The sequence below is a fragment of the Monodelphis domestica genome, chromosome 1 (assembly GCF_027887165.1).
Source record: "Monodelphis domestica isolate mMonDom1 chromosome 1, mMonDom1.pri, whole genome shotgun sequence".
NCBI lineage: Eukaryota > Metazoa > Chordata > Mammalia > Didelphimorphia > Didelphidae > Monodelphis > Monodelphis domestica.
The window spans coordinates 391,192,602-391,475,259 of NC_077227.1; the positions used below are offsets into that span (position 1 = coordinate 391,192,602).

The 282,658-nt window shown below is 40.6% G+C and overlaps 1 protein-coding gene and 1 pseudogene across 5 annotated transcripts; one reads left to right on the forward strand and one right to left on the reverse strand.

Annotated features, from left to right (window-relative positions):
- The first annotated feature begins 3,491 nt into the window (after positions 1-3,491).
- LOC130456406 (pre-mRNA-splicing factor CWC25 homolog) lies at positions 3,492-8,373 on the forward strand (annotated as a pseudogene).
- A 17,015-nt stretch (positions 8,374-25,388) lies between these two features.
- On the reverse strand, positions 25,389-240,506 carry RASGEF1C (RasGEF domain family member 1C). Of its 5 annotated transcripts, none has more exons than XM_056811713.1 (15): positions 239,956-240,506; positions 168,770-168,915; positions 113,380-113,556; positions 110,301-110,423; positions 107,327-107,464; positions 64,181-64,396; positions 59,589-59,663; positions 55,390-55,485; positions 54,651-54,753; positions 54,470-54,549; positions 54,236-54,331; positions 43,117-43,212; positions 40,916-41,039; positions 34,304-34,376; positions 25,389-33,465 (listed from the first exon to the last, which is right to left on the reverse strand). In XM_056811713.1, the coding sequence occupies exons 3-15, from the start codon at positions 113,548-113,550 to the stop codon at positions 33,441-33,443; spliced, it is 1,416 nt and encodes a 471-aa protein (XP_056667691.1). In that variant the 5' UTR covers positions 113,551-113,556; positions 168,770-168,915; positions 239,956-240,506; the 3' UTR covers positions 25,389-33,440. The 5 variants fall into 5 exon arrangements, with proteins under 5 accessions (XP_056667691.1, XP_016283771.1, XP_007474232.1 ...); XM_016428285.2 differs by having other exon boundaries at positions 25,389-32,985; positions 239,956-240,259; XM_007474170.3 differs by lacking the exon at positions 168,770-168,915 and having other exon boundaries at positions 25,389-32,985; positions 239,956-240,254.
- Between the last annotated feature and the right edge of the window lie 42,152 nt (positions 240,507-282,658).

Below are 282,658 nucleotides of genomic sequence, written 5' to 3' on the forward strand. Positions count from 1 at the left end.
CATTTTAACTCCCCATAGTTCAATTCACATCCCAAAGTACACTCTGGATCTTCTGGTGCAGCATGTGGTCTCTGCAAGCATCTATCTTCATGGCACATTCTGGATTCTGGGAGGTAGCAAGTTTCTTATCCTAAAATTGCTCAAATTTAAATCAAAGTTCACAACAATAACTTAGCCCCTCTGTGGTGAATTATAATAACAAACACAGGGATCACTCAGGGATGCATGGCTGAGTTATGAGGTATATGAATCAATTTGCAAAAGAAAATCAAAAACATGAAAAAATCCAAATAAAAGAGAAAAATAACTTGTGGATGAAATACAAAATGTTAAAGTCTGATGTCTAAAAAAATCTAAGTAAAGGAAAAATAAATCTATAACAGGTCTTTGAATCAGAGACCAATTAAAATGATTTAAGAAATTATGCACCATCCAATCAGTAGCTAGGACTACAGAAAGTTTGCCACACCATGAAAGACAGAAAAGGGACTAGATTTCAGCAGCAAATGGGAGCCAGGATGGCAGCGAAAGGGAGGTGCTTGATAGAATGTGGCTCAGAGGAAGTCCAGCCTCTGACATATGTTAAAACAGCTGCAACCTCGAACCCCAAACAAGTTCAAGTCCTCTGGTCTTGGCTCAAAATTACATCAATCCCACTGGGATTGGTCTCTTTGACTTTGTGCTCCATTGGCACAATGCAGGTGCTTTGTGCTTCTTTAGCACTGTACAGTGGCTCTTTTGTATATTCCCTTCTTCTGGAATCAGACAGAGTCATGAAGAAAAGTCTCATAATTTTTAAATAATCAGTGGTATAATTTTTATAGTCTAAAGCTTTTGGGTATGAATTAATATTAGAACAAATGTATTTTAAACTTATATTACTGCAAAATCAAAAAAGTTAAAGAAAAATCTTCTCAATACTGTTGACATGCTTCAAATACAAAAAGGAGAGAAAAAATAAAACTCAGATGCACATGTAAGGGAAATCAATGATAAAAAAAAGTTTTAAAAATCAAAAATATAGGGGGCAGCAAGGTAGTTCAGTGCATTGACAGCCAGGCCTAGAGGCAGGAGGTCCTAGGTTCAAATCTGGCCTCAGATACTTTCCAGTTGTGTAGCCCTGGGCAAGTCACTTAACCCCCATTGCCTAGCCCTTACTACTCTTCTCTGTCTTGGAACCAATACACGATATTAATTCCAAGATGGAAGGTATGGGTTTAAAATATATATGTATGTATATATACATATATAATTATATATCTTATAATCAGTGATACACTGTGTCAGCCATGTATGAGCACAAATGATTTTCAGAATAAAACAGTAACACAGTAAATAAGTAAATAAGTACCAAAGTCCCCAAAAGTGCAGTTAATTACAATAGCAAACAAACCCACTATCATATTTCACATAAGTTGCTGTATGACATAAAAGCCCTATGAACTAATTGATCTTTGTCACAATTTTTACGGATGTAGCAAATCTTTCAACCTTAGCAAATATATTTTTAAACAAATAAAACTTATTTGGGTCTAGAACATTCCTAAGGAATCTAGATTGTTCTGGTGGAAGTAAATTAAACTGAAAAGTTAAATCATTATGCATGTACAGAAGCTCTTTTTGACTTCTTGCTTTATAAGAACTTTTTACCTTTAATACAACATTCTTTATAATATATATAGGTATAAAAAGTCCATTCAGAAACCACTAGTTATCTAAAATTATTTCTGAAGACCCCTTAAAATTACAATTTAAATTATTAGCTCATTAAATTCTCCAAGTGTTGTATATAGCTTTTGATGAAGTCCGTCCCTCATCATCTATGTGACAAATCACAAAGGCAACATGTGATCTTCGATGGATCTAATGATAAGGGTTTGGGCAAGATGTTCATAGGCTTATACAATATTTTGTTCTTCAGCAAAGGTGAAGGTACAAATTAAAGATCAATACAGGCAAAACATAGTAGCTTAAAATGATTCAGTATTACAGAAAGGTATCTACTAGATTAATATAGATAAACTTAAAAAAAATTAAACCTTAAAGCAATCAGTAAATACAATAATATAAGCAAAATAAGGAGGTGCAGGCAGGCAGTGCAGTCAAAATCCTTTTTTACCAATCCCAATAGATGTGTTCTATATTATAGAAGGAGAATAAACTCAAAATAGTTAACAATAAACTTCCAGATCTCTTTTAAAGTTTCCTTCTCCTCCCCCAGTATTTATCACCCATTTGTATCTCTTTTGTCAGCGCTCTGAAGTTTCTAATAGAAGCACTGGGCAGAATCTCCACTCTGCATATTAAGAGTATTTAAGACTTTTAGAACTTTGTCAAAATATTTCAGTTTAGTTTGTAGTTTAAGTAGTATAGTTCGATGCATTTTCTTGAGGGGAAGTAAGCAGAATGAGAAATAGCCAATGAAAATACAAGCTGCTAGTAAGAGATTCAAGCAGAGCTAATATGTGTTTGCTAGCTCAAGCAATTCAAACTGTTCTTTGAGAGTTTGAAGAATGGTTTTGAATAGCAAGGAGGCTTGGAAAAGTAGTGCTCTTTTACCTCCTCCCTAGGGGCAAATCTTTGAGAGAAAACAATAGTGTATTTGCATATGATAGGAAAAAGTACTGCTCCTTGGTGTTTTGGGTCAGGAAAAAGAAGGAAAAAAACCAAGCTTATTTCCCTAAACTGACTAACACCCTTCTAAACTAGGATTCCAGGATCAGTTTTTAAAAAATCTGCTTGAAAATTAAAAGGTGTAGGGTTCTTTTCTCCATGCTGAAAAATGGCTATGGCAGGCTAGAAACACACATATGGAGTATGGAAAGGGTTTGGGGCAGAAAGATTTTTATACGTTACCCTCTATGGGAAAAAAATGGCTGGGATTGGCAGGCTCTTGTGGCAGGTCTGGTCTCCTCAAGAGGAGGCTTGAAGCTGGGTGGAGAGCAGTGAGGAATGCTGGCTCGAGCAGATGGAGGGGAGAAACAGCAGACAGCTGCAGGTGGCAGGGTGGGGCAACAGCACAGGCACACCCTGCCATTGGACCCTCGTGGTGGGCAGTGACCAGGCAAACTTACTATCTTTACTGTAAGGCTATCTGCTAAAATTTTTTTGAGAATTCATAATTGCTTTGTGGTAAGCCAAAATGTAAAGATTAAAATTAATATACAATAACTCAATATTATATTTTATAAAGTTTTATTAATAATAACTAAAGCAAAAGAACTGCCTGACTTCATCCTGGTCTCAAGTCAAAAAAAGCATGGGAAGAGCATAATCCGCTTAAATACCAATAACAGATCTCACCAATGTGGAGACACAGGAGAGATTATAGGGAATTTTGGGAAATACTAAGGACTTCTGGGGAATGAAGTCAAAGGTTCAAAATCTCCATTTATACACTTGGATTTGTTTTGGGAAAGAGGATGTTCATAGAGCCTCTTGCTGAGAAGACAATAAAATTTCTATGACTGATCCCCACTGAGTTGGCTGCTTCAGAGATGACAGGTGACTAAGGGTGAGGTGTGAGATAATTTTTGAAGGAATCTTTCTCATTGTAAGAATGAGCTGTAAAAATGGCTCTACCCCTTGGAGACTCTTTTGGAGCTTTTTCTTCTGTGGATTTCTAGACGTTAATGCCACAAGACAAGCAGGGGTTTTCTGTCCTGTCACTTCCAAAGAAAATGGTATCTTACTGAAGAAGAATATGGAAATGTTGAGTAGCCTCTGATTACTTAAGCAAGGCTGAGGTTGGAGTAAGCGTCTTAGACTTTGAGTTCCTGGGTATCTTTCTCTGATTTTCTAGGTGATATAGTGAATAAAGCAGTGGACTTGGAGGCAGGGAGACCAAAATTACATTGTCTTAGACCAGCATTGGGGAACCCTTTAGAGATCATGTGTCCACTTCAAGCTGCCTGTGAGCCCCCGAAGTACAGGGAAGGGAGAAAGTGCTCCCACTGGGCTGCTGGGGGTGAGGGTGGGGGAGCAGGCATGTGAACATTGTCCCCAGGCAGGGTGGAGAGAGGGAACAGAGCACCTCCCTCTGGCACACAGGGGCATGTGTGCCACATATTTGCCAACATGGTCTTAGACCCTTACTTGTGACCCTGGAAAAGTCACTTAACTTCTAAGATTCAGTTTCCTCATCTGTAAAATGGGAACAATAATCCTCCAAGACTTATTGTGAGTATCAAATGAAAGTGCTTTTGAAACTTTAAAGCTCTATATATTTGTTAACTGTTATTCTATCACTTTTTCTAAGTCAACGACTAGCAATTGAAAATGGATGTTTTTAGTACTGGGTTCTAGCTAGTAATATTTCCTATCTCATTAGACTGTGAGCTCCTTGATAGTATAAACACTATCTTTTGCCTTTCTTTTTGCCCCTAGTATACTTAATATACACAATGTCTGACACATAGAAGGTACTTAATAAATGCTTCCCAATTGACTGATGATTATATCTTAGGAAATCCCATCATTGAGAGTCCCTGAGTTCAAGAATTTGGAACTAGTTGTTGTTTCAGTTGTTTTGGTGATGTAACCCCATTCGGATTTTTCATGGCAAAGATACTGGAGTGGTTTGCCATTTCCTTCTCTAGCTCATTTTACAAATGAGGAAACAGACAAACAGGGTTAAAGGACTTACAATTCACATAGCTAGTAAGTGTCTGAGGAGAGATTTGAACTCAGGAAGGTGAGCCTTCCTAGCTCCAGATCTAGCATTCTATTCATTGCGCCACCTAGCTATATTCCTGTAACTAGCTACCAAGAGATAGATTTTCATTTCAGTGTGCTTCTAAGAGAAGACCACTAAGGGTATCACTCAATACATGTAAACCTGAGGCCATGAGATGATTAACCAAGAGATTTCAATCTTCTCAATCCTCCAAGAAAATTTCGCACCTGAGCCCAGAAAGTATAGGCCTGAGGTGAATGGGAAATATTTGTTTCAGTATTCCTGCAAAGGATCTTTACCTTCTATGACAATATAATGGTAATATATGGACTAACTGAGTGTTTTGTTTCCTATTTGCGTTCATGCACGCCTGAGTCCTTTGCACTTCATGTTGGTTCTGGGTTAGGGAAAAGAAAAAGTGGATTCATAAACATACCCATATTGCATACCAAATACTTTTTCAGGGAAAGGGATTTATTCCCTATTTATGGAGAAACTATAGTAGGTACAAGTTACCTCTAAGCTTCATTTTGGAGTTTTCCTCTAGGAATGAGGCATCAATGAGCTAGAGAGATTCCCTCTCACCCCTTTTAGGGACAGGTCCCCATGATCAAATTGGATTTGGGTAAACCCAGAATCTTTGGTGGTGGTAGCATGAGGGCGGGGAAACCTAGGTCAGGGGTTGTACTATATCAGTAGAATGTAAGTTCCTTGAACATGTTCAGCTTCCATCACAGCCTGATGACACACTAGAGCCATGGTGGTGAACCTATGGTATACATGCCACAGAGGGCACATAGAGCCCCTCTCTGTGGGCACCACACTGTAGCCCACCAGAGTTCATTATTAGAAAGCCAGAGGAACTCAGGGCTGAGCTACTCCCCTCCTCTTCTCCACCTGCCTGAGGACCCCTGTCTCTCTGCCTAGCAGCCTAATGGGAGTGCTTCCTCCCTCCCCTGTCTGGGGTAAGGTGAGCAGCTTACATACCTATGAGGGTTTGGTGCCAGTGGAAGCCTGTTGAGTCTATGGTGAAGGTGATTCCCATGGTGAGGTTGGAGAGGAGCTAGGTTTGAGGGAAGCATAGCTCACAGTGTGGCATATAGCCAGAGGGGAGCAGAGTGCTCGGGCCATTCCCCTTCCATTCTCCATACTCCTGAGTCACCTGACCCTCTGCCCAGCAGCCCATTGGGAGTGCTTGCTCACTCTGCTGTCTGGGGAAAGGGAGGGGGGCACTTGGTATTTGGGGAAGTAGGGAATGGCACTCAATCTCTAAAAGGTTGCCATCACTGCACTAGAGGAAGTGAGGATCTCCTGAAAGTGATATTCTAGATCCTATAATAATCACAGCACCACCATTCTCAGAGGGCCTAGCAGAGTAGGTACTTAGGGCTGTGTCTGTTTATCCACAGGATCCTCCTGAACCTTTCCCAATAGAAGAGGGTCATGGGAGGTGAAGATATGAATCTGAGGAAGAGCTGGCACCCACAAACCTCCCAAAATGTGGAGAAAAAGTATGGAAGGCTGAGCTGATGTGGAATGGAAAAAGATTGAGGAGCTGCAGTGGGAGCTTCAGGAAGAGAGGGCAAGGGAGGAGATGCAATGCTATGCACAGGATGTGAGAGCTGTCAAAAAAAAAAAAAGAAAAAAGAAAATGAAAACTGGAATGGATGTACCGGGGGCTAGTACCATGATGAGTACCTGATGGGACATCCCATTGACACATATGTTTTTGAAAACATAGAGGACAAAGAATCCTGTTCATTAGAGATAGGACTTTCCCCAGGCTCCATCTTTGCCCCTTTGGGTGCCAATTCTCTGCTTGACATGGCCAGAACAATCTGGGAGGACCCTCTTTTCATCATTCCAAAGAAGGAGGAAAAAAGATATATCTTTAATTATCCTGTGAAAATGAAGAAAACCAAAGAATTGCTGCAAATTCACCTAGAAAAGGAGAAGGAAAAGAAAAAGAAGCACGAGAAGCACCAGAATCAAAGCACCAATGACCATTCCACGAGTGAGGAAGAGAGGAGCCACTAAAGGCCCCAAAAGAGGGTGGTAAATCCTTCTGCTTTGCCCAAATTCCAGCTTATGGCTTACAGATTAAGAAAATTCTACTACAATCTTTGGCTATTAATGTTGGGCAAGTAGATAGGGTCAAGAATCATTCTAGGTAATGGGGTACCCCCCATTACCCCCCCCAAACATCCTAGCAGGAAGAGCTCATGTGATGCTAACCTGAGCAAGGTTTCCTAAACATAATAGCACAATTCTGTAGTAAACAGAAAAGAAAGATGCTGAATTAAGAGCCCTTCCCCCCTTCAAAAGGAAGGGTATCAAAGGTGACATGCTCCAATTTATACCAGAAAAGTCTTAGCAGAGAAACTAGAGCAGAAATGGAAAGAAATGATGGAGAATGCCAAGTAGCAGGAGGAAGAGAGGCTGAACACCCCCCCCCAAGAGGTGTGAAAAGGAAGATGAAAGAGAACAGAAAGTAACAGCAATATTTTATGATGATCATCTGTGAAAACCTGGCTATTCTCAGCAATGTAGTGATCTGGGACAAACCTTAAAGACTTATGGCAGGGAATGGTATCCCCCTTCAGAGAAAGAACTGTTGGAAAGAACAGATGGATGTGGATCAAAGCACACTATCTTTCACATCAATGTATTTATTATTTTAGGTTGGAGTTTAGGTTATATATGACTATGGTATTACAATGATGACTAATATGGAAGTGTTTTACATGATAATGAAAAGAAAAGAAAGGAAAGGGAACTGTACTCTCAGGATGGGAAATCCATTCACCAGTTGAAGTTAGAAAGTATGTCTGTCCCCTTCTTAGAAAATAGGGTCAAGGAGGCAGCTGAGTAGCTCAGTGAATTGAGAACCGGGTCTAGAAATGGGAGATCCTAGGTTCAAATCTGGCTTCAGACACTTCCTAGCTGTACAACCTTGGGAAGTCATTTTACCTCCATTGCCTAACTGTTACCACTTTTCTACCTTGGAACCAATACATAGTATTGATTCTAAGGCAGAAGGTAAGGGTTTAAAAAAGAAGATGATAGGGTCAAGCACAACAGAACTTCAGCTGCTCTGGAAAAGAATTTAAAAAAGCTCACATGTTTCTTATGCTGATTATTCTGAGTTTTCTAGGGAAGTTGCTGACTCCTTAAAGAAACTTCCAAGGATGTCAGATGGCCATTGCTCAAAGTGATTTTTATTCTTGCCATAACTGAGAAGAGCTAACACTCTTCACAGAGCAGGGGAAGAGGCCCTCTTGTGTACAGTATCAGTCAATTCCTTGATGACCTCCTCTGGAGTGTAGTACAGTATCGGGGTTTTGCATTTTTCTTAAGAGGTGTCCATATTTGTTTCAGTGCTTTTAGAGATTCCTACTACCTTGTATAGCTCTTTATGGTCCTGACACCCTGAGCCCTTTCCACCAGATTCGTTCCCTTTCCATACAGACTAAAATTTTAAAAACTCTTTAAAAATCACTCATAGAGTAACAAATCAAAAGATGGAATCAGTGTTCCTAGCTTCTGTTACAAAATGTCTTGAAAGTTAATTTGAGACAGACCAGTGCCAACTTGGAAAGAACCATGAAAAGTAAAAGGGAATTGAGAGAGGGAGTCCAGAGATTTGGAAAAAAAAATCACACTAAAAAGTGCCAAAATGATCCATTAAATGAAACTATAGAAGCATAGTGAATCTATGTACAAATGTATATAATTTAAAATATTTCTTAAAGTTATTTTTGTCTAAATAGCCTATGATATATTTGATATATTATTACCCTACTGAACTATAAATACCAAATAATTTTGTCACATAAGACAGCTTGTTGGGGGTGGGGCAAGGGAGCAGCCCCCTTCAGCACCCATGCCATAGGTTCACCAACCTGGACTTAACCCCTTCCTACTATGCCTCTGGATGTGAAGTTAATGACTCCAGAGATACAGCCAAATTCCTAAGATGCCTCCTGAATATTAAAATAAATAAAATAGAAACTTTTTTAAAAAAATGAATGTAAGTTCAACAAGTTGAGGTCAGAGACTTTTTGTTTTTGTGTCTCCAGAGTCTAGCATAGTGCCTTGTACATAATAAAAATTTGTTAAGGAATGAATAATATAGAGCTGGCAGAAACCACAAAAATCATTTAGTTCAACCCTCTCATTTTCAGCCAAGAAAACTAAGTCACAAGGAGTTTAAATGCCTTCTAGGTCACATTGAGAGTAGGTAGAAGAGCTGGTATTTGAACCTAGTTCTGCCCTGAGGAAGGAGCATAGGTCAGCTGCTTCTCCTTGGTTTTAGGATAAATTCTAATGATTCCCAGGAGATTTGTTCTCCCCTGGGGTGCCAATGAAAACTCTACCATTCCAACCAGAAACTCAATAAAAATATCCTTAGGAAACTTGGTCCCTAAGGGGCTCATATGCAAATAAAATTACAGGAATTGCTCCATACCTGAATATGCAAATTAATTCAACTAATGGCCTTGGGTTAAATGTATATGCATATATCAATATTTATATGGAATTAATTATATTGAATTTTGCTGTACAGAAATTTGCTATTGCTAAATGCATGACTCAGGAATCTGTTTTACTTTCAGTTACCTTAAGAATACTAAGATTTTCTTTCCCCTCAACCTTGTGTTTCTAACAGCTACATCCCTTCTTTCCTTCTTTTACTGGGATGTATTCCAATCAAAGTACTTTTTTGCTTATTTTGGAACCTTTGTAGTCCTTAACTTCTTTCTTCAGGATAGGTCAACCTCTTAATTGACAAAATCCAGAAGCTTCCAAAAAATTTGGGCAGTTCTAGCTTCAGATCCCAGAAGATTCCTCCACATTTAGCAGTTATCAGCTCTGGGCCTATTTTCCCAACCCCATTTCAATGGTGATTAGGTCCCAAGATCAAGGCTCCTTCTTCCCTGCACCCAAAAGAGTCTTTATCTAATACTATTGCTAACACTGCTCCAAAATCTTTTAACCACCTAGCATCTTGACAATATCAGTTGACCCTATTGCTATTTCATCAATATTATCTACCTGGAGATTAGCTCCTCAATTGGAGGCAGTGCACTAGATAGAGATCACCAGGTCTTCAATTAGAAAGATCTGAGTTCAAATTTGACCCTTAGACACTCACTAGTTTTATGACTGGGCAAGTCACTCAAATTCAGTTTGCCTCTTTTCCTCAATTATAATATGGAGATTTCAATAGTACCTTATTTTGCAGGGTTATTGTGAGGAGCAAATGAGGTGATAGTTGTAAAAAATGTTTTTTAGTACAGTGCCCAACACATAGCAAGTACTATATAAATGCTTGTTCCCTTTCCATTTAATACCAATGATCTTTAACAAAGGGATATTAAGGGGAGGAGTCAATATGGCTGCCTAGAAGGAGCAGAAGTTCAGATCTCTGAATACCCTTCCTGACTGATCACAAACTGAATGCTCCTAGGGGATTGAAAAACAAACTTAACAACAAGACAGAGCCAAGGAACCCTCCTGCTGGACTTAATTCAAAAGGTACCCCCCCTCCGAAAAGCCGGAATCCGAGAACACTTGGGTTTAAGGGGAAGACAGAAGGAAGGTCCTAGGACCCATCCCCCCTCCCACCCAGAGCACTGAGACTCCAGCGGCAGCAGGAACTTCTGGGTGGGCAAAGGTGCTGGTCTGGAGGGCGTACCTTGCCAGCAGGGCTGTGCCAAGCTCAGAGCATCCAACACAGATGGGGGGAAGGAGCTAGAGAGGAAGCATAGACCTGGCAGCCTAGCAAGAGCTGTGGAGATCCTCCATATTTGCTCCAGCCTTCTAGGAAGCTTTGGATTCAGAGCACACCCAGCCCAACTAAGCTGAACTTAATCCCATCACAAGTCTCCAGAACTCAGGGAAGCCCAGGCTCCACACCCATCCTCATTGACTGCTGGACGTTAATCCAATCAAAAGCCTCCAGAGGACAGGGAAGCTCAAACCCCAACAAACCTCCACCAGAGACTACACTGAGAGATCTCCTGTTAAAACTCCAAGAAGGGAGACTGACAGAAGCCGCCAAAGCCAAAAAAATGAGAGGAGCAAGGGCACAGACAAATACGGGGAGTAAAGAAGGGGTGAATTTGAGCAAACAACAGAAAAAGAAGAAAGAAACTACAATAGACAGCTTCTACTCTGCAAACGGAACAGAGGGGGAGATCAGCAAACAATAAATCAGAAATCCCAGCAAATTGGATACAGGCTGTGGAAGAACTCAAAACACAATTAAGAGAGGCTGAAGACAATTGGGGAAAGAACTTAAAAATTAAGATAAGTCATCTGGAAACAGAGGCACTTGAACTAAAATGAGAAAATAGTGTCTTGAAAGCCAAAATCAACCAGCTGGAAAATGAGGCAAAGAAGATGAAAGATGAGGCAAAGGGGATGAAAGAAGAGGTAAAGAGGATGAAAGACAACCTTCAAAGAAAATCAGACCAGAAGGAAAAGGATGACCAAAAAGCCAGGGATGAAATCCAGTCTTTAAGAACCAGAATACAACAACTGGAATTAAGTGACCTCAAAAGGCAGCAGGACACTATAAAACAAAGCAAAAAGGATGAAAAAATCAAGGAAAATATGAAGCATCTCATTCATAAAACAGATGATTTAGAAAATCGTTCGAGAAGAGACAATTTAAAAATCTTTGGTCTACCAGAAGACCATGAGAAAAGAAAAAGCCTGGACATAATACTACAGGAAATTATTCAGGAAAACTCCCCGATATCCTAGAACAAGAGGGGAAAGTGGAGATTGAAAGAATCCACAGGTCACTTCCTGCATTTAATCCCCAACTGACAACACCCAGAAATGTTATAGCCAAATTAAAAAAACTATCAGACCAAAGAAAAGATATTACAAGCTGCCAAGAAGAAGCCATTCAGATACCATGGAAACACAGTGAGGATAATGCAGGATCTGGCTGCATCCACACTTAAGGACCAAAGGCATGGAATATGATATTCCCGAAAGCAAGGGAACTAGGTCTACAACCAAGAATCAAATACCCATCAAAACTGACTATATTCTTACAGGGGAAAGTATGGTCATTCAACATAATAGAAGAATTCCAAGAATTCTGAACAGAAAATTTGATGTCCAAGCACAGAACTCAAGAGAATCATCAAAAGGTAATTAAAAAAGAGGGAAAAAAAGAAAAACAAAACAACAACAACAACAAAAATTTTTAAAGAGACTCAATAAGTTAAAATGATATGTATCCCTATAAGAAAAGAGGTCATTGGTAACACTTAAAAACTGTTGCTATCACCTGGACAGCTAGAAGAATTACACTTAGAGGGAACAGTGACAAACTGTATAGGATGAAAGGACAAGACACAAATAGGTATATAGACATATGCATGCATAAATACATATACGTGTGTGTATATAAAAAAGAGGTTAATACTAAAAGAAATGGGAAAAGAAACAATTGGGGGTAAATTTTATATGTCACAAAGAAGCTCATGGCAGGAGGGGGGAGAACATCAATACACTGGAAGGGTAAGAGGTTGGAGATAGGAAATACTCAACTCTTACGTGCTTTGAAACTGACCCAAAGAGGGAAGAATAATCCAATCCATTGGGGCAGAGAATAGATTTGCGCCCTATAGGGGAATAGAAGGGTAAAAAAACGGACTGGTTGGGAGGGAAGCAGTACAAGGGAGGGAGAGGGCGGGGGGAATTTTAAAAAGACTACAGGGGAAAATAAGGGGGGAATAAGAAGGAAGGGGGGTAGAAAGGGAAGTAAAATAAGGGTGGGAACTAGGGAGACTGATTATAAAAAAACATTGGTGTAGCAGGAAATAGTGAAAGAAGAAAAGGCAGGACCAGGAATAGAAATCAAAATGCTGGGAAATACACAGCTAGTAATCATAACTCTGAATGTGAATAGAATGAACTCACCCATAAAATGCAAGAGAATAGCAAAGTGGATTAGAATCCAAAACCCTACCATATGCTGTCTGCAAGAAACACACATGAGGAAGGTAGATACGCATAGGGTGAAAGTAAGAGGATGGAGCCAAATCTATTGGGCATCAACTGATAAAAAAGAAGACAGGAGTCACAATCATGATATCTGACAAAGCCAAAACAAAAATAAATCTAGTTAAAAGAGATAGGGAAGGTCATTGCATCCTGATAAAAGGCAGTATAGACACTGAGGAAATATTTGTACTCAATATATATGCACCAAATGGCATAGCATCTAAATTTCTAAAGGAGAAACTAGAGGAGCTCAAGGATGAAATAGGTAGAAAAAATTAGAGTTAGTAGACATGTGGAGAAAAATAAATAGGGACAAAAAGGAATATACCTTCTTTTGAGCAGCACATGGTACATTCACAAAAGTTGACCACATATTAGGGCACAAAAACATTGCAAACAAGTGCAAAAGGGCAGAAATAATAAATGCAACCTTCTTAGATCACAATGCAATGAAAAGAATAATTAGTAAGGGTACATGGAGAGATAAATCAAAAATTAATTGGAAATTAAACAATATGATTCTCCAAAACCGGCTAGTTAAAAAACAAATCATAGAAACAATAACTTTGTTGAAGAAAATGACAATGGTGAGACATCCTTTCAAAACCTATGGGATGCAGCCAAAGCAGTACTCGGGGGGAAATTTATATCCTTGAGTTCATATATAAACAAATTAAGAAGTGCAGAGGTCAATGAATTGGGCATGCAAATTAAAAAACTAGAAAGTGAACAAATTAAAAATCCTCAGATGAAGACTAAATTAGAGATTCTAAAAATCAAAGGAGAAATCAATAAAATTGAAAGTCAAAGAACTATTGATTTAATAAATAAGATTAGAAGCTGGTACTTTGAAAAAACAAATAAAATAGACAAAGTACTAATCAGTCTAATTAAAAAAAAGGAAAGGAAAAAAACCAAATTGACAGTATCCAAGATGAAAAGGGAGACCTCACCTCTAATGAAGAGGAAATTAAGGCAATCATTAAAAACTACTATGCCCAACTATATGGCAACAAATATGGCAATCTAGGTGATATGGATGAATACTTACAAAAATATAAATTGCCTAGACTAAAAGAGGAAGAAATAAATTACCTAAACAACCCCATATAAGAAAAAGAAATTGAACAAGCCATCAAAGAACTCCCTAAGAAAAAATCCCCAGGTCCAGACGGATTCACAAATGAATTCTATCAAACATTCAAAGAACAACTAATCCCAATATTATACAAACTATTTGACAGAATAAGCCAAATTCTTTTTACGACACAAACATGGTACTGATCCCAAAGCCAGGCAGGTTAAAAACAGAGAAAGAAAACTATAGGCCAATCTCCCTAATGAATATAGATGCAAAAATCTTAAATAGGATACTAGCAAAAAGACTCTAGCAAGTCATCACAAGGATTATCCACTATGATCAGGTAGGATTCATACCAGGAATGCAAGGATGGTTCAATATTAGGAAAACCATCCACATAATTGACCATATTAACAAGCAAACCAACAAAAGTCACATGATTATCTCAATAAATGCAGAAAAAGCCTTTGATAAAATACAACATCCATTCCTATTGAAAACACTACAAAGCATAGGAATAGAAGGGCCTTTCCTAAAAATAATAAACAGTATCTATCTAAAACCATCAGCAAACATCATCTGCAATGGGGATAAACTTGAAGCCTTCCCAATAAGATCAGGAGTAAAACAAGGATGCCCATTATCACCTCTATTATTTAACATTGTACTAGAAACACTAGCAGTAGCAATTAGAGAAGAAAAAGAAATTGAAGGTATTAAAATTGGCAATGAGGAGACCAAGCTATCACTCTTTGCAGACGATATGATGATTTACTTAAGGAATCCTAGAGAATCAACCAAAAAGTTACTTGAAATAATCAATAATTTTAGCAAAGTTGCAGGATACAAAATAAACCCGCATAAGTCATCAGCATTTCTATATATCTCTAACCCATTCCAGCAGCAAGAATTAGAAAGCAAAATACCATTTAAAATCACCCTAGACAATATAAAATACTTAGGAATCTATCTGCCGAGACAAACACAGGAACTATATGAACACAACTACAAAACACTTTCCACACAGCTAAAACTAGATCTAAACAATTGGAAAAACATTGATTGCTCATGGGTGGGACAAGCTAACATAATAAAAATGACAATCCTACCCAAATTAATTTACTTATTTAGTGCCATACCCATTGAACTACCAAAAAACTTCTTTACTGAATGAGAAAAAAACATAACAAAGTTCATTTGGAAGAACAAAAGATCAAGGATATCCAGGGAAATAATGAAAAAAAATACAAAGGAAGGTGGCCTTGCAGTCCCAGATCTCAAACTATATTACAAAGCAGTGGCCATCAAAACAATTTGGTATTGGCTAAGAGACAGAAAGGTGGATCAGTGGAACAGACTTGGGGTAAATGACCTCAGCAAGACAGTCTATGACAAGCCCAAACATCCCAGCTTTGGGGACAAAAATCCACTATTTGATAAAAACTGCTGGGAAAATTGGAGGACAGTGTGGGAGAGATTAGGTTTAGATCAACACCTCATACCCTATACCAAGATAAACTCAGAATGGGTGAATGACTTGAATATAAAGAAGGAAACTATAAATAAGTTATGTGAACACAGAATAGTATACATGCCAGACCTTTGGGAAGGGAAAGATTTTAAAACCAAGCAAGACTTAGAGTCACAAAATGTAAAATAAATAATTTTGACTACATCAAATTAAAAAGTTTTTGTGCAGACAAAACCAATGTAACTAAAATCAGAAGGGAAGCAACAAATTGGGAAACAATCTTCATAACAAAAACCTCTGACAAAGGTTTAATTACTCAAATTTATAAAGAGCTAAACCAGTTGTACAAAAAATCTAGCCATTCTTCTATTGAAAAATGGGCAAGGGACATGAATAGGCAGTTTTCAGCTAAAGAAATCAAAACTATTAATAAGCACATGAAAAAGTGTTCTAGATCTCTTATAATCAGAGAGATGCAAATCAAAGCAACTCTGAGGTATCACCTCACACCTATCAGATTGGCTAACATGACAGCAAAGGAAAGTAATGAATACTGGAGGGGATGTGGCAAAGTCAGGACATTAATTCATTGCTGGTGGAGTTGTGAATTAATCCAACCATTCTGGAGGACAATTTGAAACAATGCCCAAAGGGCACTGTCTGCCCTTTGATCCAGCCATAGCACTGCTGGGTTTGTACCCCAAAGAGATAATAAAGAAAAAAGACTTGTACAAGAATATTCATAGCTGAGCTCTTTGTGGTGGCAAAAAATTGGAAAATGAGAGGATGCCCCTCATTTGGGGAATGGCTGAACAAATTGTGGCATATGTTGGTGATGGAATACTATTGTGCTCAAAGGAATAATGAAGTGGAGGAATTCCATGGAGACTGGAACAACCTCCAGGAAGTGATGCAGAGTGAAAGCAGCAGAACCAGGAAAACATTGTACACAGAGACTGATACACTGTGGTACATTCGAATGTAATGGACTTCTCCATTAGTGTCAATGCAATGTCCCTGAACAATCTGCAGGGATCTATGAGAAAAAACACTATCTTTAAGCAGAGGCAACGGCTTGACTACAGGGGTGGAGGGGATATGATTGAGGAGAAATGCTAAATGTGCACCCTAATGAAAATACCAACAACAAAGAAATGGGTTCCGAGCAAGGACACATGTGATACCCAGTGGAATCGCGCAGGCGGGAGGGGTGGGGGGAGGAAAAGAAAATGATCTCTGTTTCCAATGAATAATATATGAAAATGACCAAATAAAATAATGTTTAAAATCTAATAAAAAAAAAGAGGGAATATTAACTGAGAAAATAAAGCAAGATCCGAAGTATAAAAACCTCTAAAACAAGGAACTTTCATCTATCACCACTTGAATCCTTGGGGAGAATGGGCTCAAACTTAACGTGATAGCTATCAATATGCCTCTTTCCACCTTCACTTCTGGATGTAGTCCAGCTTTTGTTGCTTTCCCCCCCTTTACACGATAGAGTATCTGCGTGCTTGCTGGTTTAGATCTCTGCTGGGCTGGGTCACACAGACTGGTTCTCGAGGGTTTTTTTTGCCTGGGCTCAGCTACTGCCTTTGCCAGCAAACCACTATGAGCTTCATAGCTATAGCTTTGGTGGCTCTTCTGACTTTTTAAAGCTCATTAGTCCATTTCTTCTCTGATACTCATTTGCCTAACATCAGGAAAGAATAAACACAACACAGAAAAGCAACTATGCCATGTGTTCATAGTCATGCAGCACCCAGGTATGAGAGAGATCTGAGGCTCTTCCCTATTTGGAGACCTAGAATTCAGCCTTTTCACTTGAAAGTTGCCAGGGAAGAGAGGACTATCTGGCCTGTTTCTTCCTTTTATATATGTGCTTGGTTCTGGCTCAGCAGCCAATTAAATGAATTTTTATTACAATGCAAAAGCCAATAGAAAACAGTCATATAATACTTAGCTAGGTCCTGAATCACAGCCAGGGACTCTTCATTGTACACCATTATGCATTTCCCAAAGCTTACCAAATCTCTGCTCAAATGGCCAGCAGGAAGAACATACTAAAGATGCATAAAGGCCTGGATCCCTACTAGGGAACAGTATTAGCATAAGAGAAGAAAATTGAATTATCCTATTGTAGAACACTGGATAACTGTGATTAGACTCAACTTTTATTTTCAGCATGTCCTATTGTTATAATGCTGCTTTTCCTTTAAATTTCAGATCAGTAAAAGCTATTGTAACACTTAAATAACAATAGTGATGTTCTATACCAATTTCTTTACTTTAGATGTTATTTTAGTAGAAAATTATCATTTTTCTTAGAATTTTTTCTTTTAAAAATGTGATTTTTAGGTTTGTTGTCATCTCACTGCATTCTTTCTTCACTAAAATATTCCTTTAATGGCTCATTTGGGGACACTATTATGACTTCACAAGATTACGATAACAGAGATCAAGATAAGATAGGTCCTGCCAAATTGGAAAGGCTTTAAGTATTGCCTCAGCAACGGACTCTATGCATGGCATTTGGGGACCAGTTTAGCTAAATTAGAAGAGCATTAGCCTGTGTAGGTGCGCTCTCAGATGTACACTATTTTAACTATAGTTACTCACAGAAATTATCTACCAAAGTGCAAAGAGGTTTTGATGTAAATCACTCCCCAGTGAAATCATGGATTCTTAATATATTAAATTTCTGTCTCTGGGTTATTTCATTACCTCTTCTATCTCACATTTCTTTCTTCAAGGAATACATTGCCAATCTTGTGATGAAGGTAAATTTAAAAACTAGCACAATTAAAAAACTGCTCAATGCATAACTTCTAAGGAATACATTTATTTAGTAGGTTTATCTGTGATGGTTTTCTTTCTGTTTAGGAAGTGAATATACTGGGTTATATTTAGTTATGGATAAAAAGATTAAAGATGGTTGAGAGCCTTTATATGTACCTTTTGTTTATAGATTTTTTTTTTTGCATTTGATAACATAACATTTTGCCTGGAATCAAGAAGACTCATCTTCCTGAGTGCAAATCCAGGCTCAGACACTTAATAGTTGTGTGACTGTGGGAAAATCATTTAACCCTCTTTGTCCTACTTTTCTCATCTGTAAAATTAGCTGGAGAAGGAAATGGAAAACCATTCCAGTATCTTTGCCAAGAAAACCTCATAAGGGGTCACAAAGAATTGGACATGACTGAAAAATTATTAAACAACAATTCTTTGTTTTATATATAATGATGCTTTCCCCCTCTTTAAATAATTAGGGTATTTAGGGGGATGGAATTTTGGAGAACTAAAAGATAGCCTTTATTTTACCATTGCCCCCAAAGCAGACATACAAACAATTCACAATTTTTAAATATGCATAAACAAATGAGGCATTCAAATAACCTATTCCCTCCTCTTAGAAAGAAATTGAATTTGGGGTATCCATTGGGACAACCTGTAGTCTTTCTGACGAATTCCCATCTATCCCACACATAGTCCCTTTTAGTTAAGTCCATTCTTGGGTTTCTCTCCTTATAGGTTTTGTGCAAACACATATAACTCACACATTTCTTTGCTCCAAGGCCATAATTTCAGACTTTGAGGGGCTTTCCTTCCCAAAGACTAGACTGGCTCTTAAGTATAATTTTGTCTTCTGAAGACAAAAAGAGAGTCCAAGAGAAAGCTAAAAAATCTTTATTAACTTAACATTCTGGCCTAGAGCTATAACTAGGGTAGGGTGACCAAGTCTTTGTCCATGTTATCAACATCTGGGGTTGGGATAGGGGCATACTTCTTCACCATAGTGACTATATATTTTCTCAGAATCTTCTGCTGTTCTTCATGGCTTCTCTTCTCACCCCAGGCTTCCCTTTTGACATAATATTCCCTCCTTGAGGCTCGCCTTAACCCAAACTGTTCTCTGCAACATCTTTGCTGTGCTCAGGTTACAAATCTGTTCTCAACAAATATATGTAAATGAACATAGTACAGTATTGAATCACTAGTAAAACAATGAAATTTGAACTTCATTATATTTTGATTTTATCAAAATAACCACTAATTTGTTGTGTGTACCTTTCTAACTTCTTTTCAGTCTTTGCTAAATTGTCTTCATTAGTTGTTTCCCATTTGGTTGTATCAATAGATTTTTTTACTGCTTACTTCAATTTGCCTCACTTAATAGAAGTTTTTCTGGTTTTGTTTGTGTTTTTCGTATTTGTCATTTTTTAATAGCACTATGGTATGGGATTCCATTTCACTGATCTAGCACCAATTTCTTAGATGTGTCTTGTTTGGCTTTTATTTTCACAATTGTTGGACATATAAATCATTTCTAGATTTTAGTTACCATTAAGGAAGCTATGATATTTTTGAATGAGTAGGTTCTTTTTTTTCCTTTTCAAATAGTCTATAATCCTGGCAAGAGGATTCATGGGATCAAAGGTTTTAAAGAAATCCACAACTTGCTGTATATTGCCAGATTGTTCTCCAAAATTTTTGTCTCAATTTAGAGTCCCAACAACAAGGCATAAAGGCTGACTGCTATATTATAGCCCTGCCAACTTTGGGATTTTGTTGTTTTTATAATCATATATATTTATAAAATACATGTTTTACACAATTTACATAATTAATATTTGCCAATTTGATGGGATGTCAAAATGGTCATCTGGTGCAGTAGATAGAATGCTCAACTTGGAGTCAGGAAGGCAGCCACCTCAGTAACTATTTGATCACAGGCAACACCTTACTGAACCTCAGTGAAAATTAAGCCTCTGTAAAATTGGAAAAGTAATGGATAGTTTGGTGATATGGAACTTATGGTCTAGAGAGTTTAGGGTTAGATATATAGATTCAGGAGTCAATTGCCTAGAGATGATAATTGAACCCACAGGAGCTGATGAGGTCACTAAAAATAGAGAGGGAATCAGACATAGGATAGAGACTTGGGGTATACACAGGGGTGTCGTGGAGCCAATTCTTACTATTTTAGAGAATTGACTATTAAAAATTTCAGTATGAGCATCCACACCTCAAAAATTGACAAAAACTATAAAAAGGATTTGATATTTCTTTTGTGGATTGTCAAGATTTAAAAATTTGATGAAGAGAATGTTAATAATACAGATTAAGTTATATATACTTATAAGTATATTGTGCCTACATTTTCCCTCATTGGAGAGCTGGTTGTTAAACATTTACCAGCTCACCCATGCATACACTTACGGTGGGGATGCCACCTCAATGAACCAATAAAGGAGACTGAGAAGGACTAGATAGGTAAGAGGAGAACCAAGAAAGACCAGTCACAAAAATTCAGGTAGGAGAGAATATCCAGGAGGTGTTCAGCATTGTCAAATGTCCCAGAGAAGTTAAAGTGCATATGACTTGATAGATTTGGTAATTAAGAAATCATTGGGAACTTTGGAGAAAGCAATTTCAGTAGAGTGATTAATTTGAAAACTAAATTTTAAAGGGTTAAGAAGAGGGTGAGAGGTGAGGAAGTAGTTGTAGTTGTTCAATCATTTTCGATTGTGGCCAACTCTTCTTTGTGACCCTATTTGAGATTCTCTTGGCAAAGACACTGGGGTGACTTGCCATTTCCTCTTCAGGCTCATTTTACAGATGAAGAAATTGAGGAAAATAGGGTTAACACAGCTAGTAAGTTTCTGAGGCCAGTTTTGAACTCAGAAAGATGAGTTAGGCCTATCACTCTATTCACCATGCCACTAAGTGAAGGTGCCACTAAACATTTGCTGAATTAATTAACTTTAGAGCTCAAAATCCTGGAAGAGCAAGCAGTTTCAAATGGAAGTCAGGTGAGTTGAAAACACTGAGAATCTGAGGTCAATGTGTCCAGAGGGTAAATTGAAGTTTCTGAGTATGAGGGGAGGGAGTAGGGTGGAAAGGAACACAATGAGCTATAAGCTAAAGGCATCAAGGAAGATGGGAAAGTAACAGGATTTGGGTTCAATCCCAAGCATCATAAAGATGGAGATGTTAATGATTATAATATATTAATGCATATTAATATATTAATCTAATATAGCTAATATACTCTTTTAGAATCCAATCTAGGGGTCCTAGGATCATATGTTAAGTTGGATGCAGTTTGATTGCATAACATTCTCCCTTATTGGTAGAAAATTAATGTATACAGAGAAACATGAAGGAAATAGGTCAGACATTAGCCTCACTGGGAGCAAAGCAAATTTTATATTGAAATGCATGCAAACAGTCCTGGACCTATTTGTTAAAAGTGAATTTAGTGCAGGGAAAAACAGCTTTCAAAGTTAAACACACAATTCCTTTTCTCATTTGACTGTGTGACATGAACGAGAAGGTAATTAACCTCTCAGAGTCTCAATTTCCTCATCTGTAAAAGAAGAATAACATTTGTACTTCTACCTTACATAGTTGTTATGGAGAAAGCACTCTGCCAATCTTACAAAAAAGTAAATTGTTATTTTCCTCATTTTGTCTTCAGATGATTAATAAAACAAAGCAGAAGACTTTTCTTTTGCTCCTAACAGTTTTGTTCCCCTGAATACATCCACCATTCTCATCAGGACACCTATCAAATGTTACTTTGGCAGGACCTTGAATTGAAGCTTGAATAAATGGAGAGAAATTCATCCCTTGCAGGAATCTCATTACTAGGATTGTAACCTTTTGTCAAAAGGACAAAAAGACCCATCTGTACAAAAATATTCATAACTGGATTCTTAGTAACAGTGAAAAACTAGAAATAAGCAATATGTCCAATAATTGTGGAAAATTAAAAGAGAACTATCCAAGCACCAAATTCCTGATCTGATCTGTTAATAAGATTTGACAATTGGAAAAAAAATATCTAAGAATGAACAACAAAGTTCAGTTTGACAAGACTTTGGCCATATTCTTACTTTTACCTAGAGATTCTGAAAAAAGAATAGTTTTTGCATAGGCAATTTTTTATCTTATTTTTATCTTTGTCTCATTAATGATATAAAAATCTTTGGTCATTAGAACTTGAAGGAAGCTTAGGTATCAATTAGGGTCAATGAACAATTAGGGTCAATGATCAATTAGGATCAATCTAAGGTCAATGAACCCCAACAGGCTCAAGGGTAGATTTCAGGGGGTCCATGCACTTGAACAGGAAAAATTTTATCTTTATTTCACTAACTTCTAACCTAATTTGAGAGCATTTCCTTCATTATTAATGTAGGCAACAAACTATAATAGTATTAGCTGTCTTTGACTTTGTTGCCAATAGAAACCCTAGATATACATACACATGTATATTTCTAGCCAATGATTGCTAAAAATTGCCTACATATCCAATGTCACATTCATGTTGGCTTGTCAAAGGTCATTTCACTGTTTAATGCTCTTAATTAAGCTAAATAACCTCCCTATAGACATCTTTTTAATAATTTAAAAACTGTATCTTGTATCTATTCGACTATATTTTCTTATTTCACATGTAAATAAGGGAGCACATATATTATAGTATAATGGATTTTAAAATTTGATAACAGTATTTCAATATAATTAGTTTATTTCTTATCCTGGATATTAGATTTTTTTGCATTAAAAACATGATTCCGAGAAGGGGTGGATAAGCTATACCAGATTGCTAACAGGTCCATGATTCCAAAAGGTTAAACAAATATCGGATTAATATAGGGGTCATTCAGGCAACATATGGTGTGCACAAAGCAGTAGAATTGGAAACAAGGACACCTGAGTTAAAATCCTACTCTATGACTTTGTACAAGTCATTTAACTTCACAAGGTCTCAGTTTTCTCATCTGTGTTTATATACATTACCCATAAGCTCATTTCTAGCTCTAAATGAATGATCCTAGTCCAATTACCTTGTTTTACAGATAAGAAACTAAAGCCAAGGGAGGTAAAGGATTGTGTCCAGGTTCTCATAGGTCCTAAGTAGAACTAGACCTGCATTGCAAAATAATATCTAAGTAAAATCCAGCTCAAAAAATCACGTTCATTCCCCTTCATTTGCTGAGGATTTGGGGCTATAATCTTAATTATATTTTGGTGCTGCTATTTTTTCCTCATTGGTTTTATTGCTGGTCCACACACAAACCACAAACATTATTAGATTAGAATCTGCTATGGAAGATGGATAGAAACATTTCCCTTGCATTTCCCTAGCCACTGAAAATGAATGTCTTCATGTTTTCCCAAAATAGTTAGTAGGTCAAACTCTACTACAAGCTACCTGGGTACCCGCATTAATTTTGCAGAAGTGAGTAAAAATAGAAAAGTGGTTTGGGGGCAGACTGTGAAGTTGAATGACTTGTGAAGTCAGATTGACTGTCCACAGTTATGTTCAGCAGAGTAGAAAAAGCAGATATAAGAGTTTGCAGGGGCTTACGGGGAAGACAGAATATACCCAATTTTCCCTAAGGAGCAGAGATGGGCATATCAGATGCTTTCTTTCAAATAAAACATTAATCTTATGGCCAGACCATCAGTGAATGGGACTTGATTTGATAAGAAAAAAAAAGGATAATTTAAAAAAAAAGTAAGTTAATCCATTTCAACAAGAATTGCCAGTGCATTTCCATTATGTCTCATTCCATGTAATGGGATGATGGAACCTTTCTCCTCTCTGTGTGTGGACTACTCATTAGGTGGCTCTTCCTTGTTCTGTTGCTAATCATCCTTGACACTTTCCCCTCTCACCCTGAAAACACACCCAGATCAGTAAAGGATTGACATGTCATCCCAAAACACAAACCCTTTGATGCTGAGCCAGAGGATGTGTCCAGCCCCAAGGAACCAGTGTATCCTCAGCTCCATAAAAAGGTACCCCAGCCCAACAAAATAGGAAGGAAGCCTCCCCTGATCCACCTCCATTATATATACTTTTGGAAAGCTGCTTTTGAATACTATGGGGTTACTATTGGATACTATTACCTTTGTAATCACAGAAGTTCCAGACACTTCAAGTATATTAATCAACAGATCTACAATCACAACATGAATTTTTTCCTCCAACCCAACCAAAATTGGTAAGCAGTTTTTAATTTGACTCCTTTTGGAAATAATGGATAGAGATCTCCAGTCAGACGCTGGATGATGATCACTCAACAGAGATGGGCTAAAAAGAAAAAGAATTTGTATATTGGGTAGGGTTGGATTAGGAGGCTCCTAAAGTTCCTTCCAACTCAGGATTTTGTGATGTCCTGTTAGTGAGGGATATCTTTTTTTTTTTACCTTTATCTTCTGTCTTAGAATCAATAGATTCTAAGGCAAAAGAATGGTAAGAGCTAGGCAATTGGGGTTAAGTGACTTGCTCAGGGTCACATAGTAAGGAAATGTTTTAGGTCAGATTTGAACCTAGGTCCTCCTGACTCCAGGTCTAGTGGCCTATCCACTGTACTACCTAGCTACTCTTTTCAATCCTATTTTTAAGAACAACATTTTTGTAATATTAGCTGCATACAGCTTGGACAAGAGATGAATATTCTTATATATGTTCTGGATTAAGACAAAGGACTAGACACCATCATACTTCACAAATGGTACTAATGAAAGAAAAAGCTTAATAGTGCTTATTGATTAATAAAAGTAGATTCAGCAGCAGTGCCATTATGGGAAAAGCACTGAATTCAAAGTCAGAAGACCTGGCTTTAAATCACAGCCATTTGAACATACTCATTAGCTATGGTGTCCTTGGGCGAATTATTTAATGTCTCAGTTAACTCATCTGCAAAATGCGGATATCTTTATTACTTAACTCCTAGAATTGTTCATGAGGATTGTGATAAAGGATGGAAAGGTTTGCAATTGCAACCCTTTCCATCCTTTATCACAAGATCAAGTTGAAATGTATTTAAACCATAAAAAGCATACAAATGTTAGGTTATTATCACTTTGGAAAGATGTCCAATATATTGATGCCATTGGTTGTTTTTTTTTTCTTCAAGAGAGCATCAGCTATATTTAGTCTCATTTGTAATTCCTTGCATGTGTATTTTCTTCATATAGAAGCTTTGCTGATGAGTATCAGAGAAAGGAGTCTGGCCCCTGTCTTTTCTTCTTTACCAAAGTTATTAATAAATTCCACTCAGCAATAAGATAACATTTACCTAACAAGAAAGAAAGCATCATCCACACAGTTTTAGTGCTATTTTTTATTTGACGAACACATTACAAAATTTAGAAACCAGAGACACTTCAGGCAAACTGTTAAAACACAGTATAAATTAGGTTTTTAATATATAAACTATGTATACATAGATAAATTAGCTTGACATGACTGCAGAAAAAATTCTATGATCATCTTACCAAGGTTGTAGGAAAGGCATCAGAATGGGGCAGACACTCCAATGATGGTTGCAAGTTAGACACTTTATACAACAAACTAAAAACATACCAATGACTACACTATTATTGCTGGGTTAACAAAGAATACAGGAGGCTTATCACTATTGGAGCTTGTTAAGAGCTATATACAGTCATAAAATGAGCCATTTTCAAAGTAATTTTACTGCTACCTGGCCACACGACAAATCAAGTATCAGTTATCATGTGAGACAATGAACACTATTATGCAATGACTAAGTAGAACTGAAAATGGGTAATAATATGGAACTAAAGAAACATTTTGTTTTTCTAAAGACCAGGCATCTCTCTCTTGCCCAGGCAAGAAATGCCAGGGGGACCGTTCAGGGTCCCAGTCCCACTACTGATCAGCAGGGGACCTCTTCCATTTCTGACCTGGATTCTTTTAAGTGACCTGGTAACCTCCTGTTCCCAGTGGCTTGCCAAAGTAATGTTAAACTTAAGATGGACCCTGGAGTGGCATAGCCCACTATAGCTCAGAACTCTTTAGCTCAAGAGATCTGCCAGGCTCAGCCTCCCAGAAAGATGGGATGACAGACATGTACCACCATCCCTTGCTAAAGAAAAGTTTTGCTTGAGACAAAGTTTTGGGAAAAACTCTTCTTTTTTTAGGAAACATTTAAAACCTTTACTTCTATTATTCAGGCTTGACTATTTTGTTCATGGTGTCATCCTCATGAGCACTCTTATTTATCAAATGCAGATCATAACTTTCTTCTTCAGCAAGTAATCAGCCTAATGAGTTACCATGGCCTAAACCCAGCAAAACCATCATTACCTTATGAGTTTTGTTTTGTTTTTTTAATTTTGCCATCCTGGTCCCCAAATGGTGACTATAGCATGTCTTCCCACACTCAAAATCTGCTTGTTTTAAAAACAGTCTACAACATTTAGATTTTGCTAATGAAACCATAGACAAACTATAGAAAAGTTGTTAAAATGAACATTTAGAGACTTGGCAAATGTAAATATAGTCTTTCAGAATGTTACCGAAGTTCTAGTATGAGACATAGGATAGATACTATGCCATCAAACCCTATGAGTTGATGAAATATTACTTAAAATAAATTTCTTTACTAGATAAACAGAGTTCTCACAGCAGCTGAATAATTATTTCGCTAGAATGTTCTAATGTACCTGACTTCATAAGAATCAAAGGCTAATCCTCAGAATTCTGTGAAAGGAAAGCCAATTTTTTTTTCTTCTCCCAACTTTAAAAGATGTCAACACACATTCAGATAACACTTCACGACCAAGTAGGCTAAAATTGAGAAATAGTAGAGGCAGGTATCAGATGACTGCTTTTGGTCTATGCCTTGACTGAATCTTAGGGTTATGAATTTACAGTAATGGAAAATCTGCAAGAATTTCTCTAAATGAAAAAAGGCCCACACAGAGGAACAGCTTTGAAACCTTGTTCAAATTCCCTCTTTGGCATCTCATTTATCCTCCTTAAAATCAAAGGAAGCTCTAAGAGTCCAGTTGGTCCAAGGGCCCTAAAGAAGTTCCTACGTAGATTGAATATACATTTTCATATATAAAGAGCTGGGCTTTTATACTGCATTTAACCTTGATTGTCTTTATAGTAAATGGCTGTTTACATGTGTTCTCAGGAGCACTATGGTGGGCCCTGTTAATTAAGAACAAAGCTTAGGTTCCTGGAATCATTGTCCTAGAGTTGGAAGGAACCTCAGAGGTCAAGGCAATCCAACCCCCCTCATTTAACAGATGAGGAAACTGAGGCCAAGGGAACTATCAAGAAAGATGTTCTCTTCCTGAACTTCTCATATGTTAACAAAACACTAACAAAGTACTGTACAGATTAGTCCCTTTGAGAAAGGCTATAACTCAAAGGTGATGACTTATTTCATCCACATACAGGGGGTCTCTTCCACACTGGTTGTTATAGGAACAAAACAACCTTATAAAAAGAACAGTTGACATTTTTATGGTATATTACAGTTACAGAGCACTTTCACATTCATTATCTCCTTTGATCCTCACAACAACCCTGTGAGGTAGGTAGTAAAAGTATTATGATATCAGTTTTACAGATGAGGAAACTGAGGCTCAGACCCTATGGTCAAAATGCTAGGAAGTGGCAGAGCTAGGACTCAAATTCAGTTCTGATTCCAAATCCTGCCCTCTTTGCAATGCAACATAATGTCTTCCAGCTGCAGGATTTAAGAGGGCACACTTTTTGCTTTAGAAACACAGTCACTCAGTGCAATCACTGAAAATACTGTAGCCCAGATAAAGATTTGATAGTCAACATGAAGGAGATAATTTTGTGACTTCTGTGTGTCTTGCGATATCTAAGAGCCTATCTGCCAAGATACAGCTATAAAACATCTATATGGGAATTTAGTTCAATTCAACAAATATTTACTAAATACAGCTATGTGTAAAGCACCAAAAAAGGAATGGATGACCAAAATAAACAAAAATACATAGAAGAAAAATTAAAAAGGGACAAACAGGATACTTGAAAAATTCATTTTCTTAATGTTTATATTTTTTTTTATCCAAACCTGTGGTTTCATCTAAGAAGGAAACTTTCAGTTTAGAAACATCTTCTACCCTTACAAATTGGCAGCTCTACAGCTTAGTCTCAGATGGCTGGTTATCTGAGCTACAAAGAAAAAAAAAAAGTGATTTGTTTGGGTTCCTATAACCAGCATGTATCAGAAGCAAGACTTGAACTCAGATCTTCCAGATTCCAGAGTTGGCCCTCTATCCTCTATGCTATTCATACTACTTCTCAGAGGCTGCTTTATGGAGCCTAAATACCAAAGCACTATAGATTCTCTGGTGTCCTACTAGCAGCAGGATAGGCAGAATGTTCCCATCAGGCTTTTAGTTAAGATTCTTCTGTGAAGGGGAATGATGGCTTTATCCACATCTAAGCAACCTTCAAAGTCTTAGTGCTTTGCTCCGATCTTATAGCTGACAGGCCAAAGGATCTCAGGAAGGATCACAGGATCATGGCTGTCCAGCTAGAAGGGACTCTAAAGGCCATCTAGTTCAATCTGCTTAATAAAGGCACCAATTTGCCTCTAGGTTATCTCTCATCATAGGAAGATATCCAATTGGAGACTGATTCTGAAACTTTCATTTAATTTATTCCATCTCAATTATATGCACCTAGAAATTGGGGAAGTCTAGAATGTGAATGTGGAATTTTACTGAACATTCTTGTACCCAGGTTGTTTTCTTCATTTGGGCTAGTGAAGTGTCTGTCTCAAGGGAGAACGTCACTGGAAAAAAGATGCTTTTATCTGGGATATAGTGCATTGTCGTAGAAACAATTGTGGATTAATAATAAGTGGCACATATGTAGAGTGTCAGGTCTGAAGTCAGGAAGACTCATCTTCCTGAGTTCAAATCCAGCCTCAGACACTTACTAGCTGTGGCAAGTCACTTAAACTTGTTTGTCTTGATTTCCTCATCTATAAAATGAGCTGGAGAAGGAAATGAAAAACCACTCCAATATGCCAAGAAAACCCTCTATGGAGTCATGAAGAGTTGGAGTTAACTGAAAGGACTGAACAACAATAAGAATAGGTCACCTGGCATTTTAGTCTTTACTCCTCCACCAATAAGCAACTATTGATCTAGGGCTGATCACTCACTTTCCAGTGCCTTACTTTTCTCTTCTGTCAAATAAAAGGATTTGCCTAGATTATATCTAGGGCTCTTTCAGTTAAAAAATTCTGTGATTCTATCACTGCAGAAAATGAGTAGGGTAAAGCAAAAGCTGGAAAAGGATTTTTTAAAATCAAAAATGATTTTCACTCTAGACTTGAAATCTAGAGGAATTCAAAGTGGAAATATCTTCCCTTTCCTCTTAAAAGTATCTGTGCTAACAGATTGATTGTGACTGCTAATGAATCCAGCCTACCATCTCTCCTGCTTTTATAGGTAACAAGGCAAATTTTGAAAGTGGAAGTGTTCATGTACCTCAAATAATGCCTACATCCTGCCATTTTCTTTTTGTTACTAAATGGTAAAAGGCAAAGAAATGGCCTTGGAAGCAAGGAGACCTGGGCTTATGTCTTGCCTCTACTAACCTTGGCAAGTCACAACCTCTCAGTGTTCCTTCCATCTCTTTAAGAGTATTTTGCAAAGAAGGTGCCAACCTACATTGGAAGAAAGAGTTTCCTTACTTATGGGTTTCCTATACTTATGAGATCACAGGTCTAGTCCCTATTCTTATCCTACTAGGTGATGCTAGTGATTACATTTTTTTTTAAAGCTGTCTAATATGAACTGTTTTCCTTTTAAGGAAGAAAAAAAATCCCACCAGTGCCTTGGTGCTGCCCAGTTAAGACATTCAGAAATATGAGACATATCATCAACTGGCTTGACAATCATGAACAAACTAGCATTGATGGTTTTTTTTCCTAAAAAAAAAAATTAAAACAATGTATTTACAACAGAATCCTGTTAAAGGTAGATGAGTGTCAAAGATCTGAATCCTTTTAAAAAGTGAAACAAGCTCATTATCAAACCCCTTCCTCTGACATCTCACAGAGAGGGAGAGAAGGAACCCTGTATCCCATCTTTACATTCAGTGTATGGAACAGGCAGAATGAATGTGGAACTGGCTTTCTGTGTTTGGAGCCAAGCCAAACCTCTGACCACCTGGAACCATTATTCAGTGCTCAGTAGCCACCTGCGGAATCTGTGTTCTTTGTAGAAAGGTCCTTGCTTTTGCTGGAAGTCAACGTATGGGTGCTGAGGGGCTGCTGGTGTGCCCCTGGAGAGGGGCAGGGCTCCTGGCATTCTTCCCAGAGAGAAGCCTCAAAGGCTCATTTGATCATATTCACTCTGCAGCCCAGGCTGGGAAGCACACGTGAATAATTCATGCTATGATTTCAGGAAAGCTCTTGCTTTCCCTAGAGCTCCAGGATGCACACCACTGAGTTGCACATGCCTAGATTCTCTTTGTTCTGGAAGATAGGTTCAGTGTTAGGTGTTTTTCCACAGACAAAACCCTTCAATAATGCTGTTAGATAAGCATCCACTGGTTCTAATGACCTCTGATTGAGTGTGAATGTGGGTTTTGCATAACAGGAGGGGAAATACAAATAAATAATCATTTACTTTGCACATGAATGGTGTTTAGCTATCCACAGCTATGATTCTGTATCCATACCAGAATAATGTCCTTTACCAAACTTAGATTCATGCAATAGAAGATGAAGTGTAAACAAAGCAGGAGAATTAATGACTTTGCTTAATGTCAAAAGCTGTTTCTGCACGGACCTACATGGGGTATACTTGGGGATCTGGGTGTAAATGGAGGAAGTTCACCATTCTCAGTGGCTACAGTTTCTTGTTTACATAGCCAATGTAGTATATTGTGATATATCATTTTCCACATTGCCAGGAGGGGAGAGGAGATAGGCTTATCATTCTCCATAAGACAGGATTCCACTAAACTCCTCCAGCTATGAGACCTTTTGACAGCTTTGCCTATCTTATCGAGGTCTCTCCACAGAGTATTTCTAGAGAGCCTAGCCCTATTGGTGGGACAGGTTGACCTAGTAACATTGTGTACAGCTGGTTAAGGGATTGTATAATGAACAGACTGTCATAAATGGGATAATCATTCATGATCTTGGGATGTTTCCCCTTTAGGAACCATGATTAAGCTTTGCCTAGCTAAAGGAAATCATCCCCATGCTGAACTTAAAGCTAAACTCTCAAATGAATGGAAACATATGGTGGGGTGACAATATGATATCCAGACAATGTATCCCATTCTAGAAAAACTATAGGGCCCAGCCAGAATCAGGTGGTGACCAAGTATTAACATCAACTGGCACTTCCCCAATGGAGATCCGATTATCCCAAAAGGCTTGGGTTGGCAGGTAATCCTAGGGTTGAGTCTTCTGGAGATATTCTAGGAGTTGGTTACAGGGCCAGATCAACTCCTGAGGAACCACAAATAGGTTACTTCTAGAGTCTCTGACACCTCAGTTTTACATTGGAAAAAAATCTAAAACTTATTGAACACTGGCTTTTGTGAGATGCCTACGTGGACAGGGATCCCCAGGGCTGTGGCCCTAGAACTATCTGCCTGCCTAGGGATTCTTTAAATAGATCATTATTCCAGATCAGATTGGCCAGGATGCTGACAAACTGACAATGAATAGCATTTGTAGGACAGAAGGGCTTTATGATTAATGAGTTTTTCATTAATGGGGTGGCAAGAAAGGCCAGATACTTGAGGATGCACAGAATATTTGATTGCTACGAAACATCCATAAAAGCACAGGACTTCTGCTCTGTGCTCTTTGTTCAGAACAACTATCCACCAAAGGCATGGGCTAACATGTGGCTCCCTGGACATATCTAAACTTTCAACTGACTCATTACAGCATCATTATCAAAATAATCCCACTTCACTGGCCCTTTTAGCCAAATTTCCCAAGAAATATGGGCCTTGTGTTTGTCTGGGTCCAAACACAGCCTCTGAACATGGCTGTTCCTAATAATTGGACATCATCATGGCCAATTCTGCTCAATGAGGCAATCCTTATTGATCATTAAAGTGGCCAAAGTGATCGGTTTAGTCATTCTGTGGACTGTTCATTTCCCCAGGTATAGAAATATGCTCTATAGTCAATGGAACAAAAATAACATGGACATGGGTTATTAGTGTAGCATCTGAGTGACTATGGCAGATATGTTAATTACATCACAGGATGGTTCACCATTTATTTCTTGTAAGTGCATGATTGTTTTCGCGTTTTATAATCTATACATGAATCCTTATGCAGAGGAAATGGCAAGCACATTCTATCCCATCTCCAATAACAATGACTGTCTGGGAGCCCTGAGATACTAGACTCTTCATTCTAACTTGATGATGTGATGGGTATTTTATAATGAGTTCCTCTTGGGTCCAAGGGATAAATATATATATATTTTAAACGAGATGTCACGGCAGAACTAAATGCCACTAATTTTAACCTATGAGTTATTTACTAAGTGAAATCAATTTTGGCCCACTGACCTGTTTCACACACTTATATTTCATCATATGTCACTGGAGAGATTTCTTAGCATCAGCAGAACCAGGGAATGACCCACATGCCTTAATTAGAGGTAAACCCATCTCTCAGAGCATTGTGCTTCATCAGCAGAAGCCGAAGGTACAATTGATGCAGTCAGTATTGTTTCACGCTCAGCCAACCCTCTGCTTTGAGTTCCAGAAAGAGAAGCAATGATTAAGGAAGGAAGCCATGAATGGACAGTTCCTGTCATGTTGAATTTGTGATGTCAAGGCTCCCCTGGCCCTTTGTCTTGGTAGTTGGTTTGTTCGACTGCAATGCACTCGTTACCCAAGTAGGCTGGTGATCCCTGTTGGAGGACAAAGTTTTCATTCAAGACTGAACAGAGTTAGACACAAAGAAATTTCATGGTCTTGGGAACACACTCAGAGGCTGCTTCTTGAAGCACCTACTAAAGGCTTTTTTGTTTCCATTTGATCATGTGAGCTTGGCAAAGCTTTGGGGTAGCACCGTGGCATGACACGCTGTCTTCGGAAACAAGGGAACCATCAACCCAGGCAGTCTTGGTGCCCCTGGGTATGAGTGACAGCCACTGTCATTTCCAGGATATAAGCGTTTAGAAAAGGATAATTGTGCAGAATGCTGTCAATTTCAGCAGAGAATGCAGTTCATCATGTTTTGTGGTTCATCAAAAAAAGAGAAAGAAATTGACACCTAAATCCCCAATAGGCATCTTTGGAATCAGTAGTGCAAAGAATTTTGGCTGTTTTTTTTTCTTTTCCTACTTTGTCAAATCCTTGTTCTTCAAGTCTTTCCTAAAATAGTAGATCTGCAATTTGAAACATTTATAGACAAAGATGAAACGAAACCCTTTATAGTTACTCTACTGGTTTTTTAAAAATTTCTTTGGCATTTAGTTTTTTTTTTTTATTATGTTGACTCTACTTCTATGTAGTAATTAAAGCCATGTTATTTATTATCTGCCCAGACATAGAAGGGACTCTTGTTGAGAAATCTTTTGAATAATTTGCATTCCCCAATGTGAATAATTTCTGACATATATTGTCTAGAGCACTGATGGAGAATCTTTTAGAGATGGAGTGCCAGGCTCCACCCCCACACCACCTCCTAGCCCAAGTGCCATGTCAGCTGCCCCACTCCCGATATGGAGCACCATGCCCCAACCCTCCTTTACCCTAGGCAGGGGAGGGAGGAAGCACTCCCATTAGGCTACTAATTAGAGGGGCAGGTGATGAGAGGCACATGTGGAGACAGAGAGGGGAGTGCACCCAGTACTCCACTCCCCTCCAGCTCTGCTAGTTGAGAGCCACCCACCTTACCTTCTGTGTACTCCCATTGGACTGCTGGGCAGAAGGGTGGGTGATATGAAAAAATGTCATCAGGCATGGTGGAGAGGGGGAGGGGAACAGTTCCTCCTGAGTCTCTCTGCCTTTCTAGTAGCAAACTCTGATAGGGTGGTGGGGGGTTGGGGTGGGGGTGGTACACATACCCACAGAGAGCACTCTGTGTGCCATCTTTGGCACCCATGCTATAAGTTTGCCATCACTGCTCTAGAGTCACAGTATTGAAGATAAGTTAAACTCATTTGGTTACTAGATTTTTGTAGACATGAGCATTAATGAAAGGGGTTAGAAAAGGAATATTACCTTAAAGACTTCCACCTCTCTTTTTCTACTTGGTTCTCTGGGCTTTCACTTTCATAAGAAGCCAGATAAAGACCTAGACAGAAAGGGATTTATAATTAGATTCCTGAAATCTTCATGTTTTGTTCCACATGGGAATGTACTATATGTATCCCATTTCCATGTTCATTTGATTTGTTATGAGGCATGTAGTCAGCAGGGCCTCATTTGGTTTGGTACTAAAAAAAGTGTTTACAATATCAAAATGCTAATTATAAAGAAAGAAAGGGCAAAGGGAGACAATGAACAGAACTATATGTTTCATTAGATATTACTGAATTTTAAGGATACATAGAGACTGTCTAATCCAGTCCCTTCAATTTACAAAGCAGGGACCTCCTGAGGCTCAGAGACTTAAATAAGGTGGCAGAGTCAATACTAGACACCATCTTGACTCTTGACATCTAAGACCAGTTCAGAATACTACAATGTTTCCAACATATATTTAGGAAAGAGTTTCATTTTTCTTACACAAGTAGACAGGCTTATAGGAAACCAATGTATCAAGCAGTTGGCATCTGAACAATGATTTGCATTTTTAAAAGGACTTGTCTTCTAGCATATAAAATTACGATCCTCTCGCCCAAAAGATGAAATTAAAAGAAATAATTTCTGTGAATGTCACCATCAGCATTATCGGGATACTAGTGTTCAGGGGCTTTTGGTCATTAGGAAAGAATAGGGCAAATAAGATGCTGGGATAAGGAAGAAGCTTTTGCTTCATTCTGGACTCCACTGGACCTCCAACTGCCCAAGGACAGAAGCCATGCCACTAGATATGAGCCCTTTAAAGCATGGAAGGTCTGTCTCACAGAGGAGCTGATTAAAGAAGCCCAAATCTATCCCAGTCACAGGTTATTCTTACAATCCCTGCTGGGGATCATTTCTAATGCCAACTAAGACACAAATATCAGCTTCTGTTTTGTTCTGGCTCTGATAACCATCTTGTTGATCATGCTTGTTTATTCTATTCATCCCAGAAACTCTGTTCCCTTCCTCCCTGTGACCCTTCTTATGTCTATTGAGCTCTAGTCTCCCCTGAAAATTCCTGGCTTTGACATTTGACTGTTACACCAAGTTCATGGGCAATAATTCCTCAGCCTAGATTCCAGCCACCTCAGTCATCTCCTTCCTATTAGCTGCTGCCAATGCCCCATCTTGAATCCTTCTGAAACTGAAACTAAGAAGGACAAATGAAAAAGAAATGTGGTGGGGCAGTTGGGTAGCTCAGTGTATTGAGAGCCAGGCCTAGAGACAGGAGGTCCTAGATTAAAATCTGGTCTCAGACACTGTCCAGCTGTGTGATCCTGGGCAAGTCACTTAACCCCCATTGCCTAGCCCTTACTGCACTTCTGCCTTGGAACCAAAACACAGTATAGATTCCTAGATGGAAGGTAAGGATTTAAAAAAAAACATACTGAAAAAGAAAAAGAAATGTGGTACTTTGGGTGATTTCTTTTGTTTTTGGTATGGGCCAATATGTGTTAATCATCTAGGATGTAAAAAAAATATACATATAATAATAAGAGTAACAGTGGCACAAGAGTTCAGTCCCATTCTGTATAAATGGAGATTTTGAACCTTTGACTTAATTCCCCAGAAGACCTTAGTATTTCCCAAAATTCCCTGTAGTCTCTTCTGTGTCTCCACATTGGCAATATCACATTATTGGTATTTAACTGGTGGTAACACCTTCCAGACTCTCTTTTGGGCATGATACAGCAATCAGCAGTGATGGTGGTGAGTGGGGATGGCTGAAAATGGCTAACCAGTCATGCGCACCATTCCTTGATTTCTAGTGATCATGTAATAAATCTCCTAAACTATAATATTTTTATTATTGAGATATAATTTTAATTTTTACAATCCCTCTGCTGAGGTCTCAAAGGGTCCTCTAACACCCTAGGACTCTTCACTCATCCTTCCATTCACTATCCCCTGTAAAGACCTAGAAAGTTGGAGAATTATAGAAAATGGGGCCCAGAAGGGGCTCTCCATTGCAGATGAAGCCCAGTTCCTGGTACTTTTGGTGAACTTGACAGTGAACCATTTGACCCAGGACAACCATGAAAGCTAACATTGTGCTCTATCTCACCACCCACATCTGCACACAGTTGGCTTCTTCAATTACATGAATAATTGACATAGCCTTTAACAATCCTAATTACCAAGGTTAAATATAGCTTTCCTCCTACACATGCTTGTATCCTTGCTATCTGCCAAATAGTGGCACTCCCAGTTTAATGACATTCGAGTGATGTACACCCAGTACACAGCAGCAGATGAGCCCTAGTGTTGTAGGGGAGAACTCCAGTCAGACTGAGACATGTTTGTTTCGGGCACCTGTTTCCCTGTCTCCATGGACCAGGCAGTCTATGCCAAACTGTGTCTGTGTGATGAGGGGTAGGGGAGGATTTAAGGGGATCTAAGGGTGTGGTGCTCAGAAAAGAGAACTCCACTGGAGATTTAGGAGACTTGGGGTCAAGTCCTACTCATGCTACTACCTGGCTATGTAGTCTTTCACAAGTCCCTCAGTGGACTTCAGATTACTTGCATAGAGAATCAAGAGGTTTGTCTGGGGAGCTCCTAAGGACTCTTCCCACTCTGAGCATATGTTTAGGTCTTTGATGCTAGCTGCTACAACTAGCTGCTGTGGATTCATCTTGGAGATGAGAGAGGGAGAGGAGGAAAGAATAAGGCTTTTTTCCAGGTATTTCTATGCCCCCCCCCTTTCCCATTTGGTTTTTGGTATTTGGTTTGTTGCTGCCAAAGTGATGCATTTCCAAATAGCCTACAATGCCCTGTCAACAGATACTGACTTTCTTTTCAGACACGATAGCAAGCCATTCCTATACATATGTGGCTTCCTGGCAAGCTGGCTCTCCTTATTTTGAGCTCCTCAGAAACTACTGCATTAAAGTGTAAAAACAATGTTAAAACGGCCTGACCAAAAAAACCCTCAATCCAGTATAATCATTTTCTTATGAATGAGTGTTTTATTGATTCTCTTTCTTTCCCATTAAGGTCATTTTCTAATGACCACCCCACTTCCCCATCCCACAATAGAACATAATGAAGTATAACTAATGAAAATGAATCAGCAGTGCTCACTGGCCACATCTGACAAAATATGCCTTGTTCCACTCCCAGAATCCTCCACCCTTCTGCTAAGAAAAGGAAGAGATGTGGGTTTCACCAACTAGTCATTCTCAAATCATGATTAGTCACTACATTGATTACTGTTTTGAAATATTTAATATTGTTTTCCTTTGCTGTGGCCATTGCCTCATTTCCTTTTGGAGTCAGGTTGGATATTGGAATACGGATTCTAAGAGTCTGATCTAGGAGAAGTCTGAGTAATGGGGGTCCAGAGGTGCCAGATAGTAGCAATTCAGGGCAGGTGGAAGAGGAAACCCGGCCCCACCAGTCTCCACTCAGTGACTCCCCACCATTTATACCGAGCTTCCTTGTGCCTTTTCCACTACTGAGTTCTTTCAGGTCTCTTCATCTCTGTCCCTGCCCTCTAGTGGCTATGGCTAGATGTCTGTGGGACAGCAAATGGTCACCTTTTGTTCCTCTCTTGCCATAAACATCATAATAATTCCCTTCACAAACATGATGGTTAATGGTAAGTTCCTAGGCTAGTTCCCAACAGTATATAACCCCTGAGGCAGCTAGGTGGTTTTAATGGATAGAGCACTAGACCTACAGTTGAACCTGAGTTCAAATTCTAAAAAGGACAGGGTGGGAAGCAATTAGATATTCTCATAGACAGAACACCATTCATGGCTTCTGGAAGATTTGACTTAAAATTTTCCTTCTGACACATACTGACCATGTGACCCTTGTCTACCTCAATTTCCTTATCTGAAATTAGAGATAATAATATCTCCTGCCTCCCAAGGTTGTTGTAAGGATAAAATAGGATAGATTTTATAAGTATTTTGCAAATGTTAAAGCACTATGTAAAGTAATTGTAATTATGTGGCAGAAAGCTAATCATGTACAACTATTGTTTACTATTATTTTTCATCACAAATAGATTTTTTCCAGTCACACCAAGAGTTTTCACTTATACAGAAGAGGGATTTTAGTTTACCTTAAAGAGATGATTTGGGTCATAGGGGGAGAAGGGCCTAGGAACCAAACCCTAAATAATGGTTTAAAAACATTAATTAATTGGAAAATCTGTCAATCTGTCAATCAATTTATAAGTGAGCTTTTGGAATACAACTCAGTAGTAAATTAGATTTTTTCGGTGTAGTATGTTTCCAATTTAAGAAAATCTGTGGGGCAGCTGGGTGACTCAGTAGATTGAGGATCAAGCCTAGAGGCAGGAGGTCCTGGGTTCAAATATGGATTCAGACACTTCCTGTGTGACCCTGGGCAAGTCACTTAACCCCCATCGCCTAGCCCTTACCACTCTTCTGCTTTAGAACCAATACACAGTATTGATTCTAAGTTGGAAGGTAAAGGTTTAAAAAAAAAGAAAAAAGAAAATCTCCTACATAAATTTGAGTTTACAAAACAGACACATCTAAGGATGATTTAGATTATGCAATGGTGAAGAAAAGTGTGAGGAAAAACAACATGCATATTGGTCACAACTGGGCAATTACATATATATGAATGAATAATCTAGAAGACTGAAAGGGAACATATAGGGAAAAACCACAAGTGGTTCCAGTTGAGTACATATTACAGTTTTCTAAAATTATAAGACATTTTGAATCCTATTATAGGGCAAAATTGAAATCCATAATATCAGAAATTCTGAGCTAGAAGGGAATTCAGAGGTCACTGACTCCAATACCTTTGTTTTACGGAAAAGGAGGTTCAGGGGCAGCTGGGTAGCCCAGTGGATAGAGAGTCAGGCCTAGAGATGGGAGGTCCTAGGTTCAAATCTGACCTCAGATACTTCCCAGCTTTGTGACCCTGGGCAAGTCACTTAACCCTCATTGCCTAGCCCTTACTACTCTTCTGCCTTGGAACCAATATATGGTATTGATTTCAAGACAGAAGATAAGGGTTTTTATTTTTTAAAAAAGAAGAAATAAAGAAAAGGAGGCTCAGAAAGGAAATTTGACCTGTGTGAAGTACCACAGACAGTAAGTGGCAGAGACACAGAGGCCTTTGACTCCAAATCCTGCAAATTTCCAAATCCAACATATTTGTTTAATAAAGAAAAATAATAAAATTTTGTCAAAAATAAAACAAAGCCTGGTTTGCCTAGTGAGTATCATTTTTGCCCTCCCAACATTAGAGCTACCCTCGACATGCCGAAAGCAAAGTACACCTGTATGTTTCTCATTCTGGTGGCCAAGCTGTGAAACAGCTGTGCACTCTGTGGTTCCTCCTGGCCTATAAATACATCTTTTCTCCCACATCCATTGCTATACCATCCTTTTTATTATGGAATACTTTCTGTCATTTTTTTTCTTGTGGGCTTATAGGGGGATCAGCTTTGGCTTTCCCTCCCCTTCATCTTCTCTCTGCCTTTCAGCCTCATTGTGGGGAGGGAAGGGGGATACAGGTCAAGTGTCCTACTAACTTAGAATGTGGCCCTCTCCTTGAAGCTAATTTGAACCGGCCTTGTAATGGGAGAATTGGGAGTGGAAGTAATGAAGGGCAGGGAGGTTAGTTCCTATCCCTGCTTAGTAACCTTTGAAGGGCAGTGGAGAGTTAGCCACGCCTTCCATCTACCTACCCTCCGGACACCAAGCCTGGCTACAGTTAGCCTGGTCTGTCCTGTTCCCTTTAATCATGTTAATGACTGCTTTTAGGCAATCTACTGAGCCTAATTTTCCTTGCTATGTTGTGACTTTCATGCATTCTGGGAAGGCACAGATGCCTGCCCTGATTAACTTGGATGGGTCCAGAAAACCTTCTAAAGGAAAGAGAATCATCAATGCTGCTCTGGTGGGAGAAACTATACTAAAATGAAACCATCAGGATTTTGACAGCTGGAGTCAGAAGACCTGGGTTGGAGTCGTGGCCCCACTACAACCAGCTGTGAGACCTGGAGGAAGTCCCTTCAACTTAAGTCCTCGATTTCTTCCTTTGTCAATAAAATAAGGAGCTGGTACTGTAAAATCTTATAGTTATGACTGTACTTTATGTGCTACTTTAGGGCCCCTTCCACTGATCACATTCCGTGTTTTAAAGCCCCTTCCAGCTCTGCCTTTCTAAGTTCTAAGGGCCCTTTCAGCTCTAATAATCTAGCTCCTAGGTCTGAGAAAAGGCTGGTTTGGTTCATTCCATTATTCCAAACTCAAGTCCTAATGCATGTCTTTTAAAACTCATCTGTAAAGAGGAAAACTCATTTCAAGGGGTGAGAGGTGGCGGCATCACTTAGGATTTATATCACATAGAACAACTGACTTTCCCATAGGAAAGTGACTGCTGAGACTAGAGATGTCAGGCTGTGGCTAGAGAAGGGATATTTCCTGCCCTGTCTCGGACAAAGCTGCCTGTTTTATTTAACTGTTGAGAGAAATAGGCCAAGGATAGTGGCATAATAATTATAATAATAGATAAAGGCAGAATCATATATCATTGGGGGGGGGTTCTACTTACCATCCTCAGTGAAGATGGGAGCAGTGTGTAAGTAGTGGGTAATGTTGGGATCTTGTTCAAATGGGCATTCCACTTGTTTCCATGTTATAAACTCCCCAACTTGTTTAGCCAGCTCCAGAAATTTCTAGGAATAATAAAAAGAAGTTGATTGTATGCAAATATAAACTCACTGGTTTGATATTTAAAATCTTTCATTGGAATTGGGTTCCAATTTACTGTTCCTGGCTTATTATTATTATTATTACTCATTTGTGGGTTCTGTAGTCTGGCCAACCTGGTCTTCTTGCTGATATTCTAGTTCTCTTCTTAGGCTGTTCCTCTATTCCTAGCATGCCTTGCCTCTGCCTCTTTCTAAAGCTTGGCTTAGCAACTATTTCCTACCCAAAGCCTTTCTTAATGACCCCATCTAGTAGTGTTTCTTTTCCTGCACTCCATTATTTTGTATTTACCTTATAGATGTATTTATGTGTACATATTCTTTTCTCTAGTAGACAGTGAGATGATGGACTCAAGGCACAGGAAGAGACACATGTTTTTAGATATGGCCACTATGTGAAATCATTTTGCTTGAGTTTGCTTATTTGTTATGAAGTGTGCTCTCTCTCTCTCTCTCTCTCTCTCTCTCTCTCTCTCTCTCTCTCTCTCTCTCTCTCTCTGCCTCTCTCTCTCTCCCTCTCTCTCTCTCAATGTTTGTTGGGAGAGGAAAGTTAGCAATTCTAATAACAAAGGAGAGGAGCCACAAAACTTTTTTTTTAATATATAGAAGAAAACAAAAGGAAAGTCAGAAGAAAGCCCAAATAGGACAGCTTTAAAGGTGATTTGTGGTGAGGTAGCTGAGTGGTTCAGTGGATAGAGAGCCAGACCTAGAGTTGGAAGGACTTGAGTTCAAATTTGGTCTCAGACACTTCTTAGCTTTGTGATCCTAGGTCAGTCACTTAACCTCAATTACCTAGCCCTTACCTTACTGGCTCTTCTGTCTTAGAACTGATACTTGTCTCAATCATATAGATGTATAATATGTTGTGTGTGTGTGTGTGTGTGTGTGTGTGTGTGTGTGTGTGTGTGTTGCTTGGTATCCAGAAATGCTCTATTTTGGGAGGGTATTTAAGTTCAAAATAAAAATACCAAACTATTGGACTATATGAGATCTTTGGACACAAAATATAGTCTGGCTTCTCTCTTACCTACCTATTCTCCCTAGTTCTGTCATCTTGTAAAAAATAATTATATTTCTCTAAGTCTGTTTTCTCACCAAATATTTGAACTCTCCTGCACTTATTTGTACTCAATCACCTTCTTGTGTATTCAGCATATACTAATACAGTGATCCCTCACTTATCACAGGAGTTACATTCCAGAGACCCCTGTGATAGGTGAAAATCCACAAAGTAACAGCATTATATTTATTTTATTATTTATATATATTTAAGGCTGTATAAATCCTTCCCACTCTCCTATAAACCTTTTCCATATTCTTATTAACTTTTCCCACACTTTTATAAACACTGAGCCAATTAGCTCCCAGGATACAGAACATCATTCTGTGGTTGGTCACCTTTCAGCCAATAGTGTGCCATGCACAATCTCACACTGGCAAATTTGCACAAGCAGTAGTGGTGTACTGCATTTCCATTGTGCACAGTATGATATTCATCGGCAAAATCCTGCAATATGGCAAAAACTCTGCAATACAGAATTAGACATATTTTTTAAAAACTTGTGATAAGTGAAAGGACAATAAGTGAACTGCGATATAGCAAGGGACAACTGTATATGTAGCTAAGTGGCACAGTGGCTATAGTTACAGACCTGGAGTAAGGAAAACTCAACTTTTTGAGTTCAAATCTGACCTCAGACAATTACTGTGTGATCCTGGCAAGTCATTTAATCCTGTTTGCCTTGGTTTCCTCATTTGTAAAATGAGCTGAAGAAGGAAATGACAAACCACTTCAGTATCTTTGCCAAGAAAACCCCAAATGGGATCACAAAGAGTTGGACACTACTCAAGTGAATGAACAACAAAGCTATTGAGGGCACAGAACCATTTCATTATTTGTATTTGTAGCCCAAGGTGTCCGGTATACAGCAGGCACTTAACAATGCTTATAGTTTAATTGCTTTGTTAGAATAATGGAAGCTGAAATATTAAGCTTTGAGGAGAGTGCCAGAGACAGAGGTACAGGAGAGATTTTTAATCTTACTTCAAAGTTGACATGTCCATTTGGAAGGCGGTTGGCACATCCTTCATTCAAAAAGTATATGTCTTTGATCAGCAGGCTAAAGAAAGGAATGACTATCTGTAAAGCAACAGAAAGAGGAGTTAGTTTACTCAGGATTTTCCATGAGCAGGAGAAAGTCATCATTTCAAAAAACCTGGAAAGGCTTATGTGAACTGATACAAAGTAAACAGAACCAAGAGAGCAGTGTATACAGTAACAAATATTATATAATGATCAACAGTGACGGACTAAACTATTATCAGCAAAACAAAGTTCCAAGATGATCCCAAGAGACTCATGATAATAAAATAAAATAAAATTCTATCCATGGAAAAAGAAGGAACTATGTTAGAATCTGATTATAGATCAAAACATGCCATCTTCACTTTTTTCTCCTTCATGATTTTTTTTTAATTGTATATGTGATACATCTTCAGTCACCATATGGGGAATATGAAGATATGCATTGTATAACAGCACTAGTATAACCTATCTCAGACTATTTACTATCTCTGCAAGGGGGTGGGAGGGGGGATAGGAGAGAATATGAATTGCAAAATGTCAGAAAGCAATTGCCAAAAAATTGTTTCCACATGTAATTAAACAAAATTAAATTTAATTAAAAAAAGGAGCCAGCTGAGAGAAAACAAGTTACTGAAACTTTTCTTCATCTTGCAACAGAGTAAAACAAACAGCTGTCAAAATTCATTTGCTCATAAATTATAGCCAAATGCTGCAACAAATGCTGCCTGGTGTACAGCACTTCAGAGTTTATAAATCTCCTTCCATCCATCATCTCATTGGTTTCTCATAGTAACCATAGCATCAGAATGGCTACTAACTTTTTTGAGCCTGGGTAAACATCAGAAAAGTCGACTAGGAGAAGCAGCATGAAAAGCACTTTCAAATCTATTTTAAACTCTCTCTTCCCTAGCCACTCACCCACCAATTGAGAAGGCAAAAAATGTAATACATATTATAAATATGAAGCCATGTAAAACATATTTCCACATTAGCCATGTTGTTGGAGGGACAAGAAAAATAAAGAGGAAAAAATATGCTTCAATTTGCATTCAGTTCTTTCTCTGGAAGTGGATGACATTTTACATCACGGGTCCTTTAGAATCATCATGGATGACTGAACTGATCAGAGTAGCTAAGTTTTTCACAGTTGAATATTGTTACAATATTGCTTTTACTGTGTTCAATGTTCTCTGGGTTCTGCTTATTTCACTTTCTATCAGTTAACTTAAATCTTTCCAGGTTTTTCTGAAGCCATCCTGCTTGCCATTTCCTATAGCCCAATAATTTTCCATCATAATTATGTACTATAACATGTCTAGCCACTCTCCAATTGATGGACATCCTCTCCATTTCCAGTTCTTTGACACCACAAAAAGAGGTTCTCTAAATATTCAAATCTACTTTTTATGAAAATTCATTTGGAGTGAGGGCAAAAGCAACCCAAAGATCTAGTAGGATCACTCTACTATAGAAGAGGACTCACCTGTAGCATAGTAGCAGGTGACCAGGTTTTGTATTCCATCTGGGAGTTTTGTAACTAAATATCGTTATGTAACTAAATATTCCTGTTAAGTATATGCTAAATTTAAGTTTCTATGCTGCTGAATGAACATATGTAGTATTAGTGCCCTCTAAATTTTGCCACCCTCAAGCAGAGGTTCAGCTACCTCACTCAGTTACAGTTTTACTAAGGAAGTATCATTTTTATTGGACAGTTAAGGAAACTGAATTTTAGAAAGGGGAAAGTAATATGCTCAATTTCATACAGGGTTAGTCAATGGCAGAGCTAGAATCTGGACACAGGTTTTCTAAGTCTTAACAGGTAAAATTGATTCCCTGTAATGACAAGGCTCCTGGGAGCTTTCTCTGCTTTATTACTGGCTCTAAGGAACCTACTTAAGAAATGTATCATAGGGGGCAGCATTTATGAGTTCATTTATCTTCAGTTCCATGCTCTGAATAGAGAGATGTCCTAGGCATTTAGGGGTTCTAAGATTTAATGTGGAAAGGGACTATAGAGATCATCCATTCAACTTTTTCATTTTACCCATGAGGACACCTATGGCCTGGAGAAGTAGAATGAATGAATGAATGAATGAATGAATGAATGAATGAATGAATGAATGAATGAATGAATGAATGAACAGCATAATACTTGGCACAAAGTAAGGCTCAATAGATGCTTTCAATTACTGAGCCCTTATTTGTGCAAAATTCCTTATTGTGCCCTGGAGATACACAAAGAAAACCGATAGACAATGCTTTCAAGGAGCCCACATTCTAAGGAGCGAGACAACACATATGGAAAAGTTCAGCTGCAAGTCACATGGAAAAGTCCTATGGTCCTTAGGGTACAGTAGCAAAGCTGATGCCAGTGCCTCATCTTTGATCTCATTAGTTAATGCTACTATTTTCAAGGCTCTTGGGGACTTGTTAAGTAACTTGGCTAAGATGGATCACACAAGGGTAGCTCAGTAGATAAAGCACCAAGCCTGGTGTTAGGAGGGCTTGGGTTCAAATTTGGCCTCAGAAATTTTCTAGCTTTGTGATCCTAGGCAAGTTATTTAACCCTGACTGCCTAGTCCCATGTTGGTGAACCTATGGCATGCATACCAGAGTGGGTTGCTCTCCTCCCCCTCTCTACAGCCCTTGAAGACAGTTCTCTCATCACCTGCCCCTCTGCCCAGCAGCCCAATGGAAGTGCTTCCTCCTTCCCCTGTCTGGGGTAAGGCAGGAACTCATATGGTTGTGAGTTGTAAGGGTTGAAGTATGGACACTTGGTCTCTAAAAGGTTCACAATCACTGGTCTAGCCCTTGCCATTCTGTCTTAGAAAGTCAGATTCTATCAGTCAAAAGATGTGAGAGAAAGAGAAAGGCTGGTCTGCATTGCTATCCACAAGGAGTAGTGCTTTGAACATCTGTTTTCTAGCTTACTGTAAATGGGCAGATAGGTAGGTGGTCCAGTAGATAGGGTCCTGAGCCTGGAGTAAGGAAGACCTGAATTTAAATCAGGCTTTATGTACTTACTAACTGTGACCCTGGGCAAGTCATTTAACCCTGTTTACTTCAGTTTCTTCATCTGTCAAATGAGTTGGAGAAGGAAATGGCAAACCTTTCCAGTATATTTGCTAAAGAGAACCTCAAATGGGGGCACAGTCAGACATGACTGAAAACAACAACAGCTTGCTATAATAACAGCTCAATGTGTGTATAAGCTGGGACAACAAAATGTACCTATGTAAACTCAGGTAATTCTTGGGGCTAGAGTAAAAGAATGGGAGGGGACAATCTCAAGTTGGCAATCAAGATTTGAGGAACCCAGAGTGGGTGTACATTATCTCTGAAGGCAGATGGCATAGGTTCAAATATTGCCTCTGATGCTTCACACCTCTGGGACCTTAGGCAATTCACTTCATTGCCCTGAGCAGCCCACTCTGGTATGCATGCCATAGATTCACCAACATGGGACTAGGCAGTCAGGGTTAAATAACTTGCCTAGGATCACAAAGCTTTCTCATCTGTAAATTGGTGATGATAATGCTAATAATAATAAAACATTATAGTCTTTTATGGTTTGCAAAGTGCTTCACATATATTATCTCAAGGCTGTGACATAGGCTATTATTATCCCTTTTTTACAGATGAGGAAACTAAGGCTGAGAGAAATTAATTTCCTCACTTTATAGATGGTGACTAAGGCCCAGAATGGAGAAAGGGCCTACCCAAAGTCATACAGGTAGTTATAAGCAAAATCGCCATTCAAATCCAGACTCACTCCAAATCTTGCATTCTTTTCATTTCATCACACTGGATTAACTGATACCCCATAATGTTCATCTTGAAGACAATGAATGAAAAGTATTTATTGAATGCCTGATATGTGCCGACCACTGCTAAGTGTTCAGGGAAATAAGTATAAAGTCAAGACAATTCCCTGTCCTCAAGGAGTTTGAATTCGAATAGGGAAAGATAACACCTGTGGGGAATTAGAATTGGAAAGAAGAGATGGCCAGGAAGTGATTCAGTGGCCGGATTCCAAGGTTAGGTAGCCCAGGACCCAGACGTGGCTTATAGACAGCTTGCTTTGGAGGTGGCAAGGAAGTATGGTGGTCAGATAAGAATGACTTGACAGAAAATTGTAAATTGGAAAATATGCTGAAATGGGATAGCTAGGTGGCATAGTAGTTAGAACATTAGGCTTGGAATCAAGAAGACTCTTCAGGGACAGCTATATGGCTCAGTGGATTGAGAGCCAGGCCTAGAGATGGGAGGTGCCAGATTCAAATATGGCCTCAGACACTTCCTAGCTATGTGACCCTGGGCAAGTCACTTAACTCCTGTTGCCTGACCTTTACTGCCTTTCTGCCTTGGAATCAATTCATAGTATTGATTCTTAGATGGAAGGTAGGGGTTAAAAAAAAACAAAACACCTCATCTTCATGAGTTCAAATCTGACTTTAGACACTTATTAGTTGTGTAACCCTAGAAAAATCACTTAATGCTGTTTCCCTCACTTTCCTCAAAATAAGCCAGAGAAGGAAATGACAAACCACTCCAGTATCTTTGTCAAGAAAACCTCAAATGGAGTCATGAAGAGTCAGACATTACTGAAACTACCCAACAAAAAAAAGCTAAAATGGTGTAGGGTGAGAGAATTGTATTTAGGGTCAGAAGACAGGGTTTTGAATCTCTGCCACCCTGTGTGACCTCAGGAAAGATACTTAACCACTCTAAATCTCAGTTTTCTCATCTGTGAAATGAGAAGGTGAGGCTAAAAGACCTTAAAGTCCCCTCTCATTCCTATATCTATTATCTCTCTCCAATTTTCAGTTTTCCCATCTATAAAAAAGAGGAATTTGGACTTGGTGGTCTCTTTGGGCCCCTGTGTCTCTAATGATCCTACAATGTGATTGCCCAGGTTTAATGAACAGTCTTTTTTTTTTTTAAACCCTTGCCTTCTGAGTAGCAAGGGCTAGGCAATGGGGGTTAACTAACTTGCCCAAGGTCACAAAACCAGGAAGTATCTGAAGTCAAATTTGAACCCAGAACCTTCCATCTCCAGATCTGGCTCTTAGTCCACTGGGCCACCTTACTGCCCCTATGAATAATCTTTTTAGAAAAATCCAAAGCCACTTGCTACTTTTACTTGGCAAGAGGGTCATGTGACACTTAGATAGTTTGAATCAAACCCCCATACTAGGAAATAGTGTCTGGGCCCTGCTCTTGAATTTTGAAAGTGTTGTAGTGTCTGTAGCAACCTCTACCCAAGTCTTATTCTTCCCCTGCCTGCCTCCTTCTAAGCCACAAGTTTTAAAATGCAATGCAGGCCAAGGGTCCTTGTTAGTCTACTCATGTGCTCCTTTAAAAGCATCTGCATGTCAAATTAACCAATCAATTAGAACCTTAAGTTATTCATCTCACAGGTTCTGCACTGAAAAGCTAGCCAGGGCTTTATCTCAATCTTTTGTGCCAACAGTCCTCTAAAAAAAAAACAAAAAAAAACCCCATTCAAATCTCAAATTCAACAGGCTGAGTAATTTAAAACTGCAGTTGTTCAGGGCCCTCATTAGCTATAAAAATTATCATTCTGAGATGTATAGATTTCTTTGGTGGAGCAGAGCTGGTTAGAATCAGCACTTTCTTGAAATTCTAATTCAAAGGTCCAGTGTGATTGCTGATGTGAATGACAAATGATGGGCAATTCTCCCCTCCTTCCAAACCAAGCAAACCAGACCAAATTTCTTTGGGGTCAAGCATATTCTTTGTAATTTTATGACATTCAGTTTTCATTATTTTGTGATGGTTGTTCTTTGTTGGAGTATATTGTTTACATTGGTGTGGTCACCTTGTATATTATTTTCTTGTTTGTGCTTACTCCACTTTGCATCAGTTCATGTAAGTTTTTCCACACTTCTCTGCAGTCATGGGGTTTCCTATGGCACAGGAATGGGTAGCTCAGTAGCTAGAGTGCTGGGTTTGGAGTCAGAAATACTCATCTTCTGAGTTCAAATCTGGCCTCAAATACTTACTAGTTGTATGACTCTGGGTAATTTACCTAACCCCCATCTATCAAATGAGTTAGAGAAGGAAATGGCAAACCCCTCTAGTATCTCTCCCAAGAAAACTCCAAATGGGGTGATGAAGTGTGTTGGCCACAACTGAAATGATTGAACAACAATAGCATAGTAATATTCCATTCCATTGCTATACTATAATGTTTTTAACCATTTCCCAACAACTACTTTGTTTCCAATTCTTTTCAAGCACTATAAATATTTTGAGGCATTTTTTTGAATATTTGAGGTCTTTCTTCTTATCCATGAATTCCTTGGGATATGCACTTAGTAGAATCTAGATCAAATGCTTTTAGCCATTTTATATTCCAAATTGCTTTCCACAATGGTTGTAGTGATTCACAGCTCCATGAACAATGTACCAACATGCTTATCTTCCCATAACCCCTCCCACTGATTTTTCTCATCTTCATATATACTTATATACATTGGGACAAAAATATATCAATATCTACCTAGCTACCTAATAATGTATATATCTGTCTATCTATTTAATAATCGAATCTATCCATCTACCCATTCACTTATCCATCTGCCTGCCTGTCTGTCTGTCTATCTATCTATCTATCTATCTATCTATCTATCTATCTATCTATCTATCTATCTGTGCCTATTTATCTATGTGCCTACGTACCTATGTATCTCTCTACTTCTCTATCTTTTTGTCTTTATCTGTCTGCCTATCTGTCTACCTCAACATAATCAATTTAGCTCCATACCCCATCTATCTTGGATGGACGTTCTCTATATTACTAGGCCTTAACTATTCTCCTTTGGCCAACTCAGACAGCAAGACCTTAGGCAAAATCAAAGAATTATAAGGAAGCCCTCCAGTTCAACTCATACCTGACTAAGGGCCTCGTCTGCAACAACACTATTCCCTTACATCAAACTGAAATCTTCTCTTCAATGTCCATGCCCTGTTCTCAGTTCTACTCTCTAGATCCAAGAAGAGTCTGCTTAATTTCTCTTTCACCAGATAACTCTTTAAATATTTAAGCACAATCAATGACTATGTTCCTGCCACATCTTCTCTTCTCTAGAATGAACATCACCAGTTCCTTCAACTCATACAATATGGTTACCAGTTCTCTTGCCATCTTGACTGACTTCTGGACCCATTGTACTAGCCTGTTGGGATCTTTTGGGGTCCTGTCATTGAACAAGAGCTAGTGTTCTAGATTTGGGTCATCTAAAATTGACAAGCAATGTGGTATGGTAGAAAGAAGGCTGAGCTTGAGCCTTAGGTTCAAATCCTAGTTCTTCTACTTACAAGCTAGTAGAATCTTCAGTCTTCTCATCTGTAACATGAGAATAACAATAATTATACTAAGAGACAGAGGGGAATACCCTATAATATCTCAGGCCCTTTGACTACTACATCTTCTCTTCACCAGGATGCAGAGAGTATTTACCCTATTCTCATCCTGAATACCAGCATGGAATACTAGATACTGTTATAATTAAAATAGTTGAGGTTATAAACTGTAGGAGTTAAAATAGTGGAAGACTTAAATTGTTGTAGATAAAAAAGTGGATGAGTAAATTGTGACCGCAGAAAATGTTTTCACTACAGTGTCTTGTTTCAAATCAAATATAAGGTGGTCGCCAGGGAAATATTCCCAATTATGAATATACCCGAGTCAACTGGGTTTTATAGAGAATTTAATCAATAATACAATGAGGAATTAAAGAAAGAGAGAAAGAGTAAGAAAGGAATAAGTATGAAGGGCCTTAAGCCAACATGGCCTAGATCTGAGTCTTAAGAGAGAGAGATCAGTCAGTCCTTAATCACTCACCACAAGATCTGTCCAAGCAAGAATATAGACACCAGTTCAGCCAGCCATCCTTCTCCAGAGAGGGATTCTTCTGACTGTCTCAAGAGACTGCCTTCAAGAGACTGTTTCCAGAGCTCTCTCCCAACAGCCTCCTTAGAGACTGTTTTCAAGAGACTGTCCTTTTTAGGAGACTGTCATCTCCTTATATAGGGAATTTTCTCCTATGTCACCTCCCCTAAGTTCTCCCATCTACCAATCACAGTAGACATTTTTCAAAGGACAGACCATTCTTAGTTCACACCTAAGAAGCTGTAAATTTTTGAGTAATTCACACCAGGAAAGCTCTGAGTAAGTTTCTCACCTCTTTGTCTCTTGTAAATTCACAAGTTGCTTGACCTTTATAGGTACTTAGCACCCTTTTGTATTAGTCCTAAAATAGGCATGGCCTAAGAACTTTTTGTCCCACTATAAGTATGGGTTTAAGTACTTTTCATTGTTCAGAAAGGAGTTTATAACTTTATCTTCCCCTAAGGCATGCTTAAGTATGGTGAAGTAGAGTTCTCACATTCCTGATCCAAGTTACTTTCACTGCCCAAATGGGGAATGGTCCCAATGGGGAATTTTTAAGGTTCACAATCCAACCTTATGAAGTAGGGTCTGAGAATTTTTAAGGTTCACAATACCTAAACCTGGAGTCAGGAAGATTTGGGTTCAAATCCCACCTCAGACACTAGCCGAGGGACTCTAAACAAGTCACTTAACCCCTCTCAAACTCAGTTTACACACACTCTCTCTCCCTTAATATCTATATATCTATATCTATATCTATATCTATATCTATATCTATATCTATATCTCCACTATAAAACAGAGGGGAAGATAATAATAGAACCTGCCTCACAGGGTTATTGGGAAACCACAATGAGATTATATGCAGATTATATATATGTACCCATATATACATATACCTATGAAAAGTTCTTTGCAGTGCTCTATAATTGCCATCTATTATCAGTTAAAAACAAGTTAGAAGGGGAAGGAAAAATGACCACACACTACAGGCACCTCAGGTGGGAATACCTTCTTCAGAGGATCCTGTCAGACAGAGAATCTTTTGCCTAGTGGTACTGAGATTGGGGAAGGGAACAAGTGAATACTATGTGCCAGGCACTATGCTAAGTATTATAGGTATTATCAAGCTATTGGGCCTCAGTTTCCCCATATGTAAAATGAGAAGGATAAATAAAATTCTTTCCAAGGTCTCTTTTGTCCCTAACTCTATAGTCCTATAAAGGGAAACTCATTATGTTCTGTGGTATCCTATTCTATTTTGAGACAGCTCTAATTGTCAGAAAGTTTTTCTCAACAGTGAGCCAAATCTTATAACCTTCTCCATTTATTCCTCATGTGGCCCTCTAGAGCCAAAGAGATAAAATCTAGTTCTTCCTTCACTGGAGAGCCTTTTGAATAGCTGAATAAAGCTATGACATCTCTCCTTCCCCCACATCTTCTCTTCTCCAGGCTAAGCTGCCCCAGTGTTTCCAATAAATCCCTCACTGACATGGCTTCAAGTAATTCTGACGATAGCAGAGGGATGGAGAAGAAGGCCTTTTAGAACTTTGAGCCCTAACATTCTCTGCTCTCAGACTCTTATGATCAGCCATGGCTGTTCCGGGTGTCTAGAGAGAGGAGGGGACACATGTTTTCAGAATAAAGTAGGTCACAGGATAGACAAGTGAAGCCCATTGTGTAGAGATGGGCCATTCGTGAATCACTCAAGAGGAAAAATTGAAATTCTGGCTTCAGATCACTTCTGACAGTTAAAGACCAGCTGGCTCCAAACGAGACTGCAAACAAATTTGCTGAGCGAGGAGACTCCTAACTCACTGGGTATGAGGTCGCCTGGAGTGGAGGTTCCAAATTTCCACAGGGACTTTGTCCTATTATCTTTTCAGGGGGGAGAAGTGAGACCACACAGTTCACTGCAGATTTTCTTCTACTATGAGAGATATCAAATGGGAAAGCGATAAACATCCCTGAAAGCATTGTGGTACTCAAAGGAAAAGGGCTTTCCTACATGTAGATCAGTGGGACAGATTAAAAATGGGGGAGATGGAATCATACTGAGTCCCAGTTTCTTTCCACTCCTTCCTGCCTCAGTGAGATCATTGAGGGAAGTGGAGAGGACAAGTTGAATAAATCACCCACAGGTAGTGTCAGTCAAAGGCTTAGCCTTGATCCCAGGCCCACAGCTCCTCAAGAGGTACTAAGCTAAAATTGTAGAACATGGTGGCTCTATCTGGGTTCATCACAGCTCATATGGAAGGATCATAGATTTAAAGCTGAACCTTGGAGGTACTACCCCATCATTTTACAGATGAGGAAAATGAGGCTCAGAGAGGTTAAGTGACTTTCTCAGAGTTACAGAGTTTATAAGTATCTAAGGTAGAATTCAACCCTATGTTTTCTTGACTCAAGTCCAGGACTATCCATTGAACCATGTTGCTGTTAAGGTGTGCAAAGCACTTTCTTCACAACAATTCTCTGAGGTGGTTGGTCCTGCAGATCTGAGTAATTTTTCAGATTGGGAAACTGAGTCTGAGAAAGGTGAAGTGAGGAAGAAGTAGATCTGACCTTGGAAAGAACTAGGTTTGACTCAAGGCTCTGTCATGTACTACCTATCCAACTGTAGGCAAATTCCTCTTCTTTCTCTGGGCCTCAGTTTTCTCACTTGTAAGTTGAGAAGGTTGGACTAGATCCATGCTGGTGAACCTATGGCACCTGTACTGGAGAGAGATGCTCCTTTCTCTTTCTCTACAATGCCTGAGGATATTTTCACTTCTGCCCAACAGCACAATGGGAGCACTTCTTCCCTCCTCTGTTTGGGGTAAGCGGGCAGCTTACATGTGTGAGAGTACCGTTTGGACTCTCAGTCTCTAAAAGGTTTGCTGTCACTTACTAGATGGTCTCTATAGTCCCTTCCAAATGTAAATTCTATGATTTCATGGACTTCCCCAGTCACACAGCTAGTAAATGTCAGAGTTCAGAATCAAACTCAAGTCCCCTGATTCCAAACCCAGGATTGTTCCAACTCCCCTTGACTATTCTGTGGAAATCCAATCTCCCCTGATCCCCCCCACCCACCCCACTTACCACCAATCTTTATTTGCTTCAGGGCTCATGGAGAGGATGTCTTGGATCAGTTCAACCCTCCCTCACACTTACCTTTTCCCTGTTGCTGTGGGCAGTGAGAGATCGGTGGGCTGCCCCTCTCAGTGCTGTCCGGTAGTTATAGAAATTGCCTGTGGGATCCATCTGGTGCTGGAAACCAGACCAGAAAACATCTTGTTTATTCCAGCTGCATGCCTGGGTGGCTGGGTGTGCTCATAACTTAAAAAGATATTCTTTAAAGCACATTCAGAGACAGTAGTTAGGGAGTGGGATTTACTTTCTCCTTACCTCGAGGATGAAAAACTTGGCTGTTTTCACTTTGGACCATGTCTTCTTTAGCCTGGAGACGGGGCTCATGTTCATGCCCGCTGGAAGAGAGATATGAGAGACAGGAAAAGGAGGTTGCTTATTTGCCTTCCTCCTCTTCCTCACCCCAGGATAAATGCCACATTTAGCGATAGCTACTTACAGATGATTGCCATCAGTGAATTGAAATTCCCAATGTTGAAGCACTCCCGAGCCACATCTATGAAGAACTCAATTACCTGTGCTCTTTGCTTCTTTTTGGCTGGCTAAGGAGAAACAAAGACAGGAATATACATTGTCAAGGATGTAAGATTAGTTCCCTGAGGCCATCCAGAAAGTGGCATCTTCTGCTTACTACCTGTGTGACTTTGGGCAAGTTACTCAGACTCTCTGGGCCTCATTTCTTATTAATAAAGTAAGGTGGGGCAGCTAGGTAGCAGAGTGGTTAGAGCTCCAGGCCTGGAGTCAGGAAGATAGCAGTTTGAATCTGCCCTCAGATACTTCCTAACTGGGCAAATCACTTAATCCCAGTTACTTAGTCCTTGCTCTTCTATCTTAGAATTATTACTAAGACAGAAAGTGAGTTCAAAAAATTATTTTTAAGTTAAAAAAAATAAAGGCGATGGAACTCCAAAGTTCTTTTTGATCCCAAACCTATGTTGCAATGAACATGGGGCCACCTTGGGCCTTGGCAGAGATAATGGCTCATTGAATGTCATCAGGTGGAGCTGGAGGAATCTAGACATCTTCTGCTGTGATCAGATTGGGCATCAGGGGGCTATTTGCTTGTTGATGCAGAGACCCGTTCCTGGGTTTGCTTATTCTTGGACTCTGAGGGGCCAAACAGGACAGGCCTGGGCTGGGGCGGGTTTTCTGGAGTATATCTGGGGGTATTTGCTCACCATGCAGATTTCAGTTGCCACAAGGTAACACAGACGGTTGAACCATTTCACATAAGCCTCGAGGTTATTTGTCTTGTTCTGTTCACTGAAACAAGGCTAGAAAAAAGATGTACATATAATTTTGAGACTCTGGCATTGCCTAAAACACCCAGACAGGAGGTAATGATGGTGATGGGGGCTACACATTGAGGGATGATCAGGGAGAAGCATTTCAGGGAGGAGTGTAGAGGAGATTAAATGGAGGAAGGGGAAGGGGATGCAGGAATAGAGAAGCAGATTGATCTACAGCATGCAGCCATTCATTCAATAAGCATTAAACACTATACAAAGACAAAAAGACAAATCAGCCCCTGCCTTCAGGAAGCTTAAGTTTAATTACAGCACACTAGAAGTCTCTGACTTTGTGTTCAATCCTATTAAACTTAAACTAACTTTAATGTTTATTTATTTATTTTAAATTAAACCTTTTCCTTCCGTCTTAGAATCAATACAGCTGAGAAGTGTCTGAGGTCGGATTTGAACCTAGGACCTCCCATCTCTAGGCCTGGCTCTCAATTCCCTGAGCTATCCAGTTGCCCCCAACTTTACTGTTTAGATCACATGAATCTCAGCTCAATCTTAACTCAACCCTCTCCCACTTCAACCTCCCTCCCCGCCAGTTCCTTCTTTAAAATGTAAGAATGGGACTTCATTCCACCACTGGGACTTTCACCATTATGCTATACCTAGCTGAGCCTTTAAAGGAGAACTGTTCTGCTTAGCCCCTAGAGGACCAAATAAGGGATAGAAAATGCAGAGGGACCAATTGAATTTGAAAGTCAGGGAAAAAAACAAAACAAAACAAAAATTTTTTTCCTAACTTTACATTCTACCCCAATATCGAATGGGCTGTTTTGGTAGAGGATGGGATCCCCCCTTAAAGGTCTTTAGATATAGTCTGGATGACCACCTGTTGGGGACAGTGTAGATGGGAGAGCTTGTTTGGGAATAGGTTGGATTAGATTACCACCAAAGTTCCTTCTAACTCTTATTCTTTTATCTTACCTCATTCTTCCAAGTCTTCAATTCAGAAACTTGGCTTCCCTTAGAGACTGACACATCTTTTCTCTGTAGATCCTTCTCCCATACACACTGACTCCTTGGGAGGAGATCTTGTCATTTTTACCTTTCCAACATCTCTCACATCCAATACTTTCTCTTCACCAAATAGCTGCCACCAAATTTGACCCCTTCAGTTCATCTCCTCTAGATTATCAAAACACCCTCCTAAATAGGCTTTTCTCCCTCAGGTCACTCCAAATTCCAGGTCATACTACACACTGCTGCCAAATTTAATTTTCCATAAACACAGATTTGGCCATGTGGCCCCCCTGCTCAATCAACTCTGGTGGCTCCCTGTTACCTCTAGGGTGAAATAGAAACTTCTTTGTTTAGTTTGGGTTTTTTTTAAGCCCATATCTGGGTAAGGGTTAAAAAAAATCATTGAGAACTTCAAAGTGCTTTTGTTTATGTCAGGTTAATGTTGATTGTTATTTACCATACTGAAAAATTTGAAATTTAATTAATTCATTAAAATGACTAAATTCACTGTTTGCCTAATGTTTTTTTTTATGAAAAATAACCATTTTCCAGAAGAAAAAAACTATTGATATGAGTGACATTGTTTTTACCCATTTTATCAGATCTCTCTTTTTTTTTTAGCTTAAAACCAAAAGGAGATTTATTAATTTAGAAAGTAATGTTGAGAGTGGCCAGGAGGATAGCAAGGTGTAACAGCAAGATGGGGAGCAATTCCCTGGGAGGACAGCATGAAAGGAAAGGCTGTTCCCCCATGGGGATCAGATCTCTTTAATGTCAGTTTAGGTTTAACAGGAATGAGCATAAAATCAGACATACTTCTATACTAGAAGATAACTGGATTCTTTATTTTCTTCTGCAATCAACTTGTTGTAGTATATAAATTGAAGTAGATGAAGAAAATCCAGTCTCAAATAGATATGTTTTCAGGAAGAAGAGGAGTGTTTTAATAATTGAATATCATTTTAGTATTATTCTGAAGATTGTTTTGATTTTAAGAACTATGTAAAAGGGTCTCTCGAACCCTACTTTGAGAACTACTGTACTATAAAAAGAGAGGGAAGTGAAGACAATTTCTGACTGAAGGAATCAAGGAAAGCTTCATGATGGAGAAGACATCTGAATTAGTCCTTGGAGAATGGCTAAGATTTCAGCAAGTGAAGAGTGGGGATGGTAATTCGAGAATAGAGAAGTAGTAGGAAGAAGAATTCTAGAAGGAGGGAAGAGAATGCAGTTGGCATTCAGGGCTGTCAGACCATTCAGTTTGGCTGAAGTAGTTCAGTGAATAAACAAGAGTAGGTGGAAATAATACTAGAAAGGTAGATTCAGGTCTAATTGTAGAAAGCCCCCAGGGTAAGGAGTTTCTATAATAGATGATAATATATACACACACACATATATATATGGCTATAATCTATACTAGATGATAACAAGACATTGAAGGTTCTGATACTCTGCAACACAGCCAATCTGTATTCAGTGTGTGGCACCTAAGTGGTATAGTGGTTAGAGCACTGAGCTTGGAATCAGAAGTTCAGTGAGGAACTTTCTGAGTTCAAATCTGATTTCAGACACTATTTGGGTGACCCTGAGCAAGTTGGTTAACCCAGTTTGTCTCAGTTTCCTCAACTGTCAGATGAACTGGAGAAGGAAATGATGAACCACTCTAATATCTCTGACAAGAAACTCCAAATGGGGTCATGAAGAGTAGGACATGACTGAAAAGGCTGAACCTCCCCCCCCCCCCATTCAATTTGGGTCCATATTTTCCCCTATCAACTCAGTGATAGTGGTGGAGACTTGAGTTCAAATCTGATCTCATACTTGATAGCAGTGTGATTCTGGGCAAGTTACTTAACCCCTGCTGCCTTAATTTCAACTCAAAAAATGAGGATCATCATCGTGCCACCTCTCTCCCAGAGTTATTGTGAAGGTAAAATGAGATAGGCTTTGTAAAGTGCCTTGGAAATCTTAAAGCGCTATGTAAACGTTAGCTATTACTCGTATAGTTGCTGTTGTCTCCAGGTGGTGAGCTCCCTAAGGGCAGAAAGCATGCAATCAGGAGAGATCACAAGATCCCAGCTGCCAGTGGGTCGTAATCAACTTTATATCTCCCCCAGTGACCAACACAGGGTCCTGGATGTAACAGGGACTCCGAAAACATTTCTTAAAGGAACCAACAAATAACGTTCCTTTTAATCTCCAGTGCTTTGGAAGGTCTTTTCCTTTTTCATATTTGTATTTGTATGTATCTCAAAGTGACCACTAGAGGGCAATCGTCTACACAAACTAGTCCATTTGAAGTAAAATTGATTTTCTTTCTCTAGAGCCAGTGTTTTTAGGGGCATTACAAGATCACTGAGAGAGAAGTTCAAGGGGCCTTAAAGGTCATCTAGTCTGACTCCAATATTTTAGAGATGAGGAAACTGAGGCCCAGTTTCAGCATTCTTGCCATCATACCAAGAAAAGCACAAAACACGGAACTTGGATGGACCATTAGAGGAATCTAGTCCTATCTTCCCAGTGACAAATAGAGGTCCAGAGAAGGGACAGAATTTGTCCAAGATCTTGCAGCCAGACAGAGATAAAGAACTGGACCCGGAATCAGGAAGATCAGAGTTTGAATCCCACTTAATTTGATTTTCACAATGACCTGGGAAGTAGGTGCTATTCTTATCCCCATTTTATTTCATTTTTGCTTTATTTTATTTAAAAACATTTAAAATTTTTTTCCCATGATTCCATGATTCATTTTCTTTCCCTCCCTTCTTCTCCCCCTCCCCCCTGGAACTGACAAGCAATTCCACTGAGTTATATATGTGTTATCACTTGTCTGATCCCCATTTTAAAAGATGATTAAACTGAGGCAGATGGATATTAAGTGACATAACTAGTGAGTGTGTAAGGCTGGATTTGAACTCAGATCTTCCTGACTCCAGTCCCAGAGATCCCTCCACTGAGTCACCCAGATAGTCTTTAAAATATTAAAAAGATAAGTTCAATGTAATAACCTCTTTCCTAGAGAAATCTATAGTTCTTATGTCAGGGCCTCATATATAATAGAGATACAATTGTCTTTTTTTGGCAGAGGAGAGACAGGAAGGAACAAATCCCCTCCTTACCTTCGTGCTGTCCAGAGAATCTTTATGCACAAAAGCCTGGACAAATTCTTCTGGTCCGATGTGACTCAGCCTTTCCTGGAAAGAGAGAGAAAAGAAAAGGAGCCCTAAAACCCAGGACTGATACAGCCAAGGAAGATGATGCCGATGCCATTGTCTGACTCAGAAACCTATGGGGAAGCCATGTGCCCCCACAGCCGTGCTCTGAGCTTCCTGTGTCCAGCCTGATCAGGCCTTTCATTTGCCCTCATGATCTTCCTGGATTAGTCTGAGTCTGACTTACCACATGCGGGGGGTGAGAGTCCGGGAGGAAGGAGCAGCTCCCAGGCCAGCTGCCTGCCCAGACAGACACAGACAGGTTTCTGGGCAGACCAAAGCAGTGACAGCTTTGTTACTTCATCATCATCACTATCAACGACCACAGACATGTATATAATGCTTTTCAGATTTATAGAGCATTTCCCTTACATAGTGGAGGTTGCGCTAACTAGGGGAGTAATTTAGCAGAAGTTGAGTTGGTCTCTAGCAGAGATGTCAAGCAGGCTGCTGCAACACTCCTGAGTGCAGCCAAACTAGATTAAGGCATCATTGAGGAGGGCAGCTAGGTGGCTCAGTGGATAGGGAGCCAGACCTAGAGAAGGGAGGTTCTAAGTTCAAATCTGGCTGCAGATACTTGCTTCTGTGTGACCCTGGGCAAGTCACTTAACCCTGTTGCCTCTTCTATCTTGGAAGTGACACACAATATTGATTCCAAAATGGGAGGTAAGGGTTTAAAAAATGTAATTGACAAATATTTAACAAAATCAATTAAAATTACCACAAAATGTAGGTAACATTTTAAAAGTAAGTCAATATGTCAGCAGGGATCCTTAGGTACAAATTTGTGGTTTTTCTTCTATATGGATGGCCCAACTAGACCAATTCAATCTCCATGATACATATATTATCTCATTTCAGCCTCATAACTATCTTGTGTGCTAGATACCCTATGTGGGAACTATAAATATCATTATCCCCATTTCATAGATTTAAAATTTTAGGGTCATTCCATCCAACCAATAAACATTTCTTAAGCATCTATATATGCTGGGCACTGTGCTAAATGCTGGAGATACAAAAATAATAATCCCTGCCTTCAAAGAGTTTATAATCTAATGAGGAAAACAACCTGCAAATAAAAAAAAATATAAAAGTATCCCTTCCATATCTCAACTTTCTCCATCATCTTGGTTTGGATATATTGTGGATTGGCATAAGAAATTAAATGGGAATTTTGGGGGAATCTGAAGAAGCCACAGAAAAAATGTGAAGGCCAGAAAATGGCACAGAAAAAGATTAAAAACTCAGAAATGCATAAATCAATGGATAGTATTATAAGTATATGTATAGTATTGTACATCACCATATTTTATGTCTTAATACCATAATTATACACAATTTCTTTTAATACTCCAATTTAAAAAAGAGAAAAAATTCAGACTTCTCGGATATGAAGGGAGGATCAAGAAATGTGACATGGCACCATGTCCCTAGCCCTTACAATGTCTATGCAAAGTAAGCCAGGTCCAGTATAAATTGGGAATTATTAAAATAGGAAAAGAGCTAGAATTAAGAAGGGTTAGGGAAGGCATCCCGTAAAAGGTGGGAGTTTAGTTGGGACTTGGAGGAAGCCATGGTTATCGGTAGTCAGAGTGGAGGAGGGAGAGAATTCTGGATATGGGGGACAGCCAGAGAATGCTTGGAGTCAAGAGATGGAACAGTCAGGAGGCCAGTGTCCCTGGATCAAAGAGGATATTTCCGGGAGCAAGGTACAAGAAAAGCTAGAAATGTAAAGGGCTTTGAATGCCAAACTAGAGTCTTTTGTATTTGCTCCTGGAGATAATAGGGAGCCTACTGAAGAAGACTGAGTAAGGCTAAGGGACTTGCCCCGAGGTCACACAACTCCTAAGCATCAGAGGATGAATACAAACTCAGGCCTTCCTCTTCCACCGTCTGACTTCTCTTCATTCCACATATGCTGCCCCTTTCTTGCACATGCCTTATCACACACACATATATAATTTGTTTTACAGGCCTTTTGGAGTAGAAGCAGTGTTTGATTTCGTCGGTGTAATTAAGGGCCTTTGAGATAATAATAACTTACCCTCACACTTTACTGTGCTGTCAAATAGGATAATGATCACCAAGTGCCCTGTAACTGCCAAGCCCTCGAGAAATGGGAACCAGTGTCCCTGTGGCCCCCTGAGAAAGGCAGTCTGGGCACTGAACGTGGGAAGGGCTCTGCTCTGGCGGGGACACCTCTCAATGTACTAGCCAGAGCTGAGTAAAAATGGCATTTAACAAGCTCTCTTGCCTAAATTGCATTGCTTTATCACTAGAGGGTTGTAGGTGAATGTGTGAGAGAGGGAGAGGCAGACAGACAGACAGAGACAGACAGAGAGACAGAGAGAGGTAGAGAGAGACAGAGGGGCAGAGGGAGAGGGAGAGAGAAAGAGAGAAAAAAAGAGAGAAGAAAGAGAGACAGAAAGAGACAGAGAGAGGGAGAGAGAGAGAGAGGGAGAGAGAGACAGAGGGGCAGAGGGAGAGGGAGAGAGAGAGAGTCAGAGAGAGAGAGGGAGAATCCTTTGCACAGATAACTGGGCAGGCACATGAAATAGTGACCAGAAGGTCAAATTTGGAGTTAAGAAAAAATGCCTTCAAACCTTCCCTCTGACACCAGTGTGATTTTTCTGAGCCTCAGTGTCCTGGTCTATAAAATGGCATAATAGCACCCATAGTACCCACCTCACAGGGTTGTTCTGAAGTTCAAATGACACTGTGTGTAAAGCACATTGCAAAGTTTAAATTCCTTTCTACAAAACAGTGCTTCCTCTCATAATTCATATATTTCTGATCTTTGGGGGAGGAGAGTAAAAAATTATCAGCTGGAGTAACTGAATGGTTTTTCTAGGTTTTTTGCAGATTCCCAGAAAGCCCCAGGAAAAGAAATATCCCAGCTAGTATGATTCTAGACTTCCAGAAATCTCTGGTCTGGTCTGTTGTACACATTTGCAAAGCTCCAAATCCCACAAAGGGGTAGCTAGGTGGCACAGTGGGCAGAATGCCAGTCCTGGAGTCAGGAAGACATCTTCTTGAGTACAAATCTGGTCTCAAACCCTTACTAATCATGAGACCCTGGACAAGTCACTTGATCTTGTTTGCCTCAGTTTCCCCATCTGTAAAATGAGCTGGAGAAGAAAGTGACAAACAACTACAGTGTCTTTGTCAAAAAACAAACAAACAAACAAACAAACAACCCAGATGGGGTCATGAAGAGCCAGATACAACTGAAACTACTGAATTACAACAGTAAATCCCACCAAGGCTGAGCACTGGAAAAGTGACTGCCTATGGGGAAGGGGTCTCAAGAAGAAGTAATCTCTCCTCTGTAAGGAGCATAGTACTAGGGGGCTCAATAAATGTCTGGATGTAAAACTTAAGGCTGACCTTGATGAGCATAAGCCTGGTCAGCCCTCTGCTGAATTCGTGCTATTGGTTCCCAAATAATTAGAAGGGTCTGTTAGGAAGGATATCTCTCTTGGAAGAACCTGCTGTCCACTCCATTCCCTTCTTCCAGGCTAAGGGAGGTTAGAGTTGGAAGGAATCTTAAGGGTTCAAATGAGATACCATGTGTACTTCTCTATCAGAACCTTAAAAATAGATCATAGCTATTTTTATCTAATTTAACTCCCTCATTTTATCGATGAGGAAATGGAGGTCTATAGAAGGGAAGGGGAGGGCAGCTAGGTGGTTCAGTGGATAAAAAGCCTGGTCTCACAGATGGAAGGTCCTGGGTTCAAATGTGATCTCAGACACTTCCTACGGTGTGATCCTGGGGGCAAGTCACTTAATCCCCATTGTCTAGCCCTTACCTCTCTTCTGCCTTGGAACCAATACTTAGTATTGAGTCTAAGACAGAAGATGAGGGTGTTTTTTTTTTAAGGGAAGAGGTTTATTTAAATTCACACACCTAGGACATGGCAAAACTGGGACTCAAAGTCTGATTCCTTAGAGGTTCAATGAGCCCTTTTGTATCTTTGGTTCAAAGTGGATCAAAGGCTTAATTTCTAGAATTGCTGCATGAAGAAATGAGGGGGGAACTGCAGTATCTTTTCCATTTCTCTGAAACAAAAATTACTCTGAAAATAATTCCATTACTTGTTTGTAGGTTTAAGGTTTATCATTATCTGTTAATCCTTAGTATTTATATGGCACTTTAAAGTTTTCTATGGATGATCTCATTCAATCCTCCTAACCTGAGATAGGTGCCATCATTATCCTGATTTTGTAGAGGAAGTCATTGAGGCTTAGAGTGGTTTGAGTGACTTGCCTGGGGTCAAATCCAAACTCCTCTCCTCCTCATTCTGTCTAGTGTCCCATCAGCTAGGCCTCCTAACTGCCCCCAAATTCTGTCATATTTCGCAGAAACTGAAGAGAGCAATGCTCAATACCCAAATGACTGGAACGTTGGATATCTCCCCACCTAAACAGAGAAAAGAATTCCTGGGGCTCAGTGCAAATCTTGTGCAAAACCCCCAATGGGCCAGGTCACTTACCAGTTCTACATGGGTCAGCTGCTGGGCCAGGGTGTAAGGGTCACTGCAGACGCTCAGAATCTCTCGTTGAATTGAGGGGGAAGGCTTTGTCTTGAAGGAGACGAGCTTGTCTGAGACAGTGGCATTGATTTTGACTAGACCTTCCTGTCCATGGCTAAGCGTGGCAAGCTTCTGATTCAGTGCCTGCAGAAGCTGATTCATCCTTTTCCAGTAAGCCTGAAGGAAGAGAAGAGAAAGAGAGGGGGGAAAGAACAGGGAAGGTAGGAGGAGAGGAGGGAGGGGACAAAAGAGAAGAGGGGGTAGAGAGAATGAGAAAGAGGGGACAAAGAGAAGGAAGGAGCAGAGAGGGAAAAAGAGATGAAGAAACACTGACAATCACAGGATTACAAAATTTTAAAGCTGGAAAGGACCTAAGGAACAATCACCTTTATTGGATACTTGAGATAATTTTCTAGCTCTAGAACATTCCTAACCTAGCTCTGAGTCTATCTTCAGCAAAACTATGGCACAGTAGAAAGAGTATAATATTTAAGAAGTCCAAGACCTGTGAACAAAGCCAGATCTGCTGCTTATTGTATTATCAGAGGAAACAGAAAGACATTTCTTGGAAAGGGGTGGAGAGAAAGGGTGGATTCAGAGCATCCTTAAACAAAAATGTTTGAAAGAATAAAGGGGACAGTTTTCATCGTAGTGAATTGAAAAAACCTGAATACTAAGAAGTCCAAAGACCAATGAGCTAACCCTAGAAACAATAAAACTGGAATTTGTTTTTTAATGTCTGAGGCAGGGGTGTCAGATTCATGGCCAGAGGTAACATGAAGATCCCAGTGTTCCTGAGTGAGAGGCCCCCAACCAGATTAAAATATAACTGGGAAACATTTAACAAAATAAATAAAAATACAAAAAAAAACATAAAAACTCCAACAACTTCTTACCTTCTATGTTAGAACTGATACTAAATATTGGTTGGTTCCAAAGCAGAAGAGCAATGGGGGCCAAGTGATTTGTCCAGGGTCAGACGGCCAGGAAGTGTCTGAGACCAGATTTGAGGCCAGGACTTCCTTTCTCCAACCCCTCTATCTACTGAGCTCCCTCACTGCCCCCTAATACTACCTTTGAAAATTAAGTTAATATGCAGTTGTGACCCTTCCTTTGTATTTGAGTTTCAAAACACTAGTCTGAGGTATTTGTTTTTCTTATCTCTGATTTTTCAATTTGCTGGCTTTTTTTTTTTAAAGAGACACCATTGATAGCTGGGAGCTTTTAGGCAACAAACTGTCTTTAGCAGGCATTCAAGAATCCGCAGCTCATGCAGCCTCCATTAGCCCCATAATGCCATTTGGTCAACCAGCCATCTGAGATGGACATTTGCCTCCCCCTCAGCAGCAATGTGAAGTTTCCATGGAGACTTTCAATTCCCCCAAAAAGAGTGAAGAAAAAGAGGTCTTCTGTCAAGCTTCAATCCAGAAGACTGATCTACAAGCCCTTTCACTGTCATCAGTGTCACAAGGAGAAGCACAAGGCTGGGAATGGTTTAACCCCATCAGGCAGCTGCTTGCCCCTGAGCCCCTAACGTACTCCAGACCAAGTTCAGGACTCATTCACTCATTCACTCATTCATTCACTCATTCATTCATTCATTCATTCATTCATTCATTCATTTCATAGATACTTCCTTGATACCTGCTCCGTGCAGGTATCTGTGCTGGACTGTTCCATAGAGAAAACAGAAAAGGCAGCACATGGAGCTTACAGACTAATCAGAAAATTAAAATCATTCATTTGACATTCAGCAAACACAAAGGAGCCAGTGCAAGGTGTTGGGCTTGCAAAGATATATGACATGGCCTTTGGCTTCAAGGAGCTGAAACAGGAATATCTTATGTGAAAAAATAATGTCAGGCAAACTGGAATATGATGAGTACATGAGGAGAGGCAATGTCCTAGAGTGGACACAAGGTCAGCCCATGACTGGAGAATGGCTAAACAAAGTGTGTTACATGAAGATAATGGATTCTGATGGCCACAAGAAATGACAAATATGATGAATACCAAGAAGCATAGAAAGGACTATATTAATTGATACAGAATGAAATAGTCAAAGCCAAGAAAATATTACATACAATGACTACACTAATGTAAATGAAAAAAACAACCATACACAAAAAAATCAAAAGTGAATGATATTGGGGGACAACCAGGTGGCTTAGTGGATTGAGTCAGGCATAGCAGTGGAAAGTCCTGGGTTCAAATCTGACCACAGACAGGTATGACCTTCCTACCTGGTGTGACCCTGGGCAAGTCTCTTAACCCCTGTTGCCTAGTCCTTACTACTCTTCAGTGGAACTGATACACAGAATTGATTCTAAGAAGGGAGATAAGAGTTTGTGTTATTTTTTAAGTGAATGAATTGAGAATTACAAAGAATAGGCATGGGTTGTAAGAAGAGATATAAGAAGACCTTCCTTCCTGACTGCGCCTCTGCACAGATGGGAGGTCCATGAATGTAGACTTTTTTTATGTATTGATCACATATGCTGGGTTTTTTTTAACCATTTCTTTTTCTTTTCATTAAAAATATTATTTGTTATATAGGATGGCTCTCTGAGGCAGAAAGGGGGAGGCACAATTATTAAAATTATTTATAATAGCCATAGGGCAGAAACAGAGAGGTACAAGCAAAATGCCATGGGAGCTCAGAGGAGATACATATCTTCAAGATGAGAGGGTCAGGAAGAAATTCACAGAAGTCAATAGCCAAGACTGAGAACTTTGGTAAGAGCTACATATAGCCCAGGCCTTCACCAGTAATGATTCATAACTAGTACAAGGTAACTGGGGCTTTGCCTAAGATTGCTAAAATGGATGTGGGGTAGTGCCTTGCTTTTCCTCATAATCACCTCCTATGTAGTGCCACTGTCCCCCAGGTACTGTCCTTCTCCTGGCACCCACCTTCCCTACCAGTCCCTACAAGGGTATGGACCAGCATCTCTGGGGAACTGGCCTCCTCCTCTCTGTCCTTTCCATCCCTTGGTTCATCACCGCCACTTCCCTTCCCAACTAAGTCTGCCCCAGGAACAATACCTGGTTGTGGCTTCCCCGAATTTAAGGCTTCAAAGATGTGGTTGTCTGTTGGTTAATTTGACTGAACTATGTTTATCCCTTTTTTTATTCATTGTTATTATGATTGGCTCCCTGGGAGGCTACATTGGGAAATGTAGGTGATGTCAAAACAAAAGGTATCAATAATGGTTTTTAAACAGAAGTCTGGGAGAGGCTGATGACTGCTCCTCACCCCTAGACTCGTGATTCTGCCAAAGAGGGCACGAGGGCTGGTCTGAGCCCTGACTTCATTCTGTTCTATGAGCTTTGTTCCCTCCACCACTTCCTACAGATGAGGTTTCTCACAGATGAACAGACTGTGGAGAGGGAATTGATTAAATTGGCACTGTTTTAATTACAGTAAACGCAAATGATTGTAAATCTTAAAAACACACACACACACACACATGCATGCACATTCCGCCACAGCATCTTAACAACACCCACTATATCGCTTTAATTATCCTTCACAGCACCAGCTTTCTAAAGAAGGGAAAAGAGCTCTGCCTGTAATTACCCGGAATTCCGTAAGAGACAGCTGTGGCTTGTGGAGAATTCCAAAGAAGCAGCCTTTGGAACTGGGGGGTGGGTGGGATGAGGTGGGGAGGCTGGAAGGGATTGGGTGGTTCATCTGGGACTGTCACATTTCTTGTGCTCTTCTTTCCCTCCTACCTCAAGGTCTGAGAGAAATAGCGTGTGTGAGTGTTCAGTCAGTAGTTCGGGATATCCTGCTGATTCTGCCTTCTGTCAAGGGTTTCCAGTTCCCAGCTAAGCCACGGTGGTCTCGGGGACGTCGTTCATCTTGAAGCTTGAGCCACAGAGGCCACGGGTGGTTAGGCCAGCAGGGTTTCAGAAACTCTGAAGACTGGCAGCCACTCCGAAAATAGCATCTCACAGCAAATGTGCTTATGGCCTCATGAGACTATCTAGGACAGGCTCAAACTGCACCTGAGCTCACTACAGTACCAAACTAAGACTTAGATAGAGAATCTTGGAGCTGGAACCTCAGAGAGGTGTTTAACTCTCTTTTAACATAGGAAGAAACTAAGGCCCAGTCATTGAGCATTTATTTTAGCACCTATGGCAGTGGACAGAGTACCAGGCCTGGAGTCAGGAAGATCTGAACTCAAATAGGGCCTCAGACACTTACTATCTGTATGACCCTAGGCAAGTCACTTAACTCCTATTTGCCTCAGTTTATCATCTATCTGTAAAATGGAAACACATTAGAGAAGGAAATGTCAAACTACTTCAGTATCTTTGCCAAGAAAACCTCACAGACAAATCTATAAGGTCATGAAGAATTGGATAAGACTGAATGACTGAACAACAGATGTGCCAGGAAAATTTCCACAGAGAGGAACTCATACAGAGCATTTGTGGCAGAGTCTAGGCTAGACCCTGGGTCTTTTGACTCCTAGTCTAGGTCTCTATCAGTTACATTAAATTGCCTGCAAGTACAGAGCTTGGCATCATGGAGAGTAGATATAGAAGCTAAGTGAAGACAGCCAGTCTCCTCTCCAATTCACTCTCCAATGCTAGAATGATTTCCCTAAAACATGCATCTGCTTATGTCACTTCTCTGTTTAGTAAACCCCAATAGCTGCTTATTCCTTCTGTTATAGAACAGGATAAAAATTCTTCTGATGTGGCTTTTGAAGCCTTTCACAACATCTTGTAGTCTACTTAAACATTTGTCTGGAGAAGGACCCATCAAGAGACTTAAGGCTCTCTTTCCACAGAGAGCATGGGACCATATTTCTCCAAGTTGACTACTGAAGGTAGGAAATAGATATGGAAGGAATCAATGATGCATATGAGGACTGGAGGCCCTCTTTAGAAGGAGTGTGGTACTCTCTCATTGACACCTTCCATTAGAACACAAACTTTAATTGTCCATTTCAGCAACCAATGCCAGACCCGTGATTCCCCCAACCTCTTCTGCCCTCCTCTTTGTAGATTTAACTTCACCATCACTTGAAATCCAGGACACCACAAGCTATGGGCTGATATATTGCTTATAAGCACAAAGTTTGATTTTTTGAGATGTTAATCCCCTTGAGAGGCCCTTCTATAGACAGATTTTGCCACAACTTAGCCTCAGCTAGATCCAAAGCAGATGGCCAGGTCCAGCAGGGACATAAGATGTCTTTTAAATCCAGTTGTTGCAATGTTTTAAAGACAACTGATTTTGAAAGACTTAGGAACTCAAGTGAACACAATAAACAACTAGAGTTCCAGAAGACTCATGATGAAACATGCTACCCACCTCCTGACACAGAGTATGGCCTTAGGGTACAGACTGCAGCATTGATTTTTGGGCATGGCTAATGTGAGAATTTATTTTGCCTGACTTTACAAGATTTGTAATAAGTTTTCTTTTTCCTTCCTCTTTCTTTTTCTTTCTTTCTTTCTTTCTTTCTTTCTTTCTTTCTTTCTTTCTTTCTTTCTTTCTTTCTTTCTTTCTTTCTTTCTTTCTTTCTTTCTTTCTTTCTTTCTTTCTTTCTTTCTTTCTTTCTTTCTTTCTTTCTTTCTTTCTTTCTTTCTTTCTTTCTTTCTTTCTTTCTTTCTTTCTTTCTTTCTTTCTTTCTTTCTTTCTTTCTTTCTTTCTTTCTCCTCTCTCACATTACTCTAATCGAAGTTCCCAGTTACTCTCTTATTTCTTAATTGAGTGATTCTTGGCCCCTTAGGTTCAGAATCACCTTTCCATAGTGTTGCTCCCAATCTGATGAACCAGGCCTTTGAACACCACTGTTTCAGGTACTATATTTTATCAAGATGGCAGGTTGCCTGATAGCCTCTGATAGCATTCTGCTGCAATGATGTGGCTCTCTTGTCCACTTAGAATATGTTCTTTCACATGAATTTTGGGTCACTTTCTTAGTTTTTCCTTGTATTCTCCCAAATCCATCACTGTCCCCACAGTCAATGATTACCTGGGAGGAAATCAGAGATCACTTGGGCTGACTAGCAATGCATCCTTTGAAGAGCCAAAGCAATGTATGCCTAAGACTGTCATCTCATCTCTGGAATGGTTTTCAACACAGGAGGCTAGGTTTGGCTATCTTTCCATACAGATCCCATAGACTGGTTGACTTTCCCTGAAACTGGCAGAGGGAATGATAAATCCCTTCTCTATCACTTGGGTGGTAAATTTTCATGACACATCTACCAGTTATGATTATCTTCTGTCATGCGTTCTACCAGACAATGATATCAAGATTTACTTGGGGCAACTAGGTAACACAGTGGATAGAGCATCAGGCCTGAAGTCAGGAAGACCTGAGTTTAAATCTGGCCTCTGACACTTGTATAATAACCCTGGGTAAGTCATTTAACCCTAGTTGCTTCGGTTTCCTCATCTATAAAATAAACTGGAGAAGGAAATGGCAAACAACTCCAGTATCTTTGCCAAGAAAACCCCAAATGGGGTCATGAAGAGTCTGACAACAACAAAAACCAAGACTTACTTGGACCCCAACCTACATCCATCAAATCTTTAGTCATAGTCATTTTGCATAAAAGTAATATATAATCCAGGAAATCCTAGTCTCACTCAGGAGATGAGGCTGTCTTTAGTCCCTGGTAGACAAATAGGGTTAGAGCATCTAGGCAGCAAAGAGGATAGAAGCTGGATCTAGAGTCTGAAAGAACCTGAGTTCAAATCCAGTCTCAGTTACTAGCAGTATGACCCTTGGCAAGTCACCCTCTCTGTGCCTCAGTTTCTTCATTTATGAAATATGGATTATGATAGCATCTACTTCCCAGTGTTACTGTGAGGACAAAATGAGATAATATTTGTAAAGTTTCTTATAAACTTTAAAGTTTATATAAATGCTATTACTGTTGTTGTTACCATTGTTATTATTATTATAATTACTAATCTCTCATGTTCTTTTGACTGACTTTAATCTTAATTATATGTTAACCTTGTCACCTCCAGGATTGAGAATCTAGCATCCCTAATCTTCTCCTAACCTATTAAACCCCTCCAATTCTTCCAGGCATCTTCTAATAAAATGACTTCTTGATCCCTAATTGTCAGTCACCATCCTCTAAATGACTTCACTTTGTCAGTGTTTCCCAAAATATAGTGTCTAGGATTGTCTTTTCTTTTTAGATTTTTATTGATCTCTTGTGTTTTTCCATCACTCTCATTTCCAAACATATCTCTCCTCCCTCTACTATCCAGAGTGGCATTCCTCATAACAAAGAATAAAAATGAGAAGGGGGGAAAGTTTAGCAAAACTAATCAACACATCGGCCAAGTCTGAGAATGTATGCAATGTTCCGCACTCAAGTCACCCTCTGCAAAAAGAATCAGGAGATCTATATTCTCCTCTTTTCTTTAGGGCCAAGTGGGGTCATTATAGCAGACTGGCTCATTTCAAGTGACTCTTTTCCCCTTTCCTCATCTTATATCACTCATATTCTTTCTGCCTTTATCTCTTCCTGTACTTCTGTTTTGCATGATGGAGTGGCCTCACTCACACCAAGGCCAGCTCCTCTATTTGTTCAAGTGATCACAATCCATCCTGTTTCCACCAACTGACTGCCCCACTCTATCACTTATCTTCAATCTCTCCCTGTCTTCTATCTCCCTACTACCTACAAAGATGCCTATGTCTTCCCCTTGCTAAAAACAAAAACAAAAACGACAAATCCTCAGTTGATCTTCACTTCTTCTCTGTTAATTATTGTTCTCTAACTTTCTTGCCCTTTGTAGTTAAATTCCTTGAAAAAAACTATTTACATTAGAAGCCTCCATTTTCTCTCATCTCACTCTTTTCTTAACTCCTTACAATCTGTCTTCCAATCTTGAAACAAGGTTGCTTTTTTTTTTTAAACATTATTTTATTTGGTCATTTCCAAACATTATTCACTGGAAACAAAGATCATTTTCTTTTCCTTCCACCCCCCCCCTTCTCTCTCCCATAGCCTACGCATGATTCCACTGGTTATCACATGTGTTCTTGAATCGAACCCATTTCCCTGTTGTTGGTATTTACATTAGAGTGTTCAATTAGAGTCTCTCCTCAGTCATATCCCCTCAACCCCTGTAGTCAAGCTGTTGCTTTTCATCGGTGTTTCTACTCCCACAGTTTATCCTCTGCTTGTGGATAGTATTTTTTAGATCCCTGCAGATTGTTCAGGGACATTGCATTGACACTAATGGAGAAGTCCATTACCTTCGATTGTACCACAATGTATCAGTCTCTGTGTACAATGTTTTCCTGGTTTTGCTCCTCTCGCTCTGCATCACTTCCTGGAGGTTGTTCCAGTCTCCATGGAATTCCTCCACTTCATTATTCCTTTTAGCACAATAGTATTCCATCACCAACATATACCACAATTTGTTCAGCCATTCCCCAATTGATGGGCATCCCCTCGTTTTCCAATTTTTGGCCACCACAAAGAGTGCAGTTATGAATATTCTTGTACAAGTCTTTTTCCTTATTATCTCTTTGGGATACAAACTGAGCAGTGCTTATAGCTGGATCAAAGGGCAGACAGTATTTTATCACCCTTTGGTCATAGTTCCAAATTGCCCTCGAGAATGGTTGGATCAATTCACAACTCTACCAGCAATGAATTAATGTCCCTACTTTGCCACACCCCCTCCAGCATTCATTACTTTCCTTTGCTGTCATGTTAGTCAATCTGCTAGGTGTGAGGTGATACCTCAGGATTGTTTTGATTTGCATGTCTCTGATTATAAGAGATGTAGAGCACTTTTTCATGTGCTTATTAATAGTTTTTATTTCTTTGGCTGAGAACTTCCTGTTCATGTCCCTTGCCCATTTATCAATTGGAGAATGGCTTGATTTTTTGTACAATTGATTTAGTTCTTTGTAAATTTGAGTAAGTAAACCTTTGTCAGAGGTTTTTATGAAGATTGTTTCCCAATTTGTTGCTACCCTTCTGATTTTGATTACATTGGTTTTGTTTGTACAAAAACTTTTTAATTTGATGTATTCCAGATTATTTATTTTGCATTTTGTAACTCTTTCTAAGTCTTGCTTAGTTTTGAAGTCTTCCCCTTCCCAAAGGTCTGACATGTATGCTATTCTGTGTTCACCTAATTTTCTTATAGTTTCCTTCTTTATGTTCAAGTCATTCACCCATTTTGAATTTATCTTGGTGTAGGGTGTGAGGTGTTGATCTAAACCTAATCTTTCCCACACTGTCCTCCAATTTTCCCAGCAGTTTTTATGAAATAGTGGATTTTTGTCCCAAAAGCTGGGATCTTTGGGTTTGTCATATACTGTCTTGCTGAAGTCTCTTGCCCCCAGTCTATTCCACTGATCCTCCTTTCTGTCTCTTAGCCAGTACCAGATTGTTTTGGTGACCGCTGCTTTATAATATAGTCTGAGATCTGGGACTGCAAGGCCCCCTTCCTTTGTATTTTTTTTTCATTATTTCCCTGGATATCCTTGATCTTTTGTTCTTCCAAATGAACTTTGTTATTGTTTTTTCTAATTCAGTAAAAATTTCTTTTGGAAGTTCCATGAGTATGGCACTAAATAGATAGATGAGTTTGGGTAGGATGGTCATTTTTATTATATTGGCTCATCCTACCCATGAGCAGTTAATGTTCTTCCAATTGTTCAAGTCTAGTTTTAGTTGTGTGGAGAGTGTTTTGTAGTTGTGTTCATATAGTTCCTGTGTTTGTCTCAGGAGATAGATTCCTAAGTATTTCATTTTGTCTAAGGTAATTTTGAATGGGATTTCTCTTTCTAGTTCTTGCTGCTGAGCTGTGTTGGAATTATATAGAAATGCTGATGACTTATGTGGGTTTATTTTGTATCCGGCAACTCTGCTAAAGTTGTTGATTATTTCGACTAGCTTTTTGGTTGAATCTCTAGGATTCTTTAAGTAGACCATCATGTCATCTGCAAAGAGTGATAATTTGGTCTCCTCCTTACCTATTTTAATGCCTTCAATTTCTTTTTCTTCTCTAATTGCTACTACTAGTGTTTCTAATACAAAGTCAAATAATAGAGGTGATAATGGGCATCCTTGTTTCACTCCTGATCTTAATGGGAATGGATTTAATTTATCTCCATTGCAGATGATATTAGTTGATGGTTTTAGATATATACTGTTTATTATTTTTAGGAATGACCCTTCTATTCCTATGCTTTCTAGTGTTTTTAGTAGGAATGGGTGTTGTATTTTATCAAAGGCTTTTTCTGCATCTATTGAGATAATCATGTGGTTCTTGCTGGTTTGCTTGTTGATGTGGTCAATTATGTGGATAGTTTTCCTAATATTGAACCAGCCCTGCATCCCTGGTATAAATCCTACTTGATCATGGTGGATGACCCTTCTGATCACTTGCTGGAGTCTTTTTACTAGTATCCTATTTAAGATTTTTGCATCTATATTCATTAGGGAGATTGGTCTATAATTTTCTTTCTCTGTTTTTGGCCAGCCTGGCTTTGGAATTAGTATCATGTTTGTGTCATAAAAGGAGTTTGGTAGAACTCCCTCTTTGCTTATGTCAAATAGTTTGTATAGTATTGGAGTTAGCTGTTCTTTGAATGTTTGATAGAATTCACTGGTGAATCCGTCAGGCCCTGAGGATTTTTTCTTAGGAAGTTCTTTGATGGCCTGTTGGATTTCATTTTCTGATATGGGATTATTTTAGAAATCTATTTCTTCTTCTGTTAGTCTAGGCAATTTATATTTTTGTAAATATTCGTCCATATCACCTAGGTTGGTATATTTATTGCCATATAGTTGGGCAAAGTAATTTTTAATGATTGCCTTAATTTCCTCTTCATTGGAGGTGAGATCCCCCTTTTCATCCTTGATGCTGTTAATTTGCCTTTCTTCTTTCCTTTTTTTAATTAGATTGACCAGTACTTTGTCCATTTTGTCTGTTTTTTCAAAGTACCAGCTTCTAGTCTTGTTTATTAGTTCAATAGTTCTGTCACTTTCGATTTTATTAATTTCTCCCTTAATTTTTAGGATCTCTAGTTTGGTTTTCTTCTGGGGGGGTTTTAATTTGTTCTTTCTCAAGTTTTTTGATTTGCATTTCCAATTCCTTGATCTCTGTCCTCCATAATTTGTTAATATATGCACTCAGGAATATGAATTTTCCTCTAAGTACTGCCTTGGCTGCATCCCATAAGGTTTGAAAGGATGTCTTGCCATTGTCATTTTCTTCAACGAAATTATTAATTGTTTCTATGATTTCTTCTCTAACTAACCGATTTTGGAGTATCATGTTATTTAATTTCCAATTAATTTTTGATTTGGCTCTCCATGTACCCTTACCGATCAATATTTTTATTGACTTGTGATCTGAAAAGGCTGCATTTATTATTTTTGCTTTTCTGCATTTGAGTGCCATGTTTCTGTGACCTAGTGTATGATCTATTTTTGTGAATGTGCCATGTGGTACTGAAAAGAAGGTGTATTCCTTTTTGTCCCTATTTATTTTTCTCCATATGTCTATTAACTCTAATTTTTCTAAGATTTCATTCACCTCTTTTACCTCTTTCTTGTTTATTTTTTGGTTTGATTTATCTAAATTTGATAGTGGTTGGTTCAAGTCTCCCACTAATATGGTTTTACTGTCTATTTCCTCCTTCAATTCTCCTAGTTTCTCTATTAAAAATTTGGATGCTATACCATTTGGTGCATACATGTTGATTAGTGATATTTCCTCATTGTCTATACTCCCTTTTAACAGAATATATTTACCTTCCCTATCCCTTTTGATCAGGTCTATTTTTACTTTGGCTTTGTCAGATATCATGATGGCAACTCCTGCCTTCTTTCTATCAGTTGAGGCCCAAAAGGTCTTACTCCAACCTTTAATTCTAACCTTGTGAGTGTCAACCCGCCTCATATGTGTTTCTTGAAGACAACATATGGTAGGGTTTTGGGTTCTAATCCAATCTGCTATTTGTCTACATTTTATGGGTGAGTTTATCCAATTCACTTTCAAAGTTATGATTGTCATTTGTGGATTCGCTGGCATTTTGATATCTTCCCCTAGTTCTGACCTTTCTTCTTTAGCTATCTCCTTTTGAACCAGTGATTTACTTTAGGTCAGTCCCCCTAGTCCCCTCCCTTGAGATGCTTCCCTTTCTAGCCCCTCCATTTTTATGCTCCCTTCCCCTCCCCCCTCTACTTCCCTTCCTTTTTATACTCCTTCCCCCCTCCCCCTCCTTAATTTTCCTTTCTTTCTTGCCCTATTGGATAAGATAGAATTCAGGATCCCACTGGTTCTAGATGTTCTTCCCTCTCAGATTTGATTTCACTGAGAGTAAGGTTTAAGTAATTCCACTTCACGCTCTCTTCCTCTCCTTCTCATATGAGAGATCTTCCCCTCCCCTTCCCATGTGTATATTTATATGGGAAAGATTATTCTATTAAGTCCCCCCCTATTTCTTGAAGTAAATCTTAGTGTTATTGATGGTTCCCCCCCTCCCTTTTCCTTTCTCTGCCCCCACTTTCCCGAAATCTTCGTAATGCCCAAATCTTTCCCTATGCATGTTTCTTCTAACTACTCTTATGATGCATACAATTTTTGAGAGTTGCACAAAACATTTCCCCCACATATTAATATATATAATTTGATGTAAACATAGTCCTTATAGAAGAGAGTTTGACTTAAAGAAAAAGATAAGATTTATCTCCTTTTCCCTTTCTTTCATATTTACCTTTTCATGTTTCTCTTGCTTTCTGTGCTTGGATATCGAACTTTCCACAGAGCTCTGGTCTTTTCTTAGCAAATGCTTAGAAATCTTCTATTTTGTTGAATGCCCATACTTTCCCCTGGAAGTATATAATCAGTTTTGCTGGGTAGTTGATTCTTGGTTGGAGACCCATCTCTCTCGCCTTTCTAAATATCGTGTTCCATGCTTTGCGGTCTCTTAGTGTGTTAGCTGCTAAGTCGTGTGTGATCCTTATGGGAGCCCCCCTATATCTGAAGCTCCTCTTCTTGGCTTCTTGTAGAATTTTCTCCTTTTCTTGAAAGCTCTTGAATTTGGCAATTACATTCCTGGGGGTTGTCTTTTGGGGATTTAGTATAGAGGGTGTTCTATGAACCCTTTCTATTTCTATTTTGCCCCCTTGCTCCAGAACGTGTGGGCAATTTTCTTTTATAATCTCCCTGTAGAATAACATCGAGTTTATTGTTCATCTCTGGTTTTACTGGGAGACTGATAATTCGGAGGCTGTCTCTTCTTCCTCTGTTTTCCAAGTCTGTGACCTTTTCAGTGAGATATTTTATGTTTTCTTCTAATTCATTAATTTTTTGGCTTTGCTTTATTGATTCTTGCTGTTTTATGATCTCACTTTCTTAGAGTTGCTTAATTCTGGTCATTAGGGACTGTTTTTGCTTTTCCGCTTTGTCTGCCCTTCTATTGGATGCTTCCAGCTCTTTTTCCAATTGAGCAGTCTTATCTGTCAGACTGCTGATCTCTTTCTCCCATTTTTCTTTCCAGAAGGTTTCCATCTTTTGGGTAAGTTCCAGTTTGAGGTCTTCCAGAGCTTGTTGATAGTTTCCATTTTGGGAGGCATGTTCTGATTTTTTTTTTTTTTGGATTTCATCCTCATTCTCTTCTTTTCCTTGGGTACTTCCACCATAAAAGTTTTCAATAGTCACCTTTTTCCCTTTCTTCCTGGAGGCTTGATTTTGGGCCATGTGAGCCATCCCTTTGGTGGTTTTATTCCCCTTTCCTTTTTGGTCTGGGGTCTGGGTGATATGGGTGGGTTTTCTGTGAATTTAGGTTGCCTCTGACTAGATCTTCCTAGCCTCCGAGGTTTCTTAGAGCGCTGGGCCCCTGATCACAGCCAAACTGCCCAGGTATTCAGCTCCGCCCAGATGCTCAGCACAACCTCCCCGAGTATGGCTTCCTGGGCCCCCTGTGCTCAGTGCAGGATTCTCCCGTGAAACCACCTTGAGATATTTTTTCCTGACAGTCCCCAGATCCCAAGGACCCTGGAGTGCCCCCCCCCCCAGACAGAGACGTTCCCCACTCACTTGCTGTCCCAGTGAGCACTCCAGTAGCTCACTCTGGTTTGGTGGGGGAGGTGGGGGGGGGAAGGGAGGCTCAGTTCATGTTTCTGTGCAAGCTTTTCCTCCTTCTTATTATAGTGTGGAAATGTTCAAACCCCATGTACCTTCGCCTCTGTGGGGTACTGGGGAGTACTGGGGAGTCCTTCTGTTCCTCCAAAGGTGATTTTTATGCTCCTTTGATGTAGTCTATTTCATTCGGTGCCGGGGAGAGGAAGCGTGTGGCATCTAGATTGCAGCCATGATTACCTGGAAGTCCAGGTTGGTTTGTTTTGATGGTACTGCTCTTTCCATTTTACAGATGAGGAAACTGAGCCAAACAGGGTAAATGACTTGCCCAGTGTCTCACAGCTAGTGTCTAAGGCTGGATTTGAAATTAGAAAGAGGAATCTTTCAGATTCCAAACCCAATGCTCTATCCATTGCACCACCTATATAAGGGAATACTTCCCCCCCTCCCCCTGAAACCCTTACCTTCCATCTTGGAATCAATACTGTGTTCCAAGGCAGAAGAGTGGTAAGGACTAGGCAATGGGGGTTAAGTGACTTGCCCAGGGTCACACAGCTAGGAAGTGTCTGAGATCAGATTTGAACCCAGGACCTCCTATCTCCAGGTCTGGCTCTCAGTTCACTGAGGTACCCAGCTGCCCCCTAAGGGAACACTTCTTAACAATTAGAAGTACTCAAATGCTGGCTACACCAATTCTCCATCATGGAGGTGTTCAGGCAGAAGTTGGATGACTCCTTCTCAAGGATTTTGTAGAGAAGACTCCTGTTCAGGAAGGTGTTGGACTACAGCTCTGTGAGCTTATGAATTCAACTCAGAGATACTCTGATCAAGAGATAGCAATGTCTACACAGGCACCTCTCAATGGGCTCTGATTTAATAAGGACTTGGGCAAGAAATGAAAGAAGGGATACCTAATCAAGGTTGAATATGAGTGATCTGGCAGGGTCAAAGCCCAAGATGAGCTAGGGCAGAAAGGCAACAAAAAGCATCTTCAGGTGTGTTCCAGCAAGGACTTCTACTGGGAAGGATGAACTTCCTGCTGCTGGGATGGTGTCCCAGAGAAATTCAAGTCTCCACTCATCTTTTCTCTGTCTTTTCCAGGCAGAAACATTGTTTTGGAAAATCAGAAAATATAAATGGAAAGACTGAATAGTAGGGGCAGCTAGGTGGCCTAGTGGATAGAAAGCCAGGCCTGGAGAGGTGCTAGGTTCAAATCTGGTCTCAGATACTTCCTAGCTGTGTGACCCTGGGCAAGTCACTTAACCCCAACTACCTCCCTCTAACCACCTTTCTGCCTTGGAACTAATGCTTAGCATTCATACTAAAACAGAAAGTAACATGTTAAAATAAAAAGAGTGAATAGTGCACTGGAGTTGGAGTCAGGAAAACCTGGGAAATCCTGCCTCGGATTCTAATTGTGTGATTCTGGACAAGTCCCTTAACCTGAATCTCCATGTGTCCTCTAAGTATATGATCCTATGATCCCTTCTTAGTCACTGAAGAGGAATATATAATCTAGGAAATTCTGGAAGCTATTAGAGCTCGAGAAAAGGAGAAGAGATGGCAGAGAATCCTGAATGTGGAAACTTAGATTTGCTTGTCAAACAAAGTGTTTGCATAGTGGATGGTAGTAAGACTCCATCCAAGTCAATATGCCTTCAGTTCTTCCATGCAATCCTTATTCTAGCACAGGATCGTGGACCTATAGAATGGAGGCATAGAGAGACCCAGGGCACCCACCACTACATCTAGTATTTTAGCCATGTCCTGACTGGGGCAATTATCAGCTGGCCTATCAACGCCCCACCCTTGTTCAAATACCACACATTTATAAATGCAGCCTAAGATTTTTTATTGCTGTGTCAAAAGGTAGTTCAGATCAAATTTGTCCACTAAAACTCCTAGGTCTTTTTCACACACGCTGTTATTTTTATATTTCCATCTTGAACCCTGTTTTAGACAACCTTTTAAAAAAATTCTTACCTTCCATCTTAGAATCAATACTGAATATTGGTTCCAAGGCAGAGTAGGGGTAAGAGGTAGGCAATGGGGGTCAAGTGACTTGCCCAGGGTCACACAGCTAGGAAGTGTTTAAGGCCCTATTTGAACCCAGGACCTCCTGGTCTCTGGGCTTGGCTCTCTATTCACTGGGCCACCCAGCTGCCCCCAGTTAACCTTTTTTTTTTTTAATCAATGATTTGGATGAAGCTAGATTTGGCACACTTAGCAAATTTGCAGATGACACAAATTTTGAAGGGGCAGCAAAGACACAGAACAATAGACAATGGATCCATAAAGCTCCTGACAAGCTGTAATGATGGACTGAATCTAATAACATGAAATTTAATAAGGATACACACAAAATCCTCCACTTGGGGACAATAATTCCTTGCGTATCCCTCCAAGAAATGTTTTCCAGGATCCTACTGGCAGTATCATTTATCTGTACATGATTCTCTAGAAATGGGCAGTGTTTATCAAGTTTGATGAATCCTTCAGAGTCTTTCTTTAATTTCTTGAATATTCAGCCTGGGAAGAAAAAACCTTTGCTCTCTTTATATGAACAAGATACTCCATCTCAGTTCCAGGCATTTGTTTGGCTGTCCCCCGTTTGGAATGCTATCCCTCCTTATTATTGCTTACTCCCTTTTCCTTGGCTTCCTTCAAGGCCCAGCAAAAATCTTGTCTTCTACAGGTAGCCTTTCTCAATCTCTTACTTCTAGTGCCCTATCTCTCTCATCTACTGCCTGTGTATTCTGTATACTGCCCGTTTGTCCATTTTTATTCGTGTGTTGTATTTCTCATTAGATTGTGAGTGCTCTAAGGGCAGGGATGATCTTTTGTCTTTCTTTGTATCTTCAGTGCTTAGTACAGTGCCCGGCATGCATCAGGTGCTTCATAAATATTTATTCATTGACTGACACCAAGCAGATAAATAAATGATGGCCCCAGGAACCCTTGAAGCAGAGAATCATCAGCTGCCACTCCTTGTGCCTGTTTCCTCTGACCAGAACAAAGAATCATTGCCAGTGGCACCTGCAAATCTGTATATATCACTTGTATTGGGAGGAGAATCACTGGGCAGAAGGTGAGAGGTATGTAAGAAGACCACTGGAAGGGCATTTCTGGAAGAAAGGAATGCCTCTTTTTCACCAGATTATTGAGTAGGAAAAAAAGTTGTTTGGAGGAGTGGAAGGCATACATGGTCATTTCTTGAAATGCTGTTTTCCCCTTCTTGCAATCTATTTTCCCGTCTCTGTGGAAAAGAGCATTATTGTTCCTATGAGAGAACTCCAAACCCCCCAGAGTCCCTTCTCTTCCCTTCCTTTCTTTCTCCTACACTCCAAAATTCTGACAGATGAAGTTTTGTGCTTCCTCTTCTTTCTTTTCAGATTCCTTTCCCCTTTAAAACACCCTTTCCCCCCACCATTCCTCTGAGGATTACTTCGTTTTCTTCAATAACCTGGTGAGAAAGAGGCATTCCTTTCTTTTAGAAATGACAGGCCTCAAACCTTTGGGTGTTTTGGTGGGGTGTCTATCCCAAGCATGTGAAGACCTCCCCCAGATAAAGGGGCAAATGAGAACAATTCGTTACAATGGCCATGAAGGCCCTGTGGAGTGCTTAGAGCTTGGTGGGACCTCAAGGAAGCCAAGGTCATCCACTGCATCCTGGGCTGTCATCAGTCATCTTGATTTCTGTCTTGTCACTGAACTTTGATGGCTTTGGAAGATGGAGTGAGGCTGATGATTTTGTGCAACTCTGTTTCACTTAAATCTAATTAATTGAGTCACAACACATCATCAATGGTGACTTTGGTCTTCTGTGAATATGTAGGACAACAACAACCAACACATACTTTAAAAAAATTGTTTGCTATCTTCATCTCTCTCCAGGTTGCACAACTGACTCGTTTCTCCAGGTATCCTATGCCACAGAAATTTCTTCACCGTTGGAAATTCATTCCACACTTTGGCTTCTTCTCACATCTGCTCCTGCAAACACACTTTCTGACTGTTTGGCTTTTCCCATAATTTCCATTTTAAGGAGGAGGCCTGGATAAAGATGTCTTCCTTCATCTCCAGCCACATTACCAGCTCATCTCCATAGGACTTTTTCTACTCTCACCACCCTACATCTTCTCTCCTTTCCTTTTTGGCTTCCTTTTAAAAAAAATATAAACCCCTACCTTCTGCCTACAAATCGATAATAAGTATTGGTTCCAAGGCAGAAAAGCAGTAAGGGTTAGGCAGTGGGAATTAAGTGACTTGCCCAGGGTTACACAGTAAGGCTTGTCTGAGATCAGATTTGAACCTCCCATCTCTAGTTCTGATTCTCAATCTACTCAGCCACCTAGATGCCCCTCAGCTTCCTTTTATTTTTTATTTATATTCTTTAAACCCATACCTTCTGTTTTAGAATCAATACTGAGTATTGGCTCCAAGGCAGAAGAGCAGTAAAGGCTAGGCAATGGGGATTAAGTGACTTGCTCAGGGTCACACAGCTGGGAAGTGTCTGAGATCAGATTTTGAACCTAGGACCTCCTATCTCTAGGGCTGGCTCTCAATCCACTGAGCCACCCAGCTGTGCCCCCCCTCGACCCCAACTTCCTTTTATTGTGTTATCTTCCTTCAGTAGAAAATAAGTTTCTTGAGGACTGAGGTTGTCTTACTTTGTCCTTTTTGTATTCTCAGTGAGTAGCACAGTACTTGACACAAAGTAAACTCTTAAATGCTAGTGACTTTCCAATGACATTCCCCCCAAACATATGAACCCAAGAGAACACTCCCTTGTAAAAAGTAAATATAGTTAAGGTTAAAAAATCCATACTTTGGATTTGTTTTGGAAGGGCTGCTTAGACATAGAACAATAGACAATGGATCTGTAACGATCTTGACAAGCTGTAATGATGGACTGAATCTAATAACATGAAATTTAATAAGGTTACACACAAAGTCCTCCACTTGGGGACAATAATTCCTTGCATATCCTTTCAAGAAATACTTTCTAGGATCCTACTGATAGTATCATTTATCTGTACATGATTCACTTGAAACTGGTGGTTTCCAAAGTGGGTCCCATTTGGCATCTAGAGGTGGGATGTGGTTAATAATCCAAAGTCACAATCGGTCCCTGCACCAATCAGGGTTCTGATGATCAGAGCTCAATATGTTTTTCCTTTATAACACTGTTGTCTTCTGCTTGCTTCACTGTAAACAATTCATACAAGACTCTCAACACTGGAGTGAGACATTTCTCTAGTTCTTTCACCTTCTCCTCCAGAGAAAAGACACCAGATGACCCTTTCTGCATCCACCACTGTTATTTAGTACCAATAGAAAGAGAGATTGGGATGCACTCTGAGTAATTCACTATAGAATTCTCCTTGTTCTCCCTACTTGTGCCATCCCCATGGCACAGTACCAGGCATATAGTAGGTGCTTAAATAAATGCCTCTTGGCCGACTCCTGTAAGTTTCCTTTCCTGTTCTTTTGCTGTGCATTTCTTGCCTGCTTAGTCCCAATCTAGCAGATTCCTGCCAAAGTCCTAATAATAACAGTAATAATAGCTAGCATTTACATAGCACTTTAAGGTTTATTAAATTGCTTTCAGATATCACTTCATTTCATCCTTACAATAACCCTGGGAATCAGGAACATTCCCATTTTTGGTTGAGGAAACTGAGGCAAGGAAAGGTTAAGTGACTTGCCCATGGTTACAAAACTAGTAAGTGTCCAAAGCTGTATTTGAACTGAGGTCATGGTAACTCCAAGGCCATTGCTCTATCCACTGTGCCACCTAGCTGCCAATGCAGACAGTAGCACTTGGCATATCAGTTCAAGTAAACAAATAGGCATAGAAGGAAGGAAAGAGCTCTCTGCAGATAGCCCCAGATGGGGGCTGGGAATGAACTCTGCCCCAGACCCATAGTAGCTGCATGACCATGGGCAGACTCTTTAGCTCTCTCTGGAATATAGACAACATTATCTGTTGTCTGGATCTTCCTTCAGTTAGAAAGACCTGAGTTCAATTCAGACCTCTGACACATAGTAACTGTGTGATGAAGGGCAAGTCCCTCAACTTGTTTCAACCTCAGTTTCCTCAACTATAAAATGGGAGTCCTACTTCTCAGAATCTTTGTGAGGATCAAATGAGATATTTGTAAAGCCCTTAACACAGTGCCTGATACATAGTAGGTCTCATTAAATGCTCATTCCCTCCCTCTCTCCCTCCCTTCCTTCTTTTCTTCCTTTTTCCCCTCCCTCTCTCCCTCCCTTTGTCCCTCCCTCTCTCCCTTCCTTCCTTCCTTCCTTCCTTTTCTTCCTTCCTGGCAATATACCAGGAAAGGATGAAAGGAGATGGTATGTGAGAGAAAACACCCCCATACATATACCTTAGTACATATGTAGAGAGCAAATATAAAAGAATTGTGGGGTAGAGAGAGAATTAATTCTCTTAGCTAGGAGAATCAGAAAAGATTTCTTGGTCTCTGAACCGTGTTTTGAAACAAGCTAGGGATACTATGATAAAGTAAAAGGGAAAAGGAAAAACATTCATGTATGAACTGAGAACAGCAAGTAGTCAAGTAGTCCTGTTTGGCTGCAATGTAGAGTATGTCAGAAGTGGTCATGCATGCTTAGTTGAGAAAGACTGGCTAGAGCTAGACTATCCAAGACTTTGTATGCCAAATAGAAGTCTGTATTTTATCCTGGTGTCAGTAGGAAGTTTCTTGTGCAAGCAGGGATATGGTCAAACCTGGACTTTAGGAATTTCCACTTGACATGTGTGGAGGATAGGGAGGAAAAAGGAGAGGCCGAGGACAGGAAGACCCATTAGGAAGCTACTGCAGCAGTTCAAAAAAGAGAGGTAATGGCACATAGGAGATGTTCAGTAAATGCTTTGGATTGAATGGACTTGGAGGCGATTTGTGTAAGAAAAGACGTAGAGAGGTGAACTGGATGATAATACAGTCAGAGGGATGGAGTGCTGTTGGAATGACCAGGTGCAAAGAGGTGTCATGAATGTATAGTTCCAGGGACAGCTGGGCAGCACAATGGATAGAGCGCCAGAGTTGGAGTCAGGAGGACCAGGGTACAAAGGTGGCCTCAGTCACTTCCTAGCTGTGTGACCCTGGGCAAGTCACTTAATCCTGATTGTCAATATCCAGGATGACAATCTGTACTGAAAAAGATCCTGATGAATGTAGGTTTGAATTTAATGAGGTGAAATTTAATAAGGATAAGCATCAAGCCTTATGTCTTACATCAATCTCACAAGTACAACATGAATTAAGCATTGCTGAAAACCAGTTTGTTTGAAAAGAGCTCTAGGGGTTTTGTAGATTGCAGATTCATTCTGAATGACTCACATGGGAACCCCAAAGAGAAGGTGTTGTCTTGGGCTATTCTCAGAAAGGAGGCACTAGAACTAGTGGATTCTGTCTTGGTCAGAACATTTCTAGAGTTTAGGACTCAGTTCAGTTCTGGGACATAGGGTTTTTTAAAAAAGTAAAAAGGAAATGTTTGTTGATAACACTTGAAGTGGCTCAGGGAATAGGATTCTGGGCCAGGTATCAGAAAACATGAGTTCAAATCCAATCTCAGACACTTATAAACTGTGTGTGACTCTGGGCAAATCATTTAACCTCTGACTGCCCTCAGGTTCCTCATATGTAAAATGGGGGCAATAAATAATAGCATCTACTTCCCAGGGTTGGGAACAGCTGGGTGGTACATTAGATAGAACACCAGGGGTCAGTAAGACCTGAGTTCAAATCTGGCCTTAGACACTAATTGTATGATCCTGAGCAAATCTCAACCCCATTTGCCTCAGTTTTCTTATGTGTAAAATGAGCTGGAGAAGAAAATGGGAAAACACTCCAGTATCTTTGCCAAGAAAACCCCAAATGGGGTCATGAAGAGTTGGTCATGATTGAACAACAACAAAAATAAACAACAACACTAAGGTGGAGTGTTTCCCTGGAACTTGGCCTTCCTTCTTTCCTTATCACAGAATCATACGATGTTCTGAATGAAAAAGGCAATAGAAGCAGTTTTTAGTCAGCCAGTAAGCATTTAGTTCTGCCTCTCCTACCCTCATTTTACAGGGGAAAAAAAAACTGAGACGCCCAAGAGATAAAGTGACTTGTTCAAGATAGCAAAGCTATATCTGTGGTACAAAGAAAAATTGAGCCCAAGTCCTTGGTTCGATGTCCTTTCCACTATGCCCCAAAACTTCCTGGGAGGAATATTCCCAAGCCCATTCTGACCCCCCACCCAATTTACTTTTATCTTCTTTCTGTTGGGAAGCAACAGAATAACACTGACTTGTATAATCATGCCACCGCTGGTCTGCTTCTCTTAGAGGTCAATCTAACCTCTGATTAGAGAATGGAATCAGAATTGTGAAAAGGGCCAGGGGAGTCCAGGGAGGCTCAACTTACTTCTAGTCATCATATAAAACTCCTGACTCTCATAACAGATGTGCTCTGCAAAACCCCTGTCCCTGACAGATGTGTTTCACAGAACCTGCCACTCAAACAGATGTGTGCTGCAGAACTTTGGTCCTGAAGCAAAAGTGTTCTGAGGCATGTGCTTTGGGACCAACCATTGTCTTGCTGACCACAGGAAATTAGGGGAAGAAGTCTTTGTCCTAGAATGTTTCCTTCTGAAAATCATGAAAACAGCGTTGTCACCACTGCTATCTTGACAATCCACTCAGCCTGTCCTATATTTCATTTCTGCCATCTTCTCAGAAGAGAAAGGTTGGCCAGCACATACCTGGAATGACAAAGAGGAGATCCCAGAAGCCTCTGAAGCTGGGGAAATGGTGAGTGTCTCTAAGGCTGGGAATGGAGCTGGGTGGCAGCTCATAATGAATCTCAGCTCTAGTCCTTATTGCCGGTAAGGAAGGCAATGAGGTCTGTCTCTTTGGCTGGTATGGAAGGAGAGGAGCAAGGGATCATGAGATCACAGTTCAAGTCTTGTAGCAAAGTGCTAATGTTTGATCTGTTCGACATTGGTCACAGAATTAAAAGGAGATATTACACAGACCAACTTCCACGTGGTGACGTGCCATAACAGCTCCCTTATTCTCAAGTCTGTCGTTGCGTGGATTTGAGCCCCAACTCTTCTCACATAGGTGGGTGGGCAACCTTGGGGGAGTCACAGAATTGAGAGCTGAAAGGGGCCTACGACTCACATCCCTAGAATCCAACTGTCTCATTTTGTACGTGAGCAAACTGAGGCCCACAGGGTTTATGCCCAGGCTTCTGACTCCAAATCTAGCACTCTTTCTAGCTTGCCATGATACAAGCTAGGAGCACGGTCTTCTTACTTACAAAATGCATAGAGTTTTACCTGCTGTCCCTATACTCCAGGGTATTTGGGGGTCAAAAGAAATAACACATATGAAAAGGTTTTGAAAATTATAAAGCACTCTTAGCTTCTGTGTAAGCCACAATTAATTGCCATGATCAAGTTTAAGAAGAGATAAAGGTCAACTAGCTTGAAAATGTTTTTTGCCATTTATATCTGTCTTGTGACTTAAAAAGATTCTGCAAAGGAATATTAGAGAAGAAGCCCTAAAGGGAATGAACTTTATCACCGATAATGTTTGCCATATGACCCTAAGCAAGTCATTTTCCCTTTCTAGGCCTGCTTCCCCTTCTGTAAAATGAAAGAGTTCACTAAATGAGCTCTAAGGTCCCTTACCATCTAAGGATATAATTCTCTTTAAGTCTGTGAATTGCTTTTGACTCTGGAAACTTAAAAGCTCCCTCCCTGTTTAAACTTTGTGATCTCAACCTGCAGAGGTAGGCACAAAGTGTATTGTTTGTTCAGGCTTCTTGGTACAGTATCAAGTGGAGCCTCTCTGCTCAGCTGACTGTCTTCTGCCTCTGTGGATGACAGGATGTGCTACTCACACTCAGGTTTCCATAGTAACTGCTAGGCATCAGAACAGAGGGAAAAAAACCATCAGATGATGACTTGAGTAAAAGGGGCCCAATGTGAGCTTAGTGGTAGTGGGAGGGTGTGGTGGGATGGATGACCAATGTGGAACTAGCATCATCCCTCCCTTAGGCAGAAGCAGCATCCCTTGGCCATGCCCCAAGGCAGCTGATGTAGCTAGTTGCTATTCCATGGCAACCACCCCTTTTGGAGTCTCTCCTGGGTGGCCAACCCAGAGCCCAGGTGTCCTAATGACTTCACCAGTGCATGGGCTGGGCCATCTTTCCCCACAACTGCTTCTCCTTCCCCATTTCATGTGGCTGGCCAGCTGGCTGGGTGGGGCCATTTTTACTTCTTTTATCCCATTCCACTAAGATCAAACATCCTTTCTGACTGTATTGCTTCTTTTGGTGGCCACAAGACCAGACTCTGCCTTCTACACCTGACCAGTGGAAAGAGATCCATTTGCACTATACTCCAAATCAGAGTAATTTCACAGTAACCCAAGTTGCCAGTCCACTGCCCCATAACTCACCCCTTGAAGGCTTTCCACCATCTTGCAATGCTTCTTGTTATTGCAGAAAGTCAATTTGCAATGATAAGTGACTAAAATGGTCCTCATCTTTGTCCCAGAGATCCTACTTCAAGGCATGTCATGTATCCCCAAATATTCATAGCAGCAGTTTTTGTAGTAGAGAAGCAGGAACAAAGTAGATGCCCATGGATTGGGGCATCCGTTCTCCAATCTGGGCTCTATGTTGTTTGAAACCAAACTGTGATACAGGAGTATAAGATGATATCATGGCACTATATGCAATGAAGACTATGAAGACTACAGAAAAGCATGGGAAAACTTATATGACCTGACACAAAGCAATGCAAGCAGACCCAGAAAGCGATGTACATATAATGACAGAAATGTAAATGGAAAGAACAGAAACAAAGCAAAATTTAATTCTGGGTCATTATAATGACCAAATTTATTTCCAAATAAGAAATGAAAAAAAAGTACTTTCCTCCCTTCTTTGAAGAGGTTGGGGACTATGCGTATCAAGTATTGCAGCTTATGTGTTGGCTAGAGTTACAAACTGAAATGTGAGTGATATAAAAGTCAATCTCAATAGATAAAATAAATACCAAGATACCAAAAAAAGTTAGAAAAAGTATTTTTTCTCATTCAAGCAATTGGAGAAGGGGCATTATATACTAATAGAAAGAATGCTCAGCTGGGAGTAAGGCTACCTGGGTTCTAGGTCCAGCTCTACCAGTGACTTTTAAAAAAACCCTTACCTTCCATCTTAGAATCAATATTGTGTATTGGTTCTAAGGCAGAGGAGTGGCAAGGGCTAAGCAACTAGGGTTAAGTGACTTGCCCAGGGTCACACAGCTAGCAAGTATCTGAGGTCAGATTTGAACCTAGGACATCTCATCTCCAGACCTGGCTCTTTTATCTACTGAGCCACCCAGCTGCCCCTTAACCTTCACTTTCTTAAAATTTTGAATTCTGAATTTCTCTCCCTCCTTCCCCTGTTCCACATATTGAGAAGGCAAGCAACAGAGCATAAAATTTGTTAAGGAATGAACAAATAATAAAAAGAAACATCCAAGCTCCAGTGTGAGACCCTGGGGACCTGGATCTAGGAAGCGCTATTATTTGATGGGGAGATGGAAAGAAGACACTAACACTTTGGGAGGTGAATTCTGTCCCACTACTTCGGGTCAGGTACATACTGATCCCTTTCTTCCTGCCTCCTTCCCTTTTCCCTAAACCCTGGGAAAGAATCCCATAACTTACCTGCAGGTGGCAAGGCCAAAATTAAGCTAAGTTGATCATTTTGGATCCATTTGGTGAAGTCCATCTATGTTTTCTCATTCCTTTTTTGCCCTACATGTGGCTAGCCTACAGGCCATTCTAGATCTGCCTAGCCTTATCTCTATGAAATTACTTGAGGGGCCAGAGAAAAAAAAGAAATGGAAAATCACAAAAGGAGAGGATAAATGACATGGAAAGAAAGCTAGGTATTAGGGGTCAATGTCCTCTGCTTTGTCTCTTCTTCCATCTTCTTAATGTATTCACAGCCAAAATGCCAAGCCTGAAGGCCAGAGGTCTTGGGTTCAAATCTGACCTCAGACACTTCCTAGCTGTGTGATCCTGGGCAAGTCACTTGCTTAGCCTTTACCTAAGATTCTAAGACAGAAGGCAAGGACTTTGAAAATACTAAATTATTTTTAAAAAGAATGTATTAGATCAAACTAAGAAAAAAAGAGGTAATAAGGAAAAATACATGTACAAGAATATTCATAGCTGCTCTCTTTGCGGTGGCAAAAAATTGGAAAATGAGGAGATGCCCTTCAATTGGGGAATGGCTGAACAAATTGTGGTATATGTTGGTGATGGAATACTATTGTACTCAAAGGAATAATAAAGTGGAGGAATTCCATGGGAACTGGAACAACCTCCAGGAAGTGATACAGAGTGAGAGGAGCAGAACCAGGAGAACACTGTACACAGAGACTGATACACTGTGGTACAATCGAAGGTGATGGACTTCTCCATTAGTGGCAATGCAGTGATCCTGAACAACTAGGAGTGATCTATGAGAAAAAACAATGTCCACATTCAGAGGAAGAACTGTGGAAGTAGAAACACCGAAGAAAAACAACTGCTTGATTACATGGGTCGAAGGGATATGGATGGGGATGTAGACTCTAAATGAACATCCTAGTGGAAATATTGACAACATGGAAATAAGTTCTGATCAAGGACACATGTAAAACCCAGTGGAATTGTGTGTTGGCTATGGGAAGGGTGAGGGGAGGGGAGGGAGGAATAGAAAATGATTTTTGTAACCAAGGAATAATGCCTGAAATTGAGCAAATTTAAAAAAAAAGTCAAATTTTAAAAAAAGAAAAAAAAAGACGAGGCATGTTATGCTAGGTCCAAAACAGAATAAAAACAGTGAAAACAGGGTTCCTGCTTGGATTGAGCCCAACCTTGGATCGGAGGAAATGAAATGTCAGCAAATGGTCAGCAAACCTAACCATGTAGGGTTTTGTCACCATCTCACTGTGGGATCTTGGGAAGATTCCCTTCCCTTCTCTGACCTTCCAATTTCTCTTCTCTAACATGATATGGTTGGACTCAGAGGATGATCTCTAAGGTTTCTGGCTCTGACATCTCATGGTTCCATGGCGATGTCCTAAGTGCTCATTGACAGGAGCCAACAGTAAGTCATGGATAAGTTTAGAGGAGGGAGAAAATTCTGTGAACTGTTGTTAAGACAAGGGTAGGAGAGGGAGGCCTTCAGGATGTGGCGAAATCTTGAGGTATGAATGAAGAGAAAGAAGGACATAGCATGAGAGATTGATAGTAAAAGCCAAATTTTAGCATGGGGAATGAATGCATTATGTTTTCTCTCCTCCCACAAGTTCTGGCTCTCTCCCCTTGAAGAGCAGGGCAGGAGCCTCTCTATGGTCTAGGAGTTGTTCCTTCACACACACACATCAACAGTAAGAATGTAGTCCAGGGCTTGACACTTAGTACGAATCAAAGAGATGCTTTTTTTATTCATTCATTCTTTCATTCATTCATTCATTCATTCATTCATTCATTCATTCATTCATTGGAATTGAATACATATTGGACCAAATGAAGCAAGATATTTGAGGGGACACAGGGAGGAGTCAGGGTGGAGCTAGATCAGGGAGGCCACAAATGCTGGAAAGAAGTTTTTGTACTTTATTTTGTGGGCAGTGAAGAGCCACTGCAGATTTTCAAAGACTAGTTGGTTAGATTCGTAATAGTCAGCCTGGCTGTATAATATATAATATATAATAGAGTATAGAGAAGTAGCTCTGGAGTCATAAAGACCTGGGTTCTGGTCTCCCCTTTGAAATAAACTGGTCATATGGCCCTAAGCAAATCATTTAATTTCTCAAGGTCTTGGACAGTACTACTCTAAGCTTATAAATTGCATAACAGTTGCCAATCTCAATTCAATCAAACCATAAGACCTACTCCATGCCAGGTATTATTTTTTTTTTTTTTTAAGTTTTAATATTATTTTATTTGGTCGTTTTCATACATTATTCACTGGAAACAAAGATCGTTTTCTTTTCCTCCCCTCCCCCCCCCCCCCCCCCCCGCCTTTCCCTCTCCCATAGCCGACGCATGATTCCACTGGTTATCACATGTGTTCTTGACTCGAACCCTTTTCCCTGTTGTTGGAGTTTGCATTATAGTGTTCATTTAGAGTCTCTCCTCAGTCTTATCTCCTCCAACCCTGTGGTCGAGCAGTTGCTTTTCAGCGGTGTTTTTATTCCCACAGTTTATCCTCTGCTTGTGGGTAGTATTTTTTTTTTTTTAGATCCCTGCAGATTGTTCAGGGAAATTGCATTGATACTTATGGAGAAGTCCATCACCTTCGATTGTACCACAATGTATCAGTCTCTGTGTATAATGTTTTCCTGGTTCTGCTCCTTTCGCTCTGCATCACTTCCTGGAGGTTGTTCCAGTTCACATGGAATTCCTCCACTTTATTATTCCTTTTAGCACAATAATATTCCATCACCAACATATACCACAATTTGTTTAGCCATTCCCCAATTGAGGGGCATCCCCTCATTTTCCAATTTTTGGCCACCACAAAGAGCGCAGCTATGAATATTTTTGTACAAGTCTTTTTGTCCATTATCTCTTTGGGGTACAAGCCCAGCAGTGCTATGGCTGGATCAAAGGGCAGACAGTCTTTTATCGCCCTTTGGGCATAGTTCCAAATTGCCCTCCAGAATGGTTGGATCAATTCACAACTCCACCAGCAATGAATTAATGTCCCCACTTTGCCACATCCCCTCCAGCATTCATTACTTTGCATAGCTGTCATGTTAGCCAATCTGCTAGGTGTGAGATGATACCTCAGAGTTGTTTTGATTTGCATCTCTCTGATTATAAGAGATGTAGAGCACTTTTTCATGTGCTTATTAATAGTTTTGATTTCTTTGGCTGAGAATTGCCTGTTCATGTCCCTTGCCCATTTGTCAATTGGAGAATGGCTTGATTTTTTGTACAATTGATTTAGTTCTTTATAAATTTTAGTAATTAAACCCTTGTCAGAGGTTTTTATGAAGATTGTTTCCCAATTTGTTGCTACCCTTCTGATTTTGGTTACATTGGTTTTGTTTGTACAAAAACTTTTTAATTTGATGTAATCCAGATTATTTATTTTGCATTTTGTAATTCTTTCTAATTCTTGCTTGGTTTTGAAGTATTTCCCTTCCCAAAGGTCTGACATGTATACTATTCTGTGTTCGCCTAATTTTCTTATAGTTTCTTTCTTTATGTTCAAGTCATTCATCCATTTTGAATTTATCTTGGTGTAGGGTGTGAGGTGTTGATCTAAGCCTAATCTTTCCCACACTGTCCTCCAATTTTCCCAACAGTTTTTATGAAATAGTGGGTTTTTGTCCCAAAAGCTGGGATCTTTGGGTTTGTCATATACTGTCTTGCTGAGGTTGCTTGCCCCCAGTCTATTCCACTGATCCTCCTTTCTGTCTCTTAGCCAGTACCAAATTGTTTTGATGACCGCTGCTTTATAATATAGTCTGAGATCTGGGACTGCAAGACCCCCTTCCTTTGTATTTTTTTTCATTAATTCCCTGGGTATCCTTGATCTTTTGTTTTTCCAAATGAACTTTGTTATGTTTTTTTCTAAATCAGTAAAAAAAATTTTTGGGAGTTCCATGGGTATGGCACTAAATAGATAGATGAGTTTGGGTAGGATGGTCATTTTTATTATATTGGCTCGTCCTACCCATGAGCAGTTAATGTTCTTCCAATTGTTCAAGTCTAGTTTTAGTTGTGTGGAAAGTGTTTTGTAGTTGTGTTCATATAGATCCTGTGTTTGTCTCGGGAGATAGATTCCTAAGTATTTTATTTTGTCTTGGGTAATTTTGAATGGGATTTCTCTTTCTAGTTCTTGCTGCTGAGCTGTGTTGGAATTATATAGAAATGCTGATGACTTATGTGGGTTTATTTTGTATCCTGCAACTTTGCTAAAGTTGTTGATTATTTCAATTAGCTTTTTGGTTGAATCTCTAGGATTCTTTAAGTAGACCATCATGTCATCTGCAAAGAGTGATAATTTGGTCTCCTCCTTGCCTATTTTGATGCCTTCAATTTCTTTTTCTTCTCTAATTGCTACTGCTAGTGTTTCTAATACAATGTCAAATAATAGAGGTGATAATGGGCATCCTTGTTTCACTCCTGATCTTAATGGGAATGGATTTAGTTTATCCCCATTGCAGATGATATTAGCTGATGGTTTTAGATATATACTGTTTATTATTTTTAGGAATGACCCTTCTATTCCTATGCTTTCTAGTGTTTTTAGTAGGAATGGGTGTTGTATTTTATCAAAGGCTTTTTCTGCATCTATTGAGATAATCATGTGATTCTTGTTGGTTTGCTTGTTGATGTGGTCAATTATGTGGATAGTTTTCCTAATGTTGAACCAGCCCTGCATCCCTGGTATGAATCCTACTTGATCATGGTGGATGACCCTTCTAATCACTTGCTGGAGTCTTTTTGCTAGTATCCTATTTAAGATTTTTGCATCTATATTCATTAGGGAGATTGGCCTATAGTTTTCTTTCTCTGTTTTTGGCCTGCCTGGCTTTGGAATTGGTACCATGCTTGTGTCATAAAAGGAGTTTGGTAGGACTCCCTCTTTGCTTATTATGTCGAATAGTTTGTGTAATATTGGGGTTAACTGTTCTCTGAATGTTTGATAGAATTCACTGGTGAATCCATCAGGCCCTGGGGATTTTTTCTTAGGCAGTTCTTTGATGGCTTGATGGATTTCAATTTCTGATATGGGATTATTTAAGAAAACTATTTCTTCTTCTGTTAGTCTAGGCAATTTATATTTTTGTAAATATTCATCCATATCACCTAGATTGGTAAATTTATTGCCATATAGTTGGGCAAAGTAGTTTTTAATGATTGCCTTAATTTCCTCTTCATTTGAGGTGAGATCCCCCTTTTCATCCTTGATGCTATTAATTTGCCTTTCTTCTTTCCTTTTTTTAATTAAATTAACCAGTACTTTGTCTATTTTGTCTGTTTTTTCAAAGTACCAGCTTCTAGTCTTGTTTATTAGCTCAATAGTTCTGTCACTTTCTATTTTATTAATTTCTCCCTTAATTTTTAGGATCTCTAGTATGGTTTTCTTCTGGGGGTTTTTAATTTGTTCATTCTCAAGTTTTTTGATTTGCATTTCCAATTCCTTGGTCTCTGTCCTCCCTAATTTGTTAATATATGCACTCAGGGATATGAATTTTCCTCTAAGTACTGCCTTGGCTGCATCCCATAAGGTTTGAAAGGATGTTTCGCCGTTGTCATTTTCTTCAACGAAATTGTTAATTGTTTCTATGATTTCTTCTCTAACTAAATGATTTTGGAGTATCATGTTATTTAATTTCCAATTAATTTTTGATTTGGGTCTCCATGTACCCTTGCCGATCAATATTTTAATTGCCTTGTGATCTGAAAAGGCTGCAGTTAATATTTCTGCTTTTCTGCATTTAAGTGCCATGTTTCTATGACCTAGTGTATGATCTATTTTTGTGAATGTGCCATGTGGTGCTGAAAAGAAGGTGTATTCTTTTTTGTCCCTATTTATTTTTCTCCATATGTCTATTAATTCTAATTTTTCTAAGATTTCATTCACCTCTTTTACCTCTTTCTTATTTATTTTTTGATTTGATTTATCTAAATTTGATAGTGGTTGGTTCAAGTCTCCCACTAATATGGTTTTACTGTCTAATTCCTCCTTCAATTCTCCTAGTTTCTCTATTAAAAATTTGGATGCTATACCATTTGGTGCATACATGTTGATTAGTGATATTTCCTCATTGTCTATACTTCCTTTTAGCAGAATATATTTACCTTCCCTGTCCCTTTTGATCAGGTCTATTTGTACTTTGGCTTTGTCAGATATCATGATTGCAACTCCTGCCTTCTTTCTATCGGTTGAGGCCCAAAAGGTCTTACTCCAACCTTTAATTCTAACCTTGTGAGTGTCAACCCGTCTCATATGTGTTTCTTGAAGGCAACATATGGTAGGGTTTTGTGTTCTAATCCAGTCTGCTATTTGTCTGCGTTTTATGGGTGAGTTCATCCCATTCACGTTCAAAGTTATGATTGTTATTTGTGGATTCGCTGGCATTTTGATGTCTTCCCCTAGTTCTGACCTTTCTTCTTTAGCTTTCTCCTTTTGAACCAGTGATTTACTTTAGGTCAGTCCCCCTAGTCCCCTCCCTTGAGATGCTTCCCTTTCTAGCCCGTCCCTTTTTATGCTCCCTTCCCCTCCCCCCTCTCCTTCCCTCCCTTTTTGTGCTCCCTCCCCCCTCCCCCTCCTTAATTTTCCTTTCTTTCTTGCCCTAATGGATAAGATAGAAATCAGGATCCCACTGGATCTAGATGTTCTTCCCTCTCAGATTTGATTTCACTGAGAGTAAGGTTTAAGTACTTCCACTTCACGCTCTCTTCCTCTCCTTCTCATATGAGAGTTCTTCCCCTCCCCTTCCCATGTGTATCTTTATATGGGAAAGTTTATTCTATTGATTCCCCCCCTATTTCTTGAAGTTAATCTTAGTATTATCACGGTTCCCCCCTCCCTTTTCCTTTTTTTGCCCCAACTTTCCCCAAATCTTCTTGATTCCCCAATCTTTCCCTATGCATGTTTCTTCTAACTACTCTTATGATGATACAATTTATGAGAGTTACACAAAACATTTTCCCCACATATTAATATATATAATTAGATGTAAATGTAGTCCTTATAGAAGAGAGTTTGACTTAAAGAGAAAGATAAGATTTATCTCCTTTTCCCTTTCTTTCATATTTACCTTTTCATGTTTCTCTTGCTTTCTGTGCTTGGATATCGAACTTTCCACAGAGCTCTGGTCTTTTCTTAGCAAATGCTTGGAAATCTTCTATTTTGTTGAATGCCCATACTTTCCCCTGGAAGTATATAGTCAGTTTTGCTGGGTAGTTGATTCTTGGTTGGAGACCCAGCTCTCTTGCCTTTCTAAATATCGTGTTCCATGCTTTGCGGTCTCTTAGTGTGTTAGCCGCTAAGTCATGTGTGATCCTTATGGGAGCCCCCTTATATCTGAAGCTCTTCTTCTTGGCTTCTTGTAGGATTTTCTCCTTTACTTGGAAACTCTTGAATTTGGCAATTACATTCCTAGGCGTTGTCTTTTGGGGATTTAGTATAGAAGGTGTTCTATGAATCCTCTCTATTTCTATTTTGCCCCCTTGCTCCAGAACGTGGGGGCAATTTTCTTTTATAATCTCCTCTAGAATAAAATCCAATTTGTTGTTTACCTCTGGTTTTTCTGGGAGACCGATGATACGGAGATTTTCTCGTCTTCCTCTGTTCTCCAGGTCCGTGACCTTCTCAGTGAGATATTTTCTGTTTTCTTCCAATTCATTAATTGTTTGGGTTTGCTTTATTGATTCTTGCTGTTTTCTCATCTCACTTTCTTCGAGGTCCTTAATTCTGGTCATTAGGGACTGGATTTGCTTTTCAGCCTTGTCTGCCCTTGTATTGGCTGCTTCGAGTTCTTTTTCCAATTGAGCAGTCTTATCTGTCAGACAGCTGATCTCTTTCTCCCATTTTTCTTTCCAGAAGGTTTCCATCTTTTGGATAAGTTCCAGTTTGAGATCTTCCAGAGCTTGTTGATAGTTTCCATTTTGGGAGGCGTGTTCTGAATTTTTTTGGATTTCCTCTTCATTCTCCTCTTTCCCTTGGGTACTTCCACCATAAAAGTTTTCAATAGTCACTTTTTTCCCTTTCTTCCTGGAGGCTTGATTTTGGGCCATGTGAGCCATCCCTTTGGTGGTTTTATTTCCCTTTCCTTTTTGGTCTGGGGTCTGGGTTATAAGAGTGGTTTTTCTGTGAATTTAGGTTGCTTCAGACTAGTTCTTCCCAGCCTCCGAGCCCAGGTATTCAGCTCCGCCCAGATAATCCGTGCGCCTTGTTCAGCGCAGCCCGCCCGAAGTCCGCTGGCTTCTCCAGTGAAAGCGCCCTGAGACGTTTTTTCCTGGCAGTCCCCAGATCCCAAGGACCCTGGAGTGCCCCCCCAGACAGAGACGCTCCCCACTCACTCGCTGTCCTGGTGAGCGCTCAGGTAGCTCACTCTGGTTTAGTGGGGGAGGTGGGGTGGGGGAAGGGCGGCTCAGTTCACTTTTCTGTGCAAGCTTTTCCTTCTTATTTTAGTGTGGAAATGTTCAAGCCCCACGTACCTTTGCCTCTGTGGGGTACTGGGGAGTCCTTCTGTTCCTCCAAAGGTGATTTTATGCTCCTTTGATGTAGTCTATTTCGTTCGGTGCCGGGGAGAGGAAACGTGCGGCGTCTAGATTGCAGCCATGATTACCCGGAAGTCCGCCAGGTATTATGCTAGACATTAAAGACACTGATACAAAAAATTGGAAAATTCTTGACCTTGAGAAGCTTAGATTCTTTTAGGCAGATGAAGGAAATTTCCTCACTGGAAATTCCTTATCCCAGTAAAATCACCAGTCCAATAAAAACAAAACAAAGGGGCAGCTAGGTGGCTCAGTGGATTGAGAGCCAGACCTAGAGATGGGAGGTCCTGAGTTCAAATCTGGCCTCAGACACTTCCTTTCCTGTGTGACCCTGGACAAGTCACTTAACCCCCATTACCTAGTCCTTACTACTCTTCTCCCTTAGAACCAATACATAATATTGATTCTAAGACAGAGGGTAACGGTTTAAGAGAGAGAGAGAGACAGAGAGAGATCCATAGCATGTCAGAGTCAAAGGAACTTCAGAGGATCTAGTCCAACCCCCTCATCTGAGACATAAAGAAACTGAGGCAGTGATGTTGCCCAGCAATAAATGTTGATAAAATCCGGATTTGAATCCAGACTTTCATCTTAATTTTGTGTTCTCAGCCCTACACCACACTAACCGTTTTTTTTTTTTAAAGCCTTCGTTCCTCATGGGATCTTGCTGGACAAATTTCCTACCTTAGGATTTCCATTCATTACCACACTGTAAGATTTTCATCATGGCCATGCATGAAAGCATTCCAGCCACTGGGCTACTATTCTCGGTTATTTTAAATGAGTTATTTCAAACACCATAGGATGTGGGTCAGTAATTTCCTGCCATAGATCAATATGGGGAACTCTAGTACCGATGAGGAGTTTTGCCAAAATGTCATCAAACAGGATGTGGATCACAGATTAAAAGCACTTGGAGATCTATCAGAATATAAGCCACAATATGAATGTAAATATCAATTATTAATAACCCAGCACTTGAATGTATATTTTATCCCTTGAAATCATAAGCAATGGGAAAGAAGGCTCATTAATAAAAGATGCCAATTTCCGGTTGGTTCTGATTTTTCTCTTATTATCTGTTGGATTTTGAAGATGAATCCATTTACTTGGTTACTCAACAAGTCCCTTCTTGGGCCTTTGTCTGAGGAGAAGTATATAAAGTGCTAGGGGAGGATTGGGGTTTGTGGTAGGGATTGAAGATGAGGTACTTTTACTTGAGAATATTTCCAAATAAGAGACATAGAGTGTAGAGCCAGAAAGAAATTTCAGGGGCTATTTATCTCAGCCCCTTCACTTAATAGGATAAGGAAACTGAGGCTCAGAAAAGAGAAGCAATTTGCCTGAGCCACACAGCAAGCCAGTGGCAGGGTCAGGACTAAAATAGAAATTCAGGGTTGCCTGAATTCTAGCCCAAGATTCTTTGAACTAGTTCACACTATGTTTCAGCAGTTTGAATTCCCATTTCTCTTTAAAAAAATGTTTTATTGGGGGTAGCTCAGTGGATTGAGAACCAGGCCTACAGACGGAAGGTCATAGGTTCAAAACCGGCCTCAGCCACTTCCTAGCTGTGTGACCCTGGGCAAGTCACTTGACCCCCATTGCCTAGCCCTTACCACTCTTCTGCCTTGGAGCCAATACACAGTATTGACTCCAAGACGGAAGGTAAGGGTTTAAAAAAAAATGTTTTATTGCTATCTTTTGTTTTTATATACCTTGTATTTCCCATTGTATTCCTCTCTTTCCCTGAAAGCCCCATCTTAAAATAAATAAATAATAATAGCTAACATTTACATAACATTTACTATTTCTAGGCATTGTGCTAAATACTTTACAATTATTATCTCATTTAATGGGAAGTAGGTACTATTGTGATCTCCATTTTACAGATGGGGAAATGGAGGCAAATAAAGAATAAAGAATAAGTAGAAAAGTAACCAACAAAACCAAAAAAAGTGTGATATTACATAATATTTCACACTTATGGTCCACCTTCTTTTCAAAGAAGTCACGTTAGGGCATATGTCTTCTCATATCTCTTCTTCTGGACTAAGCTTGGTGGCTACCATTTTGCAACATTCGTTTTTGATTGTTTTGTTATTGTTCTTTATGTTTACCTTGTTGTAGATGCTGTTTTGTTCATTCCCCTTTCTCTATTTTGCATTGTTCATCAAAGTATAGAGAGGGCAGAGCCAAGATGGTGGAGCTACCCAGCTGAACTCTCCCAACATTCCCCTCCAAACAACTTTAAAATAATGCTTCAAATGAAACTTTGGAGCAGCAGAGCCAACAAAAGATTGGGCTGAGACATTTTTTAGCCTCAGGAAACATAAAAGATAGGCAAGAGAGGAGGGTGGAGGCCTAGGAGCAGCAGTAGTAGCTTCAAGAGCTCTCAGTCTAGGGATGGTGTGGCATCAGACAACTCAGAAAGAGATTACAGGGTACTCTTTGCTGCTACTGGGTACATATGGCGCTGGTTGGAAATTTTATTGCCCATATACAGTTCTGGATTGTAGTTCAAGGGCAGAGAGGAGAGCAGGCTGTCATAAGGGAGCAAAGGTCTTGGTCACGGTTCCAAAGCAAAGCTAGTGCTTGTGGCTGCAGGAGACCATGAACCCTTCCTGGGTAAAGATTAGAGCATAGACCAGAAGAGCAATGACCCCACCTCTCCCAAGATCATGTCATCGTAGCAGCACCCAAAACTTGCAGACTCTCTAGAACTAGCTCTGAAAATTGAAGCATGGAAAAGCCTGAAGCTTGGGATGATGCTTCCCCCACCCCTAGCAATACCACTTCTAGATCTGTAAAGAGACCAAAGAAAAAGGAAAAGAACCTAGATGTACAAAAATATTCATAGCAGCTCTTTTTTTGGTGGCAAAGAATTGGAAAGAGTGGAGATACTCCTCAATTGGGGAATGGCTGAACAAGTTGTGACATATGGTTGTGATGGAATACTTTTGGGCTACAAGAAAGGAGGAGGGGGGTGATTCAGAAAAACAAGGCCAAGTGAACTTATAGAAAACAAAGTGAGAGGAATCAGGAGCTCATTGTGCACAGTAATGGCAAAGTTGTAATGATGACCAACTGTGAAAAACTTGGCTATTCTGAGCAATAAAGTTATCCAGAACAATTCCAAAGGATTCAGGATGTAAAAATGCTATCTTACCTCCAGAGAGAGAACTGATGAACTCAAAGTGCAAAGTGAAGTATAATTTTCTCACTTTTTAAAAAATGTGGCTATAAAAATATGGAAATAAATTTTGCATGGTTTCATTATATAACTGATAAGATATTACATACTTCACAATGAGTGGGGTAAAGGGTGGGAAAGACAGAATTTGGAACTCAAAATTTAAACTCACAAATTAAAACACTAAAAACATGTCTTTTCATGCTTGTATGTATTTGTGATGTTCCTTATTTTTTACACTGTAGTAATATCCCATTACGTTCATGGGCCATGATTGGCTTACCCATTCTCCATTCAATAGGTAGTTACTTCAAATATCCATTATGAGTGTTTGGCTGTGATGTAGATCTCTAAGGGTGTCAGCTCCTGCTTCTGAATCGGGGACATATACACAGAAATCTCTTTTCTGTAGTATATAGTTTTCCCACAGCAAGCTAAAATTTGTGATTTGGAAGCCTCCTCTTAGTTGGAATGGTAGTTGGGGAGAGGGCGATAAAAGGAAAACCCTTTAAAAGCTGCCAGTCCCCAACAGTTTCATGTTCACCCTTGATGTTTATGATCCAAATTTAATAGGACACAAAATGAGCTCATGTTCCAGCTCATTGATCCTGTGGCCTTCGATAAGAATCACTCTGGCATCATCAGTCAAACCACGATGGAAACGTATCACGTTCTGTATCTGGTCCATTCCTGGACCCCAGCGACATGCTATTAATCAAGGCAGCGATAAAATATGTGGCAGCCTCCGGAGCATAGGGAGACCCTGCAACACTGTGCATACGGGATCTAAGTAGAACTGTCCGTGGGAAAGTTTGATGTGGAAGAGAAAGAATAGAAGGTGACAGCGAGAGGATAAAGGCAGAAAGTCTGAGAGAACAGAGCAAGCAGAGAGAGAGATGGCCACCAATACAGATTTCTAAGCCTCTGTCTACACCCATCAACATCCGTCTTCAAAGAGAGAGGGAGCAACACAGTATGAAGTGGTTAAAGCATAAACGCAAACCTTGATCCCTAGAAAACTCATGGAGGGGGATAAGCTCTCTTGTGTCACAAAGATTCATCACTGTGCAATCTGCCCCAGTGAAAGGGATTGATCTCGGCAGTCATAGAAGGTCAGACGTGCAGCCAGCGTTCAGGCTGACTCTCTGTGGATACGGTTGTCATTATCGCTTAAGTCTTCTCTTCCATGTGCTCTGGGCTCTGGCTCCTAGGACCTAGGACCACCCGAAATATATAGGAAAAGGTAGACCCTATCCAAGTGTGTGACTGCCTATAGCAGCGAGGGCGACTCGCGTACCAGAACTGAAGAAGACGCAGGGTGGGGGAGAGCCCTTTCACTTCCCCAATCTTGTGCCTCCTGGGGAAGGGACAAGTATTTTTTAAATGCCTCCTATGCTCTAGGACTAGGTACTGGGGTAAGTGCTCTACTGATAGATCTCACTATTGAACACGGCACTGCGATTGTTGTAAAGGATGGCCGCGTGTGACCGGAACACTAAAAGCAAGGAAAAGATGACTGAAGGAAGTCCAGGTCTGGTGGTCCGGCCAGACTTCTCTCACCGCACAACTATGTCTAACATGCTGAGTGTGGAGTCCTATGGAACCAGCCCAATCCATCCCACTGGGATCAGAAGCTTTGATAGCATTTTCCTCCATACCAGACAAATAGTCTCTTCCACCATCCACGGTGGGGAGAAGCAATAGGAACTGCGGGATGTTTTGCATTTAACTTTCATAGTTCACCCATTCTCATACACCAACCTTAAATCCCATCTGCATCCCCCTAGAACCCCTTGAACGGTCCTGTCACGTATGGAGCTCCCTTGTCTCTGGCCCAGCAAGCTGGGGAGTACGACAACAGTGGCCTTCATCTAAACTTTGTGGAAAGCATCAAGGCCAAGTTTTAGGCAATCTTTTCATAAGTGTAGACCAGTCTTTTTGGTCAAAGTAGTGAGGAAATCATGACATCCTTAACCCTCTTTTTCTAATATTACATGGAAATTTTCTTTTTTTAAAAAATGTAGCTTTATTTTTTCCTTTCTTTAAAAAAAATACTATTTTTCAGTTCCAAATTTCATCCCTCCTTTTAGCCCCTCTCCCAAACATTGAGAGAACAAGCAATCCCCTTTCCTTCCCAGGTGTCTCTGAGGCAGAAATGTGTGGCTTTTAGAGCTGAGGGCTCTGACCAGACCTAACCCTCAGAGGTCACCACCACCAGCTGCTCTTCCTTGTTTTCTTGACCTGGCCACATGTCTGGGGAGGGACTAGAAATGACAAACTCCCACTGTGGAGCCAGGCCTCGGACCAGCATTCCACACTCTGAAGGGGCCTTCAGTATCATTTTTCCTCTCCTCCAAAGCTCAGCCGAATATAAAAAATTACAGATATACTTTTTCTTTTGGATACTTATCCTTTCTTTATTCTCAAGATGTGCTGTGGTGACTCAGGTAAATTCAACTCAAAAAACATTTAGTAAGTATCTACTGAAAGCTAGGTGGCTCAGTGGAGAGTGCTGGACAGGCGTTGGGAAGACTCATTTTCCTGAGTTAAAATCTGGCCTCAAGACACTTACTGTGTGACCCTGGGCAAGTCACTTAACCCTGTTTGCCTCAGTTTCCTCATCTGTAAGATGAGCTGGAGAAGGAAATGGCAAACCACTCTAGTATCTTTGCCAAGAAAAACCTCTAAGAGAGTCACAAAGAGTTGGACTTAAACTACAACAACAACATGCAAGGTACTGTAGATATAAAGAAAAAACCAGCTCCAACCCTCAAGTAGTTTACTTTCTACTAAAGGAAATCAACATATATGTTGGTAAGTAAATATAAAAGATATACAGAGTGTTTTGGGGAGTGAGGATCCCTAATAAGTAGGGGAAACCAGAAAGGCATCTTGTAAGAGGCAGCCTTTGCCTTCAACCTTGGAGGGAGTTGTAAGTTCCAAGAGGTGATGGTGTAAAGGGAAAAAATGGGTAGATTGTGTCATAGCATGGAAGTAAGAGAAATAATATTGCGCATCAAAGTAAGTAGGCAACATGAGATACAGTAATCTGTTATCATCCTGGAAAGAGAAGTTGGAGCCAGTTTGTGAAGGGCTAGTCAGACAGAGGAGTTTGCATTTCATCCTAGAGGCAATAGGGAGTGACTGGAGCTTCTTGAGCAGGGGAGTAACACATTCAGGACCGTGCATTAGGAATATCAGTATGGCAACTAAGTGGAAGATGGATTACAGAGTGGAGATATTGAATGATAAGAAGACCAACTAGTAGGTTATTATAATAGTCCAGGCAAGAGGTGGCACAGGTCCTGTTCTAGAATGGCAGTTGGGTAAATAGAGATAAGGGAAGGGATATGGCAGAAACTGTGGAAGTAGAATGAGCAAAACTTGGCAACTCCTCAACTATGGGCATGTAAGAGAGAGTGAAGAGTCATGGGTGACTCCAAGGCTCACCTGAGTGATTAGAAGAATGGAGAGGGGAGAATATTCAGCAGGAACATTGAAATTAAAAGAATAGGCTTAAGGGGAAAGAGAATGAGTTCCCTTTTGGACATGTTGAATTTGAGATGCTCACTGGATATCCAAGTGGTGCCATTCAGCAGACAGCTGGTGATTGGAGCTCAGGAAAGTGATGAATCTGACCCCAAAGGGAAGACAAAGAGGATAAAGGAAAGGTAGAAAATAGCAGTGAGAGGACCCCCAGGTGTGGGGGACACAGGACTCTGTTAAATAGATTAGATGCCAACTCAAATGCCATCTTTCCCATGAAGTCTCATCTGGCTCCCGTCCTCCCAAATGGAAGCAGCTTCTTCGGCCTTGAGCTTCACCGCATAGATTGCTCTACATCCCTTACATTTTCATTTCATTTTATTTTTATTTTATTAAACCTTTACTTTATGGCCTGGAGACAACTCTAAAAAGGAATGGCAATAGTTAGGTAAACAGAGGTAAGCAGTTTGCATAGGCTCACACAGCTGGGAAGTGTCTGAGGTCAAATTTGAACCCAGGACCTCCAACTCCAGGCCTGATGCTCTAATCTACTGTGCCACCCAGATGCCCCTCACTAACGACATTTAATCTTATTCCATTACTATACTGTGAGCTCCATGAGGACAATGACTCAGTTTTACCTAAAGCTCATCTCCTCATGAACCCTTAACCCCATGTTCCATGTTCAAAGGAAGTACGGTGGCAATAATGGCAACGTCAGAAAGAAAACTGGATTTGAGTATTGTAATGCCTACTATCCTAGAGACCCTGGGGAAATCCTTCATTGAGCTTCACTTTCTTCATCTGTAAAATGGGGATAGAGAGAAGCTTTCCATAGTGGACAGAGACATGGCCTTGGAATAAGATGTGAGTTCTAGTTTTGCTTCTGACATATTTTGGCTGTGAGACTCTGGATTAGTAACAGGCAACTGTCTAAGAGGGTAAATTATGGAATGTTGACCATGTATGTTGGTAGAGGTTATTTCCTCAGGAGGAGTTCCTTATACCAATAAAATTGCAAGTCAAATCCTTTTGCAATGTAATGAAGCTAATATTTTCAAAATGAAAAAAAAACCCTTACCTTCCATCTTAAAATCAATACTGTGTATTGGTTCCAAGGCAGAAGAGCAGTCAGGGCTAGGCAATGGGGGTTAAGTGACTTGTGTGAATTTTGGATTTTTTCTACCCTGATTAGTCTTTAAAATCCTAGCAACCAGGAATGTATACACTCCTATTTAAGGATTAAGTGTTGAGGAGAATGGCCCATGACAGACATGTGCTAGCAAGTGACAAATAAGAAACAACTGACAGACCCCTGGGCTGTCCTAAGTCAAGCTTAGGCTACCATTGGTACATATAAAATGCAGGAAGTGATGTAAAGAACGTCATATATTTCACATCACTTCCTCTTTCTGGCCTCTCTTGCGGAGACATGGCTCTCTCTCTCTCTGACTGGTGTGCCTCATGGTAGCATGGTTTGTGGCTTGCTGATGAGGTGACTGGGAGAAGTTCTTAGCATGCTTGGTGAGTGGTTTAGGCTGATTCCTTTTTCCTTTACCTAGATCTCTGAACTCCTTCCACACTCAGCCCAGGCTGGAACAGTTTAAATTCTTTCTTTTCTCTCTCTTCTTAATTTCTTCCCTCTATTGTAATTAAACCACCACAGAAATCCCAAACTGACTTGAGTATTTTATTGGGATTGAATTAATCCCTGGTGACAACTAGTATAATATATTCAGTCAATAACCCCTAATTTTACCCCTTACACTTGTCCAGGGTCTCACAGCTAGGAAGTGTCAGAGGCCAAATTTGAACCCAGGACCTCTCATCTCTAGGCCTGGCTCTCAATCCACTGAGTCACCTGGCTGTCCTCATTTTTTTTATTTTTGTTTTTGTTTTTTTAAAGGATAGAAGATAAGAATGAAGTAAAGCCCAGCTGGACTGGGGGTGCAATAGTCAGCAGGAAAGCACATGAAACCAGCCCATCCCTGCCCACTCTTTTACCTCATCACAGGGTGCAATCCGGCGAATCATGTCCTTCAGGTGGCCAACCATTTTCTCTTCCTGAAAGTCATAGGGGAATGTTTCTGTCCACTCAGCCAACAGCTGCAGGAGCTTGGGACCAAATTTTCGTACCCGGGCCTAAAACATAAACATGAGGGGGTATATAAGACTTGAGATCTCCCTACTCTGCAAAGAAACAGGTCACATTATCGATTTCACACCCTTCTTCCCCTTCTGTCCCAAACTGTGCCCCCACCCAAGGTAACGACTTCGAAAGACAGCACTGCTGTGAGCACGTAGGACCAGACAGCTCCAGATGGGCTCCCAGCAGAGGCCAGATGCACCCGGGAGCCAGTGGACCTCTTGCTCTTTGCCTCTTTCCTTGCCACAAGGAGAGTTCCCACTCTGTGATACTGGAAGGTGGAAGGATTCAAGACCTTGTATATGTGAAAGCAGGTCCTTGGATCCCTGCTCACCGGACAAAGGCAGTCTGGGAATGGGGATGGCATGCACAGGGAGCTCTGAGCCTGGCTGGGTGCCCCCCCCCCAGCTCAGGAAATGGAGGCTGGGCCAGGGCCAGGAAGAAAGAAAGCAGAAGCGGAGGTGGAAGGCCCTGGATATTTACCGAGGAGTTTGCTTCAAGCCGGGGAGGCCCTGATTTCATTAGATTAAATTCAAATGTCCGGGCACTGAAGACGCCCTGTGGCATCTGAAGAGCATCTGATGAGACAACATATGGGCTTTCTTGTGTCCCTCCTGCCAATCCCCAAACCAGAGCACCCCAGGGGTGGGATTGACATTTCCAAAGGACTAGATTCATTTCCACAGCTTCATTTCCACATTCTGATTTCTCCATGGGATTGGAAATCAGAAAGAGCTGAGTTCAAATCTCAACTCAAAGGCCTGGTTGCTTTGTGACTATGGGCAAGTAATTAACCTTTCCTAGCCTCTGTTTTGTCATCTGTATTATACCTATGGCCCTTATCTCACAGGTCCTCAATAAAGAAAAATGGGTGTGAAAAGCCTTTTGTAAGCCTTAGAGTACAGCAGAAACATCACTTTTGTTTTGTTTCATTTTGTTTTGTTTTTCCTAGTCTAGGCCAGTAATTTCATTGGTGTGAGAACTCCCAATATAGAAATTCCTTCCACCAATGCAGAATTGTAACTGTTCTGCAGAGAGTTATCAGGGCCACTAATAAATTAAGTGATTTGACCAGCATCCAGGCAGGACTTAAACTCAGATATTCCTGATTCCAAGGTTGTTGCTTTCTCCTATACTATAGGCTGTCTCTCTCATATCGTCATCATCATCATCATCATGGTTATTATCCTTGTTATCTTTAGCATTATTATCTCCATTTTATGGGTGAGGAACCTGAGGCACTACAAGGTCTAAACGACTTATTCAAGGTCACACCACTAGTGTTAGAGTCAGGATTCAAACTCAGGTCTTCTGACTTCAAATACAGTGCTCTTAGCATCTCCACACTTGTTAATGTGTCCTCTCCAGGCTCTGTGATTAGGTAGGAGCGAGTAGAAGGCAGCACAAGCCCAACTCGTGCTGCTGAGGCTGATGGTGGTGGGCTCTGGTCTCACCCCCTTTAATTAGTTCCTTGGAGAAACCAAGGGACCTTTTCAAAGACAGGCCAGGGCGTCCGAGGAGATGCAATGGCAGACAATGAGGAACATGTCTAGATTGCACTTAAGATCTTGGAAATGAGATTCATGTATAGTTTGGTTATGAATTCTGCAGCTTCCACCCATATCAAGAAAGATGACATTAAGGCACAAGGGAAGAAAAATGTTGGGCAAATATTCCCATGGTCAAATGCTTAGGACCAACGACAAAATCACAAAATCTCAGGATTAAAAGGGACCTCAGAGGTCATCAAGTACAACCCATCTCTGAGCAGAAATTGAAAAATTCTTAACTTTACCAGGATGAGGGAGACATGGCTGGGCAGCAGTTAGTCTGAAAAAGATCTGAGGTTTTTAGTGGACTGCAAGCTCAAGATGACCCCAAAGAACAGCCCTAGGAATAATGGGTAGAAGGGCCAGAGAAGCAGATATCATTTCAATAAAAGCAAGAATTTCCTAACAATTAGAGCTATCCAAAAGCAGAATAGGCTATGTTAGGAGAGAATGACTACTTTTAAGCTGGATGACCACTTGTTGTGGATGCTGGAATTTTTGAGCTTGAAGGGATCTCCTTAGCCCAGCATTCTATCCACTGCACCACCTAGCCTCCCAGAGTAAAGTGATATGCTTGGGGAAAACAGTAAAGGCCTCACAGTGAGATCTCCCAGCAGTCCCTTAATCTCTCTTCTTCTCATCTGAGATGTGAGGGGTTAAGTGATATAATTCTCTCAAGTCCATTTCAGATCTAAAGTCAATTGATACCTACCCCACAGCAGGCTCCCTGTTTGAAGATATATGAGGCCTGAACCCACAGTAGGGAAGGTTAACAATAAGAGGTAGCATGACAGTGGATAGAGTAAAGGACTTGGAATCAGGAAGTCCTGGATTCAAATTCTACCTAGGACACTTAATTGTTTCTTGACCTTGGGTGAATCCCTTTTCTTTGGGGAGGATCCTCCAACAGTCCAGTTCTGTGAATTTTTTAGCCTCCCCCCTTTTTTTTAGCCCTTACTTTCTAACCACAATATTGTGTATTGGTTTCAAGGCAGAAGAGCACTAAGGGGCTAGGCAATTGGGGTTAAGTGATATGCCCAGGGTCACACAACTATGACATGTTTGAGGTCAGATTTGAACCCAGGACCTCCAATCTCAAAGCCTGGCTTTCTATTCACTAAGCCACCTAACTGTCCCCATCTTTATGGATTCGTGATCCATATTCCTCACAAGAGAGATAATAGAGTAGAGGCATCCTGCTGCTATAACACCCGAGTAGTAGAGGCTTCCATCCTAGCCTCAAGTGCCTCCAATGCTTGTTTGAAACCCCAGGCCAGCTTACCTTGTCCAGCACAGGATCATCCAGTCTCTGCTGTTCAATGCATTGGTGACACACTCTGGCCAAGAGCTCATGGGGCTCGATGAAGAGTCTGGAACTCAGCAGAAAGGTAAAGATGTAGGCTTTCTGGGGAGGGACAGAAAGGTAGTCACAGGCAGGACACTCACTCGGGAAGGGGAAGATTTAATAGTCACATTTACATCTTCTTCTTTCATCAATTCTGCTCTCTGCCACCCGCACCCCCATCGTGGTCAAGCTGGCCAAAGGGCTTCAGTTCCTTGCCCCTTCTTCCTACAGAGCTAAGCATCGCATCCCCACAGGATTCCCACAATGCAGTGCAGGGAAGAGAACACCAGGCTGGCAGCCAGAGGACCTGGGTTCTCCTCCCAGCTCTGCTACTTTTTTACTGTGTGGCCCAAGGAAACTCACTTATGTGTAATTAGAATCTGCTACCCTAAAAACTACAATCCCCAGCAAAACTACGATTCCCAGAACCCCACTCACTTCCTGTCATTACGTGCTGACAGGATATAAATTGGGTGGAGGTCCGGCTCTCTCCTTCTTTTTTTCCTGTCAGGGCTTTGGTGGAGCGGGGATTTTTGAGCAGGTAGAAAAACTTAGTCACATGATTCTATTTTGTCAGATAATAAACTTTATAAAAATACTACTTGAAGTATTGGATATTAATTTAAATCCTACATTTAAGAGAGGCAGTGTGGTACTGTGGAATGAGCGCTGGATTTGGTGTCAGAGGACCTGGGTTCAAATCTTGACTCTGCTACTTACTATCTGCATAACCATAAGCAGGTCATTTAACTTCTCTGGGTGTTAGTTTTCTCGTCTTTAAAATGAAAGAGGGTGAACTAGATAACCTGAAGTCTCTTCCAGCTCCTCGCTTCTGCCTTGGTTTCTACAGATCCCTTCAAGTCTTACCTCAAATTCCATGTCAAATAGAGTGCATTCCCTGGTTCTCCCATCCACTAGTGCCTTCCCCTGTCAGATTAGCTCTCATCTACTTACTCTGTATATATCAAGCATTTACATATCATTCCCTCTCCCACGAGGGCTTCGAGGACAGACTATTTTGGTCTTGGCACATAGTAAGTGCTAAGTAAATGCTTTTTAGTTGACAGATTTCCCCCTTTTAGCCCCTCAGTGTCCTCATCTGCAAAATGGAGATAACAACATCTGCTCGAGCCACCTCACAGAATGATTGCTCTTTTCTAAAGAGGTTAGGGATGCAAAAGGCTTTTCATTCATGAGGTCTTATGGTCCCCATCCCACAGAACATTGCCCAGATGTCCCTATCTGGCCCAAGCGAGCGAGAGTTCCCAAGGATTACACAAAGTGGCTTTAGAGCCTGGACTATAGAGTTGGGTGGATTTTCCTAACTCTACTTGCTTTCTTTACTAAGAAAAGTGGTCTCATTTTTTTAAACCAAGATTTTCTGCCCTAAGACTCCAAACATTCCCTTTCCCTCCTGCTTGGAGGAGATGATCCTGTAGTTGCTGGTTTGGGGAATACCCCCAAACTGGAATGAGTTTGCATACACTTATTTTCCATTGATAAAACTGCTGGCGAAGGCTGGTGTAGAACTCCAGAAACACCCCAAATGATGCAGCCCACATAATTTGCCCTAGTCCCTTGCAGGTGTACATTGATTAAAATCGTGGTATTATGGGATGAGAGTTGGAAGAGACCTTTGAGACCATCCCACATGACCCCCTCATTTTACAGGCAAGGAAACTGAAGCGAGAAGATAAGGGATTCACCCAAAGTCACAAAGTTAGTAAGTGACCCAGGTAGAATTTAAATCCAAGACTTTCTAAATCCTTTACTTTATCCACTTCCATGGTCACTCTTCCTGTTGTAGGTTCAGTCCCCATGTTCATTCAAACAGGGAGCCTGATATGAGATAGGTATCAATTAACTTCAGATCTGGAATGGACTTGAGGAAACCATCTAATGCAATGCCTTCACTGCTCAGATGAGACAAAGAGAGATTAAGAGATTTCTATGAGGTCTTAATATTTTTTCAAACACAGCACTTCACTGGTACAGTGGACTGAGTACTGGACCTGAAGAACTGAAGAGCCCTCTTCCTGAGGTCAAATCTGGCCTCAGACACTTCTAAGCTATATGATCCTGTTCAAGTCACTTAACTCTGTTTGCCTCAGTTTCCTCATAAGTAAAATGATCTGGAGAAGTAAATGGCAAACTACTCTAGAATCTTTGCCAAGTAACCTCAAAAAGGGGTCACAGAAAGTTGGGCATCACTAAAAATGACTGAATAACATCATTTTACTTGGTGTAGTGGATTGAGTGTTAAACTTGGAGTCAGGAAATCCAGGTTCAGTTCCTGTCAATGATACTTTCTGTGTGATGCTGGGCAAATCATCTAACCTTTTTGAGCCTCAGTTTACTAATCTGCAAGATGGAGACAATATCTAGTGTCTACCTCATAAGGCTGTTGTGAGGCTAAAATAAGATAATTTATACTAAGTACTTCACAACTGTAAAATGCCATTTAAATATCAGTTGTTGTTATTATTATTCCCAGGCAAAAGGATGAGTGATTAATGGTGATGAATAAGCTAGTTCACTGGTATTAAATCTCTCCCCCAAAACACATACATGTGTGTACACACCTACACATACAGCCCTTCTGGATAAGCATAAAATAGTTATAAGAATGAAGTTAACTTGGGGTTACTTCAGACTCTGATCTCCTGTGTGATCAGAAGCAAATCACTTAAGTTCCTTGGAGCTCAGAACCCTCATCTATAAAAAGAGGGAGTCAGACTAGGTGTCCTTTAAGACCCATCCCATCATCCAGATGTCCAATGTACAATACCCAGGGGCTCATTGCCCCAGGAAGTAAATGCTCCCTTCTCAGTCCACAAAAAGGCTAAGCAGTCACCACAATGTTCCAGATTGGAGAGGCTGATGTGGTGATCCCTACTCTCTTTCTGCTAACTCTGTTACAGTCAATACAAAAATATTTCCCCCACTTCCTCAGAACTTGCTGGGATTTCTTTGTGTGCAGATGTCCATCATACTCCCTATCCAATTAATCACTTACTTCTGGGTAGTAATCAGTAGTAGGGATGAGATGCTGGATTAAAGCATCAAGTGATGCTGAGCTCAGGTTTCCATCCTGGAAGATCAGTCCTCCTTGCTCCCCAGATGGATGAAGGTGGGGGCTGAAGCCACAGGGAGTCACCATGCTTGTGGCACTCAGCGTCTGGGGCATACCTTCCTGAAACACCAAGGGCTATGAGTTAGAAGGAGGTTGACTCTGAGACAATGACAGCATCAACAGTGATGACAATAAATCATATCGATATAGGGCTGTGTTGGTGAACCCATGGCACAGGTGGGCACATGTGCCTTAGGGGGCTGCTCTCCTCTCTACCTGAGGACACCTGAGGACATTTTTCACATGCCCCCTGCCCTCTTTCCAGCAGCCCAGTACAAGAACTTCCTCCCTCCCTTGTCTGGGGTAATGAGGGGGGGCTCAACAGGCGGCTTGAGGATATAGTTTGGACACACTGTCTCCAAAAGATTTGCCATCACTGATATAGGATTTTAAAGTTTGCAAAGCATATCACACATATGATTTCATTTCAGCTTCAAACACCTCTGTTAGGTAGATGCTATTTTCATCCCATTTTACAGATGAAGAAAATGAAGTTGAATGCAATTTAAATGACTCATTAAAGGACACAGAGCTAGTAAGTATCTGAGCAAAGATTCAAAGTCTGAATCTTCTCAACTCCAAGTCTCACATTATAACATGCAATTTCCCACAGGGAAGTATTACACCAAGGCATATATGGAGGAAAAAAGACAGGCAGGTGGTTTGGGAAGCTTATCGCTTAAGTAGAGGATTGATAGGTTATTATTGTCTCACAGAATGTATGCTTTCAGCTTTGAATCGATTCCTGTCAACATCATTTCTATGGCTAACAACAGGTCCATTTTCCTGAAGGAAATAAGCCAGAATGAGTGTGCTTAAAGAAACTCATCTGATAATTTCATACATTATCCCAAGAAAGAAACTGCTGGGAATGCTTCCCTGCCATGCCACAACCCAGTTATGTCGAGAACTTCATACCTGTCTTCTCCAATTGGTCTAACCCACGTTGATCTTGACCTTTGTTGAACTCTACCTTCTCTGCTCTGTTCTCGCTTGCTTCCTCCATTGTTCAAAATCCTTTTGCCCCTACCCACCCTGCCCACCACACACATAGAATAACAATCCAAATTCTTCTGCTTGGCATTAAAGGTCATCCATGTCCTACCTATAACTTATCTTGGCATTCTTCTGTCTCTGTACCCCTTGCACCAGCCAGTGAAAAACTAGCCACCACTCACATAGAATGGTCTGTGATTCAGCTCTCCATTCAATTTACCAGGTGCTTTCCTTGACACATGAAAAAGAAGTGGCCTTCAGCATCAAGTTCTGTGCCTGAAGATATCTTCCTTCCTTTCTTTCCACTGCCTAGGCAGACACCAACATAAATAAATGTCTGCTCTCCAGTGGATTACATTCCCCAAGGCAGGTCGATCATCACTGATCAGCCTACTGGAAGCAATACCTCAATGATATCTCTAACCTGGCCACATCTGCTGTGGTCTCTCCCTAGAGCTTACAAAGTCATTCATTCCCTTCTCTCCCTTGTGTCAAGAATTAGCACTTCCAGGAACTTGAGGGCAGGGAGTGTGTTCATTTTTTGTGTCTATATCCCTTAATGGCCAGCACAATGTCTAACAAAAAGTAAGAGCTTCACTGGATTCTCTGCTACTGGGAGGAATTTCCAACCTTCCCTTACCCACTTCTCTATCAGCTACAGCACTCTGCACCTCTCTCATCACATCTTGACTTGTATTTGTGTTCATGTCTCCATGCCTCCAATAGACTCTGACTCTCTCTCTCTCTCTCTCTCTCTCTCTCTCTCTCTCTCTCTCTCTTTCTCTCTCTCTCTCTCTCTCTCTCCCTCTCCATTTAGATTATGAGCTCCTAGAAGACAAAGCCAATGTCTCAGGCATCTATCTCTCCCAGCACACCCAAAAATAAGGCTCTGCACAGGTGGGGTGCTCCATGTCTATTGAACAAATGGATGAATGAATGAGCAGAAGAAAAGGCTGGGGATGGCTCCCACAAATGATGACTGGGAATCCTTCTTCACATCCTTGGAGTCTCACATTTGGTCATTTTTGCACCAGGGCACATTCAGATTCCTTCCTCATTCACTGCCTGGTTGTCATCTTTGGGAGGATTATCTCCATGGTAACAAGATGCAGAGCTGAGGGCTAGAAGGAACAAGCAGGAAGGGGTGGTGGTCCTTTATTTCCCAGGCAGCATCCAAGCCGCCCTTGAATACAGCAATTACTCGCTACAGGGACCCCATTGGTGAATGCATCTGCACAATTTGGACTAGATGCCAGCAGTGGTTCTTGTTAAGAGTTACACTGTTGGTGTAACTCTTAATTAGACACCATTATCAGAAATCCTGCCTGCATCCCCCAGCAGTATATTTTTATCCCATAATTAAGGAGAGAATTTTTTTTGGTAAATAAATGTCTCTAATAATCCAACAGAGAGCCATCCCTGAGCTGAGCTGAGCCAGTTTTAACACAGACCAGGCGCGTTGCCTGTTGCCATTTCCTTGACTGGAGAGGGCATGGATGTCACACATCTCCCTTGTAGATAGCCAACCCAAGGCACCTTTAAGATTCTCCCAAGGAAGACAGAGCCTTCCCTTCTCTGAGATCTGCCCTGAAGGATGCTCTGCACTGAAAGCCAAGGACTTCAGCAGCATGTAAATTGTGCCTGGGTAACATGAAAGTGTGCCAGGAGGGAGGGGATGGTTAGTTGGCTTCTGCTCTCCTTCAGACCCACTCCTAGAACAAACAGCAAAGGCAACAAGAATCCCACTCCAAGGGCTGGGCTTCACCCTCTAACATGCTTGGGGCGGTTCCAAGAGAACATCAGGCTGAAGAAGAGGAAAAAATACCAAAATGGAGAAAATATAGAAAGAGCACAGTTGCTGGCTATAAGGCAGGGCTAAGGAAATTTTGTTTTCCTTTCAAAGGCCAATGGAAGGGGCCACTAGGTGGCTCAGTGGATTGAGAGACAGGCCTAAAGACAGGAAGTCCTGGGTTCAAATCCAACCTCAGACACTTCCTAGCAGTATGATCCTGGAAAAGTTATTTAATTAAACCTCATCACCTAGCCTTTACTGCTCTTCTGCCTTGGAACCAATGTACAACATTGATTCTTAGACAGAAAGTAATGGTTAAAAAAAAATGAGGTACAGATACAATCAGTTGCTGCCCTCATGCTGATAAATACTACTTAGTTCAGGGTAGGTAAAGGCTTCATTGATCACCCTATGTGCCTCTGAGATCTTCAGGCCCAGTCATTTTGCTGAGCTCTGGTCCCATATTTAACTCCCCGCTGGACAGCTCTCTCTGGATGCCCTAATCAACACACAAGCAATTATTAAGCACTTACTATGTGCCAAGCAACTAAGTACTAGGGATACAAAGAAAAAGCAAACACAGACTCTGTCCTTAAGAAGCTTTCGTTCTAATGGGAGGCTTCTTCCTCTCAGGGGTGACAACAGCAGGCCCCCAAGTGGCTGCATTTCATTAAGCTTTGTGAGGAATGGACTTTGGATGAGACCAAACAGACCTAGTCTTGAAGTGAGAGAAAGAACACACAGATTGGGTGGTGTATGGGAGCTTAGCATGACCCCATGCAAACTATTTCTTTTTTTACGAATATTTTTTAAACCCTTACTTTCTGTCTTAAATTGATTCTAAGGCAAAAGAGCGGCCAGGGCTAGGCAATGAGGGTTAAGTAACTTGCCCAGAGTCACATAGCTAGGAAGTATCTGAGGTCATATTTGAATCCAGGACTTCCAGTCTCTAGGCCTGGCTCTCCATCCACTGAGCCACCCAGCTGTCCCCTTCGATATAATTTCTAATCATTGTTTTCTGACATTTTGTGATTCAGGTTTTTCTCCCTCTTTCCCTCCCCTCTGCCTGCCCAAGATGGCAGTAATATGATATAGGTTATACATGTGCTATCATTCAATGTCTAGTTCTGTGTTTGTCATATTGTGAAAGAAGATACATATCACTTATATAAGAAAAACATTCATGAAGGAAATAAAGTGAAGATTCATATGTTTCCATCTGCATTCAGGCTCCATCAGTTCCTTCTCTGGCAGCAGTTAGCCTTTTTCTTCATGAGTCCCTTGGAGTGATCCTGGATCATTACATTGCTGAGAATAGTTAAGTCATTCCTACTTATTCATCATACAATATTGCTGTTACTGTGTACAATGTTCTCCTGGATTCATTCACTTCACTTTAAATCACTTAATTTAAAATTTTCCAGGTTTTTTTCCATTATTTTTTGTGTGTGTGATCATCCTGTTTGTCATTTCTTATAGCACAAGAGGATTGCATAACAATAATACGCTACAACTTGTTCAGCCATTCCTCAATTGATGGGCATCCTCTCAGTTTCTAATTCTTTGCAATGAAAAAAAGAGATGCTATAAATATTTTTGTACAAGTAAGTCCTTTCCCATTGTCTTTGATCTCATTGGGCTACGACCTAGTAGTGGTGTTGCTGTGTTATAGCCATTTGCACCTGGTTCCAAGTTGCTCTCCAGAATGGTTGTATCAATTTGCAGTTCCACCAAAAGTGTATTAGTGCCCTAATTTTTCCACATCCCCTCTAACACTTATCATTTTCCTTTTTTTGCCATTTAGTCAGTCTGATAGCATAAGGGGGTACCTCAGTTGCTTTAATTGGCATTTCTCTAATTTAATAGTGATTTGGAGCATTTTTTCATTTTACTAAAAATAGTTTTGATTTCTTCATTTGAGAATTACCTATTCATATCCTTTGACCTATATATATATTCAGAAGTTCAAAGCCTTGTATATTAGCAAAAATAAACTTTCACTTCTTCCCAAGGCAAACACATACACACACACATACACGGGAAATGACACATACATAAAAAGGTCTACACAAAATATAGAGAGAAGATGTAATAAAACTTTAAATAGAAGGGTACCTTTAAAAGGAATTTTTTAATCTTTTGGTTTGATATCACAGTATTTTTCAGATGTATATCTTTACCACCTTCTCTTCAAACACATCCCCTCCTGCCCCACTACAAAGAAAAGCCATTAAACAAAACTAACCAAGTGAATATTTCTGACGGGATAGGCTCCATTCTGCATCGGTGGGTCCCTACCTCTCTCCCAAAAGAAGGAAGTCCCCACTGATGCCGCAAACACAACAAAAATCCGGATGGGAGAGGATAAGGATCTGAATGGAATGAGCAGCCATTTTTTGGAAGAGTGGAGGAGACAGATGTGATATTGTGGAAGTGAAATTTATCCAGTTAAAGCAAAAAACTGACCCAAGTTGAAATATTGCCACACCTCTGAGATCCACCTTGAACGCTCTACTGGGCCAATTGTTCTAGGCTTACCATGGGAAGTTTAGGTTTATTTTTCCTTTTTGTAGGTGAAGGTGGGGCTGGGGAGGGAGAGGGTGGTGAGATAGGCCTATTGTGAATCTCAAACTGATGGTTTAGGAATCAGGCAGCCCCCTGGGGCTCAAAGAAGGAACAGCAGCACTTCTAGCCAAAGCAGGTCAGCTTGCCAAAAACTGCTCAGCTCACAATGAGCCTTTTTTTAAACAAAATAACACAGCCTGTTTGAAAGCCTGCAATGTGTGCCAGGGTTTTAAACCCGTTCATATGCCATCCTTGGCATGGTGATCCATCACAAGCACTGGATGTGAGCAAGTCTCCATGCACCTGGCAGGGAAGAGATCCAGAGAGAAAGGGCACATCTGGCTCCAAGCGCCAAGGGATCTGGAGCCCAAGACCCCCAGGGGAGCAGGAGGAGCTGTGGGTGTCTGTCCTTCACCATTCCTCACTCAATAGGGTGCCAAATGGAACCAGGGGCCACGTGGCAAGAGCCCTCCCCAGCCCTGGAGGATGCCTTTCCCCACACCATGAACTACAGACAGGTGGTGCTGCTGCTGCTGCTCCTAGTGATGAGTGAGAAACTGCTTAGTGGCGGTGGCAGCAGCTGACAGGAAGGCGTCTGCAAAACTGGAGGGGCTGCTTACAGAAAAGTGGCTTTTAAAAATAGTCCATTTTCAGGGAGGCTAGTAGAGGCTGGGGAGCAAACTGAGTGTTAGCAGACTCAGCTGCCAGGCATAGGAGCATAGGAGCATTGATTCAGAGCTGGAAGTGACCTCAGAGGTCATGAAGTCCTAGCCTCCTTTTACAGATATAGAAACTGAAGCCCAGAGAGGTTACCGGATTTGCTCAGGGTCGCAAACCTAGGAAGTATGTGAGGCAGAATTTGAACCTTTTTTTAAAATTTGGAAATTTTTATTTAATTAATTAATTTAGAATATTTTTCCATGGTTACATGATTCATGTTCTTTCCCTCCCCTCCTCTTGTAGCCAATGAGCAATTCCACTGGGTTTACATGTGTCATTGATCAAGGCCTATTTCAATATTATTGATGTTTGCATTAGGGTTATCATTTAGAGCAGGGGTCCCCAAACTGTGGCCCCCTGAGGCCATTTATCCCACCTCCACCACACCTCCAGAAGGGGCACCTCTTTCATTGGTGGTCAGTGAGAGGAGCACTGTATGTGGCGGCACTGCAAAACACAGCATCACTCACGCACAGTACTACTTCCGGTGACATAATCCTTTGTGCGGCATGCTGTTCTGAGAGTAACTGAATGAGAACGAGGCGCCATGCAAAGGATTATGTGGCTGCACAATGGAAGACATCGGCATGATGAACAGTGATCTGGGAGAGGGGATTCCGCACTGTGTATACTGCTGCCCGCTATAGTGGTGGCAGTGACGAGCCTGTGCAAGGTGTGACAGGCCCATCACAGCCAGAGCTGCAGTCTCCACTATCCCAGACAGCGTATACCAATTTGTTCATAGTTTTTTTTTTTATAGTCTGACCCTCCAACCATCTGAAGGACAGTGAACTGGCCCTGTGTATAAAAAGTTTGGGGACCGCTGATTTAGAGTCTATATCCCCAATCATATCCCCATTGATTCATGTGATCAATCATATTTTTCTTCTGTTTTACTCCCACAGTTCTTCCTCGGGATGTGGATAGTGTTCTTTCTCATAGATCCCTCAGAATTGTCCTGGATCATTGCATTGCTGCTAGTAGAGAAGTCCATTATATTAGATTGTACCACAGTGTATCAGTCTCTGTGTACAATGTTCTCCTATGAACCTACTTCTTCTTGATTCCAAGTCCAAGGCTCTATCTCTCTGCCAACAAATTGCTCCATGATTTGGGTCCCTGCTCTGCCTCCTTTACAGAAAATGCATGGTGTGAGACTCAAATGAGAACCCAGACAGAGAGATGCTTTGGAAACAGAAATGCCACTGGGAATAATGGCAATAATTAGAACTGTTCATATCTGAAGGGCACTTTAAGATCCTTATATTTATCATTTCCTTTGTTTCTCTCAACTACTCTAACTCACTAAAATACATATAGGGAAACTGAGCCTTAGAAACATTAATCCACTTGCTTGGGGCCACATAGCCCAAGTATATCTCTAGCCATTACTCATCATTACCTCTCTCAGAGAGCAACTAGGTGGCTCAATGGATAGAGTCCCTGGCTTGAATCCTCTAGGAGGATCCAGGTTCAAAGCCAGCCTCAGATACTTACTAGCTGTGTGACCCTGGAAAACTCATTTGACCCTCTTTGTCTCAATTTCCTCCTCTGTCAAATGAGCTGGAAAAGGAAATGGCAAACCACTCCAGGATCGTTGCCAAGAAAACCCCAAATAGGCTCACAAAAAGTTGGGAACGATTGAACAACGACCTCTCTATCAGAAATAGAAACAAGCTTTCTTACCAACCACCCTCTAGGGATTGTAAAGGCAGTGTAAAGTTAATTGTGGTCCCTTTGGAAGGCCGGTTCATCATCTGACATCCTGGCCAATGATAGCCCCCTGTTGGATGGCAGTCAGAAATACCAGTTTTGAAGTACGGATCACAGTATATGAGAAACACAATGCAGCACCCCCTTTCAGCAGAAACATACTCCATTTATGAGTCTCCACTTGCTTCCTCAAGCCCTTCTGGAAGATAGGCCTAGCCTTGGCCTTTGCTTGTTGCATGATTTCCAGTGTGGCAGTAGACCTGGAGCCTCCTCCTCTGGGAAGCCTGTTATCCACATTGATTTCTACTTTGTTCTGGCAAGAAGAAATTGTAGTACCAGGAAAATGTTGCTGGAGCTGGAGGCAGGACACCTAGTTTCCTGGTCCAGCTAGTCTTGCCAGACACTTGCTGAATGACCCTGGGAAAGTCACTTGACACCCCATAATAATATAACACGTGAATATTTACAAAGAACTTTCCTTACAATCACCTCAGTGCAAGGTTCATCATTTACACCATATAGGTAAGTAAACACAGTGGGTGTGACTTGCCCATGGTCACATGGTTAACATGTCAGAGCAAGGGTTTGAACTAAGGTCTACTGACCTTAAGTCCAACACTCTTCCTATTACGCCATTCTTCTTTCCACCTGGAAAGGAATCCAGAGAAGATCCTTTTCCTGGGCCTCAATTTCCCCATCTATGTGGGGTTGAACTATGACCTATAAGAAAGGTGTCCTCACTGAAGCCTGCACATTAGATTTCTTTAAAAAGCGAGATCTGCTGAAGCTTCTAGCTTCAAGGAATTCTTTGCTTAAGGCTATTGAAAAGCATCATGGTATAAAAGATGGACCATGGACTTAAGTCAGGAAGATCTGATTTTCACTCATGGTGTAAACTTTATGGGCTTCAGGTTCTTCATCTTCAAAATGAGGGGGAGGGGGTTGGATTTAGATAGTCTCCAAGATCAACACAAAATCTAGGATTCTTAAAGAAATCTAGGCTCTAAAAGGAATGAGTGGCCCTGGAGTTAGAATAATGGCTGAACTGGCAGAGAGGTAAATATGGGAGGGCTGAACTGAAGGATAACATTGAGGCAAAGGTCTTCTGAAGGGGAAAGGAAGAGAACAGAGGAGGAGGAAGAAGAGAATGGAGAAGGATGGAGGAGGAAGAGGAAGATGGAAAAGAAGGGTGGAGGAGAGGAGAAAAGGAAGATGAAGGAAAAGGATGGAGAATAAAGAAAGAATAGGAGGGCAAGGGGGAGGAAGATAATGGAGAAGGATGGAAGAGATGGATGAAAGAGAATGATGAAGAATGAAGGAGAAAGAAGAGGAAAAGGAAGGAAAAGAAGAAGAAAGAAAAGGAGGGGGAAACAGCTAGGTGACTCAGTGGAGCCAGGGTAGAGGTCCTGGGTTCAAATGTGGCCTCAGACACTTTCTAGCTGTATGACCCTGGGCAAGTCACTTAACCCCCATTGCCTAGCCCTTACTGTTCTGCCTTGGAACAGTGTTGATGCTAAGAGGGAAGGAAAAGGATGTTTTGTTTTTTTAATTTGAAGAATTTTATTTGATGACTTAATTTAGAATATTTTTCTGTGGTTACAAGATTCATGTTTTTTCCCTCTCCTTTCCCCTTCCCCCTCCTGTAGCCGATTCACAATTCCACTGGGTTTTATGTGTGTCATTGATCAAGACCCAAGGAAAAGGCTTTTAAAAAAAATAAAAGGAAAAGAAAAGAAGAAGGAAGGAAGAGGAAGATGAGAAGGAGGTGGCTGGTTGGCCCAGGAATGGGAAGCAGCTGTTCCTGACCAATGACGTGATAATAGCAAAATGGTGCTTTTTCAGCAGTTGGAGCTCCAGGACAGCTCCCTCACATTCCGGTGCCCCAGCTCTTAACTGTTGTCTTTGTGAACCCAGCTTTTTCCTTCTGAGGCATGTATATATAATACCACAGATATATTTCAACTTCTTCTGTTTTTCTGGGTAGCTAGAGCTGTATATTAGGGATAAATAGGGGGAAAAGTGAGGAAGGACATAGAAAGACACCCCCAACACCCCCCTGAACCTCCTCACCTCCTCACCTCCCAATACCCCAATACCTCCAGCTCTCCTCTTTCACAGCAAGATTTTGAATTTTCCGAAGTTGTTTTTTTTTTACGCCCTTACCTTCCACCTTAGAGTCAATACTGTGTATTGGTTCTAAGGCAAAAGAATGGTAAGGGCTAGGCAATGGGGGTTAAGTGACTTGCCCAGGGTCACACAGCTAGGAAGCATCTGAGGACAAATTTGAACCCAGGACCTCCCTTCTCCAGGCTTGGCTCTCAACCACGTAGCTGCCACCCTGTCCAAGTAGTTTTTACAGAGCTCAATTTGTACATGATCATTGCTTAAACTTGCTGGGTACCCCACTGTGGCACAATGGAGATGGAAAATCTCTCAGAATTGATGCTTATTCTTTTCTTTCTTCCCCATTCTATTTATTCTGAGTGTGGTTATTGTTGTCTTTTTAATTTTAGGGTGTAAAATAAAATAGGAAGAGGATTGAAAAAAGTGAATGTCTTCAGGGCTGACATAAGTGTTACCACATCAAGATTCTGCGTCTTCACAAACCAAATGTTAGCACCCTAGACACATTAAAGCTCCACCCCAGAGCAGGCAGTGGTCACGATCCATCTGAAAGCCTGGGGGCCGAGAGGAAGCAAGGAACCCTCCCCCAGCACAGAACCAGAGACTGAGATCAGGACTCTCAGTCTCTTCCTGCTTCAAAGAAATCTGAGCTTTCAGAGGGGGAATGATTTGCATCAGTGAATTACTTGGAAAACAGTGGCAGAGCAGAAGCTCCTAGAACCCAGGGCTCTAGCACTTCACCACACAATGTCATTTGAAGGGGTGCTAGAAGATATATGCTTATCCCAGCTGGACTGGGCAATGACCCAGGAAGGCCATTCCAGGTCTGCCTGGACACTAGCCCAGTGTCAAAAATTATCTCCAGGGGGCAGCTGGGTGGCTCAGTGGATTGAGAGCCAGGCCTAGAGATGGGAAGTCCTGGGTTCAAAAAAAAGTCTGGACTCAGATACTTCCTAGCTGTATGACCCTGGGAAAGTCACTTGACCTCCATTGCCTAGTTCTTACCACTCTTCTGCCTTGGAACCTTGGACAGTATTGATTCTAAGAAGGAAGGTAAAGGTTTAAAATATATATATATATATATATATATAGCTCTATTATAGTAATTATGCAAATAGTAAGAGCATTTATATAGTGCGTTAAGGTTACCAAAATAGTTTACAAATATCTCATTTCATCCTCATAACAACCTTGGGAAGTGGACGCTTTTATTATCCCCATTTCACAGAACCTTGAGGTTCAGTGACTTGGCTAGGGTCACACAACTAGTTAAGTATCTAAGGCAAGATTTGAACTCAGGTCAGCTTTTTTATTGCAGCCCTGAATGGATTTGAATATTCTCTGGAATCACAGAAGAGATTTATAGCTGGAAGGGATCTTAAGAGCCATAGAATCCAACCTCCTCATTTTACCCCAGGGTCAAGTAAATTGCTTAGCTTTTTCCCTGTCTAAGGTGGGATTTGAACCTATGACTTCCTGACCACATGATGACTTTGAACAGATGGACCACACTGAACAGAATCTTTGAGGCTCGGCAGCATTCTTCTCTACTACCTATATCCCAACACGAACCCTCAGCTCTAGCCACACCAGGCTTCTCCTCCCCGAACAAAGTCACTCCAATTCTCCTTTGACACATCTCTGGTCACATCATTTCCCAAACAAGAACATCCATCCCCTTCCTCTCTACTGCTATGATTCCTTCTCCTCCCTCTGGGCCTCATTGAATCTTCCCCCACAAACCCTTCTTTGACCACAGTGGTCCCCAGTTCCATCCCCCTTCTGGACGCTACTTTTTTCACTTACCAGGAACTTGGCTTATCCTCCTTTAAACTGTTTATTTTTTTTTTAACATTTGATTTTAATCCTATTTTTCTCAAACACATATAAATAAAAAACTTTAACATTTGTTTTTTTTTTAAATTTTGAGGTCTAAATTCTCTTCCTCCCTCCCCTTCCCTGCCTTGCTAAGGTAAGCAATTAGATATAGATTATATATGTGCAGCCATGCAAAACACCTCTATGTTAGCCATGTTGCATGTTTGAATGTTTGCAGAAGAAAACAGGCCAAAAAAAACAACCCAACAATAAGAATATAAAAAGTATGCTTCAATCTACATTCAAACTCCAATAGTTTTTCCTTTGGATAACAGTTTTCATTATAAATCCTTTTGGATTTAAACTGTTTAATTTTTTTTAATGTTTTATTAATACTTTAAAAAGCTATCATTGTAACTTCCCAGTGTTGTTACTTAATCATTTCAGTCATGTCAGACTCTTCATGACCCCATTTGGGGTTTTCTGGAATGAGAGACTGGAGTGGTTTGCCATTTCCTTCTCGAGCTCAGGAAACTGAAGCAAACAGGGTCAAGTGACTTGCCCAAGGTCACACAGCTAGTAAACAACTGAGGCTGGATTTGAACTCAGGCTTTCCTGATTCCAGGCTGACCACTCTATCCACTTCAACACCTAGCTTCCAATGACTTTCTCTTATTCCCCTATAGAGTCCTCTCGCCACAAAGTACCTTTAAAAAATGTACCAACACATCTAACACAATGTATGCCTCATTCTGTATCTAGCTACATTTACCCCTTTCTTTGCCATCAAGGAAGGAGGTACACTTGGGGTTCAGTCTTCAGAAGTAAAGAGTGGTCAGTATATTGATCACTGTTCCTTATCTTTTTTTAATGCCCTTACCTTCTGTCTTAGAATGGATACTAAGGATGAGTTCCAAGGCAGAAAAACAGGAAGGGCCAGGCAATGGGGTTAAGTGACTTGCCCAAGGTTATACAGCTAGGAAGTGTCTGAGGCCAGATCTGAATCCAGGACTTCCAGGTTCAAGACCTGACTCTATCCACCGAGCCACTCAGCTGCCCCAGAAAATTACTTTGGATCCATTTGATATTTATTTGTGTGCGCATTGTTTCCCCCTCATCGAATATAAACTTCTATAAGGCAGGGGCTGTTTTGTTTTGTCTTTGTCTCCCCAGAATTTTAAGTGTCCAGCCCTCAATAGGCACATAATAAATAAATGGAGCTGATTAAGTTAAAGTTATACCTTAGTGCCCAGAACAGCACCATAGACAGAGAAGGTTACTTAAGAGGATTGATTGCTTGACTGATTGGCTTATATAGGGTGTTCCCAAAGTCTTAGAGCTGTGCGCCTCAGCCTTTGGACTCCAAAGCCACATGAGGGTACATCAGTAGATGATGATGCACAAAGACAATCGTCATTCTCAGTCACCGAGACACTACCACTACTAGAGCACGTTTAAGCTTTAAGAGCTATTTAGTAACTTAAACTGCACTTAGACTTTGGGAACACCCTGTACTTATGCTCTAATGCGCTAAACTTCTGAGGGATAAAGTTCACCCAAATTGGGCTGAAAAGAAGCTAATTAATAAGGATTAAAGCCACAATTTCTTTTTCTGTTTTCATTTATTGCTGGTAAGAGGAACAGAGGGGAAGGCTGGTGGGAAAGTGAGAAATGAAAGTAGCCCCTGAATGAAAGATGTTCAGAGCTGAAGGGGAAGCCGGAAAGAGGGTGGGGGGAAGCAGGCAGTGGGGGCCTGGAGGAACTTCCTAATGGGCTCCAGGGCTGGAGACAGCTTGCTAGCACCTCTCAGCCTTCAGAGCTTTAAAACGTCCCCATTACTTATGAGAAAGAACTGTGGGAGTAGAAACACAGAAGGAAAACATAAGATTGATCACATAGTTTGAGGACTATATGATTGGATATTTTGACTTTAAATGACCACCCTAACGCAAATATTAATGATATGGAAATAGGATTTGATCAATGACACACGTAAAACCCAGTGGAATGGCTCCTTGGCTATGGGAGAGGGGTGGAGAGGAAGGAAAGAACATGAATCTTGTAACCATGGAAAAATATTCAAAATAAATTAAATAAATAAATTTAAAAAAACCCATTCCCACTATAGGCATCAGACTTGGAAAGTGACAAAGAACCCAACGTGCCCATCCTGAGAATGATATCTAACAACCCAAAGGAATGATGAATTCCCTTAAATGGAGAATACAGTGACTAGGGACAGGTAAAAGGCACTGAGTCACAGATGGTTTAGAGTTCTAAGGCATAACCTAAGAAATCTTTTATCAGAGTTTCTTAGTCTGGAGTCTGGTAATTTTTTTTAAATATTGATTTGTGGCTTTCTTTTCTTTTTCTTTTAATTTTCAGTTTGGGGACAATTAGGTGGCTCAATGGATAAAGAATCAGGTCTAGAGCCTGGAGGTCCTGATTTCAACTCTGACCTCAGACACTTCCTAGCTGCATGACCCTGGGCAAATCACTTAATCTCAAATACCTAGCCCTAACTGCTTTTCTAACTTGGAACTGTGAAGATTAAATGAACTCTCCCCTGATTGTGAAAGTGAAATTAATTCTCCCCTGCTTATGAAGATTAAATTAACTCTCCCCTGCCCATTTTTAGATTTAATCACCAAAAGTGTATACACCCCACTCACAATTGAGTGGGGGAGGTCTGTGACCTACATGTGCGATAGTGGATGATGAATCAGAATCGACTGGCTGCCCCCTGGGCAGTCCTAAGCAAAGCTTTAGCTGTAATTGGTAGATATAAAAGTGGATGAAAGCACAGGAAGTGATGCAAAGAAGAGTCTTTTTTTGTTTTTTTTTTAAACCCTTACCTTCTGTCTTGGAGTCAATACTGTGCATGGCTCCAAGGCAGAAGAGTGGTAAGGGCTAGGCAATGGGGGTCAAGTGACTTGCCCAGGGTCACACAGCTAGGAAGTGGCTGAGGCCAGATTTGAACCTAGGACCTCCCATCTCTAGGCCTGGCTCTCAAGCCACTGAGCTACCCAGCTGCCCCCAGAAGTGTCTTTTAAAAGAAGTTACAACTTCTTGTGGAGAGTTCTGGAGTTCTGAGTTTGAGTTAGAGGCTGGTGAAGAATCTGCTTACTGGACCTGAAACCTTGGACTTGGTGTGACTTCTTAAATCTTTCCCTCTGGACTGACATGTGGTGAGTGAAAAAGGCTGACTCCTTTCCTTGGATTTTCTGAAGCGACTAGCCTCAGGAGAGATCTACCTTCTTTTTTTCCCCCCAGTCATTTAGTGACCATTTATTAGAGACCTACACTCTTGAGAGAGGCTCCCTGCATCCCCAAGTCCTTGGCTCAAGGCTGAGGCCTCTTCAGCAAAGGGCTAATTAGCGCTGCCTGGGTTGAGCCAGAGGTCAGAGCAAAACACTTAGCTTGTAGGCTGGGTATCTTACCCTATCCTCTCTCTGATTTTCTTACTTTCACTCTTTCTATATTTTAGAAATAAATTGTTAAATAAATTTCTTTGGAATTAATTAAATTCCTGGTGACCCTATTCCTAAATAATCCAGTCCAACTATTTTTAAAAACCCCTCATATTTTCTACCCCTTTATAGAACCAATACATAGAATTGATTCTAAGATGGAAGGTAAGGGTTGTTGTTGTTTTTTTAATTTCAGTTCCAAATTCTCTTCCTCACTCTAGTGTGATGGATAATTAATAATAACTGGGGAAACAATCTGAGCTATATGATTTATTAACAAAACAGGCAAGCCAAAGTCAGTCCAAAGACTCAATAGAGAATGAGGCAGTTTTTTATGTATTGAAAACAATCAAATGAGATTGATTAATTAAAAGAAACAATTAACTAGGATTTAAAATTAGGTCACCTTTTCCTAAGGAGGAAAGATCAGGGACTTTCCAAGTTGGGAGGGGAAAAGCAAACAGGTTCAGTTCAATGAAATCTGAAAAGGTGTCCCACTCCCCCACACTGCCTATCCTCAATCAAATGAACAAGAAAACAACTGATTGACCAGTATAGAGTCCAGTTTTCAAATAAGAGAAATGGGTTGCTTGAGATATAGAACTGTGAGAAAACTCCATGCATCACTCTTCAGATCAGAATAGGTTGGTTTCTGATCATCATAACCTAGTTAAGGATTCCTAAGCAGAGGTAGAGGTCCAGTTTCCCAGCCATGCAGGACTATGATCAAATAATGCAATGGCGTTTTCTCACAATTCTCATAACTGAATCAAGTTTTCTCACAAGCCAGAAATTGGACTAGACCCATAATTGAATACAAAGGGAACTGAGTTAGATCCAGAATTGAGTCATAAGATAGAATCAGCGTGGTTCACTCAATTCCCACACAGCCCCTTCATCATCCATTGAGGACCATGCAAAACATTTTTCCACATTAGCCAAGTTGTTAAAAAAAAAAACAAGCAAGAAAAACAAAGTTTGAATCTGCAATCAGAATCCATCAGTTCTCTGGAAGTGGATAGCAGTTTTCATCATGGAATTGTTGTGAAACATTGTATTGATCAGAGTTGCTAAGTAATTCATAGTTGGCCATTGTACAATATTTCTGTTGCTGAGTACAATGTCCTCCTGGATCTGACAATTTAACTTTGCATCTGTTCATATAAATCTTACCAAGTTTTCCTGAAATTGTCCCCTTCATCATTTCATATAGCACAACAGTATTCCATCCCTCTCATATACCACAACTTGCTTAGCCATTCCCTAATTGATGGGTATCCCCTCAGTTTCAAATTATTTCCTACCACAAAAAGAGCAGTTATAAATATTTTTGTACATATAGGTCCTTTCCTTTTTTCTTTGATCTCTTTGGGGCCTAGACCTAGTAGTGGTATGCAAGGCTAAAGTTTTATTACCCTTTGGGCAGATTTCTTAATGGTCTTCCAAAATGTTTGGATCAGTTTTGGTCTGGGAATTTTAAAAAATTTGATAATTGTATTTCAATATAATTCATTCCTTTGCAATCCTATGTATTTTATTTCATGCATTAAGAAAATCTGAGAAGAGGTCGTAAGGGTTAAAATAGGAATTTTGATGAAATAAAAGAGCAGATTTTAATAATTTGTTTTAATGAAAATATAGTAGAGTCGTAAATTAATATTATCCCTTTAAGCCAAAGAAAAGAAAACTTCTAGCAGCTTTTAACAATTAACAATTTAGTTTAATTAAAATAGAGATAGTAAAAGAATATAGTAAAGGAGGAAAATATAGGACAGAGGGAAATATAGGAAATATAGAGAAAGAAAATTTCCTAACTACTCTATAATTACTACCTAAAACTGCCTCTATTTACCTATAACTAACTAGGTAGGACCTATAACTGCTGCTAATAACAACAACCCCACAAAGTTCCAACCCAATCAGTGTTTAATCCAATCCCAATTAGGTCTGTCAACAAAGACTAGACACCTTCCAAAAAGTTCTAGAAAGGGAAAAAAATCTAACAGCCCAAACCAAAAGCCCAAAACCCAAAAGGCAAAAAGCCCTCTCAGTAAGCTCAGGACCACTTTTATTTTCCAGCAACTAAACACCAACCACCAACTTGTGCCCAGAAGCCAACTGCCCAGCAACTGACAGCCCTAACTGTCAGCAACTGACCCCCTAACTGTAAACAACTAACCCCTTTTATAACCTTTTCTTACCTCACTTCCTGTCTCTAGGATTCCTCCTTCCTGTCTCTATGGTTTCTCTTTCCTGTCACTGTGGGCTGGTTAATCCCTACACATCTCTATGGGAAGAGGACCACCAGGTCCCCCTAAAATTAAAAAAGGAATAAAGAATTTCTTTTTACAAGGTCCATAGTCTTTATCATACTACAAAAGCAGTCCATGATTCCTCTAAAAAGACATGAATGTCTGCTCTAATATAATTTCCTCACTTTAATTAGATAACTTTAAGTTCAGGGGGAGGGAAGTTGACTTGTTCAAGGTCACAGAATTGATATTCATAAGATCATGGACTCCGAGTGAGAGAAGACCTAAGCAAGCTGTTAGGGACCAGATCAGCTTTTTGTGTCAGAGATCCCTTTCAATAGTCTTGTCAAATCTCTAAATTCCCTTTTCAAATATGAGCATAATTAAGACACATAGAATTAAAAAAGAAAAGAAATTTTACTGAAATACAATTAAAAACATATTTTTAAAATTCACAGGCCTCAGATTAGGAAATCTTGATCTAGATTAAATTTCTTATTTTAAAGATGAGGAAATAGACAAGAGATTAAATGACTCACAGAGAAATAGTGAGTCACACTGGCAGGATTTGAAACCAAGTGTCTCTGACTCCAAATCTAGCAACTTCTTCTCTGTTCCATTCTAGTCTTTGGACTCCAAATCCAGTGCTCTCTTTATTATAGTGCAATACAGTAAAAAGCAAGTTGGTATACCACGAGACAGAGAGGTCTCATATAAACAAAAATATTAATTGAAGCACTTTTTGTAGTAGGAAAAATCTGGAAACAAATCATTTGGGGGAATAGCTAAGCAAACTGTAGTACAGTAATAGAATAAAATATGATTACATCATAAGAAATGATATGTGAACATATTATCATGCATATATGTTATATATTTTTAAACAAATTGTAAATGATGTGGAGTTTGTCGTTTTAAACACAATTTTTTATGCATTAGTTTAGCTAAATGTTTTTTAGTGGCAGTGATTAAGTATATAATAAAAACAGAAATGAGAAAACTGAGGAATTCAAAAAAGCATGGGATGACTTATGAATTGATACAAAGTGAAGTAGGTAGAACCAGGAAAATTATATATACAATGACCCCAAAATATCAATGAAAAGAATAAAAACTGAGTGTTATATAATATATATATATAATTATACAAATGTATATAGTTTATGTTATATATTATATCATATATATTATATAATTTATATAAAATAATGTATGAGGAGAAATGAAAAAGTACTTCTCATTTTCTCCTTGGAAAGATGGGGACCTATGGATGTGAGATGTTACATGCACATATGTTATCAGATGTGCTCAATATGCTTATAAGTTTTACTCAATTGTTTTGTTTTTCTTTCTTTCTTTCTTTCTTTCTTTCTTTCTTTCTTTCTTTCTTTCTTTCTTTCTTTCTTTCTTTCTTTCTTTCTTTCTTTCTTTCTTTCTTTCTCTGCCTCTCTTCTTTACTCCATTTAATCCTTCTGTTCTCTCTCATACCCTCACTCTTCTTTGTTTCTTCTTTATCACAAGGGAAGATTCACTATATAGGAAAGGGTAGGTGAAGCAGGTCAGAAAAGAACTTGATGTAAACAATAAGATATCAATAAAACAAAATAAATGTTAAATGTTTTTAAATGCATGGAATTGGCATGGAAAGGAGAAAGAAAGGAAGTAATGATGGAGGAAAAAGAAAGGGGGAAGGATGAATGAACAAAGAAAGAAAGGAAGGAAGGGAGAGAGAGACACACACAGAGAGACACAGAGAGACACAGAGAGAGAGAGTCAAATATTTCTGGCCTCAGAGAATCTGTACTGCTGGAAAGGTTCCCCCCTTCTTCCCCCATCTTACATCAGGCTGAGAGTTTCTCGTTCAGAGGCTCTTTCCACTACAAGCCCAGTTCAATTTTCTAAAACATGATTCAACAGCACTGATAGAAATGACTTCTATAACCTCAGTAGGTGATTAAAGAGACTCCTGTTTACCTGAAACACTAGAGGAAACAGACTCCAGAGAGATTTGCTGGGAACCCTGGGCCAGGTCCTTCTGCCAAATCACACTATCAGCAGTATAGGCTGGAAGGGATCTTGAAGATTTTCTAACCAATGCAGCACTCCCACCAAACCAGATTAAAATGTAACGGGAAATACATATTTAACATAATAAGTGAAAATACAATAGAAAACAGGCTATGTTAATATATACTGTACCATTAGCTATTTCTCAAGCCTGATATTCCATCTCTGCTTTCCATTATATACAATGCAACAAACATTTGCTATGTCCTGGGGATACAAAAATGAAAAAGCAGGCAGTTCCTGCCTTCAAGGAGCTTACCATCTAATGGGGAAGATCAAGACATACATAAATAAATATTTTACCAGGTAGAGTGCAGTGTAGCCAAAGAAGAGCCATCAAGACAAAATGTTCTAACATACATTTTAAAAGGGAGAAAGGACCTTCATCTGGGAGAATCAAGGAAAACACTTCAGAAAGGAAATTCCATCTAAGTTAGTCCAGAAAGGAAGAAAAAGAGTTCAATAAATGGAGATGGAAAAGGAGATTAGGAAGATAAAAGGTTAAAAAAAAAAGATCAGGGAACTGTTGGTAGTCCAATTTAGTACAGATGAAATGTAGCACGGATGAAGTAACCTTTGCTATAGTCTGTATTCCAAAGCAAGAAAAAGCCTCCTACTGGAAAATGTGATGGAGTTTCTTTCTTTTATTTTTTAACCCTTACCTTTCATCTTAGAATCAATACTATCTATTGGTTCTAAGGCAGAAGAGTGGTCAGGGTAGGCAATGAGGGTTAAGTGACTTGCCCAGGATCACACAGCTAGGAAGTGTCTGAGGTCAAATTTGAACCCAGGACCTCCTGTCTCTAGGCCTGGCTCTCAATCCACTAACTTCCCCCTGTGATGGGGTTTCTTGAGGAGCTCAAAGAAATTTATGACACCTTCACTTAAAAAAAGTCTTGATGATGTCTCATCTTAAAGTTAATCTTCCCCTACCTTGAATCTTCCTTAGTGACAAAAAATACAACAGTTGAACAAAAGCATCTCAAACAGAGGCTATATCTATCTCATACTCACTCCTAGAAGTTCCCCCACTCTGCAATAAGGAAGAAATATTTCATTTTCTTTTATCAGAGACTATTGCTAGTTTCCCCACTACTTCCAGTCCAGTTTTAGTGACCTATTTATTTCCACTCTTGTTGTTATTTTGTGTATGATTCACATGCTTCTGTTAATCTCACAAGCCTTTTCTGAATTTTCCCTGAATTTCTCATATTTGGATTTTCCTGTTGCCTAATGATGCTCCTATACTTTCAGATACCAGCCTTTTGTTTTGCTTTTCTCATTCTCCAATAGAGGCCTCTACTTTGCTTCTAGTACTTTGCGGTCAGAATGTTACTATTGATAGTTTGGCATAGATTGGCCCTTTGTTTCTGTCTTGGATTTCCTTGGCGGATTTGACCAGTAGGAGGATTATCGGGTCAAAGAGTATGGCCGGTTCAGTCTCTTTTCTTACATGATGCCAAAATCAAATCCAGAACAGTTGGACCATTTCTGTTTCACCGACAATGGTCTCTCAGTATCTTCTCTGTCAGCCTTCTTTGATCCAGAATTTCCTGCCACCCTATTTACCAGCTGAGGGAATGGTACGTCATAATTTTGGGAAGGTAGGCTGTAGGCAGACTGTGTAGAACCTTTAATATCAAGATGAGGAATTCATATTTTGCCCTGTGGCCAATAGGAATTCACTAAGGATTTTTGAGCATTGGAGATATCATTTTGGTAGTTTCCTGAAGGCAGTCAGAACATCAGTGTCACAAGGAAAAGGAAAGCCTTGGGAAATGATACCTGGTTTGGGGGGGGGGTGTCTGTGAAGTGAGGTGGCATAAATAAAACCTAGTGTTTGAAGGACAAAAAATATCGGCCAGTATTGGTAAAATATTGCCATGCGTGCTGGTACCAGCAGGGGGAGGCTGCTCTGTTCCCCCTCTTTCCAGTGCTCAAAAATATTTTTTGCATGCCCTGTCCCTCTGTCCAAACACCCAAAGTGAGCACTTCCTCCCTCTGTTCTATCTGGTAATGGGGGGGAGGGGGAGACAGGTAGAGGGGCACTGCACAAAAAGACAGGTTGAAGTTGCCCTTTGAGCATACTAACTCAAAAATCTTTGCCAATGCTGATATAGGCATTGCTGTGGTTTGTCATCATATTTTTCACTGCCCAGGTACTCCAGGACCATGGAAAAAGAAACAAAAACAGCGTGCATGTGTATTTGTGTGTGTGTGTGTGTGTCTGTGTGTGTCTATCTGTCTGTCTGTCTGTCTTTCTGTGTGTGTGTGTGTGTGTCTGTGTGTCTCTGTATCTGTGTGTCCTTCTCTGTGTTTGTGTCTGTGTCTCTGTGTGTGTATGTGTGTGTCTGTCTGTGTGCGTTTGTGTCTGTGTCTATATCTGTCTGTGTCTGTGTCTGTCTCTGTGTCTCTCTGTGCATGTGTCTGTGTGTCTGTCTCTGTGTCTGTGTGTGTGTGTTTGTCTCTGTGTCTGTGGGTGTGTCTGTCTGTCTGTGTGTGTGTTGTTTTTTTTATTTTCAATTTATAAAGCACTTCCATATCCCATGGGAACCTCTCAATGCCCTTGTAGGGCAGCAAGTGCAGAGACCATTAACCCCATTTCACAGATAGGGAAGCTTCCTGAAGGAGAGAGATGGAGATGGTGCCTTACTGTTTCTTGAGTCTTATCTTTTCTAATGGATCTCGAGTTCCTTGAAGTCAGAGACTGGATTTTATTGAACTCTCTGCCCCCAGGTGGCTAAACCAGGGCTCCCTAACCTAACAGATATCAATACAGATATGATTGATTTAAATGTCACTTATTAAGAATGACAAGGAAGCTTGTTTCTTGAACCGGGAAGATTGTGGGTTTGGGATATGGGGAGCCCTAAGAAGACTGAGGGGAAAGATTTCTCCCTGTCACATCAGGTCCCTGGGGAGAAATCCTCTTCTCCTGACAAGGTCCGTGGACAATAATATTGGCTCAGACAGTCCTCATCACTAACGCCTCAAGAACATTCCACAGACAGAACACTGAGGCTGGGGGAGGGCGACCTGCCTCATTTGCCGGGGATCTAATAGGCTGCCCATAAGTACCCTATTGATAAAGGTCTGATTTACCGGCACTTCCAAGTGGAGTCAATTTCCACCGGCTCCTTACAGCAGCAAGGTCACCTTGCTGGAGGAGCATCCCTGTTTACATGCATGTTTGTGAATTTCATCTGACAGGAAAACACGAGACCTGGATTAGCAGGGATTTGGTGGCCAGTGAGGAATAGCCCATCAGCGGGAGACTGCAAATCACTACTGCTAAGATTTATGAGCAATTATACTGAACTCCAATCCAAACCCCATCTCAGCCACAGGCCCCCAGGGGCTTCCATAGGCCCCCAGGGCCTTAGCGCCACATTTTTAATAACTTCCATTTTCCCCGACGTCGGCAATAATAGAAGCACTTCAGTAACAACCAGTGGGGAAAATATGTGATTTATCTTCATAGGTCATCAAGGGCAGGGACTCGTGAGAGAGCCGGAGCTGAGCAAGGAGAGCCGGCAGGACTGCAGAGGAGTTGGCAGGTGGACACACAGGGGGCATTCTTGGGACTTGGGAATGGGCAGTCAGAACATCAATGTCACAACTGAAAAGAGAGTCTTGGGAAATACCACTTGGTTTGGGGGGGTGTCTGTGAAGTGAGGTGGCATAAATAGAACCTAGTGTTTAAAGGACAAAGGATATAGGTGTTGCTGGGGTTTGTCATCATATTTTTCACTGCCCAAATACACCAGCATGAGGGGAAAAAAAACAAAAACCCCTGTGTGTGTATGTGTGTGTTGATTTGCAATTTATAAAGCACTTCCGTATCTTATAGAAACCTTTCAATGTCCTTGTAGGGAAGCCGAAGCCAATGCACAGATTATTGATCCCATTTCACAGATGGGGAAGCCGAGCCTCAGATAAATTAAACAATTTGCCTCTAGACACAGCTGCAGAGAGAAAACTAGAACCCAGGGCTTCTAGACTACAGCCTAGTGTTCTTTTTTCCCCATATCACCCTGCTTCTCAATTCAAATAAACAACTCAATTAATTTCCATTCAGCAAACATTGATCAGATGCCTTCTACTATTTGAGATAGCTAGGTGGCCGCACTGTGTCTGGCAACAAGATGACTTGAATTGATTTTTTTAAATTTTAAATTCTTTTCAGTTCCAAATTCTCTTCCTCCCTCCACTTCCTCTCTTACCCACTGAGAAGGCAAGAAATAATGATGCTCATTATACATATGCAGTTCTGCTAAACATATTTCTGCAGCAAGTCCTTAGTTGAAATCTAGCCTCAGACACTTCCTAGATATGTGACCCTGAGCCACTCACTCCATCTCTGCCTACTTCAGTTTCTTCATCTATAAAATGATATCACCCAGGGCAGGTAAGGCAGTAAAGTGGATAGAGCACCAGGCCTGGAGATAGGAGGTCCTGGGTTCAAAGCTGGTCCCAGATACTTCTTAGCGGTGTGACCCGGGAAAAGTCACTTAACCCTAATTGCCTAGCCTTTGCTGCTCTGCTGTCTTAGAAATGATGCTAAGACAGAAGGTAAGGGTTTAAAAAAAAATAACAGCATTCACCTAGGGTTGTTGTGAAGGCCAAATGAAATAATAATATGTATAAATTATACATAAATCACTTATAAATATGAATGTTAAATTATAAATAAAATGTATAAAATAGCAGTGTCTAACACATAGTAGGTGCTTAAAATTGTTTATTTCTTTCTGTTCTTTTCCTATTATGTCAAAGCAAGAGCCAGCAGACAAGAAACGAATAGAAGGCTTTCTTTAGAATTAGAAATACTGGGGGGCAGCTGGGTAACTCAGTGGATTGAGAACCAGGCCTAGAGAAGAGGTCCTAGGTTCAAATCTGGCCTCAGACACTCCCCAGCTGTGTGACCCTGGGCAAGTCAGTTGACCCCCATTGCCTGGCCCTCACCACTCTTCTGCCTTGGAGCCAATACACATTATTGACTCCAAGACAGAAGGTAAGGGTTTAAAAAAAAAGAATTAGAAATACTGTAGTTTAAGTCCTGCCTCGGACACTTAATGGCTATATGACCCTAGACAAGTCACTTATTATCTCAGTGCCCTAGACGTCTCATTAACCCCATACATTGCAGGCCTCTAGCTATATTCATAGAGGGAGGGAGTTTTCATTATGCAGAGCTCCCCCGAGTTCCCTGTGAAATAGGGTCATGGATCATGAGTAAGGCACTGTGCTAGGTGGGTGAGGAACGACAAGAAATAAGGCCAGGGAACTGAGCCTGAAAGCTTGGAGTCTAAAACAGAAATCTATTCAGAAGTCTCGGTGCTATGAGAAGGGAAGCATTAGAGTGACGACCAGAGAGGAAGTAGAGACGAGCACAGATTGCCCTTCCTAGTGCAGGAGAGAACAGAGACGGGAGAATAATGAAACCAACAATAGTGCTTATAAGTGGTGCTTTAAGGATCACAAAGCATTTTACACAGTTCTCTCAGTTGATCCTTGCAACAAAGCCTATGGGACAGGCATGAAAGATATTATGAGAAGCAGCATCCTACAGTGGAAAGGGTGAGAGATTTAGAAGTCAGAGGACTTGAGTCCAAAACTCTGAGGCTTCCTACTGGTATGATCATGAGTAAGAAATGCCACTGCCCTTTCTTCATCTGTAAAATGAGAGGATTTGGAGGCAGCTGGGTGGCTCAGTGGATGGAGAGCCAGGCCTAGAGAAGAGGTCCTGGGTTCAAATCTGGACTCAGATGCCTCCTAGCTGTGTGACCCTGGATAAGTCACTTAATCCCCATTGCCTAGCCCTTACCACTCTTCTGTCTTGGAACTAATACACAGTATTGATTCTAAGACGGAAGGGTTTTTTAATTAAAAATAAAAAAATTAAATGAGAGGATTCAACTAGATAGCTTCTGAGGTCTCACCTAGCTCAAAATCTATAATTCTCTGATCATCCACATTTTGCTGATGAGTGAACTGAGACACACAGGAAAAAAAAGTGTCATTTCTGCATTGGCATAATTATTGAGGGTTAGGAGAATGATCTGAACTCCAGGACTCTCTTGACTCTAGGCAGCTAGGTGGCTCCGCCGATAGAGTGCTAGACCTGGAGTCAGGAAGACTTGAGTTTAAATCTGACCTCTTATTAGCAGTATGACCCCTTTTATTGAGTATTTATTGCTTCTTTTTGCGTCCCCAACACTTTTGTTACTTTCTAAAATTTTAAATTTTTATTCATTCATTCATTCATTCATTTATCCATTTATTTATTTAAGACTATTTTTCATGGTTACATGATTCATGTTCTTTCCCTCCCTCCTCCCATAGTCACTTAATCTCTGTTTGCCTTAATCTACTGGAGAAGGAAATGGCAAACTACTCTAGTATCTCTGCCAAGAAAACCCCATGAACAGCACTGGCATTCAATGGCCCATAGGGTCTCGAAGAGTCTTTACTCTAAGCCCAGCATCCTTTCTACTACCCTAGTCTGTTTCTCAAATATAAAGAGATATCATGGTTAAGGAAAGATGTTGGGATTTTTTTGATTGCTGTTGCCATTGTGGTTGTTTTGTTTTTGTCCTTTAAAAAAAAATCCTGGCATTCCATCTTAGAATCAATACTTGGTATTGGTTCCAAGGCAGAAGAGTGTTAAGGGCTAGGCAATGGGGGTTAAGTGACTCACCCAGGGTCACACAGCTGGGAAGTATCTGAGGCCAGATTTGAACCAAGAACTTCCCATCTTTAGCCTGGCTCTCTATTCACTGAGCAACCCAGCTTCCTTCTTGTTTTTGTTCTTAAGGATAGCAGAGCTCTGACCAAATTTGTAGGAGGGAAGGGAGAAAGGATCAGGTGGATATGGAATTAATGATGAGAAAGATGGAATAATCAATGGAGAAAGGTCCCAGAGAGGTCAGACAAGAATGGGATCAAGAGTATAAATAAAGCAGTTAGCCTTAGCAAAGATAGAAATCCTCATCCTATGAGACTGGAGAGAGAAACAGGGGGCAATGATGACAATTCAGAGCCTTTGCTTGGTGGAGGAGGGGAAATAAGGGAGCTCCTGAGGGATGCCTTCCATCTTCTCAGGAGGAGGCAAGGTCATCTGCTGGGAGAGAAGGTGACAGCTTTTAGAGAAGGTTTAGAACAGCCAGCACAGGGAATGTGATGAAGAGTCGATGAGAAATAAATACATGATTTTCACCCATTAGACTGTGCCCAGTTGAGGTGAGACAGCATGACTTTTAGTGGATCCCATAAGCATGATTTGTGACTTCCCTGGGCAGTATCTGACAGGTGGGGAGTTTGAGAAGAGAGAGGAGGAAGCTGGGGGTGGTCGAGGGACTGAGGAAGAGCAGACAGAAACAGCATAAGGAGAGGGAGGGCAACAGATTCAAGGTTGGAAGACAGCATTAGGAGCATCTCATGACTTGCTTGGCAGGTGTTTTCTGCAGAGACTTCTCTGGAAATGCCCAGAACATGATCTCTAGGCTGCTGCACGGAATAAGGTGTTATATGCCCATCTTTTGGGACACCCACCTGTGCCCACTGATAGAGCTCTCTGATAAAATGAATCATCTGCTACCCATTGTTCTGTCTGGACTTTCAAATATCATCTGCCTCTGACACCGGCTTAGCTGTACCACCTAGTGGGGTCAGTCTCACTTCTGATTCCTGCTATCTTTTTTTATACCCTTACCTTCCATCTTGGAATCAGTACTATGCTCCAAGGCAGAAGAGTGGTAAGGGCTAGGCATTGGGGGTTAAGTGACTTGCCCAGGGTCACACAGCTAGGAAGTGTCTGAGGTCAAATTTGAACCCAGGACCTCCTGTCTCTAGGCCTGGCTCTCAATCTACTGAGCTACCCAGCTGCCCCATGATTCCTGCTATTTCTAACAAATAAGCAGCTAGATGGTGTAGTGGATAGAACATTGGATCTACTGTTAGGAAGGTCTGAGTTTAAATAGGATCTCAGATACTTACTAGCTGTGTGAATTTGGGCAAGTCATTTGACCTCTCAGTTTACTTATCCATAAAATGGGCATAATAATAGTATTTGCTTCCTAGGATTGTTGTGAGGATAAAATGAGATAATCTTGAAAATGATTTGTAAACTTTAAATTGTCATATAATACTAGCTTTTATTATTATTTATAATTATCATCTCTGGGTTGATCCACACTGCCTTCAACTGAGTCCCAGTTCTAATAGGTGTTAACATCACCAGGGCCTTCTAACCTTTATGTTTTTGCCAAACCCATTCGGTCATTTCAGTTTCCCTAGATAGTAGGTGTGATAGAGGTGGAAGAAAGAAATCTTGGAATCAGGTAAGTAAATTATTTTTACTTTGTTTTAAGACCTCAGGGAAGTCTTAAATGGAGCAGTTCCAAATCAAAAGGAGGCCTGTGACTATCTTTGTGGATCATTAAAATGGAGTGGGCATGGGGGATGTGGTGGCTTACTGAACATGGAGGTAATGAACTTCTTGTCACAGAAACAGTTGAGTGCTGGGGAGGATGATTCCTGCTCCAAGTGGGAGGAAGACTACTGGATGCACTGATTGAGACAGGTCCACCAATTGTGGGAGGCTACATTCAGAGCCTCTGTCTTCACTGAAGTCATCAAAGTATCCTATAACTCGAATGCTGACTTTAAAAAGCAACAGCTTTCCTGGCTAGAAACCACAGGACCCTGACATGGTGAAAGGAGGGATGATGGCAATATTTCAGTCTCAAAATTCAGAGGGTGGCTTTATTTACCCTGCCTTTGTGCTCTCTAAATAGCACTCTGCAGGTCTCTGTGCTTATTTGGAGGATGTAACTATTGTCTGGAATACCAAGCTTGTGCCAAGGTATTTAAAACAGAGACACAAGACCATGGAAGTGTTTGCTGTTTCTTAAATCCTTGCTTTTGACCTCTTTTCACCAGGAAGTTCAAGGATGTTGCTACCATTTCTAACTAGATTCTTCAACAAGCTCCCAGAAAACTCCAAATGAATTCTTTCTTCCTTCCTTCCTTCCTTCCTTCCTTCCTTCCTTCCTTCCTTCCTTCCTTCCTTCCTTTCTTTCCTTCCTTCCTTCCTTCCTTCCTTCCTTCCTTCCTTCCTTCCTTCCTTCCTTCCTTCCTTCCTTCCTTCCTTCCTTCCTTCCTTCCTTCCTTCCTTCCTTCCTTCCTTCCTTCCTTCCTTCCTTCCTTTCTTTTTCTTTTCTTTCTGTCTTAGATTCAATACTGGTTCCAAGGTAGAAGAGTGATAAGGGCTAGGCAATAGGGGTTAAGTGCTCAAGATCACACAGCTAGAAACTGTCTCAGGTGAGACTGAATCCAGGAGTTTCTATCTTTAGGCTTGGCTCTCAATCTACTGAGCCACCTAGCTCCTCCCACCAAACACACTTCAAAAATTTCCAAAGCACTATTTATTGATTCCTTTAAGGTATATTTTTCTATAATTCTTAATTCTGTATTTTACTATTTATGTTAGGCTTCTGATGGTCTCTACTTCCTTGTACATACTACAGAGCATAGGGAGGAGGGAGGTAAAATCCAATAATAAGTCCTTACCTATCATCCAACTCCCCACCCCAAAATCTGCCTGTTAAAAATCTACTGGTTTCAGGGACAGCTAGATAACACAGTGGATACAGCTCCAGACTGTTGTCAGTAGGACTTGGGTTCATATCTGACCTTAGGTACTTCCTAGCTACATGACATGGGCAAGTCACTTAACCCCAGTTGCCTAGCCCTTGCCACTCTTTTGTATTAGAAGTGATACTAAGAGAGACGGTAAGGATTTTTAAAAAATTCTACATATCCTTCAGGGTCAAGCACAAGTATCCCCTCTTCTATGATATCTCTAGCTAGAAGTAAATTCTCCTTTATAGGATGTCTTCTGGCCTATCTCTTGTGGACTTATCTCTCATATCATAATGCTTTTTTTAATCCTTTTTTTTTAATTGATGCCTTTTCTTTCTGTTTCACCATAGTGATACAGTTATTCTTCTCTTTCCTTATCCCAGAGGTCATTCCATATCACAAATAATATTTTTTAGAGAGGAAAAAATGAGTAAAACCAATCAATAAATTGAAACGGTCTAAAAATATGTGCAATGTGTAAAACCTATGTAAAACCTCCTATCCCCAAGGAGTGAATTTGGGGGTGTCCTCTCACATCTCTCCATTTGAGGCCTGTCGGATATCTATATTTTTGTTTCACTTACTTTTGATTTTTTGTGTGTGTAATTATTTTTCCATTATTGTTACTGGGTATATTTTCTTGGCTCTGTTCACTTTCTCCAGGGCCTATAGATCTTTTAATGCTTCTCTGAATTCACACACATCATTTCTTAAAGCACAGTAATATTTTATTATGTTTATGAATCACAATTTGTATAGCCAATTTGTATAGGCATATATTTTATTTCCAATTCTTTACTATCACAAAATGTGCTGCTATAAATATGTTAGTGTCTATGGAGATGTTCTTATTGATGACTTCTCTGGGGTGTAAGTCCAGTAATGGAGTCTCTGGTTCAAAGGGCATAGACATTTCTGTCACTACATAACATTTTAAATTGTTTTCCAAAATGATCTCCTACCTCTGCCAACAATGTATCAATGTGTCTATAATTCCACAAACCATTCAACATTCAATGTTGCCATTTTTGCCAATTTGTGGGGTGTGAGATGAAACTGGAGTGTGGTTTTGATTTGTTCTTCTCTTATTATTAGTGATTTGGAGCATTCTTTTATTGTTGTGAATACTTTGCAATTCTTTTGAGAACCATTCATTCATATCCATTGACAACTTATCTACTGGGCAATCTATTAGTCTAATATATATTAATTGTTTATATATCTTGGATAACAAAGTTATTATCAAAGGAATATGATACAAAGCTTTTTTCTCCATTCGACCACTTCATTTGTATCCTAGCTGCATTATTATGTTGTCTGTGCAGAAGCTTTTCAATTTCATGTAATCAAAGTTATCTATTTTATGTTTTGTAATAGCCTCTCTCTCTGGCTTAGTTAAGAATGCATTTCCTACTCATTGCTGTGAGATGTATATGACCTGTTTCTCTTCTAATATTTTTTATAGTATGATCTTTATTCATATGCTTGCATCTTCATTTAGTTTTACCAGCATTTGAAAAAATCAAATAGTCTTTTCCCTAGGTAATTTAAGTTTTCCATTTTATCAAATACTGGGTTATTGAGTTCTATATCTTCTAAATCTCTCTTGTCTAGTCTGTTCCATTCATCTATCTCTCTATTCTTTAATTGATGTCAGATGGTTTTGATGACTGATGATCTATAATATAGTTTGAGATCTGGAAGTAGTGGACATACTTTGTTCTTCCTTCTTTTCATTATTTACCTTGTATTCTGTTTTTCCAGATAAATTTTGTTATTATTTTATCAAGATATATAAAGTATTCCCTTGGTAATTTGGTTGGTTTAGCATGAAAAATATAAATTAATGTTGCTAGTATCATCATTTTAATTTTCTTGGCACAGCCTAGTCATGAGCACTAAATATTCCTCCATTTATTTATTTTGCTCTCTATTTCTTTAAGGAGCACTTTGTAATTGAGTCTATATAAGGATTTCTCTAACTCTCTTCATGATTCATTCTCTCTATCTAGTCTAGATCTTTATTCTCATGCTCCTATATTATCTAATCTCTCTCTATTCTCTGGATTCCTCATGCAATCAAAACTCCCAGAGTATCCATTCTAGGTTCTCTCCTCTAGGTAGTTTAGGCTATTGCCTTGTAGAACTTGCTCTATGGATCCTCCTTTTTCATTGTACACCAGAATAATACAGAATCTGACAGGTGTCAGAGAGGGCACTGCCCCATGGTAGTCCCTTCCAATACATTCTTGATTTTGCAGCCCACCACTGATATCAATCCTCCTCCATTATCACCCCCACCTTAGTCTTTAAATCTTCATCTTGGGTCCATGCCCTCCCACACTTCCCCTGGTACTAGTTACCCCTAGGAGTTCCAACTCCCCTTCCCTGAAGGCAGGATAAGTGGACTGTTAAGCAAGAAATTTCCCAGATCGTGCTGCATCTCCCTTCACAGAATATCTGTCCTCACTTATTGGAGCATTTATCAGTGGAACCCCTTCCCACCAGCAAAGTAAAGCCTCTATCCTTCCTCCTTCTTTTCAATCCTTTCCTTCTCTTCCTTACCCATTGCCCTTTATGCTCTTCTCTTCCTCTTATTTCTAGACCAAATCACAAATTCATCTCTATCCCACTATGTCCCACCCCTGCTCTCTTCACATACCCTCCCTTCCATGTTGTGTTTTTCACCAATCCCAATCTCTGCCCCAAGTAATCTTTAGGAGGTCAGAACAGGGCCCAGCTAGAATCTGAATACTTTTCTTTAGATTTAGAGGAGTGCTGAACCAACACGACTCACTCTCCCACCACCACCACACATACATTAACCTGTCCTGCTCCCTCTGTTCCTTGGTTCTTTGGGCCAGCATTCACAGTTGAAAGGATGGCTGAATGGTTGCTATGGCATTGTTGGATATGGTACCAGCACTTAAGTGCTGGTGCTATGGGATTAACTGCTATCCCATTCTACACACATTTTTGCTCCTAAAGGGTCCCCATAGCCCTGGCTGTCATGGAAACTTTCTGTAGCTTAGAGGCAAGGTCTCCAGAACTAAACTTTTCTTAACCTCAGTTTCTTCATCTAAGAGGCTAAGAGAAGTTCAGTGACTTGCTCAGGGTCACATAGCTCATAAGTGCTTGAGGCAGGATTCTAACTTAGATTTTCCTGACACTGAGTCCAGGCATCTCTCCACTATGTTGTCCTACAAAATGAGGCCCAAAGGAGTTAGGGGACCTATTTGAGGTTACACAGAGAGTGACAGAGGAGGAATTTAAACCCAGATCCTTTGATTCTAGAACCAGTGTTCCTGCTACTGTACCTTCTAAGTCTTTGTTAGATCTTCATTAAGGTCATGCCCACTGTACGTGCTGCCCAAGGCTCTGTCCTAATCCTCTCTATATACTATCTCCTTTGTTGATCACAATAAGCATCAGTGGGCTCAATTATCATGTATATGCTGACAGTTCCCAGAAATAATGTAGCCATAGACCCAAATTCTCTCTGGAGCTCTAGACACACATCCCTAATTACATCTGAGATTGGTTGTTCAACAAGCATCTCAAACTCAATATGTTTAAAGTAGAACTCATCTTACCTCCTAATCCTCCTCTCTTCTAATCTCCCTTATTGCTGTTAAGGGTCCCACCATCTTCTCAGTTACCCAGGTTTGAAACCTTGGCATTATCCTTACCTCCTCACTTGCACTCACCCCACATATCCAATCTGTTGCCAAGTCTTGTCATTTCTACCTTCACAACCTCTCTCATGCCTCTCTCTTTCTGTCCCCTCATATAGCCACCACTCTAGGGCAGGCATTCATCATCTCCTGCCTGGACAACTGCAGTAACATCTGGCTGGTCATACTGCTTCAAGTGTCTCCCTGCTCCATGTTCTTTCTGTCCCCTCCCTCCAACCCCCTCCTATAGCTGACTCGCAATTTCCACTGGGTTTTACATGTGCCATTGATCAAGAGCTATTTCCATATTATTAATATTTGCACTAGGGTGATCATTTAGAGTCTACATCCCTGATCATATACCCATCAACCCATGTGATCAAGCAGTTGTTTTTCTTCTGTGTTTCTACTCCCACAGTTCTTTTTCTGGATGTGGATAGTGTTCTTTCTCATAAGTCCCTCAGAATTGTCCTGGATCACTGCATTGCTGCTAGTAGAGAAGTCCATTACATTCGATTGTACCACAGTGTATCAGTCTCTGTGTACAATGTTCTCCTGGTTCTGCTCCTTTCACTCTGAATCAGCTCCTGGAGGTCTTTCCAGTTCGCATGGAATTCCTCCAGTTCATCATTCCTTTCAGCACAATAGTATTCCATCACCTAGTCTTTTTATACTTTAATCCCCTCAAGGTAGTCTATGACCCATCAACATAGACTTCCCTAGTTTCCTTAAAGACTCAGCTCAAGGGGGCAGCTGGGAAGCTTGGTAGATGGAGTGTCAGGCCCAGAGATGGGAGGTCCTGGGTTCAAATTTGGCCTTAGATACTTCCTAGCCATGTGACCCTGGGCAAGTCACTTAACACACATTGCCTAGCTCTTACTGGTCATCTACCTTGGAACCAATATACAAAGTATTGATGATAAGAAAGAACGTAGGCATAAAAAAAAAAGATAGCTCAAGTCTCAATGCCATGGGGAAGCCTTTCCCCCTAAAACTGAAACCTCAAACAGGTGTTTGTTGAGTGACTGAATAGCTGTAACTATCATCATTTTTCTGATGGTAATTTTTCTATCAGTGTCTGGTGAGAGGGGCAAAGGAGAAGATGGAGCCTTGCTCTTAGTGTTGTCTCCCTAGTCTGCTCCCTTTCCAAGCCCATCCCAGTGAAGGAATTCTTTCCCTGAAACAGCTAATGATGAAACGGGCTCCACAAAGCTCCAACAAATCAAAAGTTGTCAAAATTAAGGTCCTAGGAGGACCTGGTTAGGTTCCAACCCTGGTTGGTTGTACTTGGGTTGGGCTGACAACAGGAACCTTTGTGTGTAAGGCTCTTTCCTCTCTCTCCCCTCCCTCACCCCACCCCCCAGAACTCACCAGGGGCCAGGGCCAGACTGGCCCACTTACTGCCCATCTGTGGTTACCCATGCCAATAACTTTCTGCTCCTCGACAGCTGGGAGGACAAAGGCTACATATGTAATGAAAGGCTGCCTTCCCTTCATGTGGCTGCTACTGTCCAGGCTTGGGCTCATCTCCTTGTTTCCAGACAGCCAGTCAGGTCATGGCTCAAATCTGAAAAGGGAACTCAGCTTTAAGGGAACCATTCATTCCCTGAGGCATAGATCCATCTGGGTCTGGCAAGACACATCAGGTCTTGATCCCTGATCTGAATGGGAAGGGTCTATTCATCTTCTTCCCTTTGAAAAGAGGGAGCCTATTTGAATGATATCCCCCCCCACACACACCTCCCACAAAGGATTTGCTGACTGCTCTTGACTCCAATAGAGAAGAATTCTAGGCCATTCTGATTGAAACTTAGTTCAGGGGTCATTCAATGGACCCCTGTCATTTATTAAGTGAGGAAACTGAGGCCCAGTGAGGTAAGTGATTATTAGCACAGTGCCTGGCACATATGGTATGGTGTCCAATTGTATCTGACTCTTCATGTGTCCATTTCAGATTTTTCTTCACAAAGATATTGAAGAGGTTTGCCATTTCCTTCTTCAGTTCATTTTATAGAAGTGGAAATTGAGGCAAATGGGATAAAGTGACTTGCCCAGGGTCACACAGCTTGTAAATGTCTGAGGCCAGATTTGAACTCAGAAAGAAGAATCTTCCTGTTTCCAGACCTTGTGTTCTACCACTGCACCACCTAACTTCCCACCTGGTACATCATAGATGCTTAATAAATGCCTCCTCACTGACTGAACCAAACTTATGACATGGCATGGTTGAGACTAGGAGTCCCTTGAGTTCCCAGGTAATGCTCTTTCCCCTACCCAAGTGGTCCTGGGCAAGTATCATAAACCCCCATCCTGGGCCTCAGTTTCCTCATATGTTAAATAAAGGGGTTTGACTAGAAGACCTGTGAGGTCCATTTGAACTCTCAGTCTATGATCCTATGACCTTAGTCATTGATCTTTTATTTTTTTAAACCCTCACCTTCCATCTTAGATTCAATATTGTGTATTAGTTCCAGGGCAGAAGAGCAGGAAAGGCTAGGCAATGAGAGTTAAGTGACTTGCCCAGGGTCACACAGATAGAAAATATCTGAGGCCAGATTTGAACCTAAGACCTCCCATCTCTTGGACTGGCTCTCAATCCATTGAGCCACCCAGTTGCCCCCTGTTGGCCTTTTTTTTTTTTTCAGAGGCATGGAAGATCTATCATCATGTCAGGTAGACACTTCTCTTGTATATAAATGTGGGCCCAGGAAACTCTACATTCAAGGTCTTAATGAATGGGAAGCCACCACATCCCCCCCAAGTAAGCTCATTCTATCTAGGCACAGACATTATTGCTAATGAATTTATCCCTTCTATCAAGGTGAAATTTGTCTCTTAGCAAGGCCTAACTGTTCCTTTCATCTCTGCTGTCCTGGGTCAAAAAGAACAGATTTTATCCTTCTTCTCCATGATAGTAATTCAAATGCTGGGAGACAGAGACAATGTCATCTCTGAGTGCTTTTCCTCAGCCTAAATGACCCTGATCCATTCATAAGATCACAGGAAAAATACTTCCCATTTTGTTTGGCATGGAACCCATGTTCCCCTTATGCTCCTGGCCCTCTTCCTCCCAGAAGCAAGGAACAGAAGGGACTGGGTCTGACTAGGGTGAGAAGAGCGAGGAGCTCACTTCCTTCTCCTGGATGCCATGTGCCTCCACACAGCTTAAGACCATGTTACCTTTTTTTCATCCCTGTATCACGTTGCTGGCTCCTCTCTTACTTGCAATCCCCTGAGATCCCTAGGCCTTTTTTACATGGATTGTCTTCTCTGTCCCATCCGGGGTCTGTGATTTTTTATTTGTTTTTTGTTCATTTAAAAAACCCTCACTTTCTGTCTTAGAATCAATACTGAGTATCAGTGCCAAGGCAGAAGAGTGGTAAGAGCTAAGCAATGGGAATTAAGCAACTTCCATAGGGTCACACAGCTAGGAAGCATCTGAGGTCACAGGTCACCTCATGATCCTGATTTATGATGAAAAACAAACAAACAAACAACATGCTTAGAGGATTTCTTTTTTTGTGGTCTAGACCTGTGACTTCATTGGTTCCGATGGTAAAGAAACAGTACTGTCTACCAGAACAAATCAGCACTTGTTCTGCAAATTAATATCACAGAGGGCTGCATGGTTGGTCAGTGAGTCAGTCAACAAGCATTTATTAAATGTTTACTCTTTAAAAGAGTTTTACTGTTCTTTAAAAATAGAGAGGTTAATTTAATAGCATTCCTCGCCACCTCTCAGTACCAGGCAATGTCCTAAGTAAGCTCTGGGGATACAGAGAAAGGTAAAAATACAGTTTTTGTACCAAGGAGCTCACATTCTAATGGGAGAGACAATCTGTAAATAATGATGAGTGGACAGGATTTATGTAGTGAAAATGCAAGGTGATCTCAGGAGGAAGGAACTAGAGAAGGGGTTAGGGTTGGGTGGAGGGAGGAGAAGGAGGAGCCAGAAAAAAAAAATCCCTTTAGAAGGTGAGAACTGAGTGGAGCTTTGAAGGTAGAGGTGAGGATGAAAGTACTGAAGACCTGGGAGAACATCAGTAAGAGACAAAGAAATGGAGTGTCGTGTTTGAAAAACAGCAGGCAGACCAGTGTGGTTGGATTGCAGGGAATAGGGAGGCAAACAGCATGTAAGAAGACTGGGAAGGTGGGAAGGAGCCAGGTTGGGAAGGGCTTCAAATGCCAAAGGAAAAATTTTCTGCTCCTGGAGATAATAGGGAGCCACAGGAGTATATTGAGTGGAGAGAGATAGTGACATGACTGGATCTTCCTTTAGGAAAATCACTTTTGCAGCTAAATGGAGGTGAGAGTAGAGTGGAGAGAGGCTTCAGGCAGGAGCGAGCTCTTGCAGTAGACCAGGAAGAAGGCGATGACATCCTCCATCCAGCTGCAGGTTTTGTGAGTGGTGAGAAGGAGCCATATATAGGAGGTGTTGTGGGGGTAGAAACAAGATTAGCAGCCTAGATGTGTGGGGCAAGAACAATCCTTGATAATGACATTAAACTGGGGAACAGGAGAGTTTGGGGGGAAAGAGGATGAGTTCTATTTTGGATGTGTTGAGTTTGAGTCGACTTCATATCACCTGCTCCCAAGTCATTATCTTATTCCACCTCCCCATCACCTTTGGGGGGATTTTTTGCTATTTAGCTTTAAAAAGCTAGTTTTGTTGCCCTCGGCACTAATTATCAGCCTTAAGCCCTCCTGACACTATTTTCCCAGGACCATGATATTCCTACTGCATTCATCCCTAGGCCCTTACCCTTGTTTCCATCTTCTATACGTGTCTTTGGAGAATGTAGGTTGGATGTATCTATCTTGTCTATCTTTAGACTGTTTCCCTGACTACCCTGGTTTGTTGGGGAAATTCCCTCTTTTCCTCTTACCATTATCATTTGTATTTATGTCATTCTCAAAATCCATAAAACCTTCTTTCCTTATAGAATTTTAAAATACAGAATCCCACTTGCCTTTTTGCTGCCTTTCTTTAGTCCTACAGTCTCAAGATCTTGGGTGTATGTAAGATAATGCCACCTTTCCTCTCACCTCTCATGAATTCTAAAAGGAAGTGGTCCCTTCCTCCCAGGGTTCCTATCCTTTCTACTTTGACAACTTGACATCTTTATGTGCCAGGCTCAGGGCCAGAATAACACTTCCCCCTCATGGTTTTCTTCATCTTTTGAAGAATGAGATGATCATGAAGGCAAGTCAAGAGTTTTTGAGAAACATGATTTTTTAAAAAACCCTTATCTTAGAACCAATACTCTGTGTAGGTTCCAAGGTAGAAGAGTGATAAGGGCTAGGTAATGGAGGTTAAGTGACTTGACTAAGGTCACACAGCTATGTAGTTTCTGAGGTCCTGGGACCTCCCATCTCTAGACCTGGTTCTCTATCCATTGAGTCAACTAGCTACTCCCAATATCCTACTTTTTCTTCCTCATCCTAGAGACCATTCCTCCCTTTCCTATACTCTTTGTTCCAACCCAGTTGAACATTTCACTGTCTCCTGCATCTATAAACAACCCATACTCTTGTCCCCTCCTATTTGCTCATCATTTGCTATCCGTCATGTTCCCTTTAGACCAGGGAGCAAGTAGTGTATGTTTCTTGAGTCTTCTGCCTTGTGAAATGCTACTGAGCTAAAGCCAGTATGGTATAGTGAAAAGCATGCTAGAATTGGAGTCAGAAATCCTGTGCTTGAACCAAGGTACTTCATGCCTAAAATAAAGATAGAAGAAAAGTCTAGAGAGTGGGCCCAGCAAGAGCAGCAGCCCTGCCCCCCAAGTCACTCTACCCCTGGGCACTCTTCTTCCCTTAGAAGCAGCCAGAAATAAACAAACAAGAACAGGAAAAAACAAAACAAAATTAAAAGCAACAACATTATCCCAAGCCTACTCAAGCCATGACTGAGCAAAGAAAAAATAAGTTTCCTCCATCAACATTTTTTTAGGTTTTCCTTAGTTAGGAGTTCTCATCCAGGCCCATAAACCCTGCCCACCAGTCTATATTAAAGAGAGTCTCCCTGGAACTCTGTGTGGTACTTTACCAGTTAGACTCGATGAGCTGACTTCTTTGAAAACAATTCTCCAGGTCCTCCAGAAAAATTCTCCCTTCCCCTTTACCTCCTCAGTGCCTCCAGTGAGCAAACCTGTTTACCCCTTCTGCTTTCACTCACATTATTCTAACTTCCCAAATGAACTATATCAACCAATAAACATTTATCAAGGGGACAGCTGGGTGGCTCAGTGGATTGAGAGCCAGACCTAGAGACAGGAGGTCCTGGGTTCAAATATGGCCTCAGACACTTCCTAGGTGTGTGGGCCTGGGCAAGTCACTTAACCCCCATCGCCTAGCCCTCACCACTCTTCTGCCTTAGAACCAATACACAGTATTGATTCCAAGACAGAAGGTGAAGTTAAATTTTTTTTTAATCAAATACCTATGATATAAGTGGCAACTAGGTAGCTCAGTGGGTAGCACACCAGGCCTAGAGTCAGGAGGATCTGGGTCCACATTTAACCTCAGACACTTCCTATCTGTGTGACCCTAAGCAAGTTACTTAACCCCTATCACCTAGCTAGCCATTGCCCCTCTTCTCCTTGGAACTGATACTTGTATCAAAAACTCCAACAACCAGATGCTGTTAAGTGTTGGGAATATTGAATTTCTCATTGGCTATGGGAGGAGGGAGGGAAAAGGGGAGGGAAAGAACATGAATCATGTAACCATGGGAAAATATTCTTAAATAAATAAATGAATAAATAAATACAAATTTAAAATTAAAAAAGTAACAAAAGTGTTGGGGATGCAAAAAGAAGCAATAAATACTCAATAAAAAGTTGTAATTACTTTTTAAAAGAGCTGTATGCTAAATACTAAAGGTGTCTCACTTCTCCATCTCCATTTCCTTATCTGTAAATGGGTAGGATTGCATTAGACTAAGATTCCATTCAGTTTTTTACTTCTGATCCTATCATCCACATCTTCTTCAAAAGATAGACGAAATGGAGCCCTCAGCCCTGCAGCCCACTGAAATTCTCCCCCTTCTTCAAAGTGCAACTCAAATACCACCACCTCCTTCAGGAGCCCTTTCCTTATTCCCTGAGCATTAATAAGCTCTTGTCACCTTGGACCTCACAGAGCATTTTGTCTATCCTGCTCTCATAATTTATCTATTACTTTGGTTTGACAGCTATTTGGTCAAGTATCATACCCCTTTGCTAGACTATAAGACCCATGAGACTATGAGATACGGGGCGATGCTTTAACCAGACTTTGTTTACACCATCTTATTAAATGTGAGTGGAATCAAATTGAATCTAGTCCAGTCCAAGCCTGAAACGAGAATCGACTTTACAAAATTCTTGGCAAAGGCTTCCCCAGACCCAACTAAGCAATCAGCCATCATGAGATGTCACTGAAACTGATCCAGGCTACTCTGTGTCTTCTGGGGATATGCTCTCCTTCCACGGTGGTGGGGCCAGTGGCATTCAGTCCAGGCTGGTGCCAGAAGAAATTACTGTACCAGGAAACCTTACTCCCCCCGCCCACCCCTGCCTTGTGGATAAGTAAATTGAAATTCTCTGCATCACTGGCTTGGCTTTCTGCATAAATTATTGTCGTCTTTTTTTCCCTCTCTATCTCTTCCTCTCTCCCCCTCAGTAACATCTAGTGATAAGATATGAGTTTTATTCAAGTTTTTGATTAATTAACTTCAAAGGTTTATATTATCTGAGCTAAATGTGACTCCCTTCTGCTTTTCCGTCAAGACTCCCTTTGAGGCAAAAAGATGGGGAGAAGAGGGTGAAAATCAGAGCTGTTTTTAAAGGCTCAATTTGGTTTTCCACTAAAGCTTTCAAGTTTAAAACTGGGGAAATTTCACTGTGGTATAGTGGGAAAAGTGTTAAATTTGGAATCAGAACCTAGGTTTGATTCCTTTCTTTGCAACTCACTATTTGTGTGACTTTGACCAAGTCATTTAAACTCTTTAGACCTCAATCCTTCACCTGCAAAATAAAGGAGTTGAAATAGACACATTCGGAGGTCCCTTGTTAGTTCCAAATCCTATGTTCTATCAAAAGATCCCAACACTGGCATCTTTTCAAGATTCTAAAAGTTTAAGGGTCATCGACTATCTGACTTGAAAGAGACCTTTAGGGATGATCAAGTCCCCATATCTTACTTTAGAAATGAGCAAACAGAGACCCAGAGACAAGAAGCCCTGTGCCCACGACCTCACATTTAATGTATGATATGGGTCTCGAATCCAGGTCTTCTGACATTTGATCCATGCCTTTTTCTGCCACATGGTCCTGCCTCTCCAGAAGTATAATTTCTGGGGAATCTCTAAGTCTAGAATTGAAAATAACCAAAGGAAAATAGTATTAAAAATAAAATTCACCTGACAATGGGAATTTAATCTTCCCTTGGCATCCCTCTGAGGGGGGCACTACCATGATGCCAATGAAAACACTTCAGAGGGCCAGCATCTATCAAATGTGAGCACTGTATGAGTTACATGAGCTTTTTATATTAGTGAGGAAATGGAGAAACAGGGCCATTTCTTTCTTGTCCTTCCCCAAAGGTCTCTCTGACTGCCACCTCTGCACACAGCTAGGATTCTTCCCAAGAATATTATAAAGGTCAACGTTAAACACAGTTCAGTCCCAATTATCCTGGGATGCAGAGGAGAGATATGAATTTTAATCAAGCATTCACTTCATCTGGCTGGTTTTTAAGGGCTAAAGGAGCTGTTGTCAGGTTTGTTTCGGCTTAGATATTGTCATCAGCAGGTTGCAACAACAACAACAACAACAAACCCAAGCCTATTTCCTGTGACTTTGCAGAAAATTACTGATGTGAATTCTTATCTTATAATACCTGCCTAGAAGAAAGAAAATCTCTCTGCAGCAAACTGTACATAGGCAAATGGCTACAGAAAGGTGGTTGGTCGTCCTTTAACTCTAGCACTCCTCAGAAGAGGCCACGTGTTCAGACAAGCCCTTCCTCCATCTAACCCCAAACCTATGTCAACACATACTTCTAGGGACGTGCAGAATGTTCAGCGTACAGAAGGCAGTGTGGCACAGTGGAAATAATACTACGTTTGGAATCAGAGGACCTCTGAATAAATTCCGGTTCTGCTATTTCTTTTTTTTTTAAACCCTTACCTTCCATCTTGGAATCAATACTGTGTATTGGCTCCAAGGCAGAAGAGTGGTGAGGGCTAGGCAATGGGGATCAAGTGACTTGCCCAGGGTCACACAGCTGGGAAGTGTCTGAGGCCAGATTTAAACCTAAGACTTCCCATCTCTAGGTCTGGCTCTCCATTCACTGAGCTACCCAGCTCCCCCCCTCCCCCAGGTTCTGCTATTTCATCCATGTGACTTTGGGCAAATAACTTTCCTTCATCAGGCCTTAGGGCTCTCACCTTTTAAATGAGAGGCTTTCTTGTGCTCCTTCCAGTTCTAAACCTATCTTGGGCTCTGATCTAATGTTCTATGATGATGGAGAAGCTCACAGGATGAGAGATTTAGAGACGGGAAAGCCATGAGAAGTGATCTAGCCTAGCCCCTCTCATTTTACAGATTACAATGTCAAGCAGTTATAACCAAGGACACCACCTATGAGAACCCAGGCATGGCCTTCAACTGCAATGACAAAGATATTCCAAGGCCACTTGACAACAACGTCAGCATGCTCAGCAGTGTGGGGTTTGTGGGTCGACATAAATATTTGGACTTCCCCTTGGATAGCCGTCATTTCATGTGGCTGATTGAATAGAACCCCCTGAGGGCCATAAACAATGGCTCACTGCCACAGTACGTTTGGATAAAGAACCACGGGCACTCTGAGCAAACATGCATTCCATATTTCATTTTTAACCCAATTTCCATATTATCTCCAGAGGATACTTCTTACAGGCACATATTAGTTTTGTCTCTGAAGAAAATAACATCTATTCTTTCAGATAAGCAACCTCGATGATCTGACACTCTTGTTATGTAAAGGTTTAAGGATACGTTTTTAAAGCCTTTAAAGTTAACACACATGAAATTAATATTCTAGGCAGCGGCATGAGCTGAAATAGGGGAGAGAAATATCAATGGTGGCCACAAGGATTTCACACCATCAAAAATATACATGCCTTAAAAGCCTGCTCATAAAACAATATGGCTCCACTACTGGGCATTAATAAAACATCCTTGCAGACAGCTTAACCCATTTTCATTTGTTATGATATATTTATTTGCATGAGTATTGACAATATGATATAATCTTTGGGGACTTAGGGGTGAATGAGAAAGGTACTAGAAGTCAGGAGATGGGCAAATCTTTCGGTAGGCAAAACTAGATTCTCCCAACTTACAGTTGATTCTTGCTAAATTTCTAGAATTTATTATAATAATAACATAATATGTTTTAGTTATTATAATGCTAAAATATTCTTAATATATTATTAACCAGATGGCCTGTGAGTATTTAGGAGAGAAAATGATAATCACCAGGAGTCCCGCATTAGATCACTAAGGATGAATTACACTTTATCAAATGATAACATTTGTATAACCCAGTGGAATTGCTTATTGGCTCTGGGAGGGGGAAGGGAAAAAATGAATCATAGAAACATGGAAAAATATATTTTTTCAATAAATAAATTTTCAAAAACTGAATTACACTACTCTCTCTGCTTCTGTCTCTCTCTTGGCAGGCTCACTCATTTGGTAAAGCAGAGAAACAACAAGGGTTCTTGCCTCCTTCAAGAATCACAGACTAAGAGCAAGAAGGGTCCATAAAGCAGCTATGTGGTCCAGCCCATACCCCAAAGGGATCCATGACAAAATGTCCCCATTAAGTGGCCTCTGCTTAAAGATGTCTAGTGTGAAAGAACCCATTCATTCCACTTTTGGTCAGCTCTTCCTTGTTAGAAGTTTTCCCTGGCATTCAGGTTCAATATGCCTCTTTAACCCATTGACCCTAGTTCCTCTTCCGGGATCCAAACAGAACAAGTCTAGTCCCTCTTTATCACCTTCAATATCTTCTTCAATGGCTTCTTCCCACTGCCTTCAAACATGATCAAGTGTCCCCAGTCACGAAACAATAAAACCACTTTTCCTTGTTTTTCTTATCCTTCCTAACTACCACCTTCGGTTTCCTTTCCTTAACAGTCCAATGTTTGAAAGCTCTCAACAACCTGTATAATTCTGAGACTAGAACAAGATTTCTTCTCAATCCCTTGCAAATCCAGTTTTCGTTCCCACAACTTAGTACTGACATTGCTCCCTCAAAGGTTCAAAACCATTCCTCAATGGCCAGATCTCTTTTCATTCTCTTTGAACACATGGTAGAATGTTTGTATCATAATAGGAAGACCACTGTACTTAGAGGAAGAAGACTTGGATTCAAGTTCCAAGTTCTGATACTTACAAGTTAGGTCTAAATGAACAAGTCACTTCTCTTTATAAAAAAAATAGTAATAAGGGGGTAGCTAGGTGGTTCAGTGGATCAAGAGCCAAGCCTAGAGATAGGAGGTCCTAGATTCATATGTGGCCTCCAACACTTCCTAGCTGTGTGACCCTGGGCAAGTCACTTGACCCCCATTGCCTAGCCCTTACCACTCTTCTGCCTTGGAACCAATATACAGTTTTGATTCTAAGACAGAAAGGAAAGATTTTTTTTTTTAATAGTGATACTGGCAACTAGGTGGACTCATTTTTCTGAGTTCAAGTTGAGTCTCAGACACTATCTATGTGACCATGGGCAAGTACTTAACCCTATTTGCCTCAGTTTCCTTATCTATAAAATGAGCTGGAGGAGAAAATGGCAATCATTCCAGTATCTTTGTCAAGAAAACCCCAAATAGCATCACAGAGTCAGACACTTCTGGAACAACATAAAAATAATACTACTTAAACTACTTACTTTGCAGATTTGCTGTGAGGAAAGTGCTTTGCAGACTTTAAAGTATTTTAGTTTTGACTATCCTCTCCTTCTGGTTACTCTTTCCTTTCTTGACTTCAGAGACACCAAATTACTTGTCTAACTTTTCTTTTCTTTTTTTTTCTTTTGGCTCTTTATCCCTTTTTCTGCTTTCTTAAGTCCTGTCCTTGACCTTCATTGCTTTACTTTTTGCACTTTCTTCTTTGTCAGTTTCATTCCCTCTCACAGCTTCAAGTATCTTTTAGAGACACTTTCGGATCGGTAGTTCTGGTCTTAATCACGTTTCTGAGCTACAGATTCACATTTTTGTCTCCAGGACATCTCTACTGGAACATTCAATTTGCACCTTAAAATGAACACATCAAAGATAAGGCTTTTTAGCTCTCCCCCTAAACCTGCTTCTCTCTCCAGCTTGACTTTTCCTGCCTTTGGTGCCACCATTCAACATGGCTCCCATGTTCAAAAGTATGTGGCTAGCTTTCATTTTTTCCTTTCCTTCACTTCTCATCTTCAGTTAGCAAGATCCGCCGATTCCTCTCTTTCAACACTTCTGAAACCTATTCCTTCAGTCATCATTCAACGAGTGTTTATGGAGTTCTTACTACCATGCACTATGCTAGGTATGGTGGGAAGTGGAAGATTTCCTCATTAGTTTTCTAGTACCAAGATCATACACCCAAAATCTAATGTATGTCTGTGCTCCCTCTCTACCGCCCAAGGACTTTGTGATGTGAGGGTTATTCTCTCACTCTGGAAAGGCAAATGGCAGCGTGGGATAGTAGAGAAGTTGTTGGCCAGCCTCAGGGTCAAGAAGACCTGAGTTTAAGTCCCACCTGGGATTCGTATTAGATGCGTGACTCTGGCCAAGTCATTCGACTTTTTAGCATCCTGGACAATTCTCTTAAGATTCTAAAGTGGCAGAAAAATTGCTAATATGTCTGGTGAAACCTATGAATGTCTTCCTGGAATAATGTTTTTAAATGCATAAAATGAAGTATAGAGAATATACAAACTATTAGAGTAGGACCACATTTTACTTGACCAATATGTTCCAAGGCTCTTCATGTAAGTTTAGAATCACACACACTAGTGAAATCCATTATGTAATAAGTATTTCTTATACAAATATATGCAGATACATTTTTAGAGTTTTTTTAGTCTTTACCTTCCATCTGAGAATCAGTACTGGGTATTGGTTCCAAGGCAGAGGAGCAGTAAGGACTAGGCAATGGTGGTGAAGTGACTTGCCCAGGGTCACGCAGCTAGGAAGAATCTGAGACCAGATCTGAACTCAGAACCTCCCATCTCTAGGCCTGATTCTCAATCCACTGAGCCACTCCGCTGCCCCTATACCTTGGCATGTTATGGATTATCAGAGCTTTGGCATCACTACTCTTGTACTTTGAGTCAATATTAATAACCAAATATCATTAATGACACAGAGAGGCACCACTCTGAAGCAGACACAACTTGATGCAAGTGGCCAATTCCAGATGTAGGCTATGTAGGCTGATGTAGGAGCTAATGTTCAGAGTAAAACAAAGTAACGTCTCACACTCACACTTCTCGGAGTGAGAATGAGCATGAACGGGCAAACTCCTGCAAGACTTTACAGCACTTGGGAAAATGTCAAGAATTCAATCACGTAATTAAACATTTTTTATTTTCTATATTTTTCTGCCTTTATTTTTTTCAATCACTAATCGGGTAGATTGGAATTTGCATGTGTTGAGTTTGCATAAAATGGTGGTATATTGCATAAAACTACATGCAACATAGTTTGATGTAACAATATAAAACGACCATATGAAACCAAATAAAGTATTGAATTGGAATTATCACCTGTTTTTAAGTTCAGAGCCCCCAGTTAAGACTAAATTTTCATGAAAAGAGTTCCAGCTTGGGCTCTTTTAGAAAGTCCAGGATCGCCTTATTCTAATCCCGGAGATTAATGCTGGCTAAATCAAACTCCATATGATGTCACCTTAAAAAAGGACTTCTGGTAGGACACGTGCATCGCTTGTGCCTCATTTGTACCCCTGCCTGATAAAGTCCCTTTCTGGGGGATGATCATGGATTGGCCTATTTATTCCACACAGATCACCTATCACTGCAGCTAGCTGCCTTGCTCCATGGCCTGACCCCTGGTGACACTTCGCAGGGCTCCTCTGGGTCAGTGACAGACGTGAGCATCTTGATACTTTAATTGAGTAGATCCTGAGGGGACACACGGGTGATGCTTGAAAAGCTCCAGCTCCAGATTTTCCGGGGGCCGAGGCATTAACTGCGACAGACAGAGCACTAATGGATGTAATGTGCCCCTACCGCGTCACGGGCTGAGGATATGTCAGGGTAGCAAAGGAGTCAATTAAGAAATATGATCTGTTGCTTCTTCATAATGTGCATGGAGAGCTCCCATTAATGTTAATAAGAGTAATGCAGGAAAGAACGTGCTAACAAAAATCCCCTGCATAAAAATCATTTATAGCATGGTCTCACTATCTTTTCTGACTTGGACACAGCTACTTGTGGGAAGCCCAGGCAAGGAAGGGACAAGGTAAAAGGGGCAATAAAATTGAATCCTCCTCCAAACCATGAGAATGCCAGGAAAGTGCTTGGCTCTCACCCAATCGCCTATCTATCCTGGTTAATTTGAACAACCTCACCAGTTGGCCCCAGAGGGACCTTGGGAGTGGAAGTGGTGGGAAGAGGAGGCATGCCAAGCTTCTACTCTTATGGAAGACAATGATATGAGCAAAAGGCACTCTGTCTGGGCGCTGAGGAAAAGAGGGTTAAGTGACTTGCCTGGGGTCCCATAGCTACGAAGTATCTGAGGCTGGATTTGAACTCATGAAGATAAGTCTTCCTGATTTTAAGCTCTGTGCTCTAACTACTGAGCCACCTAGCTGCCCAGGGCTCCTAAGAAATACCCAAGTCTTATGTACCAAAGGAGAACTTCTGATGCAAGCTCACACAAGTGTGTGGCTATATCTATGTAGCGTTACCCCTTGGCAGCACACACATTATGGACAGGCATGGAGATTACTTTCCTGCCTTTATTCAGAAAACTAAAATCTCCTTCTCTTCTCAGTGTACTGGAAAATTTACTTCCCTTCTCTAGGCCTCTTCCTCTCAAATATGAAAGAGTTAGGCAGGTAATGATCTCTGAGGTCCTTCCCATCTCTGTTAATTCTGGGGCTCCAGGGCTCCATTTCTTGAATACTTGGGTCTTTGAGAGCATGTTCAGAGTAAGCCTGTGTGATCCCGTGAAGCCTGGGGTTCCAGTTTGCAAAGCCTTGTCCTAGATGCAGGCTGCTTGGATCATCCCAATGCTATTCATTCCCTAAATTGTACTTCTTCTAAATTTTCTGTGCTTTAGATATAAAAATGGGAAATTACCCACTGGTTTGTTTGGGACTTTTATTGTTGGATGCAGATGGGGAGGAGGGCCCATCTTCGAGGTCACTGTTTTTTAGGAGATGACTTCTTTGCCTATATTTAAGCTTCCTCCTCTCCCTCTTCCCAGTAAAGCCTCAGTCAGATCTCCCCCTTTCCAAGCTAATTCCAAGCCCATATCAGATCTCTGAAGAGACAGAACCTACAATGAAACCTACTGTCAGTTGCATGTTGGAATTTGGGGATCATGGGATTTAGAACTGGCAGGGCCCTTAGAGATGACAGAGCCCAGTGAGGCACTGGCAACATGAAAAGACTTATCTAGATGAAAATGGCCACTGCAGCATGATTTATTAAGTGAAAAGCTGGAAATAAATTATGCTCCCAATGCATGGAGCAAATATTGGCTGAACAAGCTGTGGTATATGCAAGCCCTTTATAATGCTACAAAGAAGGATGATGATGAAGAATTCAAAGAGTTTCAGGAAGACATATAGGAAGAATTGAGGCAGTGTAACACAGTGGTCAGAGGACCTGGGTACATGAGATCAAAGGTTCAGGAGCTAGAGGAGAATTTAGAGGCCATCAGATCCAACCCCTTCAAGTCGCAGATGGGGAAATGGAAGCCCAAAGTGATTGAATGATTTATCTAAGTTCACACAACGAGTAAGTATCTGAGGCAGGATTTGAATTCAGGTCTTCTTATAGAAGCAATTAGGTGGCACAGAGGTAGAACACTAGAATAGGCACTAGGAAGACCTGAGTTCAAACTCAGCCTGAGACACTTATGAGATATGTTGACTCTGGATAAGTAATTAAAAAATAATAATAACATAATTCAAGGTTTGAAAAGTTTTACAAATATTATGTTGTTTGATCTTCACAGCAATCCTAGGAGGTAGGTGCTATTAGCATTCCCATTTTGTCATTGAAGAAACTGAGGCACACAGAGCTCAAGTGGAAGCAAGTCCCTTAAACTATCTCAGTTCCATCAACTGTAAAATAGAAATAATAACCCCAGGGTTGCTACAATGATCAAATGTGATAGCATTTCTAAATTGTTTTGCAAACTTTTAAAACTATAAATGCTAGCTGTTAGTCTCGATTATAAGCCCAGGATTCCATCTGACAGTCACAGGTTCTTGATTGTGGCACTCATCATGCAAACATGGGCAAATCACATTTCTCTGAACTTCAATTTCCTCATCAAAAAGCCCAAGGGAGACAGGGAAGGGGATGATGACCTTGATGCGATCCTACAGCGCTCTAATCTATGAAACCATGACCTTAAGTGTTGCAGAGTAAAGGAAGGAGAGCCAAAAGAATAAAATACATGGTTACTCTAAGTTGATGCCCGAAGACCACTTTAAACAGCACTAAAAACTCTGAACAAACACACTGAACAATGTTTATACTGATTTCTAAAGCATTATTTGGCCTTTCTTTTATTTAGCAAACAGAAAAACTACTGAAGCATGAAGTTGCACCAAGCATTTATTGGGCCCTACAATGTACCAGGCCTTGGCAATATAAAGATAAAATCCCCCCAAAACCCAGTCTTTGACCTCAGGGCAGATGTAAATGTTTAATAGTTGTTCAGTCATTTCACTGTGTTCAAATCTTTGTGATCCCATTTAAGGTTTTCTTGGCAAAGATACTGAAGTGGTTTACTATTTCCTCCTCCAGCTCATGTTACAGATAAGGAAACTGAGGCAAATAGAGTTAGATGACTTGCCTAGGGTCCCACAGCTAGTAAGAGTCTTAGGCCAGATTTGAACTAAGGTCTTCCTGACTTTACGGTTGACACTGTATCCCCTGAGCCACCCAACTGCCCAGGAAATATGTAACAGATAAATAAATACTTGATTATTTAAAGAGAGAGAATGCTAGCAATTAGAAAGAAATCAGGAAGGGCTCCCATGGGAGGTGAGCTCTTTCCTGGACTGTGGAGAAGACCAAGGATGCTCAGAGGCAGAGGAATGCTATTGATCCTCTCTCTCTTTTACTCCATTGTTTTTAGAAGTTGTAACCACACAGGTGATTCAGCTTGAGGTTCTGGAGGATGTTTTGAAGCACAATTTATTTGTAAAAAAGAGGAAACAAATAATCAGGATGGGGTTGGCCTCTCCATTGTCAGAAACTGAGATTGCCAGGGCTAGATGCACTCTAAACAGTCTTCTGGCTTTGGCAATCTCAGCCCATGATAACGGTGGTTCCTGGATGGGGAGGGGGAATAGGCGACCTTCCCAAGGATCCTTTTCGACACTAACACCCTAGATCTGTAACTGGTTGCCTAGACTTTGTTTTTTCCTAATTTTTTTTTCATACATTTAGAACATATAATCCTTACTGGGTCAACTTATTCCTTTAAAGACTGAAGCAAGCAGAAGGCATGAAGGATGGATGTCTCTGGATAACCTGAAAGATTTAACTTCAAATTTTCTTCTGTTTATCTCTTAGAAGCTCATTTCACAGGCAGATTAAGGAAGCTTTCCATTAGTCTTCTGAGAAATGGGCAGTGATTACCTGCATGAAGTAGTGAAATCCAGGCTTCTGTTTAAGCCTGGCCAACTGAGGGAATTTGTGTAGTCTGGGGCATAGGGAAGGAGGATGGAGGGAAAAGACAGGGAAGGAAAAAGCTCAGAAAACTCTAAAAAAGAAGAAGAAGAAGCGCCTGTCACAGCTTCAGAAGTGGGGAATGGGCTGAAGGTGGAGACTTCCCTGACTGCTAGAGAGGAATCTGAAAGGAACTGATTCCTGCCTCAGGATTTAGGAAGGCCAGTCAGGCTGCTTCAAAAGTAAACTTGTCCCTGAAGCACTCAGGCCTTGGTCTGCAGAGGCAGAAGCCCTTGGGAGAAGAGGGAATTGCAAAAAAAAAAAAAGGATTTTCAACAATGATAAATGCAAGATGGAGAAAGGTGAGGACTGAGAAGTAGGAAGTGGCAATCACAGAATGGGAATTCAACAATGTCATTCCTATAAACTTAGAAAGGACAGTTTCAGTGCAGTATATGGGGAAGGAACCCAGAGTACAGGGTGACCAGAATGTGTTTGAGTGAGTGTGGATGAGTGTGTGATGAGGAAGCAGAGATAGCAAGAAAAGGTGACTGTCTAGAAATTCACTGATGAAAAGAAAATGAGAAAGAAGATGACAGCTAAAGGGGATGAGAAAAGATAAGTGAAACCTAGAGTAGCTGGAGGAGGAAGAGCCAACAGGAAGGGGGGAGGGTGGGGAGAGAGAGAGAAAGAGAGAGAGAGAGAGAGAGAGAGAGAGAGAGAGAGAGAGAGAGAGAGAGAGAGAGAGAGAGAGAGAGAGAGAGAGAGAGAGAGAGAGAAACAGAAATAGACAGAGACAGAGACAGAGACAGAGATAGGTAGAGAGAGAGAAGATGAGTACAGAATGCACATGAATTCTCTGTTTCTGATTTTATAATTCTCTAATTGGGGCAGCTAGGTGGCCCAGGGGATAGTACACCAGACCTGGAGTCAGGAAGACTCATTTTCCTGAGTTCAAATCTAACCTCAGACATTTACAAGCTGTGTGACCCTGGGCAAATCACTTAGTCCTGTTGCCTCAGTTTCCTCATCTGTAAAATGAGCTGGAGAAGGAAATGGCAAACTGCACCAGCCTTTGCCTCCCACCCCCAACCCCAAATGAGGTCATAAAGAGTTGGACATGACTGAACAACAATAATTGTCTTTAGCCTTCCTTACCAATCTTAGGACATTCTGAACTTTGCAACCTTGATACAATTGTTATGGGACTATGCAATCCTTTAGTAGTCATCCTCCATTACATGCCTTTGCTTTTTATGCCTTCCAAATTAAATTCAATTCTTTCCTTTTTGCTTTCCAAAAATTTTAGCTAGCTGGTGAGCTTCTAGAGAATCCCCACTGGGTCTCTCTGCATAATTCTCTCACTTCCTCCTCCTTGGAATTGTTTTTCTTTGTCTTAAGAATTTTCAAAGCTTCTCCCTTTGCCCTGAATCCCAGAGGAAGGAGGTGGGAATGAAATGGGGCAGACTACAGTATTCATCATTAGACAAGCTTTCTTTATTCGATATTTTCCTGAATTGTTTTTATTTTTCACCAGGGAGGATTCAATCTGAAGGGGAGCTTCAGAATGACTGCAACAGAAAGACAAAAGGCCATCAAGAAAATGTTGGTTGTTTATTTGATATAAAGCAAGTGGTAAGGAGCAGAGAGAGCAGACAGCTGGGGCAACCCAGGGATTAGCAAGGAGAGAACAGCTGATGGTGAAGGAGAAAAGGGTTCCTAGGGTGATAGTGATCAGTCACTCATTTGAATGGCTGACCACAGAAAAAAATATGCCAAGATACCTTTGGCACAGATATTCTCCCATCCATCAAACCCTGGGAAAGGAAGAGTGCAGATGTGATGCTGTGGGTCCTCAAAGACTAATGTCAAAGACTTATGTCTGACTAAGAGTCAGACATAAGTGTGGGAGAGAAGAAAGTCAGAATAAAACCATAAACTGAACTGGTTCTTGGAAGTTCTTTTGGACTACACAAGCAATGACAACCATTTACTTTCTTTTTAAACACAAAGCAGAAAGATTAGTGATCAGATTTCAGGCTTGGTTTTTCTTCTACTTCACATGTGACTTTAGGCAGGATGTTTCACTTTTTCAAGTCCCAGGTTTCTCATCTGGTAAATGAATCAGATGAGATGGTCTTAAAGATCCTAGGTAGTAGAGTAGATAGAGTGTTGGGCCTGGAGTCAGGAAGACTTGAGTACAAATCTGGTCTCTGACATTTACTAGCTGTGGGACCCTAGATAAGTCATTTAACCCTGTTTGCCTCAGTTTCTTCACCTGTAAAATGAACAGGAAAAGGAACCACTCCAGTATCTTTGCCAAGAAAACCCCAAATAGGGTTGTGGAGAATCAGACACAACTGAAACGACTGAATGACAATATCAAAGGATCGCAGAGCCCACATGTGTCAAAAGATAAACTTGAACCCAGATCTTCCTGCTCCTCTATTAATCCACTAAACTCTGCCACCACTCCCCACCTTTATATTTCATAGGAAGACATAACTCAATATCAGGAGACTCCATTAAGACCTCTGAAGGTCTCCGTAGCAGCTCCCTAGCCTAAAGTTTCACATAACAGCTCAGAAATCATGTGGGAAGGGGTCACAAAGCTGCTGCAGGGAGTGAGCCTGGAGTGCCCATGTTAGTTTTTCCTTTGGAGGACTGGTTTTGGAGAGCCACAAATCTGACCTGGAAACTCAGGGGCCAAGAAGGCTCCACTTGTGCAACTGGGACACGTTGTACTTCTGAATGGCTCCTTCTGTTTGAAGAGTCCAGGAGTGTGTTTAGCATGCAGTGCTGCATGCTAGGGGATGGGGACAGGGTGCTAAGGGACACCCCCAGGAGGCAGCATCAGACACCATGACAGAAAGAAGGGAAGTGACCTGGAAATGCCAAACAAGGAGAGGAGACGGCCGAATAGAGCAGAGCGGCTCGCTGCCATCGATAATGCATCAGGCTCAGGCTGAAACCTCTTCTGGGCTGGCATTCGGTGCACTGCAGGCCTATCCTGGTGTGGGCTGCAGCTGCTGAGATTGACAGGGTAGAGATTAATCTCCTCTGCCTCTGGGATTGGAGACCAGAGCAAAGAAATGAGCTGTTTAAGTTTTCCGTCACGTCCAGCGTTACCTCAAACAGCCGAAACGTCAGGGCCCTGACCCAACACTGCCTTTTCAGCAGAATGCACTGATAATCCCAGGCAGTCTCAATTGTAATCCTTCATGCGTGATTTCTACCCTGAACAAAGCAACGGGGGGGGGGGGGGGGGGGGGGGGGGGATGCAAAACTTCTATTCTCTGGCCTGCCTCCTGCTCCCTTTGCCCAAGGGCTCACTCTTTAGACCAATCACAGAAAGACAGAATGGCCAAACTGGAAGGGACCGTGAAGAGAAAGGAGGCCAAATCGCGTATTTTGCAAAGGAGAAAATAGCCTTCCCTCGCTTGTACTGTATGACCCTGGGCTGCTGGGAGGGATAGCAAGTATCAGTCAATCTACAAGCATTTATTTGCATCAATTTTGTGCCAGGCATTGTGCTAGGCACTAGAGATTCAGAATGCAACAAGTAAAACAGTTGGGGAAACAATGTGTACATATATACATAGAGAATTCATATAAAGATACATGTAGCATTGGTATATGTATAAATATGTATACACACAGAAGATTATATACAAAATAATAGGAGGTAATTATAGAGGAAAGGCACAAGCAGCTATGAGGATGAGGAAGCTGAGTCTCAATGGAAACTAGGGTACCTAAGAGGCAAAGGTTGCACAGTGGGAAAAGCAATGGATTTGAAGTCAGAGGATTTGGGTTCAAATCCTGCTTCTATCATGTTCTACCTGGATAATCCTGAGCAAAGTACTTAATCTTTTGGGGCCTCAGTTTCCAAATCTATACAATGGAAGGGTTAAATCAGATGACTTCTTTGGTTTATTCTAGCTTTAAATCTGTAACCATGTCACACACACACACACACACGCACACACACACACACACACAGAACTGTGAGGTGAGGAGGGAGTTGTAATTCTAGGCAAGGGTGTGAACAGCCAAAGCAAAGACAGAGAGGCTGAACACAACCCTTCCAGGACTGAATATGCAAGCACTATGTGTCTCTATGGGCTTAAGTCACTTGCCCAAGCTGATAAGTTTCAGAAGCAAACTTTGAACCCAGGGCTTCCTGACCCTAAGCCTGATACTCTTTCCAATACACCATAATGTCTCGATTCTGTGAAAAGAATGCTTTGTAAAAGATAGAGTAGAGAAATGTGAACTGCTATTAATTAGCACATGACATGCTAATTTATGAAAATTTCATCAAAGCTCTTCTAAGCTAGAGACTTCCAGGCGCCATATGCTGGCCTTGCTAGAACACAAAGTCTCCTCTGTCCAAGCCCCAAATATTCCAGCAAGATGCACTCTAATTCTGGCTGCTGAAAACCTCACACTTTAAAAAAAATCCATCACACCAGCATTGACGATACGGCAGAAGTGTGCAAAAATAGCCCCAAAGTACAGAAGGAGAAAAAGCATCCTACTTACCACAGTCTGTGCATGTGCTCACACCTTATGACAGGCGCTTCTCAAGGGTGGGGAGCCCCCAATGGAAACTAACTTCTTCTTTCTTCCTTCAACTTGCAAAGGGGTTGTGTCTGCAACTCCTAAGATGTACGGAGTTTGAGCCATCCCTGTAACCAGGAAGTAAGCATGAGGTCTGATGGACCAGGGCCCAGCTTGTAACTTCTCTATGAGTCCTTTCTGACCCCAAGTCTGGTGCTCATACTACCAAGATGAACCTACCAAATTGTAGTATCCCCTAGACCACATCTTACCACAAGGAGAAGAGAGAGATCCCACTGAATGCTTTGCTGAAATCTACATGGCATCTCCTTGATCTACCAACATAGTATTCTTGTTAAAAACAAACAAACAAAGAGATATGGATGCAGCTAGATGGCTCAGTGGATAGAGAGCCAGGACTAGAGACAGGAGGTCCTGGGTTCATATTTGGCCTTGGATGCTTCCTAGCTGACCCTGGGCAAGTCACTTAACCCCCACTGCCTAGCCCTTACTGCTCATCTGCCTTGGAACCAAGAGACAGTATTGATTCTAAGATGGAAGGTAAGGGTTTATTTTTTTTTAATTTTTAATATTTTATTTTATCAATTACCTGTACTAACAATATACCAACATATATTTTCTGAAATTACAAGATCCAAATTGTCTCCTTCCCTCTGTTCCAGAGATATTGATCTGGGCTTTACATGTATTATCATTCAAAACATACTTCCATATTGGTCATTGTTGTAAGAGAATACTCATATAAAACCTAAAGCCCCAAATAAAAACACAAATAAATTAAAGTGAAAAATAGCATCCTTTGATCTCTATTCTGACTCTAAGAGTCCTTTCTCTGGAGGTGGAGAACTTGGCAAGGATTTAAAAAAAATAAACAAATGAATGAATAAATGAATGAATTAAAAAAGAAATGTAAGAAGATAACTCTGACATGATAAACCAATGCGTTTACAGCAATCATGAGCTATGGTGATCCAACTTTTTCCCCCCAAGTTTTCACAAATTCTCCTTTTAATAATATGTTGACAAGAATCCATTTTCCACAGTTTCTCTGAATTTACTCTTTCTGATTTGAAAATCAGGACAGCATTGGTCCAGCTCCAGAATATCTCCCAGTCGTTAGAACTATGTAGACAACTGCCCATTCTTTCAGAATCCCGGAATGTCCATTCAGCTGTCTTGCTTGAACCTAATGAGGACATCTAGGTGCTCTTTTAATCATGTTATCTTGGACTGTTGCTACCTGTTAACCAGTTCTGTTTTAGCCTCCTGTTATTTTGCTGAGACACAAATTTAGCAAGAGATCTCTGCTGCCTGAACACTCCCCAGCATCTATGATTCTTAACTTCCCAACTGCAGCTAAATATGGTCCCCTAGCAAAGATTTTTTTAAAAAATATTTTTAAAATTTTTACTATTTCCCCCTCAATTACATGTAAAAACAGTTCCCAACATTTTTTTTAAACCCTTACCTTCCGTCTTGGAGTCAATACTGTGTATTGGCAATGGGGATTAAGTGGCTTGCCCAGGGTCACACAGCTGGGAAGTGTCTGAGGCCAGATTTGAACCTAGGACCTCCCATCTCTAGGCCTGGCTCTCAATCCACTGAGCTACCCAGCTGCCCCCTCCCAACATTTTAAAAAGAATTTTGAGTTTTGAATTGCCTCCCTCTCTTCCCTCCCCTCCGCTGAGATGGTAAGCAATCTGAAATAGATTTCACATGTGAAATCATGTAACACACTTTTTCCATATTAATCCTTATGTGGAATAAAGCTCAAACAAAAAAAGATAAGAAAGTGAAAAAAGTTTGCCTTGTCTGGATTCAGACTCCATCAGTTTTTTCTCTGGAAGCAGGTGGCATTTTTTATCATAAGTTCTTTGGGATTTATGTATCAATACATTGCTGAGAATAGCTAAGTTATTTATATTTGTTCACAGTACAGTATAGCTGTCACTGTATATAATGGTCTCTGGGTTCTGTTTACTTCACTGCTCCAATTCATGTAAGCCTTTCCAGATTTTTCTGAGCTGTTTCTGTTCATCATTTCTTAAAGCACAATAAATAGTATTCCATTACAACCATATACTATAACTTACTTACAATCATACACTATAACTTACTTACCCATTACCCAGTTGATAGTATATCTCCTCACTTCCCAATTCTTTGGAAAGAACTGCTTTAAATGTTTTTGTACATATATCTCCTTCCCCTTTTTGTTAAAAAAAAATCTTCAGGGGTGACAACCCTACCTTCCATGAGGCACCAATTCAAGAATTTGAATTGTTGATGTGATTTGTTGATGTGAACTGGAATGACCTCCAAGAACTGATGCAGAGTGAAGGAGAACCAGGAGAACATTGTGCACAGAGACTGATACACTGTGGTACAATTGAATGTAATGGACTTCTCTACTAGCAATAATGCAATGATCCAGGACAATTCAGAGGGACTTAGGAGAAAGAACACTATCCACATCCAGAGGAAGAACTGTAGGAGCAGAAACACAGGAGGAAAACAACTGCTTGATCACATGAGGCGATGGGGATATGATTGGGGATGCAGACTCAGTACAATTATCAATAATATAGAAATAGGTCTTGATCAATGACATAAGTAAAACCCAGTGGAATTACTCATTGGCTACCGGAGGGGGTTGGGAGGAGGGGAGAGAAAGAACATGAATCATGTAACCATGGAAAAATATTCTAAATTAATTCATTAAATAAAAATTTTCAAATTAAAAAAGAAATATTTGTTGAATGCTGAGGCACTACCTCATACCTATCAGATTGGTCAATATATCAGTAAGGGAAAATGGTAAATGTTGGAGGGGGTGTGGCAAAATTGGGACACTAATGCATGGAGTTGTGGACTGATCCAACCATTCTGGAAGACAATTTGGAACTATGCCCAAAGGGCTATAAAACTATGCATATCCTTTGATCCAATTATAGCACTACTGGGTCTGTATCCCAAAGAGACAATAAAAAAAGGGGGAAAGGATCTACTTGCACAAAAATATTTATAGTTGTTCTTTTTGTAGTGGCAAAGAATTGGAAATTGAGGGCATGTCCATCACTTGAGGAATGACTGAACAAATTGTGGTACATGTTGGTGATGGAATACTATTGTACTATAAGAAACAATCAGCAAGATGATTTCAAAAAAGCTGGAAAGATCTGCAGGAATCGGTGTAGAGTGAAATAAGCAGAACTGGGAAAATATTGTATACAGTAACAGCAATATTGTACTATGATTATCTGTGAAAATTTGGCCACTCTCAGCAGTGCAATGATCTGGGACAGTCCTAAAGGGCTTATGACAGGGAATGTTATCCACTGCCAAGGAAAGAACTGTTTGAGTCATCTTTCACATCAGAGTATTTATGGTTTTATTTTGGGGGTTTGGTTATGTTTGACTTTGCTCTTACAACAATGACCAATATAATTGCTACAAAAACAGAAACAAAAATCCCCCTAAAACAAAGCTATACACTCTCAAATGATGAGGACCTGACTTTTCCAGGGAAGAGATGAGGGACCAATGTGTTCTTCCTCCCTTAGAAGAGGGTGGAGGAATATGAGTATAGAATGTTGCATACATTGCCAAGTGTATCCAAAGGTAAATTCCCAGGTTTAGAGCTGGAAGAAATCTGAGAGGCTATCTAGTCCAAACAGATGTGGGAAATAAAATCAAACCTAAGGATTTTAAGTGAATTTTCCATAATCACAAAGGTAGCAAAAGTCAGAGACAAGAATGGAACCCAAATCTTTTTTCCCCAATACCAGCGTTCTTTATTTCATGTTACTTAACAAAAGGTTAATGTTGGATTGGTAGCCTAGAAATGACTATACTATAAAAACAAAAAGCATCACTAAAATGCTAATTTTTAAAAGAGGCTTCATGGAATAATAACACTTCAGTAGCAGTTTCAATCTTAGCCACTGAAGATGCAGAGAAGAAAGTTCTTGATACCAAAATCCTTGGCACTAGCAAATGGTTCAATATAAAAATCATATCATTTTTTCAGTGAACATGACATTAAAAAGAGGCATTACCATGTTCTTTGCCATTGCTCCAATGGATCGTGGAACCTTTCGGTCTAATTTGCAGTTAAAACTTCCATATGGTGGGTATATGATTTGGGGTTTTGGTTTTACAAGATTACTCTATTACAAAAATGAATAATGGGGAAATAAGTTTTGAGTGATAATACATATATTACCCAATGAAATTGCTTGTCAACTCTGGGAGTGGGGAGGGAAGAAGGGAAGGAGACGACAAGAATCATGGAACCATGGGAAAAAATTAGAAAATTAAAAAAAAAACTCCCATATGGGTTGTCTTCCCTGTTACATGAGCTCCTTGTATTCTAAGGGACTCTGACAAAGAATACCATTCACCTCCAGAGTGAAAACTGTTGTAATCAGAATGCAAATGAAACCATATGATTTTTCACTTTAGTTTATCTGGGTTTTTATTTGAGGGCTTCAGTTTTATTTGATTATTCTCTTACAAAAATGAATAATATAGAAATATGTTTTGTGTGATAATACATGTGTAACCCAGATTAAATTGTTTGCCAGCTCTGGGAGGTGAGAGGGAAGGGAGAGAGGGAGACAATTTGAAAAATATAACTTCAGAAAAATTATGTGGAAATGTGTGATTATATGTAATTGGTAAAATAAAATATTTTTATAATGGTGGGGAGGGGGGGAAGAATGTGAACTCCTTGAGATGTGGGACCATATTACTTTTCTATCTGTATCTCCAGCATTTGGTACAGGACTTTTCACGTAATAAACATATAATAAATGCTTTATTCATTTGTTAATTCAGTAAAAAGGTAAATTTCCTGCGTTTTCCTTCTTCCTCTCCTTCTCTCTTCCCTGACCATACTGTAGATGTCTGCTAAAACACCTCTGCCCATATCTATGCTTTCCAGAGCTTTGAGGAATCCTAAGGAAAAAACCCATCCTCCACAAATCAGATCATTCTGGAATTTCCAGGACCTTGGCCCTTATCATTAGCTTTAGTTTCTTCTACTAAAAGAGAAAAAATAGAAAATAGCTCTTCCCAAAAGCCAAGGTCAACCTTTCTAGGCATAGCATAGCTCACTCAAATCTTACCCCTCTGCTAAGCCTCCTACACATTCCCCCCTTCCACCTGGAACCTTATCTTTGGAAAACCCAGGCCTGGCTCAGGTTCCCACCCCCACCCCCACCCGGAATGGGTCATAATCAACAGAGTGGCAAAAAAGAGTCCTGGGCTTTCCCTTTCCACCATCCCTCCCACCCCCCAAAAGAACATAATCTCCTCTTCGTCTTCTCACAACATTTTGCCAGAGCCTTTCATTTGTATTTCTCCTTCTCTCTTGTCTCAGAATGATTTGTACTTTTGTCCTTTTCTCATTAAGCACATTACTATGGGCCAGAAACTCTCCTAATTACCAGCGATTCAAAGAAAAGCAAAAATTAGTTAAGGAACTCACAATCTAATAGGAGAGACAACCAGCAAACAATTATGTACAAAGCAGATATATATGGGATCTTTTGGAAATAATTAATAGAGGGAAGACACCAGAATTAAGTACTAAACACTGTGTTAATGATAAGATATTAAACATTAGTATTTAATATATGTTATAGCAAATATTATACATTAAAATATTGTGTAACCATTAAATATTGCTATGTAGAAATCCTCAAGAGGAAGATTAGCCCTACAGAAGAGAAAACTGGGGGTCACTACAGATGTCTCCAAGTACATAGAGAAGAGATTAGATTTACTCTCTTCAATGCCAACAACAAGCATATATTAAGTGCTCACAATTTGCTAGCCACTGGGTATATAAAGAAAAGCAAAAATAGCTGATGTCAGAAAAATTTCCTAATGTTTTGAGTTGTCCAAGAGTGGAAAGGGCTACTTTTAGACCAGTTGTACACCCCACCAAAGAGAGCTCTTCAAAGAGAGGTTGGGTGAGTGGAAATCTAACATGTTATGTTGGGATTCCTTTGGACTAGACAACATTTTTGACCCTCAATGACTGTGGTACAAGATACAAACATAACAAACATTTATTAAATGTTTTTATTAATGGATACTTGGATAGATGAGTGGATAGATAGATGATGGGTGGATGGGTATATGGAATGAATGAGAAGATGGGTGGATGGATGGATGGGTGGGGAGGGAGGAAATCAATTTCAAGGCCTATCTAAGCTACAAACTCATTGTGCAACCTTTGTCAAGTATCAGTTTTCCCACCTGTAAAATGGATAAGTTTGTGAAGGCGGGACACATAGGACTAGAACCTTCATCTCTTCTACTTCTGACTTTCTATGGATCTTGGACCATTATTGTTTATGGTACATGATCTGCTAAGGAATGGCAATCTTTGCATAATTAGGGCAGGTTTCAGGTCAGCACACTTCTCTGTGAAACAGGACTGAGGAAAAGAGCCAGCCCTTGCCACAAGTCCCTTCTGACTCAAAACTCTTCAGTAATAATTATTATTGTGGCCAGCAATTATAAAGTACTGCCAGATTTGTAACCTGCTTCATGAATTATTTTATTTTACCTAACAGCAAGCCTGTGAGGGAAGTACTATTATTATCCTCATTTTACAGTTGAAGAAACTGAGGCTGAGGAAAGTCAAGTGGCTCATTTAGGGTCACATCTGGAAATTTCTGAGGCAAGATTAGAACTCAGGTGTTCCTGACTCCAACTTGACCATTCCATCCACTTCACCACCTAGCTGTCTAAGGGCAAAGAAATGGAGTGGCATGGAGGAAGGTGGAATGAATCCATTGTCCCCAGAGGACAACACAGCTGACTCTCTCTGCTGAACTGCTCAGGGAAAAGAAGAAAGTGGGGCTAACTTGCTGGCAACCCCCAAGAGAGGATGGCTGACTCTCGGCTAAGCATCTTCCAAGAGGACAAAAAGGACCCCAAACAATTACCAGGAGCTAGGACTGGGCTGTGTCTATTTTCACCTCCCAAAATGTCAGCTTCATTCCCATGCCAGTAAATCCCAAGTCCAGCAGGAGCATCGTTTCCTGCATAAATCAGAATAAATCTGGCCTCCACGTCCCACCTGATCTTGAATTTTCAAAATCGTTTCATACACGAATTTACTACATCAATAATCTCCATACGAGGATGTTGTCAAGTTAGAAATACGGGGTTTGCTGACGGAAGCAGAGCTGCTCAGGATGATAAAAGGCCTGGCTTTCAGGGGAGACATAAAAACACTCAAACCACAACAGAAGATGTTGAAGAAATAATTACACTGAGTGATCCCAACTGGTGAGTGACTGGAAGGGCCCATATCTGGAATGTGATTCACACAGCCAGCAATTAATATTTTAGCCACACTAAGCCTTTCCCTTCGAGAGAGCTCAGAGCCCAGTTCTATTGGGTCAAGCAGAACTGCTGGCTTCCTAGGATGCACCATCAGCCTGGCCCAGTCTGAATAGTACCATTTTCCTAAAAGGAAGATCCCTAGGGTAGTTAACAATTCTCCAATATGGCCTAGTCCTGAGAAGCATTAATCATAAAGCTTGGGAGACTTTTATGGTGGGAGGAAGGGGAGAGAGAAAGGGCCTTACGGAATTGCAGAGCTGGGAGGCACCTTAGAGTTAATCTAGTCCAACCTTCTCTTGGGGAAAATGAGGCTCAGAGGTATCAAGAGACTTGCCCAAGGTCACAGAGCTACTAAGTATTTCCTTCAGACTCTCAACAGCCAGGGAACATAAGCTTAAAGCAAGCAGCCAGATTGAAATTGCTTTGAGGAGATAAAAACCTAAATTCAGGTTGACAGGTCATTATGGAAGACCGTTATTTTACAATGAAATTTACAAAATGCAGTAATGGAAGATTCTGGCCACTTGCATGTTGAGCACAGGCAGCTTAATTGGGACTCCTTTCTGGGAAGGACTACTCACATGCAGTGTGCCAGGAACCTGCCCTGCAGCACCATGGCTACTCTGCTCAGATCTTGGGCAGGACCAGGCAAGGTACAACATCTTTATCATCCTTTACTGGGGTACAGAGCAGGAAGGAGGGTAGGAACTCTGTGGCTAAGTGTGATCACCTGAAATCTTTGTTCCATAGTCATTTTCTTAAAGAGTACGGTCCAAGAAATAAAATGATCCCAGGAGCAAAAGCCTGGAGAGTTCATGGCGAAGGTAAGGGTCAATAGATTCAGATCTGTTCTATCAGCAGGGACACCTGCAATCAGGAACCATCTCTGCTCCATATAAACTGAATCCTCATCTTAGTGGGACAAGAAATACTCAGGCATTAGTTCTTTAGAATGAGAATCTCAAAAATGTTGGTGCTAGAAGGGATGATTGAGTTTGATCAATAAATAAATATTTTGTAAGCACTTTAGTACTGTTGCACAAGTGCAATGAATGAACAATTCCTATCCATAATGAGCTTGCTCACCTTTTCTTGGGGGGTAGAGGGGGAAAGAATATAAGTGCATAAGTTCAGTGGCCTGAGAAGCCAGGCCTCGAGATGGAATGTCCTGGGTTCAAATATGACCTCCCAGCCATGTGACCTTGGGCAAGTCACTTAATCCCAATTGCCTAGCCCTTACCACTTTTCTACTTTGAAATCAATACACAGCTTTGAGCCTTAGGGAAAATGGAATAATGGCAATACTATGCTACATGAAAAAGTTCATTCCAAAGTCTTTTTTTTTTACAGACCTTTACAGAGGTAAAGAAACTTGTCCATGGTCACACAGCTACTAAGCAGAATAGCTGGAACTCAAGATTCTCATCTTCTGACTCTAAGAACTCAGTGTTTTTTTTCCTATTACATCATCTCATTCCTCCCACAGACAGGTATTCATAACACTGATCCTTCAACAGTAATCTGTTTTTCTGAGGTGACTCCAAACAATGCACTCTGGCCAACTTCTTGACTTGCCATTGGCTTCTCTAGTTCCCCTACCTTCTCACCCTGTACCTTTGGCTCCCCACCTCTTGTTCTTCAAATAATAATAAAATCAACAATCCTTCCTGGAAAGGCTGCACGGATGGCCACCATCCCTCTGACTTCCCCTAGCAAAACACCAATTTCTGATTGCCACTCTCTTATATGTGCCCTCTTGCACAGATCACAACGTAAGCTCCGAGATGGCAGGGACTGCCTTTTATTTTTTCCTCTTTGTATCCCTACCACTTAGCACAGTGCCTGGCACATTGCAAGTGCTTAAAAAATGCTGTTTCATGGTTAACTGGAAAAATGTTTTCCATGACTTCACATGTATAATTAATATCAGATTATTTGCCTTCTCAATAGGTGGGGGAGGGACTGGAGGGAAGGAGAAAATTTGGAGCTGAAATTAAAGAATATATAATATTGTAAACAAATAAATTTTGAAAAATGAAATGCCATTTCATTCAGCCTGAAAAGGTCAAGCTGGTCATTAGTGTTTCTGGATAATGGAGCCACTCTGAAGGACAGAATGACAGAGCAATGAGATGCAGAGGCACTTCCTGAGGGTTTACTGTATGCCTCACACCAGTCAAATCAGCACCATGGAGAGAGACACTCCTAGTTTGCTATGCTAGGAAGGTAAAAGTGTAGGTAATGGGGATTCATATTTGGGAGTGCTCAGAGCATCCCTTCTTTGGGGAAGTCTCTCAAAGCTCTTTCATTCATTTGAGAAATACTTGCTTGGCCAGGTAGTATGCTAACTGACCCAGGTCTCTACCTCAAAATTTTCAACACAAAACTAGTAATGAGGCAGGTGCGTTCTGATTCTACTCCTCACTCACTGTATGACCTTGAACAAGTGGCATTCTTTCTAAACCTTGGCTTCCTTCTTTGTAAACTGAAGAGATGGACTAGGTTGTCCATATGATTCCATCTCTAAGGGGCCATGATCCTATATTTCAGCAAATATTTTTTTGATGGTAACTATGAGTAGTCAGTCCCCTGTGGGCACCATGAGGGAGGTGGACTCAGATACCATTAAGACATGGTTCTTGTCTTCATTTTCTAAGTTCTAATAATGGCAAGGCTCATTCAGCATCCCCTTGAAGCTGCCAAATTGTATTCCTAAAGTAGAGGTCTAAGCATGCCGTTCCACTGCTTAAGAAGCTTCAATAGCTGCTAGCAGAATCTCTAAAGAACATCACGAAAATATTCACAGCTTCTGACATAAACAAATTGGATACCCAGAGAAGCCCTTTCCTGAGCTTCCCAGGTGTTAATGCTGTTCCAACTTCTCAAAATTACCCTATATTTATTCCACACATATTTTATTTTTTGCTTCTGGGTACATGTTATCTGCTCTTGGTAGAACATAAGCTTCTTGAAGGCAGGAATTGTTTTGTGTCTGAGTATCCCCAGTATTCAGCATACTGCTTTGTGAATGGCAAATTCTAAGTAAATGCTTGTTACTTTAATTCAGAAAGGCTCCCACTTTGGGTAGAACCTCATGGATGACACAGACAAGAGTAAAACTGGATTGGGAGGCCTGGATGCATTACATCCTGTGCAACTATAGAAAATGCACATCTTTATGAACTTATATTACTGTTGAAATATCAAAGAATCCCCACAATCCAACATGGGGTTCAAGCACAGCCTAAATGCTTAATAAAAGTTTGAGGTATCCCTTCCATCTACATTGTATTTATCTTGCATGTAACAACTTATGTAGACTTTGTGTCTTCTATTTGAATTTAAGCTCCCTAAGCATAGGGATTATTTGGGCTTTTCTTGGTGGTTAAAGGCCTAGCACTTGGTGCTTGATACACATATAGCAATTGCTTAATAAATGTTTGTTGATACCTGGGTTGATTAAAGTATCTTGAAGATTGGGGGTGAGGAGAGAAGCACAAAGTAATATGGAAAGCAGTAGAAACCCAGGTTTCTAGCATATCTGATCTCCCACACCTTAAAATGAATGTTAAGGCATAGCTAGGTGGCTCAGTGGATTGAGATCTAGGCCTAGAAATGGGAGGTCCTGAGTTCAAATTTAGCTGCAGGCACTTCCTAGCTAGCCATGGGGCTCTGAGCAAGTCACGACCTTACTTGCCTAGCTCTCACCATTTTTCTACCTTAAAACCAATACATAGTATTTGGTTCTAAGATAGAAGAAAAAGGTTTAAAAACTAAGGGGCATCTAGATTGACTCAATGGATAGAATTCAGGCCTAGAGATGGGAGGTCCTGGGTTCAAATGTGGCCTAACTTTGTATACCTGGGAAAGTCACTAAACCCCAAATGTCTAGCCCTTACCACTTCTCTGCCTTGGAATTGATGCTTATTATCAATTCTAAGAGAGAGGGTAAGGGTTTTTTTTTTTTAAATGATGTATATCATCAACTAATACAAAATCCTCAGTTGGAAGGAACTTTAGTAGGAATCACCAAGTCCAACCCCACCAGAGGCATGAATCCTTTCTAGTCCATCTCTGGGCAAGTGATCATCCAGAGTCCAATTGGATATCTCTATCCATTATTTCCAAAAAGGGGCAATCTCCCTGGCCAACCCCAATGCTCTTGTCAGTGAATATTACATCTGGAGATACACACAAACAACTCTGAAACTGTTTCATGGAAACTAACCTTTGTGGCTCTATGTCTTGTCTACTCAGGTCATCAAGGTAGGGGATAGAAATAAATGTTGAATGCATGACAGGTTAGGGTCCCCATATCAGATAGTCTCCACAAGGAAAACTGGTCTCCAAAACCTCTCCATTCCTCTCCTTTGCTTCTTTTGTTGCAGTACACCTGGCTCATTGCCAGCTAAAATGGAATTCACAGACCATAGCCATCATTTCAGAAATGAGTCTAATGGTGTATTCAGAAGCATGTCTAAGTGGCATTCCTGTTTCCACTGAGGCTAGGCCCCACCTGCACAATATATGTGATCCAGACGGATCTTTCTACTGCTCACCAAGTCCCATCTCTAGCCCAATATTGATAGGGAAAAGAACAGGTACTGAAAGCGCCTTCTCAGGTACCCAAGTGAGTAACAAGCACCATTCTGTATCTACTCCCCATGTAATGGCATGGAGCAGGGGATATGCTGCCCAGATTAGTTTACAAAATATTCACTTCCTATAATCCTCTTTGCCACCAGCCCAGAGAGACCATTAATGAAGAAATTCTTGACCCCCACCATCTTGGGAAGTGGGTCTGAGGGCAGCTGATGAGAAGATATTTCCATCCAAGCTACTGTCCCATCATGGCCCAAGCCTTTTTCAGGAAGCTTTCAGATGTTGTGGCTGCTGCTCCTCCAGGATGGAGCTTGTATAAAGCCCTCTGACTACACTAGTTGATTCTGTGGCTCTGTATCTCATTTATTTTCTGCATTAAGAGTCTGCAAGACTTTTTTCAAACATTAATCAGGCTGAATTCATTGAGCTTTTTAAGCTTTGAAATGCACATATACACACACTCTCACACATACATACATACTCCAACTTCTTAAAGTCAATTGGAGTTTTAGTGATTTAATTTTAAAACATTACTTCATATGTGGGAAGAGATGCAGCTATTATTGTGTCTCTTAAAAATTTTCACTTAAAAACTTCAAGTTGAATATCAATGTAAACAACTACATGTACTTACAGATTCCTTATTTTAATTATGATAGAATCAGAGGTGGAGCCAAGATGGAGGAGTAGAAGGGAAAGCTCAAAAGCACCATAATAATCCTCTTCAACAAATCTTAAAATAACACCATAAAGTTAATACTGGAGTAAAAGAATCAACAAGGAGTTCTCATGAAGTGAAGCAACTTTCATGCAGAAAACAACTTGAAAGGTAGGCAGAGAGCATCTAGATCCCTGAGGTTAGAGGGAAGCACAGCTAGCAGGAGGCTACAACAAGGAGTAAGAAGCAAGTCAGCAGCAAGCCCCCTCTCCCCTACCCTACATCTACTGTTCGAAGCCAACATCTAGATCCTCAGATCCTACCTAAGCCAATAGTGGTACAACCCAACACACACCTTGAATTTCCAAGCAAACCTGCAATAAGGATCAGAATTCCAGCCCAAGGCAGAGCACCTGGTTTGTGTAAACCCAGAATAAGGCCAGGTGTCCCAGCTTAAGCTTGTCGTAAGGGCCTGAATCCCAGTTTGAGGCAGTCTACATGGCACTACTGGTCAGTGTAAACCCAGATCCAGGCCTCCAGATCTCCAGTAAAGACAGTCCCCAGTGTACTGACTTGTGGAAATTTAGACCTAGTTAGCCATTACCAAAGCTCAAGGCAGAGCCCCAGGGCAAGGTAGTCCACAGTGTGCCCAAACTGATCAAGCCCAGATTCAGACCAAAAGCCCCTACCTAAGCCAAAAGCTAGAATTTGAGCCATCAACAGACTCAGAGGGTGATTGAATCAGAAGTGTGAGGTGGCTCAGAGAGCTCCGGTTTACAGGCCATCATACCACCTTAAACTCAGAAATAAGGCTAAGTATAGCATCAAGGGAGAACTGAAGTTTAAGAGTATATCCTATCCTCCTTGAGAACAGAACCTACCTTTAAAATTAAAGTGAAAGTCAAGAAAAAAGGCTAGAAAAAATGAGCAAACATTAAAAAAAAGAAGCAAAACATCTAATCATAGAAAAAAATTATGGCAACAAAGAGCAAGGCACAGAAACAGAAGGGGACAATGAAAGCAAAGCAAACACATGCAAAGTCCAGAAGAAAAATATAAATTGGACTCAGATTCTGGATGATCTCAAAAAGGATTTCAGAAATCAATTAAGAGAGACAGAGGAGAAAATGGAAAGAGAAATTAAAGCAATGCAAGAAGAAATGAGCCAAATGAAAAAGGAAGCTTAAAAGCTCATGGAAGAAAATAATTTCTTAAAAATTGAAATTGGGCAAATAGAAGCTAATGACTTCATGAAATATCAAGAAACAATAAAATGGGCAGCTGGGTGGCTCAGTGGATTGAGAGCCAGACCTAGAGACGGGAGGTCCTGGGTTCAAATCTGGCCTCAGATACTTCCCAGCTGTGTAACCCTGGGCAAGTCACAACCCCCATTGCCTAGCCCTTACCACTCTTCTGCTTTGGAGCTAATACACAGCGTTCGCTCCAAGATGGAAGTTAAGGGTTTAAAAAAATGAAAAGAAACAATAAAACAAAATCAAAAGAACAAAAAAGAAAATATGAAATATCTTATTGAACAAAAAAATAACTGACATGGAAAATAGATCCGAGAGAAAAAATTTAAGAATCATTAGATGGTCTGAAAGCCATGATCAAAAAAAAAAAAAGCCTGAACATCCTAATACAAGAAATTATCAAAGAAAATTGCCCTGATATTATTGAACAAGCAAGTAAAATAGAAATTGAACAAATCCACAGTTCATCTCTAGAAAGAAGTTCCTAATGATAATTCTCAGGAATATAATAACTGAATTCAAGAGCCCCATACAGCCAGAAAGAAATAATTCAAATACTATGGAGTTATGGTCAGGATTACACAGGATTTAACAACTGCCACATTAAGAGATTGGAAGGCATGGAATATGATATTCTGAAAGGTGAAAGATCTAGGTTTACAACTCAGAATCAACCATTCAGCAAAACTGAGTATATTCTTTCGGGGGGGGGGGGGAGAATGGTTATTCAATAAAATAGAAGATTGCTAAGAATTCCTGATGAAAAGACCTGGCCTAAACAGAAAATTTGATGTCCAAACAAAAGACCCTAAAAAGATAAATAAGAAAAAGAAAATTTAAGGGACACAAACTGTATGTACAGTGATCCCTCACTTAACCCAGGAGTTACATTCCAGAGACCCTCTGTAATAGGGGAAAATCTGCAAAGTAGTGGTATTATTTTATTATTTATATATGTTTTAAGTCTTTATACACCCTTCCCAATCTCCTATTAACCATTCCTACACTTTTATAAATACTTCATATGCTCTTAAACACTTTCTATACTCTTAAATCTATGTAATACAGAATTAGATATATTTTTTAAACACCTGCAATACAGTGAAGTCACAATAAGTGAACTGCAACATAGCAAGGGATGACTGTATTTCTAATGGAAAGAGGATATTTGTAATTCTTAAAATTCTGATCAGTAGTAGAACAGTTAGAAGGAATATACATAGATTGAGGGCATGGAAGTAAGCTAATTAAGATGATATAATATGTGAAAAATGAGGATTAAATTGAGGGATAAGGGAAGGAAGATATGGAATGGGGTGAATCATCTCACCTAAAGAGGTGTGGAAAACCATTACTGTGGAGGGGAGGATGAGGGTAGAGATGGGCAATGCTTAAACTTTACTCTCATTGTAACTAGCTCAGAAAGGGTATAACAACTATACTCATTGGGATATAGAATCCTATCTCACCCTATAGATAAGTAAGAGGGGAATAAGACAAGGGAGGAGGAAGTAGAGGAGAATAATAAAAAGTACCACACTGGTGAGGAGAGACAGAGTGAAAGGGAAAAGAACAGGATCAAAGGGGGGAAAAGAAACACACAGTTGGTAATCATAACTGGGGATGGGAAGAACTCACCCATTAAAAAATGGAGGTAGATAACAGAGTGGATTAAAAATCAGAATTCTACATGTTGTTTGCAAGAAACACATTTGAAGCAGAGTGACATATACAGAGTAAAGGTAAGGAGTTGGAACAGAATTTATTGTGTGTCATCTGAAGTAAAAACTACAGGAGTAGCAATCATGATCTCAGACAAAGCTAAAGCAAAAATAGATCTGATTAAAAGAGATAAGGAAGGGGGCACCTGGGTAGCTCAGTGGATTGAGAGCCAGGCTTGGAGATGGGAGGTCCTAGGTTCAAATCTGGCCTCAGACACTTCCCACCAATGTGACCCTGGGCAAGTCACTTAACCCCCATTGCCTAGCCCTTACCACTCTTCTGCCTTGGAACCAATACACATTATTGATTCCAAGACAGAAGGTAAGGGTTTTAAAAAAAAGAGATACGGAAGGAAATTACATATTGATAAAAGGTACTATGAACAATGAAGAAATATCAATACAAGCATATATGCACCAAATGGGCCTCTAAATTTTTAAAGAAAAAACTAAATAAAGTTTAGGAGAAAATAAAGATGAAACTATACTACTGGGGGATCCCCAGCTTCAGATCTTTCAGATCCAGATTATTCAAACAAAAATATAAATAAGAAAGAAGTAAAGGAAGTGAATGAAATCTTAGAAAAGTTAGAAATAATAGATCTCTGGAGAGAACTGAATGAGAATAGAAAGGACTATACCATCCTTCTAGCAGTACATGACTTCTGCACAAAAACTGACCATGTATTAAGGCATAAAAACCTCACAATCAAATGTAGAAAAGCAGAAATAATGAATGCATCCTTTTCAGATCATAATGCAACAAAAATAGTAATCCATAAAGCTCCATGGAAAGACAAATAAAAAATTAATTAGAAACTAAATAATCTAATGCTATAAACAGAGTGGGTAAAAAATAATTGATAGAAACAATAATTGTATTAATGAGAATGACCATGAAGAAACAACATATCAAAATTCATGGGATATAGCCAAAGCCATACTTAGGAGAAAATTTATATCTCTAAATGGTTACATTAAAAAAAAATTGTGAAAAGGCAGATCAATGAATTGGGCATGCACCTAGAAATAAAACATGTTTAAAATCCTCACTTAAAAACTAAATAGGAAATCCTAAAAATTAAAGGAGAATGGGGCAGCTGGGTAGCTCAGTAGATTAAGAGCCAGGCCTAGAGACGGGAGGTCCGAGGTTCAAATCTGACCTCAGACATTTCCCAGCTGTGTGACCCTAGGAAAGTCACTTGACCCCATTGCCTAGCCCTTACCACTCTTCTGCCTTGGAGCCAATACACAGTATTGACTCCAAGATGGAAGGTAAGGGTTTAAAAAAAATTAAAGGAGAAATTTGAAAAATTGAAAGTAAGAAAAACATTGATCTAATAAATAAGGCTGAGTTGATTTTATGAGAAAAACAATAAAATATTGTTGATTAATTTAATTTTTAAAAGGAAAGAAGAAAATTAAATAATCAGTATAAAAAATGAAAAGGATGAATTAACTCATCATCAATGAAGAATAAACTAAAGCAATCATTAGGAACTATTTTGCCCAGTTATATGCCAAAAAATCTGACAATCTAAGTGAAATATAAATTATTCAGATTAACAAAGGAAGAAATAGAATCCTTAAATAATTCCATCTTTGAAAAAAGAAATAGAACAAGCCATCAATGAACGCCCTAAGAAAAATCGCCAGGGCAAGATGGATTTCCAAGCAAACATTTAAAGAACAATTAATCCCAATACTACATAAGCTATTTGGGAAAATAGGCCCAGAAGAATCCTACCAAATTCTTCCTATGAAACAAATATGATACTGTTACCTAAACCAGGAAAAGCAAAAATAGAGAAATAAAATTCTAGGCTAATTTCATTAATGAATATAGGTGCAAAAATTTTAAATAACTTACTAACAAAGAGACTACAGCAGTATACCACAAGGATCATTCACAATGACCAGGTAGGATTTACACCAGGAATGCAAGCCTGGTTTAATATTAGGAAAACTATCAGCCTAATTGACCATATCAATAACTAAACTAACACAAATCACATGATTATCTCAGTAGATGCGGAAAAAGCCTTCAACAAAATACAATGCCCAAGAATAAATGGGTCCTTCCTTAAAATAAGTAGTAACTACCTAAAACCTTCAGCAAGTATCATCTGCAATGGGGATAACTTAGAAGTCTTCCCAAAAGGATCCGAAGTAAAGCAAGGATTCCCATTATCACCACTATTACTTAATATTGTATTAGAAATGTTAGCTTTAGCAATAAGGAAAGAAAAAGAAATTGAAGGACTTCATGTAGACAAGGAGTTAAAAAATATGGGCTACATGTTGCCATAATCCTCGGATGGAATTGAGAGGAGGCTCCACATGTGCCCTCAAACTTTTATTGGAGAGTTTAGGAATGTGGAGTGGGAGGTAATTAATGAACACGTGACATGGCATAGGCTTTAACATTGGCTCAATTGACAATCACGTAATCAAAAGAGGAGGTTAATCAAACATGTGACTTGGAAAGGAACATAGTCTAAAAAGTTGTGAGCTAGGACCCTGTGGCAAATAATGTCCTGCTCAGGAATTCTTTTTTTCACCTTTGGTCTGAAGATTTGGCAATACAATAATCAATAAGTAACATGACCATGAGTCTGGTAAATGAATACATAGGATACAATATCAATATACCAATAATACTTTCAAGATGCTAATATGCCTGGTATGCTACATTGTACTATGATTATCTGTGAAAATTTGGCTACTCTCAGCAATGCAATGATTTGAGACAATCCTGAAAGACTTATGATGGGGAATGCTCTCCACTTCAAGAGAAAGAGCTGTTGGAGTCTTCTTTCAAATCAGACTATCATTTAATTTGGGGGTTTGGGTTATATATGACTTTGCTCTTACAACAATGACCAATATGGTAGTATGTTTTGCATGACAATAAAAATAAATGTTTTTAAAACTATGGCATCCAAGGAAAACTTAAACATCATATCTTTGGTACATACAAAAAAATTATGATAGAATCATAGATCTAGTGTTAGAAGGGAATTCAGAGGTCAAATGAGTCCAAATCCCTCATTTCACAAATTAGGAAACTGAGGTCCAAGGGTATTCAGTGACTTTCTCAAGGTCACAAAGGCAGTAAACCTCAGAGGCAGCATTTGAACCCAGATCCCCTGCCTCAAAATCCAGTAAGTACTCTTTCCATCATACCATGCAATCAATTGAAGTTATGTCCTATTTCAATCCCTCAAGTTCCCTATCTGGATTCTTTGCCTATCCATGCTCATTCAATTTTCCTCATATTATCATTGCCAGTGGGTGTGCCTTTATTCTAAATTCTGCATCTTAAAAATGTTTTATCATTTCATAAAGATCTTCCTGGATTTCTTTGTATTTCTCATACTTGTTGGACTTAAATACCTTGTAGTATTCCATCTCATTAACATGTCTTATTCCCTTTCCATACTGCAAACTCCATGAGGGCAAAGGCCAAAGCTTATCTAAATATTCTGTCTCCTCCATGAATGCAATTGTCTCCCAAGAATTGAAAACAAGTAGATCAAGAGAGGTGCATGGTGGGTGGGTGTGATCATACTGCAATATATAATCAAGCAATAGCTCCTAAGAATAATAGAGTAAAGATGTCATCAAGAACATATAGGACAGGAAGAGAAGATGGTCTGGTCACACAGTGAGGTGAGGCTCTGCTAGCACCCTTGAAAAATCAGTAAAAATTGAAGGTCTCCAGCAAGCTTACAAAGTTGCTAGGACTATAGAGGATACAAAAATAATTAAATCTACATTCATTAAGCACCTGCTATACACAGGGTACACTGTTCTAGGCTGTGAAGGATATTCAAAGATGAAGACCCAAGTCCAGAGGGGGAAGGAATAGGAGAAGGTGAAGTAGGAAGACAAGAATGTATGGTAGCAATTTCTCCAAGCCCAGCAGTAACAGCAATCTGCTATCCCAGATGTGGTGGTTTTGTGCTTACACAATGGTTCTTGGTGTCTCTTGAACATCAAATAGGTAGATTCTATGCATGTAGTTTCAGGCTTTGCTTTCTACTGATCCCAGCACTAAGAGAACTAAAATAACAATTTCCAACAGTGTTTGTACATTTAAGGAAAAGGCCATTTTACAAGTGTTAAGATTTTCTTTCCATCCATTACCTCATTTGACCTTCATGACAGCCCAGTGAGGGAAATGAAACAGGTATTATTAGCCCCATTTTAATTTTGATTTGGGGGGTTGGTTTGTTTTAAACACCTCTTTTTATTGAACACTGTCTTTTTTCTTTTTGAAAATGTTATATAATTGATTAATTTAGAATATTTTCCCATGGTTACAAGATTCATGCCCTTTCCCTCCCCTCCGGTAGCCAATGAGCAATTCCACTGGGTTTTACATGTGTCATGGATCAAGACCTATTTCCATGTTGTTGATGTGATCATTTACAGTCTATATAGCCCCATTTTTAAAAAGAGACTTGCTCAAGGTCTTAGGCAAACAAATGTCAGAGTCAGAGCCAGGGCCAAAACCCAGGTCTCTTTAAGCATTCTCTCCTTCTCTCAGTAGCTTTTGCCTTTGGGAATCTTCCCTAGAAACCAACAGACCAAGCAAGCCATCTGCTTTGGAATGGAGTTGGGGTTGACTGGTTACCATGCCCTCAGGACCCAGAATTTCAATGTGTAAATTTGTCTGTACCACAATAAATATCAGTGATTTATCAAACTGTTGCCCAATATGTTCTATGACTTCACAAAGCCTGGGAACCAGGTCACCAGGGTGCCCAGAAGTTTCACCCTCAGACCTGGGGTTTTCAATGCAATCTTCCTCCAAAACTTAGCTTCCTTCTTTTGGTTCATGATTTATTTTGCTATCACAATAAGACAACTAGAAGGTGTCAAAAGGGACAGCTGGGTGGCTCAGTAGATAAAGAGCCAGCTCTAGAGATGGGAGGTCCTGGGTTCAAATCTGGCCTCAGACACTTCCCAGCTGTGTGATCCTGGCCAAGTCACTTAACCCCCATTGCCTAGCCCATACCAATCTTCTGCCTTAGAACCAGTACCAAGTATTGATTCCAAGATAGAAGGCAAGGGTTTGTTTGTTTTTTTTTAAAGGTGTCAAAATAGAGATTATAACAATCCACAATCAGGTTCCATCCTATACTCATTCCCCAAAAGGGTGGAACAAGATGAGCAGGGGCCTCTGCAGTTCCTTTTCTACTTAGTATGTGGCTCAGGAGACACAGTGGCCATATGGGCTCACACAGCTCCCTCCCTCCTTAAGCCTTTCCTGGGGAAAAGAACAGACACTCATTCCAGTGCTGAGTTGAGTTTGGAAATCAGTGCCCTATAGAAACAATCCTTTTGTTTTTCTTTCCCAAAAAGCTGAAAAATCTCATCTAGCTGCTAAACTTTAGATCTGGTTCTTTGATCCAAGGCACATCTGTCCAGCCCTGCCATTTGGTTTTGGAAACTACAATGGATTTAGAGCTGGTTTCAAAAAACTACCATTAAGCTGCTGGAACACAGATCACCACACCCTCCCCTGCAGTTGGCAAGGGCAGCAGAGCCCTAGGGGGTTGGGTGGCTCAGGTAAAGCCAGCCTGATTTGTACAGGCAGGCTAGGGCCTAGCAAGTCTGGCCTCCCAGGAGGTAATAGATGTTAGGTCCTGAGTTAAAAAGTCCTTTGCATTTTCTATGCAGCCAGCTGGATAACAGAGGACAGTCACAGGGCCTCTAAGGAATGAAGGGAGCCTTCCCACAGTTGGGAGGCATTGAGGGTGCACTTCAGGTAAATACTCTGTTCTTGGTATCAAGAAGACCTGAATTCAAATTCCTCATCACATACTTACTAGCTTTGTGACTTTGAGCAAGCAACTTAACATTTCTCAGTCATGATTTCATCATCTTTAAAATGTAGATATTAATAGCATCTACCTCACAAAGTTGCAGTGAGGATTAAATGAGATTATCTGGGCAAATTATAAAGTGATACATAAATGCTAGTTATCATCATCATTATTATTAATTCAATAAGCATTGCATTTCTTCTAGGTGCTAAGACTTGTCCTTGATGCTGGTCTCAAGAAACTTACCCTGGGGGCAGCTAGGTAGCTCTGTAAATTAAAAGCCAGGTCTAGAGATAGGAGGTCCTGGGTTCAAATCTAGACTCAGATACTTCCTAGCCATGTGTAACTCTGGGCAAGTCACTTAACCCCCACTGCCTAGCCCTTACTACTCTTCTGTCTTAGAACCAATACATAATATTGGAAGGAAGGAAGGAAGGAAGGAAGGAAGGAAGGAAGGAAGGAAGGAAGGAAGGAAGGAAGGAAGGAAGGAAGGAAGAGATAGACAGACAGACAGAGAGCGAGAGAGAGAAATTTTTCCTCCAAGAGGGGAAATGGGACAAGTGTGCAGATGAGTACAATAGAGAGTAGAATAGGACAGGGGTAAAGGGAAGGTCCAGTCAAATAGCTCTAGGAAAATTTAAAATGAGGGTGCTTACTTTCAGATCATGGAAATCAGCCAAGATCTCATAGAAAAGATGGAACCTGGCTAGGACTTAAAGGGAAAAAAAGGATTTCTCTAGGTAAAATGATGAAGGTGTGCTCCAGGAATAGAGGAATGGCTTGCCTGATTCACAAATAAAGTTATTGATAAAAGTAGCAGAGGAGTAGCATTGGATATTAATAAGATGTACTTGTATTGAAATCCTGAAACTTCAAAGAAAAGTTTGGTACTAAGTGTCTAGACAAGAATGCCCAATGGGAGAAAAAAATAGTAGAGTCATCTGAGCACCCTCAAGGCCACATTGACAGAAGGAAGACAGAAAAGAAAGCCTGGAAGCATGTAAACAACAGCAACAAGAGAAGTTATTTAGAGCTTTAAGATTAACAAAGTACTTAACATATATATTCTCATTTAATCTTCACAACAACCCAATGAGGTCAGTGCTATTCTTATCCCCATTATACAGATGATGAAATGCCCTGGTTTATATGACTAAATAAGTGCCTGAGGCAGAATTTAGACTCAGATCTTTCTGACTCAAAATCTAGGCTCTCTCTAGTTGTCTCTTAATCATAAATCAGGTTTAGAAGTGTGATAGAATAGTGATAGAGGTCTTCCATTATTTCAACATCAATTAGATCTGTCTTTCTGGCCAAAAAGCAGAGAAGGAACAAATTTTTGACTTGATTTTATGTTACTAACACCATTCTTCAAAAGGACAAGCATTGAGGGGAGCTGGTATTCTAGACTTTATTCTGGACCATAAGGAGGAGGAAGTGATTACTGAATTAAAAATGATGGGAACCCTAGGAGGAATTGACCACTTTAGCTTAGAATTCATGTTAGATAAGGAGAGAAAGGCTGGGGTTGTAGTGGGCGAGCAGATCTAAAAGAGTTCAGAAGAGAAATAGATGAGAGATCATAGTCTACCATTCTAGGAAGGAGTTTAGTCTAAGGAAGAATAAGAAACTTTGAAGATGCAAAGAAAAATTATTCTTATGAGGATTAAAATGGAAAGTTGTCCAAAGAGGCTATTGTGGAAGTTGGCTCAGTGGATTGAGAGCAATGCCTAGAGATGGGAGATCCTGGATTAAAATCTGGCCTCAGACACTTCCTAGTTGTGTGACTCTGGGCAAGTCACTTAACCACCACTGTTTAGCCCTTATTGTTCTGCCTTAAGTGTTATAAGAAAGAAGATGTGTATTAGGGATGGAAGCATAGATGGATAAGGAGGATAAAAGTGTGGCAGTCTCATAAGAATAGTGTTAGGATCACTAAAACTCAGAATAAACAGATTAACAATAAATGCTATGACCAATAAAATGAGAGGGGCACGTAATTGGCTATATTGCGGAAAAAGAGGAGTATTACCAGTGGGGTAGGACTTCTAATTGCAGAGAATAATACAATAATACAATAAACTACTGAATTTGTTCAGTTGCTTTAGTCTTGACTGATACTTCCTGACCCCCTTTTGGGGCTTTCTTGGCAAAGATACTGGAGTAGTTTGCCATTTCCTTCTCCAGTTCATATTATAAATGAGAAAACTAAAATATAGTTAAGTGGCTTGCCCAGGATCATACAGCTAGTAAGCATCTGGGGCCAGATGTGAACTCATGAAAATGAGTTATTTTTGATTCCAAGCCTAGTGCACTGTGCCACCTAGCTGTCCTGAGGACAGAACTACTCAACTCCTATTTTCTTCAATTTTCTCTGCCAAGAAAAGTTATCTTTGGGTTAGAAAGGATAGAACAAAAATGACTGAATGGGAGGTAAAACCCAAGGTGGATAAGGAGAGGGCAAAGAAAATACCTGCCTTTGGATGATTTCAAGTGATTAGGCCTGGACAAAGTACATCCTAGCATTCTTTAGACAGACATAACCTTTTCTATGTCATGGACCCCTTTGGCAATCTGGTAATGCCTATAGATTCTTTTTCAGAATAATTTTTAAATAATGAAAGAAAATATTAAGTATTGACATTTAATTAAAATTTAATTAAAAATATTAAATATCCAATTAAATTTGCTAAGTAGCAAATAGCACAATAAAGATGTAATTATTTTGAACCATCCAAGTTCACAGACACTCTCCCCATCACATCCATCCACCGATCCTTGGGGGACCATAGACCCTAGGTTAAAAATGCTTCTTGAATCATATACAAACTCCACTCAGTGGCACTTAAATCCCTTCACAATGTGATTTCTGACTTCCTTTCTAGCCTCAGCATCCACTCCCCTTTATATACCCTACATTCCAGCCAAAGAACCTTGTTGCTTCTGCTCACAAATGACACTCCATCTCCCATTAATGTCTATGCACTGCTCGGTCCCCATACCTGGAAGGCAATTCCTCCTTCAAAACAAAACTCAATATGGAAATGTTTTGCATGACTGCACATGTATAACCTATGTCAAATTGTTTGCCTTCTCGATGAGGAGCAAGGAGAAGAAGGGAGGGAGAGAAACTGGAACTCAAAATTTAAAAAAACAAATGTTAAAAATTGTTTTTACACGTAAATGGGAAAAAATAAAATATTCAAAACAAAGCTCCAACACCTCTTTCCACATAAAACTTTTCCTGATCCCCTCAGAGCCAATGTCTTCTCTCCCAAACTACCTTGCCTTTAACTTTCTATGTGTTTGTATTTATTCTCTTTATATGTATTCTGTACATACTTACACAGGGTGCCCAAAAAGTATCAGTATAGTTTAAAGCTTTTATGGCTTATTGAAAAACAAATGATAGCAAGAATTAACAACAGGCACAATAATCGCAAAAATGCACATGGAAAGAACAAATACTACAAAACAACTGAAACAGAATATTGTGAAAATTTAAAAGAAGCTTGGCCCCAAGATATGAAAAGATACCTCCTCTTCTTTCTTCCCCAATCTACTTTATAGAGGCTGGGGCCCATGGATGCATATACATGCGTAATATCACATTTATTTCAATGTTTTAATATGTTTTGCTGAATTTTTTCTTTAAAAACATTTTTGGTTATAAGTGGTGGCTTCCTGTGAGGGAAAAAGAAGTGATACAAAGGGAAATATTTTTTTTTTCTAGAGGGAAATAATTGGTCACATAAAAGCCAAGGATATCAATAGGACAATATTTTATTTTATTTTATTTTTTCCAATTACACATAAAAATAATTTTTAACATTTATTTTCTAAAATTTTGAGTTCCAAATTCTCTCCCTCCATCCCTGCCCTCCTCCATTTCTGAAATGGCAAGCAATTCGACATAGGTTATACTCCTCTTCTGCCTTGGAACCAATACACAGTATTGATTATAGCCAGAAGGTAAGGGTTTTTAAAAACTGTTTTGCCAGACAAACAAACAAACAAAACTTGACTGATTATTGGCAAGAGTCTCAGGAATATTATTAAAGAGACAGTTAATATCTAGAAAAAGAATCGGTATAACTCCATCAAGAACAAGTCATGCCAGACTAACCCTGTTTATTTTTTTAGACAGTGTAATTTTCAGCAGAAATCAGTTATGCCTCAGATAATTTGCCTTGATTTTAAAGAAGCATTTGACAAAATATCACATGCTATTCTTGTGGAAACAATGGAGAAATGTGGGCTGAGCAGTTTTATAATTAGGTGGATTTGGAACTGGTTGAATGGCCTGACCAATCATTAATGGTTCAATGCCAACTTAGAAGGAAGTCTCTAAGTCCAGATTGCCTCCAGGGATTTATTTTGGGTTTTATCAGCAACTGGGATAAAGGCATGGATGGCATGATCTAACAAATTTATAGATTACCTAAAGCTAAGAGGAATAAGTAACATAAAATAAATCAGTTAGGAATCAAGTACCTCAACAGGTTATACTATTGGCCTGAATAGGAGTTAAAATTTAATAGGGATAAATGTAAAGATTTATGCAAAAAAAGTTGTGATGGTAGGCATCTTTGAGAGGAACAATGTCAAAGACTAGGGAGGTGAACGTTCCTCGTACTCCCTTCTAACTGGACCCCATCTAGGGCACTGTACTGAATCTTGAGAGCCACATTTTGAGAAGGCCTTTGAAAAATTGAAAGCATGAGTGCAGGGCAAAAACAATGTGGAAGAGCTTTGAGATCATACCATATAAGGACTGGCTGAAGCAAATGGAGATATTTAGCCTGAAATGCAAAAATCTTAAAAGAATGTGATAGCTGGCTTAAAATATAAGCAAAAAATTGTTAAGTGGAAAATGATTAGAAATGTTTTGTTTTGGTTTTTTTCATCAGGAGAAGGTAATAAATAAGGTTGATTAGATCTGTTTAAGAGGGGGATTTTAGATGCCTGAGGGAGTGCTTAGTTCCCCATCAGAGAACTCCTCAAGCAAAGCCTGGATGACTATTTGATATGAACGTTTTCAGGGTGGCCTAGATGACTTTTGAGGGTTCTTCTAACCCAAAGATTCTGAGATGACAAGGTTTTCATTTTATCCCATAAGCACTAGGGAGCCAGAGATGGTTTTTGAACAGGGAAGCAATATGATCAATTGAGTGCATTAGGAAGATTGTTGTCTTTATAATTGTATAATGGGTATTAGCTATAGAAATATGCCCATCAAGATATTAGGGTCTTTTATTGGATCAGAGTGGATAGGTCCTGGGCTCTTTCTTTCCTTGGAAATGCCATTCCCCTTGTTTTCTCTGCAGTAACTAATTAGCAAATTGCTCCTTAAGGCATTCTTTTTTGCTGCCAGTGACTGACAGCCTGGGGTGTGACAGTGCCCAAATCAACTGCAAATTGATTTCAGTTTTTAAAAGCAAAAAATGAAAACAAATTTTTATTCTAAATAAAAGCAACAAATAACTGCTGTTTGTCAAATGGGATAGATGGCACTTCCACGTTTACACCAATCACCACCTACTAACTCAGCAAGATCTGGAAGGCAATGTTCTTACTTGAAAATGGACACACCTTTCTTCTCAACCTTCTTGGCACAATGAATTCTCTGAGTCAGCATACCAGGTGCCCACAGAACCACTCTGGTCTCAGAGAAATTAACTTGACCTTTGGAGTATATGGGATTTTTGTTGTCTATGTGTGTGTAGGCGGGGGTGTAATTTGTTGTTTTAATTTTTTTTAAACCCTACTAGGAACATCCCAAGAAAGTCAAACACAGAAATACACAAATATTCAAAGGCATATTTTCTTTGGTAGCAAAAAAAGAAACTGGAAACAAAATCAGAGTTCATTAATTGGGAAATGGCTGAATAACAGTGGCTCTTGGATGTTATGGAATATTATCACACATAAAAAAACAGATATGAGAGAATCAGAGAATCACAGGAAGATTCTATGAACTGATAACAGTGAAATAAGCAGAACAAGAACAAAATTCACCAAGACTACAATATTGTAGGGGTTTTTTTTAACTAATGAAAAAAGATGGGAATAGTCAATGTTGGAAGGGATATGAAAATACAGGCACTCTAACTGTTGGTGGAGCTAAAAACAATTCTGACTTCTAAAAAAGTGACTAAGATGAATATATCTGCTGACCTAGCATTTTCACTCACTTTCTCTCTTTATATGTGTGTGTGTAGGTAAATACATGTGTATCTATCTATATATCTCAGAAGTCAATGGCAGAAAGGTCCCAAATATGCCACAACATGCATAGTAGCACCTTTTGTAGTAGCCAAAGAATTAGAAACAAAGTAGACACTCATAAGTTGAGAAATGAAGAAATTGTGGTTCATGAATGAATGGAATATTATTATCCTGTAAGAGATGAGGAAAATGAATGTCACTGTGTGGGGAATAGAAGATTAAAGAGCAAATACAGTCCTTATGAGCATGTGTAATACTCTCTGATGATGCAAGCCTTCTTTTTTTTTTTAACCCTTACCTTCCATCTTGGAGTCAATACTGTGTATTGGCTCCAAGGCAGAGGAGTGGTCAAGGCTAGGCAATGGGGGTCAAGTGACTTGCCCAGGGTCACACAGCTAGGAAGTGGCTGAGGTCAGATTTGAACCTAGGACCTCCCATCTCTAGGTCTGACTCTCAATCCACTGGGCTACCCAGCTGCCCCCTGCAAACCTTCTTTAGACTTCTGAGAATACCCAAGTATTGTTTCCTGTCTGTTTACCATAAGAAGAAGATGAACCTTTTACTGAACTCCTTTCAAGAAGCACTAACCAGATGATTTGACTCCCTCCAGCCTGGCTGGTTTTAATGAGGGGAGTAAGCAGGAAGACTAGGGGTAGGAGACATCTCCTGTCCTCTCCACCCTGGCTAACACATAGCCTTTGAATACAGACATCTATCTGTTCCTTGCCTCTGAGGAGTTGCTCTTTCTTACTCTTTGGTGAGCTACAAGGATGAAACAGCAACTTTGTAAGCTTCAAAAGGTCCAGAGGCTGAGCCCTGAGAGGTCCAGAAGCTGGAGTTCAAGCCAGTTTAAATGGACTGCTGAGCCCACTGAAGAGCAAAGTCCCTGGTGACCTGCCTAACACAGCAAGCAAGGATTGAAAGCAGCCAAGAGAAAGACAGTGACTGATCCAACAGCTATGCCACATCCAGATGCAAATGTAGTAGAGGCAAATGCTAAAATGATGTTGTGCCCACTCTCCCAAGAGACTGAGGCAGCATAACCCTAAGTGTTGGGAGAATGATTTGTAACTTCTGTTCTCACTATATGTCCTCAGTAAATAGCCTTTTCCAAAAACCAGTTGATATTAATTTGTTAAATGATACTGGGACTAATTACTGGAGGATACTATCAACATAAGGGACATATTAACTACAGCTAGAGATTGATATTGGGGATAAATTACTGCAATGGGGACCTGGCAAACAGATGGCACTAGAGAAAGATACCGTCAAATTCTCAGAGGCACCTGTTGAACCTTGGAACAGATATGTAAGTCACCTGGCTCTGGGAACCCAACATCAATGTGAGCTTTGGGATATAAAGGCTAAATGACAATTTAGTGAAACGTGGGAAGACAAATGAACTGATGAACAGTGAAGTGTGTAGAATCAATAAAACCATATGATAATAATAGTAGCAATTTAAATAGTCCTTTAATAGACAGCTAGGACAGAGTACCAGCCAGGCCAAGAAGAGTCAGGAAGACATCTTTGTAAGTTCAAATCCAGTCTCAGACATTGACAAGCCATGTGAATCTAGACAAATCACTTAACCCCCTTTGCCTCAGTTTCCTCATCTGTATAATGAACTGGAGAATGAAATGGCAAACCACTCCCATATCTGTTCCAAGAAACCTCAAATGGGATCAAGGAGGGTCAGACATGAATGAAAGATGACTGAAACGACATAGCCTACTACAGGTATCCCCATCACATCTCAAGGGTTAGGGGTGTGACACTTCTACAATCTGGAAAATCCACCTAAAATTCTTTGGCCCTCCCTTTATACCAGAGAAGAAGTCTGAATTTTTAAATTTTCTTTTATGGGATCATTATAGCACCTTATATGCACTTATGAGTTCCTAAACTTTTAAAGATATCTACATTTCTAGCCTTTGTGTGTCATCTTCTGGCTTTCATGTTCTTTTCACAAACTTTTTACTTATTTTAACTTTAAAAAAAGAAACTGTATTTTTATGGTACTAAAAGATAAAATATGTTGATATTATACAATACTATAAATATATTTTGTGCACTTCTGAGTTCCTAAACTTTTTCTTTGTCATCTGTTGGCCTTCACATGCCATCTGTAGCTTCCTCAAAATTCCCCCCAAATTCCCATTTAATTTCTTTTCTTTCTTTCTTTTAAGAAAAAAAAAACAAAACAACAACCTTATTTTCTTCTTAGAATTAATACTGTGTATTTTTTCCAAGGCACAAGAGCAATAAGGGGTAGGCAATCAAGGTTAAATGACTTGCCCAGGGTGACATATTTAGGAAGAATCTAAGGTCAAATTTGAACCCAGGACCTCACATCTCTAGACCTGGCTCTCAATACACTAAGCCACATAGTTGCCCTCTCCCATTTAATTTTTTGTACTGCTTCATGATATAGTGAATCCTTGATGGGGAAAGTCGAGATGTGGAAGAGATCCGCGTATATGTGCATACACACACACACACACACTGACCACAACAATGTAAATGGAAGGAAAAGACCAAATGACATACATAGTCCTTTAGCAGGCAGCCAGGGTGGTTCTGACTGAGCTTGGTGAAAAGAGATGAGGAGATGAGAAAATCCATACTGAATGGAACACTGCCTATACTCTCAGACGCGGGTGATGTATTTCTTGGTTAGTTTTACCAAACTCTTCCCATCTACCATTCACTCCAGCTCTACTTTCTTGTTTCTTTTTTCAATTTTTTGTTACAAAGGATGAAGGGCAGTGAATTAGTGGATCAATACAGTCTAATCTCAGTGGGGAGGGGAGGGGAGAGAGAAGGAGGAGGGGAAGAAATCCTTCAGGTTGGGTCCATAGAACTGTAGGTGGTAGATCCATATGGTCCATACTTGTCACAGAGCACAGTGCCTGACACAAAGTAAACACTTAAATGCTTGTTGGTTGATTGATTCTAGGCAATTAGGTTGAGCATAGGACTTGGAGGCAAAAAGAACTGAGTTCAGATCCTGCCTTGGACATTTAGCAGCTGCATGATGCTGAACAAGTCATTTAACCTCTCTGACACCTAATCTCAGTTTCCTCATTTGTAAGGTAAGAATAAGATTACTATATATTTCATAGGGTTTGTGTGCACATCAAATGAGATGACATACATATAACACTTGGAAAATCTTAAAGCATTTCATAAAAGGTAACTTCTATTGTTAATAATTATTACTGATATCAATAATTGATATATCAATATTATTATTGCCATATTGATAGTGACATGGCCCATGACTCCTATCAGTGTACTCAGTAGGACCACAGAAGACAGACAAGCCGCCATACAGTATACAATCTGGTGACTGGTCTATATGGATCAGGCAAACTTAGGGGAGGGGGCAGGAGGGACAGATGGCGGGAGGACTATGCAATTATCCAGGTAAATCAGGCAAAATAAAATACTGAGTGAGGGTGTGTGTGGAAAAACCACAGGCAATGAAGGCAAGAGCAAAATGATTGGATAATTGCTTAGCTCATTTTGGTGATCTGTGGTCAGAAGTGGATGTATAATTTGGAGTCAGCATACAATCAAAAATAATCAGACCCTCCAAAGCACACATGCATTACTGCCCGTTGCCCCACGCAGCCAATTCAGACTGCAAACCGCTTAGTGACTTCCTGCTGAGGTGGACACAGTCATTAGTGTGCTAACCAGTTTAGACTCCTTTCTGGCAGAGAAAAGTCAGGGTAAATTAAATGGCCACTCAGCTGTGCATGGGCTTGGAGAGTAGTGTTGGTGTTAGAGTGCTCAGGCCAGCCTGAAGAGGTGATGTCCATTGTCTTCTATTATCAGTCCCTAACTTAGAGGGGATCATCCTTCAGAGCCCAGGGACTCCTAGGGATAACTGTCCTCTATGGAAGTGATGGCAAACCTTTTAGAGAAGACGTGCCAGGCCCCACCCCCCACCTTACCCCCTCAGACTGAGTGCTGTGCCTGTCCCCTCAGAGACCAAGAGCTATGCCTCACCCCAGAGATCAAGTCATGCCCCCCACCCCCTTTCCTTGCCCCTCCACCTCACCCTTACCCCAGACAGGCGAGGGAGGAAGCACTCCCATTGGGCTGTGAGACAAGGAGGGGAAGGCTATGAGAGGCATCTGTGGAGAGGGGGAGAAGAGTAGCCCAAGCACTCTGCTCCAGCTATGTGCCATGCTGTGAGCTATGCTCCCCTTCAACCTAGCTCTCCTCCACAGGAATCATCTTTCCCAGAGACTTAACAGGCTGCTGTCTAGGACTCTGCACCTTTATGCAGCATGTGAGCCCCACCCCACTCAGTGCCTTACCCCAGACTGGAGAGGGAGGAAGTCCTCCCTTAGGGCTGTTGAACCGAGGGGCAGGTGAGGTGAGGAATGTCCTCATATGCAATGAGAGGGGGAGGGGAACAGTTCTACCCCTAGTACCTCTGACTTTCTAGTAATTAACTCTGGTGGGCAGTTGCAGGCATGCCCACAGAGAGAGCTCCGTGTGCCCTTTTTGGCACATGTGCTATAGATTCACCACCCCAGCTCTATGGTGTCAGAAAATAAAATTTAGAGTTGGAAGGGATTTTAGTGATCACCTAATCTAACTTACCTTAGGGGGGGGGGGAATCCCCACTATACCATATCCAAAATTCAATCATCCAGTAACTGTCTGACACTTCTGGTGAGAGGGAGCCACCACCACCCCCAAGCATCCCATTCTACTTTTGGAGACCTAGCATTTCCATAGCACCTTAAAATTTTCAAAGTACTCTACATTCATTTTATCATTTTTTCCTCTCAACAACCCTGTGTAGTAGGTGCTAATATTATCAACATCTTACAGATGAAAAAATTGAGGTTGAGACAGATTAAATTATTTGCTAAAGGTCACACAGCTAAAGTGTCTGAAGGAGGACTTGAACTCAGTTCTTCCAGACTCTAAGTCTAAAATGCTACCCATTTTACCACCTAGCTGAAACCCTTTTCCTATAAGATTATCTTTTGTGTCTCTCTGTGTGTAAATATATGTATGTGTTTGTTTATATATAGGTATATACACATACATACACACAAACTTGGATATACATAGTTATTTGAATGTTGTCTCTCCCATTAGAGTGTGAGTTCCCTGAAGGTAGGGACTGTATTTTGCTTTTCTTTGTATTCCCAGCACACAGAACAGTGTCAGTGACAGGCACATAGTAAGTACTTACTGTCTTTAGGTTGACTGACTGACATCGCAAATCCTTCAAGATTTTTCCTAAAATCCAGCCAAAATTGGCCACTTTATACTACCTACCACTCCTTATTCTGCCCTTTGGATCCAAACGGAACAAGCTTAATCCTTCCTCCACATGACAGCTTTTCAAACATTTGGTCACAGCTCTCCTTCCAAGTACTATACCTGGCACTCTGTGTTGGGTTTTAGTACATTGAATCTTTGGCAAGATTGATAACATATAGCTAGTGAAACATTTCTCCCATGAACACAGAAGATTCTTCATATTATGAGATTATGTAATCCTCAAATGTTAAGAGTCTGAAAACAAACCCCCTTATTATATAGAAAATCTAAGGCTCGGGGGCAGCTGGGTAGCTCAGTGTGTTGAGAGCTAGGCCTAGAGATGGGAGGTCCTAGGTTCAAATCTGACCTCAGCACTTCCTGGTTGTGTGACCCTGGGCAAGTCACTTGACCCCCATTGCCTAGCCCTTACCACTCTTCTGCCTTGGAGCCAATACACAGTATTGACTCCAAGATGGAAGGTAAGGGTTTAAAAAAAAAAAAAAGAAAATCTAAGGCTCACAATATGACAGTAAAAGAAAGTGATAAATGTTGGAGGGGATGTGGCAAAATTGGAACACTAATACATTGTTGGTGGAGTTGTGAATGAATCCAACCACTCTGGAGGGCACTTTGGAACTATGCCCAAAGGGCTATAAAACTATGCATACTCTTTGATTTGGTAATACCACTACTGGGTCTGTATCCTTAAGAGATAATTAAAAGGGAGAAAGGACCTATTTGTTCAAAAATAAATTGTAGCACTCTTTTTGTGGTGGCAAAGAATGGGAAATTGAGGGGATGTCCATCAATTGGAGAATGGCTGAACAAAATGTGGTAAATGATGGTGATGAAATATTATTGTAGTATAAGAAATGATAAGCAAGATGATTTCAGAAAAAGTTGGAAAGACCTGCATGAACCTGGAGAACATTGTACACAGTAACAGCAATATTTTACTATGACCAACTGTGAAAATTTGGCTACTCTCAGCAATGCAATGATCTGGGGACAATTCTGAAAGACGTGACGGAATGCTATCTACTTTCAGAGAAAGAACCATTGAATCAAATGCAGATCAAAGCAGACTATCTCTTATATCAGTGTATTTATAGTTTTAGTTTGGGGTTTTGGTTTTGTATGAATGTGTTCTTACAATAATGACCAATATGAAAGTGTGTTTTGCATGATAATACATGAAATTGCTTACCATCTCTGAGTAGGGGGAGGGAAGAAGGGGAATGGTTTGGATCTTATAATTTTGGAAAATGTATATTAAAAATTATAGTGATATTAGAAAAATAAAATATCTTGGAATTTTAAAAAAATGAAAAAGAAAAAAAAGAATCTAAGGCCCAAGGCATGGAAATGACTAGCCTAAAGTCTTGCAGTAAGTGCAGATCACTTCCAGGGGGCTGAGAAGGAAGTCCTTTGGGGCTTTTTTTTTTGCATTGTTATCTCTCTTCTTTTGGAACCCCAGCATCTGGTCTAGGCACACCCTTTAAATGAAATTGACAAATACCCTCTCCCATTCAGCCAAGTCTGCCAAAGAAACACAATATAAGGGAGGTCAGCTGACTTCTGTCTCTTTTTATACTCTCACCACTTACAAAGCAAATGGTTATTTTCCCCTGGAAATATTTCAGAAGCACAACATGAAGATGCTTATAGGGCTTTTATCATCTGAAGTGCTACATTTAGGCGGAAACATCTGTCACCAGAGCCTAACTCTTTGTATCTCACAATCCATATCCCATCAGCAGCTGAGTCGTCACACTGGCCTGAAATCTACAACCATTTAAGCCCCTGGCACATCCCTGAGTGCGCCCATTCATAGAGCCCACTTAGACAGCAATATGTTATTCTTACGGAACCTTGTCCAGTCGTAAGTCATAGCCTTGGGGACACAGCCTCTCCCCCCACCCCACCCCCAGCTATCCAGCAGGCAGGAAATGAAATGCACTATAAAAGTAAATTTCCCAGAGAAGTGAAGTGCTGAAACATTATTTTAATTGGTTTTGATGGGAATCACTCTATAATATATTACATACTTTCCTGCCTTCCTAAACAGAGGATATTGACTGCAGTGTGTCCTTTTCTTGGATCCCCAGCTTTATTTCTATGGATGTCCATTTTCCCAAGAGGTTGCAATAAAGGGTTGGGGGGACAGGGTTGTGCTCCTGTGTCACAGAGGACAAAAGTGCTATTTGGCCCTTTCCTGAATGGCCTCATGCTACTGGATGGCTGCCCTTTTGTAGTTGATGTTTCTGTCATGTCCTCTCTTGCTATTATACAGTCCCTTCTCACTGCCATTAGTGAGTCTGCTTCAAATAGAAGCCACTTCACCCTCCAGAAAACTCCCATCTCTTTCCCTCCAATCCATCCATCCACCTACTCATCCACTTATCCATCCACTCATCCATCTATTCATCCACTTAAGATATCCATCCATCTATCCAACCATTCATTCATTCATTTTGAAACTCCTCCCCCCATCATACCCTAATTAATTTTCCCCCCACTGTAACCCCTATAAAGAAGTTCCTAGAATCATAGCTCCAGAGCTGAAAGTAATCCTAGAAGATAAAGAATTCAATGTCTTCATTTTACAGATGAGGAAACTAAAGTGAAGTGGTTTGCCCAGGGCCAAACAGGAAGTAAATACCATAAGTGGGGTTTGAACTCAATCCCTCTGATTTTAGAGCCAGTGTTCTTTCCAAAAGTTGGTTGGGGGAAAAAAAAAACATAAAATAAATTAATCCATAGACTTACAGGATCATAGAATTTAGTTAGAAGGGGTTTCAGAAACCAACTACTTCAACCCCTTTATTTTAAGATTAAGGAAACTAGGGCCCAGAGAAGAGAAATTACTTGTTCAACATCTCAAAAATATAAGAAGAAAGGAAGGACTTGAACCCAGGTCTCAAATCCGCCATTGCTTAAAAAAAAAAAAACCCAACAACCTTACCTTCTATCTTAGAATTGATACTGAGTATGAGTTCGAAGGCAGAAGAATGTAAGGACTAGACAATGGGGGTTAAGTGACTTGCCCAGGATCACACAGCTAAGAAGTGTCTGAGACCAAATTTGAACTCAGGACTTTTCATCTTCGGGATTGGTTCTCTATCCACTGAGTCACTTAGCTGCCCCTCTCGTGCTCTTTGTAATAGTCCAAAAGCTTCATATATGTACCATTACCTATTTGTTCATTCATTGAGCAAAACTTCCCTATTTCTGTCAATGTTCCTACTATTCTTCTAGTAACCCATGTCCCCAGCAACAGGTGCTCAGAGACTTGACTGTAGGCATGGCAATGTCTTCAGCTGCTGTTGCAGCCAGATGTTCATTTCCTGAAAGACTGTGAATGCCTCTCGGAGCACAGTCGCTTCCATGGGGATCTCCTCCAGCTGTTGCTATAACTCCATGGTCTCCACAGTTCCCTGCTCAGTGGGAAGACAGGGTGGGTTTCAGTTCATTGTAGCAAATGACACTGCCATTACCTGAGCCACCAAGTCTGGGAGAAGGCATTTGAAGAGAGTCATATACAATAGTGTCTCGGTGAAACTGAGACAAGCCCCTTTTAACAGAGAAAGAAGTAAGGTCCACGGGGAAAGATAAACCAATGGCTTGGCCGGCTCAGGAGCAAGATTTTTTCATAACGCCAAACTCCTAGAGGATGAGGTAGAAATGGAAAGATCAGGGGCTGAATCAGAGAACTTTAAGCTGGAGAGATCTGCATGGACCAGAAGTGGTGTCAGTAAAGCAATCACTTTGATATAATCTGGCAAAAACTATAGGCTGGATCAGGTCAAGAGCAGGCATTTGTCAGGGCACCAAAATCCAAGGGGCTAAAAGGGAAGTAAAAAAACTAGAAGCCAAGGTAGAGATTTCAAGTCTTACACTGTCTTCCCAAAGATTAAGCCTCTTCTAATGGTTTTAAGGGTTCCTACCAACCTCCCTCCCACCCCATCCATGTCAATATAATCAGGTTTGGGTCATGTGTGGATCTACTATGCCACTTCTGAAATATATTCATCCTTCCTCCTCTCCTCAGTGAGATGTCCCTTGAAACAAATGTTTAAAAAGAAAGGGGTGGGGGGGAAGCAACTCAGCAAAATCTGCAACATATCAGATTGGATCGTATGTGCAATATTCCACACTCATAGGCCCAGGCCCAGTAAAGTGAGGGAGGAACAAATAGATCCACGCTTAGCTATTATCATTATACTACACTTAGTTATTTTTTATTGTTCTTTCAGATTTTGGAGTTATTATGTATATTATTTTCCTGGCTTTGCTAACTTCATTCTGCATCAGTTCATCTGTCTTCTTATATTTCCCTGAATTCTGTTTATTATTTTTTTTAGGTCACAGTAATATTCCATTACATTCACTACTGCAATTGTTTAATCAGTCACTAACTGATGAGCATATACTTTGTTTCCAGTTCTCTGCTTCCATAAAAATGGGCTGTTGTATATTAGTATAGAACACTTTTCTCTCTTTCTCTCTTTCTTTCTCTCTTTCCTTCTCTCTCTCTCTCTTTCTCTCTCTCTTTCTTTCTTTCTTTCTTTCTTTCTTTCTTTCTTTCTTTCTTTCTTTCTTTCTTTCTTTCTTTCTTTCTTTCTTTCTTTCTTTCTTTCTTTCTTTCTTTCTTTCTTTCTTTCTTTCTTTCTTTCTTTCTTTCTTTCTTTCTTTCTTTCTTTCCCTCTCTTTCTCTCCCTCCCTCCCTTCCTCCCTCCCTCCCTCTTTTCCTTCCTTCCTTCCTTCCTTCCTTCCTTCCTTCCTTCCTTCCTTCCTTCCTTCCTTCCTTCCTTCCTTCCTTCCTTCCTTCCTTCCCTCCTTCCTTCCTTCCTTCCTTCCCTCCTTCCTTCCTTCCTTCCTTCCCTCCCTCCCTCCCTCCTTCCTTCCTTCCTTCCTTCCTTCCTTCCTTCCTTCCTTCCTTCCTTCCTTCCTTCCTTCCTTCCTTCCTTCCTTCCTTCCTTCCTTCCTTCCTTCCTTCCTTCCTTCCTTCTACTTATGCCTTTCCTATACAAGGTCCTCCACATGTGGCTCTAATCTATGTTTACTCTATTTCTCCATGTCCAACCATATCTATAATTCTTCTTTATGCACACCATTCCTACAAAGCTAGGCTATTTACTCACCATCTTTCACTATCATTTTAACCTCTCCTATCTCTTGCCTTTGCTCAGGCTTTGTCTTAAATCTGGAGTGGATGATTCATCTGCTTCACCATCATTGACTCCCCATCTCTTCTTGTTGAAATTCTTCACCCCCCTTCCCTGAAGGCCCAGCTCTCAGGGTCTTCCTTCTCCATGAAATCTTTCCCAGATCCTCCCCCTTCCCCTAATCTGTAAGTATTCCCTCCCTCTTCAAATTTCTCATCACAGACACATCACTAAGATAACAAATCGCCACTAGACCATCTTCCTGTGGTGATGGGGGACTGGGCTCAGTTATGAAAGATGAGAGATGTGGTTCATTACCTTGGATATTCTCTCCTGAATAGGTCTGGGTGCTAAGACTCCCAAGTATCACAAGACCCAACTATGGACTATACATGATGTCTTTCTTTTTAAACCATCACTCCCCAATGACTCTATCCCTATAAAACCCTCTCTTTTAATAAATAAGTACAGTTAAGCCAAATAAATGCACATATTGGCCATGGACATTTCATTCCTCACCTGCGGTCCACCACCTCTTTTCCAATCCCAGGAAGTCAAGCATAATCAGTCATGGTGTTGCTCAATATTCTAGTGTTTTTCAAAATGGTTTTCCTTTAGATTATTGTGTACATTATATTTTTGGCTCTACTTACTTCACTCTGAATGAGTTCATGCAAATTTTCCCAAGTTTCTCTTAATTCTTTATAGTCATTATTTCCTATGGCATAACAATAGTCTATTACATTCCTATCCTGTAATTTATTTGACTGTCGCCTAATTAATGGGCATCGACTTTTGCTTACAGCAGCACTTCTTCCAAACATGCCACCGAACCCTGTCTCCTCAGTTGCCTTCTGCAGCTCAAACATCTTTGTGCTTCCTAAGAAATTTAGTCAAATCAGATGGCCTTCCAGGAGATCTCCTTTTATAACAAGATTTTTTAAAAAGGAGCTTCTACAGGAGGTGCATTTAGTCGCTTCTTGCCACATTGTATCACCCACAGCCAAGTAGAAAAGTTTTTAAAAAGAGAGAAATATGAAGCCTCAACAAGCTGTTGAAGTCAATATTCCAGAGATGCAGGAATTGCCAGACTTGGCAACTGAAGTATAATGGAAGCGGGGCTCTGCCCAACATGAGAGATCCTTGAATAATCATGAGATGGTCTCAACAGCTCAGGGCTGGGTACCAAGGGGATGGTTCAGTATAGAACCCAGGAGTACGGGTTTGTCTAGAATGCATGTGCTTAGCATTGTGAAGGACTCCTCGGCTCTGGGGGAGCATTACTCAGGACCTTTGGCCCAAAAGTTGAATCTAGTAATATACAAAATGGGGCAGCTAGGTGGCCCAGTGGATACAGTGCCAGGCCTGGAGGAAAGAAGGCTCATTCTTATGAATTCAAATCTGGCCTCATACACTACTTACTAGGTGTGTGACCCTGGGCAAGTCACTTAATCCTGTTTGCCTCAGTTTCCTTATCTGTAAAATGAGCTGGAGAAGAAAATGGCAAACACCTCCAGGTTCTTTGCCAAGAAAATTCCAAATAGGGTCATAAAGAGTCAAACATGCCTGAACAACAACATATAAAATAGAACTATCCCCATCCTGAGAAAAGACCTGGGTGCCAGATCTCTCACGTTGAGTCCATATATTATCTTACCTTCAACACACAGAACAGCAGCAGGAATGATCAGCCTATTTGTACTGAGTAACTGGAAGATTTAGGAGATAAAAGAGTTTCTAAGCTGCAAATGACTAAAAGGAACCTGGTATTATTGAGTAGCACAGAGAAAAGGATATAGTCTCTGAAATCAAATATGGGAATGAATGGAAAATATGAATCCAAAAGCCTTCACTAAGCCTAACCAGAACAACCACAGCTTCCTTTCCCAGATGAATGGTTAAACGATGGCTTTAAGAGGAGGGACAGGCTCAGTGGAGAAAGAGTCAGCCCAGGAGATAGGAGGTCCTGAGTTCAAATTTGACTTCAAACACTTTCTACCTGTGTAACCCTTAGCAAGTCACTTAACTCCAGTTGCCTAATCCTTACCATTTCTCTGCCTTGGGCTTGATACTTAGTGTCGATTCTAAGACAGAAGATAAGACTTTTAAAAAAGAGAGAGAGAGAGTAGAGAGAGTAGATGTCCTTCATACTTGAAGAAAACCAAAATGATGATATCATTAGGTTGAAAATGAGAGGCATGCTGAGAATACCATTATTGTTAATACCCTCAAAGAGAAGCATTTTTGATTTAGAGATATCTTGTTAACGCAGTCATTTATCCTTCTTTTTTTTTTAAAGGACCAATGACATCACATAGTGATATCTCAACTTGCATGTGAATTGGATTTAAGCAAAGTCATTGGTCTCACCATCTTCCAGAGCCACTGAAGTCTAGTAGCAAGACCCAGGACATAGTAGATGACCTTGGCTTCTTCAATGTCTGACCAAGTTCTAAACCCACCACAGTACTTCCTTCTCCATGGCCATCAGAACAAATTGTTCTCATCCACCCATTCTGCCAGGGGAAGTTTTCACATATCTTGGATTGACACCCTCCTAATTCACCAATGGATTTGAAGCCTATTGGTTACCCTCAAGCTGGTTTAGCCCACCTGCCAAGACAGTTTTCGAGGGTGTGGCCGTGGCCCATACTATAGCTTCTTAGAGCCAGTGATGGTGGACACCAAAGCTCGATAAGCCTCCACACCAAAGGTCTTCCCTGAACATCCTGTACATCCCACGAGGAGGGATGTTACCAACAAGGGTGGTTATAGAAGAGCTTCACTAGGGCTGGGTATGTGAAGTGTGCAACAGAGACTCCATCCACATCCAGCAATCTAGAAGGAAATAATTAAGCAATTCTCACTGCTTTTGGTGCTAGTGTACCCTGGGCTCAGACAGTCCAACTCTGGAACAAGTTAAGGGCTGAAGTGGTGGTGAGAGTAGAGAAGTGGATGGCAATAAAGCCTCAGAGTTTCCCCTTCTCTCTTCCCTGTTCAGATCAGCACAACCCTAATATCAGATAGAGTGCAATCTAGGAGAGAATGGGGAGGTGGAGGCTGATAAAACTCACCACACATAGCTCCAGCTGCAGGGCTATGATGTTCCCCTTCCTGTCTTCCTCCAGGTTTTTATGTATGGCTTTGACAGTAATACCTCTGAAGGACTGGGGCTTTATGTAAATCACAGGTAGGGTCTTATGCTGCTTGGGAGCCAAGACAGACTATATCCAAAAAGGAGTTGAGCAGTGATGGCACAACCTATGGATTTAGCCTCAGTCAGGGCCACTGATCCTTCAAAACTTATCCCAGTCCTATATGCCTAGAAGAAATGTTTGTAACCAACTGAGATGCTCCTCGTAGCACATTGCCTGATCTTTCTTGGTGCTCATCTTTCTGCCTTGTATTACAATTCTTTGTTTGTTTTTGATAATATTTTATCTTCCTCCTATCATATGTGAAAACAAATGTTTAAAATTCATTTTTTTAAAGTTCTGAATTCCAAATTCTCTTTCTTCTTCCAAGCTTCCCTCCCTGCCCTTCCCCTTCCCTGAGATGGTAAGCAATCTGATTTAGATTTTATATGTATCCCAATTATGTGTGCAAATGCTATGTCCTTCAATTAGAAGATAAGCTCACTGAGGACAAGGACTATGTCATTTTTTTATCTTTGAAGCCACTGGCCCAGTGCTCTGCACATAGTCGTGCTTAATACAAGTTTACGTGAAATGATTTGAAATGAACTGACAATTACTATGCAAAGAGACATTTAGGTTCGACAAGAGGGGAGACAAATGAAGAAGTCATAGCCTCTGTCATCGGAGTCTGGGAGCTGGCAGTGGGAGGAGGGTGATGCTGTCTAGACATAGACCTGAGTAACCTCAATATGAAACAAGATGTGATAGGCTCCGACAGGGACTCCAGAGCTTGAGTTTCAGCCTGAGGCTGGTCCCAGAAACCCAGTGACATGTCACTACAGAGAAGCTAAAAATACCCGGGGCTGACGCCACGCATCGCCTTCCTCCTGCTGTTCGGGAAACAAACAAAGACAGTCTGCAATCAGGCAGGCTCAGTGGCACTGTGATCTGAGTGCTGGGGAAGACTTGATTAGCAGGCACTGCCAAGGAGGCCAGGGTAGATGAGTCGGGAGGAAAGTAAGCACTAGGTGCTTATGAGGGTAAAAGCTCAGGCTCACAGGAGGAGAATGGCAGAACTGGAAGGAATCTCAGAGCTCTCAGTGCCAACCTTTTGATTTTAGATAAGAAAATCCAAACCTCTGGAGTTGAGTAGTTTGTCCAAAGACAGGATTTGAACCCAGCTCTTCTGATTCTTACCTCTGATGCTCTGTCCATCATAGATGGATGTTGTCGATCAATCAACAGGCATTTTTTAAATTACCTATTGTATATGAGCAACTGTGCTCAGCCCTGAGGAATATTCACCACCCCCCATCAAAAAAAGTCCTTGAGGAGCTTAGTCTCATGGGGGAGACAACATGCAAACAACTATATAAAAACAAACTGGGCACAGTGGATACAACACTGGGCCTGAAGTCAGGAGAGGAGTCTTCCTGAGTTCAAATCTGGCCTCAAGAGAGTTGCTAGCTGTGTAATCCTGGGCAAGTCACTTCACCCCCTTTGTCTTAGTTTCCTCCTCTATTAAATGAGCTGGAAAAAGAAATGATAAATCATCCTAGAATCTCTGCCAAGAAAACCCCAAACAGAGTCACAAATAGCTGGACACAACTGAAAAACAACTGAACAACATAAATATAGGATACATTTGCTGTTTAGAAAGATAGATGCATTTAGAGTTGGAAGAGACTTTAGAGGTAATTTAGTCCAACCTCCTCACTTTACATATTAGGAAATGAGGCCCAGAGAAGTCAAGTAACGTGTTCAAGGTCACACAGACAATCCCAGTATCTTCGGACATTATCTAGTACAACACTCCTTCCCCTAAACAATATGGCTTTGGTTGAGCCTGCGTCATGTTGGGCCAGTTTAACAGGACCTTCCTCTCGCTCACCAGTAACTTCCAAAGACTACTTGGAGGGCTGCTTCCCTCACTAAACTAAACTGACATATTACACTTGGGCCTGCTCTCAGTATCAGTACTTTCTTGGGCCTCTTGACCTGCCAAAGGAGGGTGGGATCTACTACTGCTGGCACTCTTTGTAGCAGATCTGCCCGTTGACCCGCCAAATCACTCTCCAGAGAGGTGTAATGGGAATACTCTTTCTGAACTCCATTCCATCAGCCTGGAATTGATTCCCTTCAACTCCATCACCTCCTAGTGACATTGTGTTCCCTCCCCTCTCATTGCTGGCTCATAGATTTGTAGTTAGCTTCTAACTACAGACCTCAGAAGTCATCTAGTCCCACCTCCTCATTTTAAAGATGAATAAGCCCAGAGAAGTGAGGAAACTTACTCAAGATCATACAGGTGGTGAGCAGTGGAGGCTGGGTGTTAGCTGAAGTCTTCTGACTCTAAATCAATTTTTTTTTCATGGCTCTATGCTATTAATGCCCAGCTCAGGCACTTCTCTCTCTCTCTCTCTCTCTCTCTCTCTCTCTCTCTCTCTCTCTCTCTCTCTCTCTCTCTCTCTCTCTCTCTCTCTCTCTCTCTCTCTCTCTCCCTTCTCTCCCTCCCTCCCTTCCTTCTTCTTTTCCTTCCTTCCTCCATTCCTTCCTTCTTCCTTCCCTTCCTCCTCCCTTCTTTCCTTCCTCTGTTACTTTCTTCTTTCTTCCCTACTTCCTTCCTTTCTTCCTTTTTCCCTCCTTCCTTCCTTCTTCCCTCCTTCCCTCCCTCCATTCCTTCCTTCCTATATATATATATATATATATATATATATATATATATATATATTAGCTTTTCTCAATTCTCTTCCTTTTTCAAGGCTTCTGTAATCTCAGTTCTTTAATCTGCACCCCAGCCAGAGTCAGAAATGATCTCCCCAAGACTCCCCCTGTAATCATTACATCTCTCTCTCTCTCCCTCCCTACCCAGCGCATGCAATAGATGAGGAGTTCCTTGAGGGCAGGGATCATGTCATTTTTCACCTTCACTAAGCTTTGTTCACAGGATGCACTTATTAAACCTTTGTTGAATTCAATATACAGAAGCAAACTGAAATGATGGACACATTTAAGAAAGCTTCAGATGAACTCATTCCACTGTGACTGTGTATCTGCTCTATGAAGGTCCTTGGCCAGAAGCTATCCAGGAAATGGAGACCTACTGAAAGACATCCCTGACCTCATGAAGCTCACAATCCCACTGGCCAGTGGAAAGGGAGGAAGGAAGGACACTGATACAAATTACCAAAATACAAAGTAGAATTAATAAGTGCTGAAGGACAATGTTTCCAACAGTGAATTCAAAGGAAGGACAGCCATTTCTGACTGAGATCAGGGAAGGTGTACAGAAGAAGTGGGATTTGCGCTAGGACTTGAATTCAGTAGAATGCCAATACTGTAGAGGGGGAAAGGGGAAGGTTATAGAAAACAGTATGAGCACACAGAAGCCCCGGGGAAGTAGAATGAGCAGTGGACTGGGAGACAGAGGATCTCGGTTCCATCCTCAGACTTGTTATTTACTATCTGCATGGACCTGTTCTAGCCTCACTTTCCTTATCTTTAAGATAAAGGCACTAGACTATATGATTTCTAAGATCCATTTCAGTTTGAGGTCCTATATATAACCTATATATAATCTGCAGAATATTTATTGGGCAATCAAGGTTGGCTGAAGTGCAGAACATTTGAGGAGAAATGATAGCAAACAATGAAACTGTCAAGACAATTCAAAACCAGACTAGAGAGAGCCTTGAATGCCAGGCTAAAGAGTTTGGACTTTATCCTACAAATCATCAGAAGCCATGACAGGTTTTTGAGCAGGGGAGTGATATATCAGAGCTTTTCACTAGAGATGACTTTGACAGCAGTGAGCATGTGTGACCGTCCTCACCCTGTCTCTCCACAGCCTCCCAGCATGCTATGTCACCAATGACAGAGTGAAAGGAGTGGAAAGGAGACCCTAGGCATTCCTTTTCCCTTTGCTTTAAGTGAATCTGTATTTCATTAATCACAACAGCAACTATATACATTTGAAAATAGTAATCCATATGCAAGGCAACAGAAGGCATGTTTGCTTGTTTATCATCCTGAGTCACACTGCATATTAAGTTGGAGCTAAATAGAAATGATGAAAACCAACAATACTTGGTACACATACAAATAAATGAGCTCTTTGAAAGCATTTTCCAGCCTTGTCACCCCCATGGGTTCCTCAGCCCATAGGCTGGAAACCTACTCTATCCATTGATTTCTGCTGACACCCCAGGAATCTAGTCTCATTCAACCTCACACCATTGGTGTAAGTGGCATGCCTGTGCCACATTCCCCAAGCCATTGCCCCTATTCTAATTACCCATGATTCCCTCCAAACCAATTCACTCACTGCCTAGCACACTTAATAGGATCCTTTAGAACTCATGATCGATTGCCAAGAAACTCTCCGACATCCTCCAGCTTTTCAACCAATATTCCTGCTGCCTCGATTTACTCTAAATCTGATTCTCCCCTAAAGCCATCACATTCTTCTCAATCTTCTTCACTAAAGGACACTCCTCACATTCCCTTGCAGAGGGCCAAAAAAGTGCTAGCCATATACTTTGCTCCCACAATTGTTTACAAGTCATTCACCTCTTATCACCATCACCTAATCACTTCAGTGTTTCTTCTGTTTTTATGGTGGAAGAAAATGGAGAAAGACTCCTAAACCTCTGCATCCAACAGTACAGTGTCTAATTTCACTGCATTGCCACCTATGTATTTATTATTTTGTTTTCAAAGGTTTATTCCTTATTGACACACGGCCTTTCTTTTCTTTTTTTTTTTTTAAACCCTTACCTACCATCTTAGAATCACTACTGTGTATTGGTTCCAAGACAGAAGAGTGGTAAGGTCTAGTCAACAGGGGTTAAGTGACTTACCCAGGGTCACACATCTAGGAAGTATCTGAGGCTAGATTTGAATGCAGAGCCTCCCTCCAATCTCTAGGCCTGGCTCTTAATCCACTGAGCCATCTAGCTACCCCCCAGCCTTCCCCACTTTTATTTTCAAATATCTCTCTTCTCCTCTCCTACCCAGAGGGTCATTTCTTATAACAAAGAATAAAACAGCAAGGGAAATAAAGGCAACTCAAGGAAAACAACCAAAATGGCAACAGAATCAGATGGTTCAACATTCCTCACCCATTCAGTGTTTCTCATCCACAGGCTACCACCTCTTTTGTCCTGTCTTCATGAAGGACCAAATTCTATCATTACATTCACACAGAATTTCGCTTCTTTTTGTCATTGTTTCAACAGTCACACATAAACACATACACAAATTATTCACTAGAGACAAGGCACTATACTAGATGCTTGGGAAGAATATCGAGAGGAATAAGATGTCTCTCATCTTGTCAAGCTCTGGGAGGAGAATTGGCTACAAACACGAAGTGAATAGACTATAGAATGGGAAGAAGCGAGTAAGAGTAATATAGAGTACCAAGTAGCTGGCTGAAGTCTTGGCAGAGAAAACCCTTATTGCTGGGCATGGCTGTTGGCCACCTAAGATTTCATCCTGGCCCTGCTTTACTCTGCTACTGTAAGTCATGGGGAAGGGAGGGTCTCAAATCAGTGATGGCTTCTGTAGCCAGTAATGATTTCTTAGCATTTATTGTGAGATCTTGAGTACTACTGCACAGCTAGAAGGCACAGTGAATAAAGTGCTGGGCCTGGAGTCAGGGAGACTCATCTTCTGGAGTTCAAATCTGGCCTCGGACACTTACTGGATGTGTGACCCTGGGCAAGCCACCTAAGCCTGCTGGCCTCAGATTCCTCATATATCAAATGAGTTAAAGAAGGAAATGGAAAATCATTCCATAATTTTTGTCAAGAAAACCCCAAATGGGGTCGTGAAGAGCCAGACACAACTGAAACGAGCAAACAACAATAAACTTGACCTGAGGCAAGACACCGCTTTTTGGTACTTCAGCTTCCTGATCTGTAAGAAGCTAGCATTGAAACATGTTTTGTATATTTTAACTCATTTGATCCTCAGCAATTCTGGAAAGTAGGCGCTATTGTGATCCTCATTTTACATATAAGGAAACTGAGGCACAGAGAGGCTAAGTGAGTTGTCCAGGGTCATTTATCTATGATGTATTTGAAATAAGAACTCAGGACTTCCTGACTCTACTCTTCTATTACAACTACCTAACTATAGACAAGATCGACCGTACAAAGTTATTGTGAGGCTCAAATCAATAGGGCAATTAAGTGGTATAGTGAATTAGAATGCTGAGCCTGGAGTCAGGAAGACTCATCTTTCTGAGTTCAAATCTGGCCTCAGACAGTTTACTAGCTGTGTGACTCTGGGCAAGTCACTTAACCCTGTTTGCTTCCATTTCCTCAAATGAAAAATGAGTCAGAGAAGGAGATGGTGAACCATTCTACTACCTTTGTCCCCCCCCCCCCACAAACCAACCCAAATGTGGTCACCAAGAGTCAGACAGAATTGTGAATGGTTGGAAAGTGATTGGAGTATAAAAACAAACATCAATAAAACTTAACAAAAATAAAAGATGGTTAGTAATTAAACAACTCTCATTAGAAAGTAGCATGATTCCAGACCAGAGGAAAAGTGTGAGCAAAAGCTTGGAGATGCAAAATTACAAAGGAGGTTCAAGAGGCAGAGAGAAGTCTAGATAAACAATAATGCAAAGTTCATAGAAAGATGTACTAGAAAATAAGACCGAAAAGGTTGACTAGTGCCAGATTATGGAGGTCCTTGAATGTCATCAAAGGAGTCTGAATTTCATTTGTTAAGCAGCAGGGAGCCATGGAAGGATTTTAAGCAGAAGAGGTGACTGGATCTAGAATGATAGGCCTGATGGTGTTTAAAGACCCTATTGTATATTACAATAGTGCTCAGTCAATATCTATAAAATGAATCAACTTTCTACCTTGTTCAAATCTGAGCTCCTAGAGAGTTTTTGTTTGAAAGCAGATAATTGACTATGACCTAGAGATGATATTATACAAATTTATATCTTAGACATAGTCAATAGCCCATTTTACCACAATTCCCAAGGGCGTATTTTGGGAAGGCCCGGATTACTTGGGAAGGCAACTGCAACTCATATCTGAGCTTCAGAAGGAAAGCTGTCCCAGAAATCACTTCTCTATAGGAGAGATACTTTTACACTCTCCTCTTTGTTTAAAAATTGGGTGAGGGACTTCTGGGTAAACATGGTGGCAGTGTAGACCCAGGACTCTTCCTCTTCTCACCACCTATTGATATAGACTACCTCAAAAGGCCAAAAAAACCAAATTCATATGAACAAAGGGACTCTACAGTAGAGCACAGCATTGAAGGTATGTAGGATTTGGGCATTTCCACACTATAAGGGGGTGAAATAGCTTCCACCAAAACAAGAGCTGATCAAACCTCCCCCAGTGCACTCATAGGTGTCAGAGTTAGAGCCAGTGTGCTCGAATCAGTGAATGAGTGAGGGCACTTCTAGAGAAAGCGAGAGGGCGCCTCTAGGTCCTTGGCAGCTGACTAAGACCACCAAAAACTTATCCCTGAGAAGAGCTAGACCTGAGACCCCAACAGGCTGAAGAGCTCAGACCTTGGGCTCCCACAGGAGATAGCGCAGAGAAGGGCAGTAAACAGTAGAAGCTGCAGAGGCTCGAGAGGTGGCCTCAGGCAAAAAAACATGCTCCTTAGCTCCATGCACAGAGAGCCTGGCCTCTTCACTCAGACTTCTGACTGGAAAGGGAAGGAAAAACCACCATAGTGATGGCAAACAATAGGCAGGAACAACTTCCCAACACCAAGAAAAACAAGAAGAAGGCAATGACCCAGGATAATTTTTATGGAGGAAAAATCCAGACTACAGAGGAAATAGCAGACGAGGACACATAAATAAATGCACCCAAACCTTCCAAAAAAAATGGAAATTAGCCACAAGCTCTTGAAGAATTTAAGTCGGACCTTATCAAAAAGATGGAAGGATTTTGACAAGAAAAGTGGGAAATAGTTGAAAAAGAAAATAATAGTTTAATGGACAGGAACTCTCAATTGGAGAAATAGCTGGAAGCCACAAAAAGCAGGACAGACCAAACTGAGAAGGAAAATCAAAAGATTATAGTGGAAAACCAGTCCTTAAAGACCAGAATTAGGCAATTGGAAGCCAATGATCTTGCAAAACAGTAAGAATTAATAAAGCAAAGTCAAAAGACTGACAAAATAGAAGAAAACATAAAATATCTCACTGACAAAATGATAGATCAGGAAAACTGGTCTCTAAGAGACAATTTGAGAATCATTGGTCTACCTTAAAACCCAGAAATAAACAGAAATCTTGACATCACTCTACAAGAAATTATCCAAGAAAACTGCCCTGATGTTCTTGAACAAGAGGGCAAAATAGATATTGAAAGAGTTCATAGAACACCCTCTACATTAAATCCTCAAAAAACAAGCCCAGGAATGTAATGGCCAAATTCAAGAACTTCCAATCTAAGGAGAAAATTTTACAAGAAGCCCAAAATAGATCATTCAGATATCAAGGAGCACCAATAAGGATTACATAAGATCTGGCAGCTTCCACACTAAAGGACCACAAAGCACAGAATATGATATTCAGAAAGGCAAGAGAACTGGGTCTTCAACCAAGGATCACCTACCCATCAAAACTGACTGTATACTTCCAGGGGAAAGTATGGGCATTCAACAAAATAGAAGATTTCTAAGTATTTATAAAGAAAAGACCAGAACTAAGTTAAAATTTTGGTATCCAAACACAAAAATCAAGAGAAACATGAAAAGGCAAATAAGAGAGGGGAAAGGGGGGAAAAAAGCTTTTTTAAGTTAAATTTTCTTCTTTAAGGGCTTCAATAAGATCAAATTGTTTATATCACTATATGGGAAAATGTTATTTGTAACACTCAAAAATTATATTCACTATTATAGTAATTAGAAGAATCATTCACAGGTAGAGACTGGGGTAATAACTGGTATAAGATGATATCCAAAAAAAGAAAAAGGGAGGGGAGAATAGAAGATGGCACCAAGAGAAACCTGAAGGAATATAATATATAACACACAAAGAGGCAAATGGGAAGAGGGAGGGGGGAAGAATACTATTATAAGTAGGAGAGGAAGAGAATGATAATAGTTAATACTTAAATCTTACTCTCAGTAAAATCAGTTCTGAGAGAGAAGACCATCTAGATCCACTGGGGTATCAAATTCTACCTTACCCTACAGGGAAAGTGAGAAGGGAAAACCAAAGGGGGAGTGGGACAGGGGGTACAAAAAGGGAGGGGAAGAGATGGGGAAAGGAACTTAACAGACCCTAAAAAAATAAGAAGGGAACAAAAATAGAGGGGGTGGAAAGGGAAGCATAATAAGGGTGGGGATTAGGGGGACTGATTAAAAGGATAAAGTGAAAGACGAAAGGGCAGAACTAGGAGAAGATATCAAAATATTGGGGAATACACAAGTGGCAGTCATAACTTTGAAAGTGAATGGTATGAACACACCCCCAAAATGAAAGCAAATAGCAGAATAGATTAGAAATAAAAATCCTATCATATGTTGTCTACAAGAAACTCACATAAAGTGGGTAGACACTCAAAGGGTTATAATTAAAGGCTGGAGCAAAATCTTTTGGACCTCAACTGAGAAAAAGAAGGCAGGAGTTGCAATCATGATTTCTGACAAAACCAAAGTAAAAATAGATCTGAGTAAAAGTGATAGGGAAAGCAATTACATCTTGATAAAAGGCAATATAAACAATGAGGAAATATCAGTACTCAACATGTATCCACCAAATGGCATTGCATCCAAATTCCTAAAGGAGAAACTAGAGGAGCTGAAGAAGGAAATAGAGAGTAAAACTATACTAGTGGGAGACTTGAACTTTCCTCTCTCAAATCTAGATAAATCAAACCAAAAAATAAATAAGAAAGAGGTAAGAGATGTGAATTAAATCTTAGAAAAATTAGTTAGTACACATATGGAGAAAAATAAATAGGGACAAAAAGGAATACACCTTCTTTTCAGCATCACATGGTATATTCACAAAGATTGACCATGTACTAGGGCATAAAAACATGGCAAACAAGTACAAAAAAGCAGAAATTATAAATGTAATCTTTTTAGATCATAATGCAATAAAAATAATAATTAGTAAGGGTACATGGAGAAGCAAATAAAAAATTAATTGGAAATTAAATAATACAATTCTCCAAAATCGGTTAAAAACCAAATCATAGAAACAATTAACAATTTCATTGAAGAAAATGACAATGATGAGACATCTTCAAAATCTATGGGATGCAACCAAAGCAGTAGTCCAGGAAATTTATATCCTTGAGTTCATATATTAACAAATTAGGGAGGGCAGAGGTCAACAAATTAGACATGCATAGCAAAAAACCTGAAAGCAAACAAGTTAAAAATCCCCAGATGAAAACTAAATTAGAGATCCTAAAAATTAAAGGAGAAATTAATAAAATTGAAAGTGAAAGAACCATTGAATTAATAAATAAGACTAGAAGTTGGTATTTTTAAAAAACAAATAAGATAGACAAAGTACTACTCAAGCTAATTTTTAAAAAAAGAAAGAAGAAAACCAAATTAACAGTATCAACGATGAAAAAGGAGACCTCACCTCTAATGAAGAGGAAATTAAGGCAATCATTAAAAACTATTTTGCCCAATTATATAGCAACAAATATGGCAATGTAGATGATATGGATGAATATTTACAAAAATATAAATTGCCTAGATTAACAGAAGAAGAAATAGAATACTTAAATAATTCCATCTCAGAAAAATAAATTGAAAAAAAAATCCCCAGGGCCTGATGGATTCATAAGTGAATTCTATCAAACTTTCAAAGAACAACTAATCCCAATACTATGCAAACTATTTGACAGAATAAGCAAAGAAGCCATTCTACCAAATTCCTTCTAAGACACAAACATGGTACTGATTCCAAAGCCAGGCAGGTCAAAAACAGAGAAAGAAAATTATAGTCCAATCTCCTTAATGAACATGGATGCAGAAATATTAAATAGAATACTAGCAAAAAGACTCCAGCAAACTATCACAAGGGTTATTCATTATGATCAGGTGGGATTTATACTAGGAATGCAATATTAGAAAAACTATCCACATAATTGACTATATCAACAAGCAAACCAACAAAAATCACATAATTATCTCAATAGATGCAGAAAAAGACTGACAAAATATAACACTAACTCCTACTAAAAACACTAGAAAGTAGAAGAATAGAAAGGGCTTTCATAAAAATAATAAACAGTATCTATCTAAAACCATCAGCAAACATCATCTGCAATGGGAATAAACTAGAAGCCTTCCCAATAAGATCAGGAGTGAAACAAGAATGCCCATTATCACCTCTATTATTTAACATTGTACTAGAAACACTAGCAGTAGCAATTAGAGAAGAAAAAGAAATTGAAGGTATTAAAATAGGAAATGAGGAGATCAAGCTATCACTCTTTGCAGATGATATGATGATTTACTTAAAGAATCCTAGGGAATCAACTAAAAAGCTAGTGGAACTAATCAAATTTAGCAAAGTTGCAGGATACAAAATAAACTCACATAAGTCATCAGCATTTCTATATTTCCAATACATCTCAGCAGCACAAATTAGAAAGAGAAATTCCATTTAATACCACCCTAGACAATATAAAATACTTAGGACAAACAAGACAAACACAGGAATTATATGAATACAACTACAAAACACTTTCCACACAATTAAAACTAGATCTAAATAATTGGAAAACATTAATTGCTCGTGGGTAGGACAAGCTAAGAGAATAAAGATGATAATCCTACCCACACTTATTTACTTATTTAGTGCCATACCCATTGAACTACCAAAACACTTTTTTTACTGAATTAGAAAAAAACATAACAAATTTCATTTGGAAGAACAAAAGATCAAGGATATCCAGGGAAATAAGAAAAAAGTGAAGGAAGGTGGCCTAGTAGTACCGGATCTCAAACTATACTATAAAGCAGTGGTCATCAAAACTGGCTAAGAGACAGAAAGGAGGATCAATGGAATAGACTTGGGCTAAGTGACCTCAGCAAAACTATCTATGATAAACCCAAAAATCACAGCTTTTGGGACAAAAATCCACTATTTGACAAAACCTGCTAGGAAAATTGGAAGATAATATGGGAGAGACTGGGTTTGGATTAACATCTCACACCCTACACTAAGATAAATTCAGAATGGGCGATTGACTTGAATATAAAGAAGGAAACTATAAATAAATTATGTGAACACAGAATAGTATACATGCCAGACCTTTGGGAAGGGAAAGATTTTAAGACCAAACAAGAGTTAGAAAAAATTACAAAATGTAAAATAAATAATTTTGATTACATTAAATTAAAAAGGTTTTGTACAAACAAAACCAAAATAAGAAGGGAATCAACAAATTGGGGAAAAAAATCTTCATAACAGAAACCTCTGACAAAGGTCTAATTACTCAAATTTATAAAGAACTAAACCAATCGTACAAAAAAATTAAGCCGTTCTCCAATTGATAAATGGGCAATGGACATGGATAGGAAGTTTTCAGATAAAGAAATCAAAACTATCAATAAGCACATGAAAAAGTGTTCTAAATCTCTTATAATCAGAGAGATGCAAATCAAAACAACTCTGAGGTACCACCTCACACCCAGCAGATTGCCTAACATGACATCAAAGGAAAGTAATGAATGATGGAGGGGATGTGGCAAAATTGGGACATTAATGTATTGCTGGTGGAGTTGTAAATTGATCCAACCATTATGGAACCCCAAAGAGATAATAAGGAAAAATACAGGTACAAGAATATTCATAGCTTTGTGGTGGCAAAAAAAATTGGAAAATGAGGGGATGCCCTTTAATTGGGGAATGACTGAACAAATTGTGGTATATGTTGGTGATAAATACTATTGTGCTCAAAGGAATAATGAACTGGAGGAATTTCATGGAGACTGGAACAACCTCCAGGAAGTGATGCAGAGTGAGAGGAGCAGAACCAGGAGAACATTGTACACAGAGACTGATACACTGTGGCACAATCGAATGTAATGGACTTCTCCATTAGCTGCAATGCAATGATCTAGAACAACTTTGAGGGATCTATGAGAAAGAACTCTATCCATATTCAGAGGAAAAACTGTGGGGAAAGAAACACAGAAGAAAAACAACAGCTTGATCACATGGGTCGAGGGGATATGATTGGGGATGTAGACTCTAAATGATTACCCCAGTGCAAACATCAACATCATGGAAATAGGTTTTGATTTAGACATGTAAAACCCAGTGGAATTGTATATGGGCTACAGAAGGGTGTTTGGGGAGAGGAGGGAAAGAACATAAATCTTGTAACCAAGGGAAAATATTCTAAATTGACTAATAAGATAATTTTTTAAAAGAATAAATAAATAAATAAAAATGTGGTGAGGGCAGACTCAGTGGACTGAGATTCAGTCCTAGAGATGAAGTATCTTGGATTCAAATCTGACCTCAGACACTTCTTAGCTGTGTGACCCTGGGCAAGTCACTTCATCCCCACTGCCAAGCCTTTATTGCTTTTCTTCCTTGGAACCAATACATAGAATTGATTCTAAGATGGAATGTAAGAGTTTAAAGGATGGGGGGGGGGGACCCACACATTTTGTTACTTTTAAAGGCATGTGGTAGCTTTAAATCTACCACCTTCCTAAGTATGACTGACATTTTGTACTTAGCTAAAGCCTCATTCATTTAAAACGCAAGGGACCAGAGGAGAAGCATTTAGAATTAACTGGATTTGGTAATCAGGAACTTGAATTAAAAAAAAATAGAGCAAGTAGTCAGATGGGGAATCCTGGTTACTGTGATTTACCTTCAATTCTGAACAGGGAGAGAAAGGAAGACAGATTCACTGTACATAAGAATTCACTGCTGGAAGTAGATAAGGCAGCTCTCATTGCCCCCATTTGACAAAGAAACAATGATTAAAGCAACCTTACTATTTGGGAAGAACCTCATTGGAACACAATGGAAAGAAAGCCAATAAAAGAAAAACTGATGTTAGAGGACCCAGGTTCAAATACCATCTCTGACATGTAATGCCTGTGTGGCAATGGACAAATCAATCCATTTCTCTGGACCTCAGATTCCCCATCTTTAAAATGGAAGGCCGGGGTGGGGGTGGGGGTGGGGTGCAGTTGGGTAGCTCAGTGTATTGAGAGCCAGGCCTAGAGACAGGAGGTCCTAGACTCAAATGCCTCAGACACTTCCCAGCTGTGTGACCCTGGGCAAGTCACTTAATACACAGTGTGTATTAAGGAACACAATACACAGTATTGGTTCCAAGACAGAAGGTAAGAGTCTAAAAATAAATAAAATAAAATAAAATGGAAAGGTGGGAATAAATGGCCCCAGAGGTCTCTCCCACCACCTGATCTATCCTCCTAGATAATGGTACACTGATAACTAAGGCAGGTCTGCTGGAAATGGAGACAGAGCTCTGTCTGCCAAATGACTTTCAAAGAGGAAGAAGAAGCTTAAATCTCAATCCTGCAGTCATTCTGCAGAAGGAAATTATTAGGGCAGGAAAATCTCATTAGGCACCAATCAAATAATGAGGCAGGCTCAGACCCCCCTGGAAACATCCCCATGTATGAGTTACCCATGATGGTAATCAGGAAATGAGAAAGAGGCTGGATAACACTGAGCCCAAGCCAATAATCTCCTTTATAGTAAAGCAACATTTCCGGAACCTCGCAGGTAGAGCCTTTTAAATGGGTCACAGTGCTGTAAGCACACGTGCTGACTGTGCAACAACCCCCCCTCCACTCCCCCCCAGGAACACACTGCTTCCCTCCCTAGCTGAGAGGTGAGAACCTGATCAGAATTGTTCTGCGCTGTTTAAGATGCTTCATGAATCTCAATTGCTTTGGTACTTAATGAGTAACAGAAGGCACACGGGTAACCCTTTTGTTGCTCACTGGCTTATTTAACAACCCTTTTCTGGGTCCCTGGGTTGGTCCCAAGATATAGGCAAGTGGAAAAAGGAAGATAACATGGTTACAGCATCTCTACGTGCACATTCAAGGGCTTCCAGCTTTAGCAAATGGGCTCCTGGAAAGGCTCGTCTGTGAGATCAAGAGATCTGAATTGGATCCAAGCTTCCTTTTCCTACAAAAACTCAGTTGGGATCATCTGCCATTGTGGGCATCACTTACTACTCACTCTGCTGCCTAGCTCACTCTCTCTCCTCTCCCATTACCCTCACTTGTAAAGGCAGCATGGCATAGGAGATGATAGGACAGGATTTGTAGTCCAACAACTAGGGTTCAAAATTTGTCTCTAGGGGCAGCTACATGGCTCAGTGGATAGAGAGCCAGGCCTAGAGATGGGAGGTCTTGGGTTCAAATGTGACCTCAGACATGTCCTAGCTATGTGACCCTGGGCAAGTCATTTAACCCCAATTGCTTCAGCCCTTACTGATCTGCCTTGGAACTGATACTCAATATTGATTCTAAAATAGAAGGTAAGGGCTTAGGGGTTTTTTTTTTAATGGTCTCTATTACATTCTGGATTTGTGTGATCTTTACAAGTCTGTTTCTTCTCTGGGCCTCATTTTCTTCACCTATAAAATAAGAGGGTTTTAAATTTTATTTTTGGTGACATTTCCAGTCCTATTACTCTTCTGACATCAGAAAAGTATCAGTGTGGGGGCAGCTGGGTGGCTCAGTATATTGAGAGCCAGGTCCAGAGATGGGTGGTCCTGGGTTCAAATCCGGCCTCAGATGCTTCCTAGCTGTGTGACCCTGGGCAAGTCACTTAACCTCCACTGCCCAGTCCTTACTGCTCTTCTGCCTTGGAACCAATACACACTATTGATTCTAAGACAGAAGGTAAAGATTTTTTAAAAAGGGAAAGAAAAAAGTACCACTAGTTTTTTCAGCCTATTACAGACTTCCATGAATAATAAAGTAATTAATATTGTACAAGTATTGGAAAGCAGTGTTTGAAAAATAAGAATTTTTTTAAAGTTTCAGAATGCCCCTTAATTTTTCTTCCCCACTACCCTCTCCTTGGGCTGCTTTCACCGACTGATGTCATCTGTTTGCCAATACAAGATCCTTAGAGAATGTAGTTAATCCTCTAAATTCACTCCATACTAACCCAAATCTATATTTCATTCTTTTTACAGATGAATGCAATAAATTCTTCTGTTTCGGTATTTATTGTGCATAAACTGAAATCCAGGAATGGAGAAGACCTTTACCACTGTACCTCTTAAGCTATATCCTTTTTTTCAAAGTTTCTTGTTTTATACACACTGTGTGTGTACTGAATATTGCATATGTACTATTTTCATTCGTTTGCTCTAGCTTAGTATCAATAAAAAAAAAATCCTGTAAAATCCTGACCTCTAAGGTTCTTTCTAGTGCTAACCCTATTATCCTATGACCTGGATGACCTTAGACAAATTGCTTCACTTCTCTGGGCTTTCTCAGCTTCCTCATCTGGTCGCTGAAGAGGTCATCAGGTGAAGAAGAATAGAAGGAGAAGAGAGCCCAGGTGAGAGCCTTTAAAGGCATCCATGGATAGTGGTCATGATCTGGATGAAGATCCAGCAAAAAGACCTGAAAAGCAGTGGTCAAGAAAGTAGAAGGAAAACCAGGAGAGAACAGTGTCAAAGATCTAGAGAAGGGGCAGGTAGTTGACTCAGTGAATACAGCACCATGTCTGGAATTGGGAGAACCCAGTTTCAAATCTGATCTCAGATACTTGCTAGCTGTGTGACCCTGGGCAAGTCACTTAGAATTAATACTAAGGCAGAAAGATTTAAAAACAAAAACAAAAAACCTCTAGAGAAGAGAGTAACAAGGAGAAGAGGGTGACTAATAGTGTCAAAGATTGCAGAGAGATCAAAAAGGATGAAGATTGAGAAAAGGCTCAGGTGGTCTCTAAAGTCCATCACAGCCCTAAAATAATAATGTGTTCCTTGGTGTAAAGGGCAAGACTTCCCAGACAAGTGACTAAGCCACCTGCAAGTTGACAAATATTTATTAAGCTGCTACTATGTGTCTTGTGCAAGAGACACAAAAACAAAACCACCTTTGCCCTCAAGATGCTACTATTCTATTAGAGGGAAACAAGTTTACACAGATAAGCAAATATATATAAATACAAGGTAATATCAAGGTTAGGAAGGATGTGACATGGCCTCTTGTACAATGTGGCATTTGAGCTGGGCTTTGAAGGATGAAAAGAGTTCCAAGAGGTAGAAACAAGAGGGAAAAGCTTCCAGACATGGGGGACAACGCTATGCAAAGATACAGAAATAGGAAATGGAGAACTCTGTACTGGAAAACAGTCAACAGGCTGGCGTATCTGTAATCTGAAAAGGTATGTGTGACCAGCCTGGAAAGAGAGGCTAGAGTCTGATTATTAAGGGTTCTAGATATTAAGATTAGGAGCTGGTGTTTTATTCTTGGAGTCATAGTCAATCAATCGACCAGCATTTACTAAGCACTTGCTGTGGGGAGCTAGATGGCACAGTGGATAGAGTCTCAGTCCTGAATTTGGGAAGACCTGAATTCAAATATGACCTCACACATTTACTAGCTATATGATCCTGGGCAAGTCACTTAATCCTGTTGCCTCAGCTTCCTAAAATGAGGTAGAGAAGGAAATGGCAAACCATTCCAATATCTGTGCCAAGAAAACCCCAAATGAGGCCACAAAGAATTGGACATGACTGAAAAAGTTCAAATGACAAATGCATAAGACACTGTGCTAAGTACTGAGGACACAAAGACAATGAACAAAGCGATCACTACTTTCAAGGAGCTAGCATTCTAATGGAGGGGAAAGGGAACGTGTGTATATGGGTATAGACCGAATAAATATAAAAAGAATAAAGGTCATTTGGGAAAGATGGCACTAGCAGTTGAAAGGATCAGACTGATGTGGTTAGACATGTGTGTTAGTTAGCAATAGTGATTTGACAGGTATGTAACAGCTGAAGATGGACTGAAGAAGGAAGGCTGGATGAAACTGAAAAACTTGTACAAGCAGAATTAATGACATTAAGATAAGAAAGGCAGTGCATTGGGGGGAAACTTTTAAATAAATTTCTCTGATAAAAGTTTAACATTATGTACACATCCACACATATATAAACAACAGATATAAGGCATATGTACATATACACACTCAATAAGACAAATGGTCATTTTTCAATAGATAAATGGTCAAAGGATCTGAACAAAATTCTCAAAAGAATTGAAAACTACTAACACGCACATGAATGAATGCTCCAAATTACTAATAATAAGAGAATGCAAGTCAAAACAAATCTGAAGTTTTACTTGGTATCCACAAATAGGAATCATTGTTTAAAAGTATCTTGACAAGCCAAAATAAGGGCCCAAATCTAATATAAAAATAGGTGTGATCTTCACTGAATTCTTGTGATTCTGAGTCATTAGCTGACCAGACTGAAAATTCCCTCTCTCCAGGCATGTCAGTCTCATTTTTCTTGTGTCCCTATTCGATTCGATTCTACCCTTTCATTGTTCCTCCTGGAACCCTTGATTCATTGTTAGCAAACTATTCATTGTAATTAGCCTGCAATTTCCTCCCAGAAATGAGAGTGTGTGTGTATATATATATGTGTGTGTGTGTGTGTGTGTGTGTGTGTGTGTGTATTATTATTTATGTATTTAATTTTCTATGCACATGTCATTTCCCCCAACAAAGTGTAAGCTACTTGTCATTTTTTACTTTGAATATCCAAAGAGTGTAGCACATTCCCTCGCACATTTTTGGACCAGATCTATGTTATAGGAATTCCTGGAGATCTCATTCCATCTTGTCTCTTCTGGTAGATTGCCCTTTCTGTCACCCCCACTCTCTTACTTATCTTCCAAATGTGCTGCTTCCTGCCTATCAACATACTCCACTCACCCCACCCTCAAAAAAATCTTCACTTGATCTATGCCCGAGAGGTGGGCCCTTCCCTCTCCCCTTGCCTGGTTAGACTCCTTGAAAAAAGCATCTACAGTAGGTGCTTTGAATTTGTTTCCTTTCATTCTCTTAATTCTCTGCAGTCTAATTTCTGACTTCATCATTCAACTGAAAATTGCTCTCAGAAGTTTCTAACAAACTCTGAAATTTCAAATATAATGGCTTCTTCTCAGTTTTCATCCTTTTTGACCTCTCTGCAGTCCCACCAATATATACCCTTCTTGATACTCTCTTCTAAGTTTTTGATACTATTCTATCATAGTTCCCCTTCTATTTATAAGATCACTTCTTTTCAGCCATTTTTGCTGGCTCTTCATCCAAATTGTGTCCATTAGCCATGGATGTGCTCAAGGGCTGTCACCTGGGCCCTCTTCTCCTGCCATACTACTTCACCTATTGATCTCTTCAGCAACAATGGATTCTATGAGCAAATCTATACTAATGATTCTCCAATCTACTTATCCAACTTTAACCTCTCTGTTGATCTGTGTGGGTCTTGCATCTCCAACTAATGACCACCTTAAACTATAGACATATTAAAATTAACATGTTCAAAACTGAACTCATTATTTTCTCTCTCAAAAACTCTTACCTCTTCCTAATGCCCCTGTTATCATTGAGGGTACCACCATTTTCCCAGTCCCACAGGCTCACACTCTAGGAACCATCCTTGAATCCTCATTCTCTCTCAACATATCCAATCTGTTGCCAAGGTTCATCAATTTTACCTTTTTAAGATGCCTTGCATTTACCACTTTCTCACCTATACTGCTACCAGCCTGGTACAGTTATTCATCATTTCACATGTGGATCATTGTAATAGCCTACCGGTTGGTCTTTTTGCCACAAGTCTCTTATCATTCCATTCTATCCTCCACTCAGCTGTCAAAATAATTTTCTTAAAATGCAAGTCTGTTCGTGTCATACACCCCTACTCAATCAACTCCAGTAAAACTCTATCACATCCTAGATCAAATATAAAATCCTCTGTTTGGCATTCAAAGCCTTTTGTAATCTGTGCTTCATCTCCTCTCCTTTCCACTCTCCCCAACCCCAACCCTTTCCAGTCTTCTTACATCTTACATTTCCCCACATACTTTGGATCCAATGGCACTGACTTCCTTGCTGTTGCTCAAACAAACTTCTTCATCTTCCAACTCTGTGCATTTTCAGTGGCATCCTCCATGCCTAGAATGCTCTTCTTCCTCATCCCTACACACGACTTTCCTAATTTCAAGTCCCAGGTAAAATCCTACCTGCTATAGGAAGTCTTTCCTGAACCCTGTCATTTTTAGTGCCTTCCATCTGTCAATTTATCCTGAATATTATTGGTATATAGTTGCTTGCATCTCTTGTTTGCATTTCTCCTATTAGAGCAGGAGCTCCTTGAGGACAGGGACTGTCTTTTGTCTCTTTTTGTATCCTCAGTACTTAGCACAATGGCGGGTACATAGCTGATGCTTAAAAATTATTTGCCAACTGACCAGTGAGGAAACATCTTCTACAGATGCCAGTCAGTATCTGCTTTGCAACTTACAGTCCTAAAGAGTTTCTCAGTACATAACTGGTATCAAATAAATGCACAAGATGAACTGAATTAAACTGGATGCACTGGGGAGAAGTTGTAAAGAAGCTGATAGGATCACTATATAAAAGAAACTATCTAAACAGGAAGTGAGGTTCTTATCATCACGGATCTTCATGAGAAGGTTGGGACACCATTTGTACTCCTGAAGAAGGGATTCTCATGCAGGTAGGGGTGGCACTAGATGACTTTGTAAGTCCCAACACTGAGAGTCTGTGATAAAGTCCCATGGTTCTCAAAGGAAGGTCCAAACCTCCCTACAGCAGAAAGGGCTTTAGAGAATAGGTATAATTTTGGGTTTATTTAGATCACAAAGAAATGGAAATCAACATTTAGCTGCTCAATGATGAAGGTAAGACAGGATACTTAGGGATTTAACAAGTGGAAGTGAGGGCAAGGAACACTGGGCATAGGAAAAAAGCAAAGAGGCAGGAAAATACAAGGCACATATGTGGAAAACAAGTAATCCAGCTTGACTAGAATATAGATGATGTAAAGAGAAATATTATAAAATAGGGCTGAATACTTAGGGTAATATCAGATGATTCAAGGTCTTGGATACTCAGCTAAAAAGTCTGAACCTTCCTTAAGAGTCCATTTAGGGACATTAAAAAGTTTTGAGTAGAGGAATTGTTTTAATACTATCAAATAGAAATATAAAAAGAAGTTTTACATATTTATATATGTTTATAAAAAATGTAAGGTGGACATCCAGGTGGTACAGTATATAAGAGTATTGGCCTTGAATTCTGGAAGATTCATCTGAATCCAAATCTGACCTCAGACACTTCTGTATGACCTTGAGCAAGTCACTTAACCTTGTTTGCCTCAGTTTTCCATCTGAAAAAATGACCTGGAGAAAGAAATGGCAAACCACTCCAGTATCTTTATCAAGAAATCCCAAATGGGAATGGCTAAATAAGTAATAGCATTTGATTGTAATGGAATACTATTCTGCTTTAAGAAATGACAAGCAGGAGGAGCTCAGATAAACTTGGAAATGGGTAGAGCCAAGATGGAGAAGTAATCCAGAGCAGCTCTGTGCCACCACAAGAATCCTCTCCAACCAAGATTAAAACATTTCCACAAAACAAATATGGGAGTGAAAGAACCAACAAGGAGACAGAGTGAAACAACTTTCAAGAAAAGAAAAACCCAAAAGGTGGGCAGAAAACATCTGGGGCACTGGGATGAGAGGAAGGCAGAGCCAGCAAGAGACTGTAGCAAGGAAGGAAGAGCAAGCCCCTCCCTCACCCTCCACCCCACATCTGCTATCTCAGGTTTGGAACCTAAGCCCACGCCAACATCCAAATTGTGAGATCCTGCCTGAGCAAATAGTGGTACAAGTCAACCCACAGCCCTTGAAATTTCAAGCCTGTGGAGAAGTCCAGAGTCACATCCCAGGGCAATCTGGGCTCTAGGGAGCAGATAAGTATGGGCCCAGGGAAAAGTAAGGAATTCTAGTCTGGGCTTGGGATAAAGACACAGTACACAGTTTGGAGTGATTGATAATACTAAGTACAAAGTACTGATCTTTTTGCTTAAAGTTCAGGGTGGAGCCCCAAGACAGAGCAATCAAGGGTGTACCTGATTAGATCAAGTACACAGTAAGAGCAAAAGCTTGAGCCTAAGCCTAGGGCTAGAGTCTTGACCAGCCCTGACCTGGTCAAGATCAGAGTGAGATCAAAAGCTTACATGTAAGCCTGAGTCAAGACTTTAAACAATCAGTATCTCAAGGGTCAATTAAATCAGAAGGGGCAGGGGGCTCTCAGAGCTCTCAGTCCTCATACCATTACATCATCCCCCAAGACCACCTATAATTAGATAGGGAAAATGAGCACCTAACTCCAAAGAGTTTTTATGAAGACAAAAAGCAGGGTATAGGCACAGAAGGGGACAGTGAAAGCAAAGGAAACATGTGCAAAGTCTAAAAGAAAAACATGGATTGAACACAGATTCTGGAAGAGCACAAAAAAACCTTAAAAAACAAATTAAGAGAGGAAAAGTGGAAAAGAAAAATGAAAGTGATGCAAGGAGAAATTAAAGTGATACAAGAAGAAACAGATCAATTGAAAAAGGAGAACCAAAAACTGACAGAGGAAAATCAAGTCTTAAAAATCAGAATTGAACATCTAAAAACTAATGATTTCATGAGAAACCAAGAAACAATAAAGCAGAATCAAAGGAATGAGAAAACAGAGGAAAACATGAAATATCTAAAATCAACTGACCTAGAAAATAGATCTAGGAGAGACAATATGAGAATTATAAGCTACCTGAAAGCCATGATCAAAAGAAAACCATGGACATCATACTATAAGAAATTATCAAAGAAAACTGCCCAGTAATCCTTGAACAAGAAAATAAAATTGAAATTGAAAGAATTCACAGATTGCCTCCAGAAAGAAATCCTCAAATGACAATTTCTAGGAATGTAATAGCTAAATTCAAGAACCACCAAGCTAAGGAGAGAATTCTTCAAGCAGTCAGAAAGAAACCATTCAAATATCATGGAAGTACAATCAGGATCACACAGGATCTGGTAGCTTCTACACTAAAGGATCAAAAGGCATGAAATGCGATATTCAGGAAGGTAAAAGATTTGGGTTTACTATCCAGAGTCACCTATGCAGCAAAACTGAGTATATTCTTTCAGGGGAAAAAAATGGACATTCAATAAGATAAAATATTTCCAAGCATTCCTGAGGAATAAGCCAGACCTAAACAAAAAAAATTTGAAGTCCAAACACAATACACAAAAGAAGCCCAAAAAGGTAATAAGAAAGAGAAAATTTAAGGGACTCATGAAGGTCAAAATGTTTATATGTCTACATGGAAAGAAAAAATTACTCTTAATAGTAAAGATGATAGAAGGAATTTACGCAGAAAGAGTGTGGGGAGGTAAGCTGCTTATGATATGATATGATATATATTATTAATATGATGTGTATGTAAATGTGATTATATGAAACAATATGTATGATACGTATGTATATGAATGCTATGAAAAAAAGCAAAAAGAAAAACCTGTAAAGACTTACGTCAATTGAAGCAGAGTGAAATAAGCAGAACCAGAACATTGTACACAGTGGCAGCAATACCATACTATCAACAACTGTGAATAACTTTGTTATTCTCAGCAATACAGTGATCGAAAACAATACCAAAAGGATTCATGATAAAAAAAAAATGCCATCTTCTTTCAGAGAAAGAACTGGTGGAGTCTGAATCCAGATGAAAGCTAATTTCTTTTTTTACTTTCTTAAATATTTTGTTTGAGTTTCCTACCACAAAAGGAAAAATGTTTTATATACATGACTGCACAGGTAAAATTGATATCAGACTGATTTCATCTCAGGATGCTGAGAGGAAAGAGGAATGGAGAGAATTTGAGACTCAGTTTTTTTTTTAATGTTGGAAACTTTTTATATGTGATTGGGGAGAAATCTAAAAAAATAGATAAAAAAGATACCCCAAATAAGGTCATGAAGTTAGCCATGCCTGAAGTGACTAAACAATAACAATATTTATAAAAATAAGAATAGTAACTAATTTCTTCCTATGATATTATGCTTAGCTCATAAGGCCTTGCTTGATACTCCTAAGCTTATATCATTTCTCCTACCAAAGTATCATTTTCTTTGTACTTTGTATTTGTATCTTATGACCCTGAATATAATAATAAGCTCCTTTGAGAGTGAGAGTTATGTCACCTTTGTCTTTGTACCTCCAGAGCCTAGTAGGTACTAGCTAGGTACTTAATAAATGTTTCAACAAGCATTTTCCTTATAACCCCTCAGAGAGAATGTGAGTATGATTAATCCCAAGGAAGAGTTTGAAGCACCTGACACTCAAGGAAATTAAGTGATTTGCCCAAGACCTGGACCCTATCAGTACCTGTCAGGACCATGGCTTCAAGCTGTCTTCTGACTCCAAGTGTAGGTATTTTTGTCATGATACCATATTGCTTTGTGCTAAAAGAAGAGAAGCAATCTGAAAATACTTTGAGAGTATTTAAAGAAACTCTAACCCTAGGATAAATGCAAAGGTTTACACTTGGGCTCAAAAGATCAACCACTAGACAAATAAATAATCATTTGGTTCTTTAAAAAAGCAACCACTAGCAGTATAAAATGGGGGAAGTAGGGCTAGATGAGTCTGTATGAAAAAGAGCCAGAAGTTCTAGTAGGTCACAAGCTCAAAATGAGCAAGGAGTATAGGTCAGTAGTTCAAAAAGCTAAGGTGACTTATTTGGTCTATATTAATAGATTGACAATACGCAGGATAAGGAAGGTAATAGCCCCCCCCTCCTTCCTTGCCCTGGTCACTCATTCATTTCTCTAGGCCACATTTTCTAAATGACATAAAAAACTGGGGTAAGTCTAGAGAGGGACAACTAAAAGATAAGATCAGAACCAGGTCACACAGATATCAACTGAAGGAACAGGGGATTTTTCTTTGTCTTGAGAAGAGATTTGAGGGGACATAAAGTCACCTTCAAGTATCTAAAGAAAGGGTTGTCATAAGGAAGAGGGGTTAGAGTTATTCTGCTTAGCCTTATTGGGAAGATTGAGGGGAGGCACAGTAGAGACCTAAGAGGCTAATTTCAGATTATCACAAGGAACGATTTCCTAACAGTCAGAACTATGCAGAAATGTAAAGGGCCATCTCAGAAAGTCGTGAGCTCCTCATTACTTAAGACCATCAGACAGAAGCTGGATGATAATGTGTCCAGCATGCCATGGATGGGATTCCTGCTTGACTAGAACAAAATGACCTCAGAGGCATTTTCTAACTCTGAGATTGGATTGCTCTCTGACTCTGAAAAGAACCAGTTAGGGGGCAACTAGGATGTTCAGTGGACTGAGAGCCAAGCCTAGAGATGGGTTCAAAACTGGCCCTCAATACTTCCTACTCATATGACCCTGAGTAAGTCATTTAACTCCCACTGCTGAGCTCTTACTGCAGTTCTGCCACAGAACCACAACCCAATATTGATGCTAAGACAGAAGGTAAGGTTTTTTTAAGGAGGAAAAGAAGAAAATAACCAGTTATTTTCAGTGCACACAAATGCAGTGACATGGACATTTGGAGGGGAAAAAAGTAGAGCTTAAACATTACAAATGTTCTCTTAATCCTTCCAACCCAACAGCTTCCACAAGAGCAAACCCAGAGGCCCAGCCAAAGTGGTTCAGTTCAAGTCTCCCCTTCATAAAAAGGAGATGCTTCTTATTCTCTCTATCAGACAGCAAGGTCAATTATATCTGCGACAGACTGATAGGGGATAATTAAATCCGCCTGTCACTGTGATCTTTGCTGCTGGTCAGAATATGCCTATGGAATAAGGATTCTAGATCTTTGTGTCCCTCTGGATCCAGGGCTGGAGAAACTCCTGCTCAAGCAGCAGGCCCAGAAAATTGGCCATGGTCAATATCAGCTTATTAACTGAGGGTGTGTGGGCACCCACATTTCTAAAAAAAGCATGCTAAGGGGCAGGCTAAGCAGGGTGAAATCTCCCTAAGAGGAAGGTACAAGGGGTATTATAAAAATAGTTCTCAGGGGCAGCTGGGTGGTTCAGTGGATAGAGCCAGGCCTGGAGGTGAGAGGTCCTAGCTATGTGGCCCTGGGCAAGTAACTCAACCTCAACTACCTAGCCCTTACCACTCTTCTGTCATGGAACCGAGTCATAGACAGAAGGTATGAGTTATAAATCAATAAATTGCAGACAGATCATAGAGTTGGAGTGGAAGAAAACCTGGAGGTCACCAAGTAGAGAGAGCTTCCCTAAGTTCAAGGACAAAACGTTCTCCTTGTTCTTGTTTGCCTCTACGCCTGTGGGCCATGCCATTTATCTAGCCCCTTGGGAGCACCTTTCTCTGACCCAGTTTTGGTACATCTCTCATAGCCAGAGTGACCAAAATTGGACTGTTAATAGCAGAAATCAACTATAGGATCCAGCCAAGGTTACTACTAAGAAGTATACTTAGAAGGGCAGCTATTGGCTCAGTGGATAGAATGCCAAGTGATGGGTTCAAATTTGACCTCAGACACTTCCTGGATGTGTGGCCCTGGGCAAGTCTTTGAACCCTAATTGCCTAACCTTTCTCCTTTCTCTTAGAGTTGTTACTAAGACAGAAGGTAAAAGCTTTAAAAAAAAGTACACTCAGAATTCCATACTTATTGATACCTACCACAGCTGACCCAATAATGATGGAACATTCAACTCATTCCTTCAGGGGATTTCTAGTATTCTCAGGAAAGTATGAAAGAATCACAAATTTATGGACCTTAGAGTACAACTTCATTTTACACATGGGGAAACCAAGGCCCAGGAAAATTAAGTGACTTACCCAAGGTCACATAGTAATCCTATCATTTATAAATGTGTGTATACATATTTTTTTTCATCATGGGTTAGGCACATAATATACTTCCAGATTATTGGGCAGTGTGCTTTGGCACCCTGATAAATGACCAGCCCAGCTCCCCAGGAGGGCTTAGGTTTTTGGCTGCTTTGTCTTGTAGGTTCCCTAGAGTATAGGGGTAGTAGTGGGAAAAAAATCTACATTTGAAATCAGATGAGTTAGGTTCAAGTCTGTCCTCAATATCTGCTGGTTGTGTGATCTTGGATAAGTTATTTAAATATTCTGTGCCTCAGTTTTCTCAACTGTAAGTGAAGAGATTGAACTAAATGACATCTAAAGTCCCTTCCAGTTTTTAAATCTATGATCTATTTGGAATCTATTATCATATTCTGTAATACTAGTATTGTCAGATTTTAAAAATACTAGACCTATAATTTTGTTGGTAAAGGGAAACTCCTTCTACCAGAGCAGACCAACATCTGCTAGGTGATTCATCCAGGGTCACACAGCCAGTGAGTATAAGAGGCAGGACTTGAACACAAGGCCTCCTAAAGCAAATCTACCATTCCAAGCTGCCTCCAGGAGTGAGGCTTAAAAGGAATATCATCTACAAAGCTCACAAGGAGCCTAACCCAAGGGAAGCTCACAGGGCTATGTAAATGGGATTGTTATTTTTATAAGCTTAAAAAGTAATTTTTTAAAAGGAGGGGTGTTGGAGAGTTATTTCTGTAAAGTTTGGTAAGAAAATACCTTTCTGTTCTGAGCATCTTGACAAGCCCTAGAGCCACATGAAGCTAGTTTATTTCAAAGTAAAACTGGGAATTGGCACTGGAAACTCCCTCTTCAGCTGAAGACAAATGTCGGAGGGTGAATTATTTATCTGCCCCCTTTGACTGGAGTTTTCGGCAGAATCTGCCTGCTGAGAGCAGAGCTGTCTCTGGCAAAGACAGAGCATGCACAGGTGCAGTGATGCAGCTGCTGGCACACACATGCAGAGAGGATGGGCTCCTTCACCTCCCTAGCTCTCGAACTCCCCACCACGGCTTGCTCTAGGTGACATCTGTCTTGCTCTCTAGATGGAAAGTTGGAGAATCACAATGAAACAGAGGATATTCCCATTTCCTCAGAGGGAGTAAGGCCTGTGACTGATCAGAGCCCACACAGTCCTGGCTCTATCACTAGCTGACTGTGTGACCTTGAGAAAGTCAGTGGGCCTCACTGATAAAATGATTGAGTAGGACTGGGTCACCTTTGAGGTCCTAGTTAGCTCAGACATCCTAGAATTCCATACTTTCACTGAAAGGTAATATTGGGGATGCATTTAGGGGATCAGTTCCCCTTTGGAATTTCAGAAGCATTAGCACCTGGGATTACTTTGTGAAAATCTCCTGGTGAAACAGTAGTGGCAAGGGTACTCATTGTATGGGTTTAAATCCTCATTTGCCACTCACTACCTATATAGCCTTGAACAAGTCACTTAACTTTCAGGGCTTCAGTTTCCTTCTCTAGAAGAGGGTCCTGGGCTATGCAAAACTCAAGGCCCCATCTGGCTCATATGTTCTCTTATCCCAGACTAGCCACATCTAAATAAAGTGGAAACACAACAGCAACAGCTCTAACCAGCCTGGCAGGTCCCCACTGGAATCTCAGGACCACTGAGGTGGAGGGCTGACTTTATGAAAATCTAATCCACAAAGATCATCTCATGAAACCCAGAAACCAAAGAGCAAATCGTCCCCAGCAGGACTTTAGTGTTACAAGGCCTTTCCCCCAACTTTATCCTGCAGCTATAGCTCAGGATGGGAAAAGCCCCCTCCTGAAGAGCAAAAAATCACTTATCCTGCCCTGCCCTGCCTCTTCCCTTCACCTTCCAAGGTTGGATGGCTGGGGAATGTCTCAGAATCTCAGCTCTCCCCAGCAGACTAGGTCTTAAAAATTCACCCATAAGAGATGAAAGTGACAGATCATGATATGAAAGAAACATTTTACAGAGGAGGTATCTGAAGCAAGAAAAGGGAGTTGTCCAAGGTCACACAGTTACTTGGTGGTAGGGCCAGTATCCAGGGTCCCTAACTCCAAATGTAGTAATTTATGTACTTTTCACTTTCTGCCGCCTGAATGGAACAGTCTGACCTTTAAGTATTTGCTTATTTAAACACACACCGGCCACCCTTCCATCCCACTGGGAGAATCGCTAGTCACAAACGTGGTATTCCTGAGATGCTTAAAGGTTCTGCAGGGCATCTTCACCTTCCCAAGTCAGGGAGAGCAGTGTACCTTTTCCAGGAAATGGAACAACAGAAAAGGCATCCCGGATACACAGACACATCCAGAAACCCATGGGCACACAAGCACATACCCAGAGAAGCACACACATTACGGACACTGAGCCACATTCACATGGAGGTATACCGAGATATATAGAGAAGTCATATGGGCATGAAGCAACACGCAGGTACGTGCAGACCCCCAGAGGGCCAGAGACCCACAGAAACAGGAGCGAGCGCGCACACACGCACGCACACACACACACGGAGATGCAAAGGTACAGGCATTCACAGGCAAGTGGAATCGCGAGGACTTGAGGGCACACACGCACACCCAGACACGCACACCCAGCCTCACAAACACATGGAGACGTCTGGATGTGCATGGGGACATCTTACTCTCAGGCTCAGGGACCAGCTTCCCCAGAAGCCTTGGGGCTAGGGATGAAGGGAGGGGGTTTCAAGGACCAGGTGCGCTCAGCTCCTGGACGCCAGCGGGGCGGACACACAAGCGCGCGCAAACACACAATACACACAAGCACTCATACACACACACACACACACACACACACACACACACACACACACACACACTCGCTGGTCCCCAAAATACGACCCCGCCTCTTCTTGCTAGTGCCGCAGCTTCCAGGGACTGCTACTCACCCGCTGCTAGGCGCGCAGGGTTCCCGAGCTCTTGCCAGGGGGCACAGCCATATCCTCTCTTATACCTTCCCGGGCACAGCCTGGTTCTGGACGGAACGAACCTAGCAGCGCAGGGTGCGAGCAGGTCGCCTGGGGCACGGAGACTGGCGAGGGAAGGTCTTCTAGCAGCTTGGGCGGGCGGGGCGCCAGGCAGGGTGCACACGGTAAAAGCCGGGGACCCACTGCAGCTCCTGCCTCCGCAGCCGCCGGCTAAGAAGCTGCCGCTGCCCCTCCCAGCCCGCCCCAAGTCAAGTCGGTGCGCCCCGGTATAGACCTAGGCGCCGCCTGGCGGCCGCTCAGTACACTAAAAATTGGGTGGAGGGGACTGAAGGGGGTGGGGGGCGGAGATGCATGGAATAAGACCAGGATACGGTATGCCGGCCCGAGCCGAGGGTGATAAGCATTATCTTTCGCATGCATAGCATCTAGGGGTGATGGGAGGGACCTGACAATCCGGATCCTTCCCCATCCCGCAGTACTCTATCCTTCCAAAGTATCTCCTCTTACTCCCCTCCACGAACTCTACACGCCACTCTACCCAGACCGAACTCTTCGTCCTCCCAACAACAGTGTCCTCTCCCTCCTGCCCCACCCTGCACCTACCGCACCCCCTGTGGCCATGCTTCCTTCTGTCTAGAAAGTCCTCTCCTTTTCTTGCTGAATTCCTTCCCCACTCGAATGGAGCCTCCACTAGCAGGCTGGGCCCGAAGCTCACAGTAGGAAAGGACCTTTCCCAGCTCAGCACTCACCTGCCCCTCCCAAACACCTATAATTGAACTGTGCATTTTAGCAATTGGTGTACCTGGTGCCTTATTCCCCACAGTTGCCTAGGCAGACTCAATGAAGGCAGGAACATTGTCTTATTTCAATGATGTCCCTTCCCCCCAGCGCCTAACACGATGTTCTGAATATTGCAGTCACTTGATCTTAGTTGAATGGAGAATAGGAACCTAGACCCTGGGTGATTTGCGGGGGGGGGGGGGGGGGGGGAGGGCTGGAACTGGGGGTTTCCTTACTTGCTTCCCTCCCACTGACCTCCAGCAACAGAGTTCCAGTAGTTCTGTTCATTAGACTTTTTCTCTCCCCAGCTCAGGGAGTTAGTCCTAACCTTGGAAAGTCCAGATCAATAATGGGGTTGGGGTGGGGGAGGAGGGGAATAGTTAGACTGTCCAGAGGACCCTTTGGCCTGGAGGTCCATAAAATCCCAGAGGGATCTCAGAAGCTGCTGAATAAAAAGGAGGAAATTAGGGGAAAGTCAGGAACCAATGACAGGACCAAGCAGCAGATGAGAAGAGTTGATGTCTGCCAACGTGGAATCTAGAAGCCCCCCAAACAAACTAGTTACATCTGATGAACCCCAAGTTTTAGGACTAGTTTGTAAGTTGGAGACCCCAAAGCTTGTACTTGTTCCTTGTTCTTGTGAGAATTCACCCTGAAGGGAATCTCAGGCTAGCAGTTTCAGACTGAGTAATGGACCCTAAGGTAAATGACAATACTGGGGACTAAGCCCAAGCCAAGAGACTCTTTAACTCTGTAGGCAGCCAGTCAGTCTCTAAAGCTGAAGGTCCCGAGTTTGGGGAAGGAGGGTGTGATATACTGGAAGAGGCTTCTGAAGACAAGAAGAGTCACTCCGCTTGGGCCTCCACCTCAAGAGGATTGTCTTTATTCAGTCTGAAACTGCTAGCCTGAGATTCCCTTCAGGGTAGATTCTCAGGGAAACAGGAAACAAGTACAAGCTTTGGGGTCTCCAACTTACAAACAAGTCCTAAAACTTGGGGTTCATCAGATCTTACTAGGCTACAAGTTTGGGGTTTCTAGATTCCATGTTGACATGCCCATTAGCTCTCTAGCATGTTGGAGCTTGGTTTTCTGGGAAAATGAAGCTCAGAGTTCTTCACTCAGGCTAAGTGATCCAAACAAGGAGACCTAGCTAGTTAATAATAAAGGTAGGACTAGAACCAAGTTGCCAGGTGACAAGTCCAGCCTCTATCCTGGTAACTTGTTTTATTAGTTCAGGGCTACATACCACAGAAGACTTTCCTGGGGAAGCTGAGATTGGATTAGTGCAACCAAACTATCATATGACTGCTAGAAAATTGCTCCCAGCCCATAGGGGAAGTTCGAATTGTGCCCAGGGCAAGGACATCCTCAGTTGAAGGAGTGGGGCAGAGTGCTGCCTAGTGAAGTGAAATAGAGGTCATATGAAGAGAGAAAGAGAGATAGAATGGAACAGAGTGGGACAGAGAAGGAATTTATCCCATCCTCCATCTGGTAACTTCCTATTTTCATTAATTAACCATGCTAAAGCTATGCTACTGAAACAACAGGTACTGTCTGCATCCTCTAAATGTGAAGGTCCCTAAATTCATCACCCTGGGACAAAGACCTGGCCTTCCCACCCTAGTTATGGATTTGCTCTTCACCACTGGGGGGCAGGGAACACTGGGCCCAGGGAAGAGTCTTAGTATACCCACAAGGTGCATCAGTTATCAGTTACCTACCTTGGAGTCAGTTCCTTCTCTGTAAGAAGGCGCTCTTTGACTGAGCTACACCTACTTCTATAGTGCCAGGACTGGGCAAGTGGTCAGCTTGTGCCAGTGTGGAAAACCCAGGGCCAGAAGTAAGGAGAAATGAATTATAACCCCAACTCCACCACTAATTAGCTGGATGACACTGGCAATTCATCTCCTCTCTCCAGACTTCAAAATCTTATTCTTTTTTTTTTTGAATAATATTTTATTTGATCATTTTCAAGCATTATTCATTAAAGACAAAGATCATTTTCTTCCCCCCCCCCACACCCCCCATAGCTGACGCCTGATTCCACTGGGAATCACATGTGTTCTTGATTCGAACCCATTGTCATGTTGTTAGTATTTGCATTAGACTGTTTGTTTAGAGTCTCTCCTCTGTCATGTCCCCTCAACCACTGTAGTTGGGCAGTTGCTTTTCCTCAGTGTTTCTACTCCCACAGTTTGTCCTCTGCTTATGAATAGTGTTTTTTCTCCTAGATCCCTGCAGATTGTTCAGGGACATTACACCGCCACTAATGGAGAAGTCCATTACGTTCGATTATACCACAGTGTATCAGTCTCTGTGTACAATGTTCTCCTGGTTCTGCTCCTTTCACTCTGCATCACTTCCTGGAGGTCGTTCCAGTCTCCATGGAATTCCTCCACTTTATTATTCCTTTTTGCACAATAGTATTCCATCACCAACATATACCACAATTTGTTCAGCCATTCCCCAATTGAAGGGCATCCCCTCATTTTCCAATTTTTGGCCACCACAAAGAGCCCAGCTATGAATATTTTTGTACAAGTCTTTTTGTCCATTATCTCCTTGGGGTACAGACACAGCAGTGCTATGGCTGGATCAAAGGGTAGATATACTTTTGTCGCCCTTTGGGCATAGTTCCAAATTGCCCTCCAGAATGGTTGGATCAATTCACAACTCCACCAGCAATGAATTAATGTCCCCACTTTGCCACATCCCCTCCAGCATTCATTACTTTCCTTTGCTGTTATGTTAGCCAATCTGCTAGGTGTGAGGTGATACCTCAGAGTTGTTTTGATTTGCATCTCTCTGATTATAAGAGATTTAGAACACTTCTTCATGTGCTTATTAATAGTTTTGATTTCTTTATCTGAGAACTGCCTATCCATGTCCCTTGCCCATTTATCAATTGGAGAATGGCTTGGATTTTTGTACAATTGATTTAGCTCTTTATAAATTTGAGTAATTAAACCTTTGTCAGAGGTTTTTATGAAGATTTTTTCCCAATTTGTTGTTTCCCTTCTGATTTTAGTTACATTGGTTTTGTTTGTACACTAGCTTTTTAATTTGATGTAGTCAAGATTATTTATTTTACATTTTGTGACTCTTTCTATGTCTTGCTTGGTTTTAAAGTCTTTCCCCTCCCAAAGGTCTGACATGTATACTATTCTCTGTTTACCCAATTTACTTATGGTTTCCTTCTTTATGGTTAAGTCACTCACCCATTTTGAATTTACCTTGGTGTAGGGTGTGAGGTGTTGATCTATTCCTAATCTCTCCCACACTGTCTTCCAATTTTCCCAGCAGTTTTTATCAAATAGCGGATTTTTGTCCCAAAAGCTAGAATCTTTGGGTTTATCGTATACTGTCTTGCTGAGGTCGCTTGCCCCCAGTCTATTCCACTGATCTTCCTTTCTGTCTCTTATCCAGTACCAAATTGTTTTGATGACTGCTGCTTTGTAATATAGTTTAAGGTCTGGGACTGCAAGGCCCCCATAATTTGTATTTTTTTTTTCATTATTTCCCTGGATATCCTTGATCTTTTGTTATTCCAAATGAACTTTGTTATGGTTTTTTCTAAATCAGTAAAGAAATATTTTGGGAGTTCCATGGGTATGGCACTAAATAGATAAATAAGTTTGTGTAGGATGTTCATTTTTATTATATTGGCTCATCCTATCTATGAGCAGTTAATGTTTTTCCAATTGTTCAAGTCTAGTTTTAGTTGTGTGGAGAGTGTTTTGTAGTTGTGTTCATATAGTTCCTGTGTTTGTCTCGGGAGATAGATTCCTAAGTATTTTATTTTATCTAAGGTGATTTTGAATGGGATTTCTCTTTCTAGTTTTTGCTGCTGAGCTGTGTTGGAGATATATAGAAATGCTGATGACTTATGTGGGTTTATTTTGTATCCTGCAACTTTGCTGAAGTTGTTGATTATTTCAATTAGCTTTTTGATTGAATCTCTAGGATTCTTTAAGTAGACCATCATGTCATCTGCAAAGGGTGATAACTTGGTCTCCTCCTTGCCTATTTTGATGCCTTCAATTTCTTTTTCTTCTCTCATTGCTACTGCTAGTATTTCTAGTACAATGTCAAATAGTAGAGGTGATAATGGGCATCCTTGTTTCACTCCTGATCTTATTGGGAATGCATCTAGTTTATCCCCATTGCAGATGATATTAGCTGATGGTTTTAGATATATACTGTTTATTATTTTTAGGAATGACCCTTCTATTCCTATGCTTTCTAGTGTTTTTAATAGGAATGGGTGTTTTATTTTATCAAAGGCTTTTTCTGCGTCTATTGAAATAATCATGTGGTTCTTGTTGGTTTGCTTGTTGATGTGGTCAATTATGTGGATGGTTTTCCTAATATTGAACCAGCCCTGCATCCCTGGTATAAATACTACTTGATCATAGTGGATGACCCTTCTGATCACTTGCTGGAGTCTTTTTGCTAGTATCCTATTTAAGATTTTTGCATCTATATTCATTAGGGAGATTGGTCTATAGTTTTCTTTCTCTGTTTTTGACCTGCCTGGTTTTGGAATCAGTACCATGTTTGTGTCATAAAAGGAGTTTGGTAGAACTCCCTCTTTGCTTATTATGTCAAATAATTTGTATAGTATTGGGATTAACTGTTCTCTGAATGTTTGATAGAATTCACTTGTGAATCCATCGGGCCCTGGGGATTTTTTCTTAGGAAGTTCTTTGATGGCCTGTTGGATTTCATTTTCTGATATGGGGTTATTTAAGAAATCTAATTCTTCTTCTGTTAGTCTAGGCAGTTTGTATTTTTGTATATATTCATCCATATCACCTAAATTGGTGTATTTATTGCCATATAATTGGGCAAAGTAATTTTTAATGATTGCCTTAATTTCCTCTTCATTGGAGGTGATGTACCCCTTTTCATCTTTGATGCTGTTAATTTTCTTTTCTTCCTTCCTTTTTTAATTAGATTGACCAGTACTTTGTCTATTTTGTTTGTTTTTTCAAAGTACCAGCTTCTTGTCTTATTTATTAAAGAAATAGTTCTATCACTTTCGATTTTATTAATTTCTCCCTTAATTTTTAGAATTTCTAGTTTGGTTTTCTGCTGGGGGTTTTTAATTTGATCACTTTCGAGTTTTTTTTATTTGCATTTCCAATTGATTGATCTCTGCTCTCCCTAGTTTGTTAATATATGCACTCAGGCATATGAATTTACCTCTGATTACCGCTTTGGCTGCATCCCAAAAGGTTTGAAAGGATGTCTCACCATTGTCATTTTCCTCGGTGAAATTATTAATTGTTTCTATGATTTCTTCTCTAACTAAACGATTTTGGAGTATCATAATGTTTAATTTCCAATTAGTTTTTTATTTGGTTTTCCATGTACCATTACTGATCATTATTTTTATTGCCTTGTGATCTGAAAAGGCTGCATTTATTATTTCTGCTTTTCTGCATTTGTGTGCCATGTTTCTGTGACCTAATGTATGGTCAATCTTTGTGAATGTGCCATGTGGTGCTGAGAAGAAGGTGTATTCCTTTTTATCCCTATTTATTTTTCTCCATATGTCTATTAATTCTAATTTTTCTAAGATTTCATTCACTTCTTTTACCTCTTTCTTATTTATTTTTTTATTTGATTTATCTAAATTTGATAATGGTTGGTTTAAGTCTCCCACTAATATGGTTTTACTGTCTATTTCTTCCTTCAATTCTCCTAGTTTCTCCATTAGAAATTTGGGTGCTATATTATTTGGTGCATACATGTTGATTAATGATATTTCCTCATTGTCTAAAGTCCCTTTTAACAAAATATAATTACCTTCCCTATCCCTTTTGATCAGGTCTATTTTTGCTTTGGCTTTATCAGATATCATGATTGCAACTCCTGCCTTCTTTCTGTCAGTTGAGGCCCAGAAAGTCTTACTCCATCCTTTAATTCTGACCTTGTGGGTGTCTACCCGCCTCATGTGTGTTTCATGAAGACAACATATGGTAGGGTTTTGGATTCTAATCCATTCTGCTATTTGTCTATGTTTTATGGCTGAGTTCATCCCATTCACGTTCAAAGTTATGACTGTCACTGGTGGACTCCCTGGCATTTTGATATCCTTCCCTAATTCTAACCTTTCTTCTTCAGCTCTACCTTTTAGTCCAGTGATTTATTTTAAATCAGTCCCCCTTGTCCCCTCCATTGATATGTTTCCCTTTCTAGTCCCTCCCTTTTTGTTCCCTCCCCCTCCCCACTCTTCTTCCCTCCCTTTTTTGTGTTCCCTCCCCCCTACCCCCTTGGTTTTCCCTTCTCCCTTCCCTTGTTGGGTAAGATAGAATTCAAGGTCCCAATGGATCTGGATGTTCTTCCCTCTCAGAGTTGATTTCCCTGAGAGTAAGGTTTAAGTAAAAACTCTCTTCCTCTCCTTCTTATAGGAGTTTTCTTCCCCTCCCCTTCCCGTGTGAATCTTTGTGTGAGAAAGATTATTCTATTTGGTCTTTCTTTTCCCCCTACTTACACATTACATTTTCCCCACATGTTAGTATACATAGATTGATATAAATGTAGTCCTTAAAGAAGAGAGTTTGGGTAAAAGAAAAAGATAGCATTTTTCTCCTTTTCCCTTTCCTTCATATTTACCTTTTCAGGTATTCCATGCTCTTTGTTTTTTGATATTGAACTTTCCACAGAGCTCTGGTCTTTTCTTTGCAAAAACTTGGAAATCTTCTATTTTGTTGAATGCCCATACTTTCCCTTGGAAGTATATAGTCAGTTTTGCTGGATAGCTGATTCTTGGTTGAAGACCCAGCTCTCTTGCCTTTCTGAAAATCATGTTCCATGCCTTATGATCATTCAGAGTGGAACTTGCAAGGTCTTGTGTGACCCTGATTGGCATTCCTTTATATCTAAATTGTCTTTTTCTGGCTTCTTGTAAGATTTTTTCTTTTGTTTGAAAGCTTTGGAATTTGGCAATTACATTCCTGGGAGTTGTCTTTTGGGGATTTAGTGTAGAGGGTGTTCTGTGAGCTCTGTCAATGGCTGTATTGCCCCCTTGTTCTAGAATCTCTGGGCAATTTTCTTTGATTATCTCTTGTATTACGACGTCGAGTTTGCTGTTTATTTCTGGCTTTTCTGGAAGTCCAATTATTTTTAAATTATCTCTTCTTCCTCTATTTTCCAAGTCTGTCACCTTGTCAGTGAGGTATTTTATGTTCTCTTCTAATTTCTTGATCTTTTGGCTTTGCTTTATTGATTCTTTACCTGCTTTACCTGCTCGTTGTCTTCGAGTTGCCTAATTCTGACCTTTAAAGCCTGGTTTTCCTTTTCAGTTTGGTCAAACTGGTTTTGTAGATGCGTGAATTTCTTTTGCATTATTTCCCACTTTTCCTCCCAGAAGGCTTCCATCTTTTTTATCCTTTCTGATTCAAATTCTTCATGGGTTTGTGGAGAGTTTCCGGGGGTTTTGGAAGGTTTTGGAGCATTTGCTTGTGTTTCCTCTTCTATCTCCTCTGTATTTTGTATTTTTGCTCCATAAAATGTGTCCAAAGTCGCCCCCTTCTTCTTGTTTTTCTTGGAATTTTGGGGCTTTTGTGCTTCTGTGGAGTTTGCCATCTCTATCTGAGTGGGGAGGTCTAGCTTTTCTTATCTCTGTCTGGTGTTCAGAGGTTTTAGCCCTAGGCAGATTGTTTGTTCTATGCAGTTGTTGTTCTGTCTTCCCGGGGAAGTCAGGAATTGTTGGTGTTTCCATGTTACTGCCCTCCTCAGTTCCCTCCCAATGCTTCTCTGTTGCCTTACTTCCACACTCTGAGCCTGGCTCAGCCCTTTCCTCGGCTTCCTGCCTTAGCTGGCCAGGAGAGCCAGCACTGTGAGGGGGGAGGGGCCGCAGCTTCCCGGAGCTTGGAGGGCTCCTGATAAGATTAACTTTCTCTGGGTTGAACTGAGTATGCTTTGAGGCAGGGTCCTTGAGACTTGGATGGAAGGATCCAGCCAGGGGGCTGCAGGCTCCCCCGTCTCTTTCTGTTTCCCTGCTGTCTGGGTGCCCCTGCGACTGGGTCAGGTTGTTTTCAGGATGTGGCCTTCAGAATAGCCGGCTCCCGAGGCCCTTTTGCCATCCCTGAGGGTTACTGTTGTTTCAGATGACCCTGCTCTCTGAGGGGGGGCAGGGGCGTGGCTTCCTGGAGCTCCTAGGGCTTCTGATAGGATTAACCTCGGACTGAGTATGCCCTGAGGCAGGGACCTTCGGTGAGACTCAGATGGAAGGATCTGGTCAGGGGGTTATAGGCTCCCCTCTGTCTCTCTCTGTTTCCCTGCTGTCTGGGTGCCCCTTCGACTGGGTCAGGTTGTTTTCAGGAAGTGGCCTTCAGGATAGCCAGCCCTGAGGCTTTGAGGTTCCCTCTGCTGCCTCGGACTCAGTGCTCTGTGTTGGGGGTATGGGTCCTGGGACCTTCCTTCTGCCTACCCCTTAGGTCCGGGTGATCTTGTGTTCTGGCTTTTGGGGGGGGCGTACCTTTTGATCCAGGTCCAGGAGGAGGATTCCTGGGGCCTATGCTGTTGTTTGTATTGAATTTTGGTGCCTTAGGAACATATAGTTTGAGTTCGGTAGGGAAGGGTTTCCGGAGATCTGAACTTAAGTTTTCTCTAAGCCGCCATCTTGCTCAAAATCTTATTCTGAATATTGAGGGGAATTGGACCAGATACAGTCCCAGATCTGAACAGAGAACTATAATGCAAATTAGGAAAGGAGTGCCCAGGTGAGTTCCAAAGGAGATGCTAGGGGAAATTTGAGAAGGAAAAGATCCCAGGGGACAGCTTGGTAGCTCAGTGTATTGAAAGCCAGGTTTAGAGAAAGCAGCAGGTCCTAGGTTCAAATCTGGTCTCAGACACTTCTTAGCTGTGCAACCCTGGGCAAGTCACTTAACCCCCATTGCCTAGCCCTTACCACTCTTCTGTCTTAGAACCAATACATAAGGCAGATAGTAAGGGTTATTAAAAAAAAAGAAAAAAGAAAAATCAAAGATCCTTCCAACTGGGAGTAATCTAGGAAGGCTTCAAGAAAGAGGTAGTACTTGGTCTAGGCTTGGGAAAAAATTTAACTTAGCAAACAAAGAGCCACTTGGAAAATTTCCTACCTGACCTTTACTTTTTCTGCCACTAGATGTGAATAGTGAATAATTCTTTAGGAAGTCCTTTTGAACATATCTCAGTTAACCAATCCCTACAGCCAAAGATTCTGAGTAGACCCAGAAGCCTGCCCTGATTGATCACAGAGAGTCCCATCTCCAAAAGGCCTTTCTATGTGGCAAGTTTCAACAAAAATCCCTTTCTGAGAGATTTTCTGCTTAAGAAATCTAGCTATAGATATTTCCTAACTGTGTGACTCTGGGTAAGTCAGTTAAACTCCATTGCCTGGCCCTTATTAGTCTTCTTCCCTAGAAGCAATCTTCTAGGACAGAAGATATGAGTTTATTTTTTTAAAAATCTAAACAGTAATAGAAAGACCATCACCAACAAAGAAAAACAAAACTGAATGCTGGGTAATGATAGTTATCAAACTTGGCCTTGAGGAAAAGAAACAAAAGGTAACTTTCCTCTCTTCTTTGCAGAATTGGGAATCTATGTGTGTGGAACATTGTTTACTATCAAACTTGGTTGATAAGTTGATTCATTTTGCTGAACTACTTTTTTCCTATCTTTTTTATTCTTTGTTCTAATAGCTCATTGGGTGTTAGGAAGAGATAATATTTGGAAATGAAGGTTCATAAAAGCAGAAATATCAAGCTAAAAAAAACGAAAACCTTTACCCTCTGTCTTAGAATCAATACTACTTAGAAATCAATACTACTTAGAAACAATACTGAATTGGTTCCAAGACATAAAAGCAGTAAAGGCTAGGCAATGGGGGTCAAGTGACTTGTCCAGGGTCACACAGCTAGGAAATGTCTGAGGCCAGATTTGAACCCAAGATCTTCCATCTCTGGGCCTGACTCTCAATGCAACAAGCCATCTAACTGCCTCCAATATCAAGTGTTTTAAAAGATAAATAAAAAAATCCTTTGGGCACCAGAAGGAGTCGAAGATAGTGCAGCGAGAAGAATATGACTCCAGGAGTTGGAAGTCCCTGATTCTGGCAAACTTTCTGCAACCATGGGAAAGCCTCTGCCTTTCTTTATGGCCTCAGTTTTCATTTTCCATCATGTTAGCAGGCTGGGCTAGACGATTTCAAGGCCCCTTCCAGCCTTGGGTCTAGGACACTATGACCTCTTTGAATAGTCAGTGGGCTTTCTCAGTTCTCCTAATAACAGATATAAATGGTTCCATGTTGTCTTCCCCTGCAGAGCTTGAGCTCCTCAAAAACAAGGGGTGCCTTTGCCTTTCTTTGTATTCCCAGCTCTTAGCACAGTGCCTGGCACATAGTAGGCACTTGTTGACTCAACTCCTGGATTCTATTGGGATTGTGTGGGAAGGATCCAGCTCACATATTGATTTCATACTTGTGGAACAGCCCTCCATGTCTGTACTGTCTTGCACATTAACAGAAACTAAGAAGGAATTATGACTTCCCTGCCCCTCCCCCCTTGTCCTCAGCACCCCACCCCAACCACCTCTGCTGCCCTGGCCAATGATGAGCAAAGAGTGTTTACTCTGGGCCTTGGAGCTCACTCGGAGGGAGCATGAAGTTTCTGAGGACAAGACCAAAAGCCCGAAACCTGAAGAGTCCAGCTGGATTTGTTGGGAGGAAGGACAGTCATTGGCATGGTTCCAAGATCCTCCAAGGCTCCTGGTCACAAAGGAGATAGTGTTGGAAGTGTAACTAGTTCAGCACAACACTTCTGAGCAATCTGGGGGAGGGGGTTGTGGAAGAACAGTGGAAAGAGTCTTCGTGCTAGTCAGAAGGTCTAAATTTGAATCCCCAGCTCCTTACTGCCTGGATAACTGTGGGTTAGTTATTTCTCCTTTAAGGAGCTCAGTTTCCTCGTCTGTAAAGTGAGGGAATTGGACTCTAAGGTTCCTTTCAGCTGAAATCTTTGATTTCGGAATAGGAGCAGTATCCTCCAGAACTTTGTATCTCTGAGTATCAGAAGTATCTCTAGTATCCCCTGGTTGGCACTGGGGATCTTGTGGAGACAGCAGTAGTTGTGGGCACTCAGAGCCGCCAAAGCTTCCCCAAGATCTGAACCACCTGTACAAATCCATCCAAGTTGGTTGAGGGGGAGGGGAGGCTACCAGTATAACTGTTAAATTGCCCAGTAACTGCCCCAGCCATAGCTTCCCCACCTCCATGCCCAAGGCACTGTGCTTTAGAAGCAGAAACCTCGAGAAAGATATGAGTTCAGCCTCCCATTATTCAGATATGCCACAGAGATTCCCATCTTATAACTCTTGGCATTGCTCACTTCATACAAGTACACTGTGTTCTGTGGGTGTCGGGAGCAGGGGTTCCTAATCTTGTTTTGGTGTCTGGGACACCTCTGGCAAAATCCCTGGTGAAGCCTCTGTATGGACTCCTCAAAAAGATGAATATATATATATATGCATATATATATATATAAAATATATGTGTATATGTATATAGATTTAAAGAGAGATATAGACATAGGCATAAAAACAGATGTAAAAATAGAGAGAGATTTTTTTGAGACTTTGTTTCCCTATTTTGCCCAAGTTGGAAATGCAGCAGACACTCAGAGTGATCCTAATACTGATTGGCCAGGAAGGAAAATTTAACTTGCTTAATTTTTTTGTACCTGGGTTAGTTTGCCCCATCCTTAGGCAGACCACCTGGCATATTGGGGGAATTGTTGATTTTTCCTCCATTGCCAGGGTGTCACCATATTGGTACCAGACTTCTTACTGTAGCTTAGAAATCTAGAACTCAAGCAATACTTCCATAGCTGAATTATAGGCACACACCATTCCCAGCTCAGAATAATCTATCTATCTATCTATCTATCTATCTATCTATCTATCTATCTATCTATCTATCTATCTATCTATCTATCTATCTATCTATCTATCTATCTGTCCATCCATACATCTGTACATGTCTATCTGTACATCTGTACATCTGTACATGTCTATCTGTCTGTTTATATCTATATCTAGTTATCTACTTATCTGTCTATCTATCTGTCTGTCTGTCTGTCTATCTATCCATTCATCCATCTATTTGTCTATGTGTCTGTCTGTCCATCTATCTGCTGCCTATCTGTCTATCTATCCATCCATCCATCCATTTATCTATATATCTATCTATTCATCTATGTCTTTCTATCTATCTGTCCATCTATCTATCCGTCCATCCATACATCTGTACATCGGCCTGTCTGTCTGTTTATATCTGTATCTAGCTACCTACTTATTTGCCTGTCTGTCTGTCTGTCTGCCTTTCTGCCTATGTCTGTATATCTATTCATCCATTCATCCATCCATTTATCTATCTATCTATCTATCTATCTATCTATCTATCTATCTATCTGTCTATGTGTCTGTCTATATGTCTGTCCATCTATATATCTGCCTGCCTGTCTATCTGCCTGCCTATCTATCTGTCTGTCTATCTATCCATCCATCCATTCATCCATCTATCTATCTATCTATCTATCTATCTATCTATCTATCTATCTATCTATCTATCTGTCTGTCTGTCTGTCTGTCTGTCTGTCTATCCATCCATCCATCCATCCATCCATCCATCTATCTGTCCATCCACACATCTGTACATCTGTCTGTCTGTCTGTTTATATCTGTATCTAGCTACCTGCTTATCTGTCTATCTGTCTGCTTGCCTGCCTATCTGTCTGTCTGTCTATCTATTTATACATTCATCTTTCTATTTGTCTATGTGTCTGTCTGTCTGTCCATCTATCTGCCTGCCTGCCTGCCTATCTATCCATCCATCCGTTCATCTATCCATCCATCTATCTATCTATCTATCTATCTATCTATCTATCTATCTATCTATCTATCTATCTGTCTGTCTGTCTGTCTCTGTATGTCTCTGTCTATCTTTCTATCTATCCATCCATCTATCTATCTGTCCATCTGTCTATCTGTCCATCTGTCTGTCTGTCTGTCTATCTATTCATCCATCCATCTAACTGTTCATCCATATATCTGTCTGTCTGTTTATATCTGTATCTAGCTACCTATTTATCTGTCTGTCAGTCTATCTATCCATCCATCCATCTATCTATTTGTCTACATATCTGTCTGTCTATCCATCTATGTATCTATCTGCCTGCCTGCCTATCTATCTATCTATCTATCTATCTATCTATCTATCTATCTATCTATCTATCTATTTCTATCTACCCTTACCTTCTGTCTTAGAATCAACACTAAACATTGATTCCAAGGCAGAAGTATGGTAAGGCCTGGGCAATTGGGTTAAAATGATTTACCCAGGTTCACAAAGGTAGGAAGAATCCAAGGCCAGATTTGAACCCAGGCCCTCCCATCTCTGCTTTCTATAGGCTCCTTTTCCACTCAGCCACCTAGCTGCCCCCAGAATAGCATCTTTAAATACATAAATCAAAGTACATAGGTTTACAACCTATTATCTTGAACCTTTAATAGGTTAAATAGGTTATGGAACCTATTATGTTGAAATGTAATTATGGAATATTTAATTTAAAAAAATTAAGTTTCCAAACACCAAATTAAGAACCCCTGCTCTAGATGCTCATTCCCTCAATTTCTAGGCAGTGGAACCAAGCTCCTATGGTTCTGAAGGCTCCAGGCCCCCAAACCCATCTGCATCTCTCACTTTCATGCTGTAAGCAGGACAATGATGAGGCCCCTCTGCCACTGCATCCCCATCTATACCACTCTCTGCTCTCCTACCAAAATGCACTTCACGGCACCCAAGCTAGATTTTAGATAACTTAATGCACTGGGCACCAGGCCTCTGCCTATTTGCTGACACCAATAGAAATCTCTACAAATTACAATCACTCCCCATTGTGACTGCCCTTGTAACAACCAGAGCTGGTGAATGGCTACACTGGCAATTCTTCTCCCCTCTCAGTATACATAGAGTCCCAGGCTCATGTCACCTACCAATCTAAATCCTGTTTGTTTCTGATGTGCCATTAAGACTTCACTAAGCATGAAACTAACTGAAGGCTGATGGAAAATATGATTTCTCTTCTCTTTGTGAATTTGCAATAGAACCCAGTCAACCAGTAAAAAGATAATCAGTCAGAGAGGGCCTACAGTTAAGGGCCGATGTTCTATTAAGTTTAGGATGTTCAGCTTGAAATCAGACTTTTCCAACCTGCTTGGTGACTTCTGGAACCCAGGACATCTTAGGCTGTAGTCTGAGTGGGAATGGTCCTCACCAATGGACCAAGAATTCAAGAGGAATCCCGGATGTGCACATCACTCTCTCATTCCATGTCCCCTCTATTGGAGGGGAGGAGATGGCAGAAGGACTAGGAGGCTGGTTCCCAGGTCATCTGAAACAACTTAACCATGGACTAGTGTATGGAATGTCACTACTGGGTGGTACAGTGGATGGAGGGGACAGGAAGGTGGTGCAGTGGGTTCAGGGGGATATCTAGGTGGTACAATGGATAGAGTGCTGGCCCTAAAGTCAGGAAGACTCATCTTCCTGAGTTCAAATCTAGTAGTTGTATGACCCTATGCAAGTCATTTTACCCTATTTGCCTCAGTTTGCCTCATCTCTAAAATAAGTTTGATAAAGAAATGGCAACCTACTCCATTATCTTTGTCCAGAAAACTCCCAATGGGTTCATGAAGAGTTGGACATGATTGAACAACAAAAATGTGGATAAGAGCTCTGGATTTGATCCATCCACCCCACAGCTGCCAAAATAATCTTGCTAATGAATCTTCAGATGTTTCTTTTTTGCCAATAAGATAAAATAAACTCTCCTTAGCCTGGTATGAGACCATTAGCAATTGTCCTACCTCCTACCTTTCTAGCCATATTTTATAGTATTCCCTTTTTCTCCAGACAGATGTTCCAATCCAACTGAACGGGCCTAGCTGTTTTTTCATCCCCTGCCTCTAGGCACAGGCATAAGTACAGGCTGTTCCTTGATGGTACTATCTTGTTCTCAACCTGTTGAAATTCTTCAAGTCTTCCTTCAAGGCTCAGCTCAGGCAAGTCCTCTTCCATGAAGCCTTCCTTGATTCCCCCAGCTGAAAGTACTCTCTTCTTCCTCAAATTCTCCTTTGGCACTTTGTCTAGATCTCTCCTTTGTCCCCATCACAATCAACCTTGTAGCAAAATTCACATTCAAATGGAATTTTAACCTTATCAATGTGGATAATCCCTCTAATTATTCAAATCATATCCTATCCATGTCTGCCTATCCAGGGCCATTCCTTCATAGTCTTTTTTTTTTTTCATTTTTCAAGAGGAAGTCCAATGGCTTCCTTTCCCTTTTACTCCACTCAAAATCAACCAGTCACTTTCCAGGAACATTCCTTGAAATGTGGAAGCAGAAGTCAAGAAAGGTTTAATGGAGGAACCTACCTGCACAAGCACTTTAGAAGCACTGAGTCAAAATACAACTAACTCACTTGCAGACCTGCCCCCACATTATCTATGAGGGAGATTGTGATCAAACAAGCTGGATAGAAGCAAGAACATTTCAGAATTTAAATGGGCTTCAAGACGTTCATATTAACTGGAGTCAGAAGGGCCATTCTTTCTGCAGGGAGACCACCTGACATGCTGGGGGACTTCCTAGAATTGTTCCTAACATATTGAGTTTACGAGTGGAGCCCAAGGCTTGTCTCTTGCTTTTGCCTTGGGACCAGCTCTTTTTCATATATTTCTTTGATGACATTCTTTACTCCATTGTGTCTGCTTACATTAACCAAGCACCTCCCCACTGACTTCTGAATGATACTCTTTTCATTCCTTGGAGTCTAGCATTCCATGATTCACTCCTATATAATACTAGTTAAAAATTAGTATCAAAAGATGAACATTTGTTCCTTCCTTCCTTCCTTCCTTCCTTCCTTCCTTCCTTCCTTCCTTCCTTCCTTCCTTCCTTCCTTCCTTCCTTCCTTCCTTCCTTCCTTCCTTCCTTCCTTCCTTCCCTCCTCTCTCTGTCTCTGTCTCTCTCCTTATGTCTAAGTATTGATTCCAAGGCAGAAGAGCAATGAGGGTTAGGCAATGGAAGTTAAATGACTAGGCAATGGGGGTTAAGAGACACAGCTGTGGAAGTATCTGAGGTCAGATTTAAACCCAGGCCCTCCCATCTCTAGGCCTGGCACTCTACTCACTGAGTCACTTATCTGTTTCCAAGAGAAACTTGTTGCTATTAAGAGAGCTTTCTCTCAGGCAGATCAACTTGTCCTCCTCTTTCTACTTAACTCTAAGCCCAGCTCATTGTTCATTTGCAGAATGTGTCAAAAATATATGTACTGGTCCATCTAACTGCCTATCATAATCTAGGCAGTAAACAGTTTTCATCCACTTGGTTTTTCCTGGATAGATAGTTACATCAAATCCCATGGAATAGTATTTAGATCTTTTCAAGGAACACTGCCCCTCCCATGATATCCTGGGACTTGATGTTATCTGTTGGCAGTATGTTTAGAGGACCTCACTCTATTATAAGGGTTTCCTCATTACTGTGGACTGTGCCTTATCCACTCCATGACAATGGTAAGCATGTTTGGCAAATATATACTTCCTTATTGTATGCTTTGCCTGATATCTGTGATCAGAGAGTTACTGAACAAAATTATCAGGGTGGTTTTTTTTGGGGGTTTTTTGCAAATAATTAACACTGAGCCCTGAGGAAAGAGATAACCAAATGCTCTATGAAATAATATTTCTTGTAGTTTTGAGGGATGCGACAGAACCAACTTCCCAAATGGCCTTATTTGCCTCTCTAAGAGAACCTGTGAGCCATCTTCCCATGGAGCTGCAGCATCCTGCTTTATTCTGGTTTCATTTATAGTGAGAATGTCAAGATGGATACAGTTCCATTCCTTTCTCACTTGTTCAAGGATTGGTCCTCACATTGAGTCCTACTGACAAGGTTTATGGGTAGTCTAAAAGTCATATGATTTCTAGCAACCTCCATCCTCTCCTCTCCCCAAAACATTTTTTGCTTCTTTTTAAAATTTTCTCATTGTTCTTTTTCATGTCATCAACTCCCAGTGACTCCCTACTTCCATCTCACCAAAAGCTTCCTTCATAATAGTACAGTTAAACAAAAACTAATCAATGTATAAATGATGTCTGGATATATATATATACATATATATATACATATATATATATAAAAATATGCTTCACTCCATCCCTTCCATTGACACTGTTTATATCATCTATGATTATAGTTGTTTGCAGGTTATTTCTCCCCATATGTCTGGGATGTCCTTCAAGGCAAGGACTTTTTTGCCTTTTTTTATCCATTATGCTTAGTACAATGCCTGGCACACAGTAGGCATTTAGCATTTAGCAAATCGGTGTTGACTGACTGACTGACTGTAGTCCATCATCCCTTTTTCAAGAATCAGAAGGCACAGAACTTCAGCAGTATCCTTACCCCACAGAGTCAACCAATTCCCAAATCATGTTGCTCCTTCCTCTATAACATCTCTTCTGGTATCCTTTTCTCTCTGCTCCCATAACTACTACTTTAGCTGAGGTCCTGATCACTCCTCACCTGGATGATTGCCACAGTCTCTGACTAGTCTCCCTACCCTGGGAAACTCATCACTTTAGACTATTGTCCACACTGCTGCCAAAGTAATCCCACTAAAGTGAGATCTAACCATGTGACTCCCCTACTCAATTAACTCAAGTGGCTTTCCATTGCCTCTAGGATAAAAATATAAACTCCTCTGGCTAGCTTTTAAAGTCATTCACAAATGGACCCCAGACTATCTTTCCAATCTCATTGTATATTACACACACACACCTCAGATTACAAAAAGGAGGTGGGAAAGAGGGGATTGGAAGAATGGGACATCTAGGGGTTACTCAGCAAGTAGCATTTTGTACAGTAGACTTGAAATGAGACAGATTAGCAGATGCAGAATGAAGTGATCCTAGAAGTCCAGCTTCTGTCCTTTATAAAGAGGAGTGGGAAGAGTCGGGTACTCCCCTCTCCAAATATTCCATCTTCCATCTCCGAGTCTTTGAACTGGCTAAACTCAGGACTTCTTCCTCACCTTTACCTCTTGGAATCCCTGGTTTATTTTAAAACTCAGTTAATGTGCAATGTTCTGCAGGAAGTTCTTGGTCTCTCTTACCTTTCCTCCCAATTAATAGAACTTTCTTCCCCCATGTTGCCTTTTATCTGCTTTATATATTTTCTATATACCTACATATGTAAGAATTGTTTCTATAATTAAAATATAAGCCCCTTCTTTGTTATAAGGGTTTGGTTTTTCTTTTCCTTTCTCTTCTTTCAGTAGGAAAAGGTGCTAGAAGGGAGAGAAAATATATTTTTGTTCATTAAAAAATTCCCATTAAATGTTTTTAAAAATTAATTTGTTTGTTGATTACATGAAGATTCCTATGTATTCCCCTCCTTTCCCAACACTAGAGAAGGCATCATTTGCCACCCCACCCCATTTTTATGTAAACTGTATCTTTCCACTGTGACTCAATCAAATGTAATGGACTTCTCTACTAGCAGCAATGCAATGATCCAGGACAATTCTGAAGATCTTATGAGAAAGAATGCTATCCACATCCAGAGAAAGAACTGTGGGAGTAGAAACACAGAAGAAAAACAATTGCTTGATCACATGGTTCAATGAGGATATGTTTGGGGTTTTGGCTTAAAAAAACACTCTATTAAAAATATGATATGGAAATAGCTCTTGATCAATGACACATGTAAAACCCAGTGAAGTTGCTTGTTGGCTATGGGAGGTGGAGTGGGAGGAGAGGAGGGAAAGAACATGAATTATGTAATCATGGAAAAATAGTTTAATTAATTAAATAAAATTTAAAAAAAAATTTTAAATGAACTGTATCTTTCATGTTTTTCTTTATCAGTTCTTTCTCTGCAGGCAGATATTCACAAGTTCTTCTTCAAACACCAATTTCATAGCTTCATATAATGTCCACTTGGTTCTACTCACTTCCATTCTTAGAATTTCATGTAAGTCTTTCTATGTTTGTTTTTAAATTAACCCTTTCATCATTTCTTACAGCATGCAATTCTATCACAATTATTTAATGCCAGACTTGTTCACTCATTCCCCAACTGATGACATAGCCTCGATTTATAGTTCTTTGCCACCACAAAGAAAAGAAAGCTGTTATACCATTACATTTTTAAAAGTAAGACAGGGTTTGTTTCACTTTGGTCTTTGTATTCCTAATGCCTCACACAGCGATTGGAACATAGCAGGCATTGAATAAGTGACCATTGGTTGACTGAGTTCCATAGGTATGGCATATAGAAATAAGGAGGACTTTTGGAAGGAGCTCTGGATTTAGAGTGAAAGGACTTGGTTTCAAATTCTGGCCTTGCTGCTTCCTGTCCATGTGACCTTGGCCAGTCACTTTACCTCTCTGTGCCTCAATTTCTTCTTCAGTATGATGAGGGGTTAGACTAGCTGAACTCTAAGGTTTCTTCCAGCTCACAGCTGATGCTCTAACTATGCTCTGAATATGTCTGAAAAACATCACTCCTAATGCTCTCTCCCCCAAGGTAGGATCCAGCAAGAGACATTTATCATAGAGTATTAATCAGGTGCCAAGTGTGATGTTTTATGGGGCTGGAAGTTTCTGAGTTATTTTGGGAAGGGGAGAAAAAAGTCAAATGAAGCAACCAGGTAATCTATTGCTTTCTTTGTCCTATAACTCAAGCCTTGTTTAACTGAGTTCAATTTTCTAGCCAAGTTCACCTTTGCATTGAGTTAACTGAGAAGAGAGTGCTTCAGGCCAAAGGGAGAATTGCTGGAGCCACTATAGACTAATGAAACAAAGGAGCTGATGATGGAAGCAACAAGAGAAACTTCAGCCACAGGCAAAGAAATGGTTCTGTCAGTCGGGAATCCCTCCGCCAAAATCCATCCATCAATCTCCCCATTTGCTGCAACCTTACTGGAGCCATGAAATTAGGTGGCAAAGTGGATAGAGTGCTGGACTGGAAAACAGAAAGACTCGAGTTCAAAGCCAGTCTGAGATAATAATATGTGACCCAGGACAAATCACTTAACCTATCTGCCTCAGTTTCTTCATCTATGAAATAATAATAATAATAAAGTATCTACTTCCCATAATTTTTGTGAGTCTCAAAAAAGAAAATATTTGTAAAGCATTTTACAAATCCTTAAATTCACTGTTTATTTTCAGTACAACAATGCTAGAGTTAGTGCTTGTTTTTGGCATGGTTATGAGACCTGCACAAAAGACTAACAATTTCCAACTTACATGTGAATGCTTATTTAAAAAAAGGGGGGGTGAACTGATTGTTCTTGGGATAGGTTGGCCTGGTTAGGGGATAAAATGGAGATTGGAAGAAGCCACAAAAAGTTAGAAAGGAAGTCAGAGGTCATTCACATTAATTCCCTCATTTTACAAATGGGTAAACTGAGGCCCAGGGAGGTTAAGTAACTTGCCCAAGGCCAAAGTTATTAATTATTAAAAATGAGATTTGAGCCCAAGTCCTCTGACTTAGAACCTGGGTTCTTTGCACTATGTTCCTCCTTCACTGGTTGTCCGACCAACACTCTTTTTCAATTGCTGACTATGGAAGGAAACAAGAAAGAATGTGAAATCATTCAAATGTACAATATTCTTGATTATCTAAGGGAAGCATACTCTAGACACATCTTCTGTATTTTCACTAGCATAACTGACAATTTTTATCACTTTACAACTCCAAAGAACATTCACAATAATTATCCCACTTGATATCTACCAGAGTCCTCTGGAATGGGTCATGCAAGCATTATCACCTCCATTTTACAGATGAATAAACTGAAGCTCAGAGGTTAAGAGTTTTTTGTCAAGGTCTTACTTCACAGCTATTAAATTGTAGAATCATAGATTCTTATTGTGAAAGGGGCCCCATGGCTCATCTAACTAGAATCTCCTTTCTAACATCCCATCTAGATTAGAAAACCAGCTACTTTTGGGAAACTCACTACTTCCCAAGACATCCAATTTCACTTTCAGAAAGCATTTTATTTGTAATTTTTTTCCTTAAAAAATCAATTAGTGCTCCTCTGACATTTCCACTTCCTCTTCCTAGTTTTGCCCTCTGGGACTAAGCAAATAAGTATAATCTTTCTTCTTTGCGAGATTTCTCATGTGTTTCCCTCTATCTAACTCTTCTATGCTTTGGGCTAATTTCATAGATGACAGTAGCAGTTCTCAAAGTGGCAATAGAAGATGGAGATTTTTTTGTTTTTGTTTTTAAAACCCACATCTTCTGACTCAGTGTCAATTCTAAGACAGAAGAGTAATAAGAAACAGGCAATCCGAGTTAAGTGACTTGCTCAAGGTCACATAGCTAGGAAGTATCTGAGTCCAGATTTGAACCTAGGCCCTCCCAAGTCCAGGCCTGGCTACCTAGCTGTTGTTATAGATGTTTTGGGTTTTTTTTTTTTCCAACCTCTACCTTTCATCTTGGAATCACTACTGCGTGTGGGTTCCAAGGCAGAAGATTGGTAAGGGCTAGGCAATGGAGGTTAAGTGACTTGCCCAGGGTCACACAGCTGGGAAGTGTCTGAGGTCAGATTTGAACACAGGACCTCCCAGCTAGGCCTGGCCCTCAAACCACTGAGCCACCCAGCTGCCCCTAGACTATGAACTCTTGAAGGACAAGGACTATTGTTCATCTCTGTCACTGCTCTTCCTCCCTCACTCCTAAAGTGCCTAGCTGAGTGACAGATACATATTTGGTGAATGAATAAGTGAAAGTACAATTACTTAAAGGATGAACAGCTGGACACAAGCTAGCTTCTCCCAAGACTTAGAGAGGAATCACTGAATTGCCCATTTCCTCAGAGGTACCTAGTCTAACCCTTAGCCTCTAAATGTGATAAATGGCCATTCAGCCTTTGAATCCTTTCAATGAGAAAGAACCAAGGTAGGCCATTCCCTTCTCCATAATTCTGTCGTAGGGTGTTTTTTTCCTTTCCTCAGTTCTAAATGATCTCTGTATAATTTCCATTCATTGTTCCTAGGTAGGTTTGCTTTCTAGGGCCAACATACTGGGAATCCTTTGACCACATGAAGAAAATGATCAGGAAGATCCCTCATCGTCTTTTCTCTGGGGTATTCATCCTGAATATTTTTCTGACTGCAAAAGACATAATTCATGAATTCACAAGAACATAGATCTACAGAAGCAGGAGCTCCCAGAAGCCTTCTAGTAGAGTTGAAGAAACTGCAATCTTCCTTTAACTAATTCTCGTATAGTTAGCATTTTTATAGTATTTTAAGGTTTGCAAAGCACTTTGCAAATATTATTTGATTTTATTTCTACAGCAACCCTGGGAGATAGATACTATTATTTTTAAGTGAAATTTTTATTTAATTAATTAATTTAGAATATTTTCCCAAGGTTACATGATTCATGTTCTTTCCCTTCCCCCCTCCTCCATAGCCAATGCACAATTCCACTGGGTTTTACATGTATCATTGAGTAAATACTATTATTACTCCCATTTTACAGGTGGGGAAACTGAAATGGAGAAAAGTTAAATGACTTGCCCAAGATCACACAGCAAACAAGTGTCTGAAATGGAATTTGAACTCAGGTCTTCCTGACTAAAGACTCAGTGCTCTATCCACTATGCCACCCATTTGTACCATAATTCTCAGGTGACTTTAAGACTTTTGCCACCCTGGCATCCTCTAGGTATCCCCTAGTTTTGTTTTGGTTCTTTTTTTTTTCTCTCTCTATAAAGACAATTTTATTTTCTGTAAGGTTCTTTGGGCTTTATGTTTGTTGTTTTCCTTCTCTCTTCTTTTTTTTTTTAAATATATTTTATTTGATCATTTCCAAGCATTATTCGTTAAAGACATAGATCATTTTCTTTTCCTCCCCCCCACCCCCCATAGCCGACGCGTAAGTCCACTGGGCATTAGATGTTTTCTTGATTTGAACCCATTGCTTTGTTGATAGTATTTGCATTAGAGTGTTCATTTAGAGTCTATCCTCTGTCATGTCCCCTCAACCTCTGTATTCAGGCAGTTGCTTTTTCTCGGTGTTTCCACTCCCATAGTTTATCTTTTGCTTATGAATGGTGTTTTTTTCTCCTGGATCCCTGCAAGTTGTTCAGGGAAATTACACCGCCACTAATGGAGAAGTCCATTACGTTCGATTATACCACAGTGTATTAGTCTCTGTGTACAATGTTCTCCTGGTTCTGCTCCTCTCGCTCTGCATCACTTCCTGGAGGTTGTTCCAGTCTCCATGGAACTCCTCCACTTTATTATTCCTTTTAGCACAATAGTATTCCATCACCAACATATACCACAGTTTGTTCAGCCATTCCCCAATTGATGGGCATCCCCTCGTTTTCCAGTTTTTGGCCACCACAAAGAGCGCAGCTATGAATATTTTTGTACAAGTCTTTGTGTCCATTATCTCTTTGGGGTACAGACCCAGCAGTGCTATGGCTGGGTCAAAGGGTAGATATTCTTTTGTCGCCCTTTGGGCATAGTTCCAAATTGCCCTCCAGAATGGTTGGATCAATTCACAACTCTACCAGCAATGCATTAATGTCCTGACTTTGCCACATCCCCTCCAGCCTTCATTACTTTCCTTTGCTGTCATGTTAGCCAATCTGCTAGGTGTGAGGTGGTACCTCAGAGTTGTTCTGATTTGCATCTCTCTGATTATCAGAGATGTAGAACACTTCTTCATGTGCTTGTTAATAGTTTTGATTTCTTTATCTGAGAACTGCCTATCCATGTCCCTTGCCCATTTATCAATTGGAGAATGGCTTGATTTTTTGTACAATTGATTTAGCTCATTATAAATATGAGTAATTAAACCTTTGTCAGAGGTTTCTATGAAGATTTTTTCCCAATTTGTTGTTTCCCTTCTGATTTTAATTACATTGGTTTTGTTTGTACAAAAGCTTTTTTAATTTGATGTAGTTGAAATTATTTATTTTACATTTTGTGGTTCTTTCTGTCTTGCTTGGTTTTAAAGCCTTTCCCCTCCCAAAGGTCTGACATGTATACTATTCTGTGTTTACCCAAATTACTTATGGTTTCCTTCTTTATGTTTAAGTCATTCACCAATTTTGAATTTATCTTGGTGTAGGGTGTGAGGTGTTGATCTATTCCTAGTCTCTCCCACACTGTCTTCCAATTTTCCCAGCAGTTTTTATCAAATAGCGGATTTTTGTCCCAAAAGCTGAGATCTTTGGGTTTATCGTATACTGTCTTGCTGAGGTCGCTTGCCCCCAGTCTATTCCACTGATCTTCCTTTCTGTTTCTTAGCCAGTACCAAATTGTTTTGATGACTGCTGCTTTGTAATATAGTTTAAGGTCAGGGACTGCAAGACCTCCATCATTTGTGTTTTTTTTTCATTATTTCCCTGGATATCCTTGATCCTTTGTTATTCCAAATGAACTTTGTTATGGTTTTTTCTAAATCAGTAAAGAAATGTTTTGGGAGTTCAATGTGTATGGCACTAAATAGATAAATAAGTTTGGGTAGGATGTTCATTTTTATTATATTAGCTTGTCTTATCTATGAGCAGTTAATGTTTTTCCAATTGCTCAAGTCTAGTTTTAGTTGTGTGGCGAGTGTTTTGTAGTTGTGTTCATATAGTTCCTGTGTTTGTCTCGGGAGATAGATTCCTAAGTATTTTATTTTATCTAAGGTGATTTTGAATGGGATTTCTCTTTTTAGTTCTTGCTGCTGAACTATGTAGGAGATGTATAGAAATGCTGATGACTTATGCAGGTTTATTTTGTATCCTGCAACTTTGCTAAAGTTGTTGATTATTTCAATTAGCTTTTTGGTTGAATCTCTAGGATTCTTTAAGTAGACCATCATGTCATCTGCAAAGAGTGATAACTTGGTCTCCTCCTTGCCTATTTTGATGCCTTCAATTTCTTTTTCTTCTGTAATTGCTACTGCTAGTGTTTCTAGTACAATGTCAAATAGTAGAGGTGATAATGGGCATCCTTGTTTCACTCCTGATCTTATTGGGAATGCATCTAGTTTATCCCCATTGCAGATGATATTAGCTGATGGTTTTAGATATATACTGTTTATTATTTTTAGGAACGACCCTTCTATTCCTATGCTTTCTAGTGTTTTTAATAGGAATGGATATTGTATTTTATCAAAGGTTTTTTTGCATCTATTGAGATAATCATGTGGTTCTTGTTGGTTTGCTTGTTGATGTGGTCAATTATGTGGATGGTTTTCCTAATATTGAACCAGCCCTGCATCCCTGGTATAAATCCTACTTGATCATGGTGGATGACCCTTCTGATCACTTGCTGGAGTCTTTTTGCTAGTATCCTATTTAAGATTTTTGCATCTATATTCATTAGGGAGATTGGTCTATAATTTTCTTTCTCTATTTTTGACCTGCCTGGTTTTGGAATTAGTACCATGTTTGTGTCATAAAAGGAGTTTGGTAGAACTCCCTCTTTGCTTATTATGTCATTGGGATTATTGGGATTAACTGTTCTCTGAATGTTTGATAGAATTCACTTGTGAATCTATCAAACATTTGATTGTGTTTCCTCTTTTATCTCCTCTGTATTTTGTATTTTTGCTCCATAAAATATGTCCAAAGTCTCCCCCTTCTTCTTGTTTTTCTTGCAGTGTTGAAGCTTTTCTGTGTTGTTTGCCGTCTCTATCTGAGTGGGGAGGTCTAGCTTTTCTTATCTCTGTCTGGTGTTCAGAGGCTTTAGCCCCAGGCAAATTGTCCGTTCCTGGGTGTTACTGCTCTCAGTTCCCTCCCGATGCTTCTTCGTTGCCTTACTTCCATGTTCTGAGCCTGGCTTGGCACTCTCCACAAGGTATCTCAGAGCCTTTGTGGGCCAGAGAGGCCTGCACTCTGAGGGGGGAGGGGCCAAGGCTTCCCGGAGCTTGGAGGGCTCCTGATAGGATTAATTTCAGTTGGGTTGGATTGAGTGTGTCTTAAAGCAGGGACCTTCCCTGAGACTCAGATGGAAGGATCCAGCCAGGGGGCTACAGGCTCCCCTCTGTCTCTCTCTGTTCCCCTGCTGTCAGGGTGCCCCTGTGACTGGCTCAGGTTGTTTTCAGGGTGAGGCCTTCAGAATATCCGGCCCTGGGGTCCTTTTGCTGGTTTTTAGGTTCCTGCTGCTGCCTCAGACTCAGCACTCTGGGTTGGGGGGGTATGGGTCCTGGGACCTTCCTTCTGCCTATCCCTTAGATCCGAGTGATCTCGGGTTCTGGCTGTTGGGGGGTCATACCTTTTGATCCAGGTCCAGGAGGAGGGTTCCCTGGATCTATCCTGTTGTTCGTTTTGAATTTTGGTGTCCTAGGAGCATACAGTTTGAGATCGGTTAGGAAGGGGTTTCCAGAAATCTGAACTTTAGCTCTCTCTAAGCCACCATCTTGACCAGAACTCCTCAATAATTCTTAAATTGTCTCTCTTGGGTCTATTTTCCAGGTCAGTTATTTTTATCATGAGTTGTTTAATATTTTCTTCTATTTTTTCATTCTTTTGATTTTTAAAAAAATTATTTATTTATTTAGAATTGTTTTCCATGGTTACATGATTCACATTCTTTCTCTCCCTTTTCTCTCCTCACTCCTGGACAAGCAATTCCACTGGGTTATGCATGCATCATTGTTCAAAACCTATTTCTATATTATTCATATTTGTAATAGAATGATCTTTTAACTCCAAAACCCCAATCATATCCCCATTAAACCACGTGATCAATCATATGTTTTTCTTCTGTGTTTCTAATCCTATAATTCTTTCTTTGGATGTGGATAGCATTCTTTCTCATAAGTTCTTCTGAATTGTCCCAGATCATTGTATTGCTACAAATAGAAAAAAAATTATTACATTTGATTGTGCCACAATCTTTCAATTTCTGTGTACAATGTTCTCCTCATTCTGCTCATTTTGCTCTGTATCAATTCCTGGAGGTGATTTTGTTTTATTATTTCTTGATGTCTCATGAAGTCATTAGCTTCTATTTGTCCAGTTCTAATTTTTAAAGAATGAATTTCTTCCATGACCTTTTGATCCTCCTTTTCCACTTAGTTCATTCTACTTTTCATGGAACTCTTTTTTTTTTTTGCATTTTTGGCCCCCTTTTCAGTAGTTAAATTCTTTTTTTTCCTTAGAATAAATATTGTGTATTGGTTCCAATGCAGAAGAATGGTAAGGGCTAGGCATTGAGGGTTAAGTAACTTTCCAATGGTCATAAAGCTAGGAAGTGTCTGAGGCCAGATTTGAACTAGGATCTCCCATCACTGGGCCCGGCTCTCAAACCACTGAGCCACCTAGATGTCCTCTCAATTCTGTTTTTTAAGAAACTCTTTTCAGCATTGGATTTTTATACCTCTTTTTCAGTTGACCAATTATGCTTTTTAAGCTGTTATTTTATTTTTGTATAACTTTCATTTCTTTTTCCCATTTTTCTTCAACCTGTCTTATTTGATTTTTTAATTACTTTTTGAGTTCTTCCAGAACTTGAAACCAATTTCCATTTTTATTTGAAGTTTTGCATGGAGTTGCTTGGATCCCACTGTCCCATATTGACACCGTGTTTTGCTTTTTGTCACCATAGAATTTTTCTAGGGTTAGGTATTTCTTTTGCTGCTTGCTCATTTTCCTAGTCTTTTTTTGCCTGTGGACTGGAAATTCTGAAAGCTGATGATTCTGTTTCCTTTGTTGAGGGCTTTCAGGATTCAGCACTATGAGCTATTTTGCCCTGGGTCATTGCAGTTCAGGCTTGAAAGGTTCAAGCAATAATGGAATTCTGGGCCTCATTGCAGTGTGGTGCCAAGGCCTGGGACTTAATGGGGGGAATCTAGGTTGTGAGGTGCTCCATTGTTGGTGTAGGCAATCTCCCGGGATCCCAAAGTTGACGTATGCCCAGACTCAGAACCTGGCATAGTAGGTGTGGGGGGGGTGGTCAGCTGGCACTCCTCTGTGTGCAGTTTTGCTTCTGATTCTCCCCTATCCTGTGAAAATCAACTTTCTCTCTGCCTACCTTTCAAGTTGTATTCAGTGGGAATGCCCCCTCACTCTGTCTTGCTGTTGATTTTTTGACTCCTGTCATTTGATTTGGAAGGATTGTAAGAGTGGTTTCATCTTTCACCGCTACTAAGTCACCAGGCCCTCTGTCCAATTAGACCACTTCTATGATCCCTGATGATGATCCCTGAGTTCTGAGGGAGGCTATGTATCAACTGCCTATATTAGAATGTAAACAGTTTGTCCTTACTTAGTTCCTTATTGTTTGCTCATGCTTACCTTTTCATATTTCTCTTGACTACTTTGTTTGTATTTCAATATTTCTATGCACCTATAGTCTTTTCTCCAGGAATGCTTGGAAGTCCTGGGTCTCATTAAAGATTCATTTTCTAATTTGTAGAATGATACTCAGTTTTGATGGGTAAGTTATTCTTGGTTGGAAATCTATATCCTTTGCCTTCTAGAATATCATATTCCAGTCTCTGTTTCTACATAAGGGTGGCAGCTAAAACATGTATGATTTGTGATTCCTTAGTACTTGAAATCTTTCTTTCTTGTTGTTTACAGATTTTTTTTTGATTTAGCAACTCTGAATTTTGGCCATCATATTTCCTTGCATTTTCATCTCAGGGTTTCTTTCATAGGAGATGACTGGCGAGTTTTTCTGTTTCTTCTTTGCACTATTTCTGACATCCTCCACAAGGTAGGAACCCTCCAATTTGGGACTGGTACCTCTTCTTTGTCTAGTGCACTGGCTTGATCCTTTTTCAGTTCCTTCATGCTGGAATGTTCCATGTAGTGAATGGGTAACTAGGCCTCGTTCCAACTTTTTCCCCCCCAGACCTTTCAGATTGTATTCCTATGATTTCCTGATTTGGAAATATGACTCGTAAATTTTTCTTGAATTGCCTGATTAGGATTTAAGTCTGATGTATTTTCAATGTTTTTATGAAGGAGTTGTATTAAGAGAACAAAGCTGTACTTCCTGCTACCTTATCATCTTGGTTCTGGCTCTCCTCTCCTTTCTCAAGAAATTCAGTACCTGAACACCAGGAGATTTAAAAAAAATATGTTGTGTTGATATTCCTCTCAGATACTCCCAGGTCTTCAATACTCTCAGGTTTCATGATCTCCTCCTTCAATCTACCATTTCATTATGAGGAGAAGGCCATACCTTCACTCTGGCCATTACCTACAAATGTTCTACATAAATAATCAAGAATTCCAAAATTCTTCCAGCTGACGCTATCCTTTCCTTTTAATATTCTCTCTCGCTTTGCTTCACTCCTCCTAAACCTACTCTTCATCTTCACAGTGACCTCCACGCCCTCTGTTCCTAAGTGCTCTCCCAAGCCATCACCAGGTCCTTTACTTTCTTGCCCTCCAAATCTTGACTTTATCATTAACCAGTTTTAACATTACTTTGTTCTCTAGTCTCAACTTCCTTTCCCCTTAGCCCTACCACTGTTTATGTCTTCCAGATTTCAACCCTTCTACTGCTCCTCTAATCTAATGCTGCAGGAAGTCATGCAACTGTGCTGCCTTGGTCTATAAATGAATGTTATCTTATTACTATTAGCTCCTCCTTACAACAAAGACATCCTTTTACTTTTCTCTCGATAACTCTCTCACAGGCCCTACAGAAGCAGTTCTCAACCTCTTCTTCTTTTCCTAAGCCTCCCACAGCACTTCCTTCTCCATATTTTTAGTAGGCAGTCTGGACTCGTACTTGACTTGGAAAATAGAGGCCATTGTCCTGGCTTCTTCAGCATCTCATCGAACAACCCTTTAACATCATTTCTCCATTCTTTCTCCTCTGCCAGCAAAGTCAATCCTTCTACTTGTGCCCATCCTTCCTTTCCTCTTTCCTATGGGCACAGCTGTTGAAACACTGGCAGCTTGGACTCAGTGGCTAATAAGGAAATTGCTTCATCCCCTCAAAGAACAAGCTCTTTAAAACTGACACAAATAGTTCTGATAATGCAGACTCCCTCAGGTGACTCCCACAGACACGTTTCCTGTCCTGTGCCTTGGGAATGTATCCAAATGTACTCTCTAATCCAGAGGTAGTTAGTATTTATTACTCACACATGTGAATATTGTTCTCCTAATGGAAGGCAATCTCCTTGAGGGCAAGGGCTGTCTTTGTCTCAGTCCCAGTGCCGAGTTCCTGGGATATTTCTTCTCCAGATATTAGCTCTATCCCCTTCTCAAATGACTTTGCATGTATGTTCTATCTTCCCCAAAGAGTTTAACTTGACAACAGTGGCTTTTTCATTTGTTTCCTTCATATTTCCATCACCTGACAAAGTGCCTTGCCTAGAGCAGGCACTTAATAAATGTTTGATGAATTGAATTTGTTGATGTTAGATGTCTCTAAAATGTACCCATGCCCATTTGATCAGGAGGAATCCCCCCCCACACACACACACACACAGAACAGACTTAATATCAGAGATCTAGAACACTCTTATCTCCTCTACCAGTCCCTACTCATGGCCGACTGCTGGTGGAATAGGAACGCCTTCAAAAACTAAGAACAGTGAATGACATTATTACTTTTCAGGGAGGGCCCGCTCTGGGTGCGGGAATTACCTTATGCTCCATGTCCAGAGAGAGTGGAGCCAGACAGAGAGGAGAACATTAGAGGGTAGACAAAAGGAAATTGTTTCTCAAACCTTATCTAGTTATACAACCTCATATATGGCTAGCTGTCTGAAACTGCAAGCCTGGGGCAAAACCAAGGGATCTGGAAATTATGCTCTCTTCCCTCTGGCCTAGGAGATCATGTAGAATCCTAGAATCCTGGGATCCCAGAACAAGAAAGGACTCCCAGGATCATCTTGCCCAACTTACACCTGAGCCGGAATTTCCTTCACAAGTAATAATCCTGTCTCCACTTGAGTTATCTCCAGTGAGAGTGAACTTACCACCTTACCAGGCAGCCCGTTCTGTTTTTGGAAAGATGTGATTACTCGATTCTTCTAGACTTTGAGTTGGGGTGCCCTGGAAGGGCAGGGAGCTTGGTGTAATTTGAGTACCAATACAGAACAGCTTTGCTGAGATCAAGATAACCCTGCAGAATGTTTGGGACAACAGGCTGTTCTCTCCATTGCCCAGAGAAAGGACTCTCCCTATCTGAAGGGATCTCAGCTCCACAGACTTGTCCCTCTGCCCCTTCTCTTCAGTCTTAGACAATGGAGCAGTTGAGAAGAGGGAAAACAAGAAATCCTTCATTTGCGGCCCTGGAACAAAAGCCACTAGTTGAAGCCAGCAGGCTTGTGGTAAGTCCAGGGCCGCAGGGGGCAGGGGTCCTATTTCCCGAAAGGAGGAAGCCCAGAGAATGGTCTCTGTGGAAAGAATCCATGACATCAGGGGCCCCTGGAATCTCGGCGCTTATGGCTCTGGCCAACTGAAGGAAACTGTTTGAGTTGGGACACTGTGTCCATCCAGTTGGACAGAGTGTCCCCGATGTGGAGACCTTTGAGAGATTCAAAACAAGGGGTGTTACCATGCACTTGGGAATGGCTCCAGAACGAAGCAGAGGAAAGAATACTAGCCTGGAAATTAGGAGAGGTAGTACGTTCTGATCTTAGCTTTGCCACTCCTTGGGTCAAAATGAATAGATCACTTGTCACTGGGCCTTGGTTTTCCCATTTGTAAAATGAGTTGTGCGAGCTTCTATGTTTCCATTCATCGACATAGGCTTCCCAGGACTTATATCTGGAAAGACCATTGGCAGGGAGTTAGTCCACATACTTTGAAAAACACAAAATTGTATTTTAAAAGAAATATTCTGTCTTTCAGAAAGGAGACTTCTTCAACCTCGCCTCCCTTCATCATCAACTGTAATTACCAAAAGTGGGCTCTGGCTGTCCAGTAAGCTCTCAGGCTCAGTTTCCCTGGGAATGTAAATAGCCCTGCTACCTTGTCCAACAATTAAAGAATTTGAGTGCTGAAGGAGACCTCAGAGGTTATCAAGTCTGACCAGTACCTGAGCAGGAGTCCTTTCAATAACATCCCACATAGAGTCATAATACCTCCAGTGGTTGGGAAGTTTATTATCTTTTGTGGAAGCCCATTTGTATTTGTATGGCTTTAATTAAGGGCAGCTAGGTGGTACAGTGGATAGAGCAGTAGGCCTGGAGTCAAGGAGACTCCTTTTTGTGAGTTCAAAAGCAGCCTTAGATACTTACTAACTGTGTGACCTTGGGCAAGTCATTTAACCCTGTTTATCTCAGTTTTCTCATTTGCAAAATGAGCTAGAGAAGGAAATGGTCACTCCCTATGGGATCACAAAGAGTTAGACACAACTGAAACAACTCAACAATACCTAAAAATTATTAAAAAGTTATTCCCTCAAAAGTTTTACATGATTGCACATGTAAAATCTATATCAGATTGTTTACAATCTCAAAAAGAGGGGACAGAAAAGGAAGGAGAAGTTTAGTACTCAAAAAAATTTAATGTTAAAAATATACTTTTATATATAATTGGTGAAAATAAAATATTATTTTAAAGAAGGTTATTCCTTATGTCAAGCTGATATTTGTATCTCTTCAACATCATTCATCACTTAAAAAATTTTTAAACCCTCAACTTCCATTCTAGTGACAGTTCCTAGGACTAAAGTCCCCCTTTTCTCCAATCCTTACAGAGACCAATAGCCACCCCCCTTCCCGTGCACCTGCTGGAACTCCAGAACCAGTAGTTCCACTTCATAGGGCACTGTTATTTCCCATGCTGTGACCTGACAAATCCATGACAGATTTCTGGACTTATACTGTCTGTGTGTACCATACTAAGGACTATGCAAGCCTGGGAACCAAAAGCCCCCACCCCCAAAACCAACTCCATAGGGCTATCCAATCACCTGGACACAAGTACCCAACTTTGCCCAACAGAGGCAATCCAGATAACTCATCCCAGACCACCACCCTATAAAAGATTGTCCTCTTCTCCACCCAGATGGAGACCCCTAGTCTTCTACAGACTGCAGGCTTCCCCCTTGCTCTCCCTTCCCCATCCCACTCCACTGCCATTGGCCTCTGAGCTCCCTCTGCCTTCTCCTTTCCTCCAATAAAGCTTTGCTACATTACTTAATCTCTCTGTCTCATCAGTCTCTGGTAGGACCCCTGTCAGCCAGGTCTGACATAATGGCACCCAACACGGGGCCCGGGTAAGGTATGACTCAGCCAGGCTGGGCCACCCCTGGTTCCCCAAACCAGTTTGGCTTTGAAACTCTCTGTCTCATTAGTCTCAGGTCGGACCCCTGTCAGTCAGGTCTGACATCTAGAATCAACAATAGATACTGTTTCCAAGGCACAAGAGTGACAAGGGCTGGACAATGAGGGTTAAATGACTTGCCCAGGGTCACCCAAGTAAGAAGTGTCTGAGTGATGATGTTTAAGGTTGGCTCAGAGAGAGGAGAGGGGGTTTGAAGATTTTTAGCCCCTTCTGCCTTCCCTCCTTAGCTAAAGCTGCTCTCCCCAATTCGCTCTTGTCTCTCTTGTGCCCCCTCCACTACTTGAGACCAAAGGGTCTCCCCTTGATCTGTTCACTCACACTTGTTCACAGCTTGGGGAACAAATAATTATTTTAATGTCCCCTCAATCAGGATAATACAAAGGAATAACTGGCAGTAAAGAATGGGAAAAGGAAAGTGGGGAAAGGGGTCCCTGTCTCTACCTAAACCCTTTCCCCTCCCTCCTCAAGTTTGGGAGGAACTCAGGCCTTGGCAGTCTGAGCCCCCTGAGAGAAAGTCAGGATGACTCACCCCTGGGCAACAGGAGCTGAGGTAAAATCTGCTCAGATTTCTCTTCAGAAGTCCCTTCAATTGGGAAGTGTTGAGGGAAAAGATTTCCAGTCACTAGCAGGAAAAAGTCTTTTTCCCACCTTTTGTCTTCAGCTTCTCAAGACCAAGAGCCACCAACTCTTCTACCTACCAGCTGGAGTCTTCTCCTCCTCCAGATTCCAATTCCTTGGGGCACTTCCCCTGTTGAGGTGATCAATTTCACACATTCTTTAGCCTGGCACTTTTTCTTTAGTACCAATCTCTGGCACATCTCTCCCACTTCCTTGAGGTAGTGAATGATATAGGCTATCCTCAGGGAGTATGTCTTCTTGATGCCCCATGCTATTGCCCTGCCTCTTATTTTTTTTTAAACCCTTACCTTCTGTCTTAGATTCAACACGGTGTCCTGCTTCCAAGGCAGAAGAGTGGTAAGGGTTAGGTAATGGGGGTTAAGTGACTTGCCCAGGGTCACACAGCTAGAAATGTCTGAGGCCAGATTTAAAACCAGAACCTCCCATCTCTAGGCCTGGCTCTCAATCCATTGAACCACCCAGCTGCCCCCTGCCCTTCTTCTTTTAGCTTATCTACTCTTTTGGACTAAGATAGCCTTTTTCATTGACCCACTCCAGACATTGGTCCCATCCCACCATGTGTTGATGATACCCAAGAGGTCAATGTTACCCTCCTTGAATTGTTCTCTAGTTCATTTTATTATCTATATTCAATGGCATTTGTGTGTCAATATCTAAGGCTATTTTGCCTGCTGAGACTTTTGAAGCCTTTCCCTTGATGTTCTTTTTTCTATGTCATAATACTATTTTGACTTAGCAGATGGCAGCTTAGCATATTTATGTGGGTAGTTTTCTCTCTCCATTTTGAATTTCAGTTTTAATGCCCTCTCACTCATAGGAAGTGTGAGGATGTGGTGAGTGTCCCGGAGTCAACCTAAAATTGATGCATATATAAGAATCAAAGACCAAGATTATAAGACAGAATTTTTTTTCCAAAGACCATTCCTTTAAAAAAAATAAAAAACCCTTACCCTTCTGTCTTAGAATCAATATTGAGATAGAAGAAATGCAAGGGCTAGGTAATTGTGGTTAAGTGACTTGCACAGGGTCACACAGCTAGGAAGTGTCTGAGGTCAGTTTTGAACCCAGATCCACCTGACTCCAGGCCTGGTGCTATCCACTATGATACCTAGCTGCCCCCAAAGGCCATTCCTAAAAGGATGTTTAATTCCTACCAAAAGACTTGGGAGGAATTAAGCATTGCCTTGGTTATCCTGTCCCATAATGTCAGCAGAGAGGAAATGTGGGGGCACCCTGGAAGGAAGACTTTTTATAAAATTAAAAATTATATAATTTGAGTAAGATTGAATTTGTGTTGTGTAAATGATTTAAGCCTGCCTGGGGTTTTTGGACTCACCTAGGTAGGCATCCTTGAAGAATCATGGTAAAGTCAGTAAATGGAGGAAAGCCCCCCAATATTGGTAATTACTACCTAGAGGGTGAGGCGAGGTCAGAGGATGAGGACTAGACAGCACAGGACTGGTGGTAGTCAGTCTATACAGGGCTTATCCAGGTGATGATGGTGACTGATGGTAAAGTCTAGCAAATCTAAGGCAAGGAAAGGGAGGGATAAGTCTGCTATGAGGCAGGATAACATGGGACTTCTCAATGGTGAAGGTGACTAAGGATGGAGTTAGAAAATACAAGGGCATGGGGGGTACAGCTGGGTAGCTCAGTGAATTGAGAGCCAGTCTAGAGATGGGAGGTTCTGGGTTCAAATCTGACCTCAGACACTTTCCAGCTGTGTGACCCTGGGCAAGTCACTTGACCTCCATTGCCTAGCCCTTACCACTCTTCTGCCTTGGAGCCAATACACAGTATTGATTCCAAGATGGAAGGTAAGGGTTAAAAAAATGCAAGGGCATGAGCAAGGGCAGGCAAAAATTTCTCTGATGACTAGGATGGCCCTAAGCAGAGTTCTGAAGTTGGTCACTGGCTCTGAAATGAATGATCATTGCACAGAGCTTATTATGGAGGGAGGGAGGATTGCCTGCTGCCAGAATTTCTGGAACGCCTTATTTATCTGAATAACTAGTAGAATTTCTCTGGCTGTTTGACACTGATTCAAAGGGACCTTCCCTCCAGGGAGGGCAAGTGCTGTCTAGTGATGACATACTCGAATAGGGATTATTCTGTATAAGTGAGGCAGAAACATATTTCGTGGATTTCTGCTCAGAAAGTCATTCTTAGCAGGTAGTCCTTGGTTATTCCATATCTTTGAGAGTGGTTAGAAGCAAAAAGTGAAGTTGCAGTTGGAAATTCTTCCTTGGTTCTCCCACAGGTCCTGTGTTATTCTCTTAGCCAGATGGACAGCAGTCAGTGGCTCAGGAAGAAGATGCTTTGATTCCCCCATGAGTCTTTTCTCAGGTTTTAGAAGCACAGATGCCCATGGTTTCCCCGTTCTCCCCAGGAGACAGACTGATCCTTATTCCAGAGCCCAGCTCACCAGAGGGAGTGATGCTGTTCCCTGAGGCTCTGAGGAAAAGTCAGATCTGCAAACTTTTTTGGTGCTGCCTTGCTTTTCCAGGGCTTACTTTGCCACATTCCAGGAAGGGCCTGGATGATCATTTAAATCTCCTCTCTTCTCCCATTTTTCAGTTGAAAAGTTAAACATCTTGTTTAAGGTTGCACAGCTAGTAAGTACAGGGGCTAGTGGTTGTGTTTTTTAAAAAACCCTTACCTTCTGTCTTAGACTCAATACTATGTATTGTTTCCAAGGCAGAAGAGTGGTAAGGGCTAGGCAATAGGGGTCAAGTGACTTGCCCAGGGTCACACAGCTGGGAAGTGTCTGAGGCCAAATTTGAACCCAGGACCTCCCATCTTCAGGCCTGGCTCTCAATCCACTGAGCTACCCAGATGCTCCCAAAGGGCTGGGTTTTGAATTGAAGTGTTTTCTCTCCAAATCTGATATTCTTTTTGGCTAATCAGATTAAGTCTCAGAAAAGCTACCACCCTTGGACTTCCCTTCTTGCCACCTCTAATTCCTTGCCCAGGGTCCCTAAAGGAACATGCTTCCTCCTCAAGCCATAGAGTAAGGTGTCATTGGGAGGATAAGCATGTGCTAGTCACTTTCAGTGATTCCCTCCCTCTCATCAGAAGGGATAACCATAGGTAGGAAGCTAAAAGGCAAGAATGGACTTCTGGTCAGGGCAGCACAGGCTAAAGGCACAGAACTGTAGGATCGATCATAGGATATGGAAGGAACCTTAGAATTCAGCCCTCTCAGCTTATATATGAGGACATTCAGGCCCAGGGTGCTGTGAGAAGGGAGCCCTCTCACAGGATCACACATGGGGTCCTACCTGCTCCCTACAGTCCTGGTTATGCTATCTAGTGCGGGTTATGTGACTGAGTTTGATCCAGATGTGATTGAAGTTGACCCGGAAGGGAGAGGGAGGTAAAAAGGTTCCGGAGAAGGAAGTAGGTGCTTTTTCTGGGGGAACCAGCCAAAGGAAGGAGGCTGAGGGAGCCACATTGAGAGCACTCACATGGCTAAATAGAATAGGCTTTTCTCTAATTCTCTGCCTCTACCTATCCAAGTAGGTACTAATAAACTGTATGGAAATGAAGGAGCAGAGTTTAATTTAATTATTACAATTAATTTAATTAATTACAATTCCATACCTATTAACTACCTAAGGGAGGACTTGAATTCAGGTCTTCTTGATTCTTTCAAGTCCAGTACTTTCTCCACTATGCCAGCTAGCTGTTCCTTGAGGGCAGAGACCACTGTATATACATTTTTGCATTCACCATACCTAATAGGGTATTCTATAGAGTAGGTGCTCAGTGACTGTTTGTTGAGTAGCTTTAAGTTCATCTGAGTTGGACCTGTGCATGCATCCTGTTCCCAATAAAAGCCCAAGATAAAAACAGAATCTACAAGGCAAAGGCTGCTTTTTCCTCCCCAGAGGTAATGAAGTGTCATCGTGGAAGTCCAGAAGATAAGTTGCCACAGACTGTGTCTAACCCAAGACATCCCTGAAAAATCAGGGTGGAAGATCCCACTCAGCCTCCTCCTCCTCCTCCTCCTCCTCCTCTCCCAACCTGCAGTCCAAAGCTGCTGAAGTTCGGGGACAGAGGAGAGTCTTCCTCTCCTGAGCTCTGCTTTCAATGGCTCTGGCCCTCCCAGGTGATCCTCTCCCTTGGTGCAGGGGAGCTGGCTCATGGGTCCCTCTAGCACCTGTTAGTCACACATAGATGGCCTCACACGCACCTGGTGAGCTTCTGAGCATGGCCAAGCAGTCTGTCACCTGTCTTGTCAACTGTTGGGGACAGCTGGGACTAGCCCTTCCCCCCTCCCACAAAGAACCAGCTGTGCTGGGTTTATGTTCATGTGTGGTGAGAAGCAGCCCTTGGCAGGCTGGATTTGTGGGGGTTGGGGAAGGGAGAGAATAAGGGGATATAGGAAAGAGCCCTGGGTTTTGAAGTTGAAAGATCTGGGTTTGAATCCTGGCTTTGCTCACACAGCCACCAAGTTAGTTCAGGCCTTGGTCAGAGCACTAGAGACCCCAAAACGGAGAAGGGGACAATAGGTGTAGCTAATTCCCTCCTTCTTCATGACCTTCACTTTTCTTCCTTCCTTGCTTCTTTCTTTCCTTCTTTCTTTCCTTCTTTCCTTCCTTCTTTCTTTCTTTCTTTCTTTCTTTCTTTCTTTCTTTCTTTCTTTCTTTCTTTCTTTCTTTCTTTCTTTCTTTCTTTCTTTCTTTCTTTCTTTCTTTCTTTCTTTCTTTCTTTCTTTCTTTCTTTCTTTCTTTCTTTCTTTCTTTCTTTCTTTCTTTCTTTCTTTCTTTCTTTCTTTCCCTTACCTCCCATTTTAGATTCAATACTGTGTATTGGTTCCAAGGCAGAAGAGCAGTAAGGGCTAGACCATGGGAGTCAAGTGACTTGTCCAGGGTCACACAGCTTGGAAATGTCTGAGGCCAGATTTGAACCTTGGACCTACCATCTCTATAGACTTCACTTTTCTAAGAAGTGCTCTTTATGCTAGTTTTTAGCATCTCCTGGAAAGTGGGAGAAAAGAGGCTAGGCTCTCCCTGTTCTGTTTCTGATTGCCTGGCTAATTCAATTACACCAAAGTTTCCAAGGTTTCCTGTGTCCAAGGTCCTGTCCTAGGTGCTGAGGGGGAGACAGAATATGAAATCTAGTTCCTTCTTGTAGGAAATGTTAGACACAGGGCATGCTCAGTGCCAGAGAACAGTACAAAGAGTGGTATTCCTACGGAAGCATCCAGAAGTACAGGGCTAAAAGCACTGAGCTTGGAATTAAGAGAGATCTGGATTCAAATACTCACTTCCATATTTACTAGCTGAGTGTGAGTCACTAGAACTCTGATCCTATTTCCTCCTCCTAGGTAAAATGAAGATAATAATACTCATACTTCCTACCTCGGAGGGTTGTTGTGAGGAAAGGACTTTATAAACCTTAGAGTACTTTTTTTGGAAAAGTGAATTATTATTGTGGGCATTCACAGGACAGAGAGGCTGAAAAAGATAGCGTGTGACGTTTTTCAGCTGTGCCCCAGATTGTTCTGAGTTTTCTCGAGAAGGATTCTCAGAGCCCAGGTGTATGATTTCACTTGGCTGTTGCTGATAGCCAGGTGTCAGTGAGATCCTTTTACAGCCCAGCCTTCACGGGGCTTCAAAGTTAACACCAAGGAAACATGAAAGCATAGGCTCAGAAGGTTCCTCAGGTTTGGCTGGGCTGGCTCTAGGTTTTCCCACGAGTGCCAGAAACTTCCCTCTCTTCAGAGGCTTCCGAGAATGTGAAAATAAAGTAGGTGTACAATGACCCAGGACAATCCAGAGGAATTTATGAGAAAGAACGCTGTCCACATTCAGAGGAAGAACTGTGGGAGTAGAAATGAAGAAGAAAACATGATTGATTATGTAGTGCAATAGTGACATGTGTATAACCCAATGGAACTGCTTGTCAGCTCTGGGAGAGGGGAAGAGAAAGTGGGGGGAGGGATCATGAATTGTGTAACCATGGAAAAATATTCTAAGTTAAAAAAGGGGGGAAAAGAAAAGAAAGTGGGTAAGCAAAAGGCTTCTTTTCCAAACCTGTTCCCCAGATATAGACTTCCATTTCAACCTCTGGCCTCCAACAGGAGAGGCAGAGGGAGTATGGAGGAAAAGAGATCAAATCCCCAGGGAAAAGCAAGAGAAAAGGGATCTGCAGAGAGGGAAGGACTGGTGGGGCATTTGAGGAAAGAGAAAAAGGCTTGAAAGATCCATTGAGTGAAGTGTGAGGGAGTCAAAGAAGTGGTTAGCAGTATCAAGGACCCACCTAAAGTTAGTATATGGGTTTTTCATTCATAACATAGGGATAAGAACACTTACATGCAAATAATCATTTCCAGTAATCCCAAGTAATTACTAGACACACACACACACACACACACACACCACCCCCCTCTTTCTCAAACCAGCATTCTTCTGGTCATGCCATATGGCTATAGAAGTCAGAGATCCCAAATTTCTGAGGAATCCATGTTGCAGATGACCCAGAGGGCAATAGAGAGACTCCCGATGGGCTTTGGGCTGAAGCATATTAAAGGACAGGCAGTCTATTATAGTAGGAAAAATACTAGAGTTAGAGTCAGAAACCCCGGGTAAAAATCCACTTACCTGAATAATCTTGAAAAAGTAATTTACTCAAGGGATAGCTAGGTGACTCAGTGGGTTGAGAGTCAGGCTGAAGACGGGAGGTTCTGGGTTCAAATCTGACCTCAGACACTGCCCAGCTGTGTGACCCTGGGCAATTCACTTAACCCCCACTACCCAGCCCTTACCACTCTTCTGCCTTAGAACCAATGCCCAGTATTGATTCCAAGATGGAAGGTAAGAGGTTAAAAAAAAAAAGAGCGAGACAGGGAAACTACATTTTACTGAGAGGTACCATAAACAATGAATTAATCTCAGGTCTAAACACATGATTTAAATGTGTGTTGCACAGTATTGATTCTAGGATGGAAGGTAAGGGGTTTTTGTGTTGTTGATATTTTTAAAGTAATTTACTCTCTTTTGGTCTCACTTTCCTCTTCTGCTGCAAAGTTAAGGGGTCGGGCTAGATAGCCTCTAAGGTCTCCTGCCAATTCTAAACACATGATTCTTTAAGAACTTGTGAGAAAGATTTACAAAGTGTTTCAATCAGGCAAAGGAGGTGAGCCGTCACATAGCTAGAGCTAGGGATAAAGAGCTGAGCAGTGTGAGGGTACCAGGCCCCACAGGATGTCAGAAGATCCAGAGAAGGCCTCCACAGTATTGGGTAGGTTGTCTGTAGAGGATTAGTGGGAGGACATGGACAGAAATCACGATGAGAAGAAGTCACGGATGAGCTGGGATCTGCCCTCTTGGAGAGGGTGCCCAGATCAGTAAGATTCTAGATTCACTGAAATTGTGAGAAAGGAGTTTTGTCTACCTCAAAGGGCAAAAGTACTAGAGAAGTGTGGGAGCATTTAGGATTTCTCTGTATGTTCCATGAAGCCCTGGGCTGATCTGCATACATGGAAGGCTTTTCCAAGGAGTGTGTCTTCCAGCATCTGCATCCAGGTTGTGGCCAGAGAATTTGGAAAGAGCTTGCCAGTGGGAAAAGCAGTTGGAGCTGATCTATCAGCTGATCAGGCTAGGGGTCAGAACCATGTCTCTATTCATAATAACCTGGCAAGAATAAAGATTGCTTTGCAGAGTGAGAGGCTCCTTCCAGCGATGTGGTTGTGCTGAAGTCAATAGTTATGTTTGAATGTGGCAAGAAGAGAAGGCTTTAATCACTTTGAAGAGATCTATCAATGAATGACTGAAGGCAGCACAATTTATGGGAGAGTCCTGAGCTGAGAGCTAAGGGAGCTGAATTCTAGGTTTGGCTTTGCGATTGATTGCGTGGCTGGGCAAATCAGAGTCTCTGGGCTTGTTTC

Bases quoted from the DNA above. Each gene is read 5' to 3' on its own strand.
- RASGEF1C (XM_016428285.2), bottom strand. From the start codon at position 113,550: ATGCCCCAGACGCTGAGTGCCACAAGCATGGTGACTCCCTGTGGCTTC. The intron at 41,040-43,116 runs GTAAGATTAAAA...TATTATTCCTAG, and splicing joins ATGGACATGTCAACTTTGAA to AAATTTCTGGAGCTGGCTAA. The intron at 34,377-40,915 runs GTAAGTAGAACC...CTTTCTGTCTAG, and splicing joins TCCCATCTTCACTGAGGATG to GTCTTTATCTGGCTTCTTAT.